Source organism: Hylobates moloch, unplaced genomic scaffold (genome assembly GCF_009828535.3).
Source record: "Hylobates moloch isolate HMO894 unplaced genomic scaffold, HMol_V3 SCAFFOLD_13, whole genome shotgun sequence".
NCBI classification, from domain to species: Eukaryota; Metazoa; Chordata; class Mammalia; order Primates; family Hylobatidae; genus Hylobates; species Hylobates moloch.
Genome location: NW_026652288.1, coordinates 26,078,809 through 26,357,471, shown reverse-complemented (window position 1 = coordinate 26,357,471; position 278,663 = coordinate 26,078,809). Strand labels below are relative to the sequence as shown.

Sequence of the window (278,663 nt, the reverse complement as noted above, 5' to 3'; positions counted from 1 at the left end):
ACGTGCCTCCCACCTAGCTGCAAGAGAGGCTGGGACAATGTGGATTGGCTTCATAGAGCTTCCATTCTGGGTTCAGCTTCTGGCTCAAAACATGGGGCAAATCCTCAAACATGGGAAGGGAGAGCAGATGCTGGGTGGCCTGAAAGAATGACAAATGTTCTCTACACTGTGGCCCCTGAACACCTCCCTGGAGTTCTATGCAACACTCTAGGACAAAGTTTCTCAGTCTCAGCACTACTGACATTTGGGCCTGGATACTTTTTTGTTATGGGGTGTCCTGTGCATTATAGGATGTTTAGCAGCATCCAGGCCTCTACCCATTAGATACCAGTAATACCCTCCCAGTTGTGACAACTAAAAATGTCTAAATACGTTGACAAGTGTCCCCTAGGGGACAAATTCGCCCCTGCTTGAGAACCGCTGTCTAGAAGATCTGAAGGAAATTTGTAATACATTTGGGAATCAGGACGGGTTTGGCCTGATTTCCCAAATTTATTTGACCATGGAAAAACTTTTTTCTCTAACACAGGAAATGCTGGGCTGGTCAATGGGAAGCCAGCCGTAGGAGTGTCTTCATCCATTTTTTGTTGCTTTAAAGAGAATACCTGAAACTGAGTAATTTATAAAGAAAAGGAATTTATTATTTTATTTTTTATTTTTTTGAGATGGAGTCTTGCTCTGTCACCCAGTCTGGAGTGCAGTAGTGCAATCTCGGCTCACTGCAACCTCTGCCTCCCGGTTTGAAGCCATTCTCCCTGCCTCAGTCTCCCGAGTAGCTGGGATTACAGGCACCCACCATCACGCCTGGCTAATTTTTGTATTTTTGGTAGAGATGGGGTTTCATCATGTTGGCCAGGGTGGTTTCAAACTCCAGACCTCAGGTGATCCACCTGTCTTGGCCTCCCAAAGTGCTGGGATTACAGGTGTGAGCCACGGTGCCAGGCCAAGAAAAGGAATTTATTTCTTAAGCTATGAAGGCTAAGAAGTCCAAGGCTGAGGGGCTACTGAGGGTCTTCTTGCTGGTGGGGACTCTATGCAGAGTCCCTGGGTGGTACAGGGCATCACAGGGTGAGGGGCTGAGCGTACTAGCTCAGATCTCTCTTCTTCTTATAAAGCCACCAGTCCCACTCCCATGATAGCCCATTAATCCACTAACCCGTTAATCTATTAATCCAGGAATGGATTAGTCCATTCATGAGGGCAGAGCCCTCATGACCTAATCACCTCCTAAAGGCCCCACTTCTCAATACTGCCACATTGGGGATTCAGTTTCCACATAAGTGTCAGAGGAGGGAAACATTCAAACCATAGCAAGGAGTTTCATGGGGGTGGGAGGTTGCACAGGCCAAATGGCACCCCAGATCTTCCTGCCGTCACCTTCCCCCCTTGCCCACCTCTCTGAATGGGCTGGAGTCTCCCTGAGGTCAGCTTTGTGGAGGCCCAGGCTCTGGGCAGTTGGTGATGATTCTAGGAAACATCTCCAGGGTCCAAGGGAGGAGCCCAGAGAATGCCATTCAGCCTGTTAAGTTGGTCTTCTCTCCTTGGCTGTGAACCTGCCCTGCAGGCACAGGTACCTCCCCAACCCCCATCCAGGAACACTGTCTTGGGAACAAGCAGCAGCCTGTGGCTGCCCACTGCGGTCTCCTGTGGACCTCCTGCATGGCTTGACAAAGGTCCCACAAGATTCAGGCTCCAGCCCAGCTGGTCTCTGTCTGCAGGCCCAGCCTCTCAGGCTGTCCTCCCCACAGGTTCCAGGTCAAGGCCCTTATTGCTGCCCAGGGAATGCTCTGGATGCAGGGTCAAATGTGTCGGCCCCAACCCAGGAAAAAGCTCTACCACTGTGATGCAGAATGAGGGGTCACAGGCTCCTAAAGTGTGGGCCCCAGCCTCCTGGCCTGGCCTTTGGGAAGGAGCTGTTGGAGTTGCTGCCTCCAGGCTGGAGTGACACAGCATGGGGATGCATGCATTGCTGGCACACTCAGCTGTCCATTCCAGGGACTTCTGTGAGCTGGCAGTGTCCCCACATGGATGGCCCAGCTCCCTCCTGCAGCTTTTTTTTTTTTTTTTGAGATGGAGTCTTGCTCTGTTGCCCAGGCTGGAGTGCAGTAGAGTGATCTCGGCTCACTGCAACGTGATTCCCCTGCCTCAGCCTCCTAGGTAGCTGGGATTACAGGTGTGCACCACCACACTCGACTAATTTTTGTATTTTTGGTAGAGACAGGGTTTCATCACGTTGGCGAAGCTGGTCTCAAACTCTTGACCTCAGGTGATCTGCCCACCTCGGCCTCCCAAAGTGCTGGGATTAAAGGTGTGGGCCACAGCACCTGGCCACAGCTTCATCTTTGAAACTCCCCCTTGCAGTGTCTTCCGGTGACCTTGGCTCTTAAGCTTGGGAAACTGGTTCAGTAGAAACAGAATGGTGCCAGAGGCTTAGACAAACCTGTGTTGGATCTACCTTGGACATGTCACCTTCTCTCCGAACTTTAATTTCACTATCTATGCAGATTTATTAAAAGTGATTTTCCTTTCTTTCATTATTTTAGGTACTGACTGATGGCTTCTGGGTCATAGAAGGGGGGCTCCCTGAAGCCGCTCTGAAGACTCACGGCCCCCACGCTCTGGCCCCCAGGGCACATCTTCATGGGGCAGAGGAGGCAACTGGAGTGAAACAAAAAGGCTCGAAAATGCGTTGGATTCCAACCAGCCAGAGGATGCGCCAGTGGAAAATTCCTGCTGTGTGTCAGAGGCCCACCTGGCCCGGGGGACAGCCAGCCAGACGCACAGGCCCCAGAGCGTGTTTAGACAGCGCTTTCCTGCTTCGGCCAGAGCTCACCCGGGCCCCCACCAACGCTCATCCTGGGAAAGTAGAGTGGGCCAGGTCCTCGCCTAGGCTCAGGAAAACTTCTGCAGCTCCGTATCTGGAGCAGGGTCTTGGGGACAGCAGCATGAACTTTGATAGAAAAGATGGGCAGTAGGAGCCCCAGGTTCAGCCTCAGATCTGCCCTGGACCCTTTTCTGGGACACAGGAGTAACCATATCCTCTCCGTGGGCCTCAGGCTCCTCATCTATGCAGCACATGGGGTGGACAAGGACGTCTAAGGAGCCTTCACCAGTCCCACCTTTCTGCTGGTGCAGATCCACAATCTCTAAGGCATCCCACATCTGCCTCTGGAGAGGCCAAGGCTCCTTTCCTGGGCAGAAGCGGCGGGGCAACTCTCAGAAGCTGCCCTCAGAGACTTAAGCTCAGCATCCGAGGAAGGTGGCCCAGTGGCTGTCTGTAACTGTTGGACCCATGCCTTTGAGAGTGTTCCCAGCACCCTCGAGGTTCGCCGGCGTGGGGGTGACGAATCTGGGAGGAGAAAAAGGTAACCCTGAGCTACAGGGTACAGGATTTGTCTAACACTATAAGGGGAAGGCCTTGAATCTAGAAATGCCCCAGGGACCAGACCACATACTCTAATGTGGTCTGAGCAGGTTACTGGGCCCACCACAGCCATATGGGGTGGCTCTAAGACTTTGCACAGACCCCATACTCACAGCTCCAGCCATCTAGGGGGTCTTGTTGTGCCAGGCTAAGGCAGCCTGGGGGATGGGGCATGGGCATTCCAAGCCCTCATAAGGGTTGAACACATTGGCCAAGGAGGGTCTGCAGCTTCCCCCTCTTTGGAGCTTGATTGGCCCTGTCTGGGATAATGGTCAATTCACCAGGGCAATGTCACCTGGGAGGTCCCTTAGTTGATGCTACCTGACCTACTAGACTACCTGTCCCCACCTCACTAATCACCTCTTCTTAGCTCCGGTTCCCACAGCGAGAACCACTCAATGCCTGTTACCACCCCACTTAATACCAAGAGGACATGACAAATCTTCCAGGGCCACCCCAGCTTCCAGACTCTGCCCCCTGCCCCTCACCCCACGTCCCTCGACCCTGACATCCCCAGCTCATCTATGTACAGACCACCCCCTGGGCATATACTTAAAAGAAAGCTCTGGATGACATCACACACAAGCCAGGGCAAAGAGCAGCCTTGGCCCACATGACCACTCTGGCTGGATGCTTGTCCCAGCACATTGGAGGGGTTTCCAGGCCTCATCGCAGCCTGTGCTTCCTTCCATCATTCGATCAAAGGCCAGATCAGTCCTTTCTCAGAGTTCTCCCAGTCGCTCAGAAAGAATGGTCCCTTTCTCAGATCCTAGGTCTGTTTCTCTCTGTTCCAGGTCAAACCTGCCCTTTGCAAAGTGCCTGCTGCCCAGGTTCTGCCCAGAAGCCAGCCACAGGTAAGCTGCCCCTCCTGAAGTGGCTCCAGAATCCTTCTTTCACTCAGGAATCCCTTCTCCTGATTCTTGTTCTCTTGCAGTTTCCAGTCCATACTCTTCCCCCTTCTGCATTGCTAGGGGCTCTGCTGGGATTTGGGTCACCCCAGAATCTCTTTCTTGCCTCTTCTGAGAACCACAGTCAACATCACAACGTGCACCTCTGCATCTCCAGAATCCCAGGGAGCTCCAGGATGAATAGATGGGAGTGAGCGCACATGTAGGTGAATGTGTGCACATGTGCACACGTGTGTATGTGTTTGTGTGTAAGGGCACGTGTGCACGTGTGTGTGTGTGTAAACTCATGTGATTTGGGGATAATCTTGGCTTCTAAAGAGAACACAATGTCTCCCTCTTACAAAAGTTCCCCAAAGACCTCTGTCTCCCTCTGTCAAAGTCAGCCAGGCCGGGTGAGTGCAGGTTTCAAGAGGGTACCTGAACTCCCTTAGGGCCATGTCACAGAGGAGGCCATGGTTTCCAGGAGCCCTGGGCCCTGCTGCAGGGCCCTATGCACCCCATGCTGCTTAAGCATCAAGAGAAGGAGGGTTGAGCCCCAAATATCCTTACTGGGGGTGACGGTGGTGGAAGGCAGTTTGATACCATGGGTAAGTCTGAGTTCATGAGATGCTATTTAAAAACAATCATCAGGTGATTGACTTCCTTTTCCAGAGTGTTCCTTTGGTCTCACAGCTCAGCATCCTGATTTATAGGGCACAGGATTCCAGCAGCTCTGAGAAGCGTTCTGGTTTCTGCTGGGCTTAACTCCTGGGGAGAGGCAGAAGGGAGGGACTTGTGCTGGAATGTTAGGGGTTGGGAACCGAGGGAGAGGAGCTCCATGGTGGGGCTGAAGCAGGAGCTCTGAGATGTTTCTATCGGCCTTCGGCTATAGATCCTTGGGCACAGGGAGGTGAGCTGGGGGCCCCAAGTCCTGCTGGAAGCAGCGTCCTCACAGCAGACAGGCTCCCTGGGTGAGCAGCTCCTCACCACTGGTGAGGCGCCAGGTGCTGTTGCTTACAAAATGAGCTTCTCTGTTACAAAGCACGGCCACATTCACTGGAGTCACAGAGAAACCGTGTGTGCTGGGCACTCACTCTCTCCCATTTAACAGATGAGAAAACTGAGGCCTTAGGTTAGGAGTGGCTAAGTGGTGCATCCAAGGCTCTCACAGCCAGGAAACAAGAGAGCCAGGCTTCAAACCTGCGCCTTCTGGTTTAAAAGTTCAGCCTCTCTCCATGAGCACAGTACACCCCGTTACCCTCAGCAGAGAAGAGCAGGGACCACTGAGCTTCTAGGCAGTCAGGCTTGGGTTTCAATCCTGACTCTGCTAGTATTGACTGTGAATTTGGACATGTTTCTGAATCCGCTTTCTTATCAATAAAGTAGATAGAGTCAGTGATGCACTGGAGCTGGCTCATTTCCACTCCAGAAAGTCAATTGTATGCATTTCTCCCCAGCTCTGCATTCAGTAACATGAGGCCGCTTAGCTTGGAAAGGGCCAAAGTGGAAGCATTGACACCACAGAAATGGGCAAACACTACAAATTAGGACTTTCCTCCCCGGCGGGCTGGCAGCTAAGCATTTCCCCGCACAACCATGGGGATAGTTCTTACCACTAGGTCTCAGTAATGAACTTAGATAAAGTATGTAAGGTTCTCACCACAATGCCCGGATTGAGCAGATGCTCACAAATGATTAATAAGAGTAAACATTTTACATTTTCTGCAGCTTTATCATCTTTTATTCCTTTATTCACTCAGGAAAGTAATTTGGGCAAGAATGACTTTTCTTCATCCTGTAAATGAGGACAATGAAGCTCTGAGGGGCACAGAGGTGCTAAGCGGGGCCCAAGTCTGAACTCGGATCTTTGTACTCTTCACCTTAGACTCTGTCCACGACCCTTAGCTGCCCTCTCACAGGCCAGGCAATTTAGAGTCTCAGAAATAAGAGCATCCCAATGCCAGGAAGAATTTACAGATCACCTGTCAGTAACGCAAGCCCCTCATGTGACCGACAAGGAAACTGTTGCCCAGAGAGGGGAATGGACAAGCCCAAGGTCACTCAGCCAGTTATGGCCAAGCTGGACTTTGGATCCCAGATCTCTGGATTCTCCATCTGCATCTCTTTCACTGGAGCAAACTGCCTTTAGACCTGTGCACTGGGGCGGGACTGTCCTATTCGCAGGGCATGGCTGCTGCCCAGTGGGAGGGGATAGGATGGCTACTGGGGCAACCACCACTTGTCCACCCTGAGGAGAGAAGGTATAAAAATAATGCTACCTGCTCTTCTAGTTCATGAAGTTATATGAAACTGTCTTGGGCATGCCAAAGCATTTGTAAATGTAAGTCACTGACATTTTGTCAACCAGCAAACCCTGAAGAGCCAGATCTTCCTACAGGCTCATCCATGGGCCTCTGTGGGCAACAGAGCACTGGGATTCATGGGCCAGGGCTGAATCTAGCTCCAGAATCCCCATGGCCCTGCTCATCTTCCTCTCTCCCACCCTCCCTCCCTTGTTCCCTCCATCCCTCCCCTACCTTCCCTTCATCTCTCCTTCCTTCCCTCCTTCCTTCCCTCCTTCCTTCCCTCCTTCCTTCCCTCCTTCCTTCCTTCCCTTCCTTCCTTTCCTTTTCCTTCCCTTCCTTCCTTCCTTCCTTCCTTCCTTCCTTCCTTCCTTCCTTCCTCCCTCTCTCCCTCCCTCCCTCAGGTTAGGAGTGGCTAAGCGGTGCATCCAAGGCTCTCACAGCCAGGAAGCAAGGGAACCAGGCTTCAAACCTGCGCCTTCTGATTTAAAAGTTCACCCTCTCCCCATGAGCACAGGCAGCCCCACGTTACCGTCAGTAGAGACAACAGCAAGGGCCACTGAGCTTCTAGGAAGAAGTTTCTAGCTCCTTCCTTCCTTCCTTCCTTCCCTCCCTCCCTCCCTCCCTCCCTCCCTCCTTCCTTCCTTCTTTCCTTCCTTCCTTCCTTCCTTCCTTCCTTCCTTCCTTCCTTCCTTCCTTCCTTCCTCCCTCCCTCCCTCCCTCTCTCCCTCCTTCCCTCCTTTCTTCCTTTCTCCTTCCTTCCCTTCTCCCACCTTCTCTAGAGACCCATCCTTGGGCTATTGGAGCCTGCTTTCCCTGCAGGCACCAGAACAGCCTGGAAATTTACATCCCTGGGTGCCCTCTAACCTGTGACTAAGGGTGTGGGGGTGTGGAAGGCTGGGACCACGCCAGTGTTTCCTGTGAGATCAGGCTGAAGCCTCCTCTGTGGGGCTTGAGTTGAGGCTGAATGCCTGCTGGGCCTCCTCACTCCCCCTGCCCTTCCTCCCCAGTCCCTTACCAGCGGCCCCTGTGAGCACTTCCTTAGCAAATCCTCACCTCAGGGGCTGCTCCTGGGGAGCCCAACCTGAGACACCCACTTTACTGTTTTGCAATCACTTACCACTACTTGACATGATGCTATACTTTCATTTGTTCACTGTCTGTCTCCCTCCACTAGAATATGAGCCCCATGGCGGCAGGGACTTGATCTATTTTGTTTAACCGTGCACTCCCAGGCTGGAGCTGTGTCTGGCATGTAGTACGTGTCCAAAAGATATTTTGTGGGATAAATATTCTCAATTAATTCTCACAATGACCCTGTGAAATGAAAATTATTATCCCCATTTTACAAATGAAGAAATAGTTTCAAAGAAGTTAAATAACTCACATGGGCTACACAGGTTGTACGTGGCATAGCCAGAATGCCAAACTCTGCCTGTGTGTGCCTCCAGACCAAAGCTTAGCCTTTAAAACCCAACCTCATGTTTGCAGTTTCCAGAACATTCCAGGCTTTTTCACACCTCCTCAGGGATGCTGAAGCTGCTTCTTTTGCAAAAATATGCTCCCCTGCCCCCCGCCAACTCTGAATCGACCACCACAGTACCCTTTGAGACCGTTTGCGCCCCTATGGTTCCCAGACAGATTCCCCATGGCTATTTCTCTTTCTCTTTCCTGTAATCATTTCAGATAAGGCTTCATCTTGCATCTTTGCTTCCCTAGCACCTAGTTGGAGTCTGGCAGAAGGCCAGCAATCTGTGAATGTTTGTTGAATGAATAAAAGGAAGGGAGGGAGGGAGGGATGGAGGGAGAGAGGAAGGGAAGAAGGGAGAGAGAGAAGAAAGGAGAGAGGCATTCTATACTAGGAGGGGACAGAGAGTGTGAGCCCCACATGGACAGGGAAGGCTGTGGTGGGGTGTTGTGGGAAGCCAGAGGAGTCGGTCACATCCTGGGCCTTCTTGTCATGTGGTGTGGTTGGGATAGCTCTGATCAGTCACCCTTTTAAGCTCTGGGTTTAGCCTTAGGGCAGAAGCAGGATGTATCCTGGCAGCCAGCACCCAGCCTGGTACCCAGTAAGGGCTTAGTAAGTGCTGAATGAGTGAATGAGTGACAGTGTGGTATGAAAAGCAGATTTGATTTGGAGTCTGAGTCTGAGGTTTGAGTCCTGATAGCCTCTTTTCCAGCCTTTCCTCTCTATTCCCTGGCAGCTGCCTTGGTTCAAGTATCACATGTCTCCCCAGACATCATCTCTCCTGAGGCTGCTGCTTAAATGAGCCTCTTGCAGGAGGAATTGCCACGTCTCTCCTTTCCTAGTTTAGCAAATCTTGTTTGTGGGGTATTGTCAGACTCTACAGGCTCATCCTTGTGCATCTGTGGGCAACAGAGCACTGGGATTGATGGGCAGGGGCTCTGTGGTTCAGCCTATGAGGCTCTTCAGACAGTGTAGAGACAAGAAGATGGATGGCCCCTGGGGCCCACATCCCTGGGCTTGAGTCTTACTTCCATTACTTTCTAGCCACATGGCTTTGAGATGGTCGCTTAACTTCTCTCTCTCTTTCTTTCTCTCTCTTTTAGACAGTGTCATGCTCTGTCCCCCAGGCTGGACTACAGTGGCACAATCATGGCTCACCGTAGCCTCGACCTCCTGGGCTCAAGTGTTTCTCTCACCTCAGCCTCCCAAGTAGCTGGGACTACAGGTGTGCACACCACACCCAGCTAATTAAGAAAAAAAAAAACTGTAGAGGGGTCTCACTATGTTCCCCAGGCTGGTCTCAAGCACCTGGGCTCAAGCAGTCCTCCTGCTTTGGCCTCCCAAAGTGCTGGGATTACCACAGCCAGCTGACTTCTCTTTAACTATATCATCCCACTGTAACATAGGAATCATGACAGTAGCTTTGTAACTGGGATGTTGTACATGTTCAATAAGTTAGTGCTTAAGATAGTGCCTGGCACACACGTTGGCCGTCAAATGACTACCCTTCTGGCCAAATCAATCACTGTTTTGGCACCACCTTCCCCTACTCCCTTGCCACTGCATGCCTGAGTGATCCAGAACAACTTGTGGTTTCCCAAACACTCCAGGTCTTCCCATGCCAGGGTACCTTTGCTCATGCTGTCTCTTCCTGGGATACACACTTCCCACTGTTCTCCCTAGAAAAATCTTAGTCATCCTTCAAGTCTCAGCTCAAATGCTGCCTCTATGCCTGTGAAGACTTTCTGGACTCTCCCAGGACATCCTGGGAGCTCTCTCTGGAACCTCTGCACTGGGTACTGAGGCAATAATCTGATTGCGTTGGAACTGCCTGCTCACCAGTCTGTGTGCCTTCAAGCTTCAGGCCTATTCCTAAGCCATTTAGCCAGTCCCCAATACAAATGGGCCTTGGGCATGATCCAATATTGTAGAGACATAAATTCTCCCAAAATTAATCTATAAATTCAGTAAAATCCCAATAAAAACTTAACAAGAGTTCTAAAAATGTAACTTTACAAGCTAATTCTAAAAGTCATCTTATAAGAAAAAAATGCACAAGAATAGCCAAACAAATTTTGACATAGCAAGAACAATGAAGAAGAAACAGCCCTTCCACATACAAATATTTACTATAAAGTGATGAATGCAGAATGATGTTGGTATAATTCAATCAATGGGACAGTAAAGAAACAGATACATGGAAATGTAGTGTATGCTAAAGGGGCATTTTTAAACCAGTACAAAAGGACTGGCTATTCAAAAATGGTTTGGGAGCAATGGTTTGGGGACAATAATAGATTTCCCACTTGGGAAAAAATTAACTTAGATAATATATTGGTGATGGCTTTGTTTCCTGCAAAGAGAATTTATTCTAAATATTTTAATCAGAAAGGAATTTATGGAAGGTACATATAGCAGACAGGATTGTAGGAGGCATTGAAGAAAAAGACTTTAGGTTGAGCTTACCAGAACAACTTCCAAAGCCACAGTGCAGAACTGAGCCACTGATGGAGCTGATGTCTGCTACAATCTGGAAGCTGCCAGATAGTAAGAAGTTTTTGCCATGGATGTTGTTCTGAGACCACACTGCCTCTAACCAGGATCAGTGCTAACAAAATGGAGGTGGTGCTACCTTTCTCTCCAGATAACTTGAAGCTTCATGTGAGTTGTATCTGCTTAGGTCCCTTAGGAAGCAGACATCGAGATAGAGTTTAAGAGGGTAAGAGATGTGTTGTGATAATGCCCATGCAAGGTAAAGCAGGGATGGAGCAGGAGTAGTAGGGAAAGTCCTCTGACTGTGACACAGTTATGACACCTGTGAAAGGAAAGAGAGAAGGAAGAAGGTTGGCCAGAAAAGGCCTCAGACTCTGGTGCAGGTCTGAGGAAAGTCTTGGCCACCACAAAGACTGCCTATAAAGAAGTTTCTTGGTGGGAAGAATTGGCTATGCCCTAGTTTCCTCTCTGTGCTCAGTCACTGGCTTGGAGCTGTGATGAATCCCAAAGGCATCTAGCCAGGGGACTCTTCATTACATCTGGAATCCTAGCATGAAGGGAATCTCTGCAATACAGGAGGAGACACCAGAAGGGCACTGATATGAATTTTGAGCCAGCCATCATATAGTATCTATCTGCCACAGATCCCTACCTCACATCACATACCAAATAATTTTCAGATGGATTAAAGAGGCATAGATAAAAAACAAACCTATACAATTATTAAAAGAAAATAAAGAACATATAGGGATGTACTTCTATAACCCTGGAGTAGGGAAGGCCTTTTTAAGAAAGGCACAAAAGGCCAGGCACGGTGGCTCATGCCTGTAATCCCAGCACTTTGGGAGGCCAAGGTGGGCCTCGGAGGCCAAGGCAGAACGGTGGGGACCCCAGGAAGTGGGCTTGCAGTGACTGAATCACACCACGGGACTCCCCTGGTGACAGACAAAAATCTAGAAAATATAGAGACATATTTTAAATATTTTAAATTAGTTTTTATTTCTTTCCACTTTTTAAGAAAGTAATTGGTACTAACATACTTAATGGTGAGAAACTAAATGCTTTCTCCCTAAGATTGGGAATAAGACAAGAATGTTGCTTTTCTCCAGTCCTATTTAACATTGTCCTGAAAGACATAGCTAATGCAATAGGATAAGAAAAGGAAATAAAAGATTTACAGAATGGAAAGAAACAAAATAGTTTTGTTTGCACATAACGTGATTATCTATGTAGAAAATTTCAAAGAATCAACAAAATACTCCCAGAACTAATAAATAATTGCAAGGGGCAGCATACAAGGTTAATATATAAAAGCCAATTGCTTTCCTATATACTAGCAATTAACAACTGGAATTTGACATTAAAAGCACAATGCCATTTACATTAGAACCAGAAAGAAAGAAAGACAGAAAAAAAGAAAGAGAAGGAATGAAGGAAGGAAGGAGGAGAGGGAGGAAGGGAGGGAGGAGAGGGAAGTAAGTAAGACAGGCTGACTTAGGCATAAATCTAACAAAATATATACAGGATCTGTATAAAGAAAACTACAAAACTCTGAGGAAAAAAACTCTGGTAAATAAATGGAGAAATATTACATGTTCATCAATAGGAAGACTCAATATTATTAAGATGTCATTTCTTCCCAACTTAACCTATAAATCCAACACAATCCCAATAGAAATCCCAGCAAGTTATTTTGTGGATTTCAACAAATTGATTTAAAAATTTATATAAAGAGACAAAGACCCAGAATAGCCAACACAATACTGAAGGAGGACAAAGTCAGAGGACTGACACTACCTGACTTTAAGATACTGTAAATCTACGTTAATCAAAATAATATGGTACTGGTGAAAGAACAGATGCATAGATCAATGGAATAGAATAGAAAGCCTAGAAATAGACTAACACAAATATAGCCAATTTGTCTTTGACAAAGGAGCAAAGGTAATTTAATGGAGAAAAGTCTTTACAACAAATAGTGCTGGAACAATTGGGCACACATGCAAAATCAGTGACTCTAGACACAGACCTTATACCCTTCACAAAAATTACTTTAAAATGGATCATAGACCTAAGCAAAATTCAAAACCACAAGGTTTTTAGAAGATAACATGGGAGAAAATCTAGGTGACCTTGGGTTTGGTGAGGATGTTTTAGATATAACACAAAAAACATGATTCATGAAAGAAAAAATTGCTAAGCCGTACTTCATTAAAATTAAAAATTTCTGCTCTGTGAAGGACACTGTTAAGAGAATGAAAGACAAGCCACAGAGTGGGAGAAAATGTTTGCAAAACACATATCTGATAAAATACTTTAATCCAAAATACAAAAAGGACTTAAAACCCAATTTTAAAAGGTCTGAATAAGCACCTAAATAAAGAAGACACACAGGTGGTAAATAAGCATATGAAAATATGTCCAACATCATATACCACTAGGGACTTGGAAATTAAAACAACAATGAGCTATCACTATACACCTAAGATGGCTAAAACCCAAAACACTGACGACACCAAGTGCTGGTTAGGACATGGAGCAACAGGAACTCTCATTTATTGTTAGTGAGAATGTAAATGGCATGGCCACTCTGTGTTTTTTTTTTCAGTTTTTTTTTTTTTTTTAAACAGTCTCGCTCTGTCACCCAGGCTGGAGTGCAGTGGCATGATCTCAGCTCACTGCAACCTCTGCCTCCCAGGTTCAAGCAATTCTCATGCCTCAGCCTCCTGAGTACCTGGGACTACAGTCATGCACCACCACACCCGACTAATATTTTTTATCAGTAGGGCCACTTTCAAAGATAGTTTAGCAATTTCTTACAAAGGTAAACATAGGCCTACCGTACAATCCAGCAATTGTGCTCCTAGGTGTTTACCAAAATGAGTTAAAAACTTTGTCCATGCAAAAATCTGCACATGAATATTTGTAGCAGCTTTGTTTGTAATTACAGTAGTTGGAAACAACCAATATATTATTCTTCTATAGATAAATGGATAAACAAACTGTGGCACATCAGTGCAATGGAATATTATTCATCATTAAAAAGACAGGAGCTGTCAAGCCAATAAAAGACATAAAAGAACTTTAAATGTGGATTGCTAAGTGAAAAAAGCCAGTCTGAAAAGGATACATGGTGTTTGATTCCAATGATATGACACTCTGGAAAGGGCAAACTATAGAGACAGTAAAAAGATCAGTAGTCTCTAGAGATACAGGGGAAAGTGAGAGGAATGAATAGATGGAGTACAAAACATTTTTAAGGTGACAAACTATTCTGTATAATACTGTTATGGTGGATATAGGGCATTATGTCTTTGTCATTACCCATAAAATTGTACAACACAGAGAATGAACCTTAACGTGAACTACAGACTTTAGTTAATAAAAATGTATCAATACTTGTTAATTAATGGTAACAAATACCACACTAATGCAAGGTGATGATAATAGGAGTGTGTGCATGCATGGGGTTGGGGAGTGTGCGGGGGATATATGAGAACTCTGTATTTTTTACTCAATGCTTCTGTAAACTTTATACTGTATTAAAATGTCTATTAAAATGTTTTAAAGTAATTAATATACTTGGAGAAAAGTTCAGCTGCAAATACAACAGACAATAGGGTAACCACACATTCTGGTTTTCTCAGGACTCCTCTAGTTTATACTTGTTGTCCTGTTGTTCCATCTGGCTTAAGATTTGTCACTCTCAAAGTGTGTTGCTTTGGATGATAACTTATACAATCGCCCTAGACAAACTTTGTCATTTTTTTTTTTTTTTTTTTTTTTGAGTTGGAGACTCGCCCTGTCACCCAGGCTGGAGTGCAGTGGCACAGTGGTGCGATCTCGGCTCACGGCAACCTCCGCCTCCCGGGTTCAAGTGATTCCCCTGCCTCAGCCTCCTGAGTAGCTGGGATTACAGGCATGTGCCACCACGCCTAGTTAATTTTTTTTTTTTTTTTGTATTTTTAGTAGAGACGGGGTTTCACCGTATTAGCCAGGATGGTCTCGATCTCCTGACCTCATGATCCACCCCCCTCAGCCTCCCAAAGTGCTGGGATTAAAGGCGTGAGCCACCGCACGTGGCAGGTTGTTATTGTTAACATATAAAAAGCTCTTATAAAGTAATAAGAGAGTCCAGAAGAAAAATGGGCAATGTATATGGACAGGTGTATTAGTTTGCTTTCATAACCTAAAATCCCAAAGATTAGGTGGCTTAAACAACAGGATTTTATTTTCTCACAGCTCTGGAGACTGCAAGTACAAGATCAAGGTGTTGGCAGGTTTGGTTTTTTCTGAGCCCTCTCTCTTTGGTGTGCAAATGGCTGCCTTCTTGCTGTGTCTTTCCTCAGTGTGTGCTCAAGTCTGTGTTCTAACCCCTTCTTATAAGAACAGCAGTCATATTGCATTAGGGCCTACCTATATGACTCATTTTACATTAATTACCTATTTAAAGGCCCTATCTTGGCCTGGCATGGTGGCTCACACCTGCAATCCCAGCACTTTGGGAGGCCGAGGTGGGTGGATCACCTGAGGTCAGGAGTTCAAGACTAGCCTGGCCAACATGGTGAAATCCAGTCTCTACTACAAATACAAAAATTAGCTGGGGGTAGTGGCATGCCTGCAATCCCAGCTACTCTGGAGGCTGAAGCACAAGAATCGCTTGAACCCCCGAGGTGGAGGTTGCAGTTAGTCAAGATCACACCATTGCACTCCAACCTGGGCAACAAGTGTGAAACTCTGTCTCAATAATAAAAATAAAAATAAAAAAATAAAAATAAAGGCCCTATCTTTAAATACAGTTATATTATGAAATGCTGGGGGTAAGGACTTCAACATACAAATTTTGGGGAGACATAATTCAGCCCACAATGACAGGCAATTTACAGAAAAAGTACAAATGGTGAATAAATATATGTAAATATGTTTAATATCACCAGAAGTACACAAATTAAACAGTAATGACAGCCCCTCCTCCAACAGAATAAGGAAAGAAAAAGAGGGAGGGAAAGAGAAAGAGACACAGAGAGAAAGAAAGAGAGAGAGAAAGAAAGAAAGAAGGAAGAAAGAAGAAAGAAAGAAAAGATTCTATCTAAGGTTGGCAAGGATGTAGGAAAATGCTATTAGTGAGAAGAACAGATACATCTTTTCTGGAAGTGAACTTAGCAGCCTCCTTCAAAATGAATATATGCATATCTTTTGACCCAGAAATTTCACTTTTGAGACTTGATCCTACAGAAATACTTACAGAGGCTCAAAGAGGCATGGCTGGGCATGGTGACTCATGCCTGTGATCCCAGCACTTTAAGAGGCCAAGGCAGGTGGATTGCTTGAGGCCAGGAGTTTGAGGCCAGACTGGTCAACATGGCAAAATCCTGTCTCTATAGAAAATACAAAAATTAGCTGGGCATTGTGGCATGCACTTGTAATCCCAGCTACTTGGACGGCTGAGGTGGGAGGATTGCTTGAGCCCAAGAGGCAAAGGTTGCAGTGAGCTGAGATCACATCACTGCACCCCAGCCTGAGTGACAGAGTGAGACCTTGTCTCAAAAAACAAAACAAACAAACAAACAAAAAAAGAGGCATGAATAAAGGTATTAATTACAGTATTTCTGGTAACAATAAAAATTTGAAAAAATATTTAAGTTTTTATTGATAGGTAAATAAGCTACGGTACATCCATAATGTGGAATACTAGACTGAGGTTAAAAAGAATAAGGTAGATCTATGATAAATACATATCATGTGATATCTGAGAAACAAAGTAAACCTAAGATAAATGGAATCATGAAACATATTAAGTAACTCAAAAAGAGGAAATAAAAAACAAAGAAGAAATGGGATAACTAGAATACAAATAGCAAAATGGTAGATTTAAATTCAACCATATCAACAGTCACATTAAATGTAAATGATCTAAACACCCCAATTAAAAGGCATAGATTGTCAGGTTGTATTTTTTTAAAATCATGATCCAACTATATACTGCCTACAAGAAATCCACTTTAAATATAGTCATAAATAGGTCAAAAGAGAAAAATTGCATAAAGATATGTCCTGCAAATATTAATCAAAAGAAAGCTGGAGTGGCTATATTACTATCATACAAAGCAGATTTCAGAGTAAAAAATATTTCCAAGGATAAAGAAGGTTATTTTATAGTGACAAAAGGATCCATTTATCAACAGGGCATAGCAATCCTAAATATACATGCACCTAAATAAGAAAGCTGACTCAAAATACATGAAGCAAAATGATATAGAACTGCAAGGAAAAAGAGACAAATGCACAATTATAGCTAGACATTATTTTCTTGTTCTTATTTTATAATTTTCTATTCTTGTTATATGGGAATCTCCTTTATCTCTTTCATCTCTTAATCAAACTTAAGGTCCTTTTCAGATCACTTTTTAGTCTCTAGTTCCACTGATGTTGGTTATTCCATTTGCAGAGTCAGTAGATTATCTATCTTGGCATTGGACTTTCCCATCTGTTTTATAATTTTTGTGTGTGAGCTCATCTTCAACAGGTGTTATTTTTCACAGGAATCCTGTAAGTGCCTTGACTTATTAAGGCCTTCTTATTGGGTTATCTCACTATTCTCCTACTCTTTTGGGGGTTTGCCCTTTCTGACCCCCTGTGATTACAGGTTTCTGCTTCATTTCTGGTACCTGGAAATTTTCTTTTTCTTGCTTTGGAGCTTAGCTATGTTTTAAACTGGAGTTTTATATAAAATGTTATAAAACATTACAATTATATAACATTTCACTGTTTGGAACAGGCTTGGGAAACTCTCATATCGGATTAAATTTTAGTTTTGATTGAATGTCTTAATAGGTCTCCTACAACAAAATCTTGAAGTCAGCCTTCACCTTCTCTCTCTCTCCTTGTTGTCCTTTGTTCTGGAATTAAAAAGTTACTTTACAGTAAATTGATGTTTTTCTTTTTTTTTTTTAATTGAGGAAAAAATGACATTTTAGGAACATAAACTGTGTCTGCCTTTTCAGATGGAGACTAGAATGCTTTGAGGAAGATGTTCTTTTGTTTTGGAATGCACCACTAGAGTTGACCCTTTGAGCTATGCTAGTATAAAACAGCCAGGGTCTACTTATCATTCTTGGGGAGTATGGGAAAGCACTGACAGGCCTCTAAAGGGGATTATTAGTCTGAGATGTTAATACCATTTAGTAATATACATTTAATGAATTTGTTGAATTATGTCTCTGAGGATTGTTTTATTTAGAGCACCACCATCTCCTAATTTGGAATGAGACTATCTTATGCCTGAAATTGATGTGTCCTTGCAATGTTGTGTGTTACTCCGGGATCAGTTGTTTGTACAAGATAAGGAGCTGCGGTGGAGAAGAATGTGGGAGAGAAGGGCTCACTTCTTCAGCTCAGGCTGGAGAAAAAGTGCAAATGAGCCCGACGGGGCTCTGCGCAGTCCATCCTGGACCTGGGAGTTAAAATAGTCCCACTGAGGTGCTATTTTAACCTGCCCATCCCAGCTTTGGGGAAATATCCTAGCCAGCATTTTATTATGTTTTTTTGATATCCCTGTTATCAGTAATGCAAGAAAGAGGCTAATTCTGGGGCAGGCAAGAGGGCTTGGGAGGCAGATAGATGTAAGTGAGAGGAAAAAAACACTTTCTGGGGCTGGGGAGGTGGGGAGAGTTGCTTAGACCTGGACTCCAAGGAAGGTGATAGTTGCGATAGGCCTGGTGGTGGGAGGAGATTTATCCTTCCAGCTCCAGACAGCTGATGGGTGATGTGGGGAGGGGGCCTGTGAAGGACTTTGTGGGTTTGTGTTTTTTTTCTGAGACGGAGTCTCATTCTGTTGCCCAGGCTGTAGTGCAGTGGCATGATCTCGGCTCACTGCGACCTCCACCTCCCGGGTTCAAGCGATTTTCGTGCCTCAGCCTCCCAAGTAGCTGGGATTACAGGTGTGCGCCACCACACCCAGCTAATTTTTGTATTTTTAGTGGAGACAGGATTTTGCCATGTGGCCCAGGCTGGTCTCGAACTCCTGACCTCAAGTGATCTGCCCGCCTCGGCCTCCCAAAGTGCTGGGATTACAGGCGTGAGCCACTGCACCCCGCCATGGCTTTGAAGTTAGCTCTGGGCCAGGTACTCTCAGCAGAGCCACTTCTAAGAACAGTTATAGGTTGCACTCTGGTGTGTACTTTCCTTTTCCCCCTCAGATTTCAGGAAACTTTTGTTAATTTGCCTTTGGGTGTGCTGTAGAATTGGGAGAAAGCCTGGCACGTGGGAGGACAGAGTGAGGCCTGACTGGCTCTGGGTGGGATGTGCCAGGGACCAGGGAGGCCGGTGGGCAATAAGTGGTTGGAGGTGAACCTGAGCAGGGTGCCAGGGCCAGAGCCTGGAGAGCTTTGCATGCCATTTGAAGGAAGCTGACCTTATCTTGTAGGCCCCTGAAGGATATTAAGCAAGATGGTGATGTGATCAAACTTGCATTACAGAGAAACGCCCCAGGATTTCTCATGAATTTATAGACAGCTGCAGTGGACATCTGCTGTTTTTATCTGCCCAGCACATTTTCCACCCCTGCTGCAGTAACGGAACCCCTCTTTCCTGTGGGGAACCTTTTTCATGTGAAAGGCAGAGCTGACTGCAGTCTTCTCAAAACCAGGGAGTGTGCTCATGACCCAGGCCAGGCCAACAGGAATACCTGATCGGGCAATGGGTACTGTTTCAGGGACAGGGCTGTGATTCAAGTTTGGGCCTAGGACTTTCCCAAAAGAGCTTCTAGGGCAAACCGATTCATTCTGGTGGGGTCTCTAAGCTGATAGGATAAGAATCTAGTGCTACTGGTGACCAAGAAGGCTTCCTGCCACGTGGAGAGAAAATATTTGATAGATGGCATGAGACAGAGCCCCAGGGATTTAGTTTGAGGCACAAGATCCAGCCATAGATAATGCCAAGTAGAAACGGTCAGGTGAAGGAGAGAGAGACTTAGAGAACCCTGAGGACATTGTTGAGCTACTGGATCCAGCCATTCCTGAAGCGTACTTGACTTGCCCTTTTACATAAGCCAATACATTTTTTTCTTGCTTAATTTACTTGGTTGGATTTTTCTCACTTAGGAGTGAGAGTCCTCACTAGTAATTGCATGTTCTTCCCGATTGGCTCTTCCCTAGACTCAATATCCCAAATTCGGCCGGGCACGGTGGCTCATGCCTGTAATCCCAGCACTTTGGGAGGCTGAGGTGGGCAGATCACGAAGTCAAGAGATCGAGACCATCCTGACCAACATGGTGAAACCCCATCTCTACTAAAAATACAAAAATTAGCCAGGCATAGTGATGTGCGCCTGTAATCCCAACTACTCCGGAGGCTGAGGCAGGAGAATCACTTGAACCCGGGAGGCAGAGGTTGCAGTGAGCCAAGATCGTGCCACTGCACTCCAGCCTGGCAACAGAGCAAGACTCCATCTCAAAAAAAAAAAAAAATCCCAAATTCATTTTACTTCTGAGATGGTCTCTAGATCCCCCTCCTCCCTGGTCATCCTCCTCTGGGTGGAGATGCCCACACTAGTTCCCTGAGGAACCCTGCTTTCTAAGGGTTGTATTGCAGTAAAGTACATGATGGACTCTTCTCTGAAGAATTCGAGATATAAAGTTGATACCTGTGGGTTGGATGTTGGTGAGGCCTTTTGAGGGCACCCTGGTCAGGGCCAGGCATGATTTGAAGTAGCTACACTTTTTTTTTTTTTAAATTTTTATTTCAACAGTTCTTGGGGTACGATTGGTTTGTGGTTACAAGGATAAATTCTTTAGTGGTGATTTCTGAGATTTTAGTGCACCCATCACCTGAGCAGTATACATTGTACCCAGTTTGTACTCTTTTATCACTCCTCCCCCTCCCAAGAAGTACCTACACTTCTACAAAGAACAAAGCAAGCCAGGCATGATGGCCCACACCTGTAATCTCAGCACTTTTGGAGGCTGAGGCAGGAGGATCACTTGAGGCCAGGAGTTTAAGACCAGCCTGGGCAATATAGTGAGACTCCGTCTCTGTTTTTAAAAAGAAGAAGAAAAAGAACAAAGCAACTTTTCTTGAGCATGGGGATTTCTGAGGTCAGCGCCTTGAGCGACCTGTTTCTAAGTGGTAGGGAAAGCAATGTGTTCTCATTTACAGCCAAAAGGATCCCAGGGCTGCCCTGAAATACTGAGGAAACCACTCAGTCATCTTAACTGGCTGCTAATGAGCTGATCCATAATTTAAAAGTGGCTTCAAAGCCACTTTTCTTGCTTTAAGAAACAGCAAAAGGAAGGGGGCAGGGGAGACACAGAATCAGACCTATCCTTATCTAAGCTGAGGTGGTTTGCAGGGGGCCAGGGTGGAGGGGGTGTGGGCGGTGGGTACACACATGTGTGTGCCAAGCAGGGAAGAGCATGCCTATTTCCTGCCCGATCCTACAAGGGTTTCTATAATCCCCTTCGTGAAGGTGACCTGAGGACCTGCCTTTGACAGAAGAGACCTGGATTTAGACTCCTAGATGATGAATCTCCTCCTGCCCCATAGCGACTGCCCAGAACCTCCCCAAGTTCTGCTCTTCTTCTTGCTGATCACTTAGTAAGTTACACACAAAACTAAAACCCAAGTGTCTGCCATTTGGGTGTTCTAAGCCCTATGGCCTTATAGGGCCACCTTGCTTTACATCCAAGAGAAAATAGATCAAGCCCTCAACCCACAATAGAGGAAAACACAAGGTTTCCTGCAATAATTCTGAGGACCTTTTACTCTGGTATCCTGTTTCTACTGAAATCCAGTCCTCCCTTCCTCCCTTCCCTCCTTCCCTCCCCCCTCCCTCCCTCCCCCTTCTTTCCTTCCTTCCTTCCTTCCTTCCTTCCTTCCTTCCTCCCTCCCTCCCTCCCTCGGCTGCTATCATTTCTGCCTTGTATCAAGACAAATGTAAAACATAGATTATTTTCCTTGATTTCCTCCAAGTAGCTCTAGCATAAGGCACATGAAACACGTTTTTCCTGTGTGTAATTGGGAGAGCTACGTTGCATTTTAGCACAGAAAATACCTTAAGGTTGATATTCCTTTGGCTGTGTCCTCTACCCACCTCCCTGCTCCCATGAGCCATTTTGCCTCCTTGAGGCCCAGCCTCTACCAGACTCATTCTCTCTCTCTCTCTCTCTCTCTCACACACACACACACAGCCTGACTCCCATAGCATCCTTTTCCTCTCTCCTGTGGAGTAGTCAGCCCCCATCCCCCACCCCAGACTGCATCTGGGCCCATCTCTGTCTGCTTAGAAACCCACTAAAGACCAGCTTTGAAATTACTTTTTCCTTTAACACTACCAAATTATCCGTCATAACTCCTTTCCCTAGCAGCCTCTACAGGCATGTAAAAATGCATCATCCTTTTGATATGAATTATACCACCCCCTTAGAAGGCAGAAGAAGCTAGAATAATTTTGCTGGTTGTTTAAATAGCAGCTTTTTCTTTTCTGTTGCTCAAGTTTAACTATAGCCCAGAGATGCTTCCATCGGCCCCACCTGCTTTGTTGGATAAATCTTACCCCACCTGGCTCCATCCTGCACTTGTCAGCACTTCCCCAGCCACACCCTACCTCCCCAGTACATGAGACTTCTCAAAATAGCCCAAGCCCTTATGTCCCCGTTCTGCCTCCCAAGCTGGAGTATCAGCCACGGGGTACCTTGAGCCATCAGAAGGCCCTCTTTTCCCTCCTCCAGGGAGATCTTAGGGCCCTGCTGCTTGTCTGGGGTCAGTCTCCCATGCCACCCTGCTTCTGTGTGGCTGAGGGTCTCCCAGTGTGTGATTCAGATCCAGGGTCCCTAGCCCTGGCAAGTCCCCCACACCTAGCAGAGCACCTGGCTCATGAGAAGCACTCCAGACACGTTCACCTGCCTCGTCCAGAGTTGCACTGTGTCCTGGGCCCAGGGTGGAAGCAGTCAGACTGGAATTCAGTCTCTCAAGGTTTGCACAAACTACAGCCTGCTCCTTGGGCTGCCCCGTGGTTTCTGAGCAGGCAGCCTGGGCAAGAAAAAGGAGCCCCGCTCTGAGAGGTGAGACACAGGCCAGTTCTGCTCTCAGCTCACTCCAAGTGCTGGACAACCTCTTACCCCTACTTGGGCCTCTGTCTGTCATCTGAAAAAGGAGGGGGTGGATTCGATAAGGCCCAGAGAGCTACAACAGAGTCCTGGGAAGGAGATGATCTTACCTCTGGTAGGAGTTCACTATGGTCCCCAGAGCCAGGTGGCCTGTGAGGGCGGAGGCTGTGCTGCCTCAGCTGGAGGGATGAAGGCTGCACCAGTTCCTGGCCTGGGGTGTCCAGGATGGTGGTGCCCTGAGGAATGGAGGGAGGTCAGTGTGGCTGGGGCGCAGTGGGTGAGGCAGAGAGCCACTCAGGATGGGGCTGGAGAGACAGGCAGGGACACGTAGGCCATAGCAAGGTATCGGTATTTTGTGGTAAGTGCCATGGAAAGCCATCGAGGAGGTTTTTGTGGGGGCCTGACATGATCTGATCTGTTTTTAAAGATCCTGCTGCCTTGGTGTGGAATGGACTAAAGGGAGGCCAGAGGAGAATCAGGGCCATGCAGGGGCAGGCGCATTGGTCCGAGTGGGAGAGCAAGGTGCCAGACAAGGGTAAATGGTGACGATGGAGGTAGAAATGATCATTTTTGCAATCAATACGGTGGGTAAGGATACTGGACAACAGGGGTCTCTTACCACCTAGTTTCCAGCAGTTTCACCAGGACTCAGGTACCTCTGTCTGTCTACATATAATGCAGCTCAGCTAGCCTCAGGAGGAAGGGTGGTCAGATGGGCTAGGCTTCCCAAACTTCACTGCTAACCTAGAAGGTGACTAAGGTGGGAGGCTTGTGTCTTCCTCTCAGTGACTCCAGTAACGATAGGAACTGATGGGAGCAGAGGTTGGGGTGCCTGTGCAAGGGGTTGGAGCTTGGCCACCCCCCTGCATCAACACTGGGGAAGAACACCCCAAATGTCATCAGCCTCCAGGCCTAAAACTGGCCTCGCCTGCAGCCCTGTCCCGGCAGCAGCAAAGACTAGCTCCTGCGGGCCAACCAGTTGAGATTCAGGAACTCTCTCCTCTAGAGGTGCTTCAGACTCAGCTCGGTCCGCTCCAACTCCCAGAGGCCTTTGGGCTGATTTCCTGCTTCTAGCTCTGCTGGCCAGGGGTGGCTGATGGAGGCAACTCAGTTGATTGAGTTTGCCTGGCAGGCGGATTGGTGCTCTCTGGGAATGGGGATAGAGGCGGGATCCTGCGAGACAGAGGAAGAGGGAGAAGAGCAAATAGGGGCTTGGTGTGAGAGGGGTGGGCCATTTGCTAAATAAAATTTAAATCCTTGCCATGGTGGCTGCCAAGAAGAGAGAAGTGACTGATGAAAACCATATGTCTCTAAGTAAGTGGAAAGACAAGCCCTGCTTGGTGTGTGGAAGATGTTGCTGTTGGTCTCCCATGCAATGGAAAAATCTCCTGTTTTAAAGAATACAATGTTAAGAGGCACTCTGAGACAAACCACATTTCGCAATTAAGTAGTTTACAAGGTCAGTAAAGGAAGGACAAAATAAACCAGCCGAAAAGGTCTTGCTCAATAACAAAATTTGTTTAAAAGTTGAATCTTACAGTACAAAACTGTAATATAGGCTCATCACATAGTTTTTGGAAAAAACGAATAGCCAAAAAGATGAAACTTTTGAGGGATGGAGAAGCAGATCAAAGTGCCTTAAGTACTGATACAGCTATTGTATCTCCTAATGTTTGAAAAAAAAAAAAAGTAATTTTTAAAAAAACTTAAACTGTATCACTTTTTACTCTTTCTAAACTGACCCGGAGACAAACTAAAAGCAGAGACACAGACAAACGTAACTACTGTTCACTCAGTCTGCAGAACAGAATTCTAATTTCATCATCCAACATTCAAGTTCCAGCATAATGTGGTTCCAACTGTCCTTTTTCTGAATTTTCCTCCATGGAACACTGTTGCCCCGGCCCCTCTCCCCCACCGCCTCCCCCTGCCACACAATCCATCCTGTTTCAGGCTGCCACCGTGAGGCTTCCTGGTACACCTACTTCCTCCTGGGATGTCTTTCCTCCCAGCTGTATGGAAAAATGTTAGCCCTTCTTTAAGACTATCAATTTCCAAATTCTACCCATTCCACCGTAATTTCCATTTGATACTTTTGCATAGATTCCAATTCTCTGGTGAAATTCTCCATCTTGTCATCTGTTTCCTTAACTATGTTAATCACACTTATTTTGAAGTCTGTGTCAGGGAGCTCCAGTATCTGGGTCACCTGCGGGGCTGTTTCTATGACGGAGATACTTTTTGGCTCCGACTGATGCTGTCCTTTATCATGGAGGATTTACTTCATTTTCCGGAAGGCAGTTAGAGAAGGGAAGGTCATTCGTAATCCAGGCTGCGGTTGAGCTGGTTTGAAGCTGTCAGGCTTTTTGAAGGCCGCTCTATTTCCAGCTCACCCTGCCTCCTGGTGTGTAACCCATCTGAGGTTCTCACTGGAAGTCTGGCTTGTTCTTTAGGACTCTTACTCTTTGGTGGGACTTCAATTCCAAGTCTGTCTTCCAAGCCCCACGAGACTGCCAAAAACTCCGCTCCGCTTCCCGGTCTCTTAGCCACGCTTCACTCCTTGGCTGGGTGCTGCTTACGGATCCGTGAATGCCTTCCAGAGAAAGGGGCCTTAGAAGCTAACCTCCACGTGCTTCTCTTCCCCAGACATCTTGGCCCCCAGGTCCTGCTTGTCTTGTAGTTTGAACTCCAAATTTATCTCCCAGCCCTTCGAAATTGCCAGTCTCCTACTCAAGTTCTCAGCTTCTTATCCACACTTTCTGCTTGGCTTTAGCCTCTTGGCCCCCACGCTGCTCATGAATCAGCAGATGCCTCAAGGGGAGGAGTGGCGCTGATGCTACCCACAGGCTTCCCTTCCCCCGGGGACCCTGCCCTCTCCAGCCTGGCTGCCCTCAACAGACAGCTTTTGGACTTTATCCAGCTCATTCCTGGTGGGAGGACTGGCCTCTAAGGAGCTACTCTGACACTGCGGAAGGTGAAGTCTTCTATCCATCCATTAGAATGTAAGCTCCGTGAGGGCAGGAACCATGTCTCTGCCACTGCTGAGATCGCTGGCTGATCTCAATCATGGCTTTAAACATTCCTGGACATTCCCGAATGCCTGTCTGCAGCCCAGAGCTCTGTTCTGAGCCCCTAGCCCCACATATCTAAGTGCCCCCTTGTCATCTCCATGCAGCTGTTACACAGATATCTCAAACTCAACATGTCCAAAATCTTGTTCTTCTACCCAGATCTGCATCTCCTCCCTTCATCTTGCTGCTTACGTCAGAAACCCCAGGGTCACCGTGACAATTCCTGCTCCCTCCTCTCCCACATCCAATCTCCCCGTGTTGCCGATTCCACCTTAAACGTCACATGAAGTCATCCGCCCCTTCTTGAAGCCACAACCTTGTCCCCAAGACCGTGCCCTCCTGTAGGTTACTCAGCAGTCCCCTCACAGTCCCCTAGAGCCGTGCTGGCCTCCTTCCAACATGCTGGCCAGCCACTCTGTGGGCAGAATGATCCCTTGAACACAAAAATCAGATGATGTCATTTCTCTGCAGAACATCCTCCAACGACTTCCCGCTACTTTTAACAGCAAGCTTTGAAGATGTACTTTCAAGGAGCCGCTAGTCTGCCTGGGCTGGCCCAAGCCCCCTCCTAGTCTCTCCTGACTCTTGACCTTGAACACACCGCATCCACGGGGACTTCTCTGTCCTGCCAGCACCAGGAGCTCCTTTGCCCAGGCCTTCACACGTGCCCTTCTCCTGCCAAGAAACACCCTCCCCCCATGTCTGTCTCTCTGCTGCTCATTCTGCGGGTCCCAGCTAAACGGCCCCTCCTCAGGGGAGCTTCTCGGATGTCCATAATTGGTTAGGTGTCCCTGATAACTCGCCATCACTGCATCCTCCACTATGCTTATAGCGCCCAGCATAGTCTTCTTCGTTAATTGAGAGATCATTGCCTCCCTTTCTCCCCTACTAGACTCTAACCTCCCTGAGGCCAGGAACCGTGTCTGTCTTGGTCACCACTTTATCCCCAGCACTAGCAAATTACCCAGGGTACCTTAAAAGACTTCTAAATAATTTTTTGAATAAATGAATAAAAGATGGACAAGGACAGCAGATGGCCATACCCCAAGCCCCAGGCACCCAGCAGAAGGCCATGCAGGGAGCACTTGACAGTCAGGGCAGCTGGAAGAGGGCTTTTAGTTAGCAAGTGTCTGAGGGTGAGACTATGAAAATAAGCAGTTGTATCTAATGCTGTCTTCTGCTGTCCAGGGAGCTGGCAGATCTGGGTTCCAGTCCCAGGTCTGGCACACATCATGACAAATAGCATTTTTATGATGCTTCACAGTTTACAAGGCATTTCCACAGATGGGATCGAATTAAACTGGCTCTGTGACCTCCAACAAGCAGCTCTGAGAGGCCCCTGGGGAATAAGGAGCCAGAGAGCAGGCTCCTGAGCCAGCTCTGCCGTCAGCTCCACATGCTGGTTGGTAAGGCTCTCCAGCCTCAGTCTCCTCATCTGTTAAACGAAAGGGTCCAACAAGATGACCTCTAAGGTTTGTCTATGACATTTTAAAGTTAGAAATTCAGAACTACCCAAATCAGAAAGCAAGTTTTTGGAGTCCCCCTCTCAAATAGCTGCTCCCCACTTTCAGCATAAGTAGCAGGGCAGCGTCACCAGAGGCTCTTAACAGTACCGGGGTGACTTAGCCTTTGTGTGACTTTGTGTCACACCAAAGCAGAACCTGAAACCTGGGCTTTTTTTAAGTTTTTTTTTTTTGAGATGGAGTTTTGCTCTTGTCACCCACATTGGAGTGCAATGGTGCTATCTCGGCTCACTGTAACCTTTGCCTCCCAGGTTTAAGCGATTCTCCTGTCTCAGCCTCCCAAGTAGCTGGGATTACAGGCACCCGCCACCGTGCCTGACTAATTTTTGTATTTTTAGAAGAGACAAGGTTTCACCATGTTGGCCGGGCTGGTCTAGAACTCCTGGCCTCAGGTGATCTGCATGCCTGGGCCTCCCAAAATGCTGGGATTACAGGCGTGAGTCACTGCAGCCAACCTGAAACCAGGGCTTTTGAGAGGTGACCCCAGAGCAGGAGTGAGGGGCTGGGGAGAGAGAGGTGGGAAAGAGGAGAAGCCCAGGTGGGCGTCCAGGTGTGTCTAGGTCACCTCCAGGTGTCTAAGGGCCTTGATTCCACCAGGACCTGCTGAGAAGCCACAGAACCCCTCCAGAGCTGTCCCCCAGAAATACAGGTGAGGGAGCTTCTCTACCAGCTCCCAGCCCCACTGGTTGAAGGTCAGTGTTGCTCTGAACTTCGTGGCTGTGTGTAACCATAGCCTGAGGGCTCTACTTGATTGAGAAGGTTCTGAGGCAGAAAATGAGGCCTTACAAGGCCTTGAGGCAACACCGGATCCATGAGGGAAGAACTGAGTTCACAGGAACCTGTCCGTGTTGCAGCACCTGAAATCAGGTGTCACCTGGAGCATCAGGGCATCTAATACAAATTGCAAAAGGGCAGGATGACTGCTGTCCAGCCCTGCCCGAGAACCAGTGCTGGGATTTCTTCCCACGCTCCCATCAACCCTCTGCTCTCTGAATGTCAAGTCCCCTCACCCGCTTTTCTGGGGAGCTTTTTGGTGTCTCATGTCATTGGAAATGGAGGATGCCTCTCTACCAGAGCAATTCAGATGGGGCTCAGCAAAGCCTTGGGACACAAGCAGCTGTCCCTCTGCTGGGCAGTCCCTGAGGACTGGATGCTGTGATGGGTGCCCTGCCCCACAATGAGGCAGTGCTGGTCCATGTGGCTCCTTCCCCTCCTCCCCTAGGCAGTGAGTAGTGCTCCCAGGGTTGGCAATGGTGATGCTCCTGGTACTGTCCGGAGACCCTCACTCAGGCTCCCTGGTGACATGGTGCTTCCTCCCTGTCTTCCTCATCTGTCCTTTTATTAACTTTAGACTCTGCTTCCCTCACCTTCCCCTCTGATTCTTAAATATCTGATTTGTTAGTAAAAAAGGAGCGTAGGCTGCTTCTAGCTTTTTCCCTCACGCTCTAACAATTCTGCTTTTCCCCCAGGCAACTTGAATGGGGGACTAAAGAAAAAAAAATGTCTCTCATGCGAAGATGCGGGAAAGAACATGAAGATTTAAATTTCAAGATATTGTTGCCACCTTCTTCACACTGCTGTGGGAGTCCGCGGCATCCCGTTTGACCCTGGGAAATGTACCTGGTGGGCTCTTCATCCTGGCCAGGACTTTGACAGGCCACTGCACTCTCAGGCCCTCTGCATCCCCTCCCTGGGGCATGTGGGAGCTTCTGGGTCCCTGCATGGTGCCATCAGGCCAGGGAAGCCAGGCGCTCTGCCTCGGGCACTCCTGCCCTGCACCCTGCACCCAGCTGGAAATGGCTAAGAGCATGATGCAGGCTTCTAGAGATGTGCAGGCTCCCAAGACCCCTGCCCAGGGAGCTCAGGGATGTTCCTAAGCAGCCCCGCCCCATCCACCCCATCCCTGGATAGCTAGTGCAGGGTGAGCTCACGTCCTCACTGCCTTCTTCAGCTCGTCTCTCCCCAAGACCAGCAGGACAGCTCCGCCATCCTTTTTCTTCCTGTCTACTCAGGAGGTCCCCATAGAAATCAGGATCTGCTCCCCGAGGCCTGCTTCTTGCCACACAAAAGGAATTTAGAAAATCTTCCCTCCAGACAGAACACAGCTTTTCAGCCTGCTCGTTTGCTGGAAACTCAAACAAAAGTCTAACTGATGTTGGGAGCTGGGGAGCGACTTGCCTCAACAGGATCCACCTTTGTCCCCAGCACGGAACTACTGCAGTGGAGGAGCCCCCTGGGCTGCAAGACTCAGGCTGAGGAAATAGATCTGAAACAGTTTCAAATATATCCTCCCATGTACACATTTCCTTTGGTTATACTTATGGTGAGGCACTGAGTTAGGACTTAACCCCTTGACATTTAAAAAATAGCTTTATTAAGATATAATTGACATATCATACAATTCACTTTTTAAAAGTGTACAACACAATGGTTTTTAGTATATTGACAGCTGTACAACCATCGCCATCATCTAAGATCAGAATATTTTCACCTCCCCGGAAAGAAACTCCATGTCCATAAGCAGTCACCCCTGAGTCCCCCCACCCCCCAGCTCCCAGCAGCTACCAATCTACTTTCTGTCTCTATGGATTTGTCTATTTTGGACATTTCCTATAAATAGAATCCCACCGTACATAGTCCTTTGTGACTGACTTCTTTCGCTTCACATAATGTTTTTAATGTTTATTCGTATTGTAACGTGTATCAGTACTTCATTTCTTTTTATTGCTGAGTAATACCCTACTGTATGGATATACTGCATTTCATTTAATCAGTAGATGGACATTTGGGCTGTTTCCACTTTGGGGCTATTATGAATAACGCTGCTATGAACACTCATGTGAAGTTTTTGTGTGGACATTTTCTTCATGTCTGTTGCGGACATACTTGGGCGTGGAGTTGCTGGGTCCTACAGCAACTGCTTAAAACTGCAAAGAGCTACCAAATTCTTTCCCAATGCGGCCGCACCATTTGACATTCCCACCAGCAACGTATGAGGGTTTCAATTTCTCTGTATCTTCATCAACATTTATTACTTGGGTTTTTTTTTTTTTTTTGTCCTGTTGTTGTTGTTTTGAGACAAGGTCTTGCTCTGTTGCCCAGGCTGGAGTGCGGTGGCACAATCTCAGCTCACTGCAACCCTTGACTCCTGGACTCAAGCGATCCTACCATCTCAGCCTCCTGAGTAGCTGGAGCTACAGGTGCATGCCACCATGCCAGGGTAATCTTTGTATTCTTTATAGAGACAGGGTTTCACTATATAGCCCAGGCTGGTCTTGAACTCCTGGGCTCAAGTGATCTGCCCGCCTCAGCCTTCCAAAGTACTGGGATTACAGACGTGAGCTGCCACGCCCGGCGCTTATTACTTGTTCTTTTGATTTTGACCATGCTGGTGGGTGTAAAGAGGTATCTCACTGTGCTTTTGATTGGCATGTCCCTGATGGCTACTGATGTTGAGCTTCTTTTTATATGCTCATCAGCCATTCATGTATCTTCTTACATGTCTATTCAAATCTTTTTTCCCATTTTTAAGTTGGCTTATTTGGCCTTTTATTGTTGAATTGTAAGAATTTTTTATATATTCTGAATGCAAGTTTCTTTTCAACTCTTCTTGAATTCTAAGAGACACCTAAATCAGGGTCGGAGCCGGGGTTGTAGTTTTACCGGTCTGTAAAACTGTAAGTTGCAAGGTGACAGAAACCTTGCAAAGAATACATTCTATTCCACACAGAGGGTTCCTGCAGGGGTGGACCCTGGAGGGGAAGGATGTAGAACTGCCCTTCCCCAGAGCCTCCTCCCTCCTCAGTTATACCCCTTTCAAAATCTCTGCTGAAGAGGAGTTTGAGAGATGTAATGGGCTGGAGAAGGATACAGAGGCAGGTTGGTTAGTGTATCAAAGGCAGAATCATATGGAGGGAGGATTTCTCTTTTTTAAAGAACACTAGCTTTTATTTCTGGGGCAAATGAGATGGTACATAAAAAAGCATTTTGAAATTGTAAAGGAATATGCAAATGTAAAGTGATATTCTTATTGTTAGTATTGTTATTGTAGGAACCAATGAAAACCCTCTCTGTGATGAAATGACAGAGCCTGCGGGGGTGCAGGGGAGGCAGGGGTTGGGGAGTTAGGAGAGAGAAGGGTAGAAGAGTTTGCAAACCTTGGGGTGTTTGTGTGTGAGTGAGAGAGAGAGAGAGGGAGAGATTGAGAGAGAGTGAAAGAGACACAGAGAGAGAGATTCATGATTTCTGGCATATTTCTTTACCACCTGTGTAATTATTTACTTAATATTTTTGAATAGGTTCCTATTTCTTTTAATTAAACAGATATGTTTATAGAGGAAACTTTAGATCACAGTAATAAATGGCAAACCTGCATCATTTTCAATATGGAAGATACCTTTATATAAACAAATATAATGAAAACCAGTGTTATTAAATTCTCGCTGGATCCCGTGGCCATCTGGGCCTGTGCAACTGGCCCTGACTTCTTAGCCTGGTTCACTCGTCCCCGTCACTCAGGTCTCTGCTCCGGTGCTTCCATGACCACCAGCGCCTCCATCGTCACACCCTCTCTCTCCCGTTCTCTGCTTTCCTTCTTCAGCAGCACGTGTGGCTGTCTAAGGGATGTGGGTGCACATATGCACGTCTGGATCCATGAGGGCAGGACATCATCTGTCTCATTCACCTCTGTCTCCACTGCCTCGCTCAATGAATAGTGGTTGAGTCAGTAGCTTAAAGCTCTGGGCTCCAGGGCAGCTCTCTCTTTTGTTTTTGTTTTCTTTTTAGCAAGTGTCAGCCAGGTGTCAAAGTCACAACCAGTCAGTGCCAAGCCGCCACTTGCACCTTGATGTGATGAGGAGCACTGAGGCTGGAGAAGGAAGTGGCTTTCTGGGTGTGATCCTGCAGATCACCTGGCTTCGCCGAGTTTCCTGCCCCATGCTTTGGGAATCCACAGACCCACAGCTTGCCCACTTACCAGCTGACTGACCCAAGAGCATCACTTCACCTCACCAGCCTCCGCCTTCCCTAGAGCAAAGAAGCAAGGATACCCTACTGCCCTCACTGAGCTGCTTGAGCCTGAAGGCAGACAGTTTACATGCACACACCTGGCAGATAGAAGCTGCGTAATCAACGATGATAGAAGCTCAAAGGGGTTAGCAGAAGATGGGGTTTGACCATTGGCTTAGCCTGCAAAAGTCCTACCCTTCCTTCCAGGCCTAACTCTTTTTTTTTTTTTTTGAGATGGAATTTCACTCTTGTTGCCCAGGCTGGAGTGCAATGGTGTGATCTTGGCTCACTGCATCCTCTGCCTCCTGGGTTCAAGCAATTCTCCTGTCACAGCCTCCCGAGTAGCTGGGATTACAGGTGCATGCCATCATGCCCGGCTAATTTTTGTATTTTTAGTAGAGACGGGGCTTCATCATATTGATCAGTCTGGTCTCGAACTCTTGACCTCAGGTGATCCGCCTGCCTCGGCCTCCAAAAGTGCTGGGATTACAGGCATGAGCCACCGCGCCCGGGCCAGGCCCAACTTTTAAAAGTAGTAATATAATTTACCCTTGTTTTTGTTTGTTTTGAAACAGGGTCTCACTCTGTCGCCCAGGCTGGAGTACAGAGGCACGATCTTGGCTCACTGCAACCTCCGCCTCCTAGGTTCAAGCGATTCTCATACCTCAACCTCTCGAGTAGCTAGGACTACAGACACACGCCACCACACCTGGCTAATTTTTGTATCTTTAGTAGAGATGGGATTTCGCCATGTTAGCCAGGCTGGTAATTTACCCTTTATTGAGAACTCAATACATAGCAGGTATCTTGCTAAATAAGAGCTTCACATACACTCATCATTTTATTTTATGCCTGCAATACTTATGAAGTAGGGATTTATCATTCCCCTTTTCAGATGAGGAAACTGAGGCTCACAGTATTTTATGACTTGCTTGAGGTGATGCAGTAAGAAGTGATGCCGCCAGGCCTTTCAGATTTCAGAGCCCATGTTCTTAACCATTGCATGATAACAACAACTTAAATGCCACCACCTACATGAAAGCTTGGTGCCCAGCAAGCCTTTCCTCTTCTAAACACTCGGAACTCTGTACTCTTCCCCGTCTGTGACATCTGCCTCCATCTGCTTTAGTGTGTGGATATGTGTGTGTGTGTGTGTGTGTGTGTGTGTGGTGAGCACACATTTCTCTTTTTTTTTTTCTTACTCCCTTAAAAGAGCATGAAGAGCATATGTTCCTTGAGGATTGAAGTCATGTTCAGTCCTCTCTCCCTCAGGGTCAAGCCAAGTCCCTGGCACACTGTGGATATTCTACCTGTGTCTGGTGAGCAGATGAAGGAATGAGGGCCCCGGGTTTCCTTCTGCCAGGCTTTATCCCCATGGAGGACAGTCAAAGAAAAAGCAGGCAGTTGCACTTCAGAGATATAAATAAGCTTCATCAGAGAACCACTGGGATGTTTACTCAGGAGAGCATAGGGAAGATGTGTCCTAGAACAAGGAGACCAGCCCTTCATGACAAAGGTGGGTATGCAGACCCTCCTGGAGGCAGGGGAGGGAGTGATGGCTTCCGGAAGGCCCTCCTGGCCTGTGACGTTGATGCCTGTGCTGGACCTTGTCTCTGTCTGCCCATCCTGCTCCGCCCTGCTCTCTTCCCTGTAGGAGATCAGAGAAAGAGGAGAGAGTGGGGCTGGGGTGTTGCTCCCAGGTGGGTGGTGCTGGGTCGGGTAGCAGCTCTTTGTTGTTGGGCTCAGGAGTCTGTGTTATCCATGTGATTTCCCTACACCCTGAACACACCTTTGTGGAGAATCCTTTTGTTAGACCCTTTTCACATGATCCTGATTTGATGGTGCCCTTTGTTCCTGCAGAGACCCTGACTGATGGGGTGGAACGCCCTTTTCTGTACTTTTTGGGCCACTCCCTGAGTTTGGATCTATGCTGATTTATTTCTGTATCCCCATGCCTGGCACAGTCCTGGGGTTGTGGTTCCTTGTTTATTTTTTATTTTGATTTGTTAGAGACAAGGTCTTGCTCTGTCACCCAGGCTGAAGTGCAGTGGTATGATCATCGCTCACTGCAGCCATGAGCTCCTGGGCTCAAGCGATCCTCCTGCCTCAGCCTCCTGAGTAGCTGGGACTACAGGTGTGCTGGCGTGCACCTCTGCACCCGGCAGGTTGTAGGGTTTTTTTTGTTTTTGTTTTTGTTTTGAGACAGGGTCCTAGGCTGGAGGGCAGTGGTGCGATCTTGGCTCTCTGCAACCTCTACCTCCCAGGTTCAAGCAATTCTCCCACCATAGCCTCTGGAGTCGCTGGGACTACAGGTCATGCCACCATGCCAGCTAATTTTTGTATTTTTTGGTAGAGACGGGGTTTCTGTATGTTGGCCAGGCTGGTAGCAAACGCCTCACCTCGTGACCCACCAGCCTTGGCCTCCCAAAGTATTGGGATTAGAGGCATGAGCCACCATGCCCAGCTAGGTTGTGGTTCAAATAGCTAGCATTTATTGAGCACTTACTATGTGCCAGGCATTATACCCTGTATTAATCAATCCTCACAACAATCCCATGATTATCATCCCAGCTTACAGATGAGGAAACTAAGACACACAGATATTGAAGAGCTTGTCCCAGGTCACAATGGGGCAGATCTGGGATTGGAGCCCAGGCACTGTGACTCCTGAGCTGACAGTATGACTCTCAGCCCTGTCTTTGGGCTGCCTTTCTGCTTGTTGTATGGGGACTGATGTCTCTTAGCTTTGGGATTGAAAATAATTTGCTCCTTTGCTAGCTCAGCAACTCAGGTGGAATGGGAATGAAAAGAATTTGTTTCTTTGCCAACTCAGTAACTCAGGTGGAATGGGCAGAAGGTGGAATGTAGGTCACCATGGCAACCGGATCAACGAGGTACCCCAGCTGGCAAGTCCTTGAGGCTGAGGTTCTACTGCTGGCAGACAGAAAGGTGTGGTTGGCATGGGGCAATGCTTGAGGTACCAGATGCACTGGGAGGACCTGGAAGAGTACCAGGTGGGTAGATCGGGCTGGGGATTCTGGGCAGAGGTGGGAGATTCCTAAAGCAGGTGGAATGATTGGGAAAATTCCTTCCTGAAGCTCTAGCAGGGGTGTCTAATCTTTTGGCTTCCCTGGGCCACATTGGAAGAAGAATTGTCTTGGGCCACACATAAAATACACTAACACTAATGCTTGCTGATGAGGTAAAAAAAAAAAAAATCACGAAAAAATCTGATAATGTTTTAAGAAAGTTTACAAATATGTGTTGGGCCCCCATTCAAAGCTGTCCTGGGCTGCATGTGGCCTGCAGGCCGTGGGTTGGACAAGCTTGCTCTAGAGTTTACCAGGCGGAGTAGTGGTTGTCCCTGTCTTTGCTAAATCTGCATCCATGTGGCCCAGATGAGATCTCTAAGGTTGCCTTCCTCCATCGGTCTCCTGCTCCAGAGCACAGGGTTTCACTCTTGTCTCTGATCTCCTCTCCACATCTGTGCCAATGCCCTCCTTCCCAGGGCTGTAAGAGACTGGGGGGTAAGAAAGAGCACCATTTCCTCTCCTGCTGCCACCTCAGGCATCCACCTCAACCTGGGGTTCCCCCAGCTGTGCCGCAAAAGAATGGGTGTTTCCTCCCCAGCCTCTGAATTGCGCCACTCCCCAGGGGCCACAGCAGGGATGAATGGAGTGGACACATCACTTCTCTGTGATTTGTTGCAGGCCCTGACCTTCCTGACCAGAAAGGAAATTCTGTGGTGAGTAGAGGCCCCACCCCTCTTTCCTTCTCCCAGCTCCTCCCTCTGAGCTGGATTCTTGCCCTAATACAGCCTCACTCTGGTCCCTGAGTGTGGTCCTTGCTCAGAGCCACACAGCCCTGGAGATGGGGCTGGGACACGGCAGGCAGGGATGGGAGGGCCCAGGGGCCATGATCCGCAGAGCCCCACTGGAGTCGAATGAGACATCAGGCTTTAGGCTGCTAACCCTTTACTGGGATCCAAGGTGAGGTTTCTTCAGAGGATCATGGAGCTGGACAGAACCTCTTTGGAATAATGAGGAAAACAAGGAAAGGACTTGGGGAACTTATGTCTGAAGCCCATTTTGGCTGTTCACTGACTGGGTAAACTTGGATGCATGACTGAAGCCCAGCCTTCCCTCCCCATCTCCCTCCCTCCATCCCTCCCTCCCTCCTTCCCTCCCTCCCTCCCTCCCTGCCCTCTCTCCAGTGCCTGTGATGTGCTGGCCTCCTGGAGGCCCTGAGGGTGGGGTGGTGAGCAGCCCCACTCCCTGTTGTCATGCGGACCCCTGTCCAGTGGGGAAGAACCTTCATTCAACGTGGAGGTGGCCAAATACCCTTCTCGTGGGGCTGTGGGGAGAGTGAATAGTGTGAGAGGTGTGTGTGTGTGTGTGTGTGTGTTTGTGTGTTTGGGCCAAGCCAGGTGCCCAACAAAACCTGTTAGATGAATAAAGGAGCTCACCAAGACACTTTCAGGGGAAGGTGGGGGAAGGTTCCCTCTCATCATCTTTGCTTGGACTAACCCTCCCCAGTCACCACATGGAAGCCACATTTCCCACTCAGTGTCTGGGGGTGGCAGGTAACAACTTTGTCACAAGCGCAAGACTCTCCAGGCACAAACGAGGATGGGGATGGCCAGGGCGCGGGGAGCTACAGAAACCAGGGGCTGTCACCCAGTGACATTATTTCCCTTTTGAAAATAATATTCATTCACTTTTTTAAATATAAAAAAATATGACATAACTCCAAATGACCCATATCCTACTACCCATATAACCTCTATTGAAATTTTCTGAAAAGTATACATGAATAAAAATAAAATGAAATCTAAAAAAAATCTGCGAGCCTGGCTAGAAAATTCAAAATTCAAATAATAGTTCTCACTCATAAGTGGGAGTTGAACAATGAGAACACATGGACACAGGGAGGGGAACATCACACACTGGGGCCTGTTGGGGGGTGGGGGGCTAGGGGAGGGAGAGCATAAGGAGAAATATCTAATGTAGATGACAGGTTGATGGGTGCAGCAAACCACCAAGACATGTGTATACCTATGTAACAAACCTGCATGTTCTGCACATGTATCCCAGAACTTAAAGTATAATTAAAAAAAAAAAGGAAAATTCAAATAGTGTAAAAGTTCTAAGCGAAAAGTAAATGTCTCCATTCTCTCCTCCCAGTCCTTTTCCCTCAAGGTTGCCTCTGCTCACTGTTGGTTTGTCTTACCATCTAGCCTTCCGGAAGAATTTTCCATACATAAGCCGACACATTTATCCTCCTTTTACCCCATTCACACTGTTGCATTTATCCCTTCATACTGTTCTGTACCTTTTTTTTTTTTTTAAGCTTTTGGGTTTTTTTTGAGACAGAGTCTTGCTCTATCTCCCAGGCTAGAGTGCAGTGGTACAATCTTGGTTCACTGCAACCTGTGCCTCCCTGGTTTAAGTAATTCTCTTGCCTCAGCCTCCTGGGTAGCTGGGACTACAGGTGCCTGCCACCATACCTGGCCAATTTTTGTATTTCTGTAGAGATGGGGTTTCGCCATGTTGGCCAGGCTGTTCTCAAACTCCTGGCCTCCAGTGATCCTCCCACCTTGGCCTCCCAAAGTGCTGGGTTACAGGGGTGAGCCACTGCATCCGGCCTGCATTTTAGAACTTCGACAGGTAAGACAATGTTGTCCTTCAAAGGAGTTGCACCAGTTTATGCTCTCAGCAAGGGGGCATGGCCATGCCTGCCCCTCTTTCCACCCCAGGGGCTTCAAATGGCATTCGTGGATCCACCCGTGGGGTTCCTCCTATATGCCAGGAGGGAGCATGGGGTGGCGGATGAGAGGAGCGAGAGCAGGATGGGAAGGGTTCAGGCTCTCTCCTGAACATTGATCCTCCATTTTCATTTGTTCTGCACTGGCTTTCGGAGAAAGAGTTCCTTGGAAGTGAGCCATGCTTACAGATGCCTCCCTTCTGAACCTCCCACCCAGGCCCTGAGATGACCTCCTCCCAAATCCTGTTTCCAGCCTGTTTCCATCGCCTTGGAAGGTGCCTTTCCCTGGAGAAGAGCAGTTTGGCTCCGCGTTGTGCTGGGGAGGCGGGTCCCAGTGAGTGCTGCCGGGGAAGGCTCCAGTTCACAGCTCACGGTTCATGGTTCAGTGCAAACTTCTCTAACAAGCAGTTCTCAAAGCTTTTTCTGTCCTTCCCCTTCTCTTGAGAGTGCCATTCCTGAGCATGAGGGGACTGTGCCTGCTCCTGGGTAACTCCTGCCCAGGAGGCTCCCACTCTCAAAGGCCAGCGTGCGTCAGCGCTGGGGGTGGTGGGGTTGGGGACGCCACTGCATAAGGAAGGCAGAATAGAGGGCAAAGTGTCCAACTCCTATTACTTGGACACCTTCAAATAAGACAGAGTGAGAAGCACTGGTGGGGCCGGGGACAGCAGCGCAGAAACTCTCAAATGGGAAGGTGATACCAGTGAGAGCTCTCTGCTGCTTTAAACCAAGGGGAGTCTCCAGACCCAGGAGATCACAGCCTGGGGAGCAGCTGAGAATGTGGAATAGCTGTCAAGAGCTTTGAAGAGTGGAAGAGGACCAGCGAAGGCAAGAGATGCTGAAATGTCCCAGTTCAAAATGAGACATACACCTTGACCCAGCCATTCCACTTGCATGAAGAGGACACAGGTGAAGTAAGTGCTGATTCATCCCTCCATGGAAGACTGAGCTTAGACAGGAGGGGAAGAGCTTTCTGTTCGATATAGAGCCATCTCCAAGGTACATTATTAAGTTAAGAAAGCAAAGTTCAGGGGGCTTCCAGTTACTTGGAGAATAGAGCATTTTCTTTGACTTCTGTTTCCTCTACTAAAAGGAAAGTAAAGGAATTAAAAAGAAGAAGAAGAAAGAAACACATAAGTACAAAGAGAACACAAGCAATGACAGCAGATGAGAGAGGTCAACGAAAATTTTATAAGTGCAAAGCAGATAGACCCATGACACAGACCTAGCTGAACAGAAAGTTGAAAGAATTTTGCCTGCAGGGGTTGGATGATGGAATTGAGAACCCAGAAAGGCTCAGGAACCTCCGAATGCGAGGATGCAGGACCAGGTGAAAACAGAAAGGCAGATTGAAAGTCTTATGTGATTCCTTCTCTCTCCCTCCGCAATCCACTTGGCACCCCTGCCCTGCCCCAGCGGAAGACAGGAGCTAACCATCTGGGGAGAGCTGGAGCCAGACAGGCCCCTGACTCAGGGCCACTAGCATGATGAAGAGCGGGGTGAGCTTCTGGTCAGCATTTTAGAGCCTCCCTGTAAGGAGAAATCGAAAGCTAAGGGAAACCAGGTATTTGAGGAAAGAATAAAAAACAGCCTACATACACTAAGTCATGCCATCATGACATTTCAGACTGCCAGAGATGATGAGAAGATCCTGACTGCTTCCATAGAGAGCAAAACAGACTACAGAGAATCGGGAATCAGAATAGCTTTGGACTTCTGTTGGAAGACAGTGGCTAAACACATTCAAAATTCTAAGGAAAAATTTTCAATCTAAAAATAAGTTCTAGCTAAGCTATTAATCAAGAGTCAGGGCAGGATAACAATGCTTTTTGACATGCAAATTAAAAAAAAATCATCTCTTATGGACCTTTTCTTAGGAAGCTTTTGGGAGATGTGCTTCATTAAAACTAGTGAGTAAACCAAGAAAAAGGAAGACCCAGGATCGGGGAAACAAAGGCTTTCAACTTAGAGGTAAAACGAATTACAAGGAAGATAGTGAAGGGAAGCTGAAGGATGACAGCAGGACAGTCGGCCTGGAAATCAATCAGTCCGGATTAGAATTAAGGAGTCAGGGGTTCCTGGAGTGGTGTCTCTAAGAGGACAAAATGAATCTATCTAGATACCATATTGAGAGGTACTTATTTCTGCAGAAAGTTTGGAGATAAAATAAAGATAGGCACATGAAAACCAAGGCAAAAAACCGAAAGTGATTATTAACTGTGGGAAAAACAAAAAGCCTTGCAAGAAAGAAGAAGTAATCATGTTGCACTAGGGAACTCAACTTGAGCAATGTTTGGATAATGCATATACAATATATAATATTATTATAAACACTGAATATTCATTCAGGAAAATTGTTTTATATTGGGAGGTTGGGGAAAGGAAAAGAAGTATATACAGAAAGAAATAAATCCTCTTTTTTTCTACTAAGAGGTCACAAGATAATATCTATAGTGAAAACGACAGCAAAAGGCAGTATTAGCACAGCATTTAGAAGTACCATGTAAATATTAAGGAAAAACAAAGTGAAATAGCAAAATGCTTGCAAACTGCTGCCTTTGGAGAGCAGGGTTAGAGAGGTGGTGTGGGGTATGGAGTATTAGTAACTTTGATTGTAAGCTTCACAGTATCACAGTACTATTTGCATTTTTAATCTATTTAAGTGTATTACTTTGGCAAACAAGACCAGTACATACAGGCTGCTACTGCTCTTGTGAAATAAAGGGCTGTTCACACATGCACACACAGAGGAGAATATCCCTGGAAGCAGACGCACAAACTGATAATAGGTTATCTTCTTGGTGGGGCCCTGGGGAGTGGAATATGTTAGGGTTGGTGTGGGCATGCTGTCTGTAAAGTGAGGGGACAGCTGTGATGTGGATGCCCAGCTGCTCTGGCTCAGGGAGCAGAAGGCATATGATACTCAGGGAGAAAGTGGCCATCCTGGGCTACCAAGGCCAAGTTGAGCCAGACGAAGCCCTGGTCACTTTTGAATGATTTTCCACTGTGGCCTCTGACAATGCCTTCTGATTTTCCTATCAGTATCATAGAGAAATGCGGCCCAGATGGCAGTACAGTTGGATGGACTTAGCCAGTTAAAAAAGTATTCAAGAGACCGATAGGTAGAAGTAACCTTTGCAGGGAGGCTGGCTCTGTCCAATATTTTCCCACCTTCTTATCTGTGACTTGCATAAGGACACAAAGGCTTGGTCACCAGATCTGCAGATGGCACCTCCTGGGGGCTGGTGGGGGGAGACCTCATGTGCTAGACTTGTCTTGGAGCCAGCCCCTTCCCAGTCCAGGGCTGCTTTGGTTTGGCCCTCCAAGAAGAGGTCTGTTCACTCTAAGTTTCCAGCCTATGAGACTTTTCTTTCACATGTTTTTGATCTCAGCAAAAGCAAGGTCCCTTTTCGCCTTAGCATCGGGGCAGCGTTGTCTGACTGTTTGAATTGGTTGTCCCAGAAGAAGCTTTTTCCCGAGACGCCTCTTCTGGGCCCAGGCCCTTCTGGAGGTGACTGCAGACCCTGCAGACCCAAAGAGGGCCCATGTGGCTTCCTGGGCAAGGCACAGCCTGACTCCAGCCCAGACCTCTATGTCCCAGGCGCAGGTCAGCCTGGCTCAGCCTGAGCTCTTCGGACTACTCTGCATCACCTGGGATGGTTCCTGACACTCTCTTGGGCGGGGTGGGGGTGGGGGGGTCTGGTTTAGGAGCCTGAAGCTTTGCTCCCAGCCTCTGCCCAGGCTGACCCAGCCATGGGGCCTCTCTTTCTTCCTAGCACCCCTGGAGGCTCCAACACTTTGTAGACTCCATGGCCCTGTCCTGGCCATTAACGGGCACCTCAAGGCCAGCAGGTGGAGTGGTTACAGGTTTATTTCCTGGAAGCCAAAGACCTGGGTTTGAGGCTCAGCTCTGCCACTTAGTAGCTGTGCAAACGCGGGGGAGTGTCTTACCCTCCCTGAGCATCAGTTTCCATCCTTATAAAATAGTTGAGGGAAATAGAACCTAATCTCACAAGGTTGTTATTAGGACAACTAGAAGATCAAATCTGTCATTGTTAGAGCAATACCTGGCACATGGGTCAGCACCGATTATGTGGCTGCTGTTATTATCATGGTATTATTATCCTCACTTTTTGCAAATGAGGAAATCAGCTCAAAGAAATGAAGTAATTTCCTCAAGCCCACACAGATTGCAAGTAGCAGAGCAGGGAACTAAAAGCCACATTTTCAGGCTAAAGAAGGACCATCTAGAAAATATCTACTCTCTGCAGACAGTACCGTAGAGCAAAGGACTATTGACCCCATGGGGTGGGGGTGAAGCCAGAAAGCTGGGACTTGAGGAGTGGGAATTCGGGCTTGTCATGTTCTTGATCCCGCTGGGGCAGTAGAAATACTGAGAAGCTTGTAGAACCTGTAGGTGCCTCGGGCTGTATCCTGGCCTTGAATGAGAAGCTCAAGGGGTGGGGAGGGCAGATCCTTTTACGAACTCCCTACATGATTCTTACATGGGACCCCGTTGAGAACTACTAAGCTAAAGGGTCTCAGACGCAAGGAGGTAAATGGGATGCCAGAGAGAGGCACGAAAACCTAGAGTCATAGGATGCCTAAACTGGAGGGAGCCAGGGGGGATGCTGTGACTCTCATTTCACAGAAGGGAAACTGAGGCCCTAGAGGGGACTTGGCGAGTCCAAAGTCCCACGGAGAGTCAGTAGTGGAGTGACCTCCACCCGTCTTAGGGCTGGCCCCTGAGCCTGCAGACAGCCCCTCCTGCCTCTCTGGGCTGTGTGGAAGGCAGCCATGGCCCAGGCTGCTGGATTGCTGGCAGGCTGAATGTGTGAGTTTTTCAAATGGCTTTGACTTTTGAGTCCATTAGTGATTAATTCAGGGTTCCATTTAGAGCCAGCTGATCCATATTTGGAGGAGGAGAACATTTTGTGGCAGCCGAGATGCAGCCACGATTCATCTATGGGCAGCCTGCCCACTCTGCAGCCTGGGAAGGCACCAACTCTGGACAGGCACCCCACCAGCACCCTCCCCCAGAGGACTCTCCAGGGGGGTCGACTCGAGTCTCTCACCTGGAAGAAGGGTGGGCCCTTTAGGGGTGGGCAGCACAGCCCAAAGAACTTGGCTTAGGGTTCAGCCCTCCACTCTGTCTCTTCCCAGCTGTATAACCTTAGGTAAAACACTTAAACTCTCTTAGCCTCAGTTTACCCATCTAGAGAAATGATGGCCCCTCCACTTCTCCCACAGAGAGTTGGGAAAATTCAGTGAGATGATGTGCGTGAGTGCACCTGGCACAGAGCCTTTGTCATGAGAAGAGGGTGGCAAGGGCCAGTGAGTTTCTTCTCTGCCCCTCAGCAGCCCCTGATGCCTCCTAGGGAACGAGCTTTGGTGTTTGTGTCTCTGGCTTTAACATTTACCATTGTGTGACCTCAGGTAGATTATTTTACCTACTTGACTTTCAGTTTCCTCATCGGTAAAAGAAACAATGGTCCGTTCCTTTCAAGATTGGCATGAAACATGCAGAATGCCCATGAGAGTGGGCTGCACAGAGCAGGCACTCCCAGTGGTGCCCGTGGTGGGGGCAGGAGCCCGAGCTCACTTGTGCGTTGCCTTAGGGGTTTTAAAAAAACCAAAACATTAATTTTTGTTGAAAATTGGTCTTATTGAAAGTGGGTCTGTTCTTTATCACCTCAAGCCAGCAATTCTAACAATGACAGTGACAAAATGCTCCTTTTGGCTGGAGCTGGCCACTCCCACCGCCCTTAACCCTTTCTTTCTTTCTTTTTTTCTTTTTTTTTTTTTTGAGATGGGGTCTCACTCTGTTGCCCAGGCTGGTGTGCAATGGCGCAATCTCAGCTCACTGGAAACTCTACCTCTCGAGTTCAAGCGATTCTCCTGCCTCAGCCTCCGGAGTAGCTAGGATTACAGATGCGTGCCACCTTGCTGGGCTAATTTTTTATATTTTTGGTAGAAACGGGGCCAGGCTGCTCTCCAACTCCTGACCTCAAGTGATCCGCCTGCCTCAGCTTCCCAAGATGCTGGGATTACAGGCATCAGCCACTGAACCCGGTGTACCCCTCGCCCCTTGTAGGCCACTGGACACTTCATCAGTGATGGCTTTTCTTCCTCCTTGTTGACCTGTGGTGCCCAGCACCCACCCCAGTACCTTCCTGGAGAATCTCTCCCCCAACCCATTCCACACTCTGCTTTCTGCTCCCTCCCAAACGTGTGCAGTCCTTAGACCCTAGTGACAGCTCAGGCCCCTTCCATGGCCAAGGCAGCAGTCATGGTGCTCTCCATGAACACCACATGCCACTCCAGCTCCCATCTGTCAGGCCCTAGCCCGGATCTGCACAATGCCACTGGAAGGAGGTTGGCTCCCCATCGGACAGAGTCAAGATATGAACCTTGGCCTGCATGCTCAGAGAGGTCCGGTAGTTTGCCTCGGGTCTCATAGCTAGAGGTAGAGAAATAGGATCCGGATAGATCTGTGAGCAATCCGGCGGGAAGCAGGTGGCACACTCAGCGGGGTCTTTGAAGGTGCTTTGCAGTGAAGGAACTGTTCAGAAGGAGGCCCAGGGAACCACCCAGAGGCCAGCCCTGACTGCCCCAGGTCTGAGGTGACAGCTGAGAGCTGGAGCTGCAGAAGCTGGCTGCTAGCCCAAGACAGCGGGAACACAGACACTGCAGAGTTGTGTGGGGCTGGAGGGAGAGGAGGATAAATCCCCACCCATCCCTCATACCTCCAGTCCTCCTGGAGCTTCCCTTAAGCCAGAGGGCAAGGGAGGTGGGAACGCTATCAGTAGAGATCGGCCTCCCAGGGCACAGAGTGCAGTGGGCACACAGAATCCCAGCATAGTTTCTTTCCACTCTCCCAGGGCTGGGATCTAAAGGATGTTTTTCTAGTCAGTGAGATGTGAAACAGTGAGTGGCTGGCGGGCTCTGGGAGAGCCTCCTGCTTCCAGCTCTACCTCTGAGTCTCCACTCATAAAATCACTCTCCAAATTCTTCACCTAGTTTTTGTTGTTTTTTGAGACAGGGTCTTGCTCTGTCGCCCAAGCTGGAGTGCAGTAGTGCGATCACAGCTGGCTGCAGCCTCAACCTCCTGGGATCTGGCGATCCTCCCACTTCAGCCTCCCGAACAGCTAGACTGTAGGTGTGTGCCAGTATGCCTGGCTAATTTTCAATATTTTTGTAGAGATGAGGTCTCCCTGTATTGCCCAGGATGGTCTCAAACTCTTGGGCTCAAGCGATTCTCCCACCTCAGCCTCCTGAAGGGCTGGGATTACTGGTGTGAGCCGCCGCACCCGGTCTTCACTTAGTTACATGTCCCTAAATTCCACCAATCAGAGTCTCATTTGAGTCAACAAACCACATGCCCTGGAATGTCAATAGGGGACTGTTAGTCACTCACTCCTGTGTACAGACTCCTTTCATGGGATTGCTGGCCTCTTAGCACTCTGAGGAGAGTAGAGGTTTGATGGCAGACAGGAGAGGAACAGGAAAGGACTAAAGGAGGGAGGGGTAATTTTGGAGCATGGAGGGGACCACGAAGAGAGGGGAGAGCAGGTCTGGGTCAGGGTGGTGGGCTCCCACTCTCACAGTCTAGGTGTGCGTTGTGCACAGCCCAGGGGCACAGGAGTACCTGGAGTATAGGAGAGAAACACAGAGAGGGGGAAGGCTGGGTGTCCCCTCTGAGGCCCCAGGTAACACAAACACTCTCACCTACCAGACACCGCGCTGATGTTTCTTACACTTCCCCTCATTTAATCCTCACGAGTGTGTGGGGGAGATTTATTACCCCCACTGCAAAGAAGAGGAGACTGAGGCTCAGGTGGATTCAGAACCTTGCTCGATGCCTCAGAACTATTAAGTGGCAGAGTCAGGATTTGAACGTAGATCTGTCTGGCTCTAGAGACAGTGTTTTTAACCAGCCTGTGGTGACCCCACCACCCACCATCCACCATTTACACATAAACACACACACCCTTCAGCCTCCTTCACACTGAACCCCTGCCACAGCCCTCCAAGAGAGATAGCATTCTCGTTCCTTATCCAGATGATGAAACTAAAGTTCAGAAATGTCAAGTGAGTTGCCCGAGGTCACACATTCCTGCCACAGCAGTTCAGGTTGGGGGATCCAGGCCTCCTGGGCCCCAGGGCACCGCCCACTGTCTCACCTCCACTGGCTGCCTTGGTTGCTGGACCTGTAGGCGTAAGAGCTTGCTGGTGGACAGGGACCCAGGTTCAGGATAGGGTGAGAGAGACAGGGAATGAGGGCTCATCCTCTCTCAGCCTGAGGCAGAGCTCCCTCCCACCGTCTTACTCTCAGGGGTCACATGGCCATTTCACCCTCTGCCTGTAGCTTCTAAGCAAAATCCTCTTGACTGGCATGGGATCCTATAGACAGAGACATCGCCGACAGAGAGGATTAGGAAGACCACTCAGTCCACGATCTGCTGGAACCAAGCTTGCTGTCAAGTGGCCTAGCAAGGCTGGTGGTTTGCTGGCTGCAGGCAGCTGGGTTCTAATCCTGGCTCACTCAGACCCATGAAGTGACCTCTTTTCTTGGGTTGAGGATGGAAATTGGCAGATGGCCAGAGGTGGGGACCCTGGCTTCCCCAAGTTCCTTCTGGCTTCCCAATCTGTAACCGAGGGACTGGACATAAGCCCCTTCAGTTCTGACATCCTATGACGAACCCTTGTAGAGTGTGCTGCTGGCTACAGGGCATATTCGCCTAACTTTCCTCTCACCTGGCTCATCTCTGCATCCCCCTATGGTGTGCCTGGCACACTGGAGGGTCCAGGGATGTTTCTAGAAGGCATAATTATTACTGCGCTTTATTATTATTGATTACTGCCTTTTCTGTGTCAGTCAACCCCAAGTCTCCTTCCTCAAAGAGACACCGCCACCCCTTGCAGCAGAGACAGGCTTGCTGGCCTCCTTTCCCCGGCCACACTGCCTTCATTCCTCTCTTCTCAGCATCCATGACACCTTCCTGAAGCTCTGCCCTCCTGGGAAGTACTACAAGGAGGCGACGCTCACCATGGACCAGGTCAGCTCCCTGCCGGCTCTGCGGGTGAGTCCAGGATGGTGGGTGGGGCGAGGGCAGCATCAGTGGGACCTGCTGATGGGCTGATGAGTGCTGGGAGGGGTAGGGTGAGGTGGGCACTCCGTGCTGTGGGATGGTCGCCTCACTGCAAGGGGATCCTGATCCTCCAGGCAGAGGAGCGCAAGGACATGGCTCCCAAACACTTCCTGCATGCATCTGGCCTCCCTCCATCCTCGCCTCGGTCCTAGAGCAGGACTGTGTGATAACTGTCACTACTTCTCAGGTGGGGCCAGGGCCAGAGGGGGCATGAGACCTGCTCCAGGTCTCACCGTGGGAGGTGGCGGCCCCAGCTGGAGGTGCTCACTGGCCCTGCTGATCAGCCTCTGAGGCCAGCCTGTGGGTCTTTAGATGAGCTTCAGCTTGCACTCCACCCCACGCTGTCTGCTCGTTCCTTACTTAACCCTCATCCCAGTGACCCCACACCAGCCAGTTTCCTCTGCTGTCTGTTGTGCCCCAAACTAGGGCAAGTGACCCCAGGCCAGGATCCCCTGTGGGACCATTAGGCCTGAGGAAGCCAGGGCGCCACCCCAGCCATCGGCCCAGTCCCTCAGCCCTTCTCTTCTCCTCAGGCTGCCTCAGTGGACTGGGGCTTTTCTAGAGGGACTGAGAATTTTCTCAGGTTCTTCTCTGAGAAGCCAGGAGGAGCAGGGCTCAGGGCCCAGAGACTGACCTCCTGACCTGCCTTCTTCCAGCTCTAGGAGTGGCTGCAGGAAAGAAGGGCATTTGCATTTCTGCTGTTGCAATCCTCGCTCCTCATCTCGCCCTCAATTCAGCCAGCGCTCTCCGGGCTGGAGGCTCCCGTTACACAGAGGGCTGGTTGAATGCTCATTCCCTCCCAGCTTCCACAACTTCTCCTGGGCTGAATCTCACCTTCCAAGCATCCAGAACACACTCCCACCCCTGACAAACACACACCCTTGCTATGGGTGGGTCCTTGGCAAACCTTCCTTGGTCTTGATTTCCTCACCTGTAAAATGAGTAGAGCAGTGGGGGGAGGCTGGGAGTGACCATGTGCACTCTAAGACTCCTGGCCCCACAGGCAGTACTAGCCTGAGCTGTCCCTGCTCCCCCCACCTCCCAATCCTTTAGGGACAATTATCTGAGCCTTTGTCCCTGTTATGAAGAGGCCCTGCCCTTCCCCCAGGGCAGCCTGGAAGAGCCCAGAGTCACACAATAAAGGACTCTAAAATCACTCCTGAGATTTTAATTAAAAGTTGTGCATTGCATTGAGAGGCAATGTCACATTAACAAATCATGGCTATGTCAGGCTTCCCTATTTTTCATTCGGTTCTTGGCAGAATAATGATTTCAGTTTGTCATTGTTCAATGAGGGCCCATCTTCATTTCTGTCTGGAATGAACTGGGCTCTGAGAGCTGTGGCCACCACTTGGAAGAGGCCCGGGGACACCAGGGAGGAGGAGGCTGGCTCCTGAGGAAGGGACATGGAGGGAGCACAGACATGTCATTCAAGCCACGGCTGCACGGCCCCTCCTAAGTGACAGGCCTATCTGTAGAGCAGACAGAGACAGAGGAAAATGCACAAAGCTGGGTCTTGAAACAGAGGCAGGAGTGGAGAAGACAAAATAATGAGAAAGGGTGAGGGGTGGGTAGGTGGGTGGGGGTAGCCGGGAGAAGCTGGGATTCTGGAGGGGAAAGAAATAGAAACCTCAGAAAGGTGAGTGAATCGGAGACTGTGGCTGTGACAGAAACAAAACGGGGAGGCTGTCTTCCTGGCACCCCCCACTTCCTGGCCTCACTCCACACAGTCACACCCCACATGTACACACCCATGGGCTCCACCACACATGGGTGGGACTTCTCTCAGACCCAGGCCATCCACTAAGGGACCTGGGGCCAGGGCCAGCTAGAAAGGCAGGGCTGATGGGAAGCTTCTGCCCTCCCCTGGGTGGGGGCAGGGTCACTGGTCAGTCCCAGACTCTCTGAATGCTAAGACTGGAAAGAAACTTAGAGACCACCCAGTCTAGTCACTGTCAAATGCTCCTCACCCTGATTTTATTCATGGGGAAACTGAGGCCCCAAGAGGGAAACAACTTCTAAGGGGCCACATGATGGAAGAGTCTGGACTAGTCCCTGCTCTGGGGGAGTCAGCCTGAACTCTGACCCAGGCAGGACCCCCTATTCTAATCAGGGCTTGGCTGAGCAGTGACCATGTGCCTGGGTCTTCCAGATGCCACAGAGGGGCCAAGGGGAGCCGAACTGGAGGGGTGGCATAGAGGGTGTTGGTGACCCATGGCCTCAACACATCCTTCTCCAGCAATAGCCTTGTCTCAGCAAGGCCTGGAGTCTCTGTTTGGCCCCCAAAGGAGTAAGCACTGGACTAAGATCAGGAGGGCTGAGTCTGGGCCTGGAGCTATCACACTCCGTGCATGTTACATCCCCCCATCTATAAACCAATATGAACACCTTGTGCTGGGTAAGGGACCCGGTGGAGGTGAGCCATTGTCCCCTGCACTCTCTTTTATGCTTCCCCTGTTCCTCTCTTCCATGTCATGGGTGAGGAGCCTGTTGGGGTTAGGGGTGGGGAGCAGCAAGGCTTGAGAAGTCCTGGGATGGGGCAGGTGGGGAGAGGCCTGCTCTTCCCAGCAGATAGGCTAGGTGCGCAGGCCGGGGCTGGGATGCTTCGCCTTTTCTGGAGTCTCAGATCCCCTCTTCCCCCAGAACTTGCTCACTGGAGAGCAGCTGGGAGGTGGGGTCTTGGCCACATGACTTTAATTTTACTTTTCTGATTTAATCTTAAATGGTCATGATTTTATTCTATTATACAAATAAGAGCCAGCTCATTGTAGAAAAACTAGAGAACACAGAAAAACAAAAATAAGATAAAAATAATATATTAGTCTACCTCAAGGGATGACTGCCACAATCATTTTGGCTTATTTCCTTCCAGACTTTTTTCTATGCAGACATATACATGTTGATTGGGATCCCATTGATTTTTTTTTTTTTTTGTATGTTGCTTTTTTTTTCTACTTAGGTTTCTTTCTTGCTTTTCCAACTGGTCTCCAACAGCCAGAACCATCTTGTGAACTGAAGACCCTGAGCCATTGCCCCACCTAGAGAACTAGGGATAGGGCACCAGGCCAGGCATGAAAGAACTGGGTTTGGATTCACTTGCTAGCCACATGATCTTGGGCAAGTGACATCACAAGAGGAATGATTGGAGTGGGGAGAAGCAAAGGGGCAAATAGACTTCAGCTAACTATACTACAAGGCTACAGTAACCAAAACAGCATGGTACAGGCATAAAAACAGACATGTAGACTAATGGAACAGAATAAAGAACCCAGAAATAAGGCCACACACCTACAACCATCTGATCTTTGACACACGACAAAAACGAGCAATGGGGAAAGAATTCCCTATTCAGTAAATGATGCTGGGAGAACTGGCTAGCCATATGCAGAAAATTGAAACCAGATCCCTTCCTTATACCTTATACAAAAATTAACTCAAGATGGATTAAAGATTTAAATGTAAAACCCCAAACCTTAAAAACCCTAGAAGAAAATCTAGTCAATGTCGTTCAGGGCATAGGCATGGGCAGAGATTTCATAATGAAATTGCCAAAAGCAATTGCAACAAAAGCAAAAATTGACAAATGGGATCTAATTAAACTAAAGAGCTTCTGCACAGCAAACAAAACGGTTTGTGCAAGTCGGGGTGGGAAGCGGTGGGGGGGTGGAGCCTGTTTTCCGCAGGTGGGTGCAGTGGCTCACGCCTGTAATCCCACACTTTGGGAGACCCAGGCAGGCGGATAACCTGAGGTCGGGAGATCGAGACCGGCCTGATTAACATGAAGAAACCCCGTCTCTACTAAAAATACAAAATTAGCTGGGCATGGTGGCACATGCCTGTAATCCCAGCTACTTGGGAGGCGGAGGCAGGAGAATTGCTTGAACCCAGAAGGCAGAGGTTGCGGTGAGCCGAGATCACGCCATTGCACTCCAGCCTGGGCAATAAGAGTGAAACTCCGACTCAAAAAACAAACAAAAAAAAAAGAAGGCTGTCCTTAGAAAAGGAAAGGCCTTGCTCTAGGTGGTCCCAGACATAGGTCCAGGTACAAGCACATGCAGGTTTCTCCACAATACAAGTAAACACTCCCTAACTGCCAGCACTATGCACAGAGGGAATGCGCTCTCTGTCACTGAGGGGTGTTCTAGCATCCTTAGGTCTCAAAAAGAGATTGGACCGATGCTCTGGTGCCCTCCTCACTCTCTGAGTCTGTGGTTCTGGCCCTAGGACTTGATCTTATTCTCTTTTGTGGTGTGCCATCTACCACAGTATGTCCCAGACTTACAAAAAAATTTGTGGGTATACAGTAGGTGTATATATTTATGGGGTACATGAGATGCTGTGATGCAATGTGAAATAAACACATCATGGAGAATGGGGCATCCATCCCCTCAAGTATTTATCCTTTGAGTTACAAATAATCCAATTACCCTCTAAGTTATTTCCAAATATACAATTATTATTGACTATAATACCTATATAAAATATATAAATATATAAATATATATAGAGAGAGACCATAATAGCCTGTTGTGCTATCCAATAGTAGGTCTTATTCATTTTTTCTATTTTTTTTTGTACGCATTAACCATCCCTGCCTGCCCCACCCCCCACCCTCCCACTAGCCTTCCCAGCCTGGTCCCAGACTTTTTATTCAAAAACAAAATCTTTTTTTGAGGCAGGACTAGAGATGCCAACTTTCAGTTTTGCCAAGTAAGGACATTAAAAAAAATATAGGTCATCCACTGTCAGTGACCATCACTTTATTTTAAAGAAATACTAATTTTAAAACAAAAATGTAAGAAGCCTCGAGTGTTTTCAGACACACCCCTTTTTGTCTGTACTGTTCTCCGTTTGTCACCGGTTGTCAAGAACTTTGTCACTGACTCATCCCTGGTGCTCAGACCAGCTCTTGGAGACCTAGAGCGAGGACTAAAGATTCTTTCTGTGTCTTTCCGATTCTGGACAAAGCAGAAGGCTTGCTTCCCAAAATGAGCAAGGAGAGGCTTGCTGGGAGGTGGGGGCCCGGGTGTGCCTGCATCCTCTGTGGCCGCAAGGACGGGAGCTGCGTGACTCACACTGCCCAGAACACGTCTCTGGAATAGGCTTTGAGAACTGGGCCCCAGGGAGCTCTGGGTACTGATATAACTTGGCTCAGGGGCTTGAGTGGTCTGGGAAGAAACCTCTGTTTTCTTAACTTGGGTTCACTCGTGGAAAAAGCGGGCTTGGGAATATTGGGAAGGGTCTGCCCATCAGCGGAGAACAAGGCGAGAGAACATCCTGGGTAGCAGGAAAAGCCTGCTGACCGAAATGTCCTGCACGGGGACAGGACACAGTGCCCCCTTTCCACTCAGCAATGTCTGTTTTCTTTTTGTCTGATGTATTTGGTGTATTTAAAAGTGTATTAGCTCAGTGTTTCTGTTCTTGTAAATAATTATCTTGCTTTCTGTAAACACAGATGAGTGTGGCATGGTGTGACTTGGGTTTCTAGTTTCCGAGCCCAGAGCTGTATTTGCATCCACCGGGACGGCTGGAAACAGGGCCTGAAGGAAGATCGCAGGGCCCTGGAGCAGGTGGGGTGGAGGCCTGCACACTGGCGGGGCCACCTCACCCCCCTGGCCTCTTCCCTCCTCCTGCTCTGGGCTTCCTGCAGGCAGATGGTCTTCGCATAGACCCGCCCCTACTATACTTTATCCCATCTGTCACAGCGCAGAGAGGTTGGAAACCTGCCCAAGGTGTAGGGAGGTGTGGTCAGGATGGCCCCTAAGGTTTCAACTCCATCTCGGTTTCTATCTATCTCCCAAAGTTTTCCGAGCCTTTCTGAGCCCTGCTTAGAGCTAGTGCCTATCTGCTTAGAATGCAAAGAACTCACTCCCAAGGCTGAAAGCGATGAAAAGTCCCGAAATTTACTCAGCCTTTCAAGAAATCCTAAAAGTAGTGGGGTGGGAATGGTATTGTATTTTTTAAAATTTAATATTTATTTTATTTTATTATTTATTAATTTATTTATTTTGAGACAGAGTCTCACTCTGTTGCCCAGGCTAGCGTGCAGTGGTGTGAACACGGCTCCCTGCAGCCTCAATCTCCAGGGCTAAAGCGATCCTCCCACCTCAGCCTTCCGAGTAGCTGGAACCACAGGCATGTACCACCACACCCAGCTAATTTTTGTGTTTTTCATAGAGATGGAGTCTTGTCATGTTGTCTGGTTGGTCTTGAATGCCTGGGTTGAAGCAATTCTCCTGCCTCAGCCTCCCAAAGTGCTGGGATTAGAGGCATGAGCCTTAATCCTAGGCTTAATACTTAGCCTTAATTTTTATTCTAATTTAAAAAATTTCTTTTTTAGTTTTTATCATTTATTTATTTATTCTTATTTTTTTTTTTTGAGACGGACTCTCACTCTATCACCCACGTTGGAGTGCAGAAGCACCATCTCAGCTCACTGCAACCTCTGCCTCCCAGGTTCAAGCAATTCTCCTGCCTCAGCCTCCTGAGTAGCTGGGATTACAGGTGCGTGCTGCCATGCTTGGCTAATTTTTGTATTTTTAGTAGAGATAGGGTTTCCCCATGTTGGCCAGGCTGGTCTTGAACTCCTGACCTCAAGCGATCTGCCCACCTCGGCCTCCCAAAGTGCTGGGATTACAGGTGTGAGCCACTTCGCCTGGCCTTTTTTTTTTGTTTTTAAATCAAAATTATTCATGTGTGCCAGGAGTTAAGTTGCCCTATGAGGGTTGCCACATTTCCCCTTCTCAAAGGCAACTATTTTCAGCTCTTGGCTGATTCTTTCCTTATTTGCCTCCATATCTTTAAAGAGCACCTTGTATTACCCCTTCTTGATAGTTCAGCCTTTGACTTCTCCTAAGAAGAGCTAAAGCTCTTCCCCTCCCCGACACCCATCCTATTCCTCACTCCTTGTTCCCCTGCCCTCCCAATATAGTTATATGATAGTTTGGGGGAGATCAATATTCAATGTTTTGTATTATTATTATTTATTTTTTTTTTTTTTGAGATGGAGTCTTGCTCTGTTGCCCAGGCTGGAGCACAGTGATGCGATCTTGGCTCACTGCAACCTCTGTCTCTTGGGTTCAAGCAATTCTCCTACCTCAGCCTCCCGAGTAGCTGGGATTACAGGTGCCCACCACCGTGCCTAGCTAATTTTTGCATTTTTAGCAGAGACAGGGTTTCACCATGTAGGCCAGGCTGGTCTCGAACTCCTGACCTCAGGCGATTCACCCACCTCGGCCTCCCAAAGTGCTGGGATTACAGGCATAAGCCACCACACCTGGCCTCAATGTTTTGTATTATTATGACTGCATACACTGTTCAGAGCTGAGTCATGAAATAAGCTGTAGTTACTTTCCCTTTCTGTGTAGTTTTGTTGATTTTTCCTGGATGTCATCATTGTTTTTGCTTAGTTGTCTATGTACTTTTCATTGAATTGACACCAAACCTCTGCCAATCTTCTAAGTCTTCTCCAGAGGCATTTAGAAGTGAGAAATTTCCTGTACATTTCATTTTCCTAGCAAAATTTCTCTTGGAGCCTTCTAACATTCTCTAACCAGGACTGGGTTGCCCTCTGAGCCTGGTACATGTTACCACCTTCGGATCTCCTTTTATGACCATCTCAGATTCTTCTCACCACTCTCTTGGGTCTTGCATTTTCTGTTTTCATGTCTCTCCATTTACTCCTCTTCTTTTGATGGAGCACATCCTCTGGTAGCTTTCTGATAAAGGGTGCATGGAGGTAAATGTTTTTACAACTTACATATCTGAAAATGTCTTTTTCTCCTCTCATACTTGACTGATAATTTACCTATTTATTTATTTTTGGTAGAGATGGGGTCCCACTATGTTGCCTAGGCTGGTCTTGAACTCCTGGGGTTAAGTGATTCTCCCGCCTCAGCCTCCCAAAGTGCTGGGATAACAGGTGCATGCCACCGAACCTGGCCTTTGACTGAGAGTTTAGATGGGATTGTAGGTTGGATATCATTTTTCTTTAGAATTTGGAAAGCATCACTTAATTGCATTTTAGCTTTCACCGTTGTTATTGAGAGGTCCAAAGCCTTTCTGTTTCCTGATCTTTTTTCATTCCTTGTTTTTTTTTTTTTTTCCTGGAAACTTGTAGACTCTTCTCTTTTATTTGACTACTGTGATATTCCCAACAATAATTGTTGGCACGAGTCCTTTCCCCTGTGTGTGAGGCACGCACAGTCTGGAAACTCATGTCCTTCAGCTCTGGGGCCTTTCCTTTAATTATTTCATTGATAGCTTTCTCCCTTCTGTTTTCTTTGTCCTTTCTTTCTGGAACTTTAATATTCTGATGCTGTACATCCTAGATTGGTCCTTTATTCTCTCTCTTTTCTCTCCTACTTTTCATCTTTGCCTTTTTGCTCTTCTTTCTGGGAGATCTCCTCCACTTTACCTTCAACTCTAATTGGGTTTTTCACTTCTACCATCATGCGTTTAGTTTCCAAGAGCTCATTTTTGTTCTCTGATCTTTCTCATTTTTGTAGCGTCCTCTCCTTTTTCCTTCAAAGTGCTTTTCTCACTTGTTTGTTTGGGTCCTCAGCTTGCGCGTCAGAGGCCCTCCTCAGATACCTGGTCATCAAGGGCTCATGATGATGAATGAAGGGTGGTTGCTAAAAAGCTGTTTTAAAGCTGAAGTCCCTAGGTGGGATTTATCAACTGGGAGCTTCAATGAAGGGCGAACTGAGGGGTCATTTTGAGGACTCCATAGAAAAATGGGGAGTAAAATTCTGCCTGCTAGCATCCTAGAGCCACATTAAGAAAGAGGCCTGGTGAGGTCTCAGAGTTCAGCACCTGTATGTTTATTCACTCCCCAGTTCTCAACCATGTCTGACGTCCCCCGTGGAGAAAGCCTCTGCCATACTCTCCCCAGAGAACAACCTCCCGTCTTTTGCAGGGGCTGGGGATGGGCAGTCACCCCGTGGTGCTGAGTAGCGGGTGGGGTGGGCTTGGGGCGCCTAGAACTCCAACTGCTTTAAACACTTGCAATTGACCTTCCTTTCAGCCGGCCTCTATTTCCAGCACTACCAGGAATTTCCAATCGCAGAGTCTGTAGGGGATTCCGGGATGTAGATCAGGGTAGTGTTGCCTTCCCTGCTGTGGGCTAGAGTCCTGCTTCCTCAGTTGCAGAGTCTGTAGGGGATTCCGGGATATAGATTGGGATGGTGTCACCTTCCCTGCTGTGGGCTTTGGGTCCTGCTTCCTCGAGGCTGCTGGGTTACTTCCCACTTGCTTGTCTGTTTCCCTTGTATGTCACTGTGAACCTGCTGTTGTTTCCCTGTCAGGTCTCTATGTTTTTGTGGGTCATGCCTCTAAGAAACCCCTTTGCTTTCATTTTGGCAGGTGTCAGGAGGGAGTGAGATTTGATGCAAGGGATCTTTCACCCTGTTGTTTTACCCAGGAATCACATCTGCCTTTCCGATGTGCAGTAAAACATTACAGAAATCCCCTCCTCATCGTTGCCCTTGTAGAATCTTCCACACACATAGCAGCTGCCCCCACAACTTTCCTTTTCCACTCTCCATTCCCAAACTCCCAAGTGCTCCATGAGGCTAGTGTCCTCAGAGCCTGGTCCTGGACTGCCCTCCTTCTGGTCCCCACGCTGGGACGCCCGGTAGCCAGGCACCTCCAGAGCATCCCTCACCCCCTGGGGAGGGCCCTGTGAGGAGACTCCTGGGAAATGTCACTCCTCTTCCCTTTGATTTCATCCCCAGAGGGAAAAGACCATGGATAAGAGACGTTTTTGTGGAGAATGCCTGGTGAATAGAGGCTCCCACGCCTGGAGAAGGCGTAACCCCATAAGAAGTTACTATGCGTTTACTGCGGGTTGTGCACTGAGTTCGGTCATGGGGGCTGATGGGGCCTCTTCTCAGGGAATTCTGGGTGAAGAACAGGAGACTCACCAGCCAGGGGGCTTCACAGAGCTCAGATTCTTGACTCAAGTGCCCAAAGTGCCCAAAGCTGGGGCCCAGATGGTCTCATCCAGGCTACCAGTAGGCACAGTCCCTCCTAGAGAGGCCGGTGGGAGATGCCTTGGTCATGCCCATCAGCATCTCCTTCCCACTTCTTAGGAGCTGAGTGGCTTCCTGGGCAGCCACGCAAGTCTTGGCACAACTTCCCCTTCCATGAGGACCCAGGAAGGACCTCGCCAGTGCTGCCCTGCGGCCAGGCCAGGACCAGACCCTTGGAGTACCCACACGTTGACTCTTCCCCAGCACCTGGCCTGACTGGACCCCCAGGCCCAAGGCAGGCCTGGCTTTCTGGCCCAATGAAAACTTTGCCATTAAAAATGACAGTCTTGACTGGGTGCGGTGGCCCATGCCTGCAATCCCAGTACTTTAGAAGGTCGGGGTGGGAGGATTACTTGAGCCCAGGAGTTCAAGACCAGCCTGGTCTTGATCTCACTATGTTGAGATCTCACTATAGTGAGATCCTTTCTCTACAAAAAATAAAAAATTAGCCAGGCATGGTGGTGTGCACCTGTAGCCTCAGCTGCTCAGAAGGCTGAGGTGGGAGGATGGCTTGAGGCCGGGAGGTTGGGGCTGCAGTGAGCCATGATGGCACCATTGCCCTCCAGCCTGGGTGACAGAGTGAGATTCTGTCTGAAAGAAAAGGAAAGACAGTCCTGCTTCCTCTTGCAGAGACCTGGGCTGGAGGGGTCTCAAAGGCTGTTGGGTTTTTGAGCCTCTTTTCCTCTGGATATCACACATGTGGAGGGCGTTAGAATCTGCCTGTCCACCTGAGACGAGGTCGGGGTGGAGGGAGGCAGGGCCTGGACTCCAGGGATCTTCCTGGTGCATTTTTTGATCAGTTTTTTCAGAGCTGTGTCATGGCCACCACCTCACCACACTTTCCAAGGGTGAGCCAGCCTTCATAGATGGAGAAACTGAGGCCCATGGGTGGGATGCAACCTATACTCGGTAACAGGGCCAGTCAGAGGGTGAGCCAGGGTTCCAACCCAGGCTTTCCTCCCCAGCCTAGGCCGTTCCACACTCCATGTTCTGATTTTCTACCGTGTCCAGAGGAAACTCCATGTCTGAGGTTTGGTCCGTTGATGAGGAGCTGCCTGACCTCCTGGCTGTCACAAACTCAGGGCAGCCCTCCGGGAACGCTACACTCAGCCAGAGGGTAGAGGATTGAGCAGGAGGAAGGCAGCCGCAGGGGGGTCTTTGATCATCCTCAACCCAGGCAGGGACAGCTGGACCCGGTGATAATCCTCCTCCTGTATTTAGGCCACTGCCCTGAGCCCCTGCCTCACCCTCAGATAGTCTCCCTGGCTTGTTAATGAAAAGCAGCAGATTGGATGAGTATGGCAATTCCACTCTCCAGCCCCAAATATTCTCTGCCCCAGTCACCACTTCATGGTTGCAAGCACTTTCACAGTCTACCTAGTCTGATCCTCATAGCAGCTCTGTAAGATGCAGTGGTATCTCCCCATTCTACAGATGAGGAAACTGAGGATCTGAGAAGCTAAAAGCCCTACCCAAGGCCACACAATTGCCCAGAGACTGTCCTGCCAACCCGCCTTCATCCAGCTCCAGAAGTGGCTCCAGGAAATAAGGGCGTTTGCATTTTTGCTCTTGGCAACTTCTCTCTCCTCATCTCGCCCTCAATTTAGCCAACCCTCCCTGAGCTAGAGGCTCCTGTTACACAGAGGGCTGGCTGAATGCTCATTCCCTCCCAGTTTCCCCAACTGTTCCTGGGCTGAATCCCACCTCCTACATGCCCAGGACACAATCATGCCCACCCACCCACATGCACGTGCGCGCGTGCACAGACACACACACGCATTCCATGCCCTTGCTGTGGGTAAGTTTTTGACAAACCACTTCCCTCGTCTCAGATTCCTCACCTATAAAAAGGGTAGAGCAGTGGGGGAGGCTGGGAGTGACCATGTGTGCTCTAAGACTCCTGACCCCTCACAGGCAGTGCTTGCCTGAGCTGTCCCTGCTCCCCTCACCTTCCAGTCCTTTAGAGGCAATCGTTTGAGCCTTTGTCCTTGTTATGAAGAGGCCCTGCCCTTCCCCCCAAGACTTCTGTTTGCTCTTCTGCATATCTCTTCATCTTCTTGGGAAGATAAAAGTCAAGGTCACCATGCAGGTGACACGTGTGTGTGCCTGTGTGGATATACACGTGTGCACACGTCTAATGTATGTACATGTGTGTGGCAGGAGGAGGAAGGAGGATGGGAAGGAGCTGGTGGCCGGGGTGGTTGATGGCTGAGATGGAATAGCTTTTCTCATACACATCTGGGACGCCCTGTGGAGTGTGTGTCTTGGGTGTTAGGGTAGCCTGGGCTTAGGTCCAGCTCCTGACATCAGGGCCCTTCAGCTTCCAGCACCCAGCTTCTCGGGCTCCTGTGGCAGGCCTGGGAATTGTCTGATTCCCAAGTCCCCAAGCCAGGCCCCACCCTTAGTGCCCAGACGCCCCAGTGGGACAAATCTTCCACTGAGAAAGGACAGAGAGAACAAAGGGCCCAGCCCGGCCTCCCAGGCTCCCACCACAAGGCTCCACCTCGCAGGGCCTGAGGTCACCAAGCCTTTCATCCCAATGAGGAGAGATGCACACTGGCTCTGCGAGCACCCTAGGAGCTGGCGACCTCCACTCTTCGCTCACCCAGGGCTGCAGGCACGGCCACCATGCTGCATTCAGCTGACTTCAGGCCAGCTGGCTGCCCCATCTGGCCCCCAGGAAGTCCTGAGATCTGGGCTGTGCCCAGCATGGTGTGGGATGTCACACATGCATCATCTCACTTACTCCTCAAGGTAACTGTTTGAGGAGGGAGTTGTTCACCTCATTTACAGCTGGGCCGCAGAGGCCCACAGGGGTTAAGCAGCCCAGCCACCACAGTCACATGGCTGATGGAAATCGGCAGCCTTGCTCTCCAGTGCTCACCCCCCACCGCCCCCCAGCGCTGGTGGGAGGGTCCCGACGCCTGATGCCAGTAGGAGCTGGGAGGGTAACTTGGCAGCTGGCTCACACCCTGCATTTTCAAGCATCATTAGATCTTTTTCTGACAACTTCATCAGTTAGCAGGGCTCAGAATTGGCAAAAATCCTTATTTAGACATTCAGCCAAAGAATTAAGAAGTGGTTTGTTTCAGAAAAAGCTCAGTGATGTAGGAGGCAGTCTCTGTTCTGGGTCGAGCAGGCAGCAGTGGAGGGATGGGCTCTGGCCCCCTGCCTCGGCCATGCCTCTGCCACCTGGCGGTCTTGGGCTCGGCACCACCCTTCTCAGGGCCTCAGTGTCTTCATCTTCCAAATGGGTGTGATAGCACCTCCCACAGGTGAGGAAGGTAGCGAGGAAAGCCTGGGAAGTTGAGGAAGAGCTCAGGGCTCTAGTTTTAGCTTTCCCATCTGCTGGCTGTGTGGCCTGGGGCCAGTTCCTTCCTCTTCCTGGGCCTCAACTTTCTACCTGGACCAAAGGGTGGGGCATGGATGACCTGAGGCTCTAATCTCACGCCAGGGGTGAAGGGAGCATGTAGGGATGGCAGCCCCTCTCCCAGGGCATCCTGGGAGGGAGGGGAGATTCTGTACCCTGCAGCCTATGTGGTACCTCTTGCAGGGGACAACGGATGGGTAAGACTTCCCACTGCTCACCTGGCTGCAGTTTGCTCGACCCCTCTTTCATGCTGTCTGGCGGCAGGGGATGGAGAGGCATTCTGCTTTCATTTGTCCAGGGTTTGACTGTTCCCCTGACTCCTTACATGCCACATCTTACTGGGAAGCAGCATTCAGACTGTTACTGTCTCCAGTTCACAGAGGAGAAAATTAGGCACTGGGTACCTGAGTGATCCCCCTCAGTCACCCAGCTAGTCTGGTATGCCGCCAGGGCCGGAACTCAAACCAGCACTGGCGACCGCAGGGCCAACTCTCCTTGCTTCTCATCACACTTCTCACTTCCTGGGAAGATTTTCTCATCCAGTCAAACCCACTCAGGCCTCTAATTGGTTCTGTCAATGATTCGTGACTTCTCTCAAAGCTCCCAAGAGCAGGGCGCATTATCCTTGTCGTGCAGCATTGGAGAGGCAGTTTAGCAAATGGAAGGAGTTCAGGCTTCCGGGCAAGTCGCTCCACTTCCCGGAGCCTCAGCTTCCTTACCTTGAACTTGGGCATGGCGAGCCCCCTTTGCAGGGTCATGTAAGGATTCTGTGGCTCAGCCCTTCTCTAAGGACACTCTGCACACACAGCATCTCATGTGCTTCTCCCTGTGAGGGGTGCATGTGAGTCAAGACGGGAATAATCAGCCCCACTTGGCAGATGAGTAAATGGAGGCTCGGGAGATGGAGGGGTTGCCCGAGGTGGCAGGACCAGCCAGTGACCAGCCGGAACTGGGTGCCCTGTGGTGCACCGACTCTGCCAGGCTCTGCCTCCTGGGAAAACTGTTCATGTGTCTGAGGAGAGAAGTGAGTCCAGGCTTCTCTCCAGAGGAGGAACCTCCTCCCTCTAGTGCAAATGACACGCTGATGGGATCATTTAAAAAGTATTGCTCGTGCCTGAATTCCCCAGTGACACCAAGGGACAGGCAGATGAGGGCCTGGGGAAGGGGCCGGAGGGGCCTGGGGACATGCTTATCCAGTCCCTCGGCCACAGTCCGGCACTCCCAGAGTACAAGATAAACAAACTCCATTTCAGCTTTTCAAGAGTCCCGGTCCCAAGGGCCCCTCTCTGCCTGCTGGCTTGAGGCTTTATTCCACTCATGTCTTTTCTGATAACTTCATTTGTGCCCCAGAGACCTCAGACTTGTTTAAAAATAGAAAAATAAACAATATCGTTCCTGAAGTACCCCCTCCCCTCTTCGGGCCTCCTAACGAGGTGCTGGCCAAGCTGGCCGGGGCTCTGTTCCCAGGGTTTTTGACCCTCTGCAGGCCCTGGGCCTGCTGCTGCCTCCACAGGGAGGAGACGCCCCGCAGCTTTGGAGGGCTTCCCGGCAGCCTGAATGGCTAGTGTCAGAGGAGGCGTTCAGCCACCTGCCTACCGCTGTCGGTGGCCTCTGCTCTTCACAGCTGGGACAGCTGGGATGCGGGGACACATTCACCCAGGTGCAGAGAGGCAGGACAGGCCCCGCACCAGCCCAACCACAGAGAGACCTGTTGGGGACATTCCTTCTCCTCTTAGATCTGGCCCCAGCCCCTCACGAGACCACAGGCCCCTTCTATGTTCCAGGCACCGGATACAACTCCAGGATGCAAACCCTAAAGTCTCCTGGGCTCTTCAGGCTTGTCATCAAAAGCCCTGGAGTTGAACTGCAGTTTGTGTATAAACTCAGCTTTCCCCATCTGAAAAATGGATCCAATGATAGCAGCCCTGCCTACTTCAGAGGGTTTTTATGAAGACTGGTTGAGAGAATGGAGGTGAAATGCTAAAATACTCCAGGAAAGTGAGGGGGATTGTGGGCAGCATTCCTAGAAGCTGCCTGTGGAGGGAGGGCATGGCTGTGCCCTCTGAGTGGCAGGACCACCTAAGGAGTCTTTATGTGTAAGCTCCAGCCTCACACCAGGGGCTTAGAGGGAAGGTGGCTAAGAAACTGGGGTGCTCCACCTGCAGAAAGACTTGGGAAGACATACATTCCTTACATCTTTGCTGGTGGGTGGAGGAGGAATTAGATTTGGCCCCAAGGGTACTGCTAAGGTGGATGGGAAAAGCCTGGGGCCCCTTCTGTTGGTCCTAGGGAGGAAATTTCCTAACAGGGAGAGGAGGCTCAGTCAAGAGAAAGCAAGCTCCCTGCCGCTGGAGGCCTTCAGGCATGAGCTGGGGGATCAGGCTCCGGTGGGAACAACCCACTCTCCTAGAAAGCTGAAGCTGAGATGAGGAGGAGAGATGATGAATGCCCTTACATCTGCTGAAAGTCTCCTAGGCCTTGGGAAAAGGATCCTCCTTCTCTCTCTTTCTGCCCAAGGCCAAATGCCAGAGGGAAGTGCTCCCAGCAGACCCACCCAGCATCTAGGGGAGTGGAGGCAAAGGCCAGTGACCAAGACGTCACTTCTCAGGTGGCAGAAAACCCAGAGATGGGAGATAAGTTATCTCTGGAGATGATTGGAGCACCTACTGCCCTGGCCCCTGTTGATGCAGAACCTCCCCCTTGTCCCATACTCTGTGAACTGCCCCAGGGCTTAAGCCACCCCACCTTCAGGAAAGTCGTCACGGGGAGCAGCTGGCAGGGCTGCTATAGATTGAGGACAGCTTCCTTCTCTGCATATGCAGCGCCTCGCTTGGCCAGCTGCTCCTGCTCTCTGTCTGGGCAAATGGCCTCCTGGAAGAGGAAGAACCACCGAGAAAAGGGAAGGCTCCCAGAAGGGCCAGGCAGTTGGCAGTGGTCCCACTTCTTGAGTTCCCTTCCTCCTTAGAGAGGCCTCTGAGCCACCAGGGACCCTGGGAGGGGAGGGAGGCCAGGGAACCACTGTGCTTTTTCAGGCTTGCACGCCCAGAAAGTAGAAGCAGCACAGGGGCCAACAAGACTCTTAGAATCCTGTAGAATTATCCACAAAAATGTCCACTGCATCCTAGTTATCCATCTTTGGCTCCATATTTTGGAAAGTATACGGAAAGGTACAGACATAGATGCTCTAAGACTCAAAGATGGTGCGATGAGCTGGGGCCATCTTCCACTGAACTTCCATTCTTATTGAGCTCTGAGCTGAATAGGATTCCCGTTTCCTGCCAGGCCTTACAGGAGAAGAGTGAGCATCAGCCCCTCACTGGGTCTGGGAGCCAAGAGTTCAGCTCTGCCTGGGTTCAGCCCTTGCCCTGCAGAGAGTGAAGAGTGAAGCAGAAGAGAGAAGCAAAAGCTCCTGCCTCCAACCCCCTAGGAAGGAAGGTTGTCTTGCTTGCTTAGCAAATTGTCTCTGGAGTGCACTTTCTTTTTTAATTTGCTTTTTATTTATTGTTAACATAGTATGACACCAATAAAATAAAATTTTAAGAAAGCAATTCCTTAGCACCCAATGACCCTAACATAAATTTTCATTTTCTATTTTCTTTTGCCACCTTTTCCCCTAGGCAAGCTTTATTTTATAATATTGTAGACATACATAGATACAATTTTATTCTGTGCTCTTTTCCATTAGGCATAAATGCTTTTTCTTGTTGCTACATAGTCTGTGTAATTATCATTTTGATGGCGCATAATTGCATTGAGTTCTGATTTACTAAACCATCTCCTCATTGCTGGACATTAACATTCTTTCCAGGGGTTTATTTATTTATTTGTTACTATAAATAATTTTGTAATAAACACCCTCATCTATTATTTTTTTCATTTTTTGAATTTTTTTTAGTTTAGATATCCAGGTTCTCCTTGGAGGCTTTAGATAGATACAACTGTCTGCTCCAAGAATTTGAACTATGCAGTCATTAAAATGATAATTATACTGAGTATGTAGCAACATGGAAAAACCTTTATGCCTCATAGGGGAAACTGCACAAAATAAGAAAGCTGGGCTTTGGAATATCCTTAACCCAAATCAACGATAAAAGATGGAGCCCTGTGACACATCACTAGAGACCTCCCTCTAAGTTCACATGGCTCCATAAAGGTCTCTTTGCATGTGGTTTTTCAATAGGCAGCTGTGCCCTGTGTTATCATACAATCCATTCTCTCCATCCTCCCATGGAGGGTATTATGTGAGAACTTCCCAGATGGACTGTGCTGACAGACGCCACAGCACTGCTGGCCCTGCGGCCGGAAGGCTAGTTTGCATCTCCTGCTGAGTGTGCAGTGGATCCCAACCCCAAGTCTCCTCCACCTGCACTGCTGCCCAGAGGGTGCCATCCTGGAGGGAGAGATGCAGAAGTTCTCATCACTCCTGTGACAGGTCATCAGTTCATCTGGCCACCCCAGCAAATGCAGGGATTCACGGGGCATTTTCCACTTCTCCCCTTGCTCTTGCAGGAGCAAGCTTGTTCCTGGACTCTCAGCCTGGGCTTGTTTGCTGGCCCGGGAGTATGACACCCCTATGTGTATTTTTTCCATTGCAATGCAGAGTTTTCCTGGAAAACATTCCAGGGAAGGAGCTCAGGTTTGAGGGTCACACAGACCCGGGATCAAATTCCTGCCTTTCCTCTTATTTGGTTAAGTAATTTAACCTCCTTGCCCCTCAGTTTTCTTAATCTATACAATGGACTTACTGCTATTGACTGCTTGGTTTCTTGTAAGGGATTAATAGACAAATAGATGTGAATTTGGCTGACACAGCACCTGATATACAGTAAATATTTAACAAGCACCAGTTTCCTGCCTTCCTTTCTGTCCTTCTTGGACCCGAGGGAAGGTATAGATAAGGTGTGGTGCCCAGAGGTCTGGGTACTTAATAAATGCCAAGGTAAATCATGGCTGGCTGGCAGGGCCCTTAGCAGGCAAGGGCAGCCTGATGCTATTGGGGCAAAGTCCCCAGGATACAGGAGAGAGAAGAACAGAAAGCTGGGGGTTTCAAAAATCCAATAATCCAAAATGTCAAGAACTGAAACATTAAAAGGCCTTTGAGTTGCTTAGGTTTAGACTCGGTTGTTTAAAGAGTCACTGAGTGTGAGGCAGTGGGTGGGCAGGGGGAGAGGCGGCTATTGGTGAGAGGAGGCTGAAGTGCGAGTCCATTTCTGTTTATATCAGTGGATTCAAAGTGAGGGACAAAATAGATCAATTGTTGCTTAGATGTGTTTGATAAAAGAGAAACTGTTATCTTGATGCAAAGATCTACAGCCTGCAGAGTTCACAGGGAACATGGTTCTCAGCGTGCCCTGGGCTGGGTGTCCCCAAACAGCTGCAAAGCAGCCCTGACACCATCTGAGAACCTCTGGCGGCTTACAAACAGGAAGGCTGCTTGTAAACAGTAGGCCGGAACCAGGAGGGTCGTGGAGGCACAGCGGGGCCCTGCCACTCCAAGCAGAACCCAGCCTGCTCCCATGAGAAGCAGAGGAGCTAATGTTCTAGGCAGTTTTCTAAGCTTCCGCTGCCTGGTCTGCCCTTGAGTGGGTGACTTCATCCTGTTAGTTACAGTCTCTTGCTTTGAACTAACTGCCTGTAAAGTACAGGTACAGATTGTGTTTTAAAGAGTTTTTATATTGGTTGTTCGGAACTTTGTTTGCATTTTCTGTGGGAAAACGTATGAACTGTGTTCAAGTTCCCAGCCTGAGCCACAAGCATTGAGGCTACTCATAGTGCAACAGCATTAAAATTGAGAAAATAACCTTGCGCCCAGACCTGGAGCCCTAATGCGCCTGGGACCTTCCCGCCCTGAAAAATGGAGTTGAAATGGCTGTGAAATCCCTTCCCTCCTCCTCTCTGGCCCATGAGCATATGTGGTCCTCCCCCATCTTTCTATTCTTTTGTCTGGGGTGGGGGTGAGGTTCACAAGAAGAGGGGCTCCTACATCTTCCTTCTGTTTCCCCTGCCTCCGTCTCCTGCACGTCTGCTTCGCTTCACATTCACCCAAACAAAACTCTCGGCCTCTTCACTAACATCTGCAAAAATTCCACTCATTTCAAGCACTGTGTGAAGTTCGGTCAGCACCACTGAAGGCTGGGGAGAGGGAGGTGGGGAGAGGAGGGAGGTGGTCTCCGGAAGGGCCCTGGCTTGTAGCATTTGCATCCGCTGCTGCCTCTCCCCTCCCTCCTCCCCCTGCCCTCCTCAGCCTCTATCCTGGAGTGTCTGTAGGGGCCCCATTCTCTCTGTACTGGGCACCAGCTCCTGCCTCCACCCAGGTCTGTTCAGAGCAGAGGGGCGTCCCCACTCACAGGACTCACCTTCCCCCACACCAGTTGTTTTAGTGTTAATAGTAATCTTTTTCTCATTACCATCGTAATTCAATAAAACCAGCAAAGCGGTAGAATAAAACTAGAGTCATCCATTTAACAACAGTGCTTTATTTGGGGCTCTGGGAGAAGTGGTTTTGGTCAAAAGGGCTGCGGTGGTCAATAGAAACATTTCCTAAAAAAATCTGGCAGAAATTGGAAGAGGAATGCCAGTTAAAGGACAGGCTTGCAGGAGAGACAGCTCATCTCAGGTGGAAGTGACCGTGAGCAACGAGAGAGAGCAAGAGAGGAAGAGGTGAGAAGGGGGTGGGCCCCGGGGTGGGGGTGATGTGCTATGCTGCCTCTGCAGGGCCCGGCCACCCACGAGACAGGGGTGCTGGGGAGTGCAGAGAGAGAAAGGAGGCTTGGTGAGATCTGTGCCAAACCACTGTTTCCAGGTTGGTTGTGGTCTGTGCTCCACACCACTTCTTCCCACAGCCCCCATCGCATCACCACCCCTGTTGGGTGGCAGGCTCCGTCCAGGCAAGGATGGGGCAGCCTGGGAGTCAGCCCGACGGCATCTGTGTCATGTCTCTGCCATTTAGTGGCCCTGGGAGTTCGATCAGGTCATTTAGTGGATGTTGTCTAAGGATTGTCCACAGAGAAACCCAGGCAGCTTATTCAGATACAAACTCTTGGGCCTTAGGTCTGGAGGTGCTGACTCGGAAAGTCTAAGCTGGGGTTAAGGAATCTGAATTTTGTTTCAAATTCCCTGTGGGACTCAGACACACAGCCAATGTGTTAGCGCCTCTGTCATTCTCTAGCCTCAACTGCAGAACAAGGTGAAACGTAGGTAGGTATGCAGCATGTGAGCCCCCTTCTCACCTCCTTCTCACCAGAGCTGCTCTCCTTTTTTTTTGAGACAGAGTCTCACTCTGTCGCCCAGGCTGGAGTGCAGTGGTGCAATCTCAGCTCACTGCAACCTTCCTGTCTCCTGGGTTCAAGGGATTCTCCTGCCTCAGCCTCCTGAGTAGCTGGGATTACAGGCGTGCACCACCAGACTCAGATAAGTTTTGTATTTTTAGTAAAGGTGGGGTTTCAGCATGTTGGCCAGGCTGGCCTTGAACTCCTGACTTCGCGTGATCCACCCGTCTCAGCCTTGCAAAGTGCTGGGATTACAGGCGTGAGCCATCACGCCCGGCCAGAGCTGCTCTCCTTTGAGTCTCCTGGAGATTTCATGTGGAGGTGACATTCACATCAGCCTGGCTGGCCAGCCAAGCCTCTGGCCAAGGTCAGCATCTGAAGAGCCACAACACACATTTCTGCTGCCCTCCGGCAGGCAGGGTGAACCCCTGGACACATGCTGGCCCAGGTAACAGCTTTACTTGGAGCTCAAAATGAACAGCTCTACCAGAGCCAGGAGTGCTGGTGGTGCTGATGGAGGACAGGTGAAGTGGGGTGGGGGTTATTCATGGTAGCAAATGTTTATCTGGGTCCTAGCAGTGCCAGGTGTTTTGCAAATATAATCTCATTCGAGCCCCACAAAACTCTGTGAACAAGGTTACAACTTTACCCATTTTACAGATGGGGAAATGGAGAGGTTCTATGACCTACCCAAGGTCACGCAGCTTGTTTTTGTTGTGTTGTTATCTAGGAATTGGAATATTGTTTAATGTGTTATAAGATATTGTAGAGTTGATCACAAGCTATTAAAAATGGTAATGTACAAACGTGGATAGATATTTAGCTATAATACGGGTAAGTTTTGTTTCTCCTGTAATAGATGTTGATGAACAAGTGAGGGGACAATGATTTTTGGTTCTCTTTTTTGTTCTTTTTTGCTCAGGCAAGTTGCACTATTAAAATATTGAGATTGTATAAATATAGTCAAAAGCTGCAAGATGGGAAAATCTTGTAGATGTCAAATAAGAAGTCATTATACCAACTTTTTAGAGTCAATCTGACTCCAGAGCCTCTGCTCGCTCCACTGCCTACCCCAAATCCCCCACAACACAAGACCAGGCTTCTAGGTGGTCCCCAAAACCTCAGGCCTGCAGTCCTTTGAGCTCCACCTAGGAGAGGTAGTTAGGGCAGATGGCTCTTTGGGAAGGTTCCTCCAGGGAGTGGCAGGTACCTGTTGGCCTGGAATCTGGGGAGGACTGGTTTGGTGGGTCTGAGTCAGGTTTAAGCCACATGATCCCATGGCTGTTTAATAATATTTAACATTTTTACTGCCTTTCTTCCCTATTTGTTCCATTAGCGATCTGCCTCCAGCTGCCGGCAGGACACATCCTTAGCCTGTGCCTGCCAGCCCATCTGTCACTAGGAGACAGCTCCCATTCGAGCCTCTCTGTTTTTAGACTTCAGGAAGGTTGAGCATCTCAAACACAGAGGCTGCCCCTTTCTTATAAATAATTAGCAGGAAAGATGCCTCCAGGGCCCCAGACAATAGAGGAAGTGCATTCACCTAAATAAATTTCTCACCCTCCATGCTCCCTGGTCCCCAGTGCCCCAGAAATGAAAATTTCAGGGTTCTTTCTACCTGGTGAGGGTCATACCAACCAGTTAGAGTCTCTGAGGGGTTTCAGAGTCCAAGTTAAACCCCACTGCTGCCTTCTCCTCCTTCACATTTTTATTCCCTGGAAGGGAAACAGACAGCTTGAGGGGCGCGGGAGAGAGGGGAGTCCTCCCGCCCTGCCTCGTTTCTCATTCCCCTGAACAGCTTTTCCCTGAATCCTCCACCACATCTCCCTCCCTTCCTGATTTGGCCTGGGCTTTGCTCCCCTCTGTCTTCTTCCTGGTTTCTCCTTCCGAGCCCTTTGTCCGTCCTGCCTCCCAGCCTCACTGTCCTGTCCTAGCTCTTGTCATAGCACTTTGCGTGCGCTTGATTGAGATACTTCCCCATGCTGTCTGGTTCTGAAGAGACATCTGTAAGTGCCTAGGCTGAGTTTCTTGGAGTGCAGTGGCAGCGTCTGCATCATTTTGGGGGGCTCCAGGACTCAGCGCAGTGTCTGCTGCTCAGTACCTCACCCTGATGCATTTGCGGTAAGGACTTGCAGTTCAGATGATGAGCTTTGTGTCTTCGTTCCCAGCGGAAGAAGCCACATCATTCGCCCTCCCCCGTGCCTCCCCCCTGCCCTTGGCCTGTTCTCTAACTGCGGGCTGTCAGGGTCATGGGACTCATGGCGATGCCTCAAACCCAGCCTGCATGGTAGGTGGGAGTGTGATTTTGAGACATTTTCTTGGGAAATAGTTAATTAAATGCTCGATGGAGTCAAAAGTAGCACTGTAGTTGGGCATTTTAATTCAGAATTTGAGTCCTGGCCTTCGTTTGGCTAGTTGCTTTCCTTCTTTGGGCTTGAGTTGTTTCCTCTCTTTGTAAAATGAAGCGATAATATCGACCCAGCATTTGTAAAATGAAGTGATAATGTCCCTGCCTCCTGCCTGCAAGGTCGGCACAGCCTGCACACAGTAGGTGCTCACTTGTTGGGTTTGTGAACTGACTGAATGATGCTGACCCAACACTGCCACCTTCTGGTAGAGCTACTCTAGTGCTGAAGGGTGAATCCTGGTTCAGACGCAGAACTGGGAACTCCTCCCAGGCAATGAGATGAAGGAAGAAGAGCCTTCCCTGAAAGGGCGTCCACTCCCCTGTTCGCAGGTGAGTCCAGCAACTTCATCTACCTGTGGCGTCCAAGCCACCGCGGGTGGTGATGAGCTCTTCCGTTTCTTCCGGGCAGCCACTTGCAGGTAGCCCAGGAGCACAGGGTGGAATGGGTTCCACCATCCACCAGCTGATACACTTTCCCCCAGTGACTGACTGCCAACAAGGGATGAAGGACATTTTTTTTTCACTTGAACAAACATTAAAAACCTTTCTTTTTTTAAAAAAAAATACAAGCATTTAATGCTATTAATTTCCATGTATACACTGCTTTCACTGAATACCACAAATTTTCATACGTTGTGTTTTCATTTTCACTTAGTTCAAAATAATTTCTAATTACTCATGATTTCTTTGACTTTGAGGGTTTTCAAGAATCTTTTTATTATTGATTTCTAATTTAATTTTGTTATGTTCAAATAACATTTTCTGTATGCTTTAAATCCTCTTAAATTCATTGAGATTGGTTTTATAACCCTGAATATGGTCTATCTTGGTAAATATTCCAAGTACACTTGGAAAAAAATGTGTATTCTGCTGTGCGGGGTGGCGTGTTCTGTAAAATATCAATTGGGTCCTGTTGATTGTTAGTCTTTTTAAGTCTTTTATATCCTTAATGATTTTTAGAGGTCCTACTTGTTCTATCAATCATTGGATGTTGAACTCTCCAACTATAATTGTGAATCTGTCTTTTTGAAAAGGATTCAAAATGAGGGGAAAAACCCTTTATGTTTACCCACCTACTTATGATTTCTAATGTTCTTCATTCCTTTGTGCAGAAACAGGTTTCTGGAATTTTCCTTCTGTCAGAAGGACTTCCTTTTATATTTTTGGTAGCTCTGGTTTACTGCTGATGCATTTGCCCAGCTTTTGTTTGTCTGGGGAAAAAAGAGAGTATTTTATCTTCAGGTTGGAAAGGTATTTTTGCTGGGTATAGAAGAATAGAATAAGAGCCTTTTTTCTTTCTCTCAGAGAGTTAAAGATATCGCTCCATTGTCTTCTGGCTTGCTTAGTTTCTGACAAGAGACCTAGTGTCATTTTTATCTTTGTTCCTCTCTACGTGTGTGTTTCCCGCCTCTGGAGAAAGATTTTTCTTCTTCTTTTTATTTATATTTTTTAAACAGGGTCTTGCTCTGTCACCCAGGCTGGAGTGCAGTGGTATGATCATAGCTCACTGCAGCTTCGTTCTCCTGAGCTCAAACAATCTTCTTGCCTCAGCCTCCCAGGTGGCTGGGACTGCAGGCGTACACCACCATGCTCAGGTAATTTTTTTATTTTTAGTAGAGACAGGGTCTTGCTATGCTGCCCAGACTGGTCTCGAACTCCTGGGCTCAAGCAATCCTCCTGCCTCTGCCTCCCAAAGTGTTGGGATTCCAGGCATGAACCACCATGCCCAGCTCTGATTTTTCTTCTTATTACTGCTTTTTAGCAGTTTGATTATGCTGTGCATTGATGTAGTTTTCTTCATATTTCTTTTTTTTTTTTTTTTTGAGGTATGATCTTGCTCTGTTGCCCAGGCTGGAGTGCAGTGACACAATCTTGGCTCATTGCAATCTCTGCCTCCTGGGCTCAAGTGATCCTCCCACCTCAGTCTCCCGAATAGTTATGACTACAGGTGCACACCACCACACCTGGTACATTTTTGTATTTTTTTTAGATAGAGATGGGGTTTTTGCCATGTTGCCCAGGCTGGTCTTGAACTCCTGGGCTCAAGTGATCTGCCTGCCTCAGCCTCCAAAAGTGCTAGAGTTACAGGCATAATAAGCATGGGTCTGTTTTCATTGGCTGATTTTTCTACTGGTTGTGGGTCTTACTTTTCTTCTTTTTTTGCATGATGGATAATTTTTTATCAGATGCTAAACACTGTAAATTTTGTATGGTTAGGTGTTTAATTTTGTTGCATTCATTTAAATGTTACTGAGTTTTGTTCTTGGATGCTGTTTTGTTACTGAAATCATTGATCCTTTCAAGTCCAGCTTTTAAGATTTAGTAAGACAAGTACTGTGTACCTTTCACCCTGTATTCACATCAGGGAAAGCTGGGTGAAAGGTGTACAGGACCTCTATACCTATTATATTTTTATATAGGTATTTTTATACTTACTATATTTTTCAAAACTAAGAAATAAAAATTAGTGCTTGTATTGTATTAATGCAATACAAACTTTGCTCGGCTTGCGCTAGTTTTCCACTCATGTTTTTTGATCTGTGTCAGGATCCCCTCCAGGGTCCCACCTTCCATTTAGTCGTTGCGTGTTTTTCATTCTTCTGATCTGTGATAGTTTCTCAGTCTTGCTTTTCCATGAGTTTTTGGAGAGCATAGACCAGGTGTTTTTGTAGAACATCTTTCAACTTGTTTTTCAGGTGTTTTCTCATAATTAGATAGAAGTAATGGATTTGTGCAAATACCACAGAAGTGAACCCCCCACCCCACCCTGTTTTTTAGAGACAGGGTCTTGCTCTATTGCCCATGCCACAGTGGAGTGATCATAGCTCATGACAGCCTTGGACTTCTGGGCTCAAGTGATCCTCCCCTTTTAGCCTCCCGAGTAGCTAGGACTACAGGCACATAACACCACACCAGCTTATTTTAATTTTTTTAGAGATGGGATCTCACTATGTTGCCTAGGCTGATTTAAAATGCCTGGCCTCAAGTGAGCCTCACGCCTCAGCCACCCAAGCTTGAGATTACAGGCATGAGCCACTGCACCTGGCCTGAACCGCCCTTCTCATTGCATCATACCAGGGGATACCTGACATCAACATGACGTATTACTGGTGATCTTAACCTTGATCATTTGGTGAAGATGGTATTTCCAAGTTTCTCCACTGTAAAGTTATTTGGTAGACAGAGCTAGAAAATATAGGTATGTATACTAACCCATGTATACTACACATCAATATTTATTTTGTATCTATCCAACTGTACATGTAGTAAAATACCCATTAGTTCATATTGATGTCTCTGACTAATCCAGTACCATATCTAGCCTTCCCTCTTGCTTCTTTATAACTTATTTTATCTTACTTATAACTTGTTATTTATTTATGTATTTGTTCATTCCTAGTATACTTGTGGTAAGAATTGCTAACCCATAACCCTGTGAGAATCAAATTGACTCCCCAGAATACACTGTTTATTTATATTATTTTGGTCTTTAGACTACATACCTGGTCAAACATCACTTTTCAAAGTTACTTGGTCACTTCCTCTTCTTCCACTCCTTTCAGGAAAATTTTGTCTTGCATTTGTAATACAATTGGTTTCATTTGCCATGACCTGCATTCCATCCTGGGTTCTCTATCATCCCATATTGTCTTTGATTTGCATCCAGTAAAGTTCACTCTGTGGTGTACGGTTCTATGGGTTTCCAGAAATGCATAAAGGCATGGCTTCTATCTGCACCACAGCACCCTAGAGAACAGTTCCATCACCCCCAAAATTTCCTTTGTAGTCAACTCATTCCCCCCTCCCACAACCACTGACAACTACGATCTGTTTTCCGGCCCTATGGTTTTACATTTTCTGGGATGGACTCAAACAATATGTAGCCCTTTGGGTCTGACTTCTTCTATTTAGCAAAATGCATTGAAGAATCATCCACGTTGTTGCATTAATCAATGGTTCTTCATTTTTATTGCTGAGTAGTATTCCTTTGCATGAACGCACCATGGTTTGTTTATCCATTCACCTGTGGAAGTACCTAGTGATTATTATGGCTTGCCTTTTCACTGTCTTAATTATGTATTTTGAGTAATGTAATTTGAAAATTTTTAATATACTCCAATTTATGAGTTTTCTCCTATGGTTTGTGCTTTTGTATATTGTTAAACAGTCTTTGCCCCCGAGATCATGAAGATATCCTCCTGTGATATTTACCTAATGTTTTAGTTTAGTCCTACATATTAGATCTATAATCAGTCTGGATTTGATTTTTGTGTATGGTGTGAGGTAGGATTATAAAGATTCATTTTTTCCTCATATGAATGTCCACTAAACCCAACACCACTTATGGAAAAGACTGTCCCTTCCCTCACTGCATTGCCATGTTATCTTTGTCATAAATCAGGTAGCCATATATGTGTGGGTCTGTTTCTGGAGTCTCCATTATGGCCATTGATCTATTTGTCTATCCTTGCACAAATACCATACCACATTAATTACTAAAGCCTTAGCATATATATATATCTCTTTTTTTTTTTTTGACAGGGTCTCACTCTGTCGCTCAGGCTGGAGTGCAGTGGCACAATCATGGCTCGCTGCAGCCTCAGCCTCCTAGGCTCATTGATCCTTGTACCTCAGCCTCCCAAGTACCTGGAACTACAGGCGTACAAGACCATACCTGGCCAATTTTTAATTTTTTTTGTAGAGACAGGGTCTCATTATGTTGCCCAGTCTGGTCTCAAACTCTGGACTGAAGCAATCCTCACCCCTTAGCCTCCCAAAGTGCTGGGATTATAGGTGTTAGCCACAGCTCCCAGCCTAGATCTTGCTATCTAGTGGTATAAGTCCTCCAGCTTTGTTGTTCTTTAAGATTAACTTGGCTGTTCTTCACCCTTGCATTTCCATGTAGACTTTAGAATTGGCTTGTGAAGTCCTGCAAAGTGGACCAGCTGGAAAACTTTAACTAGAATTGCATTAACTTTATGGATCAATTTGGAAAGAATCAACATTAATAATATTGAGCCTTCTAATCCATAAGCATATCTGAGGGGAGTTTTAAAAGGCACTAAAATACAAAAGGTTTTGTTACATCCTTCTCCCAGGACATGGGCTCTGCTCACCTAACCTTACACAGCCGTGAGGCACTTTTTGGGCAGTGCCTTTCTGGGTGAGAGGGTGCTTCAGGTAAACTGAGGACTCCACTCAAGACTAAGGAAGGACTGACCTCTTCTGTACCACTCTAGCAGACACCTTCATCTACTGCTTTCTTTGACAAGTGCTTTACATCTGTGTAAAATGTTTAAAATATAAACATTAATCATGTCATTTTATTTATTTGTTTACTTGTTTATTTATTTTTTTATTTATTTTTGAGTCAGAGTTTTGCTCTTGTCACCCAGGCTGGAGTGCAATGGCGCAATATTGGCTCACTGCAACCTCCGCCTCCCGAGTTCAAGCAATTCTGCTGCCTCAGCCTCTGAGTAGCTGGGATTACAGGAGCCTGCCACCACGCCTGGCTAATTTTTGTATTTTTTAGTAGAGACGGGTTTCGCCACATTGGCCAGGCTGGTCTTGAACTCCTGACCTCAGGTGATCTGCCTGCCTTGGCCTCTCAAAGTGCTGGGATTACAGGAGTGAACCACCATGCCTAGCAGCCACTGCGCCCAGTCAATAAACATTGATCATATCTTTTTTTTTTGAGACAGAGTCTCGCTCTGTCGCCAGGCTGGAGAGCAGTGGCACGATCTCGGCTCACTGCAACCTCTGCCTCCTGGGTTCAAGCGATTCTCTTGCCTCAGCCTCCTGAGTAGCTGGGACTACAGGTGCGCGCCACCATGTCCAGCTAATTTTTGTATTTTTAGTAGAGACAGGATTTCACCATGTTGGCCAGGATGGTCTTGATCTCCTGACCTCGTGATCCGCCCACCTCTGCCTTCCAAAGTGCTGGGATTACAGGTGTGAACCACCACGCCTGGCCAATCATATTATCTTAATAAGAGTGGGTAGCAGATACAATGCACAAAATAAAGTATGATTAGAAAATAAAAACGCTAAATGAAGTCTAATTAAAAAAAGAAAACAAAAACACTAGTAATTAAGAAAATTTAGAGATGAGAAATTTTACATAAATTAATACTGTTTGATTTTTTTAATGAGCTCTTGAAAGTCCAAGTGCATCAATGACATCATCATTGAGTCACTAGCGTATTTTTGTGTGAATTTTTTCCAGCAACTGTAAAAAGCTTTTTTTGACTAGGCGCTAGTTGGAGAAATGGTGAGGAGATATTTTTAAGCTAGGTCCAAATATTTTTCCTCTGACTTTCATCTTCAAATCAAATCTCTTGTTCAATAACTTTAAGAAGATCTTTAAAAAAAGAAAACTTTTAGTTTTTTTTGGCAGGGACTGCAATCTTTTTATTGTCGATAAACTGTAGTTTCTATTTCCAAAAAAACTCCCAGAATTTGGGGTTTATTTTCATCTACTTTAGTTTCATCACGCATAAGTGGAGATCATACACTGAGTTACCTGTATAAATTGCTGTACTGACATGTTTGTATTCCCTTTGTTCAAAATGCCCTCAAACCAGGGTACATGTTATTCTTGAAATGGAAGCATTGCTTTGTCAACTGTCACTTCCTCCTGTGGAGGATTGAAGACTTCTAAATAAGTGTGAAGTTTCATACAGATGATAACTCTCTGGATAGGTCCCCAAATTTATTCGTTCAGATTTGAGATTGTTAAAGTTATAGCATCAAAAATCTGGAATCCAGCAAACTGGACCTGTGATCTCTAATGAGGCTTGCTCTTTCAGCTTCCGCTTCTTGGCTGTTTTGTCTGCCTGGGGCTGGACTGAACCAGATCCGAGGACACTGGCTGAGCTGACCTTTAGCTCAGGATGGAGAGCAGGGAGGGGCATGAGGCTGCACCACCAGGGCCCCTAGAAACTCTCCGTCAGCACTATCGGTGCCCCTTTGACTGGAGCTGCTCTGTCGCAGGGGGGCTCGTAACCTGAGCTATCCCTTGAGACAGGGACCCTGGGGGAGAAGGAAGCTGCACCTTGTTGGACCAGAGACAGCCCTGGGACACTTTCCTGGCAGGTGCCTGCCAGGCCTCACAGCGAACTATACTAGCCACTCCTGGGTCCCCAGGACCCAAACACAACTCTGGTGAGCTCGGCCCTAGCGAGCTCGGCCCTAGCCCTGCGGCCTGCCATCTGCCCTGCCATCCTCTCAGGGACAGTGTCCCCTGCTCCATACTCGGATTCCTCACTGTTTCCCAAGCCCAGTGGGTCTGTGTCAGCTCCATCTTCTTTGACCTTCTCCCTTCTGCAGCCTGTGGTCCCGTGGCCCCCTCCTGTGCCTCTCACTTTCATAGTCACAGAGTCACAGAGTCATTTTTAGCTGGCTGCTGAGTTCTCCTAGGCCATGAGCCATTTCTTTTTTTTTTTTTTTTTATTGTACTTTAAGTTTTAGGGTACATGTGCACAATGTGCAGGTTTATTACATATGTATCCATGTGCCATGTTGGTGTGCTGCACCCACTAACTCGTCATTTAGCATTAGGTGTATCTCCTAATGCTCTCCCTCCCCCCTCCCCCCACCCCAAACAGTCCCCAGAGTGTGATATTCCCCTTCCTGTGTCCATGTGCTCTCATTGTTCAATTCCCACCTATGAGTGAGAACATGCGGTGTTTGGTTTTTTGTCCTTGTGATAGTTTACTGAGAATGATGATTTCCAATTTCATCCATGTGCCTACAAAGGAGATGAACTCATCATTTTTTATGGCTGCATAGTATTCCATGGTGTATATGTGCCGCATTTTCTTAATCCAGACTATTGTTGTTGGACATTTGGGTTGGTTCCAAGTCTTTGCTATTGTGAATAGTGCTGCAATAAACACACGTGTGCATGTGTCTTTATAGCAGCATGATTTATAGTCCTTTGGGTATATACCCAGTAATGGGATGACTGGGTCAAATGGTATTTCTAGTTCTAGATCCCTGAGGAATCGCCATACTGACTTCCACAACGGTTGAACTAGTTTACAGTCCCACCAACAGTGTAAGTGTTCCTATTTCTCCACATCCTCTCCAGTACCTGTTGTTTCCTGACTTTTTAATGATGGCCATTCTAACTGGTGTGAGATGGTATCTCATTGTGGTTTTGATTTGAATTTCTCTGATGGCCAGTGATGATGAGCATTTTTGCATGTGTTTTTTGGCTGCATAAATGTCTTCTTTTGAGAAGTGTCTGTTCATGTCCTTTGCCCACTTTTTGATGGGGTTGTTTGCTTCTTTCTTGTAAATTTGTTTGAGTTCATTGTAGATTCTGGATATTAGCCCTTTGTCAGATGAGTAGGTTGTGAAAATTTTCTCCCATTTTGCATGAGCCATTTCTTTAACTTCAATCTAGATTCTGTTTTTGCACTTTTTTTTTTTTTTTTTTTTTTTGAGATGGAGTCTCCCTCTGTCACCCAGGCTGGAGTGCACTGGCATGATCTCAGCTCACTGCAACCTCCGCCTCCCGGGTTCAAGCGATGCTCCTGCCTCAGTCTCCCAAGTAGCTGGGACTGCAGGCATGTGCCATCACGCCCTACTAATTTTTGTATTTTTAGTAGAGATGGGGTTTTGTCATGTTGGCCAGGCTGGTCTCGAACTCCTGACCTCAAGAGTTCCATCGGTCTCGGCCTCCCAAAGTGTTGGTATTACAGGTGTGAGCCACCACGCCCAGCCAAAAAAATGTTTTTTATTAAAGTAAGAATTTTAGAGGGATCCATTTCCAAGGTTTTCTATATTTTAATGGCCACTGCTTGGCCTTTGCTTTTTTTTTGGCACCAGGCACCTTAGTGGAAATAGGGCAGGACAGGCTCAGGAGTCCTGGGTCTCAGGCCGGCTCTCCCACTTGCTGGCTGAGTCCCTCCCCTTCCCCAGGCCTCATTTCCACATCCGTGAGATGAGCAGTTTAGCCTAGATCATAAATCCCCAGCAATGATATGAAAAAATGAGAAACATGTGGACTTATCATATGTATATATTTATTTATAAACTGTATACATTTACTACTATACTAATCTGATATAATATCAAAATAAAAAAATTTAAGGACAAGCTAAAAACTACATAAAATATTTAACAAACAATTTTCGGCCGGGCGCGGTGGCTCACGCTTGTAATCCCAGCACTTTGGGAGGCCGAGGCGGGCGGATCACGAGGTCAGGAGATCGAGACCACGGTGAAACCCTGTCTCTACTAAAAATATAAAAAAATCAGCCGGGCGTGGTGGCGGGCGCCTGTAGTCCCAGCTACTCGGAGAGGCTGAGGCAGGAGAATGGCGTGAACCCGGGAGGCGGAGCTTGCAGTGAGCCGAGATCGCGCCACTGCACTCCAGCCTGGGCGGCAGAGCGAGACTCCGCCTCAAAAAAAAAAAAACAATTTTCCCTTTAATAGATATAGTAAGATTTCTTCCTTGCATTATGCTGCTGTTTGCATATAACGAATAATATTGTAAGGGAAAGCAATGCAGTTGGATATGCTTCATTATTCTTTGAAATCTTGCTTTAAGATTGAGCTAGAGCCATTCAGAGGTCTGGTTCCAGTTCAGTTTTTTTTTTGGTTTTTTTTTAATAGCTGTCGTAACTGATCCAAAGAGAGGAAATGTGGCATGGGCTGTATGTCTTAAATCACGGCACTCATTTTGAACTCCATTCACCAATTAAAAGCTTTCAATTGAAATTAAGCTAGTAATTGTCTGTCTTCCCTTACGTGAGTCAGTGGCTCTTACACTAAGTGGAAAGTATTACATTTTTATATTTTTAACAAATGGATTCAAAATCCGCTGACATTCTTTATTTGGACAATATCCGAACAGGTCAGAAGAGTCTGTTTCTGTATTTCCAGGTATGTAATATAAGTATTTCTATAGGTGATACACATGTTTTTAAGCACAAAAATTCCATTTTAAAAATATTCTCTTCAAAGCATGAGTTTCTTTAGAAAAGCAGTAACGCTAAAATGAGTCACCTTTACCTTGAGGAGTCAACTGAAATTGAGTTCATCTTTTGGTGGATATTTGCTAGGTAGCACATTGCCAACAGCTACTTGTCATCATGGAAAAGTCAGCAAATTTGGGACACTTGTCTTTTTGTGCCAGGAAAACATATAACTCATCTTTAAGTTTGATAGCTCTTTTAAGAACTCTTCCAAGAGCTAAGTAGCAAACCTCCATGTGGTTCAGAAGATTTTCATATTCGTTTTCCTTCTGATTACAAATCATTGTATAAGCTTTACTTTTTTTTTTTTTAGATGGAGTTTTGCTGTTTTTGCCCAGGCTGGAGGGCAATGGCATAATCTCAGCTCACTGTAGCCCCTGCCTCCCGGGTTCAAGCGATTCTCCTGCCTCAGCCTCCCGAGTAGCTGGGATTACAGGCATGCACCACCACGCCCGGCTAATTTTTTTTGTATTGTTAGTAGAGACGGGGTTTCACCATTTTGGCCAGGCTGGTCTCGAACTCCTGACCTCAGGTGATCCACCTGCCTTGGCCTCCCAAAGTGCTGGGATTACAAGCATGAGCCACCGTGCCTGGCCAAGCTTTACTATATTTTAACTCTTTTTTTAAAAAAGAACCATTTCAATGCCTTCTGCTGTACTTTAGGTATTTCTGGGCTTACCTTCCTGACTGCAGTAGCCGGCAGGAAATCCTGCAGGGAAGTCATTTGGCATGTGTTGCCATCCTGCACCCTCACCCCAGAATTCTTTTCCATCCTGGAGCAGCCACCCCCCTCAATGAGTACCTTCACTTTTCCCAGCAATGGTGTTTTTATTAAAGACATTCATTTACTATTCAGTCCATGTCTCTGTTTCCTTTAGTGGCTTGCAGAAATGTGGTTTTTCACGTACAGAATCTAGGAAAACCACATTAGAAAATCTATACCTTTATTTAACTATTTAGCAAAGTTTTCACAGTGTGAAATTTGTTCGAATACTTATTTCTCTATATCTTCGGCAATATTTTCTCTGCATCTTCCAACATGCTCACATGTTGTGTTGTAGGTGCTATTCGTATTACCAGCAGCTACCTCATCAACTGTCCTGTTTTCAGTCTCTATAAGACATGGTGTGTGTGTGTGTGTGTGTGTGTGTGTGTGTGTGTGTGTAGACGAGTCACGTGACATGGATCTAAGGAGTGTATTGGTGTCCTGGCAACCACCTCCCTCCCGTCACTACCAGCAAAGACAAAGGGAGGTCCCTGGGGAAAGGAAGCTTGATATCTCGTTCTCATTCCCTGGCTGGCTATGCGCTTGGGCAGTGAGCCTGTTGGCTGGCCTTGCACCTGCCTGAGCACAGGACAAGAACATTGATGCAGGACTTCTTGTTATTTCTGCCTGGATGCTCATGATTTCTACCTCATAGAGAAGGACTCGTATTTAGAGTAGGAGAGGTTTCAGCTCTGACCATCTCTTGTTCATTTGCATTTGCATTATAACCATTATCTTCAATTGTGGCATCTTTGCAGGAATCTTGTGAAGTCACATATCCATCTGCAAGAGTCATCCCCGGCACCCCATCATGCCGAGGGTCCTGGCTCAGTGAGCCACCATCTACTCCAGTATTTACATTGCGGCTGTTGTTTCCATCTCAAACCCAGGACACAGTGTTTGTAATAGATGAGAGAGGCTGAGGGAGACACAGCCCCGACCCTGATAGACCTCCTCCCTGCTCCTCCCGTCACCCACAGGTCAACCCTTTCAGAGACCGTATCTGCAGAGTGTTCTCCCACAAAGGCGTGTTCTCCTTTGAGGATGTGCTGGGCATGGCATCTGTGTTCAGCGAGCAGGCCTGCCCAAGCCTGAAGATTGAGTACGCCTTTCGCATCTATGGTAGGTGCTGTGGGGGACTGCGGGGTGAGGGGTGGAAGGGCCATAGAGAACATACCATATCTGGACTCCATCATCAGTTCATTGGTGGATGGCATTAACTGGGGTGTGCTTGGGTATCTGTGGGTCTGTGTCATATTTTGCATGTACCATGGAGTAAAAAGAAAAGATTGAGAATGACAGCGTCAATGGACAGACTCCCCTCCGTGTCATCAGAGGGCAATGGGGTCATGGGCGTTGATATTTGGTGGTAGTGTGTGGTGTGTGGGCAGGCGAGAGAGAGACAGAACCACATATGCAGGTAAAGGATTTATGCTTATTTGGCAGAAGGAGCATTGGATAGGAAGTTAAGAAAATTTGAACAATCTTGGACAAATCATTTCACCTTTCTGGGGCTCAGTTTTCTCATCTATAAAATGAGGGGATAGGGAGAGATAATCTCTGAGGTACTTTGACATTTTTTTGGTCTCTGACTCTGTCTTGGGTAGTCACAGACTGCTGAAGTTCTGCTCTTCACCAGGCAAATGTCTGCTTAGCACAGCTGGGATGCAAGGGAATTCTCAAAAGGAATCAAAAGGAAAGAAAGAAGTCTTAAGATGCTTTCAAACAAACCAGGTGCAAGTCTTCAGTGCATCCTGATAACTCTTTGGCCCCAAAGGACTTGCACATTCACATCTCACGTTCCTTCCTTTCCTGCCAGCTTCTCCCCAGTCTCCACATGGTGGACTCCATCTCATTTCTGCCTCACCCAAGTGGGATGTGGATAGAAGACAGTAGAAGAACTTTAAGACAGAGGGACCTATGAGGCCTCAGTTTTTTCATCTGTAAAAAAGACTTAATATTTTTTATCCCATATGTCCTCAGGCTCAGCATTTGGTAAGCATACATGAAATCAGAGTCCCCTCCTGAGAATGGCTGAGTAAACTCCTATTATAGGTCACTCCTGCAGATAGCAACTATAAAACTCTACTTATAAAAATCAACTAGCTGATGGCGTTGGAAAGCTACCAAAAGCGAGATGTGTTCTAGAGACATCTGATGCCTGGAAGAAGGAAACGGTAGTAGATGGGTTTTCCTTCACCCACTTTTTTTATTTTTAACTTTTTTATCCTGAAGGTAGGCTTCAGTGAGTGGAAACACTGGACTCAGGCAGGCTGATGGAAACACTGGATTCTTTCTAACTTAAAGAGCCAGAGAGTTTGGGGCACACACAGCCCCTGCGAAGTGAAGGAGAGCCTATGAAAGAGACAGGGAGTCCAAATTTTGCGTGTAAACTACGCCCATATCTCTTTCTGACCTCTACACCACATACATGAGGGCAAACTCAAAGCAGCTCAGCTAAGGATAAAAGAACTAAACTGAGATTTGAGCTGCCACCACATTTTAACCAGATCCATGAGTGACAGGGTTTGCACTTTGAGTCAAAATCAATTGCCTGCTAAAACCAAAAATTCAGCACTCTTTGGAGAAATACAGTCTCTACAACAAAACATTTATAATATCCAAGAAGCTATTCAAAATTGTACACAACGAACAAAAATTTTTTTTAATTGATGAATTCTCAAGAATGGAGACTGACTGACATGACCTAGATGTTGGAATTAGCTAATAAAGATTTAAAAATAGCTATTATAACTGTATTAGTCAGGATTCTGTAGAGAAACAGAACCAATAGGCTATTTATATGTGTATATGTATGTGAGTGTATGTGTGTGTGTATATACGTGTGTATATATATGTGTGTATATATATACACATATATACATAGTATACATACATAGTATATATGTATACTATGTATATATGTGTATATATATACACACACAGTGTATGTATATATGTATATATATACACACACACATAGTATATGTATATATGTATATATACACACACACACACATACACACACATGTCTCTACATATATATGTAGAAAGAGAGAGAGATTTATTCTAGGAACTGGCTCATGTGGTTATGGAGGCTGAGAAGTCCCATGACCTGCTGTCTGCAAGCTGGAAAGCTAGGAAAGGTGGTAGCATAATTCATTCTGAAGGTCCAAGAACCAGGAGCATCAATGTCTGTGGATGGGAGAAGATGGATGTCTCAGCTCAGAGAGTACAAATTCATCCTTCCTCCACCTTTTTGTTCTATTGGACCCTCCATGGATGGAAAAATGTCCAGTTGGTGAGGACAGATCATCTTTACTCAGCCTATTGATTCAAATGCCAATCTCTTCCGGAAACACCCTGACAGAGACACCCAGAAAGAATCTGTTGCCAGCTATCTGGGCAACCTTAGCTCAGTCAAATTGACACATATCATTAATCATCACAATAATCATGCCCAAGGATGTAAAAACTGCTCATAACAAATGAAAAGATAGGAAATCTCAGCAGAGAAGCAGAAACTATAAGAAAGAATCAAATAGAAAATATAGAACTGAAAAATAAAATATCTGAAACAAAAATTCACTGGATGAGCTTAACGGGAGAATTGAGATAACAGAAGAGTCAGGAAACTTGAAGACAGAACAATAGAAATAACCTAATCTGAAGAACAGAGAGAACAATTATTCAAGGGAAAGGGAACAGAGCCTTCGAGACATGCAGGACAATAGAAAGCTCTAACATGTATCTAGATGGAGTCTGACAAGGAGAGGGGAGAGTGAATGGGGCAGAAAAGATATTTGAAGACATAATGGCCCCAAATGTCCTACGTTTGATGTAAGACACAGATTTATAGTGAACTCCAAGCAGAATATGTAGAAATTAAATCACATACCCAAATTCTGTTGGTTTCGTAGGCCCCACCTGTCCACACCAGCTTTCCTCCTTCCTTACCGCAAGGATTTCTGGGAGTCTCCATGGGGATCCCAATGCATCCAGGGAGTTGGAGCCCTCTAGCCGCTGCTCCTCGCAGCCAAGCCTCCCACAGGTGGCAGCTGTGCTGGCTCAAGCCCCCATCAGTGCTCTTCTGGCTGGGGTTGCTCCTCTGGGAGGATGCCAGCCCAGGCTTGCTCTTCCTGTCTTAGCCAAGAGTCTTTAGGTTGCAAACCACAGAAACTTACCTATGTAAACGCCACTGATAAGAACCAGCACTAGATGAGTTTTCCACTGTGTAAGAAATTACCACAAGCTTAGAGGCTTTAGATTACATACATTAGTAACCTCACAGTTTCTGTGGGCCAGGCATGACTTAGTTGGGTCCTCCTCTTAGGGTTTCGCAAACTGCCATCACGGTTCCGGCCGGGGTGCCTTCTCACCTGGAGGGCGCTTGACTGGGGGAATCTGATCATGAGCTTGCTCACGTTGTTGGCAGAATTCACTTCCTTGTGTCTGCAGGACTTAGAGCCTTAATTTCTTGCCGGCTCTCAGCCAGAGGCTGCCCTCAGCTCCTGGACACATGGGCCTCTCAACCTGGCCACTTGCTTCTTTAAAGACAGCCAGGGGGAGAGACTCTTGAGTCACCCCACTGGCAAGATGGAGTCATAAAAGACAGCATGATGGTGGAAGTGACAGCCCATCACTTTTGCCAAGTTCCATTGGTTACAAGCAAGTCACAGTTCCCACCCACACTCAAGGGGGTTGGGGATTATACAAAAGCCTGAGCACCAAGACGTGTGGCTCTTGGGAGAGAGGGCACTAGAGTTCGTCTGCCAAGAGCACTATGGAGCCCACAGTGGAAGTGAGGCAGGACCCCCGGGGCCCTAGGGCACAGCTGGATGAGAGTCAGGAAGCCAGGCAGCTGCGGTCTCCTTTCCATGGCTGCCTCGTCTCTCATCTCTGCCTCTCTCTGTGGGCTTTCCTTCTCCTTCTGCAGATCTACTATGCCTCTGTACCCACAGGCCAAAGATGACTCCCCGGCTCCCACATGGCCTGCAGGCTTCACTCTGAGTAGCCACAAGCATCTCTGTTTCTCCCTTCTGTTTTCTCACCCAGCCAATGATCTAGCTTCCCCTGGGATAGGTGACCAGCCTTGCCCAATCACCTGCAGCCAAAAAGAAGCAGAGTTGTGAAACAAGCATGGCTCTAGTGGCCTGTCCCTGGGGTGGGGACACTTCTCAGAGACGGTAGAGCGTAGGCTGGGCAGAGGCCACAAAAGACATCCGCCTACACTGACTTTCCATAGTTTCCTGAGCTAAACAAACAAAAACACTCAAACCCTTCAGGAGTGAGGTGAGCAGAGCTTCTCCTTGGGCTTTCAAGGCACAAGCTAAATCGTGTTCAGCTGTGACATGGGGAGAACACCCACTGTCCCAAGAGGTCAGACTGAGAGCCTCAGGGCAGATCAAGGACTAGACACCACAATATCCCCCACAATGTCTTTGTATCTTTCTCCCCCCACTCTCTCCTGGCCCCTTGGAGCATAGAGGTTCCTTCCTCCAGCCTAAGCACAAACACAAAAAGCTCAAAGCCTTCATGCAAATCAGCTGTGCAAATAGATGCCCAGGGGCTCATAAATGCCCAGGCTTCATCAGATAGACTCAGACAAACCTGAATTCTCTCTGGGCTCAGAAGGTTTCTTTACAGAGCTGTCAGCAAGATTAGAGATAGGACACGTGGATCCTGAGCCTGCGTAATAAGCCGAGGAGGGAGTGGTCCACAATGAAGGATGAAAAGGGATCAAAAAAGAGGGGAAAGGAGACAGAAAGGGAAAGGAGGAGGCGGGCATGGTAACTGTCATGGTGATGATTCTCAGCAAAAGCCCAAAGACGGAACTCAGTGCTCCGGCCCCTTGCTACCCCCGGTGTGGCCCACAGACCAGCAGTATCAACACTGCCAGGAAGCTTATCAGAAATGCAGAGCCCCAGGCCCCACTCCACCCACTGGATCTGAATCTGCATTTTAGCAAGATTCCTCTGCGCTTTAATGTCTAAGAAGCGTTGCTCTAACCCACTGCTTCTCACACTTGGCTGTACATTGAATCACCTGTGAGTTTTTTTGTTTTTTTTTTTTAATACAGATGCTTGGGCCCCAGCTCCAAGGACCTGATGGAATGGTATTGGGTATGTCCTGGTCCCTGGGCTTTTTGGAAGCTCCCTGGATGGCTCGAATGAGCAGCAGACTGTGAGAGCTGTTGCTCTAAACTGCTGCAGGAGCTAGGGTTGCATTCAGTGATGTGGAGCAGTGGCCATGGTATTACAAAAAAGAAAAAACAAAGTCTGGAGTCAGGCAGTCCAGAGTTGGGGCAATGGCTTCAGGAGGTTGAGGGCCCAGGCTCCTTCAAGCTTCCTATTCTGCCAACAGTCAGGGACCATTATCCTCATAGTCACACCATGGCTTCTGTGCCCAAAGACATCTCATCTTCATTTCAGGAAGAAAAGGTGATAGGAGAAGGGATCAGGACAAAAGTACATCCAAAGTGCAGATAAGTCCACTCTCCTTTCACAAGCTTTCTTGGAAGCCCCACCCAGCATTTTTGATTTATATTTCATTGGCCAGAACTATGTCACCTGGCTACCCATAGCTGCAAAGGAGACTTAAAACATCCAGCTACACATTTTAAGCTGGACATGGTGTCATCCTAAAAAGAAACTGCAGTTATGTTAGTAAGAAAGACAGCAGAATGGCGTTTGGTCAAGAATCCAGCAGGGGCTGGGTGCAGTGGCTCACACCTGTAATCCCAGCACTTTGAGAGGCTGAGGCGGGTGGATCACCTGAGGTCAGGAGTTTGAGACCAACCTGGCCAACATGGTGAAACCCCATCTCTACTAAAAATACAACAATTAGCTAGGCATGGTGGTGTGCTCCTGTAGTTCCAGCTACTCAGGAGGCTGAGGCAAGAGAATCACTTGAACTTGTCAGGCAGTTGCAGTGAGCCAAGATTGTGCCACTGCACTCCAGCCTGGGGAAGAAGAGTGAGACTCTCTCTCAAAAATGAAGAAGAAGAGAAAGAAGAAGAAAAAGAAGAAGAAGAAGAAGAAGAAGAAGAAGAAGAAGAGGAAGAAGAAGAGGAAGAGGAGGAAGAGGAGGAAGAGGAAGAGGACGAAGAAGAAGAAGAAGAAAGAAGAAGAGGAAGAAGAAGAGGAAGAGGAAGAGGAGGAAGAGGAGGAAGAGGAGGAAGAGGAAGAGGACGAAGAAGAAGAAGAAGAAGAAGAAGAAGAAGAAGAAGAAGAAGAAGAAGAAGAAGAAGAAGAAGAAGAAGAAGAAGAAGAAGAAGAAGAAGAAGGAGTTTCCACCAGTGAGAGACCACCATCCCAGTAATGTCTTCCTGCTCCCATCAGCACAGCCTCCACCAGATAGGAATTATCCCCAGGCAGGTCCTGGAGCACCTGTGGCAGGTCTCCCCATACCTTCCCAGGGACTGACACCACGGCAGGTGCAGGTGGTTGGGGAGAGACAAAGGAAGAAACCTCAGTTCTCACGAAAGTCATGGTGAAAGGAGCCCTCCCTCCCTCCACCACAGGTTGATTTCTGTAAAAGTCCTGGGAAACTGCAAGGAGTAAGAATGACAGAGACTTTGAATGACGATGGTCAGAGTCTTCGGGGGGCCTGAAGGCTGAGCCTCGACTCCACCAGCTCTCTGAGCCCCTCCTAGCATTGTTGGGAGACTGCAAGAAGAAGGCTCCAGCCCCTCCCAAGTGGTCTGAGGCTGCAGAGGCCACCTGGGCTGGTCCGCCTCCCAGAGGTCTCAGCCCCCAGCCCCTCCCAGGCTGCCCTGCCCTTGCCACCCCCAAAGGAGGGGAACTGTCCAGGACTACATTTACTCTAGCAAATTATTCTGTTTCCAGATGGCGTGGGGCCAAAGCCATGTCATTTGCTGCAGTCCCTGCATAGAAGAGCTGGGCCAGCAGGATGCCTGGGGACACTGCAGGGTCTCTGAGAGAGGCTGCAGAGGTTCCCAGCAGCAGTGCAGTGTCACTGCGGCTGTCCACCGTCTCCAGGCCCTGGGGCTGGTCCCTCCACCCCCTTCACCTGCTCTGAGCCATTTCCCATGGAGATGGTAGCAGAGCCTGTGCAGGGAGAGAGGCTCCAGTCCTGGCACTGACAAGCATTCAGCCAGGGAAGGGGCACTGCTGGAGGAATGAGGGGAACTTACACCTTCCACACCCATATCCTGCCATGGGGAACAGAGACAAGTCTTGGCTCTGCCACCAAAGGACCCTGTGACATCAGCAAACCTGGGCATTTGTTTCTCTAGTAGAAATGAGTATAGAAACTGGCAGAAACCAATATAGCTCTAGTTCCTTTCCTTCGAGGTGGGTTTATAAAGCCTCTTCGGTTTGCACTTTTAGTGTTTAGCAATCATGAAGTGATGTAGAATTGAGCCTCTTAGTATAAAAGAGATATATAACTATACTAAGTTATAGCATTGTATATTTACTAAGTAGTGATGATAACTATATATACTAAGATATCTTAGTATAGAAGATGCTTATTAGATATAACTAATATGCTTATTCTTATTTATATCTAACCTTCTATACTGAATATCTTCTATATTTTAGGTGATGTCCATGTATTTTCTTATTTAATCTCCACAGCAACTCTGCAGAGGTACTGCTATTACTCCCGTTTTACAGATGAGGAAACTGAGACTCAGATAATGAATTAGGATTAAATTTGGTGGCCAATGACAGTATAACACAGGTAGCAGTGGCTTAAGCAAGATAGCTTCCAAGATTGCTGAAAGCTATATATTTATTTATCTAATATGTAGAAGTCAAGAGATAGTTACCCACAGTGGTTCTTTTTTTTTTTTTTTTGAGACGAAGTCTCGCTCTGTCACCAGGCTGGAGTGCAGTGGCGTGATCTCGTTCACTGCAAGCTCCGCCTTCCAGGTTCATGCCATTCTCCTGCCTCAGCCTCCCAAGTAGCTGGGACTACAGGCACCTGCCACCACGCCTGGCTAATTTTTTGTGTTTTTAGTAGAGATGGGGTTTCACTGCATTAGCCAGGATGGTCTCAATCTTCTGACCTTGTGATCCGCCCACCTCGGCCTCCCAAAGTGCTGGGATTACAGGCATGAGCGTAATCCACCGTACCCGGCCAGTTACCTACAGTGGTTCTAAAGCTCTCAGTGTCAGGGATCCCAGGTCCTCCCATCTTGTCGCTTTATCCTTCATTCCCAAGGTCACCTCATTATCCCAGACGACCACACCTTCTCTTTATAGATGGTCCCAGAAGTTGTCTGTGCCTCTTCTGCTTACACTTCATTGGCCAGAACATGGTCACATGGGCACATCTAGCAGCAACGGAGGCTGGCAAATGTAGTGATTGTTTTGGGTGATCCTCTGCCCATGAAAGATTGGCACGTTATTGCAATAAAGGCAGTTAGGGGTGGTTAAGAGCACAGACTTCCCACTAAGTGAGACTGCCTGGGTTTAATCCTGTCTCCATCACTTACCAATGGTTACCCTGGGTAGTTCATTCATTATTTATTCAACAACAGTCATTGAGCGTCTACTCTGTCCCAGGCATTGTTCTGGGAACTAGGGATACAGCAGTGAGCAAAAAGACAAAGATGTCTGCCCTTGTGGAATTTATATTCGAGTGGAGGGAAATAAACGAGCTAATAACACATAGTGTGTTGGGGAGTATTCTGTGCTGGGAGAAGGACAAAGCTGGGAAGACACAGGAAGTGCACGTTTACACAGGGGCTGGGTAATGCCCTAGGAGGAGCTGACACTTGAATAAAGACCTAGAGGATCTCTGGGTGAGAGTGTCCCGAGGAGGGCGAGCCTCCATGCAAAGGCCCTGAGGCAGGAGCGTGCCTGGCTTGACTGAGCAAGGAGGCAGAGTGAGGACGGGCTGACTTGGGGATCAGGACTTGGGCTCTGCTCTGGGTGAGACGGGGCTGCAAGAAGAGGGCAATGAGGAAGGAATAACGATCAACAGATCACCCGGGCTGCTGTGTTGGGAATAGACTTCGGGGGCAGAGAGAGAGGAGGGAAGCTCAGCAAGAGACTGCCAGGGTGAGCTGGAGAGAGGCAATGGTGGCCGGGCTAGGGTGGGGTAGTGCATAGGAAGTGGGGGGAGCTGGGAGGATTTGCCAGCCCATCGCCTGTGGGGTGCAAGGGAGAGAGGTAAGGGTGACTCCATGTTGGCCTGAGTGGCTGGAAGAGTCCCGAAGAGTCCCACTTCCTAGGGAGGGGACAGCTGTGAGTGCAGCAGGTCTAGGGGTAAGGGCTGGGGAGGGGAGCATGAGGAGCCTGGGCTTGGACATGTAGCATATGAGGGACTATTGGGTAGGAGCAGGAAGGCAGGTGCATATGTGAGCCTGGAGTTTGGGGAGAAACCCAGGGTGGAGACATACATTTGGCATTCATTAGCCTATAGGTGATATTTAAAGGTTGCAATGAGCTGAAATGAGATTAAGGAGGTAAGTAGGGTTATTTAATCTCTGCATGCCTCAGTTTCATAATCTCTGAAGGATTAAATGCAGTGAACTGCAAAGCGCTTAGACCACTGCCTGACCACAGCAAAAACATCTGTGCTTGTTGTGGTGGCGATTATTATAATTCACTCAGGCAGCTGTGTTTACCACCCGGCCCATCCAGTGAGGGACTCGGGTGATTGTGCTGGGAGCTCTAGGGGAGCGGTGCTGAGAATGCCGGACATCGCCTCACCTGCCGTTCAAGGCCTTCACAACTCGGCCTGCCTTCCAGACTTAACCCCTGATGCTTCTCCACCCAGGCCCTCCCCGCAGCCTCTGCTCCCCTCACACCATGCCAGTCACTCCTGCCAAGCACCCCAGGGTGGCTCCTCTGCTGCTGTCCCTGCCTGGCATCCCAGGGTGGCTCCATCTCTGCCGCTGTCCCCGGCTCCCCAGGGTGCCTCGGTCTCTGTCCGCTGATGGCCTGGCACCTCCTCCACCCACCATCCCTCCAGGTCATGCTCTTCCAAGGCCTGTTGAGAAGACCTATTTAGGCAGCCCCGAGGGATAAAGGACACCCCTCAAGGTGGCTCTGTGGGAAATAGGGTCAGGTGGACCCTGGCTGTTCAGTACTCAGGAGGTTTATGTAATGACCATATTTTATGGCCCTAAAAGGAGGACCCAAGGCCTGGCCAGGCTCAGGGCAGCACTCCCCGACTGGCGGGATGGTGGGTGGGCACTTCCAAGCGCTGTCCTGGAAGGCAGGGGCCCTGGGCTGTGGCTGCAGTTGAGGAACTAGCAGCCGGCACACATGGGAGTCAGTGCGGCCCCCAGAAGTCTGGGAAGTCCTGTTGCCACCCCACTGCCACGCACCCCAGAGTCCCCAGGGCTCCCCGCGGCCGGAACCCTCTGTGCATACCAGGGCCACGGCAGCATCCTGGGCTATTTTAGAGGGGGATGTGAAATGTTTGGAACCTGCCATGGTCTGCAGGCTCCCTGTCATGTTACCTTTTTTCTGACAGCTGTGGCTTGCCTGGGATGAAGAAATGGTGCCCATTCTTGCCCAATTCTGGACTCCATTTCAGGAAGAAGGATGCACGGGGTTGGAGGGAATATTGCCTCTTGTCCCCTTAACCCTTTGAGGGCACAGCCAGGGTCAGTATGGCCAGCCCCACTGTGGACAGGCTACAAAGACCACTGTTCCCCCCTTCACTGCAGAGGTGAGGGCACGTGCCCAGATCACGCAGCTACTGCATCGGGACAGGAGCAGGGACTGGCACCCAGGCCTTCCAACTCCAGATCCAGGCTGCCCTCTGCTCCACACTGCCTGGCTCCCAGCCACCAAAAGACACTCTGGCTTCTGAATTGTGAGATGGAGAGTTGCAAAGCACAGGGGTGGATGTGGGGCTCGGAGGTCAGCCTGGCTGGGTTTGAATCTCCCCTTCTACTTCCTGGCGCTGCAGACAACCATATAACCCTCTGTGCCTCAGTTTCTTTTTGGTAAAAGACTAATAAAAGGTTGATTGTGAAGATTCAATGACTTAAAGCTCTCAGGAGAGGTCTGAGCGTGTAGTACACACACGATCAATACTTACTACCATTGGTATTTCTGACAGGTTATTTAGCACACACGTGACCCGCCTGGGAGAGCTGGGCTCTGGGGGGCCTCCCAGAGGCTAATGGGCATCTGTAGGGTCCTGGCTGGTGCTGTGTCCCCCAGGACTCCTCAAGTCCTCTTCCTGTTCAGCCCCCAGCTCCCTCTAATGCAGGCCTGGCCTCGTCTTTGCAGATTTTAATGAGAATGGCTTCATTGATGAAGAGGATCTGCAGAGGATCATCCTGCGACTGCTGAACAGTGATGACATGTCTGAGGACCTGCTGATGGACCTCACGAACCACGTGTGTGCTGGGGGCTGGGAGCTGGTGGCTGGGGCCCGGGATAGGGGCCACGTTGTCACCCAAAGCCCCCGGATGTCAGGCCACCCTCTTCGGAGGAGTCCCAGGGCCAGCCTGAGGCAGATGACACATTGGCCTTTGGTGCACACATTCCCTGGGGGCTGCCAAGGGGACAGGCAGCTCAGGGTGCCCTGAGGAATGGGCACACAGCTGGAGGCAACTGCCCCTCGACTTTCTGTCCTTCCTCCAAGTCCTGTCCGGGGTCCCCAGAACACTGAGCCCGACCCACCCACTCGAGGGGCCTCCCTACATGACAGGGACTGCCAGTGGTGGGCCAACAGCAGCTCAGCCTCAGAGGGACCCATCTCAACATCCCCTCCCCACTCTGTCCCAGCACAACACAGTGCCCAGGTGTCCTGGAGTGACAAACACGAGGATGGCCCCGCAAACTCAAGTCAGGGCATGGATCTCTGGTTTCAGAACATGACAAGTGTCCAGCATTTCCAGTCTCGGTGGGGACTAGAAGGAATAGAAAACCATGAGCACTGCTGAGGGAGTCACCACCGCCTCCCTGCCTGCCTGGGCCCCCTGCAGTGCAGAGGGGGCCCTGTGTGTACTGGTTGGTGGGGCAGGTGGGGGACACTCTTGTTCTCTCGCTGCCAGGCTGGTGCTGGAGGCCCCAGGAGTGAGAGGCAACCAGTAGGGTCCCAAGCGTTGGTGCACATAACCTAATCTCTGTGGGGTCACTGGGGTCAGGGGACCCGGGAGACAAGTGTTAAGCCTTGTCTGAGAGCCCCTGGCATGTGGCTTTCCCCCTCCACCCCGTGCCCCACCTCACTGCCTGACACTGGGTTCCACTCAGCCATCTTCTGTTCTCCCTCGCCAGGTCCTGAGTGAATCGGATCTGGACAATGACAACATGCTGTCCTTCTCAGAGTTTGAACATGCAATGGCCAAGTCTCCAGATTTCATGAAGTAAGGCATTCTGGAGGGGGTGAGGCTGTCCAGAAGAGTGGGGTGGGGCAGGAAGGGCCCCCCAGTCTCTCCTCACTCCATGAGACATCTCAGTCTTCCCAAGAAGGCTATGAGTTTCCAGAATACTTTGCAGATTCTTTCAGAATCAGCAAAACCGGAGCTTCTGAGAAATTAGGTAACTCTGGGGTATTAAAAAGCAGAGGAGAGGGTTGGATCCCAGGCTTTGAGAATGACGTCACAGCTCCAACCTCAGAGCATTCCCTGGGCCAGCCAACACACCTCTGTGCTTCTCCCGAGGCCCACTGGGCTCCTGACAACCTCAATGCCTCCAGCGGCCAACTGGGAGTTGGGGGTTTACAGGGGGGATCTGAAGATGCTGGTGGTGGAGCTCATAGAAGAAAAGAAACAATGAGAGAAGCACCCAATTCTATTTCTTAGAGCAGGAGGGGCCCAAAGGGTCTTCTGAGGCCCAAACGTCCTTGAGAAGGTTGGCCATCTCCAGATCTCCCCGGCCACGTTGAAGTCTTTTTGGGGTGCTGCCGCTTTCAGGAGATGCATGCCCCCTGGAGGCAGGGCGTGCCATGGAGGACCAGCGGGTGGAGCTGGTGTCTCCTGCTCCTGGGTCCGACTCTGCCCCTGGTCTCAGAGGTGCACTGATTTCAAGTGTGCCCACTCAAGGTGCTTTTCCAGACTAAAGGAAACAGAATAAAGAGCTAGACCTCAGCCAGCGCCAGGGCAGGAGCCGGGGGCTGCTGGGTCCCTCTGTGCCAATGTCTCTGTCTCCCATCACCCTTCCACGCTCACTCTGTGCTGTGCACCAGCTGTCTCCACTTTGTCAGACACAAGACCATGCATGGCCTCCCCGCAGTGGTCAAGTTTATACCTCCTTGGTCTTGAGTGACCTTCAGTGACTCCTAAGTAACACCTCTTAGCTCTGACTACAAATCCCCAGAGACAGAATCCGAGTGGCCATGGTCAGGGGTCCTCCCCTCTTCTGACTGCCTAGATGAGGAGGGCTCCCCATTCCAACAGGCCTGCTAGGGCCTGTGGCCTGGGTGGCCCCTCTCTAAAAGGATGCACACTTGGGGCCGCCCCAGCCAAAGCTAACTCCTCTTGTTCTGTCACAGCCCAGCACATAATTGAAGCTGGCACCCTGACCGCTCGGAGTTTCTCTTTGAATCTCTTCCATTTCTTTCCACCGATTCGAGCACCACAAGGTTCCTTCTGGTGCCCTGCTTTTGCCTTGTGGTGATGCTGAAAGAAGCTTAAAGAAGGTTTGGGGTTGCTTTGGGATGTCTGCAAAGTGGCTGTCGCCCAGAGAAAGGGACACAAGATGCAGGCCAGGGAGGGAGCCTCCAGGACTACTGTGAATCCAGGAGTCAGAGGGCCCCTTGGACCTGCAGGCTCACGTGGCTCCCGGGGTTCTTTCTTTCAGCTCCTTTCGGATTCACTTCTGGGGATGCTGATGTAGCGGCAATACCTGACGTGGCAGCCTCGAGGGAGACCACTGGAATCGAACCCCGTCCAGCACTGGAGGGAGCTGGTTTGAAGTATGACTTTGTACTGGGCCCACCCTCACCTCTAGAATATTGTTTATTAGATAAAAGAAAAGAAAAACCTTTTCCTTAGCCCATCAGATCATCGCCTTTTAAATGCAGGATCATACATGGTACTTTTTATTAAGAACTGCCCATTCCAGGGCTTCAGTGTGCCAGCAACATCAAGCAGGCTGGGGTGGCAATCTTTTTGGGGGAATAGTTCAAATCTCAACCCATGTCATAGCAGGCGGCCAAGCCAAGTGGGATGAAGGTCCCTAGCAAGATACATGTCCTTCCCTCCCTTCATCAAAACCCCCAACTCCCAGCACCTCGCAGTGCAGAGCTGCACAGAGATGTGCACGTAGCAGCCATTCCAGCCGGTGCCTGGCTCCCCACTCGCCTTCTGAGGGAGAAGGCATCTTGGCCCTGATTGTGGGACCAGCAATCAGAGTTTATTTGCTTTGCTATTCAGCCAAGCCCTGGAATGAATTTGGCCACCACAGACAGCCTTTGGGGTCCAGCTCCTCAGGGGCTTGGAGACACAGAAGCAGCCCCCCATTGGTTTTTTCTTATTTACACTATCCTGGGGGAGGTGTCTAATCACTGGCTACAGAGGAGGGGCTGCTTCAGCCCCAGGTGTACTTGAACCTGGCTGTGTTCCCCTTGCAGTTAGGTCCTGACTCACCCATTCAAGGACAATAAAGGCCTTGTCTCTTAATGGAGTGCCCTTGATCAAATCCAAGAGGTGCTGGAATGTTGGAGAAGGTCCCCGCCTTGGTCTGAGGTCCCCATCCCAGATCCTGTCACTGAGGGGCTCTCACCCCTGTCTTGCCCCTGCTGCAGCAGGCAGGAGCCTCCTGGGAGGTAGGAAGCAGCAGCCTTGTGGGAGCAGACCCTCCAGACCCTCAAAGACCACCCCGGGCATGCAGCTTCAGCACCCATGCCCAGCATCCACTTCCGGCCTGGGGCCCCGAAACATAGGGATTCCTGGAAGAGTCACCTGGTCCTAGGTCATTCCCTCCCATCGTCTTCTAGAAACAGCTTCAGGGGTAGATGCTGCATCCACCCATCCAAGCCAGCCTAGGCAGAATGCAGAAGGTGCCTGCTGCACACAGCTCTTCTCCCAGGCTCCACCCCTCACAGGCTCCTTCAGGATCCCCAAGTTTATGTCTTCCCTGCCCCTCAGTCTCCACATGGACCACAAGCAGGCTGTGTCATGGAAAAACTGGGGCTTGGGAGTCAGAAAGACCTGAATTCAAATTCTGGCCGTGTTACTTCCCAACTGTGTAAGCTTGGGCAAATTTCTCACCTTCTCTGAGCCTCAATGTCTTTATCAGTAAAGTGGGGATAATAACACCTCTTCCCTCACAAGTGATCGTATGGACCAAACGATGCCAAGTCAGGGCTCCGATTAAAATTCCTTTCCAATCACACCCAGTGCAATTATTCTGGGGTCATTTCCCCTTCATTCTTAGACTGGCATAATTGGACTTCCTTGCTTATACCAGTGGAACCAGGTGAGAGGTCTCTAGGGACTAGAGGTCTCTAGGGAACCCTACGTTCTTCAACTCCATTTGCCCCACCTTGGAGAGAAGGTAGCTGGACCTGCCAGGTAGCTGGACACCACTTTTCCTTGGCTTGATTCCCTGGGGCAGAGCTTTCCGCAGGCCCTTAGGACACAATGCTGTGTGACCTTCAGGGGGCATTTCCTGCTGTGGCTGAGTGTCCCTGGGATCCAGAGGAGAGGTGGGTAGCATGGTCATGGCTAAAGATTTTATTCCAAGCAAGCCAGGTTGTTCACGACCCGGGATCTCAGGCATCAGGCACCTGGTCTCATGCTCTGAACTCAAAGTAGCAGTCTCTCTTTTTCCGCTCTTGTGGAGAGACCCTCTTCCCTGATGGGAAGGTCTGGTAGGTCTTCAGGTTCTCGGGGGCTAGTCTTAAAAGGTGCCACTTCTTCTTTGGGCACAGAGGAGGCCTAGGGGTGAGGATGGGACTGGTGTTATGCAGTGTGCCAGGGAAGGAGGGTGACGCGTGCCCACCCACAGCCCCACGTGCCCACTTTCCAACTCAAGCTGACCCGCTGGCTACTCGTCAGTTTAACATCTGATAAGTCCCCCTGGACTTGGGGTGGGAATAACCTGTATTTACATAATGGCACAGTGGTTAAGAGTGAGGACACGGATGTCAGACAGACCTGGTCCTAACTCCTGCTAGAAGTGTGCATATTTAAGAATGGTCCAGTGGTGGTATCCCCCTCTTAGCTTTGACTTGAGGAATAAATGCAGTAATGCATGTGAAGCTCTGGACAAGGAGTAAACACACAACATATGTTCTAAGAAATGATGATGGTGATGATGGAGGGGATTCCAGGAGGGAGGGGCTTGCCCCAGGCCTGTCACTGACCCTCTTCTCCCAACCACCTGGTTGGCCCTTTGCGTTAGTTGTGAAACTGTCAGCAGCGGTGCAAGTGGCCAGGCAACCTGAAGAAAGAACAGAGTTGAGATGTCCCGCTCTCCCCACAGTGATGGGGATTGGGGGCAGATCCTGTCCAGAGCCGTCTCAAGAGGATACCTGTCCCCAGGAGAGTCCCACTGTACTCTAGGGACAGACTGGCTCAGAGCCATCCCAAGATTAGAGAGAGCCCCCGAGTCCTAGAGGTGGTGATGGGAGATGCTGCTTCCTTTCCAAGCTCTGCCTCCAACCATCCAGGCCACGCAGCACAAGTTCCCCAGGCGATCAACGAGCCTCACGTTCCCTTTTTTGTAAAAATGATCCTGTCTGTCTTGCAAAAAGGAACTTTTAGATGCAGTGAAGACTGTTTCTTTAAAAACCATTAAACTTATGAAAACAGATGCTGCTTTATCAGTAAGGATGATGGTGAATCTCAGGACTCTGAGGCAAGCAGGGAGTGGTTGGCATGGAGCTAAACCCCAAGCTCTATCCACCGACCTCCCAGGCCAGGCACCACCCACCACCCTACCCCACTCCAGGACACCTCATGTGAGCCAATGATCTCCCTGCCTGTGCTTCAGGAAGGAGAGAGCATGGAAACCACAGTACCCAAGTCATCTTTCAGGCCAGAGTGGGCCTTCCCTGGAGAAAGGAGCTGTCCTAGACAAAAGCAGAGAGGGGCAGGAGGCAAGGAACTTTCCTATTTAGTTAGATGGGCGGAAAGTCCTTAGGAGAACATTTTCCAAATGTGAACGGGGCCGGGGGAGGATTCCTGCTCGGTGTAGTGCCCTCTGTATCCACCAGAGGGCAGCAGCTCCTTACTGCTCTCTGCATCGGCGCCCAAGTTAGGACTAGTGTAGCTGCCAGGCTGCCTTTGCAGGCAGGGCATCAGTCCGCAGATTCAGGCCCACTAAGCTTACGGAGCTTCTCCCAAACTCCCAGTGCATCTGGCCGGGAAAGCACTCTTCCCGATTCGCCTATTCAGGCTACCAGCATCCCCCCTGAGGCTGCCAATGCCCTGACCCCCTTGCTCTGTAACCATCACTCTCTGCACTGCACGTTCTAGGGCAAGATCCTCAACTCGTTTCTCAGTCTGTGCGCTGTGCATGCCTGGCCGAGAGCAGGTGCCCCATGGGTGCGTTTGTTGACTGCCTAGATGAAGGGAGGGCAGGCACTCACAGGACGGTGGGGAGGGAGTACCGTTCCGGCTCCCTCACTGGCAGCGCAAAGTAGGGGACTCGAGGCACCGTGCCCGTCTTGTCTTGATAGTACTTCCGATGCTGCTGGACCATCTATGGTTCAATCAAGGAAGAGATGACAGGTTGTTAGTGCGCAGGACTGACCACAGGCACCTGCAGTCCATGCCTCGCTGCACCTGGGCACGGTTGGAGGCCACCTCCCCTAATGCCCCCGGAGGAGTCCCGGAGTTGCTGGGGCCCCAACTCAATTGCCAACCAGCTGGGTGTCCTCACTGAGTCGCGACTTCTCATCTGCCTAATGGGAATGACGACACCCACCAGACCAACTTTGCTACAGAGAGTAAACGAGACAAGGGACCATCTCAGACCGAGTACAAAAACTCAGCCCCGCAGGCCTACGCACACCTGCTGTGCACACAGGCACCATGTCCGCCTGGCCTGTGTTTGCTCCCCGCTCTCCTTCCCCCCTGTACGGGGCATGTTCTGCTGAGCGCCAAGATGGAGGGAGAGGCTTTGGCAAACCCCCTGAGATGGTCGCACATGCCTCAGGGGCTGGTGGCATCAACCTCCCCCTCTCCCGAGGAAGCTGCCTTACTCATACAAGTTCTCTGCCCTGAGGCCAGGACACACCTTGTCCTTGCAATCAGACAAGAGGGAGAGGCTTGCCAGAGAAGGTGATGGAGAGAGTAAGGTTTTGGGAACACGGGAGAGAATGAACCCTTATCCCCGCCAAGGGCATAAGGGCCAGCTCAGGCCCGTACACCTGTGGTCTCTGGGGATGTGTCTGAACCACATCCAGGGAGGCTTTACCAGCCTGAACAGCAGGACAAGAACAACAGGGGTGTGGGTGGGTTGCCTTCCTCGAGCTCACTCCCTGCAGGGCAGTCTCGCCCAGCCTGGGGCTGAGAGTGACTCAGAGCATGCCCCCAGGGGGCTGCAGGGCAGGGAGGGGTTGGCGGGCTCCAGGACGCAGGTGGATAAATGCCGTGGGGCTGGACCTGGGGCCGGGGGCTCTGGTGGGGCCTTTGCTCATGTGTTATTCATCTGGTGGGTGGATCTTAGACCTTTTACTCACCTACAAAATAGATGGCATTCCACAGATCCAAGAGACTCCGGGGGGCAGAAGGTAAGGGCAGGAGCCTAGAGACAGGTCCCTAGAGACCCCTAGCTCCACTGGCAGTGGGGGTGAGCAGGAGCTGGAGGTCCTGAAGCCCCGGGAGGTGGGGAGAGATGAGAGGGGCAAAGTCCTAAGCCTCCTTACTCCCTTTAGCCAAGCCCACCATGCTCCCTGCTGGCTCAGGGGCTCTGAGAAAGGAAATCAAGACACTGTGGCAGGTGCGAGGTCTCCCCCGGCCCCTGGCCATCACTCCCTTCCCGTGGTGGGGGCAGGTGGGCAGGAGGGGAGGCCACAGGGCAGCCCCACACAGCTTACCTGGTAGAAATTCGTGAGCTCTGTGGAGCGGTGGCTGTCCAGGTTGAAGCGAGTGTAGCTGGGCTTGTGCAGCCAGCGGTCCCGGGTGCTCACGTGCTCCATCAGCAGGAGGTTGGGGTTGGTGGAGAAGATGGTGGGGAAGTGGCTGCCTTGGCCGAAGGGAGTGTGGCTCTTCTCCATGGCTGCGTTGCGGTGGTCCTGGAAGTACTTGAGGGTGGTGGTGCCGTAGGGAGCGCCGAAGGAGGAGGCCACAGTGGGGACGTGGCCCTGGTACCTGCCGATCACGGTGGGGGTGATGGAGCCACAGATCAATGAAGGGCCCCAGGCCTGTTCCAAGAGAGGCCCTTAAAAGTGGAGGGTGCCGTGGCTCATGCCTGTAATCCCAGCATGTTGGAAAGCTGAGGCGGGAAGAACATTTGAGCCCAGGAGTTCTGAGACCAGCCTGGGCAACACAGTGAGACTCTGTCTCTATATAAAGACATAATTAACAATTAAGAAAAAAAGACGAAAGGCAGAGTCAGGGGAGCCCGGTGGCCATCTTTGGCCCTAAGAGGCTTCCCAAGATGCACTGACCTGCTCAGGTCTTTGGGGATGGCCAAGTCCAAGGGGCTCTGGGCCTCTCCCTCCCCACAGAGGTCTTTGCCTAGATGCTCCTCTCTCCAGACCAGGGGCTTACACAGGGGCCAGAACACCAGATACCCCCCAGTCAACGCTGTAGGCAAATCACCGTCCCTCCAGGGGCCTGCATTTACTCAGGTGTTGGCCTGAAGATGCCAAGGCCTCCTCTGGCTCCCACATTCTGCAGTTATCTCATGAAAGAGTAGGGGGAGTATGAGAAGCGGGTGGGGGCCCGGTCAGTGAAAGGCGACGGGTGGGAGATGTGGTGTAGCAAGGCCCAGGTTCAGGATGCCGCAGCCTTGCTCCCAGCACAGCAGCCTCCCAACATGCTACTCAGGCAGCCTGGAGACCTGACCAAGGTTCTGGAGCTCTGAGAGCCTACAAGGAGTCTTCCACCCTCTGTGACCAACGAGGTTCCATGAGAGAGACAGGAGATGGGCGAGCGGAGGCCTTGGTGACACAGGCACTCTAGAGATCCTTGGTTAAATGAGACTTGCTCCAAGAGCTAAAGACTGGTTTTAACAAAGCAAGGGAGAGTCAACAACACCCAGAGAGTACAGGCGCCAGACTCGCGGCCAATGCGGAAGCTTGCCGAGCAGCACGGCCCTATGCCCCCCTGCATGCCTCACTCTCCGGGTTCTGATTTCTGCTCCATGAGGCCCTTGAAATCGCTCTTCCCAAGGCCGCCTGTGCTCTTGCTGCTGCAGGTCGGTGGACACGCTCTGTCCTGCTGGGCTTTCCAGTAGCACAGGGCATCGTCCACCTCTCCCTTCCTGAAACGCTGCTCTTGGTTTGGATGACACCTTTGCTCCTTTCTGTTGCTTTTGCCAACATCTCTGACAACACCTTCATGAGCCTTCTCCTCTGCCCGCCTATTAAGCACTGGTGAACCTCCGGGGTCTGTCTTGGGTGATGGCAGCCATGCCATGGCCGTAGCCACCTCCTGTGTGCAGATGAACCCAGTCCACAGCTCCCGCCTGGGAGTTCTCTCCAAGCCTTAGGCTGCTATGTACAATTGCACACCAGACATATCCCTTGGATGTCTCCCAGGCTTGATCTCCCGCCCCCACCTTCCCCGACAGTCTGGTCCCATCTCTGTGAAAAGTTCCCCCTAGCCATCCAAGTCAGAAACTGAGGCATCCACCTCACCCACATCTAGTCAGTCACCAAGTCCTGTAGCTCCATCTGCACCACCTGAGCCCAGCCGTGTGCCCTTGTACCTGGCCTGTGGTCATAACCACCTCACTGTTCTAACTGCACCAGACCCGTGCCCCTGCAATCCCTTCTCCACCAGACTGAACTTTAGTCCAGAGTCAGATCCTTGGTGTGGCATTCAAGGCCATCTGTGATCTGACCCTGGCCCAGCTCTCCAGCCCCATCAGCTCCCTTACACACCCCAGTCCTGCAGAGTCATCACAGCCGTCTAGATGTAACTCCGTCCCCTACTCTCACCTCTTCTGGGGTCTTTCCCTGTGCCTTGGGCCTCGGTCTCCTCACCAACAGAACGGGCGCTGCCTGGAATTAGATAGCAATGCATGGTTTCCTTCTTTTTGTCTTCAGGAAAAAGGCAAGGAAGTGAAGCCGAGTGACTGCTGACAGGCCTGCTCACTGTAGGGAGGCTCACACAAAGTGAGTCCTTCCCTGGCTCCTGGTCCCACCACCCTCAACAGCTGTGCCTTCCTGGGGTCTCACAGCATCTGGCATTGGCTGGGCCAGAGCTGCAATGAGGCTGCAGAGGGCAGAGGCTCCACCCCAGCTGCACAGGCACCCCCTTCAGCCTCACTACTCACATCCCTGGATGCCACAGAGGTGCCGCCCTTGACACCGTGACCCTGGCGGTTCTGACTCTTCTCCACCACCTCAGTGCCCTTCCTCCTCGGCCTCCTGAGTTCCCCACGGAGGCTAGGTCTCCTCTGGAACCGGGAAGATGGAGGAATTGGTGGGTGCTTTGCTGTCTCTCCTGTGAGGCTGTGTGGTCACCTTGGCCACTTCAGGAGACAGAGTCTTCCTCCCGGCCTGGGCGCCACTCCTGGATCTGGAGCTCCTGCTCTGGCTTCACCCAAGGCCTCATTGTCCCGTCCATCTCTCCTTGTCTCTCTCAGCCTCTGCCCTTCTTCCGTCATCTTTAATATCCTCCTCCCTCTCGGCCTCTTCCCCTCTGCCTGTAAGTGGGCATGAGCCGTGGTTCCTAGATTGTACATTTCCACAGTAAAGGCTGGTGCCCGTTTATAGGCAGAGGGGAAGCAGCCAAGAGAGGAGACGTTATAGATGGCCAAGAGGAAGGCGGGATTGCAGATTCCCTCCCTCCTTCTGGAGCTCGCTAAGGAATACGCTGCATCTTCTGCCTGATTTCTCAACTCTCACCCTTTCCTTGACCTCCTTCAGTCTGCCTTCAGACCCACCATTGAAACGTGAACCTCTACGCCTAAATTAAGGTCATATCAGATCCTGCTGTTGCCAAATCCATTGTCCTTGGCTCACACCATCCCACTGCAACATTCGCACTGATGAAGAAACTTGTTTGGGAAAAAAACCTAACCTGAGACATGTAAGCAAGTTCCTGAGAGCACTTCGTGCTGTAGATGAAGCTTAATCAAGATATAGATTCAATAAATTAAGATGTCAAAGACAAGCGATGGGGAGATGCTGCCTCCTCTATCCTGAGGGCTCCTCCCACATGGAGGGGAGGTTCCTCCCACAGTGGAACCATCAGGCAGCCTGTGGCCCACCTCTCCCCTCCCTCCTTGTCCTCCTCAGAAGCAAGGAAGCCCGCTCCACCCCTCCAAGCCTTAGGTTTTAGATGAACAGGCTCTGCCCGTGGGGAGGAGGCCGGCCCCAGTGCCTGTCTCATTCTGAGGCTGTGTTCACCGCATTCTCTAACAGCCACATTCCTCTTTCACCTTCTTAAGTGGTTCAGAATGTAGGGAATGGAAGAGATACTGGTCACCAGGTGCTGCCAACCCCAGCAAAAAGATGAAGCGATAGAATGAAAGGCAAAGGAAGATAACCCACAGCATTCTGCAGGGAAAAGAGCATAACCCAAGAATACCACACCAGCCAGGCGGTCACAGGGGAACAAAGCCACCCTGTCCCAGCATGAAAGGGCTCAGCAACTAAAGCACCCACAAGCTCTTCTTGAAAGTCATGTTCAGTGACAAAATCCTGCCAATCAAGAGATGATTCAAAAGAAAAAAAAAAAACCAACTCAGTAATGTAGAGCGTCTGTTAGAATGAGTGGTGGTGAGCTTCAAATCTATTTAAGTGCAGAACCAGGAATAGCAACTAGGTGAATGCTAGTTACAGAATGGAATGTAAATGTTATAAAACCTGTCAAAGTAAAACTAATTTAAGCAACCAAAATTGGGGGGTGGGTGGAGGGGAGATGGGGGCGCACTTACTAAGAATCTCTTTAAATCAGAATCAACCCATGGCATCTAAAATTGAAACACATCGTTAGAAAAAAGTACAACATAATGGCTTTAGTCCTTTGGTGGTTTTTATCCTCTCTCTCTCTCCTATAGAGGAATCTTTTTGTACTAATATCTCTTATGATGAATTAACACTTATCTCAAATCTACTTATTCTTCCATTTTACTTCAGTTTCTTTCTCTTCAGTTAAGTTCTATTAAGATTCAATTTCATGCTTTTCATTTTAAAATAGCAAATATGGTATGATTATATTTTTATAAAGTTGCTTTTTTCTGTCTCTATATCCATCCATCCATCCACCCATTCACTCCTCCATCTAGTCCTTTATCTGAATATACACATAAGGTCTACGGCCATACCACCCAGAGCGCGCCCGTTCTTGTCTGAATATACACATAAAGAGAAACTGAATAAAATGCACCAAATGTTGACCCTGGATAATTCAGGGTGTTTGGATTTGGGGTGACTTGTGGCTTTTTTCTTTGTACACACATCATTTTTTAAAAACAGAGTCAGATGGCATGAAACATTAATTTATCAGGAACCTGCTGTGTGCTGGCACCACACTAAGTGCTGGAAACACAAAGACCCATGGTGCTCAGCCTGCCTTCCCCGAGCCCAGTCCTCACTCAGTGTTTACTGAGTCATGGGGTGCATGTGTCAGGCGCCATGCTGAGCTGGCCTGGGTACAACCAGCTCCAACCCAAGTGGGACCATGGTCAAGGTTCTAGTGCTATCAACCACAAGGAGGGAAGGCCATTCCCAGGGTGGGTACTGGAGGAGCTCCATGACGAGTGTCCACTGGGGTGAGGCTTTGAGGAAAGTCCCAGGGCAGGGGGAGCCCCTGAGTCTGGCTCCTTCCCCAGGCGATGGTGTTGCCCCAGGGTCCTCTTCTCTTTTCAGGGACCCATTCCTTCTGGGAGATCTCATCTATGTGAGACTTCCAACATGTCCCGTATGTCAATGACAGCCAGATCTGGGCCTCCAGCCTCTACCATGCTGGCAATGGATCCACATGCCTGGCTGCCCACACAAGGCTGGGCCACCACACCACAGACTCAGCGCCACTGAAACTGCTCTTCCTCCAGTATATCCCTGCCCCCTCCAACCTCCACTTAAGCCAGGAACTGGGACTTGATGGCCCTGCGTCCTCCCTTCTCCATCACCCTCCACATCCGACCTCTCCCTAAGTCCTGCTTAGGCCCCTCCTCAGCCACTGGCCTGTGGCCCTTTTCCATCCTACTGCTGTGAGCCTCCCTCATTGCTTGCTTGGACAATCTCCAATCTCCTCCCTGGTCTCAACTGAGCATCGCCCCCTCCAGCCTGCTGTCCACACAGCACCAGAGCCATCCTTCCTCTCGCCCATCACTGCCCTGTAGGTGCCTTGGGCCCCAGCAGCGTTATTCCCAGTCTCTGGGGCCCCACGTGCTCTTCAGGCCTCTGGTCCTTTGCACGGAGTTCCTCTCCTGGGATGCATTTTCCTTCTTGCCCATCTGGGGATCTGCCACCCACTCCTAAGGATCCAGTGCCCTCTGCTACCTCCCCTGACTGCACACCCTGTACCTAGCACCTGCCTCGCTGAGAGGACTGTCATCCTTAAGTCCACACTCAGACCCGAATGAACTTGTCTCTTCTGCTAATCCGTGTTCTCCTTTATCCTCGGCACCTGGCACATTCCAAGTGCTCAACAAATGTTCACTGGAGGAGGCAGAATTCCAGAAACTCTGGGGGCACCATGCCCTGGAATCCTGATTTAACAGGAGCGTGGCTGTGATCAGCAGAGCACATGTTGGCATGAAGCATCCCGCCCACAGGGGCGTTGGGCTCCTCCGAAGAAAGGAGCCATAGAAAAATGATGTGTTCTCGTGATTCTTCTCTTCGCCCCCAAGCTCTCTGCCATACTCCTCCTCTGCTCCCTGCTTCTCCACCTTCTCTGAATGCCACGATATTTGCATCCCAATAGAATAGAAGCCCTCTCCTCCGCAATCCTCCTGAGTTCTGCCTGGATTCTGTTCAGGGCTTGCTGCTCAGGCAGGTGTGTGTGCACGCACACACTTGCACACATGTGCAGGTTCACATTCTTTAGCACTCAGTGGGCACAGCTTGGCAAGCTAGGTCTGTGTCCCTTATATGCACCTGCATTTGCGTTGCTTTGAGCGTGCCCTGAGCTCCATGGCGGAGCCTTCTGCAGTCCTGTTTGTATTGATCTGTGGCAGCCAAGGTAGGGAAGAATAGAGAGGAATGGCAAGTTTTATAAGAGGGCATTGAGTGGCAGCATTTGCTGTGTTGGCTGGTGCCACCACACCTCCCCTTCAACCCCTTCATCTGCCCCCATCCACCACCCTGTCCCTCCATCCATCTGTATGCCACATAAGCCAGGAGACTGTGCCAAGCCAGACCCCTGGGCAATGGTCACATGTGGATTCTAAGGCCCACTGTGGGTTACTGTGTGAAAAGGAGCAGTCCCTTCCCTGCCTCTTAATAGCACCGCTTGGCCCCACAGCCAACATTAAAACTAATTACCATGAGCCATCAGGGATCCCATGATCAGCCTTATTAACTGATTAACCAGCGACTATTCAGCATGTCCGCATTCCACAATGCATCCTCTCCTCCATAACGCCGCCTACTGAGGACAGTTCTGATCAGATTCCTCCCCAGGGCAAAACCCTTCAAGGGCTCCCCATTGCCTGTGACACCAAGCACAAGCGGGGCCAGGTGTCAGTCCCTCCGTGCCAGGGCCTCTGTGAGAATTCATCCACTGTCATATCACAGCTTTCCCACTCCAGCTGAAAAGGCCATTTGCTGCTTTGAAAGAACATCCTTCTGGCACCTCCACACCATTTTTTTTTTCTCAAGCCACATCCTCCATCCAGAAGGCTCTGCTCTCCCCGCTTCCCACATTGTGATCTTACCCATCCTTTGGGGTCCATCTTGAATGCCCTCTTTCCCATGGAGCCTCCATGACCCAGCCCACAGACCCTGCCTGCCCGCTCCGTGGAACTGTCTTTGCCCTTTGCACCTCTCGTATGTCTCAGTTCATATTGTTTTTCTTTTTCTTTTTCTTTTCTTTTTTTTTTTTTTTTTGAGACTGAGTCTCACTCTGTCACCCAGGTTGGAGTGCAGTGGCACGATCCTCACTGCAACCTCCATCTCCCAGGTTCAAGTGATTCTCCTGCCTCAGCCTCCCGAGTAGCTGGGATTACAGGTGCCTGCCACCACGCCCGGCTAATTTTTGTATTTTTAGTAGAATCGGGGTTTCGCCATATTGGCCAGACTGGTCTTGAACTTCTGACCTCAGGTAATCTACCTGCCCCAGCCTCCCAAAGTGCTGGGATTACAGGTGTGAGCCACAGCACCTGGCCTCAGTTCACATTCTTTCATATCACAATAATCTGAGCCACTGGAATATTCTTTCTATATGAATTATAGGCTCTCTGGGGAGGGAGGGTTCTGTTGTACTCATACTGGCATGCTTGGCATTCCCTGCACCCAGTGGATGTTCTGTGAATATCTGTTGAATAGAATTGACAAATGGTGGCACATTTTAAAGGGTTGATCTTTCTTCTGGAGAGAAGGAGGATCCCTGTTGCAAAGCCCAAGTCTGCAGGAGCCCCTGATCACCTGTTCTTAGGGGGCTCCACAGTTCCTCAAGGTTGAGAGGCACCAGTTACCTATGAAATGTCCTTGAACAGCTCAGAGGTGAATTCCAGGGAAGAAATAGGGGCTGGCCTTGGGGCAGAAGTCCTGGGAAAGGGGTGGGGAATGACGTGGCTTATGAATCCTCCAGAAGAGAAGATACTTCAGCAGAGAAAGGCAGGTGAGTGGCCAGAGGCTCCCTAAGTGTGTGAGGCCCTCTGAGACCAGGCTGCCTCCTGGGGGGATAGAGAGGGAAGCTCCCTGTGGGGACAGGGCCAAGAGGGAGAAGAATTGAGGGACTGTAGAATTTACTTTCTGCTTCTGTATTTTGGGCTTGAATCTGGGACAATGATCTGTTCCCTCAGCTGAAGATGGGAACCGAACAACAAAAGTAGCGCCTGCTGTGCCTTCAGTCAGACCTCTCAGCCTGGGGGCGGGGGTCTGCCAAGGAGAGTGGCACAGGTGGAAGGCTTCACACGAGGAGGGCCCTTCTTTCGAATGCTTGAAAACAGGACCACACCTGCCAGTTTCTCAACAGTGGTCTGCACTGCAAGGGGCCATAGAAATTCTCAGACAAGCGTTCCTGTCCTTGGTTATATCTTAGAATTGTCTGGGAGGATTAAAAACTCCTGCAGCCCTAGCCCAGCCCAACCAATGACATCAGAATCTCTAGATGGGGCCTGAGCACAGGTCGTAGTTAAAGCTCCCCGGGAGATTCTAATACTAACGAATGGGCACAAGGGGTCCCCTACCTCCTCCTGGGCAGATGGCCTTTGTTTCATACCCCAAGATGCACTGGCCTGTTTGGAGGGCTGCACCTCGGGTACCAGGGCCTGGGTTGAAGTGGAAGGGGCTTTGGAAATGCAAATGCTTTGGAACCCTCCCTTCCCAAGCCTGGCCTGACCTCTCTCCCTGAAGGGTAAGGCCCCAGGCCCCAGGAAGCTGGCAGAGTGTATTACTCTGTTCCCACGCTGCTATGAAGAACTGCCCTAAACTAGGTAATTTATAAAGGAAAGAGGTTTAATTGACTAACAGTTCTGCAGGGCTGGGGAAGTCTCAGGAAACTTACAGTCATGGCAGAAAGGGAAGCAAACATGTCCTTGTTCTCATGGCAGCAGGAGAGAGAAATGGGTGCCCAACAAATGGGGAGCCCCTTATAAAACCATCTGATCTCGTGAGAACTAACTCTCATGAGAACATGATGGGGGAACTGCCCCATGATTCAATTATCTCCACCTGGTCCCTCCTGTGACATGTGGGGATTATGGAAACTACAATTCAAGATGAGAATTGGGTGGGGACACAGCCAAACCATATCACAGGGGCAGGCAGTAGTGGGCTACAGGCCGTGCCTACTGGCTTCAAGGGAATCAACTTCTAAATTTTCAGGAATTTGTTAAGTCTGTTATTAAACAAGCCAGTATTAAATATCAAATTATATTCAATTACAATTAAATATGTTATATTAGGCCAGGCATGGTGGCTTCTATAATCCCAGCACTTTGGGAGGCTGAGACAGGCAAATGGCTTGAGCCCAAGAGTTCGAGACCAGTCTGGGCAGGCCTGTCTCTATAAAAAATGCAAAAATTAGCCAGATATGGTGGTGCACACCTGTGGTCCCAGCTACTCAGGAGGCTGAGGTGGGAGGATCACTTGAGCCCAGGAGGTTAAGGCTATAGTGAGCTGTGATCGTGCCACTGCACTCAAGCCTGGGCGACAGAGTAAGACTGTCTCAAAGGAAAGAAAAACACACTAAAACCAAAGGAGATAGTCAAAACTCCTCACTTCCTAATTATTTTGCCACGTTACTATCGTCTGTGTTTGAGGTTGTCATGTCCACTGTACCTGTGGGGTGGAAATATTATATACATATATATATAATGGTGCACAGCTGTGCATCCATCCCTCCCCAACTCTGCAATTAAGGACACTATGTTGATAGTTTGAAATCAGCTTTGGTGAGAGTATTTATACCACAGATACGGATGAATGTTACAAATCAAAGCATTTTTGCTCCAGAGAACTGGTTGTTAAACATTTGCCAGCACACCACTGTGTGTGTGTTTGCTGTACAGGGATTCTGGGGATGGGGACACAGTCACCTTTGTGGGACCACTCTCCTGACAATGGAGTGGAACGCACTGATTTTAGGACTAGAGGCCCCTAAAGTCTCCGAGGTCCAGCTCAGTGACAGATGTGGGCACAACTGCCACCCCAGGCAGACAGAGAGAGGGGCTGGGAGGCAAATCCTCTTGCCTTCACTCTTGGTGAGAGCCGCTGGGCAGGAGCTGTGGGCATGGGGCGCAGTGGCAGTCTGGGCATGAATGAATGCACGGCGCAGGCCAAGTGTCTGCACTGAGAGCCGGGTGAGGCGTGGCCGGAAACAGAGAATGAGGAGTGGATGCCACCCGGATCCGACCTGCAAGCAGGAAGCTTGGATCCTCACTGAGGCCAATCTCATCCCTTCAAACCCCTTCAAATCTCAGGGACGCTGACCCAAGAGCTCCTGCCCACTGCAGGAATAGCACCCAGGCCAGGCGTAGGCAGGCACTGCCTGTGGCAAGGTGCCTAGGAGCTGTGTCCCCAGGAACAGCACGGGACCAAATGGAGCACCCTGGCTGGCAAGGCTGAAGACCAGCTTTGTTATTATCTCATGTTCCCTGTGGTTCCTAGAACCAGATCTTGAACACAGTAGGGATCTAACTAGTGATAACAGCTAACAAGGATCAAGTGCCAGGCTTTAGGCATCTGAACTAACTGAAACCTCTTTAACCTGCACACCGTGATCATCCCCATTGAACAGATAAGGTAGGTGAGGCAGGGGGGATAAATAACCTGCCCAGGGTAAGGAAGTCATGGAGCCAGGATTCGTACCTGGCAGGCTGGCTCCAGAGTCCATCTCTTACTGTCAACCCCATTCCCTCCCTGCTAAATGAGGGAGGCAGTGTGAAACTCCACATGAGGGTTGGGGAGATACTGGGTGAGTTGGGGTGTTGAAGTCACAAAGCTGAGGCTCGGCAACTTGCCGAATGACTTTGGGCAAGCTGCTCCTTCCTCATCTGGGTTATTGTGATGATTTTAAAAAAGAAGAAAGGCCAGGCGCAGTGGCTCATGCCTGTAATCCCAGCACTTTGGGAGGCCAAGGTGGGTTGATCATCTGAGGTCAGGAGTTCGAGACCAGCCTGGCCAACATGGCAAAACCCCGTCTGTACTAAAGATACAAAAATTAGCCAGGCGTGGTGGTGCGTGCCTGTAATCCCAGCTACTCAGGAGGCTGAGGCAGGGAGAATTACTTGAACCCAGGAGGCAGAGGTTGCTGTGAGCTGAGATTGTGCCATTGCGCTCCAGCCTGAGCAACAGAGCAAGACTCCATTAAAAAAAAAGAAGAAGAAGGAGAAAAGAAGGAGAAGAAGAAGAAGAAAATGTTGTCAAGGGCCCAGCACAGTGCCTGGCACATAGTTGGAGCTCAGACTTAGGAGATCACGGTGTTATTGCCCGGCATTAGGGACCTGGCTCCAGCCCAGCACTTCCATCACCAGCGTGGGGCTCAGGCAAGTCCCCCCAGACCTCAGTGACCACATCTGGTACAGGAGGTGACAAGGCTACATGATCTCTGAGGTCCACACCAGCATGAATATTCTCTGCCTCTATGAATAAAGCAGGTAAGAGGGGGGTGATTTGAGTGTCAGAAGAGACTGGCTGCGCTTTAAAATCCTGTGATTATCAGTATTTGAACAGACACACAAAAATAAGAATTATCCAAGTGTGGTCACGAATCTTGGGTTCTTTCATTAAGTTAACAGAATTGCCAACAAGGTGGCATTTGGAAACACAAAACGACTCAATTCATTTCTCGCTGATGGGAATCTTTAAGGGGAACACATTCCTTCCAGAAAGATCCAGATGAGAAAGCAGCAGATACAGGCTCAGCTGCTCAAACTAGCCCAGTCCAGGCTTGAAGCCTCATTCATGATCCTCTCATCACCATTTCTAAATCAATCACAGGGCAGGGCGCTCAAGGGAACTGCTGAGAAGTGGCAGGCATAGGAAAGCACCCTGGGGACTGCTTCTGAAACCTGCAGCTCCCACTCCTTCCAAACAGAGTTGGGGAACTGCAGGGCAGGGTTTGCAGGAGCACCAGGCCTTGCCCCTCAGATGGGAAATGTCCAGGAGTCAGACAATAGAAAAGTTTTCAACTGGAGACTGTGGGAGGCTTAAGAAAAAAAGTCAATGTATAAAGTCAGATCTCATGATAAACACAGAGAATGTGGTGTCAGCACCACCACCCAAGGCTGCAAAAACGGATTTGAACTAAACCTTATGTGTTTACACCACACTAGGGTAGCCCCTCACTTGTTTGTCTTTGTCTTCCCAGCCTCCTAACATAACATCTGGCATGTCCCAAGCACTGACCCGCATGAATGCCTTAAATAAAGGATACATGCAAGTCCTAAGTCACCTGGCTTGGCTTCAGGAAGCTACCATGACCTGGTAAGTCAGCTTTGTCTGATGGGAACCCAGGTAGCTTTTGAGCTCTCTCCAAGGCTCGGAGAGAGGTCGCATCCACGAATGGGCTAGGTTAAAACTACAGCACAGCCCCTGGTTGCTACTTTCTCATGCAGCCTCCAGAAATGATTTGAATGTCACAGCACCTCCGTGTCTAGCTTATTCTGCTTCAAAACAATCTCAGCTTCATACCAAATACACTTTTCTTCATGTTGCCATCTGTTCCATTTGCAGGAGAGAGCATGCGGGCTTTTTCACACATTTGGAGACCCTGCCTGCAGAACCCTCAAGACATTCATTTCATTCATTCGTTCACTCTTTTTTTCAGACGAGGGTTCTTAGGATCATTCATTCATTCTATACAGATTTGCTGATACTGTACAAGTTGCCTCTCAGAATCCAGTGCCTGTTCTCAGCACCCATGCTGATTGGTAGGAGGGATAAAGACAGCCTTACACCCTGGGAGAGGCGGTCCGGAGTAGAAACATCAGACACTGTAGGAGAAAGAGCCAAAGAACAGGAGGGAACAGCCAGACTTGCATGTTAGATGTTTGGAGTCTGAAAATATCCAGAGAAAAGAAAGGTAGGTGTAACCTAGCATTTGAAAGTGCTAAACAGCAAGCCAGCGCTCAGGGCAAGTGGCCAGGAAGCTTTCCAAGAAAAACTTCTGGGAGGATAAAGGGAGATAAGTGAAAGGACTGACCGCAAAGTCAGGCGGGTACTGCATACATGACCCATTAACTGGGGCTCTTCCGGCCTTGCCAGGCTCTTCGAGCGGGCACCCACCCGGTATCCTTCCCTCCCTCAACCAACAAGTACTGACCTTGCCCGAATGCTGGGTGCTGGCGCTGTGAGCGGGGCGGAGGGGCCTGCTTTTTCTCTAAGCGCCGCAGGCTGCCCGCCTGGGGCGTCTCCAAGCACTAAACCCCACGTGGCTCCATCTCCTCCCTCTTCCCCGGCCGCGTCCACGCGAGGTCCCTTATCCCCTGCTGGCTGCGCCCCACTTGCCAGGGAGCGCCTTCCTGGGAAGGGGAGTCTGGAGAGGCCCCCGCCCGTGCCCGGCCACTTCCTACTCTGAAACAACAAACCTCCGGGAAGGCCCAGCCCCCCGTCGGGGTGGAAAATTGGCTCCTCGGGGTTCCTTCAACCCCATAGTCCTGGGGCAGGGGGCTGAGTTTCGACCACCGAGGAGGGAGCTAGCAGAAGGGGAAGGGCAGGAGGCGCGCCCGCGGCCTTACCCGGGCATGAGGCCAGGGGGCACGTAGGCGGCATTGAACTCGGTCAGTAGGGTGCCCGCGCTGCGGGAGGCCATGGTGGGTGCGCGAGTACAGCGAGCCCGGCGCTCCGCTCCGCTCCACGGTAAACAGCGGCGGGTCACCCGGCAACGGCCACAGCGGCGCGCCTGGCAACGCCAGCTGGCCCCGCGGTCCTCGCGTTCCGAGACACTGCGCCCTCCTGGCGGCCCCCTCCCCGAGCAGCCCCATAGGGCGCGCCCAGAAGGCGCCTCCCATTTCCGCGAGCTCTGCTGGGTGACCCCCGTCACTCGCCCCGCGCGTCGGGGGCTCTCTGCCTTGCTGCCTGCGGGATGTGCAGAGGCTCAGATGCGGGAAGGAGGCAGAACATCGCTGGAGAGGCCTGGCGGGATCCGTCTTGCGGTGACCCGGCTTGGAACGCGACGCTACCACAAAGGACAGACCAGGTCCTGACTTTGGAGGCCACGCACAAAGCAGCTGCCCCACCGTGGCTCAGGCTCAGAAACCTGAGTGGCCGTAGGGTCCCCAGGAGCTATGTCTCTCCAAGGCTTCCCCTGCACCCCAGCTCCGTGGGGGTTCCAGGAAGGGGCTCTTCAGTGGGCCGCGCTGGGCGTGGTTGCCTAGGACGCTGTGTATAATTGTGTGTGTGCATGCGTGTGTGCATGCGTGTGTGTGTGCGCGCGTTGCGAAGAGGGGCATTTTTCATTTTTCTTCTTCATCTCTAGCTGGTGGCTTCCTTCTCACCTCATCATACCCTCAAACTACTCCACAAGAGGAGTTTTATTGGTAAGGGGCAAAAAGAAAATCATAGAACGTCTGGGTGTGTGATTTACATTTGTCCCCAATGCTGCCCTTCATTTTGGGGATGGCATCCGCAGGGGTGGCGCTTGCCTCAGAGAGCAGGCCTGCTGAAGGCCCACCCCCTGTGTAATCCTGCCTCCCTCCCTGTGACTGCTTCAGCCGAGTTTCTCCAGGGACCCTCACAGCAGCCTTAGTGCCTAGGGCAGGGCCAGGGCCTTCGGGTTTTCCATAAGGGGTGAGGGTATGGGGACAGCTTCCACGGTGCCAGGCTCTTGGTGACTCGGGTGGAGGCCCTGCCACCCCAGCTCCCTCTGTAGCAGTCCTGGTGTCATGAAGAAGCTTGGCAGTTCCCCCTTCATCTCTGGGTCTTGCTCCTTCCCTTCAGATGCCAGATGGAGAGCAGTGCTTCCTTCACACTTCAGTTCTGTAAATGGCAGTGGATGAAGACCACAGACACTACTAGGTTCACAGGATGTGGCTGCCACCAGGATTCTCCAAAGACTTCCCCTGGCAAATGCCAATGAAATGGAGGGGAGCCACAGGCTGCCCAGAGGCTCAGGAAGCAGAAACACTGAGGCCTGGTGGGAAAGGGAGCTGTAGGCAAAGGCACGGTTGCAAACAAACTAGGTGGAAGGAAACTCCATCCATCCTTCAGAATGCAGTCATGTCTGTATTTTTCTAAATTCTCATTGGGGAACACGTTCTACAATAAGGAAAACATGAGTCAAAGACCCCCAGCCTTGGTGAGGTTGACCACCTACTCCCTCCCCCATTCAGTGCTGCCCAGCCAGTCCTGCTGGTAAACCCACTACCCTGCCTTCCACCTGCCTGTGTTCTAGTCCATCTGTCTTGTCTGATTGGGATCTTGTGCCATCCATATCATATTCATCCCTGAATCTCAGCACCTGGCTCTGGAATTCAGTAAACATTCATTACATAAATATATACTCAGTTACCAAAACGGGTAATAGAAGAATGGAAATTAAAAAGTGGGATCTGGCCAGGAACAGTGGCTCACGCCTGTAATCCCAGCACTTTGGAAGGCCAAGGCAGGTGGATCACTTGAGGTCAGGAGTTTGAGACCAGCCTGGCCAACATGGTGAAACCCCATCTCTACTAAAAATACAAACATTAGCTGGGCATGGTAGCACATGCTTATAGTCTGACCTAGTTGGGAGGCTGAGGCAGGAGAACTGCTTGAACCCGGGAGGCAGAAGTTGCAATGAGCCTAGATCACTCCACTGCACTCCAGCCTGGGTGACAGAGTGAGACTCTGTCTCAAAAAAAAAAAAAAGTGGGGTCTGTCTTAGGTTTCAGAAGGGTCAGCTGACTCCATTGAGAGCTGCTAAGTGGAATTGCTACCATTCTATGGATGTGGAAAGTGAGATTCAGCAGAGATCAGTGCCTTGGCTAGGGCAGGTTCATGGGCTTTTTCCTAAAGATGCACAGGGTCTATAAGAGGCCTCATGAAATTCACTCCCTTCAGGGGAGGACCTCCAGAGAACCAAGGAAGAAGATATTTTCTGTTGTTGTTGTTGTTGTTGCTGTTGTTGTTGTTTTACCTTGTAGTCACCAAGCCTTAAAAACACAGATCACCTGATGATCTCATGGATGGAAAATGCTAGTGAATTTAGGTGTTTTTTTTTTTAAGACATTAAACTTATCTAGCTTTTGAAAATTTAACATTCACTTGTATTCAACAAACAGAATACTCTAAGACATTTTAAAATTCAGTATGATTAGATACATGTGAGAAAGGTAAGCAAGAATTGGTTAGGAAAAAGGGCAAAGGAAAAAAAGTAAGTAGAAAAAGAAAAATAGGGCACAGTAGCAAGGAAATATCTAGAAGGAGGAAAGAAGGCTCTTGGGACATACTGTAGGTTATTTGGAATGTAGAATTCAAAGGAAGTAACCTCTTATTACCATGCTGTGAAAAATTAGTATTTCTCTTTTTAACCTTTAGACTCTGTTTCAGGTAGATGCCTGAGTTCACTCTTTTATCCTTTCAACAGTAATTGGGCATCCTATGGTGCACAGGATACCATGTGGGGCTCTGGGGTACAGGGATGCTGTGCTCCAGGGTCCTCCTGAGGTCAGTAGGGGAAGAGGCAAGGGAAGCAGCCCCAGGACTCAGTAAGATGAGAGGAGGCAGAAGCAGCACAGAGGAGGACCCCAGCCCAGCCGGGGTGCGGGTGCAGAGGCACCTCCAGGAGCAGGCACTCGAACTGAGTCCAGGGTGGGGTGGGGCATTCCACCAAGAATGAATGGCAAGAACAAGGGTGCAGATGACCCTGCACAGACTCCAGCATCAGGGATTCTGGCCCCCAGGGTCCCTTTCCTTGGTGTATGCTGCTGGAAGACAGGAGGGGGCGGTTCTACTTTGGTCCTTAGAAATTTCACTACAGACATCCCTTCTCCTGCCCCTAGCAGCTTATAACAGCATAAGGCCATTCAATTCTGCTCCTCTGGCTGGAAAGCAAACGTCAGCCTGGCTTACCTTCGCTAGCCTGCCTGACCCCCAGCCTTGGGGTGGGGCTAGGTTAGTGCCCTGGATCCTTAAACATGGCCCCTGGTAGCACATAAGCCTCTGCTGCCTCCACAACCAGCCATCTCCATCATGCGTGGCCTGGTCCTGAGCTTCCCCTCAGGCAGCAGCCCCAGCCTCTCTGCTTCCTGAGATTCAGAAACAGGGATCCCAGGGCAGGGCTCAGGGCCCAGCCTCTTGGGGGCACAGTTTCCAGCAGGGAAGAGGCGGGCGTAGGTGGACAAATATGTTCCCTTCTTCTTGTAGTGTGCCCCTGTGGGTGGGAGTGCCCCCTGCCCCACACCCACCCTACCCATGCTCATGCCCACTCCTCTGTGCCCACTGCTGGTGGCAGGGCTTGCTTAGCAGGGAAGCAGCAGAGCCCTGCAGAGGGGTGGGCAGAGCCTCCCAGGAGCTGGGAGAAGACACCTGAAGCTGGACAGAGCTTTATCTGGGAGCTGGCGGCTGCTGAATAATGAATTCCAACTCTGCCGCACTCCCAGGCTGCACACTGGGTGCACACACACACGCACACACACACACCGATACACACACGCTGGGCTGACAACTTGGAGGGGCGGGGGCTGTGAGGCTCTGTGAGTCGCTGCAGGAGCAGCTCAGCTCGGCTTGGTTGCCTTGGTCTCTGTGGGCAGCATCGGAGGGGGGTCGGGAGGAGGAGGAGGAGGCAGCGGCAGAGAAGAGAGAGGCGTGTGAGCCGCGCTCCACCGGCTAGCTCCTTCCCACTGCTCCCGCCTGGCAGTGCCAGGCAGCCCACACCAGCATGGCCTTGCTCATCCACCTCAAGACGGTCTCGGAGCTGCGGGGCAGGGGCGACCGGATCGCTAAAGTGACTTTCCGAGGTAGGGAAGCCCCTGTCTTAGAGGGACGCCAGCTCTGAGAGCTGGACCAGCCCATGCTCTGGAGACGGCCGGGGATAGGACAGGGCTGGGAGGATGGGTGGGAAAAGTTCTAGCAGGGGCTGGGGCGATGAGCCTTTTCACAGGTAGTCACCTGCTCGGGACTGACCGGCCATTGTGATTTCTGGAAAATCAGGGTCCCCTGTGCTTCCATGCCCGTGTCTCCTTGTGCTTGCCAACATGCCAGTGCCTAGGCAGGGCGCAGAGCCCTCTGCATGGGGAGGCAGAAGTGAGGACCACATCCCTGAGCTCAGGGAGACCCAGGACCCCCTGCTCCTCTCTCTCCCTCTCCTGCAGGTTGATTTCCTTGAGCACAGGGTGGGGGCCGGGTCTGGAGCCTGGGACACCCAGGGTGGCTGGGAGAAACCAGGCAGCCAGTAGCTCCCTGGGCCCCAGAGTGATGGGGGACACTGTTGGCTTCTCTTAGATCTATTCGTGGGCAGGAACCCTGGGAGCCCCTCGCCTGTCTTCTGTCTGGTCTTTTCTCATCCTCTTCACTCCTGTATTCAGCGACCATTTATCATGATCTACTGTGTCCCAAGGATAGGGGTAGAAATATAGAGCTGAGCACAACCCAGCCCCAGCCCCAAGGAGCCCGCATCTGTTGGGCAGGCGTGGAACAAGCAGGACAGGTATGTGAGACAGAGGGTGGGGGTGAGTGCAGCGTGCAAGCTACAGAAGCAGCACCCTCACCCAGGCTGGTGACCGGTGGTCAGGGAAGGCTTCCTGGAAGAAGCAACACTCAGCTGATATCCGAAGGACCAGCGGGAGGGAGCTAGGAGAGGAGGTGAGGACTGAGCAGGCAGAGGAAACAGTGTGCCCAGAGCTGAGAGAGGAGCTGAAACTCTGGAACCGAAAGAGGTTCCATGTGTCTACAGCCCAGAGAGGGTGCAGGAGCGGAGGCCAGAGAGCCAGGCAGGGCAAGGAGGCGAGGCTGGACCTGACCCCACGGACAGCAGAGCCCCTGAGCATTTTAAGTGGGGAAAGGCAGGGCCAGGCTGACTCTATCCTTCACCACCCACCTCTGCCTCTCCATGTGGTTGCTGCCCATTCCTGGGGGTTGGGGGTACTTCTCACTAGACATGGCTCCTTCTCCAGAGAGAGGGGTCTGAGAGTGAGGTGGGGACGAGGCAGTGAGGAGTGGGCAGAGAGGACCCCATCATACTAAAGAGCAAAGTGAGCCCTGGGGCCCAGGCTGGACACAGTGTCTGCCCCTCTGTTGGAAGGGACTGGAGTGGCCATTGGCAGAACGTTCCAGCAAGAGCCCTGGGGCACCCACATCACCTACTCAGAGGCCCTGGGAGGCCCACACTGCAGCTTGTGTTCACAGGGATAGGCAGGGGTGGAGGTGATGGCAGTGGCCTTGCCGGCAGGAGGAGGTCAGGCAGGAGGGAGAGGGAGGTGTGGGCTGGGCTGCCTTTTGCCTCCCTCCCCAACCCACTGACTGCTTTCTCTGCAGCACCCTGGATCTCCCTCTGTGTGCCACCTGGAGGCTCATGCTGGCTTTAGAAAAAGCAAATGTGTCCTTTCATCTGTGAAATGTGGCCCTGAGCTCCATGGGCAGCATAGTGTGGGACGGTTACGCTACAGGTTGCCATCCTGCTGCAGCTGTGCTGGAACGGTCCAGGCTGCACCGGACAGGCCCATTTGCAGGCCGAGAAACCAAGGCTCAGGAGTAGAACACTGTGCGTGGCATTCACGGAGGGGCTGAGGCACAGTGGTCCCAGCTCTAAGGACCTCATCCTGAGTACTCAATCTTGCAAGCTCTTTATCTCCTCCTGGGCCACCTGGGGGCCAGCACCTTGTCTGACACCCATCTTCTCCTTGGAGCAGTGAAGGGCTGGGCCTTTAGCCTCACTGACCACACAGGAATTAGTTTATTTTCAACCCTTGCTCTCTGGACTGAGTGGAGAAATTGCTTCCAAGCTCCACCCTGGCAGGAGGTGGCCATGGGCAGAGCTCCTGGGGAAGGGGGCTGGGCAGCAGGAATAGGCAGATGACAAGCAGTTTCCAGAAAGTTCCTTTATTACAACGAGAGATGCCTCAGCCACTCACCTGTGTCGTCCAGCAGTTGACAGCTGTAGGCGCCCCAAAAGACCAACACTGACCACATTTCAGAGGGAATGGACCTGCTCTACGATGTTCCTTAGCATCTCCCGGCACATGCAACCACTGGGGGCCAAGCAGGTCCTCTGCAGGGGGAAACAAGAAACTGGTAAACGCGCAGAGGGAGACACTGGCCCCAGGCTCCCCAAGGCTTTTGAGTGAAGGTCAATGCCGGGGTGGGTGAGGGAGCCTTTGGTGAGCTGTGCCCATTGGCAGTGGCCCCAGGTAGGCCAGAGCAGCTGGTTGAAATATGGCTTGACCTTCTGTGCTGTGCCATCCAGGACACTAAGGAAAGAGCCCTGCTGGGCTATCGTGGAAAAAGTTCTGGATATGGAGTCAGAGGCCCTAGATCCTACCTGGGTTCTGCCACTCACCCTCAGTGCCCTCATCTGTAAAATGGGCATGATAATAACACTCACCTCACTAGATTGCTTCAGGGAAACCATAGGTATGGAAGAGTTTGAGGGAAGAGTATTCAAACGGCCGATGTGTTTGTGAGGCAGCCATTCCCGTTCTCCTTGGGAGCAGCTGCTGGCCCTTAAGGTATCTTCTCTCCAGCCCAGCCTCCTCCGTCGGCCGGGAGTGAGCAGAGGGCCCCATGTGAGATATAAAGGGAAGAGGAGAGCACGTCTGAGGGGTTCCAGTCTGTGCCAGGAACAGGCAGGTTGGGCCTGGCCTCTGCTCTGTAGGAGCCTCTGCTGAGATGTTCCGCAGGAACCCAGGCAGGCAGACCCCCAAGACTCCTGTTCTCATCTGGCTGGGCGTGCACCAGCTTTGCCCATGGCCACCTCTTTTCCCACTGCCCTCAGGTCAGTCGGCCCCAGGCTCAGGCTCGCTCAGTGCTCCCAGCCAGTTCTGTATCTAGCTCTTAGTTCCTACTGCCCCTGGTTGCTCCTAAGCTGGTCCTGCCCTGTTCATGCATTTCCCGAACATGCTGATATTTGTGCACAGGCCTGGGACCCTGAGGGGAAGGGGCCAGCCTGGCCCTCCAGGAGTTACATTCCCATTGGGTCAGACAGGAGATAGGGAGTCCTGGGCGAATCTCTATTGTGCCTGCAGGCCACGGGGCTCAGCTGGGTTTCCCATTAACAAAGTGGAGACAGGGGTCCTCATTTAGCTCAGAGGCCTGCAGTTCCCAGGAGTAATCAAGAGTGGGCTGTCTGAGAAGGAGCCGTCTTGACCACAGGTTACTACTCAAAGAAAGGAAGTATTAGCTTCAGGTATTTCCTTTATCAACTCCTGAGATAGTTCCCTACATCAATCACAGGGCCACAGAACGCAGGGTGTGAAGGGTCCCGAAGTTCTTCTAGTCCAACCTTCTGTCCAGTGCTGAGCCCCAAGGCTGGGGGACCCGGACTGTCAGGGAACCAAGTGACAGACTGTCCAGGGCCAGCCCTGATGTCTCCCTTCTCTTTCCATCCCCTGAGCCTTCTTGCCAAGACATGAGGTTTGGGGAGTTTCTGTGTGAGATGAGAACATCTAAAGGCTGGACCTGGCTTCCACATAATTCCCTGTGGCTGGAAATTGGCACAAAGGTTTGCAGGGCATCCCCCTCCGCCTTCTCATTCTTACTCTTCTTCCCACCCTACCCCTGATTCCCACCCTGCTATGTTCCCACTACATTCAACTTCCAGCCATTCCCAAAAGAGACCACACCCTTTTACACCTCCAAACTTTGAGACATCGATTATGTTTCTTCTGCCTGGAATGACCACCCTCCACCTTGAGAACGCCCATTAATTCTGCTCATCCTTCAAGGCCCAGCTCATATGCCACCTCCTCCATGAAGCCTTCTCCTCCTCTAGCAGTACTTTGCACACATTCTTCCTACTGCTCTGCCATGGTACATTGCATTTCAGAAACTGACCACACCTCTGCATGCTGCCCAAGCTTTTGGGCATCTTCAGGACAGACATCAGACATGGTTTCTGTCTTTGAGGGATTCACTGTGTCATGGGTTTGAGTTCTTCCACTGTGGCACTGCCACTCTTTGGCTCCATTTCCCCAACTGTGAGCTCCCACCCCAGAACTTTCTATCCAAGGAGGATCGAGGGACTGGAAGAGGCCTCAAGGGCCAAGAACAAAGAACCCTGGCTCTTACTCCGTCCGTCAACTTCCCTAGCCCAGAGAATCTTCTAGGGCTCCAGAGGGGCCTAACAATTTTTTTTTTTTTTTTTTTTTTGAGTCTCGCTCTGTCACCAGGCTGGAGTGCAGTGGTGCAAACTCTGCTTACTGCAACCTCCGGCTTCTTGGTTCAAGCAATTCTTCTGCCTCAGCCTCTGGAGTAGCTGGGACTACAGGCACACGCCACCATGCCCGACTAATTTTTGTATTTTTAGTAGAGACGGTGTTTCACCATATTTCCCAGGCTGGTCTCAAACTCCTGACCTCAGGATCTGCCTGCCTTGGCCTCCCAAAGTGCTGGGATTACAGGTGTGAGCCACTGCGCCCAGTCAAGCCTAACAAATATTAGCAAGTTCAGCTCCAGCCCATAGGTGGGAAGCAAGAGGGATTGCATGTGTAAGCCAGAGTCAGTTAGGGGAAGACGGAGGAAGGAGAAAGGGCAGACGGGAAAGGAGGTGGGAGCAGGCTCTGAGTTGGCCCCTGGAGCCCAGAAGGGAGGCGGGAGTTTTTATTGAGCAGGGGAAATGGGTGGTATTTAAGAAGCCACTGAAGGATCGTAGCTCATTGGCAGGATCAAAGGCCATGAAAGGGCCAGGCGTGGTGGCTCACTCTTTCCGAGCCTTACTGCGACCACACATGGGGCAGGATCTCACCATCTGACAGAGAAGAAACATACACACACAGGTGAAATGAGTGCAGCATACAGGAAGGCCAGGGGTGGGGGTAAATCGCAACAACGTTCAGAGGATGACAGCTTACTTAGAGCTACAGAGACCAGAGAAAAGGAGCAGGAAGAGGAGCAGGAGGAGGAAGTGCCTAAGCTGGGTCTTGAAAAACTGCCCCGTTTGCACCCATGGAGATGCAGGAAGTGAGGAATTGGTGATGGAGGAAGGTGAAGTCATTCTGGGTGAGGGACTGACCAGACCAGAGGCCAGAGGAGGAGAATTGTAGCCAAGTTCCAAGTCAGGGGAGCCACACCATGTAGTTGGAGCAGAGGCTATAGGAAGTAGAAGAGGGAGACCAGCTAGGAAAGGAGCAGTGGGCCTGCTGAGTGATTGTGCAGGGAAGGGTTGCAGCTGAGGCACTGGGGACAAGATGTCCCCCTACTGTTGGCTGCAGGCGCCACCTCTGACTCCACATTAGATTTATTTTCCCCAGTAAAATGAGGGAGCCCTCCCTCCTGATGATAAATATAGCTACTATTTGGAAACTTATCTGCCGCCCCTGGTAAAGGAGGCAGAATACCCAGTGCACCCACCCCTGAGATGCTCCTGCAATGCCTAGGCCTGTCTGTGGGCTGTGGTCCAGCCTAGCACCCCCTCTCTTAGAGAATGTGGGATTGGCATTGTCCCTGCTGAAGGCAGCAATAGAGGGGACCCTTACAACCACCTTGGCAGCCTGTGGCTGGCTGTGGACACAGCCCTGCGCTTTTATTGTAGTCCTAACGGATATGCCCCCTGCATCCTCCAGTCTTCATAGCACACTCAGACCCCCTCACCACACCTGGGGGAAATCTTCTCTGCCTAATGCCCCAGGTAGTGAATGTTCACCCCTCCTCCCTCCCCCAGAGCAAGCCATCACACACCAGCGAACAGCAGACAGAGCACACAGGACATTCCCCAGACTTCTGCTTTCATAGGAAGAGTGTGTTTTCATGTAATGGAAATGATTGTAAAACTACCTTCCCCTGCAAAAGCCCTCAGGAATATGCTGCTGGAAATGTGCTCGAGAACAGACTTGCAAATCATTTCTCTGAATTGGGAAGCCTTGGTTATCTTAGCCACCTTTACCGATCACGTGAAAGCCACATCTCTCCCACCCACTCCCATCCCTGGGTCTCATTTTTTTTTTTTTTCTGTCACCCAGGCTGGAGTGCAGTGGCACAATCATAGCTCACTGCAACCTCAACCTCCTGGGTTCAAGTGATGCTCCCACCTCAGCCTCCTGAGTAGCTGGGACTACAGGCACACACCACCACACTCAGCTAATTTTTGTATTTTTAGTAAAGATAGGGTTTCACCATATTGCCCAGGCTTGTCTTGAACTCCCGGGCTCATGTGATCTGCCTGCCTCAGCCTCCCAAAGTGCTGGGATTATAGGTGTAAGCCACTGTGCTCTGCCTTATCTTTTTTTTTTTTAACTTTTTACATATAAAAAACTCCCAAATACATACAAGAGTGGGGAGAACAATATCATGGCCCTATGTTGTCCCATCCCATTTCAGCTATCATCAATTCACGGCCAATCTTGCTTCATTTGCATCCCATCCTACCTCCCCACCCCAAATTATTTCGAAGAAGATCCCAAACCCCATACCATTCCATCTGTAAATATTCAGTACATAGCTATAAACGATAAGAGCTCAAATAAATACCACATACTTTGTCATTTTAAAGAAATTAATAACAATTCCTTAGTACTATCAACTAATCAGGCAGTGATCAAATTCCTGATTGTCTCATCAATGTCATATTTTTCTTCCAATTTATTAAAAGCTTCATTTTAATGTGTTTTGTAAATCAGGTATTTAATCATTTATCCACTCGTTCTGTTGAAGGGCAGCCATGTGCCACGCACTGGGGGACGGTGGGGAATGAGATAGATGTGGTTCCTGTCCTCAAAGGGGGAAGATGACTGCTGCATGCATCACCATGAGGAGCGTTATGGAAGGGAGGCACAGGTGCCCAGGCAGCTCGTGGCGAGGAAACCCCCTTAGCCCAGGATGGGGGGAAGCCACCCTAGTGGGTGAACCAGAGTCAGTTAGGGAAAGACCGAGGAAGGAGGAAGGGCAGATGGGAAGGGAGGTAGGAGCAGGCTCCTAGTTGGCCCCTAGAGCCTGGAAGTGAGTCAGGGGTTTTTATTGAGCAGGAGGAATGGGCAGCATTTAAGAAACCCTTGAAGGGTCGCAGCTCATTGGCAGGAACAAAGGCCACGAAAGGGCTGGGAATGGTGGCTCACGCCTGTAATCCCAGCACTTTGGAATGCCAAGCCGGGGGGGCATCACTTGAGGCCAGGAGTTTGAGACCAGCCTGGCCAACATGGTGAAACACCATCTCTACTAAAAATACAAAAATTAGCCAGGCATGGTGGTGCACGCCTATAATCCCACCTACTCAGGAGGCTGAGGCAGGAGAATCGCTTGAACCCAGGAGGTAGAGGCTGCAGTGAGCTGAGATTGTGCCACTGCACTCCAGCCTGGGCGACAGAGCAAGACTCTGTCTTAAGGCGGAAAAAAAGCCATGAAAAGCTCCATCCCAGGCAGAGGGGCTAACACTAGTGCAGACATGGTGGTATGGAGATGCATCAGGGGAGTTTGGAGGGGAGACTGGAAGGCAGGGCATGGGGGATGCAGCCAAACACGGAGGGTCTTCGGTGTCACACTCTTAGCAGGAGAATGGGATGCTAAGATCTTGTTTTGGAGAGAAGGCTCTAGAGGTGAGGACTATGGGCAGGGACACTGGGGAGGAAGCCTGGGGCAGGTGGAGGGCTGAGTGCCTCAGCAGGCGGGCATGAGAGAGGAAGGAGCGGCGCTGGGATCGGGGGAGTGAGTGAGAGGGCAGGACAAGAGTAAATTGTGGCCCTGGGGACCACCATGGATCCAGGGATTTGGGGTACAGGGCCTTAGTTGATTCTCATCTAGACTCCTGCCAGTTGCTGACACTCTGAATTCTGGCAAACATGGAGACATCAGGGTGGAAACACCTGAAGCCACTGCCATCCAGGTGGGCGCCTTGAGGGCCAGGCCCTTTGGCTGCTTTCCCAGCAGCAGTATGGAGCCTGGCACAGAACAGACCTGGCATAGAAGTGGGAGCAAGGAACACCGCCTGTGGGTGCAGGAGCAGTGATCAGTTAGCAACAGGGGCCCCCCTGCAGCCAGCCATCCAGGCAGCACCAGACAGTGATCCATTTCTCTCAGTGACAGTTCTAGAAAAGGCTCCTGAGACAGGGACTATCATGTGATCATTTTTACCCTAGACCGCTTGACCGCTTTCTGTCTGAACTGATCCACCCGCCAGACACTGCCTCAACAGTCCTCGTTTCTATTTTATTTTCTTTTACTTCAAAGCAGAAGGGCTAATCTGCTGTGGTGGAGATGAGTTTTCACCCACTGGCTTTTTTTTTTTTTTTTTCAGCCAAAGTTTAAGAAAAAGTCAGGACTGCAGTTTCAACAATATTTTTACCCTATCGGAGAGTAGAAGAGTCACCCTCCCATTATACCACATTGTATTCCCAGTGCTTGGCACAGAATGGGTACTGTACACACTTGTGGATCACTGGGACCACAAGCTTCTCTGTCACCATAACAGGGGAATCTAGGACCCAGCAGTTGATGACTGTGTGGGTGGCGTGGCGCTGTCCAAGGCTCAAAGACAAATACCACAGGCCCTTCCTGCCTCAGTGCCAGGGTCTGAAAAATGGGAACCAGCGCTCTCAGTCAGTTGCAGGGCAAAGTCAGAGTTTGAGTGAGGACCTGGAAGAAGGGTTTGAACTGAGCCAGAGAGACAGGATTTATCATCCTTGCCCTGCCCCTGCCTCTCAGATGAATCCCTGACCCAAGCCTAAGTTTCCATAGTGTAAACCTGGATGTTAGCAGGGTGGGTTAAGGGGAAATACATGAGTGGAGGTAGAAATGATATTTGAGTACAATTTGTCGATAATAAAGGGTTAGAGTTCCATGGGGCCTCCATTTAGCTGAGAAATGGGGAAAATGGAAGGGGTAACCTTTTCCAGTAGGAGGCCCAGGGACTCTGCAGTGTCCCAAGTCTGGCTCTGTGAGTCACTGGTGATTTCAGAGAGTACACTGTGTAAGAAACATGACGAATAGCTGCTTTCTTGGATGACTCTTTGAATTGAATTTCTTTCTTCTACCATGCCATCAACTGTCATTATAAAATTGAAGATGTGTTTCTCATGGGGAAAAAAGTGTTATTACAAGAGATAATCACAAACTAGACAGGAAAATCATACCACCGTCAACCACCTTGACGTAACTGGCATTTCTAGAACATTACACACCCAAAACTGAAAAATATACATTCTTCTTAAATGCACACAGAACACTCACCAAGACAGACCATATGCTGGGCAATTAGACAAGTCTCAACACATTTCGAAAGACTGAAATCTTAGAGAGTATGTTCTCTGACCATAGTGGAATTCAACTAAAAATCAATAAGAAGAAGATTATCTTTGAAAGTTCCAAATATTTGGAAATTAATGCCTTTCTTAACCTGTGGTCAAAGAAGGAAATAAAAGAGAAATTATCAAATATTTTAAACTGAATTATAATGAAAATACAACATATTAACATTTATCATTTTAAGTACTTACAGCAGAAAAGAAGAAAAGTGTAAAATTGTAATCTAGGTTTCTGCCTTAAAAAGGTACCAAAAGAAAAGCAAATTAAACCCAAATCTTGAAAACATTATGTTAAATGAAAGAAGCCAGACACAAAAGACCACATATCGTATAATCTCATTTACAGTCAGGCATCGCTTAATGATAGGAGTACATTCTGAGAAATGCATCATTAAGCGATTGTGTCATTGTGTGAACATCATAGAGTGTACTTACACAAAGCTAGATGGCATAGCCAACTACAAACCTAGGCTATATGGTATGACCTACTGCTCCTAGGCCACAAATATGTACAGAATGTAACTGTATTCAATGCTGTAGGCAATTATAGTACAATGGTAAGTATTTGTGTATCTAAACATAGAAAAGATACAGTAAATACAATATTATAATCTTATGGGACCGCTGTTGTATATGCAAGTGGTCATTGACTGAAACAGTGTTATGTGGTGCACGAATGTATATGAAATGCTCAGAACAGGCAAATCCATACAGACAGAGAGGAGATTCGTGGTTGTCAAGGGCTGCGGGGAGGGAGAATGGGGAGTGACTGCTCACGGCTATGGAGTCCCCTTCCAGGGTGATGACAATATTCTGGAATTAGGTAGTGATGATGGGTGCACAACCTTGGGAATATACTGAAAACTACTGAACTATACACTTTAGAAGGAAGAATGTTATGGAATGCGAATTATATTTCAATAAATAAAAATCAAACACCCCCCACCAAATTAAACCCAAGGACAGTATAAAAGGAAGGAAATAGAAAATAGACAACAGAGAAATTTAACAAAGCCAAAAGTTGGTTCTTTGAAAAAACTTAATAAAATAGATAAACCCTAGCAAGACTTATCGAAAATAAAAAGCAAGAAAACACAAATTACCAATATCAGGAATAAAAGAGGGAATATCATTACGTTAAAAGGAAAATATGGAAATATTACAAATAACTTAACTCAATAAATTCTACAACTCAGATGAAATGAATAAATCTTTGAAAAACAACTTACCAAAACTGACATAAAAAGAAATGGAAAATCTGAAGAGCCTCCATACCTATTAAAGAAATTGAATTTGTAATAACAATGATGATGATGACAATAAACTTCCTTCCACAAAGAAAAGTTCAGATCTAGATGATTTCACTGCTGTATTGTAGAAAACATTTTTTTTTTTTTTTTTTTTTGAGATGGAGTCTCGCACTGTCATCCAGGCTGGAGTGCAGTGGCACGATCTCAGGTCACTGCAACCTCTGTCTCCCCAGTTCAAGTGATTCTCCTGCCTCAGCCTCCCGAGTAGAGTAGCTGAGACTACAGGCACATGCCACCACGCCCGGCTAATTTTTGTATTTTTAGTTGAGACAGGGTTTCACCATGTTGGCCAGGCTGGTCTCGAACTCCTGACCTCAAGTGATCTGCCCATGTCAGCCTCTCAAAGTGCTGGGATTACAGGCGTGAGCTACCACACCCAGCCTGTAGAAAACATTTAAGGGAAAACGTAATAACAATCTTACACAAACTCTTTCAGAAAATAGAGAAGGAAGAGCACATCTCAATTCATTTTATATTATCAAAACCTGACAAAGACCTTACACAAAAAGAAAATTACAGCCCAATATCTCTCATGAACACAGATGTAAAAATCCTTAACAAAATATTAGCCAACTGAATAGCAATATATGAAAAGGATAACACATCATGACAAGTGAGTATTATCCCAGGAATGCAAGGTTAATTTAAAAGTAGAAAATCAAAATATTTTACCATATTAACATAGTAAAGGAAAAAATTCATGATTATATCAATAGATGCAGAAAATGCATTTGACAAAATTCAACACCCATTCATGATAATAACTATCAGCAAACTACCAATAAAAGGAGCTTCCTCAATCTGATAAAAATCATCCAGCTAACATTATACTTAATTCAGAAATATTGAACATTAAGATCATGAGTCAGGCAAAGTTTTCTACTCTCACCACTTCTGTTCAACACTGTACTAGAATTCTAGCCAGTACAAGGCAGCAAGGTAAAAACAACTCCTACAAATTGGAAAGGAAGAAGTAAAACTGTCTTTATTCACAGAAAACCTGATTGGTTATGCAGAAAATCCTAAGGAATCTATTAAAAAGCTACTACAATTAATGAGTGAATTTAGCAAGATTTCAGGATATATGATTAATACACAAGAAAATAAATTTTACCAAAGACAGGAAAGACTTCCACCCTAGAAACAAAACAACACAAAAATGCTGAGAGAAATAAAAAAAAAACCCAAACATGTAGAAAATAGATTATGTTTATGGACTGAAGATTCATAATTGTTAAGATGACAATTCTCCACGAAATGATCTATAGACTGAACGCAATCCTAATAAAAATCACAACAGACTGTTTTGTAGAAATTGAAAACTACTTTAAAATTTATATGGACATGCAAATGATCTAGAATAGCTAAAGCAACCTTGAAAATGGGGAAGAGAATTGGAGGGTTCACACCACAGCTGACCCCTGAACAACATGGGTCCACTTATATGTGGATTTTTTTTGTTTTTCTTTTTGAGACAGAGTTTCACTCTTGTTGCTGGAGTGCAATGGCGCAATCTCAGTTCACTGCAACCTCCACCTCCCGGGTTCAAGTGATTCTCCTTCCTCAGCCTCCCAAGTGGCTGGGATTACAGGCATGCACCATCACACCCAGCTAATTTTTGTATTTTCAGTAGAGATGAGGTTTCACCATGTTGGTCAGGCTGGTCTTGAACTCCGGACCTCAAGTGTTCCACCAGCCTCGGCCTCCTAAAGTGCTGGGATTACAGGCATGAGCCACTTCGCCCGGCCATGTTTTCTCTTCCTTATCTTTTTTTCTAACATTTTATTTTCTCTAGCTTACTTTATTGTAAAAATACAGTACATAATACATACACAAAATATGTGTTAATTGGCTGTTTATGTTATCATTAAGGCTTCTGGTTAACAGTAGGCTATTAGTAGCTAAGTTTTTGGGGAGTCAAAATTTATATGCAGCTTTTCAACTATATGAGGGGCTGGTACCTCTAATCCCTGTGTTGTTCAAGGTCAACTATATTTAATTATAAGTCTAACTATAAAGTTAAAGGAATCAAGAAAGTGTGGCATTGGTCTAAGAATAGACATATAGACCAATGGAGCAGAATACAGTGTCCAGAAATAAACCCTATACATATAAAATCAATTGATTTTCAATCAAGTTGTTGGATATCTAGAACTAGATATCTATATGGAGAAAAAATGAACTTCAAAATCCTACCTCATACCATCCACAAAAATTAATTTAAGATGGATTATAGAATTAAACATTAAAAACTTATAAGCTTCTAGAAGAAAATATAGAACATCTTTGTTATATTCTTGGGTTAGGCAAAGATTTCTTAAAGAAAAATTTTAAAACACTAAACATAAGAAATAAATTTCACTAAAAACTTGCATTTCTTAAAAATTGGAAACTCTCTTTGGCTAGTCACAGAGTGAAAGAAATTGAAAACTCCTATTCATAAAAAAATCACATTTAAGATGGCATGAGAAGGCAAGTCACACACAGGAAGAAAATAGTCACATTTATCTGACAAAGGACTTGTAGCCAGAATATATAAAGAACCCCTATAAGTCAATAATAATAAGACAAATTATGAAATCTTTTCTATAGGCAAAAGACTTGAACAGACACTCCATAGAATAAGATAGACATATGGCCAATAAACATGTGAAAATGTGATCAACATCCTATGTCATTAGAGAAATGAAGATCAAAATTACAAAGAGATACTATTTCACATGCTCTAAAATAGCTAAAATGTAAAAGTCTGACAGTAATCAAATGTTGATGAGGATGGAACAACTGAAATTTTTTTTACATTGCTGATAAGAGTGTGAAATGATTCAATCCCTTTGGAAAACTATTTGGCGATATCTTTGTTTTCTTTTCTTTTCTTTTCTTTTCTTTTTTTTTTTTTTTTTTTTTTTTTTTTTTTTTGAGATGGCATCTTGCTCTGTCACCCAGGCTGGAGTACAGTGGTGCGATCTCGGTTCACTGCAACCTCTGCCTCCCGGGTTCAAGTGATTCTCCTGCTTCAGCCTCCCGAGTAGCTGGGACTACAGGTTCGCGCCACCATGCCTGGCTAATTTTTTTTTTTGTATTTTTAGTAGAGACAGGGTTTCACCGTGTTAGCCATGATGGTCTCCATCTCCTGACCTCATGATCCGCCCGCCTCAGCCTCCCAAAGGGCTGGGATTACAGACGTGAGCCACTGCGCCCGGCCAGCAATTTCTTATAAAACTAAGGGTACCTATCCTGTGACATAACCATTCTGTTCTTAGGAATTTCCTCAAGAGAAATAAAATTATATTTTCGAAAAAGACTCACATGAATGTTTATAGCAACTTTGCTCATATAGCCCAACCCTGGAAGCAACCCAAAAGTTTATCATCAATGGAGAAATGGACCAACAAGTTGTGGTATATGCATACAACAGGCTTATTACTCTACAACAAAAATCAATACATTACTTATATATGCGACAACATGGATGAATCACAAAAACATTACATTGACCAAAAGAAGCCAGACACACATAAAGTACATTCTGTAGGATACTATTTATATGAAGTTTAAAACAGGCAAACTGATCTTTGGTGCTAGAAATCAGAGCACTGGTTACTAAGGGACTAGAAATCGACTGGAAAGGGACACGAGAGAACGTGTGGAGCAAATGGAAACGTTCTATGTCTTGATTGTGTGGCGGTTATACAGGGAAATGCATTTATTGAAACTCACTGAATTTTACACTTAAGATCCATGACTGTAAGTTTCACCTAGTTTTAAAAAAAGAAGAGAGACTAACCTAAAATACCTAAAACTTGAAAAATATTATATAAGATGAGGAAAAAAATTATTTCTGATTACATGCTACTAAAAATAAGCTACAAATGTGATTCATAATAGAAGAAGCCATTTTTATATTTAGCACATAACTTAAAGGTCTAAGGGAGAAGCGAGCTGGGTGAAGTGGCTCACGCCTATAATCCCAGCACTTTGGGAGGCCAAGGCAGGAGGATCACTTAAAGTCAGGAATTTGAGACCAGCCTGGCCACATGGTGAAACCCTGTCTCTCTAAAAATACAAAAAAAGTTAGCCAGGTGTGGTGGCGCACGCCTGTAATTTCAGCTACTCAGGAGGCTGAGGCAGGAGAATCACTTGAACCCAGGAGATGGAGGTTGCAGTGAGCAGAGATCACGCCACTGCACTCCAGCCTGGGTGACAGAGCAAGACTCTGTCTCAAAAAAATAAATTAAAAAAAAAAATAGAATGAAGGAGAAACAAGACTATTTAGTAGACTGAGAATAGCTGTTTCTTATTGAGGGATAAAATGCACCAAATGCTGTTGTAAGCATTATCATTTCCTTCATTTTAAGGGTGAGGAAACAAGGGCAAAGAGAAGTTGATTAGCTTCATCCAAGGCACGCAAACTAGGAAGAGGTAGCTGTGATTTGAACTCAGGGACTCTGGCCCAAGAGCCTTAACCACTATCCTACGCCCCCTCGTGCTTGTAAAGGACTTGACGCTTTACTTAGACTTTCCCACAACAGTTTCTTGTCACCCTCGTGATGGTCCCAGGACACAGGCTGGTCCAGGATAATGACCTCCAGCTAACAGATGGTGAGTCTGAGACCCCAAGGGATTGGATGGCCAGCTCCCAGGCCTCCAGCCCATGGGCCGTTGCGCCAGGCCGCACACCTGAGTGGGCCTGGCTTTTTCCTGCACTCAGGGGTGCCTGGGCCCTGCTTCCTGGTGCTCCATGGGAGTATCTGGCCTTCAAAAGGAACAGATTGATCTGAAGTGGGGAGAGAGAAAATACGGCAGGACCACCACTCAGAGAGCCGCTGTAGAGGAAGAGAGGGAGAGGAGACGCCAGGACATGGGAGCGTCGCGGGAGGGAATGGGACTATTTGCTGAGCTCTGTACAGCCCAGCCCAGGCAGTGCATACAACAAGGCTTTGCTGATTTTAAATAACGCGAGGAAATAGCAGCCCCAGGTCTGAGTCACCAGCAGAGTTTTACTCTATTTCTCAGTTCACACAGGGACAACAGCAATGGCAGGCACTGCTGGGAGACAGACCAGTGGGCTGGGCCCTGCCAAAATCATGACGTCCTTGAAAACAGTCCCAGGACCTTCTCCTTCCCCATCGGATGGCCCACCACCTCACCCTCTGCCCTTTCGGGACCCCAGCCCCTCTCCAGTCTTGCTTCCACAGGCTGCTCCCTGAGGGCAGACCATTTTTGCTTTTCCCTTCACCATTGGGACTCCCCTGTCCTGTGTCCAGCTCCTTGGGGGCTCCATTCTCTGCTCTACGCTTTCAAACATTTCCTTACACTGTTCTCTCTGCCTGGATTTCCCTCCTTCTCCTTGCTTCCCAGTCTCTCTGAATATCCAGATTTCTTCTGGTCTTCTAGCGTCAATGCCTGTGCCTCTGCAATGCCTCCTTAATCGATTACATTGAGAGTCATTGCTCCTTTTCCTGTGTTCTCACTTTATTTACACTTTTTGCATGCCAATGACAAAATTCTGCCTTATATCATCGGCAGAATTTTCCATGTCTGATATATCTCCCTCTGGATTGTAATACGCTCTTAAAGGTATCGTTCAGATTCGAATGATCTTTGTACAACTCCCCTCTGTGAAGGCCAAATGGCACACAAGCCAGGAGCAAGAAAGCCCTGGTTGCCTGTGGAAATGAATAAACACACATGGGCTGGCAGCCGTGTCCCTGCACACCTGCCTTTTCTCAGAGGCGTGGCCTTAGCAGGGTAAGCTGTCTGGAAGAGGGAGCTATTTTGTGCAGATGGAACATTTTGTCCCCGTAAATCACGTCCCATGAAAGGCCAGCATGCCATCCTGCTTCTGAAACAAGCACTGAGCTCGTCTCCATTTAGGAGAAGAGCTGCCACGTGGGTATTTTTAAATGGTGAATGGAGAAATGGGTATATCTGATACCATGGCGCTTGTTACACTCTGAGCACAGACTCTGCTATTCATACTCCATCTATTGACTCAGGGAGGAGTTTATTTCAAACCAAACAGCTCAGCTATCCCAGGAGCAGCTGCCTCAGAAGGAAGGAAGATGCTGTTCTATTTTCCCCATCTAACCTCCTTCTGACTCGATCCACAACAGCCTTTCCATGCAAGGAAGAGGCTATTTTCTTTCAAGCTTTATTCTCCATCTTCCCTGTGGCAAGAAAGGTGATTGGATATTGGGATTTTTAATGTTTTTGTCTGAAAGCCATTTAAAATGAAGCTGGAATGTCAACAAGACTGACGTTGAATGGAGTAGATGTTAAGTTGAAATGAACTTGAAACAAGAGATGGGGTTAGTCATTCCCCTGAGCACTTGGAACAAATGATAGAGGTCCCCGGGCTCTGCTCCAGTGAACAGAACAGAACCACTTGAATACTGCCAGCCACTGTTTGTACATACCCTCCTGAAATGGCTTTTCCAAAATGCTGAAGGACATTTTGTTTTCTTAATAATTTGGCCTTTCCACTGTTTCTGTATGATTGATGTGTTTCAGCAAACCTTTTTTTAAAAAAGAATATCTAGAGATAAATTTAGCTCATCGTGTTTGAGAATATTCGCCATCTCTAAATCCCCAGGGCCTAAATCAATGAGATTTTAGCACATTTCGAAACAGACCCCTGAGGTATAAATTCTGCAATGGCTGATTTCACGTATTTTACTTCCTCTCTAACAAAGCTATGGAAAAATGCACAAGCAGGGGAGGGTTAGAGCCTCGGTGCTTCCTGCAGATGTGAATCTGACACCACCTTGGAGCAGGGCCCCTCCGCAACCTCTCCCAATCCTCAGCTGGGTTGCTCCATTTTTCACTCCAAGAGACCTTGGAGGACAGCTATATCCGAGGCTCATTAAAATCTTCTAGGATGCAAAGGTCTTTGATTATTCAGAGCAGCAAGTCTTTAGGGGAAGCCCCCATACACAAACATGCTCAGCTGATTCTCAATTTATATTGTGTGTTGCCTGCAGGGAAAATTGAAAGCTCAAACCTCAGGCACTTTCCCTCTCCTCCCTTGGTTGCCTGGGGGGCTTGTTGTTGAGATATTTCTTGTTGATTTTTTTTGTTTTTTATGTCCCTGGCTAATGCTAAACATTCTTTCTTTCCCATTATGTTTACTTCACATCTCTTTTCTGTATAGATAGCTTCTGCTTTATGGCTTTTTCCTCCTTATCTCAGATGCAGCCAGCCCTTCCCCACCTGCCCCCGCCCCAAAACACACACATGAACACACACCCTTTCAGACTGCATCCGCACTCTCCGTTTCAGTGGATCTGACATCAACGACCCCGCCACCCCCGGCCCTCATCAGAGGGGAGCTCTGCATTGAACTAGGACTAGCTCCTGGGTCATAAAAGTTGCTAGGACCCTGGAGAGCTCTTACTAAACAGATGAGGCCACCAATGCCAGAGGAGAGAGATCAGTTCCTGGAGGGAATGAGCCTGCTTTGCTGAGCCCCCTTCCTTGCCCAGCCCCCAGACCCATCACAGGGAAGGTTCAGAGGAGCTCTGACCCCTCCAGTACCTCCTTGGCCTGACACCGCTCTAGCCCGGGCTCCCAGGTTTTCTGTAGGGAGAGAAGCACAGTCCGCTCCCCCCATGCCATGGGCTTCATCAATGACAACCCAAACTCACCCCCAAATAGGAATGGCTTCAACCTGGAGACAGCCCTTCAATGAAATGGTTTATACTGGTGGAGATTTAAAGGTATTTGTCTTTCGGCTGGGTGTGGTGACTCACACCTATGATCCCAGCACTTTGGGAGGCCGAGGTGGGAGATCACTTGAGGCCAGGAGTTCGAGACCAGCCTGACCAACATGCGAAACCCCATCTCTACTAAAAGTAAAAAAATTAGCTAAGCACAGTGGCACATGCATGTAATCCCAGCTACTCGGGAGGCTGAGGCACGAGAATCATTTGAACCCCAGAGGCAGAGGTTTCAGTGAGCCAAGATTGCACTACCGCACTCCAGCCTGGGTGACAGAGCAAGACTCTGCCTCAAGACAAACAAACAAAAAAGGTGTTTGTTTTTCAATTACAAAAATCAAGCATGGTCACTGAAGAAAAATTCAAATTCACATGTTTTTTTGTTTGTTTGTTTTGTTTTGTTTTGTTTTGTCTTTCAGCCAGGCGCGGTGGCTCATGTCAAAGTATGCTGCTTTCAAAATCTTCTCACTCTCCCTCCCCAGGGATAAACACTTTCTTTTTTATTTTATTTATTTATTTATTTTGAGATGGAGTTTCACTTGTTGCCCAGGTTGGAATGCAATGGGGCAATCTCGGTCCACCGCAACCTCCACCTCCTGGGTTCAAGCGATTCTCCGGCCTTGGCCTCTCAAGTAGCTGGGATTATAGGCATGTGCCACCACACCCAGCTATTTTTGTATTTTTAGTAGAGACGGGGTTTCTCCATGTTGGTCAAGCAGATCTCGAACTCCCGACCTCAGGTGATCCCCCCTCCTTGGCCTCCCAAAGTGCTGGGATTACAGGCGTGAGCCACTGCACCCGGCGGGGGGCAACCACTTTCAATGGTTTGAGATGTTTGTCTCTTCATAGAAGAAATATATGCATATAATTTGGGTTTTGGTATTTTTTTTTTATTAACAGAGTTCTAATATACATGCTGCCTTTTTTCCCTTACCATGGAATTGACAGAGGATAATAAATTCATTCTAAGCAACAAATTTTTCTTTAACTCATCCTGTCTCTAGGTTTCTCCTCACAGAAATTACAACCCCTCCTCTTGTGGTTCCATCCCACCCCTAAAACAGTATTTGTCCTCCCTTCTCTGTACCATTACTGTTTCTTGTGTGAAATTGTACCTTGGAGTATGTACTGAATGGTGTTGTACTGGAGGCCTGGCGTGGTGACTTACACCTGTAATCCCAGCACTTTGGGAGACCAAGGTTGGCGAGTCATTTGAGGTCAAGAGTTCCAGATGAGCCTGGCCAACATGGTGAAACCCCGTCTCTACTAAAATACAAAAATTAGCTGGGCATGGCGGCGCGCACCTGTAATCCCAGTTACTCGGGAGGCTGAGGCAGGAGAATCGCTTGAACCCAGGAGGCAGAGGTTGCAGTGAGCCGAGATCGTGCCACTGCACTCAGGCCTGGGGACAGAGCAAGACTCCGTCTCAAAAAAAAAAAAAAAAAAAAAAAAAGGTGTTTCCCTTCCACTGGTGCCCTGTTGGCTCCTGGCCTCCCTTCTAGACCATCAGCTACCTGTGGGTGGGAGCCTGTGCCTTTGTCATCGGTCCATCCTCTATCCCGAGGCCCCGGGACATGGCCTGGAACATCAGAGACTCAGCAGCTGTTTCTCAAAGTGAACTGAACTAGCTGGTGTTTCCCACATGTTGGAGCCCCCTCAACCTGCCCTTGATTCTCTCCTGATTTATTTCTCCCCACATCTTGGACCAGTTCCAACTGGACTAGCAAAGAGGGCAGCTTTACCTCTGTGCTCCCAACAGGCCCTACTCGGTGGCATATGGATGGGGGAGCCTGGGACAATGTGTGTCCATCTCACACACTCTCTACTTCCCATGCCAGTGGGGAAAGTGGGGGCAGGAATAGAGCCCAGGAGGGAACTGCCAGAGACGGTCTTCTCTGCTAAGGCTGACGAGAAGACAGACAACCATGACAGTGGTGGAAGGGGAAGGCCCTTGGCCCATGGGGAATGGCTGTCTGGGAGCTGACTTGTTGTTGGGGGCCTGGTTTGGGCAGGAGCCCCTGGGGTGGCTGCAGAAGGAGGCTGGGCTTCACAGACTGCCGTCGGCAGGCAGGGGCTACGCCCCCTATACCAGGCTTCTGCTCAGGGCAGCAGGGCCTGGAGCCACCAGCAGAGCTGGGGAGGCTGCAGAGGAGGCTGAGAGATCCACGGAGGAAGAGCATGGTGGAGAAGAGTGCCTGGGGTCCGCTTCCATGGCCACTCTGACCAGCCTGGGCCTTCTGTGCCTTAGCATTTCCATTCCTAAGATGGAACTCATGGCCTTTGACCCGCTTCCCTCACGAGGCTGCCGAGAGGGTCACAGAAGAAGCCGCATGGGGACTGGCCTCACCCTGGGAGAGCTGTGCAAGCCACTAGGTCCCATGTTGCATGACAAGTCAAATGCTGTTAGGATGACTCCCAGGATGAGGAGGTCTGACCCCACGCTCGTTGTCTGGACAGCTCTGACCCTAGAATTTATTTCCTCTTTCCCCACAGGGCAATCCTTCTACTCTCGGGTCCTGGAGAACTGTGAGGATGTGGCTGACTTTGATGAGGTAGGAGGCCCAAGACCCCCGCCTCCCTCAGCTCTGAGCCCAGAGGGGAACAACCACCCTTCGCCGCCTCTTGCGGGCACACACTGGCCCCGAATCCCAGGCACCGGCCTGCTCTGAGCCCCTCACCTCTCAGCTGCTTCCTGAAGGAGGTGGTAAGGAGGGTGTGCAGGAACCCCCTCCCCCATATTCCCCCCAGAAACCTCTGCACAGGTGAGGCCCATGTGAAAATGACAGGGGGAACAGCAGCCTGGCCCACCTCGATGGCCCTGCTGGGGCTGGTCCTGTTATTCCCTGTGGAGAAAGAGCCCACAGGTGCTGTAGACCTGAATGTGAGCCACCAGCTGAGGGGCCAACGAGGCAGGCGAGTGTTGGGGATGTCGCAAAGGCCAGTCTGTGTCAGTCCTCAAGAGTTGAAGAGCAGCGCAGCCCCGGGCACTGAGGTGGGATCCCTGGTCACCAGGGAAACATTGTCAAGCACCCCACCTGAGTCAGGGCGCCATCTCCAGACCTTGAGGAGAAACATAGGGAACAGAAGACAGTCTGGATTTTCAGCAACAGCTCTGGGGGTGCCATGAGAAAAGACGTGAGCTGCTGGTCTATTGACAACGGTTTTTCTCAATCCTCACTCCAGCTGGGCTGTTGTCACAATTTTATCAGCAAAGGAGCAGGCGACACCATCCCACGGGGGTGCCCGGGAGCAGTGAGAGGACTTACAACGCTTCCCTCTCCCTGCCCATCCCCTCGGCACCTGGCCTGACTGGGAGCCCCATCCTCACACACCACACACACCAGCTCAAGCAGCCCGCGGCCTTCTCCGCCTCCTCACATTCTTTCGTCTATGTGTTTGCTGCTTCCAGAACCTATATTCCCCTCTGGCTGCTGTAGTTTCTCCAGGGTTGACTTTGGGTGAGGGCCAGCAGTCATCCGTCACCATCTTAGCACAAACTGGAAGCTCTGTAGTGACCCTCCAATAGTGTACCCCCTCTCTCCTGGGCTTGGCTCTCCCGCTTGGCTCTGTGGGGGCTGGGAAGGGCCTCATGGTAGACTGTGCCTCTTGAGGTTGGCTGCTGGCGTTCGGCTGAGCAGCCACCAGGCTGACACTTGGCACCAGCTGTCTCCCCCTCCTCCTGAAACCGGGCCACACGATGTGGCTGTGTCCATCAACCCAGAGCTGGAGACACAGGGAACAAAGCCTCGCTCCTCACTCAGGCTTAGGCGCAGCCATCAACCGTCGCGGCCCAGCACCATGCCCTCCCCAACCACTTCGGGGCGCAGTTGCCACGACCTCCCTGGTACGTCCCCACTGCTACGCAGGACAGGTGAATTGCTCATTTAAAGTGAATCACTGGAGCTAAGGAAGTTTCTGTCCTTACCTTCTCCCCCTCCTGACTGTACAATGACCTCAGTTTCTAAACCTGCCACCGTCTTTGTCAAATAGGGTTGGTGATGGGTGTGAAGGTCTCTGTGAAATGATGAACAAAATGAAGGGTTATGGTGAGAGTGGAATCATGGCTGCCCGCTGAGACAGCTGTCATAGAGGCTTCAGGCTTCAGGCTTGCCCCATTACACACCCGGCCTGCTCCCCGCCTCCCCATTTCCTCAGTCAGGGCACTGGGCTGGCTGGGAGAAGATGCCAGCAGCCTGGCCCCATTTCCCATAGTCCTACCTCCCTGGGCTTCTGCCCACTAATCCACCAGGCACAGCATCTGACTCCCTCCTCCTGAGACTCCCAGGGGACATGTCAGCCCAGGCGTTCAGCCAGGGGGCAACCTGATGCCCCTTCCAAGGGCACTGCCACCCTTTTCCATGCCCAGGGCCCTGGACACCTGAGCCACAGGTATGCATGACATTCAAAGTTAATCACCGTGTCCTTCCTCTTCCCAACTCTGCCCAACCTGCCTCAGGGGGAGAGTCCTTCTCTGCTGATCCCGAACAAGGGGCCACATTCCAAGCATCTAGTGCATATGCCAGGCCGGGCTTGAGATACCCCAGAGGGAGGAACCTGGGCTCAACACCCCATGATGATTTGTATGGGAGCTCAGGGATGCGGTAGCCAGAGTCAGTGTGGAGAGACTGGGGCGGGGCAGAAGCCAGGCAGTTATGGGAAGAAGCACGTGACTAGGGTCAGAGAGCAGGGCACGCGATGCGGAGAAGTGGCTCCTGCCTGGGGAAAGTGCTGCCTGCCCACTGGGGAGACAGGAGAAGTTTCTGGTTGTTGCAATGAGGAGCCTACTGGCACTTAGTGGGGTGGGGAGCAAGGATGCAGAATGACTTGCAACGCTCGGGCCATCCCACGCTTCCCACGTGGAATCCCCATGGGAATATGGTGGCAGCCCCAGCAGCAGCACTGAGCTGCTTCCTGAGCCATGCCCCTTCCACTCAATCTCTGAAATCATCCACAGACGAAATCAGGCTCAGATGGTAACTACCCTCCCCCAGGTGACAGAGCTGGAAGCGGCCAAGCCAGGGTTCTGAATTCAGGTGTAGATTAGACCGGAGCCCTCTCTGGATACAGTGATAGGGCCTGACTCCCACCACCCCTGCAAGGCCCGTGTTGGAGTCTCTCCACACCCCCCGCCTCCCTGTACAAAGTGGCCACAGCCCTGGCCACCACTGGTCAGCAGTGCACATCCCACAAAGCAGGAAGTCCACCCTCCCATTCCCTGTTCAGGAAGGGCCCGGAGGCCTGGGTCAGCCCAATCCCAAAGATAGCCTGGAGCCATACCCTCGCTTTAACCTTTCTCCCTAGACCCAGTGGACAAGTTGTAAACTTCCCTGGCTTCCCCCTGAAAGAAACTGCCTGTCAGTGGTTCCAGAATATCCTGGGAAAGAGGCCCTTTCAAATCCCCCTGAAGCCTCTTGACTTTCCAGAAAGCCCCTTCCCTCCGCCTTACTCTGCCCAGGGCCTGCCGGAGCCAGCTTAGTGAGACACACTGGCCTGGGAGTCATGAGACCTGCCCCACAGTCCTTGCTGAGGAACCTCTTTGGGCCTCGGATTCCCCTTCTGTAAAAGAGAGATACGCTCTCTGCTCTACCTGCCCCATGGGACTGTCACGAGGCTAAAAAAATATGAAATGAGAGACAAGAAAGCAAATGTCTCTCACAGCTCTACTAGGTAAGGGATTCCAAGCAAGGGAGGGGCCCCTCCTCTGCTCAGGCATGGGTGAGAGGGGCTGCAGCAGCTGGGCTTAGGAACCTGAGTGGGGAGGAGGGTGCCATGGAAGAAAGACAATGCTCTCTACAACAATGGGTGGAAACAGAGCCTGGATTTGGTGTCTCCTTTCTCAGAGGCTGGAACCTGAGCTCCTGCATTTAACCTACAACACTGGAAAAGCTAGGGAGAGACAGAGAAAGATCCAGCCTTTGTGCCCTGGGGAAGCAGGAGTAGCCACCTTTAGCCAGTTTGGTTTGGCTCTAACACAGGCCCCGTGTGGACCAGGCCACAGGGGAGAGGCCAGAGTAACAATAGTACTTGTGCCAATGATAAGAAGAACTGCTGCTATTTACTGAGCACTTAGTGTGTGGCGAGATGGGCTGAGAGCTTGACACAAGCATTAGACTCACTAGAACTTGCTGGATTGGTAGCATCCTAGGTGATAAGGAGCCACACCATGATTTAAACCCGAGTCTATCTGATTCCAGGACCTATGGTCATTTGTAAAGTAGACAAGACTCAGCCCTGCCCTCAAGGGGCTCATTCTAGCGGGCAGATGGACCCACCACAAACAAGGAGGGACCCTGGGCCTTCTGAGCCCAGGGGAGGAAGAGGTCTCCAGCCTGGAGGATGACAGGGCAGGGGAGCTTGGCCTTGTCTGCCCCTTTCTGCTTGTACCCGGAAGTCATGGCTGGCCAGAAACGCACCTGTCTTGTTCATCGTTGGCCTGGCACCCAGCGTGGAGTTCAGAAAATGTTGCCGAGTGAAAGAATGAACAAAACAGTGATATTCACTAGGACTGGCACCTGTCACCGCAGGCCTGTGCCCAGACTGAGTGGGTTCAGCAGGGCTAGTGGTACATCAAGCCCTTTGCTGTGGCCTGGATAGAAAGGAAGCAGGCAAGGCACAGACGAGATCACCTAAAGGGACTTTACATCACCTTGATCTCTAAGGTTAGAGATCATCTAGTTTAACCCTCTTGTCTTGCACTTGAAGAAACAGTTCTTAGAGTGGGGAAGAGAATTGCCCAAGAAGACCAGCTGAGATCTGAGATCCTACATTTAACTTACAACTCTAAAGAAGCTGGGGAAAGAGACAGAGACAAAGACAAAAACAGAGAGAGACAGAGACAGAGAGACCCAGCCTTTGTGTCCTGGGAAAGTGAAATAGGCGCACTAGGGATACTGAGCCCAGGTCTTTAAGCTTGCAAATCAGTCTCTTCCCATTATACTCTAAAGCAGCAGTCCCCAACCTTTTTGGCACCTGGGGCTGGTTTCGTGGAAGACAGTTTTTCCACAGACTGGGATGGTTGTGGCTGGGGGTGATTTGGGATGAAACTGTTCCTCCTCAGAACATCAGGCATTAGATTCTCTTAAGGAGTGCACAGCCTAGATCTTTTGCATGTGTAGTTCACAGTAGGGTTCACACTCCTATGAGAATCTAATGCTGTCACTGATCTGACATTAGGTGGAGTTCAGGCAGGAATATTCACTCACCCACCGCTCACCTCTCGCTGTGTGGCTCCGTTCCTAACAGGCCACGGACTGGTACTGGTCTGTGGCCCGGGATTTGGGGACCCCTGCTCTAAAGCTCTGTAGTGCATCTCAATATTTTCCCCCAAACCTATAGCCCTGTCCCTTTAAGGATGCTACCTTGCTGATTTAGGATGGTTCCAGGCCCAGTCAGTGGCGAAGCTGGACATAATCCAGGTCATTCTCCAATGTACATCAGGGAAACCTTTTTTTCAGAGTCCTAGATCACTGAGGCTGATAGGATGCAGAACTCTGCGCCCTGACCAGCACCAGCCAGGTCAGGGCTAAGCCTAGACCAGAAAACTGGGTCAGGACTCAGCACTCCCCAGGCTCCTGAGACCACCCCCTCCAACAGAGGCCCTCTTTCCCTCCCTATCTGTGCTACCTACCACCTTGCTTCTGTCAACAGTCCTATCCCAGGCTGCTATTCCAGGTCTGTGTCTGTCTCCAGAACTATCCAGGACCATCCCCAGGACTGAGAAACAACCCTGCATCCCTGCATTCTGTACAGCGTCATGCACAGAGCCTGGCACGCAGCAAGTGCTCAGCAAATATTCACCCCCAGCATGGGGCTTGCTGGCTCGTGGCATCTTGAGTGACTGTGTTTGGCTTAACTGCTACTTGAGCCCCCCAGTAGTACCAGGCTTCAGGAGAGGATTCAGTTTAGTGGATTAAGCCCTGAGGACTGAACTCCAGACTAAGCATCCTGAGATTTGAGTTTGAATCCTGCCTCTGTCACCAACCGGCCTTGTGCCCATGGGCAACTCTCGCCTCTTTACTTTCCCACTTGTAAAAGGAGCACATCTTTGCCATGTTGCTGTGAGCTTGGTTATGGGTAAAAGGTGCTCTGGAAGTACTAAGTGCTACCCAGATGAAGTTCTTCTTTCAGAAGCCCTTTTCCTTCAGTCTTTTTTTTTTTTTTTTTTTTTTTTTGAGGCGGAGTCTTGCTCTGTCACCCAGGCTAGAGTGCAATGGTGCCATCTGGGCTCACTGCAACTTCTGCCTCCTGGGTTCAAGCAATTCTCCTGACACAGCCTCCCAAGTAGCTGAGATTATAGGCGTGCACCACCACACCCGGCTAATTTTTGTATTTTAGTAGAGACAGGGTTTTACCATGTTGGCCAGGCTGGTATCAAACTCCTGACCTCAAATCATCTGCCCACTTTGGCCTCCCAAAATGCTGGGATTGCAGGTATGAGCCACTGTGCCCAGCCCCCTTTCCTTCAATCTAATAGCTCACAAGTTCAACACCATAGTCAGGAGAGGAGTGTAGCTCCCAAACCCTCAAAGTCCTCATCTCATCTTGCTGTGTTCTCAGGGTATCACCCCAAATGGAGGAAAGGACATAACCACAAAAATAAGACAATGAAAAATGAAATTAGGGAAGAGAAGACACAGTGAAAGAGACATGTGAAATCCACAGGCCGAGGCAGAAGAGGAAAGTGATGGGGGCAAGGGAGAGGGAGGTGGCATGACAAGGAGACGAGGCAGCTGCAGACCTGCATAGAGTTCCCACTGGGAAAATCTAAACTAAACACATTCTGCAGTGCTGTGTCCTTACGACTGCTGTCACCTGTGAGATCTCATTTGATTCTCTCAATAGCCCTCTAAGGTAGATATTGTCATCCCCCCTCCATTTCACAGATGGGGAAGCTTAGGCACAGCTAGTGAGTGGCAGAGCCAGGGCTAGAACTCAAGTCTCCTGACTCAAACTCAGAGTTTCTGCAACACCACGGAGACTCCCAGTCTGCATGAGATACAAGCCTCGGTGTTGTCAGAAGAACAAAAAGAAGCAAAGGGTGGCCATGTCCTTTGGAGTTCTGTGAGGTACCCGGAGCTCACAGACGCTGCCTGAACAAAGGAAGGTGTCAGCAATGGGAGATGGGGCTGGAAATGCTGTCTGGGCACAGCAAGGGTGCTTCTGGGTGCTAGGAAAGGGAATCCCCACCTCTTTCAGGGAGCTGTGGAGGAGCCATTGAAAAATTTTAACAAAGGAGAGATAAAAAGAGAGGAAAATTCAACCCAAAAAGTCTCCTTCTTACAGCCCATGCCTCTGCTTCAGGGAGGCCAAATGGGAGTAACCCCCAGTCCCAGACCCTGAGTCACTTCCCTCCAGCCAGGAGGCCCGTCACCCTCCGAGGCCCCACACTGATGCCAGAACCCCACCTAGAGGTGCCGGCTTGATCGGTCTCCAGGCCTGGGCCTTGGGATTTTTAAAGCTTCTGGAATGGATTGCAGTTCCAGCCAAGATGAAGAACCCCTGAGAGAGACGAAGACAGAGACAAAGGGAGAGATAGAGACAGAGAGAGAAACTCATGAAAGAAAACGGATGTGGTGAGGAGAAGAAAGCACAGGAATGACGTGGGAGGGAAGGAAAAGACAAATGAGGGGAAAGCCTCGTGTGGGTGGAAAATGCGGGAGGGAGACAGGGGAGGAAAGAGAGGAATCTATAAGGGGGGAGCAAGTCAGAGACTGAAGAAGCTGCTGTGACTCAGTGAGGACCCTGTCTTCTCCCTCACCCGAGAACCCTCTGTGACTCAGTGAGGACCCTGTCTTCTCCCTCGCCCAGAAAGCCTCCAAGAAGAACTTTCCCCCCTGACATCGGCAGGGACTGCCCAGACCCGGCTGACGAATTCCTGAAAGGGCACCTGAGCCACACGCCTACACAGGCTTCCCCTGATTATTCTCATCTGCAGTCAGGGGTCCTGGAAGCCCCCTGTCTCCTGTGCCCTCCCTGACACCCAACTCTCACTCAACAAACTGGCCCTCGCCCCGCAGCCAGGCAGCCTCCCTCCCCAGGTCCCTTAGCCTCAGCCTCCAGCCACCGTTCAACACCCCACCCCCCTTTCACAGGGCCATCTCCAAAGTCATGTCCTTTTTCTCCTGATCTTTCTCTCCTTCCAATGCCAAAATCCCACCCACAGACCCTCAGGGGTACCAATCACCCCTCCCTGCTTCATCCCCAGTAAACCCAATCTCGGCGTCTCCTGCGGCCCCCCCGACTCCCACACAGTGCCCTGGCTGATGAGCTGGGCCTTCCTGGGCTGCTTTATTTCCCTGCAGCCCCATAAAAGCAGCTTCATTAAGAAAACCACACACCATGCTGAGCTGCCAGCGGCATCCAGAAGCTGGAGCCGCAGCCGCTGAATGAGGCCTGTGGGCCGGGCTGCCTCCACTTCCTGGGCCTCTCAGCCCACCCTTCTGCCCTGTGCCCACCTCGCCTCTAAAGCCTTCCCTAGGCCCTGCTCAGAACCCTCCCCACCCCATCCTGCAGACCCCTCTCCCCCTCCTCTGCTTCTTCCTCCCTCTCATGCCAAGGCCGGGTCCTCCCTGGGACTTAGCCAGTCCTGAAGGGAGATGTCACAAAGGCCGTTTTCCTGAGACAGGCCCTGCCCACACTGGGCAGTGACCTGTGGGGCTGGCCCAGTGTGCCCAAGCCCTCCAAGTCCCCAGGCTGGGAGAAGGAATCTCAGCTTTGGGAATGGCAAACGTGCAGGGTGGGCTCTCAGAAGCCTCTTCCCCAGGGCCTGCTCAGCCACCAACAGAGTGCTCCGAGTCACGCATCTGCTCTGAGGCCGAGTTCCTTGTTTATAGAGCACAGAAGCCATTACCCGCCTCTCTGGCCATTGGAAAGACTAAATGAATGAATATGCACATAGAGCATTCAGACCCCTGTATAAGAAAAAGTTCCCCAGAAATGGCAGCGATTATTACTATTTTTATTTATTACTGGACTATTGAGCAGTCTGAATTTGGTAGGGTATAAAAATGGAACTAAAAAATAAAAAGTCACTGCCTTCCACCCGATCTGTCAAAATCCTCCCTGACACGGTCTCTCCACAGTGTCTTGAGCAGACCTCAGCGCTGTCTGGTCCTGTCCAGAAGGGCTTCCTACTCCAGTCTGGCATCCTGTTCACCCCTGGCCATCCTCCTTCTCTCACGCTTGTGGCTCAGGACGTGGAGTGGGACAGGGACCCCTGCTGAGGCCCTCCATATCCTCCCCTGGTGGGCAGCCCATGGAAAAAGTGTCATCAGATCACTCTACCCCACTTGGCCAATGGAGCTCAAATCGATGACTTGCCACAGCCAACAGTGGCAGGCTGGTCTCCTTGCCCTGCAGTGCTCCGTGGGTCTCCTGCCAGTCCACTGCCCTGCAGATGCCACTGGGGATTTGCATGCCACGCTGCCCCTCTTGCAGGTACCTAATTGCCATGAGCTCTTTCCCCATGAAGTACCACGAAAACACTACACCCAGGACAGAATTCTTCCCACCTTTCCCTCTCCCAGTCTTCTTTCCTATCCCAGGAAGGTGGGCTGGGTGATGGTTGGAGGTAACAGGGCCTTTGAGGAAGCCCTAGGAAGACGTCTGGCTCTGCCCATTGGCAGCTTTTTACAGAATGGGGCACTGGGCCACTTTAGCCTCTGTTTTGAGCCCTTGTTGCCACTTCTAGGGCACCAGGAAAAATCGCAATCAAATTCCTACTCATCATTAACATTAAGTTAGGGAGGAAGCAACACAGAAATGGTAAGGGGGAATCTAGAAACAGTGAGTTGGGGACAGGCTGTGGGCCTGACCCCAATAACACTAATCAGCTCAAACCTGTCCCCGATGTTACCACTGGCAGAGTGAGGAGTGGTTTGAACTCAACATAGGATTCTGGGGCAGAGCCTGCATCAGTCAGGGTGATTCTGATGGGAGAGAGCTGGAACCTCACAGCTCCATTCAGCACCCACCAAAAACCAGGCTCACACCCACATTCCTTGCTGTCTCCCTGGGACCCGACCACCACGCTGGTTACACCGCCCTCTCCCAACCCCCCTCAGGAGCTGGGAGGCCATGGAAGCAGCGCTGTGTAGGGAGTCAAAAGTCCTGGTAGGTCCAGGCTCTTCACCTACCACATGACCTTGGGCAGGTCCTCCAACATCTCTGAGCACCATCTTTGAAAGAGGAGTGGGCACCAATGCCGGCTCTACAAAGTGGTTGTTGGAACTAAATGAGATTCCAGGTGTCAATGCTTTGTCCCTGGGGAGCACTGGGCCCAAGTCAGGGGCCACTCTGGCTGTCGGAGATCCTCACCAGAGATTCCCCTCCCACACCCCACAGCTCCTACCCGTTATTGCCACCAAAGCCGCAGTTGTTCCTCTCTCCCCAGACGTTTCGGTGGCCGGTGGCCAGCAGCATCGACAGAAATGAGATGCTGGAGATTCAGGTTTTCAACTACAGCAAAGTCTTCAGCAACAAGTAAGTGTGGGATGGGGCAGGAGGGGCTGGGCCTGGAGGGGCTGGGAGCCTGCTCTTCTCCTTGGTCTGCCTTCTGTTTGGGGCTTAAAAGGGGGACCTGCACTCCCAACCTGCCCTGGATTCATCTTCAAAGACCGAAGAAGTCTTGGGCTGGTCTTTGATCTCCATTTTGCTCCCTCTTCTTGTTTTCAGAATCCCCCAGTCCTCCTAGCTGCTGTCAGCCAAGAACACTCCACTCTCCTATCACCCCTGCTGTCTCCACCCCCATCAAAGCTTCCTCTCCCTTTCTTTAAGTCTCCCTCAATGCCATGCTGGGGTACAGTTACCCACTGGAGAGGCGAAATGGAGGTGGAGGGGCTGATGATCTCCTCCAAGAGACACTCTGTAGCCCTGAGGGCAGGCTTGACAGTTTGGGGTGGTGGTTTAGGAGTCAGTCATCTACTGTGTGACCCTGGAAAGGTTACATAACCTCTCTGATTTCAATGTGCTCATGTGTGAAAAGGACAAGTATTTACCTCAAAGGGCAGCTGTGAGAATTAAATGAGATAGATGTTCACTCACTCATTCAACAAATGTTTACTAAGCGCCGATTGTGTATCAGGTACTGAACTAGGTGCTGCGGGGGTGGGGGGGTGCCTACCCTCATGGAGCTCGCACTCCGCAAGTGAAGTACACCTGCCATACGAGCATTATCACTATAAGGTGTTCAATAAAAGTAGTTGTCATCCTTCTCTCTGGGCCATGAGAAGAATTCAGAAGGATTTGAACAGGCTGGAACAGTGGCTAAGTAATATCTTGGATTAAAAAATCACAGCCAGGTGTGGCACACACCTGTAGTCCTAGGTCCTTGGGCAGATAAGATGGGAGGATCATTTGATACCAGGAATTTGAGGCTAGCCTGGGCAACATAGTGAGATCCCATCTCTTAAAAAAAATCGATTGCTCTTATACAAGCTGGAGGTCATGGCTGAACTGTAACATGTCCAAGAAGGTGTGGAGGTGTTAGCTCACTGAGGACTCAGAATGACTCAACAGTGGGAGGAGACTACAAACAAAAGTAGGCCTCGTCCTAAATCATACTAATAGAATTAAAGCACTTCTGATCTGAGCAGGAGAGACAAGGAGTCCACTGCTCTGATACTGGTGGCAGAGAATTCCTGTAGGCACCACCCTATAGTTGCCAGGAGGAAAGGGACTTTAAGTGTTACCTTATAACAAATGGATGAGAGCCTGAAAGGGAAAATCATAGAGGACATATTCATCCATTCATCCATCCATTGATCCATTCATCCATCCATCCATCCATCTATCCTTCCTGTTATTCATCCATCTGCCTATCCATTTGTCTGCCCATCAATTGATTTATCCATCCTTCCTTTCTTTCATCCATCCTTCCATCCTTTCATCCATCCATTCATCAATCCATCCCTCCATCCATTTATCAATTCATTTATCCACCTATTTATCCATCTATCCATTCATCCATCCATCCTTTCATTCATCCTATCCATCCACTCATCCATCCATCCATCCATCCATCCATCCATCCATCCATTCACCCATCCATTCATTCATCAATCCATCCTTCCATCTTTCCATCCATTCATCCACAACTTATCCTTTCATCCTTTCCATTCATCCTTCCATCCACTCATCCATCCACTCATCCATCCTTCCATCTTTTTTCTTTTCCTTTTTTTTTTTTTGAGACAGAGTCTTGCTCTGTGGCCCACGGTGGAGTGCAGTGGCCTGATTTCAGCTCACTGCAACCTCCACCTCCCTGGTTCAAGCAATTATCTTGCCTCAGCCTCCTGAGTAGCTGGGATTACAGATGCTCACCACCATGCCCAGTTAATTTTTGTATTTTTAGTAGAGATGGGGTTTCACCATGTTGGCCGGGTTGGTATCGAACTCCTGACCTCTAGTGATCTACCCTCCTTGGCCTCCCAAAGTGCTGAGATTACAGGTGTCAGCCACCACTCTTGGCCCATCCTTCCATCTTTCCATTCACTGATCCATCTATCCATCCATCCATTCTTTCATTCTTTCATCCATCCTTCTATCCATCATCCTTCCTTCCATCCATTCATCCATCCTTTGATTCTTCAATCCATTCATCCATCCATCCATCCATCCATCCATCTTTTCATCCAACTTTGCAGTCACTCATCATATATATAGTGAACAAATGCTTTCTGCCAGTGAGACACTATGCTAGTCACTGGAGATACTGAGATGAGGGATTGAGGCACAATCCCTGCCCCTACCCTCCCGGAAGGTTTTTTGCCACAGGAAGAGGAAAGAAAGCTGTGTACCTAGAGGCAGGATGAAGAACAGCCTGCTGGAAGACAGCAGACAACTGAAAGATAGCCAGCACTTTCCTGCCAATGTGCTGTCTTAGGAGGTAGTGAGCTCCTTGCCACTGGGAGAGGGTGAGCAAAGAGTGGACCACATTGAGGAGGGGATTTCTGAGTCAGGAAAGGCCCAACCATATGGGCTCCAAGGAGTCTCTGATTCTGTGGGTTTTATTAGGAGCTTTCAAAATCTCAGCTGAGTATGCGGCAAGGGCATTTCAGGCCTGCTGGCAGGGCCACAGGGAGGATGTTTAGGGCACAAAGGCCTTCCCTTTGCCTCTCCTGGCATCACACCATTCAGGCAGCTGCTTTTGGCACCCACAAGCAAGGTTGGTGAGACACCTCCCACCAGGGGCCCCCAAGGTGAAGCATAGCCTTCTTCCCTGGGGTGAGATACCATGAGGGCGTGACCTATGAGGACAGGAGAAACAGGAACAAGTGGAAGGCTCACACACAGACCAAGTGGGTGTGAAAGAGGAAGCAGAATCGGAAGTCAAGCACCAGGGAGGGCACCTGAGAGCCCCTGAAGGAATCCAACCATAGGTGCCAAAGCATCCAGGAGACTTACAGCTCAGCCACTACAACCCTAGCTGTGCAGGAGGGGAAACCGAGTCTCAGAGGGGATCCTGAGGTCACATGGGTAGACAATGGTAGAGCCAGGGCTAGAAGGCATGTCTGTTAGCTTCTCTTCCTAATCCAACTCCCAGAAACCAAAATATTTGAGCAGCGATGGTGGAAACTGAGGGCATGGAAGACATTGTTAAGTCATTTACAATGAAAGCCGCCAGCCTAACCACTGAAATGCTGGAAACGCTTGAGCCTATCAAAAGACCACTACAAACAAATCAGAAGTATTTGGGAAATTGAGAAATTGACTACCATGCAGTGAATATGTTGAAAGTTACAGCTTCTGTTAGGTGTTTTTGGTTTTTGTTTTGTTCAGAGACAGAATCTCACTCTGTCACCCAGGCTGGAGTGCAGTGGCCCAATCTCGGCTCATTGCAACCTCTGCCTCCTGAGTTCAAGTGATTCTCGTGTCTCAGCCTCCAGAGTAGCTGGGACTACAGGTGCACGCCATCATACCTGGCTAATTTTTGTATTTGTAGTAGAAACAGGGTTTTCGCCATGTTGGCCAGGATGGTCTCGAACTCCTGGCTTCAGGTGATCCACCTGCCTCGGCCTCCCAAAGTGCTGGGATTACAGATGCCAGCCACCGAACCCAGCCTGTATTAGATGTTCTTAAGTGCCAATAAGAAGGAAGACAGCAAGGGGGATAGTTCCTATCCTAACTCTCCTCTTCTTCCCTCCCTGCCTCCATCCAAGAGAAGGCAGGAAACCCCACAAGGGGAGGCCCAGGCCTGGTGGGAGAGGTTCTGCCATTTCTTTGGAAGCCTAGAGAATGTCCAGGGCACTGCTGGCTGCAGAGCTGAGATGGGAAAGAAGAGGTCCTCTTGTGGAGAGCACAGGCCCAGGCTGACACAGGCCAGCTTGTGGGGGTCAGAGTGGGAGAGAGGTGCTTGGAATGATGTGAGACTCAAATCTCCCCATCCTGGCATTTGCCTGGGCCAGGCCAGAGGAGCAATGAGGCCACTGACCTCAACCCCTACATGGCCCAGCTCAGACTCCAGGCTCCTTCTCACGGGGTAGCTGAGTGGAAGGGGTCTTTGGGGTCTGCACTAGGCTTAGCAATGAGCAAAGCCACGGCCACTGCTAGGGACGGTACCTGGCACATGGCAGGCCCCTGATTATTTTGTGGAATAAAAGAATGAATAAATACCCCTGTGGTGTTAGCAGGCAGAGGGTACACAAGGTGAGAGAGGCTTTGAGAGGGAATTGGAGTGGCCCCTCTTCTCTGAAGGAATCAGGGCTCTCAAGGGTGACACTCAGCATCATATGACTGATGCATTTGGGGAAACTGAGTTAAAGGAGGCATGGAGGAGCTGCCTGGGAGAGTGGGGTCCAGGACAAGAAATGAGCCTGATCCCATCACTGCCATCTCAGAGAGAGGGACTTGTCCTAGAAGCGGAGAGCAGCTTGGAAACTGGCCCCTCACCCAGTGGTTCTAGAGGCTGCCAGGAGGCAGAGACATGGTATGAAGGAAGGAGGCATCCTAGGCAGAAACCAGGAGACTTCCAGGTCTGCTCTTTGTTTGGAACAAAGACCTGCATCCAGGAACCTTGGGCTTCCCCATGAGAAAGAAATGTTGGGTTCAGAACATTTTGTGCATCCAGCTCTGCCTGTCCGGGACCTCTGAGGGGCCATAGCCTGGCCTCCAGCCTCCTGCTTGCTGAGGATGCCAGGGGCCCTGAATAATTCAGGAGCCAGGACAGCAGGAGAGGCCTCGCAGGGCCCAGGACACCTGATACGGGCTCCCAGGGGAAAGTGATGAATTATTGACAGGATTCTGGTGCCCAGTTGCCGCTCTATTGTGGTCAGTCTGTGGGCCCATCTGGGCTGGAGGCCTCTTCCTGCCGGCTAATTACATGGGGATCCTAGCTCTGCCCAGCCGCCCAGCCCCTCGTGGGGCCAGCCAGCCTCCTGTGAGGGGTGTCCTCTTTGCCATGGTGGCCTGGATGGCCGTGTAACGCAAGCAGTCAGAGGACATGGAGTTAGCCCCAGATCCTTTGCCTAACAGCCCCAGGGAAACTGAGGCCCAGAGAGGCCTCTTGTCCAGGGTCACACAGCAGGTTCAGGACAGTCAGGTCTTCACCCCAGGCCTCCTGACGCCCGGGCCAGTGCTCCTTCCCACAGAACACATGGCCTCACAACTCCACTCCCAGGGAAATGACTCTGCTGTTTAAGGAGCATATGAGCCCACCCTTCCTCAGTCGTCCTGGGCCCCACTCTCCCAGGAAGCTCCTCCATGCTGACCCATGTAGGGGAGCAAGAACCTACTATGCGTGCAGCCAGGATGCACAAAGGCCAGCTGCGGCGGGCAGGGTCGCCTCTGGGGTCACCACAAGGGCCAGAGCCAGGGGCTTCTCCTACCTCTCCCTGTCCCAGCTTCTTCCCAAAGAATATCTATAGAAGACGGGCTGAGGGATGGCATCCTAGAAGCAGCACCAGGGCCTTTGTTTTGAAACTGTTTTCATGGCAAGCACTGTGTTTTTGCTTAAATGGTATGTTACAGACCTGTAGAAAGAGTCAAGGTTTATAAAACTGCTTTTCTTTATACTTTACATAAGGCTGAGATAATATCAATTGTCCATGTCAAAGAATATAATTTTTACTTCTATTTGAGAGAGGTTGGGGGTGAACTGTTAGGAATTAAAACCCCCCAAGCCACTCCTGGGGGTGTAGCAAATTGATTCCTTTAATCTTGCAAGCTCCTAGCATCCCAGTCCCACCCTCCAGGCCATAGACAAGCTCTGGCTGTCGAGGCTGTGCACAGCTTGAAGGGTGGGGGACAGCCTGGACCTGCCCCTGAAGCCCATCCTGCCAAGGAGACTCGCCCTGTGTAGGCCTCCAGATGGCCAGCCCTGCGCATTATTAGGGAGGGAAGAGGGGCTGGCATCCGAGTGCCGGTGGTGGTAGAGGAATTTCACGTGAGCAGTCTCCTCACCACTGTCCAGTGGAAGTCGGAGGGCTAGCAGAAGGAGCCAAAACCACACCGCTGCCAGGGGGTGGAATCTCCCTTGGGTCCTGCTGAGTGAGCCCACATCTGTCTGACTCCAGAGCCCAGGCTCCTCGCTGTCTATACTGCTTCCCTTTAGGGAAGGAATTAGTCTGCATGTGGACAGGGCTCAGACCAGGGTGCGAAGAGTGGGAGATTTGCCTGGAGGCCAATCTTGCTCAGCACACTGTGTGATTAAGGCAGTGGCTGAATGGACTACCAGTGACAGCCCCATCATTGTCACTGCCACCGGAGTATCTAACAGAGACTTGAAAGCACGTGTCAGGGAGGTTGTTTCAGGGATTCCTCCTGGAAGGGGTGCTGGACAAGGTCTCTCAGGTTCTTCCCAAGTATAAGATCTGAGATTCAGGCAGGTTAAGCCTAGAAGGCACCAGACGCCTCTCTGAGCACTTGCAGGGGGAATAGCTCCACTCTGCCACCTGGGAGTGTCTTGTCACATTGCAGCACCTCTGCGGATCCTGGGGAGCTGCCTCTGCTGTTCTTAGGCATCTAATTCTGGAGAAAGATGTGCCTGATTGCCCCACGCTCAACAGGTGCTAGACAGGTCCTAGGGGAATCAAGGCAGCGGAATAGCCATCCACAAAGGGTAACAGTAGAGCAGCGATTCTCAAAGCGTCTCCCCAGCCAGCAGCTTCAGCATCACCTGGAAACTTGTCAGAAACACACATTCTCAGGCCCTCTCCCACCCACTGAATCAGAGCCCTGGGGGCGGGGCCAGTGGTGTGAACTGAAGTCCGGTGGACCCAGTTTGGTGACTTCACATTAGAAGCTTGCAGTTGGCCATGGCGGGAGTATTTATACCTCGGAAACCAGCAAAAGCTACAGATGAGCACCTCTCCTCTCCCACCAGTGACACATTTTCCAGCACATCCACAGAGGAGGATATCCCAGCCGTGTGTGTTTTCACAAGCCCTCCAGGTGATTCTGTTCATGCTGAAGTTTGAGAACCACTGATTTAGAACAAAAAGGGGTGAGGCTGCAAAAAGAAGAGTGTATTCTTTCATGCCCGTGGTCTACTGTTAGAATGTCTACATGGTATGGAAGCTAAAAGTCCCCTTCCCTCTTCATTTTATAAAGACCAAATTGAGACTCAGGGGCAGCAGCTCCAGGGCTCCTGGCCCCCAGCCCAGCACTTCTGTCTCTGGGGCACTGCCTGAGCTGGGGAGAGGTGCATGCAGCTATGGAAGAAGGCTTCCACGGGGCTGCTCTAAGAGCCCAGAAGCCCAGTTCGGCTTTAGAGTGAAGGAGTGGTGTGGTCAGTTTCACCCTTGGGGAGGTGGGGCACAATGGTGGTTGGGCTCTGAGCTCCAAAGGGGAGCATTTCATATCCATTCCTCACGGCTGCCCCTACCACTTCCTCCCCTCACACAGATGGGAAGATTTTAAAAAAATCAATGTTCACCCTCCATAGACCTCAGGGTGGTATAGACATCAAGCATGTCTGAGTCAGAATTCATCTGATACCTCACCTCACCCAGATCTGCCATTAATTAGCTGTCTCCTTTCCGTGGCCTCACTGTCTTCCTCTATAAATCTCAGGCAGCAACAGATGATGCCCAAGGTCCCTTCCAGCTCTCACATGCCCTGGATGCTTCCCTCGCCTTTGTGCCTTCAGCTAGAAATGGTGTGTGTATTCTAATCCACTCTATGTGGAAGCACCATGTCAGAACGTCTCCGAGTTCCCTGTTCTCTCCCAGAGCAACAAACAGCCTTCTGACTGTGGGGTGCAATGGGGTTGAAGTCAACTCCATCAGCATTTATTGGGCACCCACTGTTGTTCATTAATTCAGCCAGCAGATATTGAGATCTCTAGTGTGCTAGAAATGTCAAACAGAGGCTGGAATAAAAAGCACCACCCTTGCCCTTGAGAGGTTCACAGTTTAGAGGCAGCACGTGAATAACGACAAACCGGACTGCTTTGGAGTGCTGGCTGTGTGCTGGGGGCTTTGATAAGAACAGTCGCAGATGATCTCATTCAGTCCTCCAGCAACAACTCTGTGAAATAGGGCTTATCAGCTCATCTTATGAGAAAACCGACACTGAGAGAGCTTACGGAAGTTGCCCAGGAAGCAGGTAGCTTGCTAGTCAGTGTCAGAGCTGGGTTCAGATCCCTGTCTCTTTGATGCCAGGACTGTGCTGTTAACCAAAGCATTGCACCGCCTCTCCCCTGCTGTGCAGTTCCATGGGCTCTGCCATCACACAGGTTCCTGCCATCCAGGAACTTACAGGCTGCAGATGTGGAATGGATGAGTGAGTGCTGCTGGTGTGGGCTGGAAACCTCGGTCATGGTTAGGGGGGTAGAAGCCGGAGGAGCTACTTGTCCAACCAGGAAACTCAGGTCCTTTCCCAGCCTCCACACTGAGCATCTGGAAGCTTCTCTGCAAGGGCTCAGCTAAAGCTGGATTTCATGCACCCTTCCCCGCAGTCTGTAGACATCCCCTAAGGGTGCTCACTGCCCTTTGGAGCTCTCCCAAGGAAATGGGCTTCCCACAAACAACCATCCACAGTGGGACATGCTGCCCTGGCTACAATGAGCCCTGGCTCCTGGGCCACCTTCTCCAGCCCAGCCCAGAGCTGGAGCAAGCCCACCTGAGTCCTCCCCAAGCAGTCACAACCCTTGGGATGTCAGTCTTGCTCCTCACCCTGGTCTCTTCCATGTAACCACCACGACCCCTCTGCCATCCACAGGCTCATCGGGACCTTCCGCATGGTGCTGCAGAAGGTGGTAGAAGAGAGCTATGTAGAGGTGACCGACACGCTGATTGATGACAACAATGCTATCATCAAGGTGGGTGTGCCCCAGGGAGTTCCTGGACTTTCCCATATGGGGCCATCTGGGGGTCTGTTCTCCCTGCCCCACACATGGGGTGGTCTGGGGAATGCCCCTCATGCATGGCGAGGTGTGGCGGAAGGAGGAGACTCAGGTCAGACTCTACTGGAATGGCTTAATCTGTGGCCATGGCTGGAGGCCCTGTGGCATGGCAGGGTCTGCTGCCCCACAGTAGGCACCCCTGCCCTTCCTACGGTGGGACTGCACCAACCTGTCCTTCCATTTGGACCCAGCTCAGGAGTCACTAAAGAGGCTCCTTTCGTCATCCAAAGGCCAGACTGAGCCCTGCTGGCACTCGAGGGCATGACTTTCACTCTGCACATCTGGCTCGGGTCCTCCCTGGGAGGGCAGGGACCTCATTTCCTATTGTTTGTCACATCCCAGCACTTTTGCATGAGCACGCATGCACTAGTGATGCACAGTCTAGAGGCACCTGATACATGTTCTAACAAAGAAGGAAGCAACCCTACAAGGACAGCCTGGCCCCAGGCTCTGCTCTGATTCTTCAGTCCTCTTGAGCTCAGCCGTGGCCACTCATGAGCAGTTGGCATGATGGTGAGGAACAGGGACCCTGGGTATGAATCTTAGGCTGTTCACTAACTGTGTGACTTGGGCAAGCTACATATCACCTCAAAGTGAGCACAATTATAGTATCCACCTCCCAGGACTATTCTGAGGATTAAAGGACAATACACAGAAAGTACTTAGAACAGATATGCATAATAAATCTATAATATTGTTAGCTATTATTTCCTAACCTCAGTTTACCCATGTATAAAATGGGGCTGTGCCATGGTCCCCCAATAGGGTCCTGTGTAATATATGGCCCTATGTAGTGGCCAAGAGAAACAGCCTCAGAAGCCAGGACTGCAGCCACAGGGAGATAGAACAGAAGGAACCCTCTTCTCCCATGGGCAGGGTTGGGCAGAGAGGGCTTCTTAAAGTTACCGGGGTCTCAGCCACCACAGCAAGGGGAGAAGGGGTGCAGAACAAGCTACATATGGACACCCATGGGAAGGCGGGCTATGAGGAGAACACAGAAGCCTGAACGAAGAATGTAGTGTGGGAAGTGAGATGAGAGAATTGGGGAGTGAGCAGGGATGGACAGACAGCATAGTCCACGCCCTGGATTTTCAGAATCAGACTTAAGATGTCAGTGGAGGAAAGGACTCACGGATCTCCTAGCCCACTTGCCAACCATCTCTGCTACCCATTGTTATGAATGGGAACAATGAAGTCCTGGATGGGGAATGGATTCGGCCACAGTGGACAGCAGGGCCAGCACAGAGACCCAGGACTTCCAATGCCAGAGACCACGATTTTCCCATAACAACATACTTGGTTCCACCAAGAGGATCACATTTGTTCCATGGAAAGGCCATGGGGCTTGGAGTCAGGCAGCCTGGGCTCAGATCCCAGCTCCAGTATCTCCTAGCTGTGTGACTTAAAGCAAGTAACTTAACCTCCTGATATGCTAGGTAAGGTAGGTTGCAATGTTGGAAAGATCAAATGAATGTACATTAAAGCATCTTAGCATGATGCCTAGCACAGTGAGGATTCAGAAAATATGTGCACCTTTCCCTTCCCTTGGGAAATCTAAGCCTGGGTGCTGGAGTGTCCAAGCACTGAGTGAGGGCCGCCTGTCTGGGGCGCAGGCGCAAGTCACCTCTAGGCCAGCGAGGAAGGGTGATCCCTGGGCACTGGGGGGAAACTAGAGCTGCAAGAAAGTAATGGCCCCAGGACACAGAGCAGGAAGCCCAATCATGATTCTCCATTGCTAAGCCTGAGCCCGGGTTGAGTGCTCTACTTTTTCCCAGAGGAAAACCATAGGGCAGCTCCCAAGATTCCCTCCCTCTCCAGGGTAGGAAGGGTGAGTGTGAGCCTGGGGCCTGGGCTCCTCTCCCGGAGGCCACTTTCAGCTCATTCTGTCACATTTCCAACAAGCCAATTTCTGGTGGGCCGCGACTCACGCCTGCAGACAGCCCTTGTTCTGAGGAAAGGAGGTGGCCTGATCATGGGGATGCTGAACGACACTCTCAGTTATCTAGACAGTGGACTCAGGGGGTGAGTCCAGTCTCAGTTGTGCCAGGCAGGCCAGGCCCCTCCACCTTGAGCACCAGGGAGGAGTGGAACCACCAGCAGCGGGACCTGGAGCCAGATCCCACTAAGCTGACCCGGTCTGCGCAGTTCAGCCTTTCAGAGCCTCTGTTTTCTCATCAGCAAAATGGGGTAGAGGGGATCACACCATCCTGACCTCCTCCAGTGAGGCAAGGGTGTGGAAGCGCTCTATAAACACCACCAAGCAGCCACATATACGGGATGGAGATTGCTGTCCCCATCCCAGCTGCTCACCACCACCTCCCTCCCTTCAGACCAGCCTGTGTGTGGAGGTCCGGTATCAGGCCACTGACGGCACAGTGGGCTCCTGGGACGATGGGGACTTCCTGGGAGATGAGTCTCTTCAAGAGGAGGAGAAGGACAGCCAAGAGACGGATGGACTGCTCCCAAGCTCCCGGCCCAGCTCCCGGCCCCCCGGAGAGAAGAGCTTCCGGAGGTAACAGGCAGGGCCCCTCTGGCTGCCCACTGCTCCCAAGACACGGGGAAGAGGCCTGGTGCCTGGTCCCCCTGACAGGCCTCTCTAGGCCTAGCTGGGCTCAGAGTACAGGGCTGAGCTTCTGGAGAGATATCCAAGGGGTGGGAAGATGTTTCTGTAGCCCCCCACCCAGCCGTCCACCCCCGAGGTCACTGGGCAGGGAGCTGGGGACTCAGATGGAGCTGCAAGGCCAAGGCCTCCCCAGTGGCCCTGAGGGAGGTGGAGCTCTAACACAGGGATGGGGCTAGATCTCCTGCCTTTCTCAGAGAAGGGGAGATGGGGATAGGAGGGGCCCTGGCCTCTCTGGTTCAAGACCCAGCAGTGTCCACCAGGTGCCAGCAGCCTGACCTCTACCCTGGCCCAGTGAGGAGGCCCAAGAGAGGGCTGCTCTTCCTGCCAGAGTGAAGCCAAAGATCCTGGCTGGGCCCTGGCCTTTCTTCCTCTTGAGAAGGGAGAGCACCCAGGAACCCCCAGAGTCCAGCGTCACTCCCTGCAAGTGTCCTGCCACCCATGGATCACAGGAAGCTGGGTCCAGGACAGCTCATTCCACGTGCACTATTTTTACAAAACAGAAAATGCAATTGTGTTACTATTAGAGACCAAGGGGACAGAATCTGGGCTAGTCCAGTAAGACATCGCCCATGGGTTCCCAAGTCACTAGGAATTACGTGTTAAATGCCAGTAAGTCAAGGGTGCATCTGAAGGACCAGGGTGTGTTTTGAGAAAGGACCCTCCATGCCACTGGAAACATATCCCTGTAAGCTCCTTCCACGCTTTCCTTTCCAAGTAAACTTTACTCAGTCCCTCTGCTGAAGAAACCATAGATTCTAAATTAGTGTAATTGAACTGACGTACTTTTATGGGACAGATATGTTTTCTCCTTTGCACTTGAATGAGTTCACACCCCCTTAAGCACCCCTCACACACAGGTTCATGAGTGCACACGTGTGCACATACACATACACACACACACACAAGCTTCAGAAACCCTGGGAGCCAGATGACTAATAGTAACCAGGTCAAAGTGACCAGGCCTGCAACAAATATGGCGGGACTGTCTACTCCAGGCCAGCCATGGGCTTGTGGCAGCCCCAGGCTAGCTTGGAGCCTGTCCCCTCAGACTCCTGGCTCTTTAGCAGAAGACCCAGGCCTGAGTCCCAGCTCTGCTTCTTACTAGTCGTGTGACCGTTGGCAAGTCTCTGACCCTCTCTCTCACCTGCAAAATAGGACATAGCAATGAAACCCCCCTGCCCTGCTGCTGGGAGAGCCGGAGGGACCACAGAAGAACAGGTGGCAATGGAGGTGCTGAGCGCTGCCCATGTCCAGGCTGGTGACAGACAAACAGGTTTCTTGTAGCACAACAATGTAAAGAGTCAGGAATCGGGTTGGAAATCGTGAGAAGAGGAGCAGTGCCCAGATGGGGAGTGAAGGGATGCTGACTCAGTGGGCACCACCTGGTCCTCCTTGACTGTCTCCATTCAGGAAAGAGGTTGGCAGGGCTGGTCCAGAAACTGTGGCTGGGCTCTAAGAATGGGCTTCCAGAGAACAAGATCGGAAGCCACACGAGGGCCATCAGTCACAGGGAAAGGAATGCTGGCCCCAAATCAGGAGAGCTAAGGCCCATTAAGTCCCATCTTGACTGTGCCACTCACTGGCTGAGTGACGCTGGGCATGTCACTAGCCCCTGTAGCTCAGTAACAGGAATGGGTTCAGCAGGTTAAATCTGGCTCCCCTCCAACTCTGACGTCCTAAGGCACCCATGGACGCTCCAGACCTGTGGGTCACATCCATGGGAAACAACATCCTGGGAGCCCTTAGCAGCCACCAAGGCAACCTCCCTGCGGTGGCGTAGAAACACACAGCCAGTTTCTCACTCGGTCCTACGAGAGTGGGCCAGGGTGCTGATGGGGGCTCTGGAGAACTTAGAGTCCCAGAGAGCCCTGGGTGCCAGGAATCTGGAGATGAGGGCTCCCCGACCCTTCCTCACAGCCTGGTGGCTTCCCCACCTCTCCCCATCTTTGTGTGGCCCCTCCCAGGGTAGCAGCAAGAAGCGGGAGCAAAAGAAGGGGCTTCGCCCCAGGACTGGCAATTGGGAGAGGGTGACAGCCGAAGCCAGGCGCCCCCACCCTGCATTGCAGGGGCCGTGTGCAGGAGCAGTTTCCCTGTTGCCAATGGGGCTGCCAGCCCAGGTCTGACAGCACCTTGGGGACAGGCATCGCTGCTACACCTTCTCCCGCCAGGCCTAGCCATGCATCCAGCGGGCCTCGTTGTGGAAAAGAGGGGTTGAGAAAAATTCTAGAGATGGGCTGTTTGCTGGTGAGGAGAAGGTGGAGTGGGTTCAAGAACTTGGGGTTTTCCTGTAGCTTAATCCTGGCTGCCCATATGGGGCCAGTGAGTTCTGGGTCAAGGAGTACTGAGGTGAGGAGGAGGACCTGGAAGCTGGCCCTGCAGCCCTAGATGTTGCATCTCACCCTTATCACATAGTGTGGGTTCTGGGAGGAAGCCAGAGAGCTCTCCAGAAGGGATTTGGCCAACCTTTTATCAGGAAAACACCTACTTTCTAAGGAGGACAGCACCGGGGAAGGGGTGTCTGTGCCTCACCTCTGACCCCATCAAGAGCACAGGCAGGCTTCCCCTGCATCTGCTCCCTGCCCTCCATCCTGTCCTGGGAAGGCAAATCCCCTTATAGATCAGGGTATTCAATATTCACAGTGCCCTCTTGTTCCTGCTTTAGCCACAATGAGCAAGAGGAAAACCCCATTGCTGGCAAGCAGCAGTGTCTCACCGGCCGTCTTGACTCTTAGGGACTGGCGTGGGGATCGGCTGCTCCCTGGCTGATGGGGTGAAATGAAGGCCTGCTGGGGGCTGCAGGGAGGTAGAGTGAGTGGGCAGGAAACAGCCTCAGCCCGGGCAGGTCCCGGGCGGCCCAGGCTGGAATCTTCCACGGATGGTGGGGAGGCTGATGCCAGGAGATCCTCTGGGCACTCCTCACCTCCCACTCCAGGGCCTGGGCCCACCCCCCCAGCCTTGCCCTGCCTGGCCTGCTTGTCTGGAACTTCATCCACGTTCATCCTGTCCTCACTCTGGGGGTCAGATGGTTCTAAGCAGGGGCAGTGAGGACCTCAGGCCTCAGCTGCTGTGACACTCACTCCTAAGACCCTAAGAACCTGCCATGAAGTTACCCCATTCCTCCTCAGGGAATCAGTATGGGGGCTCTGCCTGAATGACCACCAACCCCACCGCCCACTGACCCTCTGCCCCAATGGTTCCACCTCCACTAAGCCCTGGTCAGCTGCATGCCCTCTGAGCCACTCTGCCCACTTCTCTAGTTCCTGCCACCAAGCCCTGATTTCTGCCGGCTTTTTGCACAATGCCCCCAGGAATGTGCCAGGAAGCTGTGCTGTGTGACAGAGCACAGGCTCCACTCAGAGCTCTGCTATTGGGAACCCCCCTCCCCATTTGTGAGACGGGGCTCATGGATGCCTCACAGGAGTGCCAGGATTGAGTGAGGTGCACTTGCGAGCCACCCACCCCTGTGCCTGGCACGTGGCAGGTGCTCAGCCAGTGTTCACTTCCTTCCTCTTCACTGACTCCATGTTACCCTGATGTCAACTTCTACCCCGAGCAGCACCTGACCCTCTGGCTCAGGCACTGTCCAAGCACCTTCTCAGCTCTTGCTCCCCACCCTATACCAAGGGCTCTGCAGAAACAGCCCACACAGGAGCCTTACTGGCCCAGGGGCAGGGGTAGGGAGCTCACTTACTCAACGTTCCCCTCGCCTCCCCAGGCTCCCAGTGTTGCAGAGACGGAATGAATCCCTAACCTCATGGGCACTCCACTCTCAGCAGCACAAAATTGGTGTTCCAGACCCTTGCCTGGTAGCGTATGCCTGCCCTAGTCTCTGGAGAGAAAGTGACTTTGGCCCTGACCACACTCACATGCACACACGCGTGTACACAAGTGCCCATGTGTTTGCACACACTCACATGCACTGCATGACACCAGGGAGGACTCTGGATTCTGGGCTCTGCTGTTGATGCTGTCTTTAGGAGTCACATCTTAGAAAGGACAAAGGAAGAAATCCCAGCTTTAGTCTTGCAGCTGAACTGTAGAAACCTGAGCCCTTCCTCCTGAGTTCCTGTATTCTGCGACTATCTCCTCTTCTCATTTTCTCCACCTGGCCTGGCTCTCCTGCCCTCCATGATCCCCACCTCCTTCTGCTGCCCAGACCCTCTTCTGCTGGTCTCCTCTCTGCTGGGTCTCATCTGGGAGGAGTATGGGGCAGGAGCCACTTTCCTCATTCTCCTTGTTGATCATTCTTTCACTCCAGTGGAGACCTGCAGAAGCCAGGTAACTTCCGCCTATGCTGGGGCCAGAGGGCAGTGGGGCACATGTGCATGGTGGGGCTCTGAGACAGAGGGACACAGGGTGGGCATGCAGAAGTGTGTGCATGTGGGGCCAGTACACGCAGCCTCACCCCAAAAGTGTTTTAAAATCAGTTCCCACGGCCCCTAGAGAGCTAGAAAATCCTCTGCTGCCTCCCTTCTCCAGGCTGAGCCCCAGAGTTGCAGCAGCTCCCAAAGCTGCTCAGAGGAGCCGGGGCAGCCGGGCGCACTAGGATTTTGTGCTTGAGACACAGTTCTCCTCCTCTGCTGTGAGCTCTTCTCCGCTTAGTGGTCTCAGCTGATGTGGGCAGCCAGAGGCCTGGCTGATGTTAACACCTTTGAATTACAGACTGACCTGCCTGCCTAACGTAAAGGTTAGCTGGCCAGTGCTGGACTGCAGCTGTGTCTAGGCCTTCAGGTCTTGAGCCACCGGGGTATAGAGTCAAATCTACCTGGGCAAGGCCTGTGCCAGAACAGGGTGTGAGGAGAGGAATAATTTGCTAATTGTTATTCACTTTCTTGTCTTCATCCTCATTGCCACAGCACTGGGAAAGCGTTGAGAGAACATTCCAGAAAAGTTTTCTGGAAGCCTCCCTAAAGTGAGATAGGGGCGCGGTTTTCCCCTGCTCTGAGCCCTGGAGTGGTAGCTCGCTTACTGCCCCACCTGCACCCCTAGAACTGCCCCCATCCACCCGTGTGCACTCCGTAGCAGGACCCCCAGCCCTGCCTCACCCTCACAGAGCAGACTTAGCCCACTGTTCCCCTAGAGGCCCCCAGAGCCTGGGAGCTCCCACCCCATTGGAGGGGAGCAGGGGAGTAGGGGAGCCGGTAGGCAGAGGAGCAGGGTGGCCCAGGCCTGGAGGGTGGCCAGGCTCATCTAACCCTGTGTTCCCTGAGGAAGCTGCGACCCACATTGTGGAATCATCAGATCTTAGCCCAGTAGGGGCGATGAGCTGAGACCCTGAGGTATCAGAGCTTGGGGTTGGAATAGTGGCCACACAGGCCCGGCACTGTGGGCCCCTCCCCTCTCCCCCAAGGCAGAACTCAGGGCCGTGGGACCCCTACCCTGCAGACCTAGGCTTGCTACTGTGAGAAGCTGTGGGGTGAGAAGTCTGTGGGACAAGGAGGCCCCTGGGGAGCGTGCAGGTCCGCGGGGGCCGGGGCTGAGGCCAGTGTCTCTGGTCCACAGCCCCTCACATGTGTCCCCTTGTCTCCTCATTTCTTCCCCCTACTCAGCAAAGGCAGAGAGAAGACCAAGGGAGGCAGAGATGACAAGCACAAGTAGGTGTCCCAGGCCAGGGCAGATGCGGCAGTGTCTTTGCGGGGGCAGAGGCCTCCTCGCCACAGGCTGCGGAGGGCGGGACGGGCTCGGCTGAGAGGGCTCAGGAGTGGGCTCTCATGATGGAGCTGGTACAGGTCATGCAGGCCCAGGGAGGCCTTTTCACCTGGCCACGGGGGTGAGGGACAAGGAGGGGTTAGGGTGGGGGCGGGAGGTGGCCAGACCTTCTGGTCTCCACTCTGGGCTCTCAGGGGTGACCGTCCTCCTCTCCGTGTCTTGTTCCTCCTCCACTGTTCGGCCCCCATCCTGTGGCCTTAGGGCTTCCCTGGGAGGGAGGGGACAGTTAAGACAAAGGGGGGAGGGGCACGAGGACGTCAGGGACCCCTCTCCCAACAGGGGCGAGGCAGGGCCAGGCAGCTGGAGGCATAAGGAGGAGGGGCTCTGGGTACCCTTTGCAGCTGCAAGTCGTGGGTGGAGTTGGAGACCCCCAGGAAGCTAAGGAGAGGCCACCATTTGGGCGGCCCTCTCTATCTTCATCTCCCCAAAAGGCTTCCTGGAAAAATGAGGTCAGGGTGCTGTCTGGAGAGGATAGGAGAAGGGGAGAAGGGTCCTGCAAGTGGGAGGGGCCGGTCACAAGGGTCTGGAAAGATTCCAAGGCTGGGGGTTGTGAATGGGTCTCGTAGGCACCCCTAGAAGCACACTGACATCTGGAGGACTCTAGCATCACGGGATCTCACAAGGGCAGGGATAGCCAAAGCAGACCACACTGGAGGAGGCCTCTGGTCAACACCTGCTCTTACAGATAACAAATCTGAGTCTCAGAACAGGGGCAGAGCTGGAACCAGAACATAGAGAAGCTGACTTCTGACCCAGAGCTCACCATAGACCCAGGAAGTTTAGAGAACTTGACTGTACTCTAAATTTAATCTAATTCTCCAAACACACCAATGAGAGCTGAAAAGCCAGGAGTGTGGTCTTTTTTATCTTCCAGATAAGGAACCTGAGCCCCAGAGATCTTAAGAGATCTGCTCAAAACTGTGGCCTCAATACATTAAGAATTAGTTCATCTGAAGATATCATGGAAATATCAGGATTGTGAGTTGAGGGGTCTGAACTGATCAACACTGGTGTGGGCTTGGGGTATCCACTGGCATTAAGATGAATGAGTCTGGGGAACTCACAGCCTCATTCATTGCTTCAAAAAAAGTATGAGTTCTAACTCACATTTGTTACACACAAGCAAAAGCAATGATGCTGCAGTCTTAACTCTGTAGTGATGGAGGAAATGGCACTGTGTAGGAAGAGCTCCAGCCCAGAGACTTGAAGGATGGAGGAGTTTGCCAGGTTCCCAGTAAGGGAAGACACGTAGGCAGAGCATGTGTCAAGGCTCAGAGCCAGGGAACTGAATCCAGGGCAGGTGGCGATGATGGGGAATGCTGAGCTGGGGAGTCCTCTTAGGGGGTCCTCAAGGGCTCAGGTTTCTCCATAGATGCTTAGATGTAAAGGGCATATGAATGAGATACGAGCAGCCTGTCCATCCCCAGCTTCTCTGCCTGAGATCAGTGATGCTCTAAGGCCCTTCTTGATGCCCAGCTCCCCAGTCTGTCCCAGGCCAGACCCACAGGGACACAGACTGGCCTGATCCCTTTGACTGGCTACAGTTGGAGTAAGAGGGGCCTCACAGTGCCAGCACATAGTAGGTCCACAAAAATACTGGTTCCCTAGCACTTCTCTGCCCTAATTTCTTACCATCTCTAATTAGCACATGAGATAAAGTAAACTGGCATATAGTATTATTATTATTATTATGTGTAGAGCAATAGGACTATTGAAAGAATAGGAAAATGAGATTTCTAAGAAGAGATTGAACAAATTTAAACTCTTTAGCCTGGAGGAGAGAAAACCGTGGAGACAGATTTCAATCTCTGAAATGTTAATGTGTGGCAAAGCTGGTTGGTATCTATCTCCACTGAGAAGAGATAAATGGAAATAAATTTAAGTTGAAGTAGAGAAACAAGATTCAACCCATGAAAGAACTCATATTGTGTGACATTCTGGGATAGGCTGGTTTGGGGAGATGAGAAAACACCCATCATCTTCCATGATGCTGCTTGCTTGAGGCTTGCAAAGGGCTGGGCCGCCAGCAAGAACTGAAGAGCCAGTTTCCCTGACAATCCTGGGGTCAGGACAAGTGTGTATGGGTCCCCCAAGCCTTCTGGTACAACGTGGGCACATGTGCAACGGGGCCAGTTTGGAGACAGGGTGGTTCTTGTATAAAGGGTCAGCCTATCCTGCCCACCTATGGAAAGCTATTCAAAAACCAACTGAAATTCAACTCACTTTCAAAGACACCTGTAAAGACTGAAATTATGAAATTCCCTGTGCCTTGGGGCATGGAAAATTTTTTAAATAAACCCATTTAGGGGTGCTTGGATAACATGCGTCCAGGTTTTGAAAATTGGGCTGTTTGAGCAATGCAAAGAAGGACCACAGACCCTATTTCTCATAGATAGGAGTCTTTATGCTGATTGATTACCTGAGGCCTGAGCTAATGAGCCTAGTAGTTCCAGTTGAAGCCAGTCATGGGGCAGAAGCCCTGGACAGTGAATGGATGCGACCTGCAGCTCATTTATGGTCAGGTCTTTATTAGGTTTCAGAATAATCCAGAGGCTTGAGTTAATGAAACACTCGGGTCACTAAATTTAGTTTGGTGAATGTTCCCAAGTCATTATGAATACTAAGCTCTTCCTAGGACCCTGTGTGCACCACACAGCCAAGCAACATGCTTCTAAATCTGGGCCATAAAATGAGCGGAGAAATCATCAGATTTATAGTTTACAATAAGCGAACTAATTTTAGCATTTTTTCTCTAGAGATAAATACCAGTCTAGATTGTAGGTGCATTTCATTCTGACCATGGTGAATGCGGCCACAGGAAACTCAAACGGATTCTAAATCCTCAGAGGGTCCTGGGATACTGGCCTCCCCTTGGCTCTCACTTCTCAAGCTTTAATACGCCCAAGAATAAGGAGCCATTTGATTGTAAAGTGAGTTTTCACTGAGTTGATTATTGGTTTGTTTTCTTTGTCTGTTTCTCACCATATCCTATTTTTGGTAATTGTAGAACTCAACTAGACCAAATGCAGAATTTTTTTTTGAAAACAAAAAAAGGCCAGGACAAGACACCTCATCAGCAAATTACATTTTTTGAAATCTAAGTCTTTCAGACAAATAGATAATCTTCAAAATTCCCCGATTAAGTTAACATTTATTTCAAAACTCTCCTTCACAGTTTGCCAAGAGAAGCAGGCATCTGCTTTCTGGGAACTGGTGCTGCAATCAGGCAGAAAGGGCTTTTTCTATAGTGAACTTCTGATGTGTTACTGATCAGAAAATTACAAAGGGCAGTGGCAGTGATGACATCATGCTGTACTGATCACAATTCAGATTCATTGAAGAGCAAGTCTAGGAGAATCAGAGGTACAGAGCCTGTAGTAAGAATTCTGGAAATTACATCCTTCACTACACATTTCTGCATTTTTAATAAAGGGACAAAGACAATATCCTTTTGAGATATTCCCAGGCACACAGGAGTGCTACCAGTACTACCACTTCAGACAGCTAAAACTATGCAGGGTTGGAAGGGAGAGATTTCTCCTTTGAATTGCTTCAAGGTGTAGTAGAGATAGTTGGACAACTATAGTTTTTGTTTGTGTGTTTGTTTGAGACAGAGTCTCACTCTGTCACCCAGGCTGGAGTGCAGTGGTGCGATCTTGGCTCACTGCAACCTCCGCCTCCCAGGTTCAAGCAATTCTCCTGCCTCAGCCTCCCGAGTAACTGGGATTACATGTGTGTGCCACCACACCCAGCTAATTTTAGTAGAGATGGGGTTTCACCGTGTTGACCAGGCTGGTCTCGAACTCCTGACCTCAAGTGATCCACCTGCCTCAGCCTCCCAAAGTGCTGGGATTACAGGCATGAGCCACTGCACCGGACCAGGACAAGTATAGTTTTTTAAAGCCTCAATCATTTCTTTCAAATCTGTGTTAAGAAATAAAGTGACTTTCAAATTCAAGGGCCGTAAGTGCCCCACGGATGCCTCAGGTCGTTTTCCACCTGGGTGAGTCCATGGGACCAGCCTCTGAAAGCCACCATTTCCTGCTACCTTGCACTCCCCCTGGGACTCAGGCAGCAGGGCCAGATCCCATCCCAGCAGGCTGGGCAGCCGGCTTCTCCAGGCAGGGCCTGCTTCTGACCTACCATGTCAGAGCACTTCCCCTCTGGGGAAGTGGGGAAGGGACAGGGGAGAGGGAAGTCTGTGGCTGGAGCAGGCTGCAATGGCAAAGGCTAACTATGTAGGTCACACATGGGGAAGGGCCGGGGACTGCAAGAATAACACAGCCCAGGAATGGCCAAGAAGTAATGGTACAAAGTCAAACGCTGAGCCCTGCAGGATCCTGGGTAATTCAGGAGAGACATAGTTGAGCAGCAAGGCTGGGCAAAAAGGAATCCGAAGCACTGAGACAGGAAGTGACCCACGAGGAGGCCCACAGAAACCACACTTCTGAGGCTGGGCCTATGGCAGGGGTCGGGACAGCCAGCACCCTGTCCTTGGGGCCAGCAGGTGGGGAGAAATCCCACAGGATGCTTCAGGGCAAGCCAGCCAGGGCGGTCCTTTCCCCACCATCACACGATTATTTCTGGTAGGTTCATTGATCTGTTCAATGTTATGTCACCAGCAATTTAACATGCACAGCAGTCCTTTCCCAAATGTGTGGGTGCTCAGGTTCTTTTTGAATGAGCCTCTTCTTTGTAAACATGGGTATGATCTATGAGACTCCACAGATGACAGCATCCTGATCTGTAAATTATGCCAGCACACAGACCATACCTGTACCTATGGGTGCCAGCCCTGGGGCCTTTTAGCTAAAATCCCAAATGGTCAGGATGGGATGGAATTCATGCCCACGGAAAAGTAGAGTCCTATGGCATCGAGGCAAAGGACCCGAGATGCGGCGAAAACATTGCTGGCCTAGAACACAGGAGCTTTCTGCTTCAATCCTAGTTCTGCCACTCACCATGTGACCTTGCGATTATTGTCCCCTCTCTGAGCCTCAGTCTTTTTACTGGTTGAATGAGGAGAAGCATGTGGCCCTCAGAGGATTGCCAGGAAGATGAAATGAGCAGACATCTGCAGACATTGCAGACATCTGGAAAGGCCTTTGGCCCTAGGTAGTCTCTTTTTGGCCATTTCGTGTGTGTGTGTGTGTGTGTGTGTGTGTAACTCACCTCCCCCATCAGAAGGGAGGAAGCTTTTAAAAATAATTCGAAAGGCATCAGCTTTGACTTTAGAGCCTCTTTCTTTCCCTTTCTTCCCATTGTCGTATTGCAGACGGTATGCTACTGAAGAGTGCAGACACATCAGCCTTCTTCCATTCCTTTTTAGGAATTCAAGAACATGCTAATGTTCCCTAGATTGTGAGCTGCTGCCACGTGAAAAGGGTGATTCTCAATTGCTCCCTCACTGGGATATGAACGTGCTTTATCTTGCATATGAACAGTAAAGAAAGGGCCTGGGGTTGGGATAGGGCCAGGTTTGGGGAATAAGATTGGCTCCACAATCCTGAGGAGAGGGGCTTGAGGTTTCTAGGTCATCTGCCTGAGGACAGAAAGGTTGTCCTCAACCTCCCATTGCCCCAGCATAAAGAACAAGGATGTGGGGCCTTAAAAACCATAGTCGAGCCTCCACAGGGAGATGTGTGACCCAAAAAGGGTGGACTCTGCCATAAGTGAGCTCCAGGTTGGAGCCTGCACCTGGCCCCACCTGGGCCTACAGGATGATGGGGCCACACCCAGGAGGAGGGAGAATGGGAAGTGGAGAGAGTCAGGTATCCACTCATGCAATATGGATGGGGTAATGGAACACTGCACTTCACCCCCTGCTGATCCTGCTCCTGGTGCTTCCTGGTGCCAGGAACCACAGGCTCGGCTGCAGGGACATCACTGAAGGGCAGTGAGGACCCCTGCCCCTTTTCCTCACCCCTGACTGCAAGGCCCTTCGCCTGGGGGCACAAGGCCACAGCAAGCCAGAGGAAGAGGTAGGAACTGTGGAGCCTGCCATAAGTTCCTGGGGTTGGGGAAAAGAGGAATTCAGCAGTGAGAGGGGACAGGTAGAAGGGGCAAAATCCAGGACCGAAGATAGATGGGAAAGGGCCCATCTCCCCCTTTTTCATGGGGACCAAGGAGCATCCCAGAACACGGAGAGGTTGGAGAAAGACAAGTCAGGCTTTGAGCACCGGGGCCATCTGAGAACTGAACAGCTTGTTTCAATCACATCTCGCATCTCCTCATCGGCCCCTGCCCCTGAGTCCTCTCTGGTCCCTGCCCCGCCGTTCTGATGCTCTGTCTCCTGTCCTCGGGCTTTCTCTCCAACCAGCTGAGCCAGGGAGGATGAGAGTGGGGACACTAGCGGGGCTCGGAACTCTGAGGAGACTAGACTGAGGGGCTGGGATCAGCCCGAAAAGTCCAAGACCCAGAGGAGCTCCAGTTAAAACGGCTCTTTCCGGCTCAAGGCCACGTTCCCTGCTTGCTGGGGACCCCATCCCTCTCCTCCGTGTGTGAAAGGATGGCAAAGGGGGAAGTGGAGGGGTCTCTCTCTGCCCTGATCCCCCCTCATGGCTCCCAATTTGGGAAGACAGATCCCGATCTGTCTCGGGACCAGTAGGTGAGGGGCCGGGTCCATCTGCCTTCTCTGATGTGTTCTCTCATGTTTGGCTCTTCTGTGTTTGTGTGTTTTCCTCCATGCGTCCCTCTCCCTGCACCTCATTCTGGCGGCCCCCCTCACAGAGCCGGGAGGAGCGTGTTCTCCGCCATGAAGCTCGGCAAAAACCGGTCCCACAAGGAGGAGCCCCAAAGACCAGGTAGGACAGGTGCCGCGTCAGCCCCGCAGCCCCGCGCCTCGCGGCGCCCTCTCGCCACTTGCCAGCCCCTGCCCGGCTGCCAAAAGGCCCTCCTGGGATAGGTCGTCCAGAGCCATCTGGGAGGGGCCTGGACAATCATTGGCTGGCCCAGGGCCAGGCCCCGCCCAGTGATACGTGGCCCTCTAGGAAGGAGACGCCCTGGGGCCGAGGGAGGGAAACGGGCGGCGCCCTCTGTCGGGTGGGCCTGGTTACAAGGCTCCTCCCGCCCTCGTTGCTCCCGGTTCTTCCTTCTTCACACAGAAGCCCAGAGTTTTAATTACAGCAGAGAATATCCATCAAGAAACGCTGTTTGGCCAACTCCCTATTTCTGGGGGGAAACCAGCTTCCCACTAGTGCGGGGTCGGTGGCAGGCCTTGCCCGCGCGCTCTCACCAGGCTGCAGCCTGGCCTTAGGGGAGGTCCTGGGGCGGCTGGAGGGCGCGGCAGGGCCGGGCCTGGGAGGCTGGAGCAGCAGGTGGCACTGGGCCCTCCCCGGAGCAGCGGCTGGTGAGGGGAAGACAGCTGCTGCAGCGGAGACGGGAGGCCTGGAGGAAGGCAAGGGGAGAAATGGAGAGGACAGGGGAGATGTGAGGGGGCCATCTTCTCCATCACGGGCCCACCATCGCGGCTCCCGGCTGCCCTCCCCCAGCATCCCCTCTGTGGCCCACTGGCCCTCAGGCTCTCTCCCCCACCCTCTTGCCTGCATGCCAATTCCAGCCGTGCCCTTCACCTTATTAAATGGAGAGAGTACAGCTGCTGGCTGAGGACCAAACCCAGCATCCTTGGGTGGCTTTTCGGAATCCACATGTCTGCATTTCATTAGATGAATACACACCAGTGCATTAGGTTCTGAATTCCATCAGCTATTTGATATGGATAAGTTACTTCCTAAGCCTTCGTTTCTGTACCTGTGACATGAGAATAACGCCCATCTTGGCAGGGCACAGCTCTAAGGACTAGAGATATTCATGTCAAGTCTTGGTGTTGTGCCTGGAACAAAGTATCCACCCAACAAACGGTAGCTATTTATTGAGAGTTGCAAAAGTACGGATTCTTTATTCCCTACCTTCTTCCATAAGGGATATTCAGTGCCTAAGTAAGTAGTATACAATAAAAGAGCATTCAATTAAAATAAAAAGGCAAGACCAGACATAATAGCCGTTCAAATCCAAGATCGGGATTAGGCAGAAAAACACTGCAGTTACTCAGACCTTAACATTCTAAGCGGTAGCAACTAAGTAAACCTCGAATTTAACTCTCAGCTTTCTGGATGCCAGAGTAAAAGGAGAAACGGTCACTATCTCACCATCAGTCAGCCCACCTAACTAGTCTTTCATCTTCTCCAGATGAACCGGCGGTGCTGGAGATGGAAGACCTTGACCATCTGGCCATTCGGCTAGGGGATGGACTGGATCCCGACTCGATGTCTCTAGCCTCAGTCACAGCTCTCACCACTAATGTCTCCAACAAGCGGTGAGTGGACAGGAGCCCCGCAACCCCAGCTGCCCCCACCCTGTCAGGCAGGACCTGGCTTGCCATGATTGGAATTTGGGTAGGGAAGAATCAGGGCTCATGGACGGCTTCTTCCTAACCTAACCTTACCCTTTTCTGCTTTTCCTTGGGTGTTTCTCTCACCTCTCTCCCTGCAAAAGCAGAGCACAGCAGCTGCAGGCCTGTTCTCAGGGCCTTGAATACCTACCAGCCCAAGAAAGTCACAGACCTGCCCACCCCATATTTGAACGCATTGACCCCATGTCTGTCTCTCTGTTACTTCTGCTTTTGATTAGTTCTCTTTGTTGAGGCCTCTGAAGACAACTAATCCTCACTATTCTTGGCAGTGCTTAAGTGTTTAAAGACCATGATTCTGTCCCTCTGCCCACTCCCAGGTCTAACCACTGCCAGTGTCTTCCTCCCCCACAAGCAGTCCCTACATCCCAGGCCTGACAGTACATTCTCTTCCTCAGATCTAAGCCAGACATTAAGATGGAGCCAAGTGCTGGGCGGCCCATGGATTACCAGGTAGGTGGGCACCTGGAGGACTCATGTCTTTCAGACTCTGCTCTAGTAGGGGATTCTAGCTGGATATGCATTATCCACTATACTGAGGCATGGATCCAGGGGTCATAGAGAACCACAAGCTGAATATAAGTTCCCAAAGTAAGCTTGTTCCTGGGAGGCATTCCTAGAAGTATCATCAGTAGAGAGACACAAACCCAAAGAAAACCTTGAGAACTCTGCCTATGCTAATCAAAGCCCTTCCAATATTTCATGTTCAGCATTGGACTTCAAAAAGTGAGAAACACTTAGAAAAACCATAAAGAGACCAAGGAGAACTACAAAAAAGTATTCAAACAGTTAAAATAAGGGCCTTTGAAGAAAGTTTTCCTGGCATGATTTTTAAATTGTTGTTTTGTATTATTTGATTGCTGGAAGTAATGTCGATTCTGGTTATCTCTGGATGGTAAGAATGTGAGTGATTTTTTTTCTTCTTTTTGCTTCTCTGTATTTTCTGAGATTAACACAACTTTTTTATTTGTGTGCTTCTAAGACTAGAGACAAAAGACTGAGACAAAGACAGGTTGACAGCTCTAAGAATGTGAATGTGGCCAACAGTGCAGGCAGGACAGGTGATGAGCATGTCTGGTGGCTGCTGGGACACCATCTCTCAGGAAGGGCCCAGGGACCTTCCATTGCTCCAGACCCTCCCTTGGAGGCTAACAATACTCAGCTATAAATCAGAAGACTGTTGGGCATTCCTAGGATTGAGTGAGAATGCTGGCTGCTCAGAGGGGACAGAGCTTGTAAGAGATCTCACCTGGCTGCCACTGCACTTCTGTCCTGGGGATGTTTGGTCTGGATATCAGCACCAGGCCCCAGAATCAGAGTGAGCCCCATCTACCAGGGTAGAGCTTTATCTTTGATGCTTAGTTCCCAGACCCCATGCACACCAACCTTCTTTACGGACAACCCCACCTCCCCTCACTCAGGTGATGATGGAAAGGATAAGATGGCACTTTTCTATGTAAAAGGTACATCTGGCCATGTTTTCTGCAGAATATACCTCATCTCCCTTCATCTTTGTTTTAGTTAGTTTCCATCTACTCAGACAACTGTCTTCCCAGGTGCCTGAAAAACAGCCCCAGGCAATGTCAAACGGATCTGCCCCTGTGGTTTTAAATAACTTCAAGCCATTGGATTCCTTGGAGGTTTGAGAATCCCAGCCCCTCACCTCTGCCAAAACCCAAACACAAAGTGTCCTGAGACTTCGGAGGGCTTTTCCAAAGGATTGGGCTCAGGGCATTGTTTCTCTGTGTGGTGAGAACAGGAGAATTCCAAAGAACAACAACCCCAACTCAGGTATCATGTCACTGGCCTCAGAGGTAAGGACACATCAAAAATAGAGTCATTATTGTTCATGAAACTTATTTTTGAAGGTTTATTCTATGCCAGGCACTGTGCTAGGAGCTATATATGTATTTCCATTGAAGTTAGTGTAATTCTTCAGCCATCCAAATATAGGTGTTACTGCATTTACAGGTAAGAAAGCGAGGCCCCAGGAAGGTCAGGAGCCTGTCCCAGGTCGTTGCCACTAAGTTAGCCAAGGCAAGAGCCAGGGTTCAAGGCCAGGGGTGTCTGGCCACAGCCATCAGAGCAGTTGACTTCTCTATATCAAGCCTTCTAGACAGCTGCTCCCTTCGGGTCCCTGGTTCATCTTCATCTTGCTACTTAGTGCTTGTTTTCCAAACCTTTTCAAACTGCTTCCTACCAGAGACTTTTATTAACTGAACCAGACATTGTCCCCTCCAAAGACTTTTTAAACCAAACTGAACAAAACAGTTGTTGTATTTAACCTGGTAGCATAGTGTTTCCTGAGAAGTTCATTCACAACTAACCTTGCAAACTTTTGAGCGAGAGCTATGAGGATGCAAATGTGAAATTATTTTCACTTCCAATATACAGTGTAAAATGCAATAAAACCAGGCTGGGTGCGGTGGCTCATGCCTGTAATCCCAGCACTTTCGGAGGCCGAGATGAGTGGATTGCATGAGGCCAGGAGCTCAAGACCAGCCTGGCCAACATGGTGAAACCCCGTCTCTACTAAAAATACAAAAATTAGCCAGGCATGGTGGCGGCGCATACCTGTAATCACAGCTACTTGGGAGGATGAGGCAGGAGAATCGCTTGAACCCGGAAGGTGGAGGTTGCAGTGAGTCGAGACCGCACCACTGCACTCCAGCCTGGGCGACAGAGGGAGACCTTGTCTCAAAAGAAAATTAAAAATAAATAAATAAATAATAAAAGGCAATAAAACCAGATATGACTTCACTGTCTTGGAGACTTTGGGTTTGATGAGTTATAAAGACCTCAGGAAGGACAGCTCATTGGTGAGAGGAGGGGAGACTTAGCTGAACTCAGATCCAGGAAGGGTTGTGAGGGCTCAGGACCATTCTAAAGGTTATGGCACTGAAAGAAGCCTGGAGGTAAAAGGACCGTGGTGCACCCATGCTCCTTGTTTCTTCCGTTTAGAATGCATGTCATGTATAAACTCTTTCCTGATTATTGCCATCTCCAAGGCAAGAAACCACAGTCACCCCCCTGTGAATGTGCAGTTTCCCCACCAGAGTGAGCAACGCTTGGCACTTGGCAGAGATGTTCTTGGTGGGTCAAGGGGTCTTGAGTCTCTTCATTACCGTCTCTTCCTGGCACCAAGACTTAATACATTGTCACCCAACATCTCTCCAGTTTTCACCTCCATTTCATGCCTCTGCCACTGACCTGAGGTCCGCAGCCTCAACTGCATGCTTGTACCCACTTTCTGCCTGGTCTCCCTGCCCTCATATTGCCTCCTCCACTCCAATCTCTATGCCACCACTGGAGCAACCTTCTGAAAATGCAAATCTGGTCATGTCACATCTCTGCCACCTGGAAAAGTGGGGAATGGGTAATGGATGTTGCAGAAGGATGGTACTAAAGGGCACACCAACTCTCATCTCTAGCTCCCAGCTGATGTTCTTGAAGCTGGATCAGGTCCCTGGGAAGCATCATTACTCTCGGGTTTTCCCAGGACAGGGGTATAGATTTACCACTCAGCATTATTCCTTGTGATCACTTTCATAAAGCCACTGGGGATTATGTCCCTTATCTTGAAAGGAGATGGTGGAATAGTCAGCTGGTCAGTTGGTCCCAGCTGTGGCTCCGTTTGCCTCTTCATCTTCCACCCTGGGAAAATCGAGTCTTCTGCTGATGATTGGAGAGAAGGATGGCCAAGCCCCTCCCCCAGAACTCTGGAGAATGACCAGCCGTTTTTTGTTTTTTATTTCAAGTGCATCATTTCCCCTTCCTAGAACCCCAGGCGGGGTGGGAGGCAGCAGGAATGGCATTCCCCTTCCCCCAACACCATGCACTTGGTTGTCTTTCTCCAGCGCCCTCAGCTTCCCCTCGGGGCTGCCCCTCAACCAGCAATGAGCACCCTGTGGAGCTTCTCTTCCCTCCCTTGCTCCTTCAAGCCTCTGCCCACCTCCCCCTCCACCCTCTGCCTCTACTGCCAGAGCTTCTGTCCAGGTTGTCACCTTCACTGGCTGTGCTCCATGGAGGAAGGGAGAAACCTATGAGTCCTGAAAAGGGGGACAGGGACAAGTAGCCTGTCCTATGGCCATGCCTCGAAATGGAAAACATAAAAACCAACCACTCTCTTGGCAGTGGGAAGAGGACTTGCCGCTGGCTTATCTTCGGTAGATGCCAAAACTATGTCTATCTGCTTCCCAGTCTTGAGTTATAGAAAGCCTTTTTTATTGTTGGTGGGGGCACTAGTTGTGGAAAAATTCATGGGGTTTTTAAAAATCTTTGGCAAAAAAAGGTTCGTGGAAGTTAAAACTCTATAAACTATTGTGCAAAGGAGGATTTCTAGTGTCTGCTCTCTTCACAGTAAACTTCTCAGAGCTAAGTTAGTTAGTCCTATTTCCTTTTTAGCTCCCTGAAGGAGTGGTGAATATTGAAATTCTGTCAAAGCTCCAGATTCTAAGCTTTTACTTCCGTCCCTTTGGCACTTCACGTTCCAAACAGAAATATTTGCTTCCTAGTTCAAGTGTCACTTCATTTGTAAATATCCCATTTCCTGGCAATGTTCTCATTAACATTGGAATTTCTATTTCCTTAACATGATTACTTCTGATGTGTAGATTTTTCATCGCCCTCAGGATATTTTTCAGACTTTGATGGACACTGGATGATCATTTTAGTGGTTATTCTTTTTCACGGAAAGGGAAGATAATTCTCTCGAGTAAAGTTGTATTTAGAAGTTGCATCAAAGCACAACTAAAATATGAAATCTCCAAGATGACAGGCATGAAGAGCAGCCTTCAGAGTCCCATTAGAAGAATGTGCCAGGCGCAGTGGCTCACGCCTATAATTCCAGCACTTTGGGAGGCCGAGGCAGGTGGATCACGAGGGAGATTGAGACCATCCTGGCCAACATGGTGAAACCTCGTCTCTACTAAAAATACAAAAATTAGCCGTGCGGTGGCAGTCGTCTATAATCCCAGCTACTCGGGAGGCTGAGTCTGAGTCTGGAGAGAATAGCTTGAACCCGGGAGGTGGAGGTTGCAGTGAGCCTAGATCATGCCACTGCACTCCAGCCTGGGCAACAGAGTGAGACTCTGTCTCCAAAAAAAAAAAAAAAAAAAAAAAGAAGAAGAAGAAGAATGTACTGAGGTCCACGCTTATTCTAGCTGGGGAAAGGCTTTTCTTGTTAAAACACACGTTTGAGAGAGGCAAGTGAATCAATCATTCTAAGTATCATGCACCTACTTGAGAGATCAACTGCTTAGCTGAAGGGAGATTCTACTGGGGTCACTCACATTTTATAGAGCTTTCTGCTGTTTAGGATGCATTTTGACACACATGATCTCATTTAACCCGCACACAACCTTACAGGTAGCTGGTGTCTCTGCTTGTAACTGAAAAACACAAGGGTATGTGGTCATTTGCCCTCACACCTGGCAACATGTCAGGTCTGGGGTTCAATCCCAAGTTCAGCAACCCCTAGTACATGCCTCTGTCTATCTTCCCATGGCCACCCTGACAGGAACTGACACCTCCAAATCCAAATGAGACCTGATGGCTTAAAATGAGCGTTCGGGAAAAGTAGTAGTGACGTCAAAAATTACCGCTGCTCTGGCTCTCTCTCTCTGTCTCTCTCTCTCTCTCCTTATATCTTTTTAGCTTAAAAAGCCAATAATCGGCTGGTCACAGTGGCTCGTGCCTGCATTCCCAGCACTTTGGGAGGCCAAGGCAGGCAGATCACCTGAGGTCAGGAGTTCAAGACCAGCCTGGCCAACATGGTAAAACCCAATCTCTACTAAAAAAAATACAAAAATTAGCCGGGTGGGGTGGCACATGCTTGTAATCCCAGCTACTTGGGAGGCTGGGGCAGAAGAATCGCTTGAACCCAGGAGGTGGAGGCTGCAGTGAGCCCAGATCATGCCACTGCACTCCAGCCTGAGTGACAGAGAGAGACTCAGTGTGAAAAAAAAAAAAAAAGCCGTTAATCATTTGTGGTAAGCTCCACAAGGAAAAATTTGTTGCAGTCCCACCTGTGCCTGGCTCCAGCAGGTTTCCAGGAAACATTTGTTGCATGAATGAACAACTGAAAAAGGGCTTCCCAGGATATAAGTAAGATTGCAGAGCTGGAAGCCACGTAAAGGACAGCAGAGTGCACACAACATACAATCAGTAGGCTGAAAAAGGTGGCTCAGGCAGGCACCAAAGCTGCACTGGCCATACAAACAAAGAAATTCAGCAAACAGAGAGAAGGCAGCAATGTGGAAAGGGCAGGGGGGCAAATTCCAGAAACGCAAAGACATATCAGAGGCCTGCAGGCTTACATGAGAATTCCTGGAGCAGGAAATTAAAGGCAAGTTAATGAAGACTTTAAAAGCTTTATTCCTGAGTGCATGAAACCTGTGACATGGGTTTGGCAGCTCTTTCTGAAGCAGAGCCATCAACGCTGGGGAAGAACGCAGGGCACTTGGCATCACCTAGGAGCTTTAAAAATACAGATGCCAGGCCGGGCATGGTGGCTCATGCCTGTAATCCCAGCACTTTGGGAGGCCGAGGCAGACAGATCACTTGAGGCTGGGAGTTTGAGAACAGCCTGGCCAACATGGCAAAAACCCATCTGTATAAAAAATACAAAAATTAGCCCGGTGTGGTGGCGCATGCCTGTAATCCCAGCTACTCAGGAGGCTGAGGCAGAAGAATCACTTGAACCCAGGAGGCAGAGAGTTGCAGTGAGCCAAGATCATGCCACTCCACTCCAGCCTGGGCAACAGAGTGAGACTCCGTCAAAAAAATAAAAATACAGATGCCTGAGCTGCATGTCCAGGATTGGATTGGTTGGTCTGGAGGTGGCCTGGGCATCAGTGTTTTTAATGCCTCTCCCTCCCCTCAGCCCAGCAAGTTAAGTCTAGTGAACACTGACTTAGAGGTTAGCCAACTCCTACTCCTCTATAAATAAAGACACTGAGGCACAGAAGGAGAAAGAGCCAGGATCACCCAGCAGATGAGAGGCAGTGGTCAGAGTGGAGCCCAGGAGGCCAGTGCTGGCTCCCGGGCCCTCCCGCTGACCCTGCTGCCCCAGCCCTTGGACCCCTGCAGGACCAGGCTCCTAGGCTCAGGCAGCTTTCCTTCTGGCTCCCCCTTCTCCTGCCTGCAGGTCAGCATCACAGTGATCGAGGCCCGGCAGCTGGTGGGCTTGAACATGGACCCCGTGGTGTGCGTGGAGGTGGGCGATGACAAGAAGTACACGTCCATGAAGGAGTCCACTAACTGCCCCTATTACAACGAGGTCAGTGGCCCTGTGGGGAAAGGAGCCTCTGTAACTATGGCAGGAGGGTGGGCCCCAGCCCTCCCCAGGAGAAACAGGAGTGGCTGGGAGTCAAGGAGCACACAGGCTACCAGCAGGGGTGACCCACCCTGTTACAACCCTCAGGACACTGACAAACAGAGCCACATCCTCTGAATCCTCTGAATCCCCCAGTCTAGAGCGCAGGCCGACACTGGTCTTTGAAGTGTACACCACCCGGGTGCTCCTGTGCAGACCCCAGCAGTGCCTGTGAAAGAACCCCCCCAACCCCACTCCCCAAGAGGCCTGGTCCCCACTGTTTCCCAGGCCAGAGCCCAAGGACAGGGCTGCCTCATTCCAACCCATGGCGGCATTGGCACCATTAGTAAGTACTTTCTACCAGCCAGGCATGCTCCTAAATGCTTCTGAACTGGACCATCCAAAGTTGTCACTATCAGTTCCCTTTTATACAAGGGGACAGTGAGACTTCTGAAGGCAGACCTTGTCCAACCTCACAGTGCCAGCATCACCCTTGGCGTGCTAGTGGGGTTCTACCCTCTTGGCTCGGCTCCTTCGTGGTTGCCTGAACTTCTGTGGGCTTCCCTCCAGAGCACTGGCCTTAATTTTGGGGTGTGAAAGAGAAAACATTTGGTACCTACTCCTATTCTTTCCAGCCATTTGAGGCCACATCAAGGGTTAGGGACCTCAGAGACCTTCTACTTCAATCTCCCCATCTTACAGAGGAGGATGCTGAGGCCTCCATATGGAAGGGCCTTGCCCACAATCTCAGAGAGTGTTGCTGATAGAGCAGGGGCTAGGCTGCCCACCCAGCTTCCAGCCCAGGGCTCTGGCCACCATCACAAATATGGCACCTTGGTTCCCAGGCTCCAAATGGGACCCCATCATAATCAGCTCTGGGGAGGGATGTGAGAAATACACTCACTCATCCAAACCCAAAGACTTAGAGGCACGAAGAACAGCGAAGGTGAGACTTTTAATAACGGTCTTGCAAGATGGAGTGTCTGGTAGGCAGGCACACCCGGGGCAGTCACAACAGGTAATTTATCTCCTAGCATGCAAGTCCCTCCCCCAGGTCCCCAGTGGTCGAGTACTATGGGGTTACATCTTCCCTGATGTCGCCTAAGTTTCATTTTCCCCCTTATAAGGTTAAACCCTGCTCCCCTTCCCCACTTAAGTTTCGGTTTCCCAATAACAAAACTTTCTTCCCTTTCATGGGCTGACCCCTCCTCTACATTCTGTTCACTTATTGTGACCTTCTAGGTGCATGAGCCATGTGGTTTGTCACATTCGCAGGTCGGATGCCAGTGCTTAGACTTATCCTGCCTTGAAAATGGACCATTTAAAATGTTTTCTCACCAGGATGCCCAGGCCTTTCCCTGATGCCTGAGCACACTCCAGACTAACCCAGAAGCCACAGGCCTGGGCCCTGCCATCTGTTTCCCGGAGGGTTCCCCAGTCTGTTTCTCCTGGTGGCTCCAGGCAGTGAGGGGTGCCAGGCTGGCCCGAGTAAGGCAGCTGAGCCCCATACCCTCAGGTGGGTGAGGGCTGAGATGCCCCCTGTAGCTTCGGGGAGGGCATTTCTCAGGCAGCTCTGAGAGTCCTCAGACTGTGCACCTGCAGGAAGAAAACCCAGGCCCACCTCTGCCCTTCAGCCCAGGCCTGGCCGAACTCTCCTTTGTGACCACAAATCGACTCTGCTCTCCCAGCTGCTTTCCCACAGGCCCCCCGAGCTGGACAACCTGCTCGGGACCCCTCCAGCCCCAAGGACATTCAGGATTGACATCTCTGGCCTTACGTTAGGACACATCCTGACTGGACAAGCCTCCGCCTAGATAAGCATCTATGTCCCCAAGACAGGCATGGAGACAGGTCCCTGTGGCCCCTGTGGTTACTTGATAGCCCTAAAGCCACTTTTGCTAACTCAAGGGATCTCCCTCCACCAGGCCCACACACCTCCGCTTTCATTCAAATTACTTCCTCTTTCCCAAGGGCACAGAGCTACTCTCCCTACTCTGTGGCTCCCCCACGAAAACTCCTACTCACCCGGCAGGGCCCAGCTCAAATGTTCTTGCTACTGAGCAGCCTTGCCTGCTCTGTCTGGGTCAGAGGTCAGCACTCCCCTTTCTCTGCAGTGTTAATGTCCCGGAATTGAGGTTGGCCCTCCGTGTCTCTGTCCTCCTGGTGGACTGGAGGCTCCCAGTCTCCTGCCTCGCTGTATTTGTTCAGAGCCAGGCATGTACTCGGAGGGGTTCAGTAACACTCACCCAAAGGAAGACACAAACATCACTGAGCATCTGCCGCACACCAGACAGTGGCACGTGGGGCAACATGGAGGCTGCCGAGATGAAGGAGGCGCAGTTTCCGCCCTGCACAGTTCCCCTCCTTCTTTCAGCCTAGAATCTTTCTAAATTCCCTGTTTACTTCCTCTAAGACTATTCATTCTGCTCATCTTTGGACAATCTTAAATGTGTTTCTGATCACATTTTTGTTCTTTTTCACAAACCCAAATAGCTCTGATTCTGTTCCTGTTTCCTCTAAACTAGAGTTTCTCAAACTCAGCACTGTGGTATCTTGGACTGGATAACTGTGGTGGGATTGTCCTGTGCTGTGTAGGACGTGAGCAGCATCCCTGGCCTCTACCCAGTAGATGCCAATAGCAACTCCCCTTAGTTACAGCTACCAAGACTGTTTCCAGACATGCCAAATGTCCCCTGAAATTGCCCCCAGTTGAGACCACCATTCTAAACTATCTTGCTATGATTCCTTCCAGCCCCAAATCAGCCTTTCCAGCCCCAAAGCTTTGTTTCCCTTTTCTTCTCTTTCTATGCCACATTTCTTTTCAATGAAGGACGTCCTCCTTGCCGTGGGAATGTATTATTTCTGACTAATTATCTGAGCTGGTAGGAAACTTCCTTTGACTCCATTAAAACAACAGAGGGAGGTGGGAACAATCAACATGACTTAGGTATCTAAGCTATTACAAAAGGAAAATATGCTCAGGAAATACCAGGAATTTGGTTGCAGACAGCTCAGAGAGTTCGAGATTCTGGCCCTAGCTCAGCTAGCTCGCTCCCCTGGGGCCAGCACAGCTGTGGGCACCTGGCCTGATCACCCTGCCTGGCCCCGAGCCTGCCTGTGTGCAGGGAAGCTCAAAGCCTTTGCCCTTCCAGAACAAGCTGGCCATTCACAAATCAGACTAAGGCTCCTTTCCTGTGTGTCCTGTGTGTGCATCTGGCCCTGCCCTGGGCATCTTGGGAGCACCACCGTCCTTCCTCCTGCTGAAAATCCAGCTCTCCCCTTTGCCTTGGATCCTTCTCTTTCTACAGCTCAAAGAACCTGGCATTGCACAGCCCAACTCTGTCTTTGTTTTTCTTCCTGCCCCTTCTTCCTTGCCTATAAGGTGTTCTACTCCAGCATATGCTAAGTACAACCATGAAGACCCATGTGTGCTCAAGGACAGGAACTAGGAGTCTGTCACCTCTCTCTGGGCCTTTCCTCATTCCCACGCACCTCTCCAGTGACCTCCTTTTTCTCTCCACCCCTCCACAGTCAGACCACTTGGGTTGTCCTCACTTCCTCCCCCCAGTCACCCCTCAATCTTTGCAGGGTTTCTGCCTCTAGATGTCATTGACACTGCTCTCCTCAAGGTCGCCAAGGACCTTGCTGTTCCTGAGTGTAATGTCCATATCATCCTGCTCTCCCTTGATCACCCAGTTTCTTTCATCCCGCTGCCTGCTGCTCCTCTTGGGGGCCCCTCACGCCACTCTCCTGCTTCCCCTGTCTCTCCAGTTCCATCTCCCCAGCCTGACTTCTTGGCCGAAAGGCTGTGTCTTCTTGGAGCCCTGACCTGGGCCTGCTTCCCCTCCCATGCTCTCCCCAAGTATTTCCTCCATCCCCAAGGTGTCAGTTACCATCTTGTGCTGACGATTCCCAAATCTATATCTCCATCCGCCTCCCCAGAGCTTCAGAACCCCGGCCAGTACACCCCGTGCCTGTTAGTGTCATGCACAGCTGTCGCTGCTTACTGTGTGCTTACCGTGGGTGCACACCTGCGTTAAAAACTTGACCAGGTTGTCTCCTTGCAACTTCACAACTACACCTTGAAGCCCCCGTGTGAATGGCACCCCTGGAGCAGTTCAGCACGACAGCCCTGGATCATATCTCCACATTCATAGTATAATAGATAAACTGAGGCTCAGGCAAGAAAGTGATTGATCTAGCAGTAACAGCCAGGTGGGGCTGGCTGTGAAGCTGGCTTTACCCTCAGTGCTCAAGGGCCAGCCCCCAGCAGCCAGGAGCACGTTCTCTTTGGACATTTACCCCAAGCACATTGGAAACATTTCTCCCTTCTCCCCCACCACAGTTCTCCAAAGCAGCAGCCCCTCTACTAACTGCCCCACACCCTCATCCTCAGCGCCTGCACACCCAGGCCAAGGGAAGAGATGGGGACTGCAAATGTGCGTGGCAGCCCACAGCACCAAAGGACAGTGCACGCCCATGGCATTTCACATCGACTGCCAACTAAGTGCTTTGGCACACCATGGTTCATCTGCTCTGAGGCTTGCGTTATTTTACAGTTTAACCTCTCTGAATTTGGGATGTGTCTCCTAGGCAGACTTGTGGCTTCATGGCAATGTCCATGTGGCCTGTTAAACTGTAGTATATCTTACAGTCAGTAGCCACTTTAGATTTGGTAAAATATGTTACACTGTCTCATCAGAGCCTCATAACAAGACTCTGAGGGGGTGTCATTATCCCCATTTCACAGCTCAAGAAACTGAGGTTCAGAGAATGTGTTGCTCAACGCCACACAGCTAAGAAGGTGCAGAGCGGGGACTAGAACCCAGGTCTCCTTGCTCCCTGGCCATGTGCCTCTTAGCACAGTACAAGGGCATGGGCTGCTCCACCTACTGTTCCAAGTTCCTTCCCCACCCCACACTAGCCAGCACCAGCCTCACCTAGGAGATGGGGCTCTGCTTCCTACCACCCACCACCAGGGGCAGTCAGGATCAGATGAGTTGCCTCTGCTGTTCCTCTGAACTTTGGGGCTCCGGGCAAATGTCTGGGGTGCAGACAGGCCCTGTGAGGAGGGAGGGGCCCAACACTGCCTGGGCTGTTGCTGCTGCCCTCAGTGACAGCAGGCCTGGATCCTTCCCCCCTCCAGTACTTCGTGTTTGACTTCCATGTCTCTCCTGATGTCATGTTCGACAAGATCATCAAGATTTCGGTGAGTGGGGAGCAGCCCCCGGCATGCAGGGCCACTCCCTCAAACTGGACCTTTGTGCAGACTTGAGAGGGGCCCCCTCTGTCTAGACCCATCATAAAGAGGCAGCACCGTGCCTGGACACACGGCTGGGCAAGTAGGGCACAGGCTGGATTCTGGCCCCCACCCACCCCTTTCATCGGGTGCCTCTAAATAGTGCATTCGCTCGTACATGGAGGCCAGCGAGAAACTGGCGTGGGCAGGAGGAGCTGATGCTGAGCCTCAGCGAGCCACCCCACTCTGCCAAACGCCCTCCCGCTTCACCAAAAAGCTCGGGTCCCACCACTGCCCCGTGGAAAGCCTCACCCTTGCCGGGCCTGACGGGGGGGCTGTGGTTCTGCCTGAAAGGTGATTCACTCCAAGAACCTGCTACGCAGTGGCACCCTGGTGGGCTCCTTCAAAATGGACGTGGGAACCGTGTACTCGCAGCCAGGTGAGTACCTGCGCATGGCCGGTCAGTCGAGGTGTGCACGGCTCAGGGAGCGTGGTGCACGGGGCCTTTCCCGCTGTGGCGGTTCCTGGGAAAAGCCTGGCAAAGACCACAGTCTGGCAACTGTTAGTACACACAGCCATCTGGCCTGCGGAGAAGTGGCGTGCACAGTCTGTACACAAATGCAGTGAGCAACTGTGCACCCAGTCTGGTGGGTTCTCACTCATAATTAGGTCAGTAACTCTGCACAGAGCCTGGAAGGAGCTTCATCGCATGCTCCGGAGTGCATGGCAGGCTGGCGCGTCACTGGCCATAGTAGTAGTAGAGGCTGACCAGTAGTAGTAGAGGATGCAGTGAGGGAGACCCGTCACAGCCTGCAGAGGGGCTGCGCCTGGACTCCTGCCTCCTGGGCTGACACCTGCTGAGCAGAAAGGAACCCCTTTCCATCCCTCACAGGACCCTGCCGTCCCCTTTTACAGTTGAGGCTCAGAGCCAAGGCTTGCCCCAGCCACACAGCTGGTCGGGGGTGAAGTCAGGCCGTGTGTCCCCAGAGCCTCACTGAGTCACACTATCCAATCTGAACGCGGTGATGCTGGTCAATGCCAGATGTAGTGCGGCGGCCTCTGAGGGACTCTAGTCTCTGAAAACACTTCTTCCAAGAGCCCCAGGCTCTTGGACAGCCATGTGGGCTCCATGGCGTCCTGTAGGGTAACAGCAATGGGGTTGGCAAGGGAACCCCAAGGGGTGGCCCAGAGGGCTTGTGAGGTGGGCCAGGCAGAGGAAGTGCCTCAGCCTGCCAGATGACAGCTCACCATGTGGGCAGGTTAGGGACCACCCCGTGTCCCTGAAGTGAATGCACTGCTCAGAGTGCTGTGATGACCCCATTAGGCCCTTTGACAATGACAACATAATTTCACCCAGTTGTCACATTTGACCCTCACAAAACAGTAATGTAGGCAGCAGCATTTCTTCCCATTTTGCAGATGAGATAAATGAGGCTAAGAGAAATGAAGGGGCTTAGAGATATCACTAAACTAGTAGGTTGAACAAATTGGCGATCGCTTGTGGTTCAACCCAAGAGATGTCCAGCTGGTGCACATTGCAACTGTGACTTAGACCAGGGAATCTGAGTCCAAAACCATGATTATACACATAAAAATCACAAGATCATAGAATACTCAAGCTGCCCAAGACCTGAAAAACATCTAGTCCAGCCTCTGTGAAGATAAACTGAAGCCCAGGGTGATGAAGGGGTTTGCCCCCCATCTAGGAGTAGCACGCCTGTCTCCAGCTCCCAGGCCAGTGCCTTTGCCACCGCCCCACACATGCTATGGCCCTTAGCGGAGGGCAGCCTTGCTGACCATCAGTGCCATGGGGAGCAGGGAAGAGTTGGCCTCCTGCCGTGTTGCTTCCCAGGAAGCATGCATAGCCGTGGACTACTTGCTTGGAATGACTGGCATCCCTAAGGATAAACTCCTCCCAGGGCTGAGCAGTGGCCTGGGTACCATTGGCAGGCCTGAGGCCGCGAGCCAAGAGAAAGTCAGGGGGTGGAGAAAAAGGCAGAGATTAGTCTAATATGGACCTCTGGGCTTCTGGGTAGTAAAGTCCTGGTGAGGAAACCACCAGGCCATCAGTAAGTGCCAGATATTGGGCTAAGCTCACTGTCCCAGCAGGCCTCACCCTCACGACCCCATGTAGGCATCATTCCCATTTCACCATGAGGAAACTGAGGCTCAGCAGGCTTAAACAGCTGGTCCATGGGCACACTGTGAGTAAGCGGCAGAAACAGGACGTGGGCCCAGGTCTCCACTTGGGTAACCTAGCTCAAAATTTGCTGCTCCTGCTGAATCCAGCCCTGAGCCTGGTGCCCTCCCAGGGACAGGAGAGCCTGAAGTCACACGGGTCCTAGAGTTGAGACCCATTGTCTTTACTCTGATGTCTCCAGTTTGTCCTGAGCTTCTTGATGAGTTGTCGGTTCCAGCCAGGGCATTGTTGGACAGCACGCTCCCAGAGACACTCCTGGGTGCTGCTGGGAAGCTTTGGGTGGTGTCGATAGCTCTTGGAATTGGAAGGGGTTTCCCGAGAGACCCTCTTCTCACCCTGGCAGGACCACATTTGTCATTTGTACCACCAGATGCAACATCAGGAAACTGTTTACTGTTTGCTACTCTCTGTTGTTGGTGAGGACAGGCCATACACTCATCCTCATAGATCATAGAGGAAGTTGGGGCCGTACACTCGTCCTCATAGATCATAAAGGAGGTCTGGGTTGCAGCAACTTCCCCAGCTGGGCTAGCCTTGACTGGCAGGTGTCAGCCCCAGGCTGAAGGGAGGTGAAATGATGTTTCAGGCTGGTAAGCATATAGCTCAGGATCTCATGTGGTCCTTGTATCTCTAGCCTGAGATCACACAGTATTAGGACTAGAAGGGCCTCAGAAGTCATCAGTCAAGTGTTAACCTGATGTAGGGACCCCCACAGCACCATCTCTGATTGGTCATCTAACCTTGCTTAGTCCTCCCAGAAATGGGGCGCTCACTACTTCTTATTTTAGATATCTTCACTTTCTTTAGGTCATCTCAAAATCTGTCATCCTGTAACCTTCACTCACTTTCACAGGTCTCTCTTTCAGGACAAAAAGAAAAATAGCCTTTAAATTTGAAGGCAAATTTTACATTCCTCCTGAATCGTATTCTCTTTCCTTGCTAAATGTCCCCAATTCATCTAACCATGCACACCTCTATACATCTACCCCTGTATCCATCCATCCACTCACCAACCCATCTACAAATCCATCCACCCACCTATCCACAGATCTACCCACCCATCCATGTATCTATCCATTCACCCACCAATCCATATATCCATTGGTCCACCCACCCACCCATCCATGAATCCATCCACCCACCCACCCGCCTGTCCACAGATCCACCCACTCACCCATATATCCATCCATCCACCCACCCACCCATCCATATATCTACCCACCTATCTATCCACAGATCCATCCACCTACCCACCCATCCACAGATCTACCCACCCATATATCCATCCATCCACCCACCCATCCATATATCTACCCACCCACATGTCCACATATTAATGGCTCCTTCTATCCAATAATCCATTCACCATCTGTCCAGCTATCTCTCAGCCAGCCAGGCAGCTCATCACCCATCCCTCTGCCCATTTATGCACCCATTCATTGAGCTTTCTGTCCATCTCCTCATCCGACACACATCTGCTCTGGCAAGACCTGAAGTTCCTGGGATACCTGGGTCATGGCCCCGCCCCGGAGGCCTGCCAGCCTGGCTGAGGTTCTCCAGTGACTCCTCATCCACGTGCCTTCCTGCCCTCTCACCTTGCTTGTCCCTCTCTTCAGACTCTACTGTGGCATTATCTTTTCTGAGACACAGGTGGCCTGGCTATTCCCAGAAAGGCCAACCTCTGCACACAGCCCCTAACATCTTCGGGAGCCCACCAGGGCCACAGGCTTGCAGGACGCAGGCCTGCGCTACAGTAGAAGGTGGAAGAGGAGGCAGTGAAGGAGGGAAGTGCTGAGTCCCGAGAGTTCAGTGGCCACAGAACATCCCGGGAAGCAGATTCCTAAGGCACAGTGATGCTCTTCCCTTTGCTTGCCCACTGTGCTTAAAGTAAACCTGAAGGGGAAGATCCTTCCTAAAGCGCCCCCTTCCCTGACATTTGTCCTTTCCTCCACACAGTCATAGGTCATGGGACACTGGGATGAGACTGACAATCCTTGTCTTTAGGAGACTCTTAGTCTAAAATCAGAGACAAACAATACCCAGATCAGCACAGTGCACAGTGAGATGGGAGATGTGTATGGAGATCACAGAGAACAAACACTAAAGAGCCCAGGATCAACTCTTCTGAGGAAGTCAGGGAGGGCTGCATGAAGGAGGAGAAACTTGAGCAAAATGAGTAGAAGTTTACAAATTGAATAGGGAGAAAGACAGGTGGAGGTGGAGAGAACAGGAATGAGGGCGTTCCAAGCTCAATGAGCAGCAGATGCAAAGGCATGGAGGTATAAAAGGGCAAATAAAACCGTGCCACCTGTTCAGCAAGGAGGAACACAGGGCTGGGTGGGCTCAGCAGAGTGAGTCAGGGAGCACTAAATCAGGAGCCCGCAGGCCATGCGTTTTGTCTTCACCCCAAGGCACTGGGAAGCCCCAGATGGGGAGCAGGAGCATGAGCCTCCACCTGGGAAGGCCCTGTGGGCAGCTGTGTCCTTCACAGCTATGTGAAGTCTGGCTGACTGGGGTGGGGCCATAGAAGAGGCCACAGGCAGAAAAAACCCAATTAGGAGGAGGCTGTCGTGCTTCCAAGTCACACCCACTGCCCCAGCTCCACAGGACCTCAGACTCTATCAGCCCCTGGGCTAGGGACAGGCAGAGCTGTGGCCCAGGTCCTGGGACTCTAGGGGCCAAGACAGCATTTGGTTCTGCCACCCCTTGGCCTGCCCTGAGCACTGGGAGATGCTCTGGTTGGGGGCGTCTGGTGCAGTGCCCACCCCTCATCATTACAGAGCACCAGTTCCATCACAAGTGGGCCATCCTGTCTGACCCCGATGACATCTCCTCGGGGCTGAAGGGCTACGTGAAGTGTGACGTTGCTGTGGTGGGCAAAGGGGACAACATCAAGACGCCCCACAAGGCCAATGAGACCGACGAAGATGATATTGAGGGGTGAGGCCCAGCTACCCCAGCCCCTGGAGTCTGAGCCAGCCCTTCCTTCCCCCAGGGAGCTCCCGGTGAGGGTTTGCTCAGAGCACCTGCCACCCGTCTCCCTCACCCTGCTCTCGCTCACTCTCCCAAGCAACCCCACTCTTCCGAGGCAGGGCAGGGGCAGGGGGTGATGGAGGATGGCTGAGAATAACAGTCCTTTGACATCCTTTCTGCCAGTGAGAAACGGGTTGGGAAGCGTCGATGCTGGCAGACCATAGCCAGCAGCTGCTGGGTCCTGAGTATAGCAGCAGGATAGTGCTGGGAGAGCCAAGGTTTCTTCTGGTGTGCCAATTCCAGGCAGCTGATAGCAGCTGTTGAGAAATATTCTGTGACCTTGTCTGGAATAAGTGGGTAAAAGTGCTGGGATCAATGAATCCTGTCTTTTGTGAGCTGGGGGAGAGAGAGTGGCTACTATGAAGTTTTTGTCTACAAAACAAAAGATATGGCACAAAACTATAAAACACTGACAATAATATTGATCATATCCCAATGTACAATCTACAAAGCACTCATATGTTTTAGCGTGCTTGAGCCAATCATATTCTTGGGAGGTGGGTATTATTACAGCCACTTCAACAGTGAGGAAACGGCAGCTCAGTGAGATGGGAAGATTTGCCCAGAATCCCACAAGGGGCAAGTTCCATGAACACAAGTGTCTAATCCTAGCCTGGCCCCCTCAGCTGTCCCTTAGAGACTGTGCCAGGACCCAGGGGTGTGTAGATGCCAGGATGGGGGTTGGGGATCTGGACCTGGCGACCATGGCCCTGGCTGTATATGCTGGCAGGAACTTGCTGCTCCCCGAGGGGGTGCCCCCCGAACGCCAGTGGGCCCGGTTCTATGTGAAAATTTACCGAGCAGAGGGCCTGCCCCGTATGAACACAAGCCTCATGGCCAATGTAAAGAAGGCTTTCATCGGTGAAAACAAGGACCTTGTAGACCCCTACGTGCAAGTCTTCTTTGCTGGCCAGAAGGTACTGGGGTATGAGGTACAGGAGGCCGGGGCTGGGTGACAGGTATCACAAGGGCAGGCTGATGGGTGTGGGGCCTGGGGCAGCTGGGCGGGTAAGACAAGGCTGGAAATGATGTTGGCCAGGGACGGACTTAGAGGATCCTCCCTGCCTCCTGGAGTCCTTAGACTGAGAGTTGCACAGGGGGCATGAGAGGGAGGAGAGGCTGGGGGAAGAGTGGAGACAAGTCCACACACAGGCATGCACACACACATGCACCCACTCACACATGCACACATACCCACTCACGCACGCACACACGCACCCACTCACCCGTGCACACATTCACCCACGAATACACACACACACACGCACCCACTCACACACGCACACATGCACCCACGAATACACACACACACATGCACCCACTCACACACCCACACATGGACCCATTAACACGCACACATGCACACCCATTCGCAAGGCATGCACACCCACTCACAAACGCACACATGCTCCCACTCATACACGCACACATGCATCCACTCACACACGCACGCACACCCACTCACACATGCACCCACTCACAAACGCACACATGCGCCCACTCACACACGCACACACGCATCCACTCACGCACGCACACCTACTCACACATGCACACATGCGCCCACTCACACACACAAACACGCGCCCACACACACACACATGCACCCACTCACGCACGCATGCCACACCTCACCTGTGCTCCCCCTTCCACCAGGGCAAGACTTCCGTGCAGAAGAGCAGCTATGAGCCCCTGTGGAATGAGCAGGTCGTCTTTACAGACCTCTTCCCCCCACTCTGCAAACGCATGAAGGTGCAGATCCGAGACTCGGACAAGGTCAATGACGTGGCCATCGGCACCCACTTCATTGACCTGCGCAAGATTTCTAATGATGGAGACAAAGGTCAGCAGCGGGAGACCCAGTGTGCTAGGGGGCAGGGAATGGCCCGAAGGGAAGGAATGGGTGAGACCCCCTCTCTTCACACCACCGTCATCAGCTCTGGACCTGAGCCTCACAGGCGCTTCCAGGGCCTTGCCAGCAGCCCCTGCCTCAGGTGGAGGGTGGGGAGTTGTGGCTCAGGTCGGCTCAGAGCTGGCCTGAGCCCAGCTGACTGGATTTGACAGTTAGTAGTTGTGTGACCTGTTTTCCCGTTTGTAAAGTGAAAATAATAATGATTATATGATGTAATAATTATAGTATGAATGTGCATATCATTGCAGTGTATATGCTGCATTTGTATATAATTACAGTGTGTGTGTATATATATATATGATACCTAATAGTAGTGCCTATCTGCAGACTCACAGGGATTGACCACCTCCTAGGATCCCTGCCCTGTGCTGGGTTCCAAGGACATAGAGTGAGATAAGAATCTATTCCTGGATCAAAGTGCTCACTGTGTGTTAAGGAGATAGATGTGCTACCAAATGGTCAAAACATGAGGCAGAAGACACAAAAGGCCACATGTTGTCTGATCCACGTATGTGAAACATCCGGCAAATCCATAGAGACAGAAAGTAGATTGCTGGTTTCCAGGTGCTAAAGGGAGGGGATTGGGACTAACTGCTAAATAGGTGAAGAGTTTCTTTTGAGGGGGTGGAACTGTTCTGGAATTAGATGATGGTTTATAACATAGTGAATATACTAAAAACCACTGAAATGTACACTTTAAAATGGTGAATTTTATGTCATATGAAGTATATCTAAATTTTTAAAATGCTACAAGTGTTTTTTTAAAAAAGGCAGAATAAAAAGCAAATAAACCAAAAAACTGGATCATGCGACCCCTGTCAGAGGCCTGACAGATCTTAGCCATAAGAGAAGGGACTTGTGCCTAGGAATTGAGAAGGCTTCGTGAGGAAGCAGCATTTCACAGGCAGAGATGGAGAGGGAGGGCCTTCAGCGAGGAGGGGAGGGGTCTGCACCGGCAGGGTCACCATGGTGGGACAGAGCTGCAAAAATGGCACAGGACCCAAGATCATGCTGGGGACTTGGAAGGACTGGCTCTGTCCTACAAGTAGACTGTTGGCAATTCCTGCTCCAAGTTCCAGGAAGCAGGGAGCTAGACTTTGCCTCCCCACTGCTTCCAGCTCAGGCCCCCACAGGGAAGAAATAGATCCAAGAGAGTGCTCTACCCCAGTGCAGTGTAAGAAGGCTGCCCCACACCTGAATGGCACACATGAAGTTCTCAGCTCAACACCCAGGAGCTGGAGGCCAGGGACCCCCAAAAGAGGCCCCTCTTCCCCAGGGAAACTGGATGTGATGCGGCCCCCTCATTTTTCTCCCCACTGCCACAGGCTTCCTGCCCACACTGGGCCCAGCCTGGGTGAACATGTACGGCTCCACGCGTAACTACACGCTGCTGGACGAGCATCAGGACCTGAATGAGGGCCTGGGGGAGGGTGTGTCCTTCCGGGCCCGGCTCCTGCTGGGCCTGGCCGTGGAGATCCTGGACACCTCCAACCCCGAGCTCACCAGCTCCACAGAGGTGCAGGTGGAGCAGGCCACGCCCATCTCGGAGGTGAGACCCCAGGCACTGTGCTGTCCCCCAGGCCTCCAGCTCAGCCCCCTTCTCCCTGAGGCACCCGGGTCCCAAGCTTTGCCTGTTGCTGCCCTGTCTACCTGAGGAGTCAGACCTCAGGATGAGGCTCCTTCCCAGGTAGCACAGGCCCCCACTCAGTCCCCCAACAGGACTCTGCCCTCGTCCACTGCCTGCCTGTGCTCTGTCTCACAACAGCTGCCAGGTCTCACGATGGTGCCTCTCCTCTGCCCCTCTTCCCTGCCACGGCTGTCCCTGTGGTGTCTGCAGCCAGCCCTGCTTGCATGGATTTCCAGGCTGGGGGGCCACTGGGGTCTGGGCTGCCTGGCCCCAAAGCCGGGTGGGATGCCCCCACCATCCATCCCCAGGGCCTGTCTGTGAGACGGAAGGAAGCCTGGCCCCTGACCTGCCACCCTTACTCAAGCTCAGGAACGGTTTGAACTGCCTCCCCACAGAGCTGTGCAGGTAAAATGGAAGAATTCTTTCTCTTTGGAGCCTTTCTGGAGGCCTCAATGATTGACCGGAGAAACGGAGACAAGCCCATCACCTTTGAGGTCACCATAGGTGAGTGCTGGGCCCACAGCAGGCTTCAGGCCTAGGTGAGTACTGGGCCCATGGGGAGCTTCAGGCCTAGGCTGCAGGTGGTAAGTGTGACGCTGTGCACCTCAGCCCTGTCCTCACTCCTGTAGGGAACGTTGACCCCTTTCCCCTGAGAGGCCTCAAGCATCCAGGAAACACTTTGTGTGTGCATGGGGTGGACCACGCCCCATAAATGGGCCGACCCTCAGCTCCACCTACAGGGTGAGGCTGTGTTTGGGACCTGGGGCAGAGGGCAGGGAGAGGCCCTTGCTGGGGCTGGAGAGGAGAGAGTGGGAACTCAGGCCACAGTCTGGGCCAGGGCTGGGCCTCGCACTCAGGCGTCATCAGGACTCCCCGACTCTCAGCGGAGTGGGGACACGGGCTAATGCTCTCTGGCTAATGCTGTGTCACGTCTGAGCGCCATTCCCTGACTCTCCCTCTCCCCTTTCCCAAATCCAAGGCAGCCCCGGATTGGACGGTGGGAGGGGCCTGGTGGGGAATGCACTCTAGGCCTTCTGGGCCCATTCTGCCTCCAGGCAACTATGGGAACGAAGTTGATGGCCTGGCCCGGCCCCAGCGGCCTCGGCCCCGGAAGGAACCAGGGGATGAGGAAGAAGTAGACCTGATTCAGAACGCAAGTGATGACGAGGCCAGTGATGGCGGGGACCTGGCCTCAGTCTCCTCCACCCCACCAATGCGGCCCCAGGTCACCGACAGGTGGGCCCAGCCTCCCATCCTCCTGTGGCCTGGCCCTCCCACCTCCCTGGGCCCCCAAGGCCTCACCTCCCGCCTCTGCCCACCCCAGGAACTACTTCCATCTGCCCTACCTGGAGCGAAAGCCCTGCATCTACATCAAGAGCTGGTGGCCGGACCAGCGCCGCCGCCTCTACAATGCCAACATCATGGACCACATCGCTGACAAGCTGGTCAGGGCCAGGCCAGGGGCCAGCAGCAGTGGGGTCCTGGGGGAGACAGCGCTGTCAGAGGGCCTTCCCTGGAACACACAAAGCTGGGCTGCCCAGGGGCTGCAGGAACGGCCCCAGCAAGACCTCTGTTCCCATCCTCAGCCCCAGGTCCCAGGGCACAGACAAGGGCAGGAGCCACCTCTAGTCACTGCAGCCTCCAGCGAACCCTGGGGCAGGAGTGTTGAGTTCCCTGATTTTTCCAGAAATCTTAAAAGCAAGGCTAGGGAGACAGGTGTGGTGGCTCACACCTGTAATCCCAACACTTTAGGAGGCCAAGGCTGGTGGATCACCTGAGGTCAGGAGTTCGAGACCGTCCTGACCAACATAGTGAAATGTCATCTCTACTTAAAATGCAAAAATTAGCGGGGCTTGCTGGCGGGCACCTGTAATTCCAGCTATTCGGGAGGCTGAAGCAGGAGAATCGCTTGAACCCATGAGGCAGAGGTTGCAGTGAGCCGAGATCGCGCCACTGCACTCCAGCCTGGGCGACCGAGCAAAACTTCATCTCAAAAAATAAAATAAAATAAAATAAAAATTAAAATAAAATAAAATAAAAAAAGCAAGGCTAGGGAAGGGAAATGGGGAAAAGAGAGAAGTGAGCAGTGTCTGAAGCTCAAGGAGTTGCCCCCTCCTCCTCTGCCCACCCCTCTCCCCGCTTGAGCCATGGGCACTGACTGGGCGAGGAGTGCAGCTGTTGGCATGAGACCTCCTTCTCCCCAACCTGGAGGAGCAGGGACCAGCAGATAATCCCACCCTTCCCTGAGCTGTTGGTGCTCCCTGTTGAAGTTCCCTGAAGCTCAGCCAGCTCATATTTTATAAAAATGAATTAAAACTTCCAAAAAAATCAAGGCTAATATGAGGTCTGCTCCCAGCCCCCTGCCAATGTCCTCCTTGTCATCCCTGTCTTGTGACTATAACCATAGTTAAAGCCCATAGCCTTTGCAGTGTGACCTGGGTCTGCAGTTATCTGCAAGGCTTCCCCCTAAGAGCTGGGGTACTAGCTGACCTGTGTCTCCTGTGGGGCCTGGGTCTCACAGCCCTCCCAGTGCTCTCAGAGCCAGAGCCACTCCCTCTTCCCCCAGGCATCTGTTCCCATCCCCTGCCACAGGCCCCAGCATTCTGGAGTGACGTCGGGATCTTGTCACATCCAGTCCTAGGGTTTCCCTCTGTCTCTGGCCACCCCTGAGCCCCCAGCCTAGCCCTGAGTTCTGCCCAGGCCCTGTGAGCTCACCAGAGCCACAGACTCACAGCCCAGAGGTGGCTTCTTCCTTCGGGAACTGAAGAACCCAGAACACCAACATCTCCAGGTTCTGAGAACAGAACTTGGGAAATTGATGACTTCCTCATGATGACCGATACTCAGGATGGCCCTAGTGAGAGCTCCCAGATCATGAGGTCCCTCACTCCCCTGATCAATGGGGAGGAGACATTTGGGGAGGCTGGGGAGGCGGGGCTGTGGCCCAGCATCACCCACATTCCTGATTCACAGGAAGAAGGCCTGAACGACGTGCAGGAGATGATCAAAATGGAGAAGTCCTACCCTGAGCGTCGCCTGCGGGGCGTCCTGGAGGAGCTGAGCTGTGGCTGCTGGTGAGAAGGGAGGGGCAGCAGGTGGGGGGAGGATGAAGTGGAACTGGACAAAGGGGACCCTGCCAGGGCTGGGCAGATGAGGAAGAATCTACAGAGCCCCTGCTGGTCAGGCTCGCTAAACCCCGGCTCCCCCTACCCCCAGCCGCTTCCTCTCCCTGGCTGACAAGGACCAGGGCCACTCATCCCGCACCAGGCTTGACCGGGAGCGCCTCAAGTCCTGCATGAGGGAGCTGGTGAGGACGCGACTGGACGGCAGGGGCTGGAGGGAGGGCCTGGCTGTGAGAAGGTGTCACAACCCCCTTTGTCATGGCCCGAGCTGTCCCCCAGTAGCTGGGTTCACTGACACCCCCTCCTGCGCAGGAAAGCATGGGGCAGCAGGCCAGGATGCTGCGGGCCCAGGTGAAGCGGCACACGGTGCGGGACAAGCTGAGGCTGTGCCAGAACTTCCTGCAGAAGCTGCGCTTCCTGGCGGACGAGGTGCGGCCCAAGGGGAGGGGGCTTTGCCTCATCCAGGGCTGGCTCTCTGGGGCCCCTCAGGCTCAGGGGGCTCAGTCAGGAGGCTAGACCCCCTTACCCGCTGCCCCTGGCCACCCCCAACCCCCAGCCCCAGCACAGTATTCCCGACATCTTCATCTGGATGATGAGCAACAACAAGCGTGTCGCCTATGCCCGTGTGCCCTCCAAGGACCTGCTCTTCTCCATCGTGGAGGAGGAGACTGGCAAGGACTGCGCCAAGGTCAAGACGCTCTTCCTCAAGGTGCTGGAGGGGGCAGGATGGATGGGGGCCTGGGTCCTTTTGGGGAGCAGCAGCCCCCACCTGGGGCTGGAGGGCCTGAGTGACAGGGTGGGGCCTTCAAGCAGCAGGTGTTCAGAGAAGGGCTGAGAATGGGAAGGAGATGGGGGAAGGGGTGGGGAAGGGGGCAGGATGGCCCCCTGCCCATGCCCCTGTCTCCACCGGACCCCAGCCAAGCGGGATGGCTGTGAAGGGGCAGGGTAGCTCTGACCAGGGCCTCTGCTGGCCCCGGCCCCATCCCCACCCCATGGGCCCTGGCAGCTGTCAGGCTCCTGGTGACCCCATACCCGTCCCCAGTTGCCAGGGAAGCGGGGCTTCGGCTCGGCAGGCTGGACAGTGCAGGCCAAGGTGGAGCTCTACCTGTGGCTGAGCCTCAGCAAACAGCGCAAGGAGTTCCTGTGTGGCCTGCCCTGTGGCTTCGAGGAGGTCAAGGCGGCCCAGGGCCTGGGTCCGCATGCCTTCCCGCCCGTCAGCCTGGTCTACACCAGTGAGTGAGGACCCCTCACTCAAAGCCTCACCTGGGAGGGGGCCGGAGGGGCTGCCCATCCCGGAACCTCAGGCTGCCCTTCCCCACAGAGAAGCAGGCGTTCCAGCTCCGAGCCCACATGTACCAGGCCCGCAGCCTCTTTGCCGCCGACAGCAGCGGACTCTCAGACCCCTTTGCTCGGGTCTTCTTCATCAATCAGAGTCAGTGCACAGAGGTGAGGGCCTGGGGGGAGGGAGTGGCTCTGGCTTTGACAGCACCAGGAAGCCTGTGAGCCTGTGGGGACTGGAGCCTGTGGGGCCTGTGAGCCTGTGGGGCCTGGAGCCACAGGTCAGCCAGTGCCCCGGTTTCTCAGGGGAAGCCCTGCAGATAACTGCAGACCCGGGTCACACTGGAAAGGCTACGGGCTTTAGCTGTGGTTATATTCACAAGACAGGGATGACAAGGAGGACATTGGCAGGGGGCTTGGGGAAAACCTCATATTAGCCTTGATTTTAAGATTTCTGGAAGAATCAAGAAACCTGTCACTCCTGCCCCCAGGTTCCGTGGAAGCTGAGTGAGTAGAGGCGGCTCCTGTTTGTGCATCTGCCCACCCTCTGTCACTTGTCACCTGTCTCCCCATCCCATGCTGCAGGTGCTGAATGAGACCCTGTGTCCCACCTGGGACCAGATGCTGGTGTTCGACAACCTAGAGCTCTATGGTGAAGCTCATGAGCTGAGGGATGATCCGCCCATCATTGTCATCGAAATCTACGACCAGGATTCCATGGTATGGGTGGGCTCCGGTGCCAGGGACCCCAGCAGCACCACACCTGGCCCTTGTTCCCTGCACTCCACCTGCACTGAGGCTGTGCCCTCACCTCCGCCACCCACCTGCAGAGCTCCTTGGCCAGGTGCTGGCTGGGAAGCTGGGAGTGGGGCTGACACCCAGTCCCTCCAGGTGCCTCCTGCCTGCTTGCGGCAGCCTGACCCCTTCCCAGGCCAGGACATCTTCACCTCCTGTCACCAACAGACTGAGCCCTGGAGATGTGCCGGCAATTCCTGCTGTCACTAGCCTCCCAATCCCAGGGCTCCCGACCCCTGCCCACAGCTACCACAACCAGTAACAGCCTTGCCGTCCTCCATGGAGGTTCTGGAGCAGGGAATAAGGGATTGGGGTGACCCCCGAGAGTTAGCGAGCCACCTTCTCACGCACCACCTCAGCTGCTGAGGTGCCCAGGTAGCCCTGGACTAGAGGTAGGAGGACCTCATGTCTAGTCCTGAGCCGGGCATCTCCCATTTACTGACTGCTTGGCCTTGAACAAGTCTTTGGTGGGCCCTGAGACTTGGTTTCCCCATCTGTAAAATGGGGTGATCACACCTGTCCCTTACAACAACTCATGGGGCTGTGGTAAGGACCAAACGAGATCACAGGTGTGGATAGCAAGCACCAAGAGGCTTCTGGGTTGTCTGTTGCGTCAGGGTAAAGCTGACTTCATGGGCCGGACCTTCGCCAAACCCCTGGTGAAGATGGCAGACGAGGTGTACTGCCCACCCCGCTTCCCGCCCCAGCTCGAGTACTACCAGATCTACCGTGGCAACGCCACAGCTGGAGACCTGCTGGCGGCCTTCGAGCTGCTGCAGGTGGGACTGCAGGGAAGAGGGGCTGAGGCCTGGGGACTGGAGGCTGGGAGCTGGGGCCTAGGGCTGGGGGCTGGGGCCTGAAGGCTGGGGCCTGGGGTCTGGGGCCTGGGAGCTGGGGCCTGGGGGTGGGGCCTGGGGGCTGGAGGCTGGGGCCTGGGGCTGAGGGCTGGAGCTGAGGGCTGGGGCCTGGGGTCTGGGGGGTTAGGGCCTGGGGGTTAGGGCCTGGGGGTTAGGGCCTGGGGATTGGGGCCTGGAGCTGGGGCCTGGGGCCTGGGGGCTGGGGGCCTGGGGGCCTCTCTCCCTCCCATCCTGACCGAAGCTGGGGGCATGGTTCTTAGGGGGTTTTCCCTGTCTCCCCAGATATCATGGCAAACAACTCATGGGGAAAGAGACCCTGTCCCTGGGCTCCCCATTGTGTGACCTGTGACCCCCATTCCCCAGATTGGACCAGCAGGGAAGGCTGACCTGCCCCCCATCAATGGCCCGGTGGACGTGGACCGAGGTCCCATCATGCCTGTGCCTGTGGGCATCCGGCCCGTGCTCAGCAAGTACCGAGTGGAGGTGCGAGGGCTCTGTGTGGCCCTTCCGTTTTGGATGAGGAGTCTGAGGACCCAGGAGGGGAAGTGGCTTGTCATCCCCCTCCCACCACCATCACCAGGAGCCAGCAGCAGACCCAGGCTCCTGCCCCAGCCCAGGGCCTTCCCCCGTCTGCACCAAGTCGCACTCCCATGTCCCAGGACTGTGCCCAGCCCTCCTGTCTGCACCCCTGACTCTGCACCCCTTCTCCGGGCAGCCTCACCCTCATCCCTGGAGGATGCCTGCCCCTCCTCTGCTCTCCTGGCCCTGCTCCCACCCTTTGAAATCTGGGGTGAACTACTGCCCATCCCACTGCCCAGTTCCTTCTCGGATGGTCCAGCGCCCCCATGGCTGGCTCCCTTGACTAAGGGGCTCTCTTCTCTGCACCCCCCCAATCTCTCCCAGGTGCTGTTCTGGGGCCTACGGGACCTAAAGCGGGTGAACCTGGCCCAGGTGGACCGGCCACGAGTGGACATCGAGTGTGCAGGGAAGGGGGTGCAGTCGTCCCTGATCCACAATTATAAGAAGAACCCCAACTTCAACACCCTCGTCAAGTGGTTTGAAGTGGTGAGTGCAGGCCCCGGCGGAGGACGTCCTGTGGCCAGTGTGGCTCCACTCAGCCAGCCAGCTTCCTCTGCCTCTTCTTGGAGGCTCAGGCTCCTGTCGCCAACACCCCAGGACCTCCCAGAGAACGAGCTGCTGCACCCGCCCTTGAACATCCGTGTGGTGGACTGTCGGGCCTTCGGTCGCTACACACTGGTGGGCTCCCATGCCGTCAGCTCTCTGCGACGCTTCATCTACCGGCCCCCAGACCGCTCGGCCCCCAGCTGGAACACCACGGGTATGGCCACATCCACCCTGCCACCAAGCGTGGCTCCACACCCCCCAGGGAAGGGCTCCGGGTCTCCGTCCAGTCCAAGCCACGGCCAGAGTTTGCTCCTTGGGGCCGAGGGGGTGGGCACGGAAGAAGGTCCACCCTGGTGGCCAAGGAAGGCTGCCGAAGGTGACCCCAGCTCTACAGCCAGAGAGGGCAGAACTGGAGACAGCCTGGGAGGGCCTGAGGGCAGAAGGCCCCTTGGGCTGGTTGATGGAGAAGACTCAGGCCTCCCGGCTACCTCCCTCCCGCCGGCCTCCACAGCTTCCCCTTATCTCGGGCTCTCTTCTTCCCTCCCTGTGCCCGTATTTTCTCCCTCGACTGCCTGTCCCCCTCTCCCTCAGAAAGTTCCAGAATCAGCTTTAGTTCTCTGCACCTTCCTGCCCCGCCAATCTCACTGTTCCTCTTGCTCCTTCCTCTGCCTGTCTGTCCATCTATCCATCTGTCCAGTTAGGCTTCTCCGGCGCTGCCGTGTGCTGTGCAATGGGGGCTCCTCCTCTCACTCCACAGGGGAGGTTGTGGTGACTATGGAGCCAGAGGTACCCATCAAGAAACTGGAGACCATGGTGAAGCTGGACGCGGTAAGGCGGGTGGGGTCAGCCCCCTGCTGGCTGGGAACGTGCAACTTCGTGTGACACATCCTGTGAACTAGACTATCTGCCCCGAGAGAAAAGGACACTAAGAGCCTCCTTTGGCATGTGACTGTCGGGGGCTGACCTTGATTGTGTGTCCAAACAGCTCCCTCCTAATACTATCCTGGAATGCACGCGCGTGCGTGTGGTGTGTAAATGTGCATGTGTGTGCGCATGTGTGTGGTGTGCATATGTGCATGTGTGTGCGTGCATGCATGTGATGTATGTGCATTTGTGCGTGCGTATGTGTGGTGTGCATATGTGCATTGTGCATGTGTGCATGTGGTGTATGTGCATATGCTCGTGTGTGCATGCATGTGGTGTATGTGCATGTGTGTGTGTGTGCCTGTATGTGGGGTATGTGCATATGCACGTGCGTGCGTGTGGTGTGCATATGTTCATGCATGTGTGTGGTGTATGTGCATATGCACGTGCGTGCATGCATGTGTGAACATGTGCATGTATGTGTGAATGCATATGGTGTGCATATGTGCATGTGGTGTGTAAATGCATGTGTGCATGTGTGCAGTGTATGTGCATATATGTGTGCACGCATGTGTGTGGTGTGCATATGTGCATGTGTGCATGTGGTGTGTAAATGTGCATGTGTGTGTGCGTGCATGTGGTGTATGTGCATATGTGTGTGCATGCGTGCTTGCGGTGTGCATATGTGCGTGTGTGCATACATGTGGGTGTGTACATGTGCACTGGCATGTGGTATGTGTGTATGAGAGACAGAGTGAGCCATCACAGTTTATTATAATCACCTGCTATAATTTTTACTCCAACAAATGACACCATAGGTAATGATTCCTTATGAGATCATCAGTGTCCTTTTCAAAGAGTCCCTGGTTTTCCATCCCAGCCATTCACAAATGACACTTCCCTGGCCTGGGTCGGAGAAGGATTTCCAGGTGGAAGCTCCTTATTCCTCCTGGCTTTGGGACTAGGACCATTCATCTGCCAGAGAGAGAACTGCCACCTGGGGGTTGGGTGTGGAAGTGGCCTACAAGCTGCAGACCCTACAGGGAAGGGCAGAACGTGGGCCAGCCTGGAACACACCCCCCTGTTCCTTTGGCCACCCAAAGAAACATCCTCACTCAGACCCTTTGCAGACTCACCAGTCAGAGTGCTCTTATTAATGCGAAGTTGGCCTTGCGGGCACAGGGGCTGCCAGCACACGGTAATTTCCATCTTGGCTCCTCCACGCACCCTGTGCTAGGCCGCTGCCTGCCACTCCAGGCCCCAGTGGCTGATTCTACCCCTGTCTCCTTGGTTCCTCTGCAGACTTCTGAAGCTGTTGTCAAGGTGGATGTGGTGAGTGTGGGGGCCATGCAGGGGCTCTGGGGTGAGAGGGTCCTTTATTGGCAACGATGTCAGGCCAAAGGGTCCGGCATCAGGGACAGAGCCAGCCCCAGCCCCCCGCATGCTTGGGCCAGCACATCTCCCCCAAGGTGCGGTGGAAAAGAGCTGGGTGAGTGCAGGACTCAGTGCCGGTCCTGCTTGGGCGAGTGGATCACGCTGGCAGGTCACAACTCTCTGTGGCCTGTGGCACCTTCTCCCTAAAATAAGGCCCTGCCCCTTGGACATGGGTGGCCCCACAGAGCCTCATGGAGCCCAAGGCTTCCTGCTGGCAGATGGCGGAATGGGTGGAGGCTCTCGGGATTGTCCAGGCAGGAGGAGTCCATGTAGGACTCTGGACCTGGCCAACCTACAGGCTGAGGAGGAGAAGGAGAAGAAGAAGAAGAAGAAGGGCACTGCAGAGGAGCCGGAGGAGGAGGAGCCAGATGAGAGCATGCTGGATTGGTGGTCCAAGTACTTTGCCTCCATTGACACCATGAAGGAGGTGAGACCTCGGGTAGGGTAAGGGGAGGTGACCCCCTCCACACTCAAAACCCTCCTGTCCAGCTTCTTCGCCACGGCCCCCAGAGCTGGATCCCACCTCCATTCATGTGAGTTTGGGATGACCTTGTCTCGCATCCTTGAAATCCTAGCTCAGAACTCACCTTCCAAGACAATGGTTCCATCTACCTTCCCTGCTTGGTTTTCTTTTGTCCTCATTGACTCATTCCACAAATGCCTCTTGGGTATATGCGATGAGCCAGGCTCCATACTAGGTGCTATGGGAGCCAAAAGATGCCATACCTGCCCTGATGGGCCCTCGGTTTACTGGGCAAAATGGACATGTAAACAGAGACTTAAAGAGGACTATGTGACAACAAAGGCAAATCATGGCTTGGGGGAATCAGGGAAGGCGTCCCAGAGGAGGTAACCTTTGTGAAAAAGGAGAAACATGTTCTCAGAGGCCATAAGGGAACAACTGCTTATCAGTAGTCCTTACGACTCTTCTTCATACTGTTTTATTTTACACATCTTGGTCATCGGCACATGAATGATTCTTCCCCTATTACACATATGTGGGTTCCATCTGTTGGGCCAGATTGCAAGTTCCAGAAAGTGCATTTCTCTGCTTTCTTGTTTGTGTCCTCTCCACGCTGCCTACCTAGCTCAGGGTGCTCTGACTGGCCACCTGACCAGGAGGGACACATGCCTGCAGTTGTGTTTCCTCAGTGGGGCCAGAGCTGATCCAGCCACATCCTCTCCCAGGCCCTTTCTCTGACCCAAGCTAGGTGTGATATTTATTAGAGCACACATTAAGCTGCGGTAGCAAGTTAGAGTGATGTGAACAAGACAGCAGTTTCTTTCTCACATAACATCTCAGAGAGTGGGGATTAGGCTGGTATGGTGGCTCAGTGGTGTCAAGGACTAAGATCCTGACCTCTTGTTTCTCACATCTGTAAGGTTGGAGGTGACTCAACATCATGTTCTAATTCAAGTGCACAGGAAGGGTTAAAGAGGAGAGGAGGCATATGCTTTTCTTTTTCAGGGCCCAATCCAGAAGTTGCTCATATCACTTCCACTCACATTGACCAGAATCTAGTCCCTTAGCTACACTTATCTGCAAAGGAGGCTGGGAAATGTAATCTTTAGCAAGGTGGCTGTGTGCTCAGCAAAACTTGTAAAACTAGGAGAACAGATCATTGAGGACAGCTGGTAGTCTCGTCTCCCACCATCAAGTTGGCCAGGCTGGAGCTGCAAGAGGCTACCTGTTGTTGTCTCTACTCCTGCAATTTTCACAGACTGCCACCAGGTGGCGGTGGCGACTTAGTTGAAACCTGGTTCTAGTTTCTAGTCAAGATTTATTTTCTTTTCCTGTAAGATGGGGTGTGCTGAGTGAAAGAAAATATAGTACATTTTCTTACTGTTATACTTTTCTACATTAAAACAATTTATTAATACCACTAAAAGCAACATTAAAATGCACTGTGTTTTTTTAAGTAGAAAATGTAAATATTTATTGCAAGGTGTTATTTCTTTTTTTTTTAATTATACTTTAAGTTCTAGGGTACATGTGCACAACGTGCGGGTTTGTTACATAGGTATGCATGTGCCATGTTGGTGTAATGCACGCATTAACTCGTCATTTACAGTGGGTATTGCTCCTAATGCTATCCCTCCCCCCTCCCCCAACACCACAACAGGCCCTGGTGTGTGATGTTCCCCTCCCTGTGTCCAAGTGTTCTCATTGTTCAATTCCCTCCCGTGAGTGAGAACATGTGGTGTTTGGTTTTCTGTCCTTGTGACAGTTTGTTCAGAATGATGGTTTCTGGCTTCATCCATGTCCCTGCAAAGGACATGAACTCATCCTTTTTTATGGCTGCATAGTATTCCATGGTGTATATGTGCCACAGATGCATAAACCCCTAAGTACCACTAGTCACACTGTACACATTATAAACTTTTTTAAACCCACTTAAGCAGAGCATATGGTGGATTTGAAGTGCAGTTGGGAAGATTTTCTACTTCTAGTGCATTAAGACTCATATGGGCCCACAATTTGGGGTCAACAGACTCCTCCCCAGGAAACCCACCTTCTGTCCTTTTCATCTCATCTTTTGGCAGCAACTTCGACAACAAGAGCCCTCTGGAATTGACTTGGAGGAGAAGGAGGAAGTGGACAATACCGAGGGTGAGCCCTAGAACCTGAAACTGCCTCCTTCCTGCCCCTGGGTGGTCGGCTCTCCTGCCCACCTCACCACCTGCTTCTTTCCCCTCCTGCCAGCCCTCCCAGCCTTAGTAGCCAGGGAAGCAGCATCAGTAGTCCGTGGGCACTGGGCAGGCTAAGGCCCTTATCTAGGGAGGCTTTTACTCTGACCAGTTCAGCACCCACAGTGATAGGCAGACATTTAGAGCCACGGAACATCACAGCTGGAAGGGACCTCAGAGCTCATTCCATCCAGCATTTTCCAGACTCTTTTCCATGAAGAAAATTGGTGGGTGTTCTAGAAGGAACAAATTAGTTTTGGTCAAATTAGTTTAGGAAAAGCTGATTGAAACAGCTTCTTTTGGTGCAGGACTTTTCAGAGCCTTTACTGTGCAAATGTTACTATACATCTCTAAAAGGAAGACACAGTATAAAATATTTCCCCAGCTTATTGGATCACAGTACCCTTTCTTCTAAAGCATGCCAGCAGCATCTGCACCTGGTGCTCCACTGAATGAGGTTTGGGAAATGCTAATACAGAGTGTTATTATTATGGACAAGAAGAGGGAAGCTAATGAGGAAAGCGAGTGGGCAAGGAACTGCACTGCAACAGGCCTCCACCACCAAACCCATGCTCCTTCCTGCCCCTCTCTTCCAAAGGGCATGATGACGGTCTTCAGACACCTTCCCGGGCATAAACTCACTGGGGCCCGCAGCACCTCCATGAGGCGGGCATGCTAGGGAGTATTATCTGCATTTGACATCACATGGACATCCGAGAGCTAAGTTAGTAAAGCAAATTAGCGACAGAGCTGGGTCTCGAATCCAGGCCTTCCTGCTCTGCTTATTTCTGCTCCACCTCCTTTTCTGCTTCTGGCCAGGCCTGAAGGGGTCAATGAAGGGCAAGGAGAAGGCAAGGGCTGCCAAAGAGGAGAAGAAGAAGAAAACCCAGAGCTCTGGCTCTGGCCAGGGGTCCGAGGCCCCCGAGAAGAAGAAACCCAAGATTGATGAGCTTAAGGTGAAAGCCTAGGAGCAGACTCTTCTAGGGTGTGCGGGGGCGGGGAGAGGGGGGGCGCGGTGATCCTGCAGGTGGGGCAGGACAAAAGCCAGAGACCAGGCAGCCGCCCCCTAATGGCCTGGTCTGGCTCAGGTGTACCCCAAAGAGCTGGAGTCCGAGTTTGATAACTTTGAGGACTGGCTGCACACTTTCAACCTGCTTCGGGGCAAGACCGGGGATGACGAGGATGGCTCCACTGAGGAGGAGCGCATTGTGGGACGCTTCAAGGTCAGGCCAGGAGCATGGGCCCAGCCTGAGCACCCCCTAGCCCTTGCCCCACCACAGGTTCTCCCACTCACCTCCCACCACTGCCCTGGCCACTCCCTCCAGAAACCCTGGACTTCCCCATGGCTCAGCAGTTAAAGGGTGAAGGCCCTGCCACATCAGGGTCCAGCCCTCCCGGTGCTGTTAGCTATTTTGAATGCCACCCTTGCCAGGCAAACCTACACCCTGACCCACACTTGTCTTGCCCAGGGCTCCCTCTGCGTGTACAAAGTGCCACTCCCAGAGGACGTGTCCCGGGAAGCCGGCTACGACTCCACCTACGGCATGTTCCAGGGCATCCCAAGCAATGACCCCATCAACGTGCTGGTCCGAGTCTATGTGGTCCGGGTGAGACTCCCGTCGCTTCCCCTCCTTGCAAGTCTCCTCATCCTCCCATCCAGGAGAGACCAAAGAAGCTGCATACTGGCCGGGTGCAGTGGCTCACACCTGTAATCCCAGCACTTTGGGAGGCCAAGGCAGGAGGATCACCTGAGGTCAGGAGTTCGAGACCAGCCTGGTCAACATGGTGAAACCCCGTCTCTACTAAAAATACAAAAATTAGCCAGGCGCAGTGCCACACACCTGTAATCCCAGCTACTGAGGAGGCTGAGGCAGGAAAATCGCTTGAACCCAGGAGGTGGAGCTTGCAGTGAGCCGAGATCACATCATTGCACTCCAGCCTGGGAGACAGAGCGGGACTCTGTCTCAAAGAAAAAAAAAAAAAAAAAGAAGAAGCTGCGTACTGATAGCCCCATACTGGGAGGCACCAGGCAGATCATTTGGTCTAGTCTTTATCTTTTCTAGAGGAAGAAGTCAAAGCCCAGAGAGGGGTAGCCACTTGCCTAGGGTCACACAGCAAGCCTCCTGAGGGGTCCAGTGCTCCTGCCCCTGCCCTTCACTGTCATAGGACCCTCAGGCAGACTGGCAGGGGCACTGAAGATGAGCAGGGCATGGGAGCCTGCTCAGGCAGCCCTCCTCCCCATCCCAGGCCACGGACCTGCACCCTGCCGACATCAACGGCAAAGCTGACCCCTACATCGCCATCCGGCTAGGCAAGACTGACATCCGTGACAAGGAGAACTACATCTCCAAGCAGCTCAACCCAGTCTTCGGGAAGTAAGGCTTCTTGGTGCCTTCCCCTGCCACACCCCGACTTCTCCAACCCAGACCACCTCCCACCCTAGAAGATCCTTAAACCCTTCTCCTGACTCCACCCCACCAGGTCCTTTGACATTGAGGCCTCCTTCCCCATGGAATCCATGCTGACGGTGGCTGTGTATGACTGGGACCTGGTGGGCACTGATGACCTCATTGGGGAAACCAAGATCGACCTGGAGAACCGCTTCTACAGCAAGCACCGCGCCACCTGCGGCATCGCCCAGACCTACTCCACGTATGTGGGGCATGGGGCAGAGGGCGGGGGCAGTGTGCCTGCTTTGCGTCCACTGTAAAATGAGATTCAGATCGTGGAGATTTGAGAAGGTAGACATATTGTGGTTTCTGTCCCAGGCCAGGCCTCTGCCCTACAGTCCCTGGGCACAGTCTTCGGGGGACAGGACTGCAGATCCCAAAACAAGGAGAGGGCCAGTGGATTCCAGGACAGAGGAGGCAGGATGAGGAGAGACAAGTGGGCTAGGGAAGGTGGGGGCCAGCAGAGGAGGACAGGAAGAGTCCCCTGGGGATCTGGGCCAGCTCTGCCACTTATAGGCTGTGTGACCCTTGCCAAGTCCCTTCACCTCTCTGGTTTTCAGTTTCCTCATGGGAGTCTCTGAGGTTCCAGAGGAGTGGGCACAGTGAGGGGATGCAGTGGGGCTAGGCTGGGGACACTGATACGTGGTCCAAGGCCCAGGGCAGGAGGGTTCAGCCTCCAGCAGCCCTGGTGTCTCAGGTGAGCCTGGGGCCCAGGGCAGGAGGAATCAGGCTCACTTGCTGATGAGGGCAACAGCCAACTTTAGAGAACTGGCCACAACCAGCTGTCATCCAGGATGGCCTAGTCCCACCCAGACCCTCCAAGCCTGTGTGTCCCCTCCCGCAGACACGGCTACAATATCTGGCGGGACCCCATGAAGCCCAGCCAGATCCTGACTGGCCTCTGCAAAGATGGCAAAGTGGACGGCCCCCATTTTGGGCCCCCTGGGAGAGTGAAGGTGGCCAACCGCGTCTTCACTGGGCCCTCTGAGATTGAGGACGAGAACGGTAATGGGGCACTGGATGCAGCGCCTGCCCCCTCTCCAGGGGGTTTCAGAGGCCAGGAGGGGCCCACACTTCCCTGGGGAACCCAACAGCCTAGACTGGGGTGTCCTCAGCCTAAGCCTGGGCTTAGTGACCCTCTGCTCATCACCCCAGAGCCCCACTCCTGTCTGCCCAGCCTCTGTGCTTCCACCCCTCCTACAGGGCAACCCCACCTGCTTTCTCTCTGTCCAAATCCCAGTGAGGTAGAGGGGCTATCTGCATTCCATTCTGCAGATGAACAAACCAAGATCCTAGTTCTAGTGACTTGCCCAAGGTCATGTGGCTCTTTAGAGGCAGAGCGAGGGCATCGGCCCAGCTCCATCTGGCTCTAATCCTTAAACTCTCCTTACTCCTCTGTCCATGAGGCACTTCCCAGAGAAGCAGAGAATCGGGAGGTCTCCATGCTGGTATCTGATCGCTTTCAGGTGCTGGGACAGGAAGTGGATTCTCCCCTCCCTGACCCTCCTCTCAGCCCAGCAGGGCTCTCCAGTCAACTTCCCCAAGCAGAGGACCAAGGGCACAGACCTCTCTTGGCCCTGTGGGGCAGCTGAGACCCTGGGCAAGCCACTTCTCCTTCTGTGCCTCAGTTTCCCCAACAGTGAAAACGCGGTGGGGTAGACAGGTGATGGCGTAGGGGCTTCTTTGTGCTCCTAAGTCTCTAGTCCCAGCAAGGTCTCCTGGTTCTGCTGAGCCATGTGTGCAGCTGAGCCGCCGGCACCCACAGGTCAGAGGAAGCCCACAGACGAGCACGTGGCGCTGTCGGCCCTGAGGCACTGGGAGGACATCCCCCGCGCGGGCTGCCGCCTGGTGCCGGAGCACGTGGAGACGAGGCCGCTGCTCAACCCCGACAAGCCGGGCATCGAGCAGGTGACACTTGCATGGTCAAGACTGGGGGTCTTGGGTATTGGGGACCAGGGATTCCCAACCTGAGTCAGTAAAGGTAGAAGCCAGGCCTCACGCTGTCTGCTGCATTCCAGAAAGCCTGGCAGGCACCTCCCCAGCAAGGCCCCTCAGGGTAACTTGAATGGCAAGGGTCTTTGCTTTGAGTGAGGATTACATCAGCTCAGGCAGAGACCTGGGTTGTCTCCCTCAGAAGCTGCGATTGGCTATTGGTGACATCATAGGAATTCCTGGCATCCAAAGATGGAAATTGATGAACTGGGTCCTTGACAGAACAAAGGTTAGGAGGGAGAGGAGAGCTGATCTTCCTAGGCAGAGGGAGAAGGCCCTTGGAGATCTGCCACAACCCTCTTCCTCAGGGCCGCCTGGAGCTGTGGGTGGACATGTTCCCCATGGACATGCCAGCCCCTGGGACACCTCTGGACATCTCCCCTCGGAAGCCCAAGAAGTGAGTGGCCCAGGGCCCAGCGCTCCTCCCTCCTGGCCCACCCCACCCACTTCCCACCTCGGCCCAACCCTTCCTGCGGGAGGCTCAGGCCCAGATGGCCTTGGCCAGTTGGCATCCCTGGGGCCTGGGTGTGGCCACTGGGCCTTATAGGGGAGAAACTGACCAACCAATTGATAAAGTTTAGGGCCTGCCCTGGAGAGTCCCCACGTGCTACGGCGGGGCAATGCCTTCCACCTTGCATCAGTGAGCGAGACGAGCCCCACACAGCACACTCCGGTGCATTGTATCTGCATGGTCGACACGCCCATACACATGCATCTCATGCACACACACGCACACACACACACAGCATAGCACTCCCACAGACACCCACACACACGCCCACACTGACGCACTCCTTCACAACACACAGAACCCCTGGGAGCTGGCCCTGCGTCATCCTCACATCCAGGCTAGTGTGATGTTCCGCCAAGTTTTCTTTGAAGTGCCTGCCAGTGATGTATCCAAGAGTGAGTGCCTGGAAGAGGCAGGAGGTGGTGGAGTGAAAAGAAGCCAGGTTTCCCAGCCGTAAAGCGGCAGGTTCGAGTCCAGCTGCCAGACAGTGACTGGATTCAGGGTCGGCTTCAGGGATGGAAGAAGCCACACAAGGTCCCACTCTTGTTTCCATGCTCCTATGTTGCCATCTTGAAATTCTTTATGACAAGTGGCCCCGCATTTCCATTTGGCACTGGCCCCGGCAAATCATGCAGCCAATTCTGCCAGGAATGTCTTGGAAACCTGAGGCCGTGAGTCGGCTGTTCCAGGGCCTTGTCATTAGGGGGCACCCAACCCGCTGGGCCACTCTGGGCTCGCAGCCCAGAAGAGCCACAATCTCCTGCAATCCCAGGAGAGCCACGCTCAGATCAATTTTTAGTGAATGAGTCAGCCTCACTCTTAATGATTGAAATGAATTATATCATTCATAATTACAATTAAACTTTGAGAAGAAAATCCTCTTTGGGGACAGGGACATACAGGGACATACAGCTTCCATGGGCTTCCATTGCTGGCTACTGGGCTTAAATGCAGACTTCTCTTGGAACTAGCATCTGAGACAGAGGGTGGCTTCCTCCCCCCACCCCACCCCCACCACCCACAGCCATGTGGCTGGTGGGCCCTCTCACTTATGCCTCTGCTCCCCCCACCCCAAACCACTTCTCCAGCCTAGGCCCCGTGCTGACCCCAAGTCCCCAGGACTTCTCTCAGCCTGCCCCATCCCAGCCCTGGCACCCTGGCATACGCCCCACCTGGGGCTGCTAACCAGCCTTCTCTCCCTGGGCCCAGGTACGAGCTGCGGGTCATCATCTGGAACACGGATGAGGTGGTCTTGGAGGACGACGACTTCTTCACAGGGGAGAAGTCCAGTGACATCTTCGTGAGGGGGTGGGTGAGCAGTCCCTGCATGGGAGGGACTGAGCTGGGCGGGCTCTGCTTCCCAGTGAGGGTAGGAGAGGAGGCAGAGGGAAGGTGGCTGTGGGTGGGAGAGGCCCCACCGGCCTGGCTGCGGGTCTGGAGATGTGGCGCCCACAGGTGGCTGAAGGGCCAGCAGGAGGACAAGCAGGACACAGACGTCCACTACCACTCCCTCACTGGCGAGGGCAATTTCAACTGGCGCTACCTGTTCCCCTTCGACTACCTGGCAGCGGAGGAGAAGATCGTCATCTCCAAGAAGGAGTCCATGTTCTCCTGGGACGAGACTGAGTACAAGATCCCCGCGCGGCTCACCCTGCAGATCTGGGATGCGGACCACTTCTCCGCTGACGACTTCCTGGGTGCACAGCAGGGCAGGGATGGGGGTTCAGGATCCAGAACTGAGAAGAAGCAGGGGCCGGGGAGGCAGGGACAGGGAGAGCCCCACCTTGGGGGGACAACGGGTCATTGCTTCCAGTCCGTCAGAGCCAGGGGTGTCCGATGGGGTTCCGCCCCCAAGGACCCACCTAACTGTCCCTAGGCAGATGTTCTCAGTGTCATAACCAGGCTGACAACAAGCTTTGGACACACCAAGGAAGGGGCAGTCAGTGATGATGGGGGAGGGGAGAGGCTCCCTAAGGGAGTCGGGAAACCCCCTGGCCCTCAGGTTGCTTCTCTGTGAAGCAGGGATTCCCCCTAAAACTCTAATCTGCATCTGCAAAAGCTTGTGGGATTAGTAGGACTTTGACAGAATGGATGCATGGCAGGGAGTGGCAGGGGAGACCCCAGGAGAGACCCTCTGGGGTGAAAGAAGGACCTGAGTAAAGCATGGGGGCTGGGACTGCCCAGCAAGCCCACGAGGACACCTGCATTGAGGCCAGTTGCTGGGAGTGAGGCATGAGGATGAGATGTGGGCTCAGATCTGCACTCAGCAAACAAGGGGCCGAGGAGCCCAGACCCCCACCCCCACCCCACCCCACCCCAGCCCTGTTCAGTCAGAGCTGACACTGAGGTCGCCACAGGGGCCATCGAGCTGGACCTGAACCGGTTCCCGCGGGGCGCAAAGACAGCCAAGCAGTGCACCATGGAGATGGCCACCGGGGAGGTGGACGTGCCCCTCATGTCCATCTTCAAGCAAAAGCGCGTCAAAGGCTGGTGGCCCCTCCTGGCTCGCAATGAGAACGATGAGTTTGAGCTCACGGTGCGCACCCCTTCCTGCTCGGGCAGTAGGCAGGGCTGGGCCTGGCTGGGGTGCCAAGGGCCCAGCACGTAGCCTGGACGCTGGGACCTGTCTGTCCTCTGCAGGGCAAGGTGGAGGCTGAGCTGCATTTACTGACAGCAGAGGAGGCAGAGAAGAACCCAGTGGGCCTGGCCCGCAACGAACCTGACCCCCTAGAGAAACCCAAGTGAGTGCCCTGCTGGCCCAGCCCCTCCCCACGCTGGTTCTTGGAGGCACTGGAAGAGGAAGGAGACACTCCATCTCTTCCTGGGCCACAGACTCATTACAGGAGAGCCTCCTCCCTGCCCTCTGCTGACCCTGAATCCCACAACGTCCCTTTGAACCAGAGGTTGGGCTAGGAATACTGGAGAGCAGGACCTTCCCTGGGAAAGGCCCCATTTAGCAGAGAGAAACTATGCTCTTCCCTTCCTAGCTTTTGCAGAACAGCCAGCTCCACTGGTGGCCTCTGGGGCCTCGGCCAGCCTTGATGGCCAGAGGGGTGCCTAGAGCTGCACACACAGCCCAGGACAGCTTCCCTCTTGGTCTGGGCCCCTCGCCACACCCAATCCCTTCTCCTTCCTGTCCCTCCTCTGCGCTCTCTACCCTTCATGCTCCAGCCGGCCCGACACGAGCTTCATCTGGTTCCTGAACCCTCTCAAGTCGGCTCGCTACTTCTTGTGGCACACGTATCGCTGGCTGCTCCTCAAACTGCTGCTGCTCCTGCTGCTGCTTCTCCTCCTCGCCCTGTTCCTCTACTCTGTGCCTGGCTACCTGGTCAAGAAGATCCTTGGGGCCTGAGCCCAGCGGCCTCCTGGGTCTGATATTTCTTACTTTTTCCTCTGGACCAAGGGCTAGGCAGGCGCGTGCACACACACACACATATACACGCACACATCCACAAACACAAATATGCATACGTGTGCACACACACACAAGCATGTATGCACACACGTGCCACGCACAAGTGCATAGACATGCACTCAAGCACACACAGGCACACACTTAAGCCCACACAAACATGCACAGCAACTTTTCAAGCTTTCATGACAGAGTAGACTCTCAGAACTAGAAATGACTATTTTACACTTTTCCATATTAAGCTAAAGAGGTGAAGTAGCTTGCTCAAGGTTACCCAGCAAATTAGGGTAGAGCCGGGACTCAAGCCAAGATTTCCAAATTTCCAAACCTGTGTTCTTTGCACACCACCTCTGCTCCCAGCCATGTTTCTCCCAGACTCTAACCCAAATTTTTTTTTTTTTTTTTGAGACAGAGTCTCGCTCTGTCGCCCAGGCTAGAGTGCAGTGACTCAATCTCGGCTCACTACCAGCTCCGCCTCCCGGGTTCACGCCATTCTTCTGCCTCAGCCTCTCAAGTAGCTGGGACTACAGGCACCCGCCACCACGCCCAGATAAATTTTGTATTTTTAGTAGAGACGGGGTTTCACCGTGTTAGCCAGGATGGTCTCGATCTCCTGACCTTGTGATCCGCCCACCTCAGCCTCCCAAAGTGCTGGGATTACAGGCGTGAGCCACCGTGCCCGGCTGACTCTAACCCAATTTCACTGGCAGAAAGAAGCTGAGCTATGGACAGGGAAAAGGGAAGGGTGGCCAGGGTTAGCCAACAGGTCTGGAAATGGCTCTCACCAGTGTGTGACCTCCCAGTCCAGGGCTGTTGTTTTCTGCCCTTCAGGATAATAGTTCCATTCAACTCAAACATTTCATAGCCACCATGGCCTGAACACCCAACTGCAGGTGCTCAGAGCTCCCCAGGCACTGGCTCACTGTGCCATTGCGCCAAACCCAGGAGGTGGGTACTGCTTGTAACCCCATTTTATACATGAAGAAACGGAGGTTGATAGAGGTGCCTAACTTGCCTGTGAAAACCATTCAAAACCAGGTGCCCTGCACCCAAGCCCCGGCTCTGTGTCCCCACTGATACTGAGCTCAGCTCTGGGGCTGCACGCCACGTCTTCTAGGAGGCAGTAGTTTGAAAATGCATATTCAGTACTTTCACTTGTGTCTTGACATTTTACGAAACGTATTGTTTTTATAACACAAACAACAGATAGTGAGGCTGGCCAGGTGCTTCTCGGCTGGGAGGCTCTACAGAAGGTGGAGTGGGTCTGCATCCTGAGAGTGGGCAGGTCGGTGAGGGCGGCTTGCGCCCCACAAGGGGCCGCTCAGACCCTTGGCAGGGCCTGGTGAGAACAGCCATTTATGTCCATCAGAAAGGAAGAGGTTGTGAAGCACCGGTCTCACAGAGGACATGGGGCAGCACATAGAATGAGCTAACCGCAGGAGCTTCCTAATGATGACAACTGCCTGCAGGGCCAAGGCTGCCCCATGCTGCAAGTAGCTCCCATCTAGGCCTTAGGAGAAGATTCGGGCCCCAAAGGTCCTGCAGGGAGGATAGAGTTTTGTAAGCAGCAAGTCGGGTACTTAGAAATGGGTTCAAACCCTGGCTCCAGCATTCACTGCTTTTGGGGCTGGGGCCATGGCAGGGCTTTTGGGGGTCCAGAAGGACAGATGATGGGGTGAGCTGGGAGGCAGCTCCTGCCCACTGGCTGATCGGCTCCTCTCTTCCACTTCCCAGCCGGCCTGACACGGCCTTCGTCTGGTTCCTCAACCCTCTCAAGTCCATCAAGTACCTCATCTGCACCCGGTACAAGTGGCTCATCATCAAGATCGTGCTGGCGCTGTTGGGGCTGCTCATGTTGGGGCTCTTCCTCTACAGCCTCCCTGGCTACATGGTCAAAAAGCTCCTTGGGGCATGAAGGCCGCCAGCTCCCGCCAGCCGCTCCCCAGCCCTGCCGCATTTCCTTTCAGTGGCTTGGACTCTTTCCCATCTCCCCTGGGGAGCCTGAGGAGCCCAGTGTCCAGTCTTCACGCCTTGGGCCGAGCCTGCCTCCTGCTTGCGGGGCCACCTTGTCCTCACTGCCCCAGGCTGGGCTTGCCCAGTCCTGCCCCTCTGACCCCTGCCTGTGGCCTGGGGAGCCTTGGATGGGGTGGGGACCTGGAATGGGTCTCTCTTGCCCCACCTGGCTGAGGCGCCACCCTTCTTCAGGCCCAGGCTCCAGAGGAAGCCTCCTGAAACCCTCCCCAGGTCTTCCAAGTACAGGATTGAAGCTTTAGTGAAATTAACCAAGGACCATGGGTCAGTGCCCAGGGCTTTAAAAAGAATGAACGAGCAAAAGCTATCCCCACCGTGACCCCTGCAGATAGCACCGGTCTTGATCCGCAGCAGGGGCCAGACCCTGCCCACAGGTCCCAGGGCGGTTGCTTCTGCCACTGCTATGGGCTCTGCTTGGCTCCTCTCACTTCCTGGGGGGGTCGCCTGCCCTGCCTGTGGGTTTTCATGGCTTCCCAGAGCTCCCTCTGCCCCAGCCAGCGCCTCCAGGCCCAGCTGAGGAGCTATGAGAAGCAGCAGAGGGGACTCCCCATCCCGGGCACACCCTGTCCTCCCACCCCTGCCCCCCTTGCCCTTCCAGCCCTTTCAGCTGCAGCTGGGAGCTGGCCCGTCAAGTGCTGCCCCTGCCTGTGTCTGGGTTTCTGTTGGCTGTTTTTCTTTTCTTGAGTGGTGATTTTTCTCTAAATAAAAGAAGTCAAGCACTGAGCTGACAGGTCTGCACTGGTCAAGTTGAGAGGAGGAGCTGCAGGGGCGGGGCAGAGGCAGCAGTTCTCTAGGCTGGTGGATTCAGTACCAGCAGGGCTCGCATGGCCTTTCCCCTTCAAGTGGCCTCTGGTGGCCCAGGGTTCAAGGCAGGCCTCAGGCACAGGGCTGCCCACCCAGGCTGCCCACAGGAGGAGTCTTACACCATAGCCCAAAGGGCACACCAGCCTGGGCCCGGGGGCCCCCAAAGCACCGAAAGAATCCTTCAGGTCTGGGGCCAGTCTGAAGGCTTAAGACCCCACAAGGGCCCAAAAGCTCTAGCCTCCACCCATAGAAACCAGTTCCCCTGAAAGCAAGAAAGGAGCCCCACGCCACTGGCCTCGGCCTCTGACTCACACCACAATCTGAGCCTGGGGCAAAGTCCCCTCATGACACAGAGGTAGGGGCAAGGGCCTGGTCTTGCTGGACCTGACCTCTTTAAAGAGATTCAGCCACAACTTTTAGAAGGCTTTAATCATAATGCAGGACACAGGTAACTCCTCTGGCTCCTTATTTTGACAGGCTATAAAGACAGCCCTGGAAAATCCAGGGAGCGGGCCCAGGTGCAGCCTAGTAGGTGATATGAGCCAGCTCCGGTGTAGACACCAGCATGAGGCCAGCCCTAACACATCAGCCTTTGGAGGTCCAGCTCTATTTTGTGGGTGCCTGCAACACCTGAGTGGGAGGAACTTGCAGTTCAGAGTTGATCTGGAAAAGAAAGGGTGAAAGTCATTACATTTTTCCCTGGGCCCTCCTTCTTTGCCACCCCTGCGAGCCACGCTGGCTCTCCCATGGGCCTCCGAAGCCCTGCACGCATCTTCCTCTCCAAAGCTGAGAGATGCTGAACACCCACAGACTGCCTCCCTGCAGGAGACACGCCTGAGCCTTCTTGCTCAGCTTCTGCTCCAGGTGTGACCTCTGGTAGTGTTCTTCATCTCCCGCCCATCCATTCTCTGCGGTCTTCCCCTCTCCTCTTTCCACGCACCCGTGCCATCCCCAGTCTAGCCTGCCCCACCTCTTCCTCCCCCAGCCTCTTGTACACAGTAGCATCTGTGGAAGCGGAACCATACCATCCAGAATGTCTGGGTCCTGTCACAGGACAAGGGTCATTATGAGGCCAAGGCTCACCACAACATCCCCCTTTCAGCTGTGGCCTGGGACCTGGGACTGTGCTGGGGCCACGCAGCCCCTGTGGCTGGACTTGGAGCTGGCCTTAGTCACCTCACACGTGTGCAACTAACAGCTGTGTCATGACCTTCCTGGCCTACAACCCCAGCTGCAGGTGCCCACACCCGCAAAGCAGGAAATGTTAGCAATGGACTTTTTCCTTCCTCCTCCTGCCAGGCCATGGCGAAGTTGTCCACAACTATTGCAGGGTTGGGCACAGATGGGGGCCAGGGAATATCTGCCCCAGCAGAGCCTCCTCCCCCATGCGAGGATGACCCTCCAGTCATATCTTAGGCAGGGAACTGGGGCTGGCGGGTGGAAAGAGCCCAGGCTCTGGACGAGTTGCAAACTCTCCAAGTTGTGATTGTTCTTTTTGTGAAATGAGGAGCATCGTTTCCGCCCTGTCCATCTCACACAGCGGATGTGAGGATGGAAGAAGAGAGCACAGCTGGAGGCTCTATAGCTGGGGAGCTGCTCCTGGCTGTGGCACTGCTTCACACAGAGCAGTCCCAGCAGGCCACTGGCACCAGAAACCACAGTATCAAAGAGACACTGTCACACCTGAGCTGTCCCAATGGAGACTTCAAGCAAGATCTACTCCTTTGGCCAGTAGTTGTCTCAAGGTGCCACTGTTGATTTTTTACATCACATCGCAAAACTCCCTTGCCTCTGGGGGGGCGGGGGGGACTCCTCGTTCTCTAATCCCAGCTCCAGTCCCCCCGCCCCCACCCCTGTCTCCTGCCGCCCCTCCTTGAAAGGCCCCGCCGCCCACCTTGGAGTTCAGATACTGCTGCAGTAGCGCCTGCAGCTCTGTGTTCTGCTGCTCCAGAGAACTGTTTTCCAGCAGCAGCTTGGCCCTCTGGGTCAGGACAAGGCTTTGGACAGAAAAATCGGTTAGAGGCCCACTGAATCCTCCATCCTCTGCCAAGAAGGGGCCAGGGTCTTGATGCTTCCGCTTTGGCTACAGGTGGAGGGAGACTCCAGAAGCTACACTCTTCACCCAGCTGCCAGGTGAGCCAGGTTAGCAGGAACAGAACAGGCAGGCCAGAGCCCAAGAGCCAACCGCCCCACATGATCCACCCACACAGGAGATGCCAAGGGCAGCTCTTCCCTCCCAGGTTCAATGGGACAGGGAGGCAGCAAACACGGCTGCTCCCAGCAACCGTTCCTCACCTGCCCGCCAGCACCCTCCTGCTCCATGACATGCACACTTACTGGTACTTCTCCAAGGCTGTGTAGAGGGCGTCCCAGAGGTTCTGCTTGGAGGAAGGGATCACCGTGGTCAGGGCCTGCCAGTACTCTGAGTCCTTGGAGTTGTTGTGCACATTCTTCTGCACCCTCGGCAGGGTCTGCGAGTCCCTGAAGGCCAAGAGCACAGTGTTTGTCATGTCCATTGGGTATTACCCAGGTCCCCAAGCAGTGCCAGTCACAGGCCTACTGCTTTCCCACCTGTCACCTTTCCACTCAGCAGTCCAAGTTTATTAGACGGTGGCTGGTTCTCAGAAAGGACGTACGTTTATCATCAACATTCTGCCTCGGTACCACCGGTACCTTCGTGAGGGCATAATCAGTGCTTCATCCACCCCTCTCTCTCCCAATCAGTTTACCTCACTGGCTTTACAGCTCATCACTGTGCCCATCTTTTGCACCAGCGCACCCAAAACAGCACTTGAATCCAGTCATGTCCTCTCCATTCCCTCATGACAGCCTTAATCTGGGGGATCCTCACCTCCCACCTGGACAAGCCTCTTGATGCTCTCCCTGTATCCAGCTTCGCCCCTTCCCTGCCGCCACAATGATCTCTCTAAAATGCAAGGCTAATCACGGCTCTTCAGCTGCTTCAAATCCTTTTCTGGCTCCCACCCACCAAGGCGTAAAGACAAAGATCTTGGGCCCATTGGGCAAGGTTCTCCAAGACCTGGCTAGCTCCCCATCCACCAGTGCCACCTCCCAGGCCCTTGACACTCCAGCCAGACCTCCTGTGAGGATTCTTGAACAGACCAGACCTTCTTCATGCTGCCATTTCCTGAAATGCCCTTACCTCCATTTTATCTGCCTGGGAACACCCAGTTCCGGTGACTTTTCCTCCCAGAACCCTCTCACATGCCAAATGGAAACGGCCACTTCCTCTCTGAACAACAGTGCACCTTTAATGTGCTTTGACCATTGCTCTGATCACAAGGCAGTGTCCCCACAGTGCTTACACACGGCAGCCTTCAATGCATGTCTGCTGAATGAATGATGAGTGAAAAAAGCACAGATCACCACTACGCCCTATTGCTTTCCTGACTCTGTCCAGCGATTGGTTGCCCCAGCCCGCCTTCAGATAGCCCTGTCCTTAGTCCCTGCATCTTGCCCAGCGGACTCTTCTCCACTCACTGGCTCTGCCTGGCTCCCCAGCCCATCCAGCTCGCCTGGTTCTGGTCTCAGGCAAGCCTTCCAGCCCCGCAGCCCACCTAGGCTTCTTCAGACCCATGACGAAGGCCTCCAGAATCTTGAGGACATCATTGGGGTGGATGACCCAGGGGCAGGGTGGGGTCTCCTCCTCTTCCTCCTTCTCCCCTTCCACCAGGCTTTCTTCCTTTTCTCCTTCCATCTCCGTCTGCTCTGCCAGCTCCAATTCTGACCCTGTGCTTGTCTCCTCCATGCTCGCCTTCTCCATGCTCGCCTCACTGCAGGACTTGATCTGGAGGAAGATGCAAGGACAACTGTGGGCTGGGGACACATGAGCATGAGCATGGAGAGAGAGGCAGGAAGAAGAAAAACCAGAAAAGCTTACAGAAAGTGACAGAAAGCTTGCCCAGGGAGACATTTACACAGGGACAGAAACAAGAGAAAGAGTGGGAAGAAGGGGGATGGGATGGGGAGAGGCACTAGGAGGCTACGAGACAATGGAAAGGTTCTGTTTCTAAATCCGGGCTCCCAGGTGCTCACCTTATTGACATTCATAAAGCTTACATGTTATAAATCTTCTTTTGAATCATAATACAAATTAAATTTTTGTTTTAATTGTTACATTTGAAAGGTCTTCCTCCTACTCCTATCTTGCAGTTCATGCAGTTGACCTCCCACAGGCAAACGAATGCTATCAAGTTTCCTATGGTTCCTTCCAAGGAAATAGTATGCCTATGTAATGTCTATATATAAATACATGTGCATACCTTTCCATATATACTTCTCCTTCTCGTTTTGACGTCAATGATACTATACTACAAATGGAGTTCTGTAGTTTGCTTTTTCACTTACCAATAAACTTTAGATATCTTTTCATGTGAATACATAAAGAACTTTGGTTTTTTCCACAGTTTTATAGTACCCCATCGTGTAGACATACCATATATTACTAAATAGATTCCTCAACAATGGACATTTAGGTTGTTTCGAATCTTCTGCCATTTCAAACAATGTACAGTGAATCAGCTACAATAAATACACCATTTCTTTTTTTTTTTTGAGATGGAGTCTCGCTCTGTCACCCAAGCTGGAGTGCAGTGTTGCGATCTCTGCTCGCTGCAAGCTTCGCCTCCCAGGCTCATGTCATTCTCCTGCCTCAGCCTCCGGAGTAGCTGGGACTACAGGCGCCCGCCACCACGCCTGGAGAATTTTTTGTATTTTTAGTAGAGATGGAGTTTCACCGTGTTAGCCAGGATGGTCTCGATCTCCTGACCTCATGATCCACCCGCCTCGGCCTTCCAAAGTGCTGGGATTACAGGCGTGAGCCACTGCACCCGGCCAATAAATACACCATTTCAAATGTAATGAGATATATTTAGAGAATAAAATCCTAGAAGAAGAATTTCAGAGGCCAAGGTGGGCAGATCATTGGTGGGCAGATCATTTGAGGTCAGGAGTTCGAGACCAGCCTGGCCAACATGGTGAAACCACGTCTCTACTAAAAATACAAAAATTAGCCGGGCATGGTGGCAGGCGCCTGTAATCAATCCCAGCTACTCGGGAGGCTGAGGCAGAAGAATGGCTTGAACCTGGGAGGTGGAGGTTGTAGTGAGCCGAGATCGTGCCACTGCACTCCAGCCTGGGCAACAGAGTGAGACTCTGTCTCAAAAAAAAAAAAAAGAAGAATTTCAGAGTAAAATGTATATAGTTTTGTAATTGATACTGCCAAACTGTCCTCAATGGAGGTTACAATTTATACTCCTACCAGTAACTTATGAGTGTGCCTATTTTCTACACCTCAGTCATTACTATGTTATACTTGCTGTGTTATCAAGCTTTTTTTTTTTTTTTTGCCAACATAACAGGTTGGCAAAATGGAAATCAGGCATTTTAATTTGCATTTCTCTTATTACAAGGAAGGCTGATTATCTTTTTATATGTTTAAGAGTTATCTGTATTGCCTCTTCTAGGAGTTGTTCATTCATATTTGTTATCTGTTCCTTTTGTTGTTGGTCTTTTTCTTATTGATTTCTGAGAGCTCTTTATATATTAAGGAAATGCCTTAACTATGATACGAGTTGAAAATATTTCTCTGCAGCTTGTCATTCATCTCTTAACTTTGCTTATCATGATTTTTGCACTACAGAATTGTTTTTAAATTCTATAGTCAAATATAGCTTTTATTCCCTTTATGGCTTTGTGGTTTTGTCCATTCCGCCAACTCTTTTTTTTCTTTTCTCTTTTTTTTCCCTTAGAGACAGTGTCTCACACTCTGTCACCCAGGCTGAAGTGCAGTGGTGCAATCATGGCTCACTGCAGCCTCAACCTCCTGGGCTAAATTGAGCATCCCAAGTAGCTGGAACTATAGGCATGAGCCACTGCGCCTAGCCCAGCCAACTCTTTTTAGAGGCATGTCAGGATACTCAGCTTTGGGCTAGCAGTACTAAAAACATTTTTCATTCGCATTTTTCATTTTTAAATTACAATGTTATATGACTTTTAATATGGCAACTTCTTTAAAATAGTTAATATTTGATTCACCTTCTGAAATCAATTACAATCAAGATATGTAGGACAAATGGGCCCTGCCTTGTGGGAAAGTGTTAAGGATCAAAATATTCAGAACCTGGTGGGCTCTGGTCTCATAGTGGCTGAGACCTGGTTTTGAGGGAGGGTGCAGGAAAAGATTCCTTGGGCCTCAGTATAAGAACAGCATCTCACCCCCGAGCCATTCTTCCCTTTACAAAGAGACAAATTGATAAACAATAAGGGAAATGCTAAGTTAGCTATACCTGACATAAAAGCCCCACTATTTCTCCAGAAGTACTACTCAAAGGCAGCACTGTGCTCTGGGGGCTTCGGGAGAATTGAAAATGCAGGGACATGGATGAAGCTGGAAATCATCATTCTCAGCAAACGATCACAAGATCAGAAAACCAAACACCGCATGTTCTCACTCATAAATGGGAGTTGAACAATGAGAACACATGGACACAGAGAGGGAAACATCACACACCCGGGCCTGCCGGAGGGGTAGGGGGCTAGGGAGAGGGATAACATTAGGAGAAATACCTAAGGTAGGTGACAGGTTGATGGGTGCAGCAAACCACCAGGGCACGTGTATACCTATGTAACAAACCTGCACATTCTGCACATGTAACCCAGAAATTAACGTATAATAAAATAAATAAGTAAATAAATAAATAAGAAAGAAAATGCTTTCTTCTCTTTGCACCTTGCCTTACCTGGAGGCTGGAAGATAAACAGTGAGCTCGATATTTAAGGAAGAAGTTCACCAGTTTATACAAGTCATCCTCACTTTCAATTCCAAGGGCCTGGGGCAAAAAACAGGATGGTTGCTCAAACACCTCATCAAAGAGGCCATGGGCTTGGGCAGCTGACAGATGCTCAGCTCCTAAGAGCAGGAGGCTTGGCTTGTGGAGGGCATTCATCCAACGCTGGGAAGTGACTGTGAACTTGGGGACACACACATCAGAACACACAGAAACAATGCTCATAGAGCCAGGTACTGCTCCATACGGATCCCATGGCTGTGAGGATGCCAAGCGGGGCTGCAACAGATTTGAGTTTGGGGGTGTCAGGGAGAACCTACAACCTGAGAGGAAGATGCTAGTAGAGGAAGGGGCAGGCGTGGGAGACACTGCAGTGAGTCTGAGACCAATGTGTTGCGTGGAGGGCAGGTTAAGGGAAGGATATGACAGGGAGCAGGGGAAGCCCCGGTAGACCCTCATCCACTGCTAGGGTTGAGGCAACGGCAGGGCCATCTGAGAACATGGCGGGGTGCAGCCCCGCCCGTGTCCTCCCAGCCCCGTTGGACTCACGGAGAAGATGGCATCCAGCCTCAGCAGATAGCATTCATTCTGCTCCAGGGGCAGGAGAAGGCTCAGCAGCTTGCTCTCTATGAGGAACCCCTGGGGAGAAGGAAGAAGGCATCTCCTGTCGGGGACAGGTTTCAGGAGCGAGTACCAGGGTCTGCAGCTGCCCCCTGTGTAACACTCCAGGGACTATGCCACGGAGCAGACGCCCAGGGATGGGAGCCAGCAGTGGGCCCCAGCAAAGCCTTCTTGGGGTGCCCATGAACAACCCCTCCCCAGGGAGCAAGGCCAGGGACAAGCAAGGCCAGGGACAAAGCCCATCCTCACCACAGACTTAGCTTTTCCCACCCAGAAGGGCACCAACCCACCTCACCCACAAGCCACTGGGCAAACTCCTGAGGCCCCCACCACAGTCCAAAGCTGACCCAGTCACAGGCTCCTGCTTCACCCATAGTCTTGTCCCCAAATATCTACAGAACACAACAGCAGGACAGGGAGGCATGGAGGGCAGTGGGCATCCCAAACCAAAACACAGCACACAGGCAGTGGAGGGGAGAGGGCGGCTGAGCAGATGCGGTGCCCGCTCTGAGCTGGGATGCCTGGAGGAGGGCTCCATGGGGAGGTGGCCTCTGCGTCCAGCTGCAGGTTCAGAGGGCAGAACCTGCCACCTGACCCCTTCAGCAGCAGCTGCCCTCAGTGGCAGGAGCCAGCCAAAGGCAACTGCCCTCACTATCCCAAAAGAACACCCACTTCGGAACCGTAAGATCCAAACCAACACTGCCCATGTTTGACCACAACCCAACCTCCAGCTGGACCAGCTCAACGCAGCTTTTATTCTAAGTCTAATCATGTTTGCTAACATGTAATGCAGACATCCAAATCCTAACGTACCCAGAGTAACCCCCAAAACGAGCCCCTGAGAAGGGCCATGTCAGTGTGGCCACATCACTTAGCAAGTTGGTTCATGGAGGTGAGCTGGTGCAACTTCTGTCTCAGAAGCAGCAGCATTTTAAGCTGGCAGGAGCACCCCAGCTGGCCTAAACTATGCCATGCTGGCCAACCAAGGTTAGACCCATTTTCCAGCTGGGCCAGCTTGGAGGCAAGGCCTCTATGAACCGGCCCTGAAGTCCAGGGGCCACCCTGACTCTGCTCCTCAGGGCCCAACCCTGGGCTCGGCCAGGGGAGGACTGGCCCACTCCTGACTCCAGGCTAGCACTGGCGCAGCAGAGGCCGCAGAAGCTGCACACCCCCATGAGTCCCTCTGCTGCGGCCCCCGCCTGGCCTCACCGTCTCGTCACACAGGAGCATCAGGATCCTCTTGGTAGTTTTTTCAGAAATTTGCTTTGGCAGGTCCAGGTAGGACTCTGGTTCCGAGGTGGCCTCTTCTGCCTCCTCCTCTTCTGCAGATGGGTCATGGGGAGGAGAGAGAGAAAGAAAAAGACGATAATTGCTGGAGCTAGTTGACTCTGAGAAACAGTCAGATGGCTTTCCTTGAGAAAATGTACCTCTTAAAAAGCCTCTGTGAGGCATTCTCACAGTCTCTTTATGATGAAAAAAGCCTATTACGTGGGGGGAAGGCGGGCTAGGGGGTCGGAATCAGAGACCACCTGGAGAACTCGGCCATTCCCAGCCAGGCTGTAATGCCCAACTTTTCCAAATTGCGTCTACCTGGAAACATCATACTCAAAATCCAGCCATGAACCAGGAAGTGGGAGGGAGAGTGTGAGCCCATTTATTCTTATTTCAGAGATGATCTAGCAAGTGGCTATATGGTTTCTAAACCTGCAACAGATTAGATAGAAGCAGCCAACTCAAAGCAGGGGCAGGTGGCTTTGCACATTCACAGATAATTTTTTTTTTTTTTTTTTTTGAGATGAAGTCTCGCTCTGTCACCCAGGCTGGAGTGCAGTGGTGTGATCTCGGCTCACTGCAACCTCTGCCTCCTGGGTTCAAGTGATTGTCCTCCCTCAGCCTCCCAAGTAGCTGGGATTACAGACACCCGCCGCGACACCTGGCTAATTGCTGTGTTTTTCATAGAGATGGGGTTTCGCCACATTGGCCAGGCTGGTCTCGAACTCCTGAGCTCAAGTGATCTGCCTGCCTCGGCCTCCCAAAGTGCTGAGATTACAGGCATGAGCCACGGCACCCGGCCCAGAGAAATATTAGCAGCAAGAACTGATAGCTGACAGCAAGAGCCAAAAATTTTCTTAATTAAAATTAAATTTTTAGGCCAGGCGCACTGGCTCACGCCTGTAATCCCAGCACTTTGGGAGGCCGAGGCAGGTGGATCACTTGAGGTCGGGAGTTCGAGACCAGCCTGGCCAACATGGCAAAACCCCGTCTCTACTAAAAATACAAAAATTAGCTGGGCATGGCGGTGCGTACCTGTAATCCCAGCTACTCGGGAGGCTGAGGCAGGAGAATCGCTTGAACCCAGGAGGCGGAGGTTGCAGTGAGCCAAGATTGCGCCACTGCACTCCAGCCTGGGCAACAGAGTGAGAGTCTGTCTCAAAAAAACAAAAACAAAACCAACAAAAAACATAATTAAATTGTAAAAAACCAATCCCTAATAATCAAAAGTAAAATGAAACAAAAATACCTATATGTGTATCAAGCTGGTAATATAACCACACAGAAACTATTCCAAGTGCATTTATTTTTATTTATTTGTTTATTTATTGAGACAGAGTCTCGCTCTGTCACCCAGGCTGCAGTGCAGTGGTGTAATCTCGGCTCACTGCAACCTCCACCTCCCGGGTTCAAGCAATTCTCCTGTCTCAGCCTCCTGAGTAGCTGGAATTACAGCTGCGCACCACCATGCCCGGCTAATTTTTGTATTTTTAGTATACCTTATTTTTTTATTTTTTTAATTTTTTTTTTTTTGAGAAGGGTCATCTTTCTCAGCCTGATCATAGTGGCAATTGGTCACTGCAAGTGATTCTCCTGCCTCAGCCGCCCGAGTAGCTGGGATTACAGGCGTGTGCCATGACCAGCTAATTTTTTGTATTTTTAGTAGACACAGGGTTTCGCCATGTTGGCCAGGCTGGTCTCGAATTCCTGACCTCAGGTGATCTGCCCACCTTGGCCTCCCAAAGTGCTGGGATTACAGGGGTGAGCCATCGCGCCTGGCCCCACGTGACTTTAAAATATAGCAATCTGTCGTACATCCCTGGAGGGACACATTTTAAGAATAAAAGGAACCATAAAACAGTGTAAACTGTCTTTAGTAATCATTCGTTGGTGGCAGGGCTGATATTTTCCTCTGAGACGGTTCTGTGGTGCTGTGGGGAAGGCATGTGATTCATTATTTTGAAGTCACTGAGCACTAAGATTTTCAAGTTGGAAGAAAAGGGACAAACTTTGATACTGTTAAATAAAAATCCTGGCATCCTGTTGATGAGGAGGTATTAGGATGAACTCATGATTTATTTTATTACCAAAAAAATGAAATTCTATACTCTCAGCTCTGTCCACTGAAAAGGCCTAGAAACAATGGCCAATCCCAAACAATAAGCACCCAGCACCCACAGCGTGGTTTCCAAATACCGTTCCCTGGGCAGGCATGGTGACGCACGCCTATAATCCCAGCACTCTGGGAAGGAATCACTTGAGCCCAGGAGTTTGAGACCAGCCTGGGCAACATGGCAAATCCCTGTCTCTACAAAAAAATACAAAAATTAGCTGGGCATGAGTCTTTGGTCCCAGCTACTCGAGAGGCAGAGGTGGGAGGATTGCTGAAGCCTGGTAGGCAGAGGTTGCAGTGAGCCGAGATCCCACCACTGCACTCCAGCCTGGGTAACAGAGTGAGACCATCTAAAAAATAAAATAAAATAAAATTTAAAAAAAATTCCCCATTTAAAAGGACCAGGGTATCCTTGGAGAAATGGCTGATTCCAGACTTGAGGCAGGAAAAGTATAATGTGTGCCTTGAACACCTGGTCATTCTGGAAAGCCAGGTTGCTATTAAAAAAAAAAAACTACTAGGTCTGGCCAAGCACGGTGGCTCACACTTGTAATCCCAGCATTTTGGGAGGCTGAGGTGAGGGGATCACGAGGTCAGGAGATGGAGACCATCCTGGCCAATATGGTGAAACCCCGTCTCTACTAAAAATACACAGAATTAGCCGGGTGTGGCAGTGTGCACCTGTAGTCCCAGCTACTCAGGAGGCTGAGGCAGAGGAATTGCTTGAACCCGGGAGGCGGAGGTTGCAGTAAGCCGAGATCGCGCCACTGCAATACAGCCTGGCAACAGAGCGAGACTCTGTCTCAAAAATAAATAAATAAATAAATAAATAAATAACTACTAGGGCTGAGTCAAAAGGACCCAGAAGCCAATATGAAGCTTTCCACTAGCCAAAGATGGAACAATTTGAGCCTCAATAAGGATAATTACTTTAGTAAACTAAAATACATCAAATTTGTTTAAACTCGTGCATTCATAATATTTTTTAAAAACTCATTGGTACCTTTGGAAGGTGCTAGAGGCCCAACCCATTATTTTGAAAACTGGTAAACAGAGAAAAAATAAGCATCTATCCTGCTTTTCATATACAGACTATCTCAGGTAGCAAATTGCTGATGAAGGGAAGATTTTCCTTTAAGAAGTATTCTGTTAAATAAAGACACAAGAATAGAATTTAACATATCACCATTTTGCAATCCCTAATACAGTTAATGGATCTTAGACAATGATTAGCAATGGTTGCTAATATCACAAAAAGAGAGACAATTTAACATTAGTTTATCCCGATGGAGGTACTACACAATAGTGTACTTAGCAAAAATAAATTGGACCTGTATCTGATCAAGCTTCTAGACCTAACTGCCAGTTTATAATACAGGGGAGACAGCAGGGCTATAAATTAGAGGAGACTTAAAAGCTATACCAGTAATCATACTCTTCCCCCTCCTCCCTAGACTATCTCTAACATGACTGGCTTGACCCGATGTTCTCAGGGGGCTCCTCCAGCTCTAAGGCTCTATGACAATGTTCTAGTCACCTGTGCGCAGAAGCATTTCTTCTACTATCTGTGTGGCGGACTTCTGGGGCTGCTGAGAAATAGGCCCGACATTCTTCAGGAACCAGAAATCAGGTGCTGCCCAGGGAAGCCCCAGATGATGGGTGTGGATGATCCTGTCCACATCAAAGGCTCTGGCTATTAGGTCCTTCGCCTCCTCTTCATTCACCAGCCAAACCTCCCGAAACTTCTTATCATCAATAAGAGCAGAATGCCTGTGAAGGAGAGTCACAGAGCATGGCCAGCTGGCCCCCAGGACCTGGCCAGGGTCCCCTCAATTAGCAGCAGGGCAGGAATATGAAAACGAGCTGTGCTAACTCCTGGGCCTGGCCCCATCCCTGAGCAGCTGATTCCCACTTACGATAAACTGGAAGCCATCCCAACACATCTCAAGAAAAGGCAGGTGACACGCAAGTGAAGGGCCAGGGGAACACACCACAAAAGGTTAACTAGTGCCTGGTCCAGCCCCAAAATAGCTGGTGACATCAAGTCCAACGAAATCACAGCCTGTACAAACTCCATCCCCGTCACCTCTATGCTAGGATGAGTGCCTTAGGACCAAGTCCTTAAGATACCTCATGGCTTTCTGTAGCTCCTTGAATTGCATCACAAGACGTTTGTAGTCTGAGGTTAGAGACTGGTTCTCCTCCTGAAACTGCCTTATTTGCTTGGCATATTTTGATCTCAGATTGTTAAGTATACCATGCAGACTGGTTGAAGGAAAAAAAAAGTTAGTCTGCAGCTGAATAGAAGGTATGACGTATGTTCCTCTCATCCACCTGATTCAGCTCTACAACAAACCCCGGAGCAGATCTGTGGAAGAGCAGAAAACCCTCCCATATATTCCAAAACACAGATCCCATTTTGATCAACAAAAGGAAGGCAACAGGATGTCATGGGACAGTCCAAAAAGAAATGCACTGAAAACAATCCAGAACCCATTCCCACCAAGAGGCAGCCTCCTACTCAAGACTGTGGACAGAACCTACTTCACAACACATCATTTGTCAGAATGCCCACACCCATACCTAGTGCCAGCCTCACATATTTAAATAATCTATCTCATCTATTTCATTGTCTTGACTTGGATGTTTAATTCAATCATGAAGCAAGGAAACTTTAAAGAAAAAAATGCATATCACAAAAGCCTATGATACATAAATCTTCCAGCCTCAAAGAGCTGATCCCATTAACAGGTCCAGTAACTCATTCATTCATTCAGTCATTCGTTCACGTATTCATTAAACAAACATGAAATGTCACTTTTGCGCAAGGATATGTTGAAAGACAAAGATGAATACAAAGATACGTTGCAATACAAGGTACTATCAGTCTAGTCAAAAACAAAGACAAACGTTAATTACAGTACAGCGTGGAAAGTGCTATAGGAGAGTTTTATGCAGGGTGCCAGGGGAGCCCAGAGGTGAGGCATCTAACTTACCCAGGCTTGCAGGGGAGGGGATGGTCCAAAATTCCCAGAACAGCAAGAGGCAGTTAAAACCTGTCCAATAGCACTGTGAATCCAGGCATGGCACAGCTCACCATCTCACTGCTAACAGGAGCTCTGTGCATGGAAACTTGGCCCATAAAATATGCATGGCAGGCACAATTTTTAGGCCCAGGCCCATACTTCAGACTTCAAACTACTACAGAGGTGTCTCTTATCAGTGCCCCATTCACACAGTAACAGAGAAGTTGAAGGCCAACATATTTTAAGTTCAGAAATTCTAAAAATAAAATTTTCCCTCTCCTAAGCATTATTCTGAAATGATCAAAATGTCTCTGTAATGCAAACACTCATCATTCATATTTTCATCATCAAGAAAACACAAAAAAGTAGTTACCTTAGTCTCTGATAGAAAGAAACAGCTAACCCATTTTCTTAACTACAGCATTCAAGGAGGCTTTCCAAGCACAGATGTAAAAATAAGTGGTCATTCCAAAGTGTTTTTTTCCAATGTCATGCAGTAAAGGAGTTCCTATGTGTCATCTAATTACAGAAGCTAACAAAACAAACTCCAGGTGCATACTGAAGGTGTGGGCAAGATAGCAGGCGAGGAAGTGAACAGGGAAGAATGGCTGCAAGAGGAGCCTCAACAAAAAGTCCAGAGTCCTTAGTGCCTGGAAGCTAGAGATGCAGGGGAGTGAGGCTGGAGAACTGGAAACAGGGAGCAGAGGCAAGTCTGGTTTCAGAAACTGTGCCCTGGAAATGACAGGGCCTCTCCAAGCTGAACTGTTACGTTGGCAGTTCTGGGTAAATGAAAGGTGAGCTCAGGATTGGAGATATGAAGTTGGTAGTCATCAACAAAAAGGGGATATTCAAAACCATGAGACTGAGGTATGTGGCAGATGAAATAAAAATTAAAAGCAATGGTAAGGCCTGGGTTTTCTAGATTGTCTTATCTAGATACTCAAGACATATCAAGCAAGGAAAAGCAGAACCACCACAGGAAACAAATACATTAAGAAAGAAGAGCAAATATTTTAGGGTCATCTAAACCAAAGAAGAAAATCCAGTATCCAATCATAATAGGATGAGGCCTGAGGAGAAGCCACAGTGCTTGGCTAGAAGGGCATCATTGGTATCCTACTGTGGGAAGTTTTTGTCCAATCCTGGGGTCATAGGTTGCTACAGCTTGAATGTAACTCCTCCAAAATTCAGTGTTGTCAATGTGATGATATTAAGAGGCGGGACCTTTAAGAGGTAATGAGGCCATGAGGGCTCCTCCATCATGAATAGGATTATGGGATTAAGGCCCTTACAAAAGAGGCCTCCCAAAGCCTTAGGCCAGCTTGCTCCCCCGCTCTTCTGTTGTGTGAGGACACAGTGTCCCTCCCCTCTGAAAGATGCAGCCCTCACTAGAAACTGAACCTGACAGCCTTGATCTTGGCCTTCCCAGACCCCAGAACTGTGAGAAATAAACTTTTGTCTTTGTCTTTGTAAATTATCCAGTCTCAAGTAGTCTGTTAGAGCAGCACAAACAGATATGTCAAATTATGAAATGTTGGGTAGTGGTGAGCAGGAAAGGAAAATGGCAATGAAAGCAAGAGACGAAAAGATGGTGCTTAGAAACAGCAAGGTCCGTTGAAGGGTTTTTCAGGCTGAGGGAAAGCTGTCTGAGTTTGAAATAAGAGGGAAGATTCCACTCATCTCTCAGCCACACCCATCAAACCCAAGCTCTGCCTCAAGCACCTCCTCCCACCTCCCACCTTACCCATTCTCTTAACCCACTGTGTGACTTTCTGAATCCTACCTCCTTGCCTTCAGACCAGCCATTCCCAGCTGCCAGCACTGTCCACCTGGAGTCTCCTCTTAACTGCCTTTTGCCAATTCATGTCCCCACCCCCTCCAGTATTTCACTTCTTTGGGAAGCTTTCCCAGGTGCCTCCTCACTGTATTGATGTGTGCCTTTCTTGGATGTTCCACTATCTAGTACGGTGCATATATAGTGGGAATTTTTCATAAGTATTGTCCCCTGACTATTCTTGTTTCTCAGATAATCACGCTTAAGATGCCATCCCATTTATTCAGTATCATTTTCTGTGATAAGTAACTACCAAAAGGTCAACTGATGTTCCTCTATACATTCAACATGTGTCCAAAATGTATGTATTACCAACCTACAAGTGGAAGAATTCCTAAATAATAATAGGCTATTTGGTGTTTGGAGGGAAATCCCCAATCTTGTCTCCTTCCACAAGCAAGAAGTCTTATTCCACTCTGGTCCTCAGAGCCTAGGACAATGGTCTGAAACTTAGAATGCAATTCTTAAAGGAAGAAAGGCAGGAAGGATAGGAGTAAGGAGATGAGGAAGAAGGGAAGGATGTACGAGAAATTTCAAGCAGTAGGTACCTTTCAATGAGCCACGGTATCTCCACAAAAGCAAACTGGCACATGTCATGAGTACTTAGGTTGGTATTATTTGCAAGAGGAAAAGGTTGGAAGCAATCTACATGTCCATCATTAGAGACTGGTCAAATAAATCACAGTGCATCTATGCAGTGGGTAGTAAGCAGCTTAAGAAACTGTGAAAGCTCTCTATGAACTGGGATGGAAAGGTCTTCAAGATATAGAGGAGTGTGTACAGACTGCCATCATTTGTGTAAAAGCAGATGGGGGATGAGAATATTTGTGTGGGCTTGTATATGCCTAATGAAATTCTGGAAGAGACAAACAAATAATGGTTACAGAGGTAGGAAAGAGGAACAAGATGAATGGGGACGGAAGATCTTTTGCTATGTACTCTTTTCTTGGGGAGAGAAGGGGAACCACTTGAATGTATTAACTTTTCCAAAAAACTATTTTAATAAGTGTTGGTTATATTTTTAATGGTTTCTACACCTTCAGTAGAAAAAAGTACATATCCATCCCTATTCTCAGCACAGAAGGCCCAGAAGAAAGACGCTCTGCATGCTAGCTTACCGATTGATCTTCCTCTTCTGCTGGGATTTAATCATTGTGCTTTCTTCATCTCTCTTCTTCAGCACCTGCAAGTTGTACTCTAATTTCTCTTGGTTTAGCTGATAAATTGCTTTCCTCTGCTGAAGCTGCTGCTCAAGAAACTAAAGTTAAAAAACCAAATATATATATACACACACACACACACAGTAACTCTACACCTGCATCCTTAGTATTATATACACTAGAGTATTTAAAATGTCTTTTGGGGAACATGCTTTGTATAGGTAAATATTTACATAGACATAGTTATATAATCCTGTTTATGTCTGTTTATTTACCTAGCTACGCATATCCATATTCAGATGTATTCATCTTTGTACCTATATTCATAAAGAATAAAGAGGTAAAAGTATTAGTAGAAACTTATACTGGAAGTAATATAAAAAGAAACTTTCCTATATTTATAAACTTATCTGCTCTGTGAATTATATCTAAAATTGTACGCAAATGAAGGTATGCTCTGAAATACAAATATACATATATGTGTGTGTGTATATATATATATATATTCACATACTAGCTGGCCCTAGCTTGTGGGCCTCTGATAAATTGTTCAAGACATGTCAGAGGAACCTTAGGGACAAGTGCCTCAGCCTGCATTTTTAGAAAATTTATCATGAGAGTCAAGTTAAAGGCCAACCAGATAAAATACAAGTCAATGAACTATAAGCTAAAATCTGTGTACTTAAAGCCTAAGTGAGATCACACAGCTTTCAAGTCCAACTAACTCTGCTAACTTCCGCCAGACCCTTTAGAGATATGAGTAGCCACTCTAAAAACACCGTAGAAATAAATATGGCCACAAAAACTTGAAATTTCCCCCACTTTGACTTTCCAGGGTGGAAGTGTTAGTGTTTAGCAACCAGGCTCGTTTAAAAGGAGGACAGACACAGTCATCCTTATTTTTGGATTTCCATTAGCTGTATTCACTCATTCAGAAAATATTCATTGTGTGCCTAATCTATGTCAGATACTTTTCAAGGTGCCGTTCGGAAAACACTAGTGAGAAAGACATAGTTCTGACCTGTCTAGAACAGAGGCAGATAAACAAACACTAGTGATAAGAAGCAAGATAGAGGGAAGCCCAGGCTGTTATGGGACCAATGAGAGAAGCACTGTCCTTGGTCTTGAGGGACCAGGGAAGGCATCCCTGGAAGACGGCATGTCTAGCTGAGACCTAGAGAATGTGCTGGAGTTACGCAGGTGACACCTGAAGGGAGAGCGCTCTAGAGAGAGGAAATAGCATATATGAGGCAAGGGGGTGGGTGCTTTGGGAAAACCACAAGAAGTTTAGGATGTGAGGCACGAGGCAAGGAATGGTCAGAAATGAGACTGACAGAGCAGCAGAGCCTTCCCAAGCTAGGAATTTAAAGCATTATCCTGACGTCAATGGAGGGCCACTGAAAATGTTAAGCAGGGAAGGAAAATGGTTGGTCCAGTCGCTGTAGAAAGATCACCCTGACAGGTTGTGAAAAAAAGATCAGAGAGAGGCAAGGCTGGAGGCTGGCATGCACCTGCTTCTCCCGAGTGAAATGCAGGAATGGGGAAGGCAATCAAGTGGAATCAGAAACTCAATAAAACTGCCATGTGCCTGCTGTCTCCAGCCTCCGTCCCGTCTCCTTCTGCTAGACCACAGACCCTGGCCCAGGAATCGACAGAGGAAGTGATTCCAAGTGGCTATCACAGCCTGCTCTGGGTCATACTCGAGGAGGGCTCCTGGCTAGGAGGTGACGCTTCACTGGGTCTGGAAGCACATCATTTCCACGTTTGCTGTGGAATCCGGTGATCCCCACCCACATTGTCACAGGGGGAATTAGTCAAGGATATTCTACATCACCATGGCAGAGATTTTTTCATCTCCATTATGAGATGAGTATTTGAATGCCTCCTTCAGAACAGAAGCCTGTAATATCTTTTAACAGATGGTAAATGAAGAACCATATGAGTCCCCGAGATCATAACTAATCCTACCTCTCAATTTCTCTACTTATTTTTTATGTACTTTTTCTAGTTATACATTTTTCTTTGTAAAAACTTTTCCTGAGTGCAAAAGCAATATTCGCTCGTTGTAGAAAATTTGGAAAGTACAGCAAATGAAAAAGAAGACATAGGAGAAAGAAGCTGCAAGGCTACCCATAATTCCACCCCCAAAGGCAACTTCTGTTGATGTTGTGGCATGTTTCCCTCCAGTGTCCTTTACATAGTTGGAATCAAACTGTGTCTACAATTTTATATCCTACTTTCCTCCCTCAATATTACAACAATTTTCCATGTTAGTAAAGTTTTATTAACATCATTTTAATGGTACAGAATCCTTTTTTTTTTTTTTGAGATAGAGTCTCACTCGCCCAGGCTGGAGTGCAGTGGCATGATCTTGGCTCACTGCAACCTCCACTTCCCGGGTTCAAATGATTCTCCTGCCTCAGCCTCCCAAATAGCTGGGATTACAGGTGTGTGCCACCACCATGCACAGCTAATTTTTGTATTTTTAGTAGAGATGGGGTTTCACCATGTTGGCCAGGCTGGTCTCAAACTCCCGACCTCAGGTGATCCGCCCGCCTCAACTTCCCAACGTGCTGGGATTAGAGGCTAGAATACTTTTATATACTATGCCGTTTTATCATATATGAGATATTTAATATGTTTACCATGTCATAATAATTTACCATTTCCCTACAGTCGTGTGTGTGTGTATATAGTTATATATACTTTTAATAATTTTCTCTATTATAAAATAATGCTGGGACAAATTATACATATAACCGTTGGGGTAATTTATTTCCTTATGGTAGATTCATAGAAGTGACATGACTAAGTCAAAAGTTCTCAATAAATTGCTTTCCAAAGAGGAACCTATGGTTTATGCTCCCACTGGCCATGGGTGCAAGTGCCCACCTCACCCCATCCTGTCAGCACTAAGCATCGTGCTGGGCAGACCCTGCAGCTCCAAGTGCAGCCTCGCCCTTGGGGAGGGAACTTGGGGCAGGGCAGGGAGCTGCCAGAAGCTTCAACTACAACTACAAAGGACCGTTTCTGAGCCTGTTTAAAATTTAATTCTGAAATGTCTGACTTGAACAGTATCCCAAAGCACCTATGGATGATGCCAACAGCACAGCCTCGTTTCAATGGCAGTTATCTGGGTGGTCCCAGGCTGAGTTGCTTTGGGCCCTGTCCCCTTCTAGGGACGGCCCTGAGTGTCTCCCGGGAAAGGGATTCTCAGCAGCTCTTCTTGCAAAGTTGCAATGATTTATGCCTCCATTCCTCAAATGAAACCAGCTCTGCCACTTCAAATGTTACCAGCCTTGGTCATCGTGAGTGAATCAGGAATCAGAACACAAACCAAACACATGTGGACTGAACATAAGGGAAGCCATTGGTCTATGAGGTAGCTTGGCACAAAAGTCCAATAGAAAAGCTCCACATGGGATATAACCATCTGAGAACGTATGAGCACTCACAGAGAAGGAGGATCTTCGGAACTGCTCTCCATTTGGGATGACAATGAATGGCTGTTCCATCTTCCTGGGAACTGACCCATGCGGGGGCCCTGAGACCCAGAGTGCCTGAATGTCTGCTCAGATGATTTCCAGGGAGCCCTCCTTCTTCTCGTGGCCTTGCAATAATCCCCTATCCCTAAGACAGCATTTCCCAGACTTATTAGGCCATAGGATTGTTTTTATATTTACAATACAACAAGAGCATGTGAACTATAAATGCAAGCTCTATCACATGCACGCTCATGTGAATTTCATTCTTAAAGGCAGGTTATTACATAATAATATGTATATGGATGGCTGGGCATGGTGGCTCATGCTTGTAATTCTAGCACTTTGGGAGACCAAGGAGGGAGGATTGCTTGAGGCCAGGAATTTAAGACCAGCCTGGGCAACAAAGTGAGAACCCATCTCTACAAAAAAAATTTTAAATTAGCCAGGCATGGTGGCATGTGCCTGTAGTCCCAGCTATTCGGAAGACTGAGGTGGGAGGTTTGCTTGAGCCTGCTGGGAAGTCGAGGCTGCAGTGAGCCGAGATCATGCCACTGCACTACAGTCTGAGCAACAGAGGAAGACCCTGTCTCCAAAAAAGAAAGGGGGGGAGTGGGTGGGCAAAGAACATGAACACCACTTTTCAAAAGAAGGCATACATGTAGCCAACAAGCATATGACAAAATGCTCAACATTACTCATCATTAGAGAAATGCAAATCAAAACCACAAGGAGATACCATCTCACACCTGTCAGAATGGCTATTATTAAAAAGTAAAAAAAAAAAAACAAAAACCAGGAGATGCTGGTGAGGTTGCAGAGAAAAAGGAATGCTTATACAATGCTGGAGGGAGTGTAAATTAGTTCAGGCACTGTAGAAAGCAGAGTGGCGGCCGGGCGCGGTGGCTCACGCTTGTAATCCCAGCACTTTGGGAGGCCGAGGTGGGCGGATCACGAGGTCAGGAGATCGAGACCACGGTGAAACCCCGTCTCTACTAAAAATACAAAAAAATTAGCCGGGCGTGGTGATGGGCGCCTGTAGTCCCAGCTATTCGGAGAGGCTGAGGCAGGAGAATGGCGTGAACCCGGGAGGCGGAGCTTGCAGTGAGCCGAGATTGTGCCACTGCACTCCAGCCTGGGCGACAGAGCGAGACTCCGTCTCAAAAAAAAAAAAAAAAAAAAGAAAACAGAGTGGCAATTCCTCAAAGAACTTAAAACAAAGCTACCATTTGACCCAGCATCCCGTTATTGGATATATACCCAAAGGAGTATAAATGATTCTACCACAAAGACATATGCATGCATATGTTCCTTCCAGCCTATTCACAATAGCAAAGACATGGAATCAACCTAGATGCCCATCAACGGTAGACTGGCTTTTTAAAATGTGGTACATATACACCATGGAATATTATGCAGCCATAAAAAAAGAACAAGATCATACGGTTTGACATAAAGGTTTAAAAAAAAAAAAGAACGAGAATATGTCCTTTGCAGCAACATAATTGGAGCTGGAGGCTATTATCCTAAGCAAACTAACATAGGAACAGAAAACCAAATACCACATGTTCTCACTATAAGTGGGACCAATGAGAACACATGGACACAAAGAGGGGAACAGTAGACACTGGGGCCTACTTGAGGGTGGAGGTTGGGAGCAGGGAGAGGATCAAAAAACTACGTATTGAGTACTATGCTTATTACCCGGGTAATGAAATAATCTGTACAGCAAACCCCTGTGATGTGCAGTTTACCCATATAATAAACCTGCACATGTACCCTGAACCTAAAATAAAAGTTAAAAATACCTGTAATTGATTTTGTTAAATGTCTGTGCTTATTATTCAATTATCCAAAGATATTTTTGCAAAGTTGCAGTTCATGTTCCCAAGACTAATGGCAAAACATAGTGTTTGTGTTTTATGAGTCATCGATAAAGATTACAAGCTAACCTGCCACAAAAGTCCTTCTACGGTAAAGGTAGCATAAGTGTTGATAACACCTTCCCTCCTTTTTCCTGGAGCAGCACAAGCTTCTCCACAGCTGCTTTTGGGTGTCATCTCTTGCCCATGGGCTCAGGGAAAGAGGCTGCCACCAATGTGCCAGCAGGATGGAAATTTAAAACAGCCTTTCCCTCTGGCCTTCTCTGCTGACTCCAGAGGCCCCACTGGGCCTATTTACCACAATCTCTACCCTAAGCTGGGTCCGCAGGATCCCGTGTTGGAACCCTAAGACTGGCAATGTCACACTCTTGCTCCCCCTTTCTGCCCCATCTCTTTCGCTTTGACACTATTTGTGTAGCTTGCTTTCTTTTTTTTTTTTTTTTTTTTTTTGAGACGGAGTCTCGCTCTGTCACCCAGGCTGGAGTGCAGTGGTGAAATCTGGGCTCACTGAAAGCTCCGCCTCCCGGGTTCACACCATTCTCCTGCCTCAGCCTACTGAGTAGCTGGGACTACAGGCGCCCGCCACCACACCCGGCTAATTTTTTGTATTTTTAATAGAGGCGGAGTTTCACCATGTTAACCAGGATGACCTTGATCTCCCGACCTCATGATCCTCCTGCTTCGGCCTCCCAAAGTGCTGGGATTACAGGCACGAGCCACCGTCCCCAGCCGTAGCTTGCTTTCTTACTTAATAGATTATAAGTTCCTTGAGGGCAGGGGCTGTACTTTCCTTATCTCTGTGCTTTGCACAATGTAAATTAATATAGTGTAAATAAATAACATATTTAATTTGGGGGCATTAATATTCTGGTATTAAAGGTAACAGCCCCTAAATTTAAGCTGAACATCTTAACAATCCTAAATGAGTGTATAAGGCCTACAGATAAAAACATTTGCTTCTTACATCAAGAATTAAATGTTTCTAGCAGTTTTCTTTTAGGGTGGTGGGCAAGGGTAGTGAGTTTCCCCCTAAGTACACAATGTTTACAGGCTTCTCTTTGCTCTGTTATTCATAACATGACCTTTACTGGCAGTAAGCACTTGAATGGTAAGACTTTTTTTTACTTCTTGTACTTTACCCATCATCCAAATCTATGTGTACTGGATCCTTCCCATTTTTGTGGTTTGCAAGAATTTTAGTTCCATATTTTAGAACTGATAGAGTGCTATGCACTAGTTGGGAAGAGCAAATTTGACGTTGAGCTGCATGTTATATCTTCTTAAGAAAAATCAATGCCATTTGGCTTGAATGTCTAGTGAAAGTACACTTAAGAGTCACTATGATAAAGTTCAACCTACTAAAACATTCCACATGTTGCCACATGGGTAGTCCCTGATTGGATGATTTTTTTTCCCTCTGTTACAGTGTTGAAAGTGGTACAGGTAGCCTCGGTTTCCATCTGACACAGGAAAGAACTGTGATGCAAAGGCACTGTGCCCCCTTTCTGCCTGAAATGTCTCCATCTGCATACATGCCACCATCAGTCAACCTGGACAGGGACAGCCAGTGGTACCAGGTCTCCCAGGATCCCTGCCTCCCTGCCCGCCACTTCTCCGACCTTACCCTACCTCCTACACCCACCCTAGGATCTCCCCATGTCCTAGAATTTTTTGCTTCACTCAAATATTTGGACATTGGATTAAGAACATGAAATTCCATATATCTCACTGAGGCCAACAGTATGTAGTTTTGTCACACAAATTATCACAGAACCAAGATAAATTCAGAAAGCTTAACAATAGCCATTTTCAGTAAAATCATATCACTCGTTCAGCCTACAGAAATAGTGCTATTGTATTACAGATTTGTAGTGTTCTGTCAGTAACTCTCATTTCTGTGACCTGGGAAAGGACCCGGGAAAATTCTCAAGACTGGTAAATATATTTGTAACCCAATGGGGTTTTTAATTTAACTTCATGATATCAAGTAACAGGAAAAGAGCTGAAACTCTAACAAAAGCTTCATGGAAAAGCTTTCATCTAACACCTTTTTCTACATAGAGACTGAAATGAATAGACCATACTTGAATATTAAGATGCAATTACATTACATCTACATGTAATTAGAGATACATTTTTTAGCTGGTATTGAAACAGAATCCTAGGCTTGGAAAAAACTTTAGAAACCAGAAATAACCTCCTACTACTGCCGGAATCCTTCTTCAACACCAAAGACAGACACAGTCATTCAGCCATTGCATATTTTGAGATAAAGCAATCTTTGTTTTGTGGAACGCCCTTCTGAATATTGGACAGTTCTAACTCTTAGAAGCTTATTTCTGATAGTCAGAATTTGCCTCACTGAAATTTCCAACCATCAGTCAAGGGGCTGTTTGAAATAAGGGGAAGAATATAGGCTTTTGAGCCAGACAGAATTGGATTTGAATCCAGGGTTTATCGTGTACTAGATATATAGCTTTGTCTCTAAGCTTCAGATTTCTGATGTATAAAATGCCGTTGGTGATGAGGATTAGAGATACCATTCATTAAGTGCCTGGAATATGGGAGAGACTCACTTGATGGCTGCCTTTATTGCCAGTAGCTGTCCTAGCTTTGGCTCTCTGACACAGCCAAATTGCCCTGGGGACATTTTTCCTTTGCCAGGAGAAAATGGCTTCCAAACCTCTGGAGCATCTTGGCAGTTTTTCTTTCTTTCTCTTTCTCTTCCTTTTTTTCTTTCCTTTTCTTTTCTTTTTCCTTTCTTTCTTTTCTTTCTTTCTTTCTTTTTCTCTCTTACTTTCTCTCTCCCTTTCTCTCTTTGTTTCTGACAAAGTCTTGCTCTGCTGCTCAGGCTGGAGTGCAGTGGTATGATCACAGCTCACTACAGCCTTAAACTCCTGGGCTCAAGTGACCCTCCGACCTCAGCCTCCTGAGTAGGTGGGACTACAGGTGTGTGCTACCAGGCTCAGCTAATTTCTTTTTATTTTTTTGCTGAGACACAGTTTCACTATGTTGCCCAGGCTGGTCTTGAACTCCAGGGCTCAAGTGATCCTCATGCCTCAGCCTCCCAAAGTGCTGGGATTACAAGTGTAAGCCACCATGCTCAGCCCACCTCCGCTGGTTTCTTAAAGAAAGCATCCCTCCTGCACATGAGCTCCTTCAGATATGAACATTTAAAAGAAGGCAGATGATTAATAAATACATGCTGAAGGGACTACCTCTAGAATATCACAGGTAGTTGCTAAATATGAAACATTCACAGGTGTTCACCACCTGCTGCTCCACCACCCAGGCACCCTAGTGAGGATGAGCTGTTGCACCTGCACATCCTGCTCCAGCTTGATCTTGATCATGTTGTATTCTTCGCAATCCCTGTTCCTCTGCCTGTTCAGCTGCTTCTCATAGTCCTCTACTTTCTGCATGCGGTTGATAAGATACTCCAGCTAAAGGCACAGGAAGACAAGGGAAAAGTTAGGGACCATCCTTGACTCACCTCAGTCCTTCGGATGGCCTGCCCAGCATGACACAGGGGAGAGTTTGGAAGTTTCATGGCTCCACAGGGAATCTGGTGGCTTTCAGAAGTCCTGAATACCCAAGGCTTTTAGGACTTGGCTTGTATTGCCTAATGGGGTCATTACTCCAGAAACTCTAACAAGAATGCTCCATTATGAAATTAAGCTCATCTCCTTGAAGTCTAAATATCTGAAAAAAGAAAAGAAATTATGCACAGACCCTGAAATCAGATGTATATATTTCTAAAAAGTCTATTGGATCTTGGTCAAGTCACTTATTTGTTCTTTACAACTCTGAAATAAAGTGATAATCCCACACCCTTTAAAAATGTGTCTTAAAACACCTTGGGCCATGAATATTCACAGCTGGGTGAGATAACCAGTAAACAAAGGGGAAAGTGACGGGACTGTGGAAAACACAGCAAGCTGCCTGGGTGGTACTCATCACCACCAAAGGGACAATCCCCATCTCCAAGGCCACACTGATTAGCTAGGAAATGCAGTAATGAACGCAGTAGCATTCAGCCACAGCAATTCTACTCAAGATACAAGAAGGCGGCCGGGCGCAGAGGCTCACGCCTGTAATCCCAGCACTTTGGAAGGCGGAGATGAGCGGCATCACGAGGTCAGGAGATCGAGACCATCCTGGTCAACATGGTGAAACCCCATCTCTACTAGAAATACAAAAATTAGCACAGTGGTGTGTGCCTGTAATCCCAGCTATTCGGGAGGCTGAGGCAGGAGAATCACTTGAACCAAGCAGTCGGAGGTTGAAGTGAGCCGAGATTGCGCCACAGCATTCCAACCTGGTGACAGAAGATTCCATCTCAAAAAAAAAAAAAAAAAAAAAAAAAAAAAGAAAAAGGATAGTTAGCAAATTCAGTCACAATAAAAATCACCCAGACCCCACGGATCACCCTTGACAGCCTCCACCCTTTACCTCTTTGGCATTATGAGCCTGAAGGGCTCGCTCCCATTTCTTCTTATTACTGGCCAGTAGCTCTTGGCGTTCCACCTCAAATGCTTTCTACGACCAAGAAGGAAAAATACTCTTGCATCTGTTTAGATTGGGCAGGTCCTACCAGTGTCAAAGAACTTTTAGGTAACTGTATAAGTGCCATACCACCGACCACATAGAAAAAGTCAAATCCAAATGCAGACTTGCCAAGTTTCATGAGACCAAATGGCTATGGAAGGAGCTGCATGGAAGTTAGCGTTATGAAGACGATACTCCAAATGCAGAGAGGAGATGTGCCAACAGTCCCGTGGCTTAGTCAATATCAGAGGCAGGGAACTGGAGGAAGGCCAGTGCCCCTGTTGGCAGTCACACAGCAGGCCCTGGTGTGTAATTCAACTGTGACTACCGTTGATGCGTTGCCATGGTTGGGGTTCCCATAAAGCAAAGGCAGCATGAAGCTCACAAGGGGTAGGATTGGGAATGCAGAAATGAGTCTCCAACAACCCAGAGAGAGAGAGAGGCCTCCACCCTCTTGGCTCTCTTCCATCTTGGAAAGGGCTAAATCTCAATATCAATCTTGAACATTTCATTCAAATTCGAAATACTGATTCCTGAATCCTATGCAGCACTCCCCTTCGCCACTGTCCGCCCCAATTGCCATAAAGAAATAAATAAATGCCTCACATAGGCTTTATGCTTATGGAGTGCTAATCCCCCTTTTTTATTCCCCAACCTCTTGCTCATCTTATTTTCTTTCAAAACACTTATTACCACCTGTGAAATAATATATTTAGTAACTTGTTTATTGTCTAGCTGCCTCCTACTAGAATACAGGCTCCACCAGGAACTTTGTTTTGTTCATAGCTGCATCCCCAGGACCCTGGAACAGTGCCCAGCATAATAGACACTTGAAATGTACTTGTCAAATGAATAAATGAGTAAATAAATTAATAAAACCTGAGAGCAGAAACAGAAATCAGAGGACAGAAAAGTCATCTAGGGCCCTCCTTAGATCATTAGGACAGACCTAGACCTCCTCTCAGGGGCCCCCCAAGAGCAGAAAACAGGTCTTTTCACACCCTGTTACCTCAATGTTATAGAGCTCCTCACGAAAGGTTTTCATCACATTCTTCACCTGTTCTTCCATCCGCTCCAGAAGCAGGCAGACGTCATCTGACTGTTTCTTCAAATCCTTCACATACTGGTCATCCTTTGTTTTTAACTCCTAGAAAAGGGCATGTAAAAGGCTGGCCACAAACTGTGTCAGGAGCAGGAGGTGCCAAGCACTCTCTCTAGACCCCTCTCACCAGAATCTGTCAACGCTAGGACATGAAACTGTAAAAAGAGGGCTGGGCACAGTGGCTCACACCTATAATCCCAGCACTTTGGGAGGCTGAGGCAGGTGCTTCAGCTCAGGAGATCAGCCCGGGTAGTATGGCAAAACTCTGTCTCTACAAAAAAATACAAAAATTAGCCAGACGTGGTGGTGCACGCCTGTGGTCCCAGCTACTTGGGAGGCTGAGGTGGGAGGATCACTTGAGCCCAGAAGGTTGAGGCTACAGTGAGCCATGATTGCACCACTGCACGCCAGCCTGGGAGATGGAGCAAGACCCTGTCTCAATAATAATAATAATAATAAACTGTTCAAAGAGAAAGTGGCTTCAGAAGAGTCTTAGAAAGCCTGAGATAAAGCACAGTAGATGGAATGGAATGGGCTCTGCTCAGCGCAAAGCTCTTAACAAGCCCCCAGGACCAAACCCCTCAACGTTATCACCTGCTGCAAATCTCCCTGCAAGCTCCCAGAAAGCCTAGAGTGTCCCAGCTGAGCAATTAATGTCCAGGTTCCAACATGGGAACTTATCTACTGCAGACTAAGTTGCTTTCCTTAACTAAGGACTAAACTCCGGAACAGCATTTGCTGTAAAAATACTACAGTCACGTGCTGCACAACAACATTTCAGTCAATGATGGACCACATATATGACAGTGGCCCCACAGGATTATAATACAGTATTTTTACTGTGCCTTTTCTGTTTAGATACACAAATACTTGGCACTGTGTTACAATTGCTTATGGTATTCAGTATGGTAACATTCTGGACAGGTTTGTAGCATAGAAGCAATAAGTTATATCATATACCCTAAGTGTGTAGTAGGTTATACCATCTAGGTTTGTGTAAGCACATGTTACGATGTTCTCACAACAATGAAATCACCTAACAATGCGTTTCTCAGAATATAGCCCCATCATTGAGTGATGCATGACTATATTTCTATTAGATAGCTAATAATTCTACAATTATGACAAAGCTTTTACTTCTAGTTAAAAGTTTATCACTTGAAAAGACATCAAAATTGGAAGAGTTAAAATTATCTTTGCTCACAGATGACATGATCTTATATGCAGAAAAACTAAAGATTTCACATACACAATAACCTGTTAGAACTTAAATTCAGCAAAGTTGCAGGACACAAAATCAAAATTCAAAAATCACAGTATTCACAATAGCCAAGAATTGGAATCAACCTAAGTGTCCATCAGCAGATGAATGGATAAAGCAAATGTGGTACATATACACAATGGAGTACTATTCAGCCATAAAAGAGAATGAGATCCTGTCATTTGCAACAATGTGGATGGAATTGAAAGGCATTATGTTAAATGAAATAAGCCAGGCACAAAAATTCAAATTTTGCATGTTCTCACTCATTTGTGGGAGCTAAAAATTAAAACAATTGAACTCGTGGAGATAGAAAGTAGAATGACAGTTACCAGAGACCGAGAAGGGTAGTGTGGGGGGTCGGGGAGGAATGGGGATGGTTAATAGGTACAAAAATATAGTTAGAATGAATAAGATCTAGTATTTGACAGCATAACAGGGTGACTAAGGTCAGCTAGATTTATTGTACATTTTAAAATAACTAAAAGAGTATAACTGGAATGTTTGTAACACAAAGAAATGATACACGCTTGAAGTGATGGATACCCCATTTACCCCAATGGGATTATCACACATTGTATAGCTGTATCAAAATATCTTACATACCCCATAAATATATACACCTATCCATAAAATTTTTTAATTTTAAATTTTAAAAAAAAGCTCAAGTGCGGTGGCTCACAACTGTAATCCCAACACTTTGGAAGGTGGAGGTGGGTGGGTAATTTGAGGTCAGCAGTTCGAGACCAGCCTTGGCAATGTGGTGAAACCCTATCTCTACTAAAAACACAAAAATTAGCTGGGCATGGTGATGCACGCTGTAATCCCAGCTACTTGGGAGGCTGAGGCAGGAGGATCACTTGAGCCCAGGAGGTGGAGGTTGTAGTGAGCCAAGATCAGTCTACTGCACTCCAGCCTGGGTGACAGAGTGAGACTCTGTCTCAAAAAAATTAAATTAAATGTTAAAAAAAATTTAAATCAGTTGCATTCTTATGTGCAAATAATGACCAATCCAAAATGGAAATTAAGAAAATAATCCATTTACTATAGCACCAAAAAGAATGAAATACTTAGGAATAAACTTAACCAAGTAGGCAAAAGCCTTGTACACTGAAAACTGTAAAACATTACTAAAAGAAATCAAAGAAGATACAAACAAATGGAAGATATCCTGTGCTTAAGAATTGGAGACTCAATATTGTTAAAATGTCTATACTATACAAAGTGATCTATAGATTCAATGCAGTCCTTATCAAAATCCCAATATCATTTTTTGTGGAAATAGGAAAACCATCCTAAAATGTGTAAAATTCAGAATCTCAAGGGACTCCAAATTGCCAAAATAGTCTTGAAAAAGAACAAAGTTGGAGGCCCCACATTCCCTGATTTCAAAACATACTACAGGCTGGGTGCAGTGGCTCGTATCTGTAATCCCAGCATTTTGGGAGGCTGAGGTAGGTGGGTCACCTGAGGTCATGAGTTCGAGACTAGCCTGGCCAACATTGTGAAACTCCATCTCTACTAAAAATGCAAAAATTAGCCAGGCATGGTGGCACACGCCTGTAGTCTCAGCTTCTCAGGAGGCTGAGGCAGAAGAATTGCTTGAACCCTAGAAACGGAGGTTGCAGTGAGCCGAGATCACACCACTGCACTCCAGCCTGGGTGACAGAGCAAGACTCCGTCTCAAAAAAAAAAAAAAAAAAAAACTACAAAGAGCAATAGTAATTAAAGAGTGTTGTACTGACATAAAAATAGATATATAGACCAAGCGAACTAGAGAGCCCAGAAATAAACCCCTATATGACCAAATAGCTTTTGACAAGGGTCAAAATGATAAATGAGTGATACATAAACCCCTGCATCTATGGTCAAATGACTTTTGACAAGACTATACAGTGGAGAAAGGATAGTCTCTTCAACAAATGATATCAAGAAAGCTGGATATTCACAGGCAAAAGAATGAAGTTGGGCCCTTACCTTATACCATATACAAAAATAACTCAAAATTGATTAAAGACCTAAAACTATTAAACTCCTAGAAGAAAATATAGGGGACAAGCTTTCTGCACATTGGATTTGGCAATAATTTCTTGGATATCATACCAAAAGCCCAGGCAACAAAATCAAAAATAGACAAATGGGGCTGCACCAAACTCAAAAATGTTTGCACATCAAAGAAAAATCAAGAATAAGAAGGCAATATACGGAATAGGAAATCATAATTGAAAATCATATATCTGATAAGGGGTTAATGTCCGAAATACATAAAGAAATACTATAACTCAAAAACAACCCAATTTAAAAATAAGCAAAGAATTTAAATAGACATTTCTCCAAAGATGATATACAAATGGCCAATAAATACATGAAAAGATGCGCAACATCTTTAATCATTACGGAAATGCAAATCCAAACCATAATGAGATATCGCCTCACACCATCAACACGGAAGCTATCAAAAAAACAGGATGTAAGTGTTGGTGAGAATACAGAGAAGTTAGAACCCTTGTGTACTGTTGGTGGGAATGTAAAATGGTGCAGTCATTATAAAAAACAGTATGGAGTTTCCTAAGAAAATTAAAAATAGAATTACCATATGACCCAGCCATCCTACTTTTAAGTGTACATCCAAATAATTCAAAGAAGGATCTCAAAGAGATACGTGTATACCCATGTTCATAGCAGCATTACTCACAATAGCTAAATGTGAAATCCAACCCAAATGTCCATTCACAGGAGAATGTATAAAATAAGATGTGGTATATATATGCAATGAAATACTACACAGCCTTAAAAAGGAAGGCAGTCCTGTCACGTGCTACAACGAAGTCCATCTATACTAAGCCAAATATGCTAGTCACAAAAGGACAAATGCTGTATGATTTCGCTCATAGGAAGTATCTAATAGAGTAGTCAAAAGCACAGAAACAGTAAGTAGAAAGGTGATTACCAAGGTCTAGGGGGAAGGGGAAGAGGGAATTGGTGTCTAAGGGGCATAGAGTTTCCATGTTGCAAGATGAAAAAGTTCTTAGAGATCTGTTGCATCTGAATGCTGTATACTTAACATGACTGAACTATACAGTTTTTTGGTTTTTGTTTTGAGATAGAGTCTCACTCGCTCTGTCACCCAGGCTGGCGTGCAGTGGCACGATCTCGGCTCACTGCAACCTTTATCTCCCATGTTAAGGTGACCCTCCTGCCTCAGCCTCCTGAGTAGCTGAGATTACAGGCATGTGCCACCACGCCTGGCTAATTTTTATATTTTTAGTAGAGATGGGGTTTCACCATGTTGGCCAGGCTGGTCTCAAACTCCTGACCTCAAGTGATCCGCCTGCCGTGGCCTCCCAAAATGCTGGGATTACAGGCTTGAACCACCTCATCCGGCCCATGAACTATACACTTTAAAATGGTTATGATGGCAAATTTAATGTTACGTGTTTCTTACTGTCATAGAAAAAAGTTTATAACATGAGTTGTACAGCATTCTAAATAATGAAGTAAAAGGTTTCTACATTTTTCCATTCAGGAAAAGCAAACCAATAACCAGCTAAATCCCAGGCAGATCCCCGGTGGCTGGGCTGGAGGGCCCGGGCCTCTTGCCTGCTGTAACTCGCTGATGAGTTTGTTCTTATCTTCTAAGAGTCCGGCACAGTGCAGCTGTTGTGTATTGAGCATTTCCCACAGCTCTTGGGGAATTCTCTTCTGCTTGCCCTCTTCCCACTTTGAGGTGATTTCATCGAATTTGTCCTGGCTGATCTTAGCTTCATTCTCCAGCTTCTCAATCCTGCAAATACAAACATGCCAGCCATGCCAGCCCAGCTCCAGATGCTGCCTTCCAATAGAACAGGTATGTTCTCTAGAATCTCTAGAATATAAGACCCAGGTACTGGGCACTGCCCAAACACACCCGCCCAAAATCAAACTCAATGCTGAGAAATCTTTTCGTTTAATTCTTGACTATAAGTAGCTTAGGCCAAGTAAAGAAAATGACACATAGCAAAAACAGATCAACATTAAGGCTACACACACACACATATACACGCGCGCGCACACACACACACCAAGATCAATTGGTCACTTGCTTCTGAGTAAGATGATAACACACAACAGTTAAACACTGGGTCTCTGGAGTCACAGAGCTTATGTTCAAGTCCTGACTTGGCTCCTAACTGACTGTCAACCTTTTAGACAAGTTGTATAACCTCTTCAAGCCTCGCTTTTCTCTTCTGTAAAATAGCGTGGATGAAGAGTATCTACCTTCAGGTGACTGGCTGCTGTCAGGATGAAATAAGATGATGCACACAGCACAGGTGCTCAGCATGGGAGTCACTTAACACATGGTGCTTAAATTATCAATTTTTTATTAGCAACATGACCTCAAGTGTCTGGCTACTCCTCTCCCAAGTTACCAATAAATGACTAGTGGAATGTACAAAATATGGAAACTCCACCAATGAGTAATGGAAAATAGGGAGAGCCTCTCCATAGATTCCAAAGAACCTCCACGATAGAGCACACCGAGGCTGGGGCGAGGTGGCAGGAAGGCAGGAGAGCTGAGCTGGGGCCCCTCTGGGAACAGTGGCTAAGACACCTGCCAGAGACTCTCTGCTCCTTGTAACAGACTAATCCTATGAGAGCCCCTCCAAACAAACCCCCTGAGGAACCGAAGTCACAGCTTAAACATCCTGCAATCCCCTCTCCCTGTCCCATCCCCCACCCACCCCACCTTCCAAGCTAGGACACTTTTTAAATTTAATTGACTTTTTTATTTCAAGAAATGAAAAAGAGCTGTCAGGTCATCTTTCCGCAGCACACTGACCTTGTAATCTGCCACCTGGGACCTTCAGCATTCCTCTGTGGCTAGAGGACGAGGCTAACTCCTTGCATGACCTTCCCCGCCTTTCACAAGCTGACCCTGCTGGGAATCTGCCGACTCCGTTCCTGGTACAGCCCATAGAGGCAGTGGGAAGTTTCGAGAATAAAAGTCACCCACCTTTACTGGTAGAGCTGCTAAAGTTGCTAACGAGGGAACTACTTATGCTGAACAACTAAAAATATTGTTAAAATCAACCCGTGTATGTATATGATGAGCCAAAATGGTCAAGTGGTTGCTTTTTTTTTCTTTCTTTCTTTTTTTTAAAAGACAGGGTTTCACTCCCATTGCCTAGGCTGGAGTCCAGTGGCACACTCTTGGCTCACTACAACATCCGCCTCCTAGGCTCAAGTGATCCTCCCGCCTCAGCCTCCTGAGTACTGGGACTACAGGTGTGCACACGCCACCACATCCAGTTAATTTTTTGTGTTCTTAGTAGAGATGGAGGTTCACCATGTTGGCCAAGCTGGTCTCGAACTCCTGACCTCAAGTGATCCACCTGCCTCAGCCTCCCAAAGTGCTGGGATTACATGCATGGGCCACCCCGTGCCTGGCCAAGTGGTTGTTCTTCTAATTGTTTAAGAAATTAATTGAAGAACAAGCCAAAGCTTAAATGAGGACCTGCTATCAGTCTACTTCTGTGTACAAACCAAAGAAGTTTAATTCTTCTAAGCCTCTTATGCCTCCCTGCTGGACAGCCTGAGACATGGGACATGGGCGTGCAGGGCAGCCTGCCTCCTGAGGACTGGAGCTGAGGACTTGACGCAAGTTCCTGTTATCCCTGTGACCCTCCGTCCTTCTAGGCATGGAGCCCTTAATATTCTTTAATAATGCTGCCACCTTTACACATAACACCGAGGCACTCATGGGTCTGGTCATTCTCACCAATTGAAACCCAGGACTGCCCAGTTGACCTTCTTAGCCTCTTCTCTTTTCTTCCACTACCCGCATACATCCTTCACTATCATGCCATTCCCAAGCATATCATGTGATCTCACACCTCTGCTCAAATGTTCCCTCTGCCTAAAATGCCTACTCTTCAACTCCTCAAATTCCTATTCATCCCTCACAGCCCAACTCAATGACACCTTGCCTGGGAAGTTTTCTGTAATCTCTGCAGATAGAATTAAAGGCCTCCTCGTGTGTGTTACTACAACCCTTTACACATTATCTATTTTACCACGAATTATGGATGTTTCCATGTGTCTCTTGACTAGACTGTGAATACCACAAACAGAGGCCGTGTTTCACTCCTTTGTATACACACGGCTTGGCACATATCAACAATGTAGTGCTTGAGGAAGGGAGGAAGGAAAAGAGAAGAGATAGCCGGGCGCGGTGGCTCATGCCTGTAATTCCAACTCTTTGGGAGGCCAAGGCAGGTGATCACCTGAGGTCAGTAGTTCGAGACCAGCCTGGCCAACATGGTGAAACCCTGTCTGTACTAAAAATACAAAATTAGCCTGGCATGGTGGCGTATGCCTGTAATCCCAGGAGAATCGCTTGAACCTGGGAGGTGGAGGTTGCGGTGAGCCGAGATCACGTCATTGCACTCCAGCCTGGGCAATAAGAGTGAAACTCCGTCACCAAAAAAAAAAAAAGAGAGAGAGAGAAGAGGAGGGAGGTAGGGAGAAGTTATAAGGACAGGAAGGGAATTGTGTAAGGTGGACAAAGTCACCCTCCAACGATTCAGGAGAACTGCGGGACCCATGGAGATTACCTTCATGTCCACCAGGTGCAGAGTAGCACAGTCCTTACCTCTGACGCTTTATCTCCTCTTCTTCGACTCTCCTGTGACTCTCTCTGATATCTATAGCCACCTGGATATTTGTCACCAACTCCGTGCCACAGAGCAGAAGTTTAGCCAATTTCTGAAAAGAGAGAGATAAGAATTTACAAAGCTAGAACACTTTGTAAATAATGTATAAAGTCAGAAACATTTTTGCACAACTGTCCGCAGCTCTTCTATCCATTCAAGCAGGAAGCAGCAACTACCTTAAGACTTTTAAGAGTAGCCTCTGTGTAGCAACCCTTTTCTATCAGGACATTTGTGATGTGATTTTACAGCTCACAATTTAAAAGCACTCTGCAGTTCTTGGCCAGGCACAGTGGCTCATGCCTGTAATCCCAGCACTTTGGGAGGCCAAGGTGGGTGGATCATTTGAGGTCAGGAGTTCGAGACCAGCTTGGCCAACATGGTGAAACCCTGTCTCTACTAAAAATTCAAAAATTAGCCAGGCATGGTGGCGGGTGCCTGTAATCCCAGCTACTCGTCAGGCTGAGGCAGGAGAATCATTTGAACCTGGCAGGCAGAGGTTACAGTGAGCCAAGGTCACGCCACTATACTCCAGCCTGAGCGACAAAGTGAGACCCTATCTCAGAAAAAAAAAAGAAGAAGAAGAAGAAGAAAGAAAAAGAGAAAGAAAAGTCCAGTATCCAGTCATAATAGGATGAGGCCTGGGGAGAAGCCACTGCGTTTGGCTAGAAGGGCATCATTAGTATCCTACTGTGGGAAGTTTTTGTCCAATCCTGGGCAAAATAAAAAATAAAAAATAAAGCACTTTGCAGTTCTCAATGTACTTTATTTATTCACTGTAGAGGAGGCATCAGCCAACTTTTACACCAGCAGGTATTGTACATTCATCTCAGCCCTTTTCCCAGCAGATCTCCAAGTGACTGACACTGCCGGGAGCCTTTCGAAGAACCTCAGTTGGGGAGGTGAGGCAGATAATGACAGTTGTCCTCCCATGTCCATTTCTCCCTCTTCTTTTAGTAACAGAACACTCAAATTTTTGCTGGGATGTGGCTTCCCAAAATAGGTACCTTTCCCGGCCTCCCTTGCACCTAGAATACTATCTGATCAATGACACATGAGAAGTGATATGTGCCACTTCTGAATTGTGCCTTTAAGGGAAAAGGTGTACCCTCTGCTGCCCCACTTCTGCCCCTTCTCCCAGGCTGGCATGTGGGGCTCAAGTAAAAGGTGATGAGCAGATGAAGGCAACTCAAGCAATGGCAGAGGGAGCTGAGGTCCCATCATCAAGCAGACCCCATCCATGTGAGCCCTGGACTACTTATACTCGGAACTGTTGAGACAGAGAAACAAGCTTCTGCCTTGCTGCAGCTAATGATATGTGGAGTCTTGTTACATGGATTCTAATGCAGGAAAAGATTGTAGCTGGCTGCACTGCTCTCTCCTTAATGGGCTCAGGGATTTTGTAATTGGTGCCATCCTTCTAAATCCCTCTTCGTAAATTCCATCTCCAGTATCTTCACTCCTAGCCTTGTTGTGATGTTATTCAAGATGATAAATCCTCTCAACAAAAAGTTCATGTATCCTTAGGTTATGCCTAAGTTTTTCCAAGTCTTTTTGGAACTTATAAACTCTCCAACTCTCAAATAATTTTTAAACTAGGAACCTATAAAACTTCTATACCAAGGAGTCACAGAAATGACCAGAGACTTCGCTTGATCTCACTATTATATGAAAAATTTGAAATGTAGTTTCATTGAATACAGAACAGAGCTTTAACCCAGATATCCAGAGCACTCTAGATTTTTTGTTAATGCCTGCAGTTTTATCACTTGTACCAAATGGTTTTACGTGTATAAGGAAGTAATGGCTTTCCTGCAGTTTGGGGTAATTTTCTAGTTTCTACTCAATGTGAACATCAGACACTTCTGTATAAGTACCATGTGCTAACCAATCACTGGAGTTCCAGAAATTTCTGAATCAAGTATTTAAGACTCAAAGTAAAATTAAAAATCCAAATGTCACAGTCACCAACAGACCAACAGACATGCCCCTCACCTTTATGAGATCCAGGGGAAGAGTTTAAATGGAGGTCCACATACCATATGTCTAAATATTTTTAAATTATAGTATCATGTAAAAATTGTTAAATAAAACATTCGGCCGGGCATGTTGGCTCACACCTGTAATCCCAGCACTCTGGGAGGCCAACATGGGCGGATCACCTGAGGCCAGGAGTTCAAGACCAGCCTGAACAACATGGTGATACCCCGTCTTTACTAAAAATAAAAAACTTAGCCAGGCATGGTGGTGCACGCCTGTAGTTCCAGCTACTTGGGAGGCTGAGGCAGGAGAATATAGATAGATAGATAGATAGATAGATAGATAGATAGATAGATAGATACATATATATCCTCCTATCTCAATATCTTTATAACAATTTAAAAGTCCTAGTTTGAATTCAGACACACCTCAGAGTTCTACTCATAACTGGGTGGCTAAGGAAGAGCCTGCCTCTGGCCACAGCTCCCAGCCCACCCCCAGCTCTGTCCTGCAGGCATGTGGATTTCCCCAACTGCACATCCAAGCTCCATCTATACCCTGTGACCATCCATCAGGCCCAGGGGTTGCATAACATTGGCCTCATCTGCCCTGAGCAGGACAGACTCTGGGAAGAGGCACGTACAGGTTGAAGGTGGGCTCTAAGTCATTTGGACGGGGAATTTTGGTTCCCATGGGACTCAGTGATCCACAGGGGACAATGGGGGTTTGAAGGGACATAGGACAAGTCTACTTGAGGGGGTGTATCTGCAGGAAATTCAGAGCAGAACCCGGATCCCCATCGTCACCACTTCTATTTAATGAACTGGAGCATCCAACTAATGCAATAAGGGAAGAAAAAAAATAGAAGATATAAAACTAGACAGGAAGAAATAAAACTCATTATTTTCAGACGATATGATTATAGATGTAAAAAAATATCCAAAAGAAGCTACAGGTAACTATTAGAATTAACAAGTGAATTTGGCAAGGTCACTGGATACCAGGTCAATATATTAAAATCAACTGTACATTTATATACCACCATGAACCATTATAATCTGAACAAAAAGTACAAAACATTGCTGAGCCAAATTAAAGAATACCTTCCATGGATTATAAATTCTATTCAATCAATTGAAATTCCAGCAGGTTTTTTGGTAGAAATTGACAAGCTGATTCTAAAATGTATATGGAAATACAAAGGGTCAAGAATAGCCAAGACAAGGCTGGGCGCAGTGGCTCATGCCTGTAATCCCAGCACTTTGGGAAGCTGAGGAAGGAGGATTACCTGAGGCCAAGAGTTGGAGACCAACCTGGCCAACGTGGTGAAATCCCGTCTCCAGTAAGAATACAAAAATTAGCCAGGTATGGTGGCACATGCCTGTAATCTCAGCTACTCAGAAGGTTGAGGCATGAGAATGACTTGAACCCGGGAGGCAGCGGTTGCAGTGAGCCAAGATTGTGCCACTGCACCCCATCCTGGTGACAGAACGAGACTGTTTTGGAAGAAAAAAAAAAAAAAAAAGAATAGCCAAGACAATCTGGAAGAACACAGTTAGAGAACTTACCCTACCAGACATCAAGAACTGTCATAAAGCCACAGTAACTAAAACTGTGGAATTGGCACAAAGCTGGTGATATAGTTTGGACATAGTTTGCATCTTTTGTCCCTGCCCAAATCTTATGTTGAATTTTAATCCCCAGAGTTGGAGGTGGAGCCTGGTGGGAAATGACTGGATCATGGGGGTGGATTCCTCATAGTTTAGCACCATCCTCTTGGTGGTGTTCTCATGATAGCGAGTGAGTTCTCGCGAGATCTGGTGGTTGTAAAGTGTGTGGCACCTCCCTGCACTCTCTCTCTCACTCCTGCTCCTGCCATGTGAGATGCCTGCTTCCCCTTTGCCTTCTGCCATGATTGGAAGTTTCCTGAGGCCTCCTCAGAAGCAGAAGTCACTATGCTTCTTGTACAGCCTGCAGAACCATGAGCCAATTAAACCTCCTTATAAATTATCCAGTCTCAAGTATTTCTTTATAACAATGTGAGAATGAATTAATACAGACAGACGTATAGATACCAAAAAAGAGAATGGAGAATGTAGAAACGAACTCACACATACATGGTCACCTGATTCACAACAAAGGTGCACAACAATGCAGTGGGGAAAGGATGATTTTTTTCAGTAAATGGTGCTGGGTCAACTAAAAATCTACATAGAAAACAATGAACCTGGAACCCTACCCTTACACGACAGACAGAAATCAATTCCAGATAGGTCATAGGCCAAAATGTAAATGATAGAATTATAAAGCTTCTAGAAGAAACCATAGAAGACTATCTTCATAAATATGAAATAGACAAAGGTTAAACAGGACACAAAAATAATGCCCACTAAAAACATGCTAAGGCCGGGCACGGTGGCTCATGCCTGTAATCCCAGCACTTTGGGAGGCTGAGGCAGGCGGATCACTGGGTCAAGAGATTGAGACCATCCTGGCCAACATGGTGAAACCCCCGTCTCTACTAAAAATACAAAAATTAGATGGACATGGTGGTGCACGCCTGTAGTCCCAGCTGCTCAGGAGGCTGAGGCAGGAGAACAGCTTGAACCCAGGAGGCAGAGGTTGCAGTGAGCAGAGATTGCACCACTGCACTCCAGCCTGGCGACAGAGCAAGACTCCGTCTCAAAAAAAAAAAAAAAAAATGATAAACTGCAGGGTCAAGGGTGGGGCCAAGCCTGCCCAGATCTTAGGTCAGAACTGATAATCAATACCTTAATCTTGAGGAAGGGAGCATCTTTTGTGTACATTTCTCCTTGATGCCAAGGCTCTTCACTACTTAAGTCCTAAGTGAAATGAACCTTCAAAACCTGCTAATGAAAACAATATTATCTCTTCGGTTTTAAACCTAATTAAGGAGTGCTCGGGAAGAACTGTATATCAGCATTTTAAAAAAATCTAATATCCTTTTGTCCTACACAGAAATGCTCAGAGATCACTGACTTTTTTTTTTTTTTTTTTTTTTTTTGAAAGAGAAAGAGTCTCCCTCTGTCGCCCAGGCTACAGTGCAGTGGCCTGATCTCAGATCACTGCAACCTCCACCTCGCGGGTTCAAGGAATCCTCCTGCCTCAGCCTCCTAAGTAGGGGGGACCCCAGGCGTGTGCCACCAGGCCCAGCCAACTTCTGTATTTTTAGTAGAGATGAGGTTTCACCATGTTGGCCAGGCTGGTCTTGAACTCCTGACCTCAGGTGATCCACCCGCCTCGGCCTCCCAAAGTCCTGGGATTACAGACGTGAGCCACCTCGCCCAGCTGAGATCACTGACTTTTAAATGAAGAGAACAAAGTACAAAAAAGTGACATGAATCATCTACTCTGCAGTAGGTAAAAGATCAGGAACAAAAACCCACATCAGTCCAATATCTTTTCCACAGTAAAATATCTTATCCCTAATACAGTACGAAATATTCAGTGATCTGTCTATACCTCTATGCTCTATAATCATATTCAGCAACGTGAATATTTTTTCTCACCAGAAATGATCTCTCCTCTGCTATTAAAAGTCCCACGTATATTTCTAAGACAACTCAAATCTCACTTTCTCCATCGAACTTTCCCTGACCAGGCCAGCTTGGTGAGCTCCTCTCCATATCTGAGTTCACACGGTTATCATCATTTTTGCCTTTCACTTAGCATTGATTAAATGCAGCATTTTGCCAGTTCTGGTCTGCTGTTTTGAGCCACTGTTTATCCCTCAGGATCCCAGGAGCTGTTTCATTGCCATGGAGGGTAATCAATGATTTTCTTTTTTGTGTCTACTGAGTACAAGCTATGCACTACCCCACAGCTACAAAAAGAGGCTCTCATTCTCACAGTACATACAGTTTCACTGGGGCACTGCAGGCACGCACATCTGAAAAATCATATGCAGCAGAAAACTATCTAAAATGAAAAGAATAGCACAGACAGGAAGTATTCAATGTGTGGAGAAAGGGAGCTCAGGCTGGGCTGAGGAAGAATCCAAGGAGGATTTGGGTCTTGAGAGGGTTGTTGAAAACGGGAAACTGGCCAGATGAGAGGAGAGAAGAAGAAGAGAATAGAGGGGGCCTGGCATTCCAGATGATCAAAGGCACAGGGCAGAAATGAACAAAACCCCACTGGAGGGGAGTGAGTGGATCCGCCTCACCAAAGTGGAAGGCCCAAATTAGGTAACAAACAGGAGATATGTTTGGAAAGTGAAGATGGGAACAGACTATCAAAGGCCTTGAGTGCCCAGGGTAAAACATCTGGACTTTATCCTATGAAGAATGAATACCATTAAAAGTGCATGAGCAGAGACAGCGTAAATATAAGAAACTGTCATCTGAAAGCTCACTCCTAGAGAGCTCTCAAATGGGAAACATTCTATTCAGTTCTGCCTAGAGACAGCAACATGGACCACATGATTTCTTCCAGTCTAAATGTGAAAACCATGATGTCACACACCCAGCTCACTGGTCTTCCAGAGCCCATCTGCCAACCAGTTCATACCAATCGGCTTTCTTCTTTCTGTTTGTAGCTCTTGCTTTGATCCTCCTCACTCTCCTTCTTCCCATCTAAATATTCTTCAAGTGCTTCCCTGTGATGGAAAAAAGCAGAGAAAATGAAGTTATTTCTAGTACTTAAATTCTATATTTAAAGGTTTTGGCCTGGCACAGTGGCTCATGCCTGTAATCCCAACACTTTGGGAGACCAAGACAGGAGGATTGCTGAAGGCCAGGAGTTCAAGATCAGCATGGCCAACATAGCAAGACCCCCATCTCTATTTATGTAAAACAATAATAATAATAATAATAATAATAATAATGGTTCCATTGTACTTCATAAATATATACTCCATATGGATTAAAATTTAAATATTGGCCAGGTGCAGTGGCTCACACCTGTAATCCCAGCACTTTGGGAGGCCAAGGCAGGAGGACTGCTTTAAATCAGGAGTTTGAGACCAGCCTGGGCAACATAGAGAGACACTATCTCTATCATTTAAAAAACTTAAATATTAAAAAAAACTACAATCATAAAAACACTAGAAGTAAATACAGGAGAATATCTATATAATCTTAGCATAGAAAACCCATCTTTGAATAAGACCAAAGTCAGAAAATAAAAAGATTAAAAGATTTTACTTTCTAAAATTTAGAAATTTTATCCTTGAAAGTCAAGGGATAAACTGATAAAAGATATTTGACAAAATTTTACTATCCGTAAAATAGGAAGGGCTCCTTCAAATCAATAAACAAAAGACAAAATACCAAAGAGAAAAACTGGCAGAGGATATGAACAGGCAGTTTCCCAAAGAAATAGAAATGGCAAATAGGCATTTGAAAATATGGTCAGCTTCACATACAATCAGAGAAACCAAAACCCTGTGAGCTGTCATTACTCTGTTATCAGACTAAAAAAGATTTTAAGGGTTGACAGTATCAGGTGGGAGCCCAGCTTTCCACACTCCATGGGTGGGGATGTAAAGTATAACAACGCGTCTAAAAGGCTATTTGGCAAGATTTGTCAAAAGCTTAAATGTGCCTTCCCTCTGACCCAACAGTCCTATCTTTAGGAATTTTTTACAGAAAGCCTTTATAAGTACATAAATAAATATGCACAAGAAAGATGATTGTAGCACTGACAATACTCGTAAGACCATGGAAACATTCTACATACATATTAATAGCTGACTAATTAAGAGGAAACAATATTTCAAAAATACTTTGTAGCCTACAAAAAGAATGATGTAATACCTAGCAGCAGGGAAAGATGTCCACAGCAGTTAAGTAAAGGGAGCCAGTTTTAGAACAATATGTAGACTATAATACAAATTTTCTTTTTAAAACAGGCTTGGCTGGGCGCTGTGGCTCACGCCTGTAATCACAGCACTTTGGGAGGCCGAGGCGAGCACATCACGAGGTCAGGAGATCGAGACCATCCTGGCTAACAGGGCGAAACCCCGTCTCTACTAAAAATACAAAAAATTAGCCGGGAGTGGTGGCGGGCGCCTGTAGTCCCAGCTACTCGGGAGGCTGAGGCAGGAGAATGGCGTGAACCCAGGAGGCGGAGCTTGCAGTGAGCCGAGATCGCGCCAGTGCACTGCAGCCTGGGCGACAGAGCAAGATTCCGTCTCAAAAAAAAAAAAAAGGCTTATATGTGCGCAGGACATTTTCTGGAAGTATATATGACAAACGGATAACAGCAATTACTTAAAGAACAGGAATTAAATTACTGAGAAGTTCTATTTTCTACATTTTTGTATTGCATGAATTTTCTAAATAGTGCATGTGTGTGTGCTTGTCTGTGTGTGTGAATCAGAAAATGAGACTAAAGGGGCGGTGGCGAGATAAGTTTCCAGATTATGGACTTCTTCAGAGGAGGCCTGGAGGAGTGACCTCACCAACCGCCACACCACTTACATCATCGAGACCCTGCTCTCTCCTCTGGCACACAGTGGCCATAAGGGCTACCAGTACTGCCTTAGGAAAAATGAAACCTCGACATGACACAGCAGGTTTGTTTTTTTGTTTTGTTTCGTTTCGTTTTTTGAGACGGAGTTTCGCTCTTGTTGTCCGGGCTGGAGTGCAATAGCGCGATCTCGGCGCACGGCAACCTCCGCCTCCTGGGTTCCGGCAATTTTCCTGCCTCAGCCTAGCAGATCTCTTTATCTCATTCTTTCTTGACTTTTTCTAACTCTGACTTCCATCTCTACTCCCTTTGTTCAAAGTCCAGGACAATCCTACCTAGTGTAACACTATTTTGGAGATACAGAATTGAGTTACCATCCTCCACTCCCAATCTAACCAAAACCCCTTGTTTTTTTCTTGTCGTTTCATTGACTTCCCTATTCTTATTGAACATGCTCTTTGTTTTCTTACCAAATAAACTAATTGTTCCATTTTACTCAGGTCTTCAGCTATTGCCAGGCTTATCATGTTCCCATCACCACTCAAAAAATTCCCTTGACTTTCTACTTTGACCACCAATTAATGACCAACTGTATTTAAATAATCCCTTCCAAGTCCTTTCTGGATCAAAGATCAGTGCTTCAGAAACAAACAAAAAAAAACTATGCAGCCCAGATATGCTCTCTCTCTCTCTCTATATATATATGTGTGTGTGTGTGTATGCGTGTGTGTGTGTGTGTGTGTGTGTGTGTTTTTAAGACAGAGTCTTGCTCTGTCCCCAGGCTGCAGTGCCGTGGAGCCATCTCGGCTCACTGAAACCTCGCAGCCCAGGTTCAAGCAATTCTGCTGACTCAGTCTCCCAAGTAGCTGGGACTACAAACACGCACTACCGCACCGGGTTAACTTTTGTATTTCTAGTAAAGACGAGGTTTCACCATGTTGGCCAGGCTGCAGATATGCTATAAATTCTTATTAACTACTTTTAACTTAAATCTTGCCACTGCCTTTTATGCATCATTTTTTACTGCTTAGCACTGTACTGTCCATTATGGTAGCCAATAACCACATGTGGCTATAAAGCACTCGAAATGTGCCTGGTGCAAACTGAAATGCGCTATGAGTGTAAAATACACTCTAGATAGATTTTGAAGACTTTGAACAAAAAATTTGCAATATATCTCGTCAGTATGATTTATACTGATTGCACATTAAAATAATACTTTTATATATTGGGTTAAATAAATTATTAATTTCACCTGTTCTGTTTTTACCACTTTCAATGTGGTAAAAAAAAAGAGTTTGAGACCAGCCTGGCCAACATGGTGAAAACTTGAAATGACATATGTGGCTGATACTGTATTTCTGTTGTTCAGCAATGTAGAACTAGTATATTCTCCAAAGGAACTGCTTCAGACTTCCGTCCATTCAGATTTGAGCTCCCTCCCTCCTGGGGAGTCCTCTTTTGGGAAGAGGACTGGGGGCTGAGTCCTCTGCTTCCTCACCACCGCCCCATGTTTGTGGTCTAAATGGGAGCTGCCATCTTGAATACTCTACTTCCTGACCAATTCTCAGGATTTAAAAAAATTGGAACTTGGTTGATTGTCTACCTGGGTTTAGAGTTCTAGGTTGGAAATAACTTTCCTTCACTGTTTCCTTCCAGTGTTGCTGAGAAACCTGAAGTCATTCTGTCTTTACGCCTTTCTTTGTATGTGACAATGTTTTTGTTTTTTACATGTGACCATATTTTGTTTTGTTTTGTTTTGTTTTGTTTTGTTTTGTTTTGTTTCACTCTGGAAGCTCATAGCCCCTTTCTCTTTATTCTCAGTGTTCTGAACTTTCTCAATGGTGTGCCTTAGGGTGGGTCTATTTTCATCCATTGTGCTAGACATTTCAATCAGGAACCTCATGATCTTCAGGTCTGAGACATGTTCTTGAATTCTTTCCATGATAATGTGCTCCCTGCTCCATTATTTCTGGATCTAGAAAAGTGATAATATCTTCTAATTTTAAAAAAATATTTTTCTCTGGCTGGGTGCAGTGGCTCACGCCTGTAATCCCAGCACTTTGGGAGGCCAAGGCAGGTGGATCACCTGAGGTAAAGAGTTTGAGACCAGCCTGACCAACATGGTGAAACCCTGTCTCTACTAAAAATACAAAAATTAGCCGGGCGTGGTGGCAGGCGTCTGTAATCCCAGCTACTTGGGAGGCTGAGGCAGGAGAATCGCTTGAATCCAGGAGGCAGAGGTTGCAGTGAGCCGAGATCACGCCATTGCACTCCAGCCTGGGCAACAAGAGTGAAACTCTGTATCAAAAAAAAAATAATAATAATGATATTTTCTCTATAAGTCTCTACCTTTTTTCTTTGTGCTCTATTTTCTAGGAGATTTAATCATCTTTATTTTCCAACCCTTCTAATGTTTTCTATTTCTATAATATTTTTTATTTCTAAGAGTTCTATTTTTTTTTCTCTGAACACTCCTTTTAGTAGCATTCTATTCTTGTTTCATGGTTGCCATATCATCTCTTTTCTCTTTGAGGATCTTTTTTTTCCCTCTTTTTCCCCCAAAGACTTCAAAACTATCTCTGAGGATCTGAATGATCATCTTTTTGTGGTATTATTGTTTTTTTCTCCCCACAGTCTTAATGTCCTCTAAGGTGCTTTTTTCTCTTCGTTAATTTTCATATCTACCGTTTATGTTAAAGACTTTCCTCAGATGCATAGAAATCCTCGGTTACTGACCCATGATAAGAACTAAAAAGCCTATGAAAAAATTAAAACATTGGTTAAAAATAAATAAACGCTGTTTTATGTGGAAAAAATCAAGCTAATGATAAAACAACTCTTAGGAGGTAGCTTTTAAAGGCGTTTTCACTTATATCATGTAATTTTAAAACTTTGGATTCCATTATTCTAGTGGTTGCTGAATGTGTCTATTGCTCTTATTTTCAAAATATTCTCCAAATTCTTGCCTATCTTGTCTGAGATGTACCAAAGACCTAAAGTTACAAGTATAATGTAACTTCCATGACAACTTGGGAAAAGGATACTAATACTACCAGTTTTACATGTCACCATCTTCACAGTAGCTACCTAGTTGTTGTTAAAGAAAGAGCTGCCTTAAAAAAAAAAAAAAAACTACATAAAGGATGGTTTGTTTTGGTTATGTATACATAAACACACCTGACTATACAGAATCCAAGAATTTAGAGAAAATAAGGACAAATTAGTATCGTTTCAATCTAAGTCCCTAGCCATTTGGAAGCTTGTAATATGGTGTCAGGATAAAGCAGAAAAAATAAATTTTAATAGTGTGACAAATAAAAATTTAAACATTAAAAACAAGCTGATGGGGCTGGGCACAGTGGCTCATGCCTATAATCCCAGCACTATGGGAGGCCAAGGCAGGAGGACTACTTGACCCAGGAGTTTAAGACTAGCCTGGGCAACATAGCAAGACCCCATCTCTAAAAAAAAAAAAAAAAAAAAATTAGCCGGGCACAGTGGCCTGCACCTGTAGTGCCAGACACTCAGGAGGCTGAGGCAGAAGGATTGCTTGCGCCCAGGATTCAAGGTTGTAGTAAGCTATGATCAAACCACTGCACTCCAGCCTGGGCAATGGAGTGAGACTCTGTTGCTTAAAAACTAAATAAATAAATTAATAATAAAAATAAATTTTTTTTAAAGCTGATGGGAGCTGTGAGTACAAGGATGTGCCTTAACAACTGTGCATGTCAGTGTGGGCTGATTTAATCAGGCTGCTTTGTTAGTGTTTTTATTTATTTTATTTTATTTTTATTTTATTATTTTATTTTATTTTATTTTATATTTTTGAGACAGTCTCCCTCTGTCGCCCAGGCTAGAGTGCAGTGGCACGATCTCGGCTCACTGCAACCTCCGCCTCCCAGGTTCAAGCAATTCTTGTGCCTCAGCCTCCCAAGTAGCTGGGATTACAGGCATGCACGACCACACTGCTAATTTTCATATTTTTAGTAGAGACAGGGTTTTACCATCTTGGCCAGGCTGGTCTCAAACTCCAGACCTCAGGTTATCCACCCCTCTCGGCCTCCCAAAGTGCTGGATTACAGGCATGAGCCACTGTGCCCAGACCGACATTAGTGTCTTTAAATCCTTCTTTTGGGGCTGGTCGGATTCCACAGAGAAACTTCTCCAGCCTCCTGCCTGGAATATGAAGGCCAAAGTGCCAGCATTCAAGGAACTGGTGAGAGGAGAGCTGGAAGGTCCTGGCATCCAGTGTGCATATTTTCCCTGAATCCCCATATTTTCCATGAAGTATCCTTGCCTCGCCTCTGTCTAGCATCCCCCAAGCCCTAGATCCTCCTCTTGACTTTCTCCAAACCTCCAATCTTCTGTGTAAAGAGAGAGAAAGGTTCTAGGCATCTACCTATTAATTTTCCAATCGGTTGTCCTTATTTTGGTTCCCTTTGTCACCTCCACTTGCAGATGTCAACTGAAAAAGAGTCAGAATCCACAAAATCAAAAGAGAACTTTATTTCTAAAGGACACAACCTGCAGGCAGGAAGCAAGCTTTCAACTGAGACTGAGAAGCAGGCTTTGAAAGTGAGAAAATAAGGCAGATATTTCTGCTAGGTGGGGAGGTAGGAAATGCATATTCTATGGGATATAGGAGAAGGTTGTGAATATTTACGGAGAAAACTCATTACGCACGTGCATTAGGCTTACATGTGCACGGATCATACAACAATATGCTACTCATGTTCACTTTGGGGTGGAGATTTAACATTTAAATGTACTACAATTAGGTCATAAATGCAAAAAGGTGATGCTTAGGGCACAAGTCCAGGATCTGTGCAGTCTCGGGGAACCGGTCCAAACTGGCCTGAAGTTGGCAGTCGTCCAGGAAGAGGTCTTTGTGGTCCAGCATTGTTGTCGGGTTGGAACCATAAACACGAGGAGGAGGGTGCCGGGCGGTTGAACGAAGTAAGCCAAGGAGTCTTCTGGCCTTTTGTCGTCTTCAGATCAGCCTTTGATAAGACCTCATAATAATTAGTAAAGGGATGGGGGTAGCAGGAAGTGGACATGTCCAGTCTCCTGTCACAGCTAAGGGCTAAGAACTTTGAGGTCTCTCGGCCACAGATGTCCTGTTACTCCACTGAAAGGGCCATAGGACTTTTTAAATCCTCACGGATGAATATGATATGCCATCAATCTCCTAGTCTTTGGGGATTTAGTGCAGAGTAAATCAAGGGGGTTCTCAGCTTTCTTCACTATCAACTTATTTTTCCATATTCTTGAATCTGCTAACCCATTTACCATCTATTTTGTGCTTTCCAGCTTCCACAATTTCATTGCTGTTGAGTCCTCCTCATCTTGACTTTGCTGATTTGCGTCTTTTTTACTTAATCCCCTTAAATGTCATTTTAATGGAGTTTAGATAGAGATCTAAGGTAGATGTATGTGTTCCATCTCGCATCTTTACCCAGAAATAACATCTCCCGGCTGGGTGTGGTGGCTCACACCTATAATCCCAGCACTTTTCAAGCCAAGGTGGCAGGATCACTTGAGCTCTGGAGTTCGAGACCAGTCTGGGCAACATGGTGAAACCACATCTCTACCAAAAATGCAAAAACTTAGCGGGGGTGGTGATGCGCACCTGCGGTCCCAGCTACTCGGGAGGCTGGGGTGGGGGGGATCACTTGAGTCTAGGAGGTGGAAGTTGCAGTGAGCCAAGGTCGCACCACTGCATTCCAACCAGGGTGACAGGGTGAGACCCTGTCTCAAAAAAAAAAAAAAAAGAAAGTGACATCTCCCAGAAATGTCAAACCTAAACTAAGACACCAGAGATTGGGAGTATCAGGGGCATTAGCACATTATTCCTATTCTTTTTTTTTTTTTTTTTTTTGAGGAGTCTCGCTCTGTCATCCAGGCTGGAGTACAGTGGCGCGATCTCGGCTCACTGTAACCTCCACCTCCCGGTGTTCAAGCAATTCTCGTGCCTCAGTCTCCTGAGTAGCTGGGATTACAGGAGTGTGCCACCACGCCAGGCTAATTTTTTGTCTTTTTAGTAGAGACAGGGGTTTCACTATATTGGCCAGGCTGGTCTCGAACTCCTGGCCTCAAGTGATCCACCCACCTCTGCCTCCCAAACTGCTGAGATTATAGGTGTGAGCCACCACGCCCAGCTGTATTCTTTATATGACATTTGATTCTGTTAACTTTCACCTTAGCATTACACCTCGTGACATAAGAAGGCCCAAGCAGCAACAGCAGTGGGTATCACAGGCAACCGAGGGGTGCACTGCCTATAGATAATGTAAAAACAATACAACTGGTTTTTATTATCACATGTGCCAGCAATTTGAAACAATGTCAGTGATAAAATATTCCTTTCTGAAAAAGCTCTTGTCAATCTAAGTTCTGATCCGTTGCTGCAATTACTGTTGGTTATTAATAATAAGTACGTAAGCTTCAATATAGCATATTTTAATCTCTTTTCCTTTAGTTAACAGAGAAGTTAATTCAGGGAACGTCCAGGCTCACACAGACTCAGCTGCATGCATTTGTTTTGAGAGCACATTGAAATGGTACAGAATGGTCCCAGCTCACTTACGCACAATGCACGGCCCCAACCACTAATAAGGAATAGAGGCCGGGCGCGGTGGCTCACGCCTGTAATCCCAGCACTTTGGGAGGCCAAGGCAGGTGGATTGCCTGAGGCCAGGAGTTCGAGACCAGCCTGGCCAACATGGTGAAACCCTGTCTCTCCTAAAAATAAAAAAATAGCTGGGTGTGGTGGCAGCTGCCTGTAATCCCAGCTACTCGGGAGGCTGAGCCAGGAGAATCGCTTGAACCTGGGAGGTGGAGACTGCAGTAAACCAAGACTGCACCACTGCATTCCTGCCTGCGTAGACAGAGTGAGACTCTGCAAAAAAAAAAAAGATGTAGCCTTTAAAAAAAAAACAAGACGACCATACCATCATCATAGCCAACAAATTCCTTAACATAATTGAATGCCCAGTCCAACTCTTTAGATAGACAGCTCTTTCTCACCCTCACTGACCACCTACCTTCAGGTGCCACATCTATCATTCTTCATATTTGCTCATTGCTTGTTTCCATTAGGACTCTTTTCAAAATGTATAATTATGTTATTTGTTCACTTGCTTAGTTGCACTTTATTTTTTCCCATCTCCCTCATTAGAAATAAGCTTCCTGAGAACAGAGATTATATTCGCCTTGTTTATCATAGAATCCCCGCACAACTGCCAAGGTCAGAGTAGCAGACAAGGGCTTGACCTACAGAGAGTTTTGAAGATGGCTTACAAAATGTAGCATCATTTGGTGCAAAACAAAAGGGCAGCCAACAAGAATACAACTCACACGTGCTCACCAAAGAAAGGAGCAAAGGATAGGGCCGGGCGCGGTGGCTCACGCTTGTAATCCCAGCACTTTGGGAGGCCGAGGCGGGCGGATCACGAGGTCGGGAGATCGAGACCACGGCGAAACCCGGTCTCTACTAAAAATACAAAAAAAAAATTAGCCGGGCGTGGTGGCGGGCGCCTGTAGTCCCAGCTACTCGGAGAGGCTGAGGCAGGAGAATGGCGTGAACCCGGGAGGCGGAGCTTGCAGTGAGCCGAGATTGCGCCACTGCACTCCAGCCTGGGCGACAGAGCGAGACTCCGTCTCAAAAAAAAAAAAAAAAAAAGAAAGCAGCAAAGGATAAATAGGCTAAGGGTGCACGCTGGTAAAGATTCATGCTCCCTTGCCCAGTTCCTGAACCTAAGCCAGTGTTCAGACCCAGAATCTATTGACTGAAGAGGCAGCAGGGTCCCCACAAGGAAGGATCTGGAACACAATGGCAAATATATACTGTAATGATTCCCCCAATTCTTCCCCAAAGGGGCCTAGGGTCATCTACTCAGTAGGGCTATACAATAAGGAAAGAGGATACCCAGAAATGTTTAGGATTAGAACAAGGTCTGAGTTACCATTGATACCCAGAGACCCAAAGCATGCTCCCACCCACTTAGAGTGAGGACATAGGGGAGGCAAAGTCCTACTTACAGAGGGTCTACCAGGTCTGTGGACCCAGCCAGCCATCATCTCTCTAATAGCCAAAAGTATAATTGGGACTGACATACTTAGAAGTTTGAAAAACTCCACTCCTTGGCCTATGAATAGAGCTACCATGGCAGGGAAGGCCCAAAGGACATCTCTGAAACTGCACCTCAGTACACCAAAAACAATATTGCCGCCCAGGGGCATTGGTGGGGATTAGTGCCACCTTGATGTATCTCAACGATGCAGGAATGGTGATCCCTATTGAATCTCCTTTTAATTCATGGGTCTGGCACCTGCAGAAACTGGATCCTAGAAAGTGACTGTCAACTACAGGAAGCTCCACAGGTAGCACTCTTGAACACAGCATCTATGCAAGTGTGGTAAGCTTCACTAGAGCAAATTTGTACAGCCTCAGGCACAGCATGTGTGGCTACTGATTGGGCCAAATGCATGCTTTTCTACCTCAATCAGGAAAAACAATCAGGAAGTTCACATTTACATGGAACAGACAATGATATATACTCACAAGTCCGTCACACTCACAGGACCATGGTAATTCTCCTGATCTCTGTCATAATATATTCTGAATATATCAGGGACATCTGGATATCCCAGAGAACATCACAATGATCCGTTACTTCAGCACTGGCAAACTATGGCCTGTGGGACAGATCCAGTCCACCACCTGTTTTTGTATGGCTTCCAGGCAAATAATGATTTTTACAATTTTTTTTTTTTTTTTTTTTTTTTCGCCAGGTGATTGAAATGGTGACCTCATGATGCCCCTCCGCCTCCATTAAAGTTGGGTTACAATGACCACTGGCCTGGCCCATTGAGACGGAGTTTTGCACTTGTCACCCAGGCTGGAGTACAATGGCGCTATCTCAGCTCACTGCAACCTCCACCTCACCCAGGCTGGAGTACAGTGGGGCTATCTCAGCTCACTGCAACCTCCACCTCACCCAGGCTGGAGTACAGTGGCACTATCTCAGCTCACTGCAACCTCCGCCTCCCAGGTTTGAACAATTCCCCTGCCTCAGCCTCCCAAGTAGCTGAGATTACAGGTGCCCGCCACCACACCCGGCTAATTTTTGTATTTTTAGTACAGACAGGGTTTCACCATGTTGGCCAGGCTGGTCTTGAACTCCTGACCTCAGGTGATCCTCCTGCCTTGGCTTCCCAAAGTGCTGGGATTACGGGCGTGAGCTACAATTTTTTACAATTTTAAATGGTTTTTACAATTTTAAATGATTTTTACAATTTTAAATGGTTAATAAATAAACAAATGGTTAAAAAAAAGACTAGGATGAATAAGTAGAGTACAGGGGATTTTTAGGGCAGTAAAAATATTTGGTATAATACTATACTGGTGCGCTTGTGTCACTATAAATTTATCCAAACCCATAGGATGTACAACACCAAAAAGAAACCCTAAGGTAAACGACGGAGTTCAAGTGCTAACAATGCGCCAAGGTTCATATATTGTTACAAATGTGCCCTCCAGTGCAGGATGTTGACAGTAGCTGTGCATGTGTGGGGGCAGGGAGTATATGCGAATGCTGTACTTTTTGACCAGTTTTGCTGTGATCCTAAAAACTGCTCTAAAAAATAAAGTTTATTATTATTTTTAATCAAAAGAAGGCTATTTTGTGATACATGAACAGTATATGAAATTCAGATTTCAGTGTCCATAAATAAAGCTTTATTGGAACACAGTCATGCCCATTTGTTTATGTCTTGCGTGTGGCTGCTTTTGCAATACAATGGCAGTTGAGCAGCTAGGAAAGAGGCCATATGATCCGAAAAGCCTAAAATATTTACTATTTGGCCCTTTACTGAAAGGGTTTGCCAGCCCCTGCATTCCACTGATGGCCCTGCAGCCATCAGCCAGGATGAGCGAGTGATGGAAACACACTGCAGGGCTTGGTACGACATGTGTGCTCCAGACAGTGGGCAATCAACTCTATGAAGGCCCAGGGACTGCCATGTCATTCAAGTTTGTAGGGGTCCAGTGGTCAGTGGCACGCTGGGATAGCCTATCAAGTAAAAAACAAATCTACCGCATTTTGCATCCTCTACAGAGAAGGAAACTCAATGCCTCTTAGGCCACTTTGGGTCCTAGATACAGTACATCCCGCACTTAGGAATATTATTCAGGCTGACACAAAAAGCTGCCAGCTTTGAGTGGTGCCTGGAACAGGAAAGGACCCAGGCCACAGTGTAAGCAGCCAGGCTACTTGGGCCACATGATCCAGCAGACCTTATGGTTCGGAGGTGTCGGTAGTGGAAAAGATGCCATGTGCAGACCACAGTCGCACACCACCACGCCCGATTAATTTTTTGATGTTTTATAGAGATGGGGTCTCTCTATGCTGCCCAGGTTGACCGTTGACCATCTCGAACTCCTGGGCTCAAGTGATCCGCCCGCCTCGGCCTCCCTAAGTGCTGGGATGACAGCCGCGCGCCACGGCACCGGCCCAGCGTTTTACTTTCCCATACTCTGATTGAATCTTCCCGAAGAAATGTTTCTATTTCACCAGGAAACCAGCCCTTCTCCGGCCCCTGCGGCGCAGATTCCGCCCTGCCCGCCCCCGCGCTCACCGCCTCCGGGCTTCTAGGCGCGCCGCGATGCGCAGGCGCCGGGCCTGGATGCGCTCTTGAGGGTTGTCGGAGTGGACCGAGGGCGCGAGAATCTGGGTGGACAAGTGCTCGTCCACGTTCGGGTCCAGGGCCTCTAGGGACCCCGGCGGATTCATGGCAGGAGTCCCTGGTCCGTAGGCGGCTCCCTCCGCACCACCTCCACACCTCAGGCTGGTTGCTGGGAACAAACCGTTGCCAGGGAGAGCGGTCACCGGAGCCACAGCCCTAGTGGTTGCGCGCGCAGCTCCCTGGGCCCAGCCGGCCGCCAGCCGCCGTTCGGGCCGAGCATCCCAGCCTCTGGCAGACGCCTCTCCCGCCCGTGGGATGTCAGATCTGTTGTCAGCCCCACGAAGGCCCGGTCGTATTAGCGGAGCTGTGGAGTCTCACCAGGAGACTAGAGGACTAAAGAACTGGACCAAGCTGTGGTTCATCACTTGCTGACCCTGATGATTAATTCATCTTCCATTCATTCATCAAATATTCCTCCAACTCACATTCACCAAATAAAATTGAGTGCCTACTCGATGCCAAGCGCTGTGCTTGGATACAGGATACCAACCTGCAATCAAATACTTATGAAAGAGGAAAAGTGGAATAGAGGAAAACAGTCCGTGGGAGGGGGGAGGGGATAAAAGTTAGAAATGCGGAAGCACTATTAAATTCTCAACTGTCCCCAAAAAGGCGCTATCTCTTGGGCGTCTCATTGTCAACAAAAATAGTGTTCTCATTGAGAATTAAAACCTGACGCGGTGGCTCATGCCTCAGCCTCCCAGCACTTCGGGAGGCCGAGGCGGGTGGATCACTTAAGGTCAGGAGTTCGAGACCAGCCTGGTCAACATGATGAAACCCCGTCTCTACTAAAAATACAAAAATTAGCTGGGTATGGTGGTGGGCACCTGTAATCCCAGCTACTCGGGAGGCTGAGGCAGGAGAATCGCTTGAATCTGGGAGGTGGGTGTTGCAGTGAGCCGAGATCGAGCCACTGCACTCCATCCTGAGCAATAGAGCAAGACTCTGTCTCAAAAAAACCCAACCAACCAACCAAACAAAAACTGGATACCATTTAACGGGGTTCTGTCCCATTAGCCCATGGGGAATTAAGGGCACTGGATAAGCAGTGAGAAAGGGTGGGTACTAGTCCTGGCCCTGCTCTGCCACCTTGGACAAGTCACAACTTCTTGAGGGCCGTTTTCTCAGCTGTTAAATGGTGCAACCCACAGACAATTGTGGGGCCAAGAAGACTGTCCTTTGTGAATAAGAACTGCCCAGAGGCAAATGGAGTGGGTTTTTAAAATCAGTTCTTCCACGTTTGCAAGCAGTAGAAAGGTTTAGGAATGCCAAAACCATCCAACAGCTATAGAGTCTAACAGCAGCTGCCTGGATCCTTGTCTCACACCTGCCTAGGTGGTGGTGGTAGGAGGAGCGGGGGTAGTTGCTTCTAGGCTTCAGGGCCTTCTGCCAGATCTCTGTCTCCTTTGGTTGAAACCTAAAGCATTAAACTCTCCTAGGAACCATGGTACAGCTCTGACCAAACACTCGTCCAGGTTCTGATTCATGATTCCACTATCCGTAAGGACAGAAACAAGAATGTGTGCATACGCGTGTCTGTGCCGGGGAGTAGGATACCATGAGAAAGTCAGTGGGAATCAGCTGTTGAACAAGAGATAAGTGAGAGCAAAGGTGCCATACAAACCCATGAAGAGTGATCAGTGAGATACTTGGCCCTACACTGTCCCGATACCACTCCAACATCTTTTAAAATAAGAAATCTGACTCCATTTTTTGCTGCTGACATTTGGCTGCTGGCAGCTTTTAAGCAGCACTCCCTCTTTCTTCTCCACATCTGGGCAAGCTGTTAAAAAAGCCTAGGTGCTCTTTTTGGTGCTGGCAGATTTCATCTGCGTGCACTGGATACCCTCCTCCCAGCCTCACCCCTTAACTACAATAAAAGCCCCAAGCTTGTCTCCTTTCCTGGCTCTCTCTGGCCATTTTCTGACCAGCTCGGAGGCCCTCTTTGCTCCCACAGGCAGCCTCAATTACGTAATAAACCTTTTCCATTGGTGTGGGAAACACTTTCACTCACCGCTGGAAAGGGACCTCCTGGGAGGACAGTTTGCCAAAATCTATTAACTGTTTAAATTGGCATATTAGGGGATAGGGAGGAATAGGGAGAGATTTGTTAAAGGATACAAAATGACAGGTTCTAGTGTTCTGCAACACTGGGGGGTGACTATAGTCAATAATATATAGTTTCAAATAGCAATGAGGATATTGAGCATTCCCAACACAAAGAAATGACAAATGTTTGAGATGATAGACATGCTAATTACCAGACCTGATCACTATACATTATATGCATTGAAATATTACTATGTACCCCACAAACATATATAACTATTATTTCCTTTTTTTTTTTTTTTTGAGACAGTGTCTTGCTCAATTGCCCAGGCTGGAGTGCAGTGGCATAGTCTTGGCTCACTGCAACCTCTGCCTCCTGGATTCAAGCGATCCTCCTTCCTCAGCTTCCCGAGTAGCTGGGACTACAGGCATGTGCCACCACGTCCAGCTAATGTTTATTGTATTTTTAGCAGAGACAGGGTTTTACCATGTTGGCCAGGGTGATCTCAGACTCCTGACCTCGGGCGATCCACCCGCCTCGGCCTCCCAAAGTGCCAGGATTACAGGCATGAGCCACTCCGCCCGGCCTGCAGAATTTTTTTAAATACTAAAAATTTTTTAAATTGAACAAAGGACAGAGAGAGGAAGAAATATTTTCATGGGGCAGACAACTGTGCTTTTAGCGGTCAAAGGAATGAAACAAAGAAACAAAGAAAAACCACTAAACAAGAAAGTCAGAAGGCATGTAATGAATTCTGATTAAATATAAATGGGAAAATGAATGCTTAATTTTCCATGACTTTGTAAATAGTTCGTGAGTTAAATTTAGAAAATTGTTAAAAACTGAAAAAAACTAGATAAAAACATATTTATTTGTATACACACAAAAATAAATTAGCATATCCATTCACTAGGTAATTCTAGTTTAAAGAATCATCACAAGATCATGGATCTAGCTATAGCTCATTGAGGTCACAACTACATCAGTTTTATTCAGCATTGTATACATAGCACCTAGCACAATATTTGATATTTGATATGTAGTAAGTGCTCAACAAATTTTTTTTTGAAAGAAACATATACAGATGTATCTGTATGTTCATTCCAATTACTTGTCATGTTAAAAAACTAGATATGACACAATCCATCAATAGGGGAACTGATAAAGGAATCATGGGATTCTCTAACACAAGAATAAAGGTGACCTAGAAAGACACCCAAGATACATTACATGATAAAGGGAAGAGGCAGCACAATATAGAGCCTGAGCCAAGTTTGACTTGAAATGTAGACAGTATGTACACAAGAAAAACAGGGGGAACACCACGAAGTAGTCGATATCCCTCAGGGGTGAGCTTATGGGTGATTTTCACATTCTCTGAAGATTAAAAAAAATGTTTACAATGAGGATAAATCACTTTTGACTCAATAAAACATAAAGCTTATTTATTCATGTTTTTGTAAGAGAAATAACAGGAGACCCCCCAAGAGAGTGAGGCAGGCAAGTAGGGCTGTTACAGATGAGAGGGACTTGGGGAAGGGAGGCAGGTGATGTCCATTCACCTTGATGACTGACCAGCATCTAGAGTGTGGTCCTCAACTGGTAGGCAATGCCGGTTCACACTAATAAGCTCATACAGGCCGGGCACGGTGGCTCACGTCTGTAATCCCAGCACTTTGGGAGGCCGAGGCGGGCAGATCACGAGGTCAGGAGTTCGAGACCAGCCTGACCAACATGGTGAAACCCCATCTCTACCAAAAATACAAAAATTAGCTGGGTTGTGGTGGTGCGTGCCTGTAATTCCAGCTACTCAGGAGGCTGAGGCAGGAGAATCGCTTGAACCCGGGAGGCAGAGGT

General features: G+C 49.5%; 4 protein-coding genes across 8 annotated transcripts; 2 read left to right on the top strand and 2 right to left on the bottom strand.

Annotated features, from left to right (window-relative positions):
• Positions 1-35,052: 35,052 nt before the first annotated feature.
• CIB4 (calcium and integrin binding family member 4) lies at positions 35,053-104,058 on the top strand. Of its 2 annotated transcripts, XR_009209506.1 has the most exons (9): positions 35,053-35,294; positions 35,991-36,025; positions 47,027-47,123; positions 82,001-82,142; positions 93,242-93,351; positions 94,235-94,323; positions 95,759-95,873; positions 103,125-103,193; positions 103,950-104,058. XR_009209506.1 is itself a non-coding variant. In XM_032172138.2 (7 exons), the coding sequence occupies exons 1-7, from the start codon at positions 35,241-35,243 to the stop codon at positions 95,787-95,789; spliced, it is 558 nt and encodes a 185-aa protein (XP_032028029.1). In that variant the 5' UTR covers positions 35,053-35,240; the 3' UTR covers positions 95,790-95,951. The 2 variants fall into 2 exon arrangements, 1 of the variants encoding a protein (XP_032028029.1); XM_032172138.2 differs by lacking the exons at positions 103,125-103,193; positions 103,950-104,058 and having other exon boundaries at positions 95,759-95,951.
• CIMIP2C (ciliary microtubule inner protein 2C) lies at positions 97,621-114,522 on the bottom strand. Its single transcript, XM_032172168.2, has 4 exons — positions 114,377-114,522; positions 100,947-101,220; positions 99,495-99,607; positions 97,621-97,839 (listed from the first exon to the last, which is right to left on the bottom strand). The coding sequence occupies exons 1-4, from the start codon at positions 114,448-114,450 to the stop codon at positions 97,695-97,697; spliced, it is 606 nt and encodes a 201-aa protein (XP_032028059.1). The 5' UTR covers positions 114,451-114,522; the 3' UTR covers positions 97,621-97,694.
• Positions 114,523-118,497: 3,975 nt separating this feature from the next.
• On the top strand, positions 118,498-218,993 carry OTOF (otoferlin). Its single transcript, XM_058427027.1, has 46 exons — positions 118,498-118,576; positions 139,524-139,582; positions 149,422-149,510; positions 158,187-158,286; positions 160,701-160,882; positions 173,432-173,505; positions 174,890-175,016; positions 175,508-175,562; positions 182,257-182,388; positions 187,571-187,633; positions 188,018-188,102; positions 192,644-192,803; positions 193,627-193,813; positions 194,553-194,739; positions 196,134-196,357; positions 196,831-196,939; positions 197,491-197,671; positions 197,760-197,880; positions 199,409-199,509; positions 199,652-199,742; positions 199,870-199,986; positions 200,114-200,266; positions 200,600-200,789; positions 200,879-201,003; positions 201,421-201,555; positions 202,248-202,409; positions 202,851-202,970; positions 203,391-203,552; positions 203,664-203,826; positions 204,310-204,440; positions 205,779-205,808; positions 206,209-206,337; positions 208,455-208,521; positions 209,418-209,554; positions 209,687-209,821; positions 210,068-210,205; positions 210,846-210,973; positions 211,080-211,250; positions 211,893-212,053; positions 212,814-212,956; positions 213,349-213,437; positions 214,761-214,859; positions 215,007-215,248; positions 215,909-216,087; positions 216,192-216,292; positions 218,698-218,993. Exons 1-46 carry the CDS (start codon positions 118,498-118,500, stop codon positions 218,876-218,878), a joined length of 5,994 nt encoding a protein of 1,997 aa, XP_058283010.1. The 3' UTR covers positions 218,879-218,993.
• Positions 218,994-220,208: 1,215 nt separating this feature from the next.
• On the bottom strand, positions 220,209-274,889 carry DRC1 (dynein regulatory complex subunit 1). Of its 4 annotated transcripts, none has more exons than XM_032172464.1 (18): positions 274,649-274,889; positions 262,106-262,193; positions 255,541-255,653; positions 252,510-252,693; positions 247,556-247,693; positions 246,451-246,537; positions 245,319-245,441; positions 236,592-236,731; positions 232,744-232,878; positions 232,151-232,383; positions 228,438-228,550; positions 227,519-227,620; positions 227,157-227,246; positions 226,560-226,649; positions 223,377-223,606; positions 222,136-222,279; positions 221,693-221,795; positions 220,209-220,461 (listed from the first exon to the last, which is right to left on the bottom strand). In XM_032172464.1, the coding sequence occupies exons 1-18, from the start codon at positions 274,801-274,803 to the stop codon at positions 220,405-220,407; spliced, it is 2,325 nt and encodes a 774-aa protein (XP_032028355.1). In that variant the 5' UTR covers positions 274,804-274,889; the 3' UTR covers positions 220,209-220,404. The 4 variants fall into 4 exon arrangements, with proteins under 4 accessions (XP_032028355.1, XP_058282895.1, XP_032028357.1 ...); XM_058426912.1 differs by having other exon boundaries at positions 236,592-236,719; XM_032172466.1 differs by lacking the exon at positions 227,519-227,620.
• Between the last annotated feature and the right edge of the window lie 3,774 nt (positions 274,890-278,663).

Bases quoted from the DNA above. Each gene is read 5' to 3' on its own strand.
- CIMIP2C (XM_032172168.2), bottom strand. From the start codon at position 114,450: ATGGCCTCCCGCAGCGCGGGCACCCTACTGACCGAGTTCAATGCCGCC. The intron at 101,221-114,376 runs GTAAGGCCGCGG...CGTGATCGGCAG, and splicing joins CCCCCTGGCCTCATGCCCGG to GTACCAGGGCCACGTCCCCA. The intron at 99,608-100,946 runs GTAAGCTGTGTG...ATTGAACCATAG, and splicing joins AGCTCACGAATTTCTACCAG to ATGGTCCAGCAGCATCGGAA.
- CIB4 (XM_032172138.2), top strand. From the start codon at position 35,241: ATGGGGCAATGCTTGAGGTACCAGATGCACTGGGAGGACCTGGAAGAG. The intron at 47,124-82,000 runs GTGAGTCCAGGA...CGTCACCCACAG, and splicing joins GCTCCCTGCCGGCTCTGCGG to GTCAACCCTTTCAGAGACCG. The intron at 94,324-95,758 runs GTAAGGCATTCT...TCTTTCTTTCAG, and splicing joins AAGTCTCCAGATTTCATGAA to CTCCTTTCGGATTCACTTCT.
- DRC1 (XM_032172464.1), bottom strand. From the start codon at position 274,803: ATGAATCCGCCGGGGTCCCTAGAGGCCCTGGACCCGAACGTGGACGAG. The intron at 262,194-274,648 runs GTGAGCGCGGGG...TTTCCATCACAG, and splicing joins CGCCTAGAAGCCCGGAGGCG to GGAAGCACTTGAAGAATATT. The intron at 222,280-223,376 runs GTGGGCTGCGGG...CTTGGCCTTCAG, and splicing joins ATGGGTCTGAAGAAGCCTAG to GGACTCGCAGACCCTGCCGA.
- OTOF (XM_058427027.1), top strand. From the start codon at position 118,498: ATGGCCTTGCTCATCCACCTCAAGACGGTCTCGGAGCTGCGGGGCAGG. The intron at 196,358-196,830 runs GTGAGACCCCAG...GCCTCCCCACAG, and splicing joins AGGCCACGCCCATCTCGGAG to AGCTGTGCAGGTAAAATGGA. The intron at 209,555-209,686 runs GTGAAAGCCTAG...GGTCTGGCTCAG, and splicing joins CCAAGATTGATGAGCTTAAG to GTGTACCCCAAAGAGCTGGA.